This window comes from Urocitellus parryii, chromosome 9, assembly GCF_045843805.1.
Source record: "Urocitellus parryii isolate mUroPar1 chromosome 9, mUroPar1.hap1, whole genome shotgun sequence".
Lineage (NCBI taxonomy): Eukaryota > Metazoa > Chordata > Mammalia > Rodentia > Sciuridae > Urocitellus > Urocitellus parryii.
The window spans coordinates 7,748,808-7,969,170 of NC_135539.1; the positions used below are offsets into that span (position 1 = coordinate 7,748,808).

General features: G+C 50.8%; 10 protein-coding genes across 16 annotated transcripts; 5 read left to right on the forward strand and 5 right to left on the reverse strand.

The window, feature by feature from the left end:
* Positions 1-895: 895 nt before the first annotated feature.
* Jpt2 (Jupiter microtubule associated homolog 2) lies at positions 896-15,455 on the reverse strand. Its single transcript, XM_026385398.2, has 5 exons — positions 15,351-15,455; positions 11,421-11,569; positions 6,874-7,016; positions 1,848-1,896; positions 896-1,086 (listed from the first exon to the last, which is right to left on the reverse strand). The coding sequence occupies exons 1-5, from the start codon at positions 15,392-15,394 to the stop codon at positions 899-901; spliced, it is 573 nt and encodes a 190-aa protein (XP_026241183.1). The 5' UTR covers positions 15,395-15,455; the 3' UTR covers positions 896-898.
* Positions 15,456-15,899: 444 nt separating this feature from the next.
* Positions 15,900-76,231, reverse strand: Cramp1 (cramped chromatin regulator 1). 3 transcript variants are annotated; one of them, XM_026385319.2, is made up of 22 exons: positions 76,078-76,231; positions 74,507-74,838; positions 65,700-65,893; positions 59,768-59,921; positions 55,399-55,482; positions 50,573-50,621; positions 36,186-36,271; positions 35,610-35,733; positions 34,589-34,670; positions 33,791-34,051; positions 32,915-33,619; positions 31,576-31,753; positions 28,877-29,058; positions 28,711-28,785; positions 26,512-26,593; positions 25,771-25,875; positions 25,360-25,538; positions 24,647-24,715; positions 24,046-24,274; positions 23,127-23,291; positions 21,817-21,962; positions 15,901-19,378 (listed from the first exon to the last, which is right to left on the reverse strand). In XM_026385319.2, the coding sequence occupies exons 2-22, from the start codon at positions 74,835-74,837 to the stop codon at positions 19,214-19,216; spliced, it is 3,645 nt and encodes a 1,214-aa protein (XP_026241104.2). In that variant the 5' UTR covers position 74,838; positions 76,078-76,231; the 3' UTR covers positions 15,901-19,213. The 3 variants fall into 3 exon arrangements, with proteins under 3 accessions (XP_026241103.2, XP_026241105.2, XP_026241104.2); XM_026385318.2 differs by having other exon boundaries at positions 15,900-19,378; positions 32,915-34,051; XM_026385320.2 differs by lacking the exon at positions 65,700-65,893 and having other exon boundaries at positions 15,900-19,378; positions 32,915-34,051.
* Positions 76,232-76,612: 381 nt separating this feature from the next.
* On the forward strand, positions 76,613-152,696 carry Ift140 (intraflagellar transport 140). 2 transcript variants are annotated; one of them, XM_026385607.2, is made up of 30 exons: positions 76,613-77,334; positions 78,569-78,745; positions 81,984-82,205; positions 85,186-85,307; positions 85,422-85,564; positions 87,419-87,594; positions 89,465-89,556; positions 90,520-90,626; positions 91,009-91,154; positions 92,786-92,989; positions 93,375-93,447; positions 94,605-94,696; positions 96,996-97,123; positions 99,657-99,774; positions 104,691-104,821; positions 108,084-108,252; positions 109,537-109,668; positions 113,330-113,529; positions 141,022-141,199; positions 141,988-142,178; positions 142,628-142,723; positions 142,991-143,123; positions 143,194-143,337; positions 144,543-144,671; positions 144,841-145,023; positions 146,983-147,189; positions 147,418-147,630; positions 147,708-147,874; positions 149,572-149,713; positions 151,585-152,696. In XM_026385607.2, the coding sequence occupies exons 2-30, from the start codon at positions 78,599-78,601 to the stop codon at positions 151,777-151,779; spliced, it is 4,380 nt and encodes a 1,459-aa protein (XP_026241392.2). In that variant the 5' UTR covers positions 76,613-77,334; positions 78,569-78,598; the 3' UTR covers positions 151,780-152,696. The 2 variants fall into 2 exon arrangements, with proteins under 2 accessions (XP_026241392.2, XP_026241394.2); XM_026385609.2 differs by having other exon boundaries at positions 76,659-76,693.
* Tmem204 (transmembrane protein 204) lies at positions 89,543-135,543 on the reverse strand. 2 transcript variants are annotated; one of them, XM_026385612.2, is made up of 3 exons: positions 134,634-135,543; positions 126,555-126,710; positions 89,543-89,627 (listed from the first exon to the last, which is right to left on the reverse strand). In XM_026385612.2, the coding sequence occupies exons 1-3, from the start codon at positions 134,911-134,913 to the stop codon at positions 89,599-89,601; spliced, it is 465 nt and encodes a 154-aa protein (XP_026241397.1). In that variant the 5' UTR covers positions 134,914-135,543; the 3' UTR covers positions 89,543-89,598. The 2 variants fall into 2 exon arrangements, with proteins under 2 accessions (XP_026241397.1, XP_026241396.1); XM_026385611.2 differs by lacking the exon at positions 89,543-89,627 and adding an exon at positions 115,754-116,139 and having other exon boundaries at positions 134,634-135,542.
* A 20-nt stretch (positions 152,697-152,716) lies between the features above and the next one.
* On the reverse strand, positions 152,717-166,565 carry Telo2 (telomere maintenance 2). The gene is made up of 20 exons (XM_026385610.2): positions 166,049-166,565; positions 165,030-165,307; positions 164,317-164,385; positions 163,587-163,734; positions 161,721-161,823; positions 159,805-159,873; positions 159,495-159,636; positions 159,283-159,419; positions 158,556-158,635; positions 158,298-158,399; positions 157,929-158,017; positions 157,687-157,784; positions 157,336-157,452; positions 157,039-157,110; positions 155,976-156,167; positions 155,449-155,540; positions 154,814-154,913; positions 154,452-154,516; positions 154,124-154,239; positions 152,717-152,828 (listed from the first exon to the last, which is right to left on the reverse strand). The coding sequence occupies exons 1-20, from the start codon at positions 166,381-166,383 to the stop codon at positions 152,725-152,727; spliced, it is 2,508 nt and encodes an 835-aa protein (XP_026241395.2). The 5' UTR covers positions 166,384-166,565; the 3' UTR covers positions 152,717-152,724.
* A 2,112-nt stretch (positions 166,566-168,677) lies between these two features.
* Positions 168,678-171,660, forward strand: Ptx4 (pentraxin 4). Its single transcript, XM_077802978.1, has 3 exons — positions 168,678-168,800; positions 169,530-170,187; positions 171,020-171,660. The coding sequence occupies exons 1-3, from the start codon at positions 168,678-168,680 to the stop codon at positions 171,658-171,660; spliced, it is 1,422 nt and encodes a 473-aa protein (XP_077659104.1).
* Positions 171,661-177,352: 5,692 nt separating this feature from the next.
* Positions 177,353-201,601, forward strand: Clcn7 (chloride voltage-gated channel 7). 3 transcript variants are annotated; one of them, XM_026385231.2, is made up of 26 exons: positions 177,520-177,567; positions 181,140-181,176; positions 183,567-183,638; positions 185,912-185,983; positions 186,118-186,183; positions 186,665-186,797; positions 187,061-187,170; positions 187,945-188,025; positions 188,980-189,042; positions 189,137-189,220; positions 190,127-190,220; positions 190,382-190,446; positions 190,736-190,852; positions 191,205-191,259; positions 191,933-191,993; positions 192,518-192,653; positions 193,390-193,483; positions 194,868-195,037; positions 196,379-196,430; positions 196,891-197,018; positions 197,186-197,271; positions 197,639-197,768; positions 198,255-198,314; positions 198,390-198,566; positions 198,798-198,878; positions 199,135-201,601. In XM_026385231.2, the coding sequence occupies exons 3-26, from the start codon at positions 183,600-183,602 to the stop codon at positions 199,219-199,221; spliced, it is 2,241 nt and encodes a 746-aa protein (XP_026241016.1). In that variant the 5' UTR covers positions 177,520-177,567; positions 181,140-181,176; positions 183,567-183,599; the 3' UTR covers positions 199,222-201,601. The 3 variants fall into 3 exon arrangements, with proteins under 3 accessions (XP_026241015.1, XP_026241017.1, XP_026241016.1); XM_026385230.2 differs by lacking the exon at positions 181,140-181,176 and having other exon boundaries at positions 177,353-177,567; XM_026385232.2 differs by lacking the exons at positions 181,140-181,176; positions 197,186-197,271; positions 197,639-197,768 and having other exon boundaries at positions 177,353-177,567.
* On the forward strand, positions 201,280-208,730 carry Ccdc154 (coiled-coil domain containing 154). The gene is made up of 17 exons (XM_026385299.2): positions 201,280-201,286; positions 201,512-201,815; positions 201,900-202,089; positions 202,261-202,307; positions 202,601-202,696; positions 202,996-203,119; positions 204,740-204,841; positions 204,924-205,052; positions 205,126-205,250; positions 205,491-205,617; positions 205,712-205,849; positions 206,838-206,957; positions 207,117-207,193; positions 207,454-207,571; positions 207,711-207,797; positions 208,035-208,222; positions 208,343-208,730. The coding sequence occupies exons 1-17, from the start codon at positions 201,280-201,282 to the stop codon at positions 208,422-208,424; spliced, it is 2,061 nt and encodes a 686-aa protein (XP_026241084.1). The 3' UTR covers positions 208,425-208,730.
* Positions 208,731-209,454: 724 nt separating this feature from the next.
* Positions 209,455-210,312, reverse strand: Percc1 (proline and glutamate rich with coiled coil 1). Its single transcript, XM_026385233.2, has one exon. The coding sequence runs from the start codon at positions 210,247-210,249 to the stop codon at positions 209,455-209,457; it is 795 nt and encodes a 264-aa protein (XP_026241018.1). The 5' UTR covers positions 210,250-210,312.
* A 6,373-nt stretch (positions 210,313-216,685) lies between these two features.
* Uqcc4 (ubiquinol-cytochrome c reductase complex assembly factor 4) lies at positions 216,686-217,603 on the forward strand. Its single transcript, XM_026385515.2, has 2 exons — positions 216,686-216,785; positions 216,869-217,603. Exons 1-2 carry the CDS (start codon positions 216,754-216,756, stop codon positions 217,239-217,241), a joined length of 405 nt encoding a protein of 134 aa, XP_026241300.1. The 5' UTR covers positions 216,686-216,753; the 3' UTR covers positions 217,242-217,603.
* Positions 217,604-220,363: the final 2,760 nt, after the last annotated feature.

A 220,363-nucleotide genomic window follows, 5' to 3' on the forward strand; every position in this document is an offset into this window, starting at 1 on the left:
GCATTCCCACCAACTATAGGAACAAAGACATAGGAAGGATCTGAAAAAACCCTGTACTCAGGTGTATGTGAAGAGGTTTAAAGACCTGCAGAGGGCAGAGTGCAGCTTTGGAAGTGAGCTTCACACTATCAGTGAAGGCCCATACTTAAGGCTGATGAGAGGAAACAGAGGAACAATCTACAAGTAAATCCAGCACATCAAGGACCAAGGCCAGTCCCTGAGAGAGGAAGGAAGATTCTTATGTGAGATGTGGTCATGGTTTGAGATGCAGGAACTGGGCAATTCAGAGGACCAGGGTAGAAAAACTTTCAGAGCAACAGACTGAGGTCAACTGTTTGGTTCTGTTGACTGCTGCTGAGGAAAAGCAGTCATGGTGCTTCAAGAGAGAAGGACGACACACTGGGGGTAAAAAGAGGAGATGATGGGCTTGGTGGTCTCTTGGGAGTGGAAGCTATCCTTGTGATGGGTAACTGGTCCTGGGGCCAAAGGGGATGCTTTATGTGGACTCCCACTGCCTTCCTGATGTCTCTGCTTTTGCTTCCTCTCCATCCTACAGCAAGACAGACTGGGCTTTCTTCAGCTGTTCCTGGATGCCTAGTCAGCAGGAGATAGCTCACGGAAGAGCCCACCAGCCACTCAGCACCAGCTCCCTGCCCTTGCCCACCTCAGAAATCCTGCTCCATCAGAACAAATGAGCAGACACCAGGGGAGCCCTCTACCCTCATCCCCAGACATGTAGCTTGCAGTCTGAAAGGCCCCGGTCCTCTAAGCAGCCAGCTTCACACACAGGGCAACCCTCTCCCACCCCCTTTTGTTTGGGCTAAAGAAAACAATAAATTTTTAATACTCTGTATCTTGAATTTCTGGTCTGGCTACAGGCAGAGCTGTAAGTAGCCTCTTAGTAGAAGGAGATGCTGGATTTGCCTCCCGGTGGGTTCAGGACCTTGTTGTGAGAGCGAGGCCTCGGCCCCAGCCTGGGCTCGTGGCTGTCAGCTGGGGGCGTAGGCTCAGGCGCCTTGGCGTGGTCTGCTCCTCTGGAGCTGCCCTTTTCTCCCGACTCTTCTCGACTAGAGGTGCTTCCTGCAGCTGTGGGACAGAGTCAGCACAGTTGCCGTTAGAGGCAGCCACTGCCTGACAGGCAAGCTGCCCTGAGGAGCAGTCAACATCATAGAGCAGCTCACAAAAAATCCATGACAGGATGGGGAAGGGGAAGGTGAGGCCAGGCATGGACTCTTGCACCAAGACTGCTCAGCTAAAGGAGATGCAGTTCTCAGAGTGACCATAAAACTGGGGTTGATGACTATAAACACTCCTTGGTATCTTCCTAAAAAAGTTAATTATTTCTTTATTTTGTATGTTACACTCCAGTCTCTCCTGCATCAAGCATAGAAAGAAATTAAAAAGGAGTGAGTATGCCCAGCTGGGGGTCTGACAAGCCCAGGTGAGGCTTCTGGTCACCAGTGCTCTAGATTTTCTGAAGGATGGGTACACTCTCAGGTTCCTGTTCATCCGCTGAAGGGAACAGCAGCCCCAAGGCAGAAACCCATACCCAATCAACCTGGAAACCATAGTGCACACACAGGCCTCATACCCAGCCTCTTAATTCTGACAGCTCCAGCCTGCATCATGAGTTCACTTGGGATTTTAGTTCCATGTCCTTCAGGACATTGATGACATTCTAGAAAAAGACATCTTACAGGTCCAGGCTGATAAGTGGTGACAAAGAGGTCTCCCTGCCTTCTTCAAAGGCTTACTCCTCTCATAGTACACTCCTGGTCTGGGGGCATGGGACCTACTCTTCTAGTTCTGTGAGGCATGCAACAGATGGAGAGAGGAAACTAGCTCACCTTTATGGTCTGACTTTGGGTCTTCTCCTTCGCACAAGAACACATGATCCTGCAGCAAGACAACAGTCAGGTCAGTGCAGGACCCAGAACCTTTCTCCCCTCACTCAGGCAGACATTGAAACATAGGCATGGACGACTACAGTTTAACTTCTAAGACATGTTTTTATCATGTCTGAACTGTTTTAACATAAAGCTGCTGGGGATGCGGCTCAAGGATCAAGCACTTGCCTAGCACGGAGGAACCCCTAGGTTCAATCCCTAGTACTACCAAAAAGTAAGATGACAGAATGAGCCTGCAGGACCTGCTGTACTACTGCAATGCAGACTTGCAGCCATTCGAGAATAAGCACACCACACCCCAGCTTCCATCCCTGCCTGTCTCTCCTCTGGAGCAAGCCCCAGATATTTCATTTGTCTGTAAAATTTTCAAGATGTAGCCCTAAAAAAATAATCATAATGGGCTCAAAACTGCAAAAACTATTTCTTCAATATCAAATTTTAAAACACCAATGCTTTCAAGGCTTGTCCACACTACAACATGTCAGAACTGTAGTCTGACAACAGCAGTAAGCGACTGTAGCTGGACTACACTTTGAACCCACTGCTCTGCTGATAGACATGTGGGCCGTTTCTACCTGCAGCTATTATGCTATGAAAATGTGCCCTAGTATCAGCCTGAATCTGTTTTCTTTTTTAAATATTTATTTTTTAGTTATAGGTGGACACATATTTTTGTTTTTATGTGGTGCCGAGGATTGAACCCAGTGCCTCATGCCTGCTAGGTGAGTGCTCTCCCTCTGAGGCACAATCCCAGCTCCTGAATCCCTGTTTTCAATTTTTTTTTTAAGTTTCATATTTTTTAAAAATTTGTTTTAATTAGTTACACATGACAGAACAATGATCTTGACATATCATACATTTGAATCAGATGGGATATAATTTCTCATTTTTCCGAGTGTACAGGTTGCAGAATTATATTAGTCATGCAGTCACGTATATACCCACAGCAATAATAATGTCGGTTTTATTCTGCTGTCCTTCCATTCCCCCCTTCTCTCTACCCAATCTAATGTGACCCACTTTTTTTCCCCCCTCTCATTGTCATACCTGTATTCTCTATAACGAAGGGGGTCTCCTTCCCTCTTCCATGCAATTCCCATTCTCCCTCCCACCTCTCTTCCCTATCTAGAGGTAATTTTCTTCTCATGCTCTTCCTCCCTACCCCATTTTGAGTCACCTCCCTTATATCAGAGAAGGCATTCGGCATTTTTTTTTGGGGGGGATTGGCTAATTTCACTTAGCATAATCTGCTCTAATGCCATCCATTTCCCTGCAAATGCCATGATCTTGTTTTTTTAGTGCTGAGTAATATTCCATTGTTTATAAATGGCACATTTTTTTAATCCATTCACCCATTGAAGGGCATCTAGGTTGGCTCCACAGTCTACCTATTGTGAATTGTGCTGCTGTACACATTGATGTGGCTATGTCCCTGTAGTATGCAGTTTTTAGGTCTTTTGAGTATAGTCCGAGAAGAGGAATAGCTGGGTCAAATGGTGGTTCCATTCCCAGTTTTCCAAGGAAAAATGTTTTCTTTTTGATACTAGAGATGGAACCAGGGTGCTCTGCCACAGAGCCGCACCACAGCCCTTTTTATTTTTGAGACAGGGTCTGCTGGTTGAGAACTTAGAGCCCTGCCTCCTCCACCTGAGTAGCTGGGATCCAAGGTGGTACCACCACAACCAGCTCCTGTTTTCCAAATCTTCATGGAATTGCTGATTCATACAGTGGTTCAAGCTTAACTTTCTGAGGAAATGCCAAACCAACTTCCACAACTGCCGAATGACTTCACATCCTCGCTAGCAACATTCGAGGTTCTAACTCAATGTTTTCTAGGTGTCCCACAAGGACTGAGGTGGTAGTTTCTTATTTGAATTTCCCTAATGACCACTGAAGTTGTGTACCCATTTATGTGATTATCATTTATATATCTTCTCTGTAGAAATGCCTATTCAAATCCATTGCTCATTTTGAATTAGTTTGTCTTTTTGTCATTAAGTCCTAAGACCTCATTACATATTCCAGACAGTAAATCCTTATTAGGTATGTGATTTGCAAGGTTTTTTTTTTTTTTTCCATCCTGTGGGTTGTCTTTCCAGTTTTTGGGTAGGGTCCTTGGGATGCACACCAAGTTTTTAATTTTAATGAAGTCCAATTTATATTATTGTCTATTGTTTGTGTCATATTTAAGAAGCACTGTCAAGTGCAGGACCACAAAGATTAGTCACTATATTTTCTGATTTTTATGAATTGGAGTTTTTTTCCCCCCCATGGTGTTAAGGTAAGTCTAATTTTATCTTTTTGTGTGTGCATACCCAAATTCCTAATATCATTTGTTGAGAGACTTTGTTACTTTCCTATTGAATGATCTTGGTACTCTTGTAGAAACAAACAAACAAACAAACAAAAACCCACAAAATTGCCATTGTGCTGTTTTAGTTACTGTTGCCATAAGTGAGACTTGAAACTGGGATGTGGGCTTCCATGTTTTATCTTCCAAGTGAATGTTTGAATAGTTTTTTTTTCCATTTCTACAAAATCTATTTGGACTTTGAAAGGGACTGCTTTTCCAAGTCTCTTTCTCATTTGGTATTCTGGTTTTGTTTTGGGTGGTGCTGGGGGGTCAAACCCAGGCCTTGCATATGCTAGGCAAGTGCTCTGCCACTGGGCTGCATCTAGCCCTTCTTAAGCTTTATTGTTTTTTGCTATACCAAGGATAGAACCCACAAGCACAAGCACTCCTACTACTGAGCTTCAGCCTCACAGCCCTTTCTTTACTAAGTTGCCTGGGCTGGCCTCAATCTTGTGACTCTCCTGCCACAACCTCCTGTGTAGCTGGGATTACATGTGTGAGCCACTGTGCCTGGCCCTTTCTCTTTTTCATCTTGAGAATCTCCATCATTTGTCATGTATTTTCTTACGCGTTATACTGTTCTGAGTGCATATATGTGGCATCATTATTTAAAAATGTGGTTTTGTTTCACTTTGGGTTTTATATTGACAAACTGAACTTGAGGTGGACCACCTTGGACTTCCACATTTGAGGTCATAACTCTTGGCTGTTTCTCTTTTGTGCTGTCACAGCCACTGATGACCACTGTGTGGGTGTGTTGAGTTCATCCCACACTGGCAACATGGCAGTATTATTACCCCTTCTCATTTATAACTTGGGAGTCCTTTCTAAATGTTGACACAAGCCCCACTCAGTTGCCCAGGCTGGCCTCAGCCTTAAGAAGATGGGATTACAGGTAAGGTCACTATGCTTGGCTCCTTTAGTACTTCTATAAAATGGAACTTTCCTTCAACAGCTGTTATCTTTCATGCAGGAAAAGCTGGTTATTCACACCATCTTTGTTCTTCACCAGATTTCATGAGTTGGTTTTCTGGCATTCTCCAAAGGTCTCTAAAGATTTTTTTTAACCTCTGAATTCTAAATAGTTGGTGAATTTTAATCCATTGTGATTACTGTACTAATTGAGGACCAATGAGGCCCAAGCCTCTGTGGCCCAAGACTACTCTTCACAATGGTTTCTGATCCTTTTGATGCCAGTTTAACACTGCGATGGTTTTATGGCACTGCACAATGTTCCAGGAGCATCTCCTACGCTCTCTGTCCTGAGCCTGGAACTGGCCATTTTTCCAGTGAGGCTGGGGATGTCTGATGCTCCTGGGTCAAAAAACCTTTAGGTTTAATAAACCCAGGGTAAGTTGTTTTCTGACTCTCTTTATTCTATGCTCAGGTGTACAAGCTCATATTATTCTTTCCTGGGAACCTGTGAATCCAAGCTTCCTCCTCTTATGTTCAGCTAATTAAAATTCTCGTTGGTGGAGAACTGCTGACCTTTAGGGCATTTCTGGATTAGCCAAGGTGCAGCAGTTCCACGGGTACATCCCAAAGAGATACTGTCTTTGACATGAGCCTCACAATCTCATATTCAGTGGGGCGCATGCCTGGCTCCTGAGACTCCAACCTGAAAGAGACTGTTGCTTCAGACAGGCCATCACAGGAGACATGGGGTGATCCAACCTGGCTCGTCTCCGTGAAGCCCTCTCATCTACTCTCATTTTCTCCTTGCCTTGGGTCTTTTTTCACATCTCCATTTCCATTCAATGGCAGTGGGCCATCATCTGAGATGTGAACTGACAAAAATGCAGTGATGGTCCATGCACAAGTAGCTCCAGAAATGTGTATGCTTTTTGTTTTAGAGAACTGGACCCTATCTTTTGGCCACAAAAAAAGATGAAAAATTTTAAATATAATGCTAATAATTAAGTAACAATAAAATTATAGGTTTTATTGTTAGTGAGTTCTGGCCAAAGTAAACTCCCAAAATGTCCTGTCATGCCTTGAACAAACATTCAGGTGAGGGCTGTGCTGGCTCTTCTTCAAGCCTCTACCTCAGCCTCAGCCCAGGAAGTTCACATCCAGGGTCACATATCTCAGCAAGCCTCTGAGATGGCACTGCAGGTAAGGAGACCCTGGTTACTTGACCCTTTGCTGGATTACAGGTAGTTACCTGATCCGGTGCCATTGCAGGATCAGAGGTGCCAAGCACCACAAATCCACTAAGATAACAAGCATGAGGCCTTGGACCTTGTGTGCGGAAAGAAATACCATCAAGAGCCACCACCTTTCTTCTACAGAATGAAGAATCATGAAAGACCCTTGAGGGGCGAGTTTTTGCACCAGGTGCTCAGCTGCTATCCCTCAGGTATGTGGTAAAGGCCAGTGTGGCTGCCTCTAGCAATATCTGTACTATTGACACACCAAGAAACCACTTTCCCCAGGGGTCAGTCATCATCCTGGGTAACTAGGGAGCTCCCCAACCCAATAACAAATGACCACAGCAAAATCAATGATGTCTACCTTGTCTCCCTAATAACATGGCACATCTGCAGCTTTTTAAGAGTCCTTGGCTCAACTTTTGTTTTTTTCTCATGTCTGCTGTCTGAATGTAGTCCATACCTTGGGTTTGTTTGGGTGTGCCAGGGGTGAAGTGGCAGTGACTGGGGACCCAAAAATGTCACTGGTCTTCCCACCTGGTGGGTTCAGACGTTGTCGGGTCTGCACAGGAGTCGATTCATCAAAGATACCACTTCCTTTCCCTCCTGCAGAAACAATCACAGGACAGTGAACACCACACATGCCCAGGGTCATCACTTCAGAGACCTTCTCACAAACAGCCTTGTGGCAGTCCTGGGTACCAGGAAATGGGGTGGGACATCCAAACAACTTTTACCAGAGGTCTACTTGGCCTTCATGTCTAGACCCAACCCAGCCTCTGGAAGGGAAAAGGAATAAACCATACATTTTCCTGCAGAGTTCCCTAACCCTCAGTAGTTAATGCTTTCCCACTGAACTGTCCCTCATTAAACTCAGGAAAAGTTCTCCAGTGAATTAAAAAGCAAACAGCTAAGGCTGGAGCTGTGGCTCAATGGCAGAGCGCTGAGCATGTGTGAGGCACTGGGTTTGATTCTCACCACCACGTGTCAATAAATAAAATAAAGGTCCATTGAAAACTAAAAAAGAAAAAAAAAAAAAAGAATGAAACAGCTAAGTGTTTTGCTTGCAGAGAGTTCTGAAGTTAGTAACATGCCCTACTCAAGGCAAACCTGGTATCTGGAAAATAACTTTTATTAGTCATTCTGACCTCATTCTGGCTGGAATGTCAAGCAATGACTACACATGTCAGCAAATTAAGGGATTTGCAGTGCCCTTGCTGCCAACTGTGAGTGAGCTGATAAGCTCTAACAAAATATAGGCAGATGGAACTTCTTAGGAGCTGATGGCTGTGGCCTGGATATGCCCCAAGAAGGCCTCAATGCCCATATCAGGGAGGAACATGGATGCTGTATGATACCAGCAGACCCCTTCCCCAAAGCACTGTGCTGAATGGACCAGCTATCATCAAAGTCACTGCCCTGGTGCACCAAGTTATGGTATACACAAAGATGCACACCATCAATAGCTGTGTTGATGTGTGAAAGTTACTTGGTTTTTCTATGACCCTAAACCCTCATCTTCAGAATGAGGACAATAAAAGAACCATTCTCTCAGAGGTGTATGAGCACTCAGTTAGTGGCTGTAGCTCCTAGGTCAAAGGCTAAGAACCATGCCTAGGATAAAAACACCTAATAAATAATAAAATAAATAAAAGCTGAGTTTTCTGCCTAACAGTAAAGAAACACCTCCTGGACATACTGTTCTGTGAGTAAAGGTACAAAACAATCCATGCAGTGCCAACATCTTAATGTAAGAGGGGTAGTCTTATTCACTTACAATTGAATAAGAAAAATGACTACTTCACTCCTGCCTCTCACCACTTGCTTACCTACAAGGGCCAGATAAGAAATGGGACAGAGAGGGTGCAGTGGCATAAGAAAAGTAACTCCTTATTTATTTTTAAGGTACTAGGAACTGAACCCAGAGGTGCTCTACGACTGAACTACATCCCAGCCCTTTTAAGTTTTTGAGACAGGGTCTCACCTTTTCTGTTTTCAGGCTTCAAAAAATTACATTTTAAGGTTATTTTTTAGCTGTGATAACCATGTTGCCACAGGATGAGCACCTCATGACCCAACTACACAAGGAGCCATGGTCTTGGGGAAGGGACTCAACTGGGGTCTGCTCTTGTTAGCTATCACACTGCTAACAGAGCAGCCTCTGGGAGGTATCAGTCTATAGGCCATGGCCTGTAGCTCCCATGAGGCTGTAACAGCACTGAGCAGGTTGGACACAGGCCAGGGATGCTGTCTTCTGGAAGGGACAAAAGACCTTGGAACATGTGAAACTTTCTGCAGGAAAACATGCACCATGCCCTAACTTTTAACTTTAGGGGACTATAAACCTCCCAATCTCAACCATGAACCTCCCAGGGATCCAGCCCCACACTGAACACCTTTGAAAGAGGAAACCAGCACTGCATGGCATGAGGGACTGGCATCCTAGCCAGGCTGCTTGGGTCCTAGTCCCTGCTCACTCACTCATTACCTGTGTGACCTCATACAAACAACTTCACCTTCTCAACTTACAGCATCCCTAGGGTTGCTGGTGAGACTCACCAGCTGCTAAGGTAAAATGGCGGTGCAGCACAGCCTGCTGGGGAAACCTTTAGTGATGCCACTGGCCATTCTAGCAAACGTGGCTGGCCTGCAACAGGGAGGGACCACCCTTATTGTGTCATATTCTGGTTGTCCACAAAGGCTTACCTAATTTTTTAAAACATATATTCAGGTTTCTTTTTGTAAACTAAAAATTTTTGGTCAAAGACACTGTTCATGAACTCTCTCTGTGCCCTTTCCTGCTCATCCAAGATTATCCCACTCCCTGAATTTTCTGGAAACCAGACTTGTTATTTTACTTACATATTTTCACAACATACATGCATAATCCTGAACAAAAGTTGTTTCTGAACTTTAAAGTAATTATGCCATATAGCTATCATTCCACCTTTTCCTTAAAAGATGAATTCAGACTTAAAGAAAAGATGCCTGAGTTCACTCAAAACTAATGAACAGTTGGCACACACCAGTCATCCCAATGACTTGAGAAACTGAGATAAGAGGACCACAAGTTCAAGACCAGCCTTAACAATTTAGCAAGACCCTGTCTCAAAAAAAAAAAAAAAGGGGGGGGAGGTGGGGGGGGCACAAAGGGCTGTAGTTTAATGATTAAGCACCAGTTTCAATCTCCTGTCTTAAAAAAAGAAAAAAAATAAATTCAATCCCAGCAACTGGGGCTGAGGCAGGAGGATCTGAGTTCAAATCCAGCCTCAGCAACTTAATGAGACCCTGTCCCTGCTAAAAAATGAAAAGGACTGGGAATGTGGCTCAGTGGTTGAGTGCCTCTGGGTTCGTTTCTGCTGTCCAAACGAACAAGGAAACAAACAAACCCAAAAAACACTGCCTTGGCAGAAATAGGTATGCACTTGCCATATGGGCAAACAGGAATGCTCAGGAGGCCTGAACAGGGAGACTACAGTGAGGGTGAAATGGGACACTGAAGGTCATCTCCTGCAAGCCTTCCTCAGCTGTCAGAGGTAAGCTGCCCACATGGGTGGAGCAAGTGCCTCTGAACACTCTCCCAAGTCAGGCCCTCTAAATGGAGTGCTATAGCACTGAGCCTGGGTGGCTGAGCACAGCAATGAGAGCAGGAACTTGGCCTCTGAGGTGGACACAACTACTGGTTCTGCCTCACAGGCTTCACGCTCTCTTTCCAAAGAGTACTTGGAAGGATGCAAAAAACAAAACAACCAACTCCAAAACTACAAGATGCAAAAACCTGGTAAAGGCAGTCAAAACGGCTGTCACTACACCAGAGGTAAACAGCTATTCCTAGCCAAGGGGCTTAGGCTCCCCAAGGACACAAGAGCACCTGGGGACACAAGGTCCTATAGGATGTGCAAAGAGTCACAGCAGGCACACCTTTCAGAGAACCTGATGTGTTACAAGGACAAGTCTAGAGACAACTCCAGACACAAATTTGGTGCTTTTTTTTTTCTTTTCTTTTTTTTAATACTAGGAATTAAACCCAGGGGTGCTTAACCACTGAACCACGTCCCTGGCCCTTTTTGCATTTTTTTTTTTTTTGAGACAGGGTATAAGTTGCTTAGGACCTTGCTAAATTACAGAGATTGGCCTTGAACTTTTGATCTGCCTGCCTCAGCCTCCTGAGCAGCTGAGATTACAGGTGTATGCCACCACTCCTGGTTGGGATTTGTTTCTGTTTTGCACACAAGTACCATTCTGCTATCACCAGCACAAAGGTATGTAGAGCTGACCACTCCTGGCCCAAAATTTAGAATTGGGTGCAAGAGAATATTAGTCAGTTATTAAGAACCACTGGCTACAGCTACATTTAGAAGCAATATCAGCACCCATCCCCAACAACCAAATGAACAAAAAAACTAGTTTTTAAATCTGCTGCATCTACATTTGGTCAAGATTTATTTATATCCAGAACTGGCACAAGGTAGGGAGCAGTTAGAGCTGACTCTAACACATACCCCTAGGGATAGCCTCTAAAGTCTCTGAAAGATGGAACAAACCTTGCTGTCCCCTCACAGATACAGACATGGGAAAACTATTAGGTAACTGTCACTGTGTGGTTACTCAACAGGACAGGGGAAACCTGTTCAAATATTTTTTCCTTCTGTAGCCACTAGCCAATGTGTTAAATTCTGAAGAACCGTCTCAGTGCATGCTAGACCAACTCTCCCTGTCCAGAGTTTCAATCTACTGAATGAAGTCAGATTAATACTCTCCCTCCCTAAGAACTATATCTGAATACACAATCATTAGCATGCAATCTCACGATCTCAATGGGGTCCAGAAACCAGAGGCCCACCGCTTACCTTTGTACCCTCAGTGCTTCCACACCACCTCTAAAGACAAGGGATAACCTATACCAGAAAATATCTGAAAGGATCAATATAAAGAACAACAACATTTTTAAAAGAACAGAAGAGTGACTAGGTAGAGGCCAACCCATCTGGGATTTACAAAGGCCCACACCTGGGGGGTTTGTCCTTTTGGGTACATTCTGAGGTTCTTCTGTTGGTCCAAAAATATTTGACGCCATCCTATTAGGCCTGCTTGAAGGAACAGCTTCTTCCGGACTTCCAAAAAGATTGCTGGATTCTCCTCCTGGGGGCTTCATGGCCCTGCAAGCAGAAAGCAAACTTGAATATTCGACTGTGGGCTGCCAAGTATACTTGTCACAGGCAGGGCTAGGGCACAACTAGACAGGGCAGAAGCATGCCTCAATGTCTGTGGAGGCCACACAATTACTTAAATGTTGTACAAACAGTACAAAAAGTTTGCCACATAGCAAACTTCTTCTAAGACCCTTCAAGTTCTTTAAAAGCTTTCCTGCTGGGTGCAGTGACCCATGATTATAATCCCAGCTACTTAAGAGGCTAAGGCAGGAGAACTGAAAGTTCAAGGCCAGCCTGCAAACTGAACAGGCATAAACAAGACTAGGGAGTTGGCAAGATCTGGCATCTAAATAAAAAATAAAAATGGTTGGGGATGTAGTCTAGTGGTACATTGCTTGCCTACCATGTGCAAGGCCCAGGGTTCTATTCCTAGTACTGCAAAAAAAAAAAAAAAAAAAAAAAGGAAGCAAAGGAAAAAGATTAAAGGTTTCTAGAAGACTGGTGGGACACTCAACATTTACCCATAGATCAAGCCTGATCCCCAAGGCAGGACCTTGTGTGCACTAGCAGGAAGCCCTGGCCACAAGGGACTGAGGACTGAGACTCTCTAAGGGTAAGCTACCCAGCAGAGTCAAAGATAGGATGAAGAAGAGAACAAAACATCTCTTTAACAATATCTTTTATGCTTTCACACTGTGAAAAGAATATTTTACATATATTAGGTTGATTAAAACCTATTAAGTGGGGTACAAGGGCACAACCCTACAATCCCACTAACTCAGGATGCAGAAGCAGGAGGATTGCAAGTTCAAGGTGAGACCTGTCTCAAAATAAAGAATAAATACAGCTGAGAATGTAGCTCGGTGGGAGAGTGCCCCTCGGTCCAATCTCTAATGTGGTAAAAAGAATTTTTTTTTTTACAAAAAGTATTAAATAATAATAATAATTAAAAAATGTTTGGGGAGATGGTACTCAGGATTGAATCCAGGAGAGCTCCTAGCTTCAGTTTCCAAAAAAAAAAAAAAAAAACCATGGGATTACAGGTGTGAGCTACTGTGCCTAGCTGTGAGTCACCTTTTATTAAATCAATTGCAGAGCTAACAAATTACCATAAAGCTCTGTGCTGACACCCAAGAGCAGGTCTACAAGAGCAGCACAGAGAAACATATGTGTCTTTTCACATTTCAGGGGACGGGCCTTGTTAAGTTTTAAACCAGTTGAGTGATCCATTCCCTTTCACCAGGTCTTAAGCAATGGTACAGTTTGACCCAGGACATTTTGAAATACTTGGATTTAGAGGATCAAGCACCAACTAATAGCTAAGGCTGAGGTTAGGCCTCACTGCAAAACTATGCAAACACTAAACGCTCAAGGTTTAACAAAAACAGCATTTTAAATGTTTTTGTTTCCTCCAAAAAGAGGTGGAAAGGGAACCAGTCACCACTATGATCTTATATGAACAGTGTTGCTGCTGTGAGACAGGAGAGCAGAAAGTGTGCCCTACAGAGAGCCACAGCCTGAACTGAGACCCCTGGCACACTGGCAGGCCTCTGAACAGTGCTCTCTCTCTGCATTGTAGATGTGCCAATCCTATCTGTTCAGTAGTTAGCGCTTCCTAAAGGATCCAATGAAGGGGGAAAAAAATCAGTTTCGTGTGAAAAATAATTTTTCAAACTAACCAATAACCAGGCTTAAGTTATAGTTTAACGAATCTTAGGTAAAGCAGGTTGTTGGTGGACAAGGTGAGGCATCTGACTTCCATTTTTAAATCACATAGCCCTGGTCATTCTCCATATTTTTCTTTGCTAGTTGAAGCAGGCCTAACATGGTCTCCAGTCATCTCTGATGAAACAAGATACTGTGATCCTGAACTGAACTGAATTCAGCATCAAGGTTCATGCCAGCATGAGTTACAAATCCTAATTTACTGGCTTATTTCACAGACAGTGGTCTTCCAAACCCTCGAAGTCCTGCACCACAAGCTGACACATGTGATCAGGACTCCTGTGGACTCTCACACTCAACAGTCAAGACGGAGATGTCTCTCAAATCTCAGTCTCTCGCACATCTCCCGAGTTCCTACCACTGGCAACCCTGCAGACAAAAAGATGAATAAAGAAAAGCACTCTGCCTGGAGCTTCAGGTTTAAGGGAAAATGCAGATCCACATATGGGTGGTTTCAGTGTTTCCTGTGAGTGATATGACAGAGTTTATCAGGTGCTCTTGGAACTCCAAAGCTGTCTCTGGAACAGGTGGGGCTCAGAGTGTATGGTAGGGGCACAGGAGTATGTGGAAGTTAAAGGAAATGTTAATATGGAGGTGGTGGAATTACAGGACTTAATCTTTTTTTTTTTTTTTTTTTTTTTAGGACTTAATCTTGTTTTGTGTACTTTTCCTGAATTTTATTTTATTTGAAAACTAGCCTAGAGAATTAAGTGGTTCCAGCAGCATAGGTTATCTTGGCAGTGATTAGGATGCAGAGGATCTTGGGAAGGGCAGGGGCCACCTCCATCACTAAGGCAAGAGGCAGCACCCAGGTTTAGCAGCCTACAACAGCCAAACAAGCAGCAAAGGTGCCCCAGGACATCTCACCAAACCATACCAGAGTTCAAAGATAGGCTTTTAAAAAGGGGGGGGGTTGGGGTGGGGCACAACAATGGCCCAGTGTGGTCCTCTGGAAGGGACAAGCAGCAGTTATCACAGTGACATGAAGGGGGGAGGGGAGTACTAAGAAGGGCTTAGGAAAAAAGTCACAATGCAGAAGCGTGTGCCCTCTTATCCTTTCCTTCTGGAGTAACCCACCCGTATATTTTGACAAAAACATTCAATACACAGAAGACAAAGGGGCACATGGCAAGAAAAGCCCACAGACTTTTCTTTTCTCAGGTGGACTGTGGCGCTGGAGAGGGAAAGACAAAAGCCACTCTCATCTGGAGGGTCTCCATGCCCCCGACCTTCCCTAAGAGTACCCAGTGTCGGAAGAACTTCTGGGAACTGGTGGGGCTCCGTAGAAGGCGTGAGAAGCAGACTTGGACGAAATCCTTCAGCATCGTCAAGTCGACCGTTAAGACTTGGGGTAAATGGTGGCTAAAGCAGATGCTTTCCCAGTCCAAACCCCTTCCGCATGAGAAGCCCTCGCCGAGAAAACGCAGCCTGCGCGGTGCTGCGAGGGAAGCTGACTCCCTTCAGGCCGGGCTGTCACGCCACGGGGTACCCGCGGGGCTCGGCCACTGAACTTGGCTGCTCTTCTCCGCCCGCGCTCCAGGCCACCGCGCCCGACCTCCTAGCTCCCGCTCCCACCGGCAGCCTGGCCCGGACAGCCTCACCCCTCGGCCACCGCTTTCTGGGCGGCACTGCCAGGCAGCTCGGACAGGGCACTTCCTGGAGGGATGCGACGGCGTGTGCCCTCTTATCCTTTTTTTCCGTAGTAGCCCTGACAGGGGTAGGATACAGGGGAATCTTCAGCCGGAGGTGGGGTGGGCGACCCCTGCTGGGTGCCCCCAGAGGGGGGCGGGGCGGTGGTTCCCCCGCTGGGTGCCCCTTGCTCGGTAGGGTCGCATTACCAGACACCAGAACCACGGCTCCGTTCGCCAAACCCGTAGGTGAGGCTCCGGCCCGAGAACCGCGCCCGGCTCGCGGCACAGGAGGCTCCGGCGCGGGAAGGCCGGACAGAGCCCGCGGGGCTCCGGGGCTCGCTGCCCAACCTCTGCCCGGCCGCAGCGCGTTATCTGTAAGGTTGCCCGCCACGTGGCCGCGGCTCCGCGCCCACCCGGCCGCACCCGCGCACCTGGACCCAAGCCGGCCGGCCTCGGCGTCCGCGCCCTGGAACATGTCGGCCGCCGCCCCGCGCCTCTCAGCACCGCGTCGTGGTTCCCGCCTGCCCAGCGCAGGTACCCAGGCCCGCCAGCGCCCGTTGGCTGCCGCCCACGCCAATCATAGCCTCGCAGCCTATCGAGGCCCGAGCCCCACCCCTTACCCCCACGCCGGCGTCGCGCCCATAGACGATTGGCCGCTGCAGGCACCGCTGGCCCGCATTGGTCCGCGGTCTGGCCCGCCCTCTATCACGCGGGTAGGGTCCGCTGGGCGACCGCCCCGGAGCCCCTCCTCTCCGCCCTGGCGGGTTAGGGCGGGGCGAGGTGGTTTCGGCTCAGTAGCAACTGGAAGCGCTTGGGCGCGCGGTAGCGCCCTCGTGAGGAAGCCGTGGCTCTGCCCGGGCCGCACCTGTCCTCCCACTTCCCCAGGTGCTGTGCCCCGTCCCATCCTAGAGCACTCATTAAAAACAGGCTCAGAAGACAATGGTTAGATCAAGTATTAGTATGTATTTATGCACAATAAAAACATTTACAAGCTGAACCGGAAATTTAAACAGGAGTTTAACAGTTTTTATTATATTAAATAACCAAAACACCTTTTATTCCCAAAATTGGTAAAGAATAAATAATATAATTTACAATATAGTACAAAAAATAACCAGGAAGGACAGGCATTCTGCTTTATACATACACTGTATATTTATAATCTATAAAACAAATTCACATCTCAAACAAGCCAGAAACCTTGGATGATATGGCTTAACAATTATTAAAGCAAACAGCACTGATTGTGCGCCCCAGGCCACGTGCTGCAGCCAGTGATTCCCTATGACGGTAACACAGGGGTGGGTGGGTGGGCTGGCCCAGTGCTTCCAAGACCTGAATGACCTCACATGACAAGTTACTGGGAGATGTGGCGAGCTGGACAGCTGGGAAAGTGTACTGTGGGTTTATTTTTTTGTTTCACCTTTCCGTTTTTCCCCCATAAGACAAACTGCTGTATTTCCTCACAGATACATGTAACAGACCTTAGTGTTCAAGAAGCAGATATAACTATTCCCCTCCTCACTTGTTTTTCCAGTGTCTTGTAGAGCAAGTTTGGACTCAAATGTGTGATCTTCAAACTAAAAAGGACCTCCACTGACAGTGAGGTCACCGTAAGAATGAAAAAACAGACAAAACTCCAGGAGTCCCATGCTAAGAACCTGCAGGTACAGGAAGCAGATCTACAGCCTGAAGAAAGGTCCCAAAGATCCCCACTCCCTGTGCAAGCACCCTAACCCCTACAAGGTATAGAAAGAATTACAAGCTTCAAGCATCTTCTCAAGGGCAGAAAGCTCATTATTCTATAGTCACAGTAAAGAATGAGACCAAACACCAACTTCCTTGATAGCAGAGGTACTTTCTCTTCATCTTTAGAAAAGACAGAGCAGCACGAAGTTCCCAGGCATCAGCAGGATCAGGGAAAGATTTTTCTAAGAAACTGATCTTAGATACTGGTCTACCACTACTCCATTGGAAGATGCAGGGTCTAGAAGGCTTCTCTGCTAGTCTTTTAGCAGCTGCCTAACATAAATGTTTGGGATGGGAGAAAAGGCCTCCACTTTCTCTGCTATGAATGACAATTCCCCCTTAACCCAGTAAGCAAATGCTAGCCAAGCTGCAGAATTCTCTGGAATCCCATCAGCTTCATTTCAGAAAGGACAGTTAGTCCACTCCACCCCCTAACCTGCCTGCCACTGGGTGACAAGTGCTGTATTCAGGGCTCCCAAATGCAGTCTACACAATTGGGTAGTGCTGCTACACCAAAAGCCTACAGAAGTGGATCCTAATCTCCATAGTTCTGCTCCTTTTACAGGTAGGACAAAGGGTGTGGTGTCTCAAGGTACTCTACAGGGGAAGCAGTTAGGGAAGGGTTGGCCAGCATGCTGCTAACACAATGCTTAATGGATTCTACCACCTCCAGTGTCGGATCAGGCACAGCCTCCGGTCCTCACCTGTAGTACAGACCCAGAGAGACATACTGATCTCAGCTCAGCAAGGTGCTGAATTCAGGAAGAAGACACAAGGAACACCACATGCAACCAAGTGTTCAAACACCGTTGACCAAACACCACATTCCCCTTCTCAACTCACAGAGCAGGGACCACAGCACAGGCTCTGTCAGGCCCTGAAGGCAAGAGGCCTCTTCACAGGCACCAGTGCCAGGAGGAACCTGGGAAGAGAAGGGGGAGGATGTCCCTCTGTGTCTTCCACTGGTGCCTGCAGTCCAGTACCACTGCAGCAGCTGGTGAGACCACAGGATGGAGGATGTCCACACCAAAGGTCTTTCCTTCCCCTCCGCACATTGGCTCCCTTTTTTACTACAGATGGGGAGAGACCAATGGGGGTCAGGGCTGGCCTAGATGGCCACTGGACAAGTTGGGGAAAAGGAGAGTCAGGAGCAGAGATGGAAGGAGGTGGGTCAGAAAGGGCTGCTGGGTGAAGGGTAACCAAGTGAGGGCAGCATAGGCCTCACTTGCCCAGCACCATGCCACACCACATATGGCTGAAGGGTGGTTTATAAGCTTGTATTTCCTGAAGCTGAGAAGGCAGAGGAGCCTTGTTAGCTCCATCCTAGGGAAAGAACAGATGCTAGGCTACCTCCAGAAATACCCACTAGCCTCTGTGTGGATCCAGGAGGGAGTCACCAGAAGATCAAAGGGTGGTGAGCTCTTAGATAAATCCAAATCCTGCTCAGGTCCCCTTAATTAGGAAGAAGAAACTTGGGGCCTCAGTGCAAAGGCATGCCAAGGGACTTAATATATGGGGGACATCCTGTGACAATGTCAGCAAGAAGAGGAGGAGCCTCTGAAGAACAAACAGGATGTCCTCCCTGCTAGGCAGATTGGCCTCAGGTGCCTAACAGAACCTCAGGAGAAGCTCCAAGACCCATTAGTGAAGTCTGGCCTGCAGTCATGTTAGTGCCTGGGGTATCAGTCCTGTAAAGGTAAAGGACATCTCAGATCACCTGGAAGGAACTTGCAGGGGGACACGAGGAGGAAACCAGCTACACAAAGGACTCTGTTCTTTCTTGTCTGTGTCTCCTAATTCTTAAAACACAAGAAAAACATTTTCAACCAGCTTAACAAAGTCCTACAAAACGTACACAAAACCTGCGTTAAGACATGATTCCTTTCCCCCTTCCTATTACACCAGTCAGAACAAACCCTCCGGACAGGGGAAGCAGAAGGAAAGGGTCAGTGTTCTGGGGAGATGGCACTGGATATGCTGTCCTGGGACAACCCCCACCCTGCCCTGTCATCAGTCTTGGGGTGCAGACACCACCAAGCAAGAGCCTGAGCTGTGCCAACAGTCCCCTTCAACACTATCACAGAGGAGCCAAGTGGGGTGAAGGAGCATCAGAGTTTGCAGCAGCAATCTCCCAACACACAATAACCATACCAACACACAACCCTTCTGAAATGCAAGCTCTGGACTGCCCAGCACCACAGTGGAGGCACAGTACAGGATATCCCCACTCAGACTAGCATGGGCCTCAGGAAGGCAAGGAACCATTCCCACACCACAGCAGTCTCTGATATCAACCATTCTCAGGGTTGGTTCTAGCCTCCCGGGATGTCGAAGCTTCCGTTTGTTGGGATAGGCCTGTGACCAGCTGTTCCCGCATGATGCACATCCTAGGGTACAGATGTGCCCCTGTGACTATCTTCTAGAGATTCTGGACTTGACTTGCTTTCTCTGTAGTTTGAAGAGGGTTTTGTCTGCCACAAATGAGCAAAGCCAGCCCAGTAAGCCCTCCTCTGTGGCTTCAGGATTCCGTTGCCATATGGTGTGGTCACTGGGAGAGGTCACCAACAGGGGGGCCGCCTCCACCACTGTCGAACAGAACCTCTCGGCGGCCAGGATCAGTGATGGACAGCTCTTGGGCCAGGTCATTGAACCGAGATATGTAATCAATGCTGTTCTCATTCATCATGCACACCAGCTGGGAATCCACCACCTATAGGAGAGGGAACAAAGGCAGACCAAATCAGAGGACTGTGGCCTGCTATCTGAAATGGCAGCAACTAGCAGCCAAGAGTGGACATCAGTGGAAACCTAGATTGCTGTCCCTCTGTGGTCTGAAAATTTGCTTCCTGCGAGTTTCCCTGGAGAACCCAGTGGGAACTGGGTACATCTGGCTGCTGGCAGCCCCTCCCTTCTGAGACATGGTGGAGAGAGTCCACAGATAGCAAACAGTACACCATGGAAGGCAGAAATTGAGGAGGAGCTAGAAGGCAGAGCAGGGGAGAGAGCCTGTCTTGGGGGTGGAGTCAGAGGAGGACTCTCCAAGGCGTCACAGTTGACAAATGTGGGAGTAAGTCACAAGAAGGTGTGAGGAAAGAACATTTCCATCCGCAGAAACGGCAAGTGGAAGACTCCAGGTATGTACAGGCTGTTCAAGAAATACAAGAAAGACAGTGGACTTGACACAGAGCACAAGACAGAGAGCGGCAGACTAGGGAGGATGCAGGACTCTGGCAGGAATTCAAGGGCTAGGATTTTATCCTGGGGGCAAAATGTGGGCTTGACAGCCCCCGTGGTTTGCTGTCTGCCTTTGCCAGTGGGGCAGACTCCTCTTGAGCACAGGGGACTGCAGCAGTATCTGCACAGAGTAGACTGTGAATAGATACTCATTAACAAATTGCATGATTAGTAAATGATTGAGAAAACTTTCTGGGGTTCCAAGAAGAGCTACTGCATCCACTGAATTTTAAACTTCTCATGAACAAACTGAAATTTGTTTCAAAAAGTAGAGCAAATAGTGAGCCCCTCCCCCAGGCACTTGGCACCAGCTTCTGTCCTCTTCAACACACGGCCATGCCAACTTTACCTCTCCCAATAAATTTCTCACTCTGTCCTTTACTGAAATCCCGTGTCAGACCATTCCCCCACAGGTGTTTTAACCTTCTGGACAACGAGGGCTTGTCCAAATGCAGTGGTGTTCTGAAGCAGGGTTCTCAAGGAATACCCTTTTGCTAAACACTCACTGGCTGTTTCTGCAAGTATAATGACACAACTCACTAAGGACAGTGCTCCATGTGGCTCTGTTGTGTGGCACTGCATCACCAAAGAATCTGACCAAGGGGCACAGTGACTCCAGACCCGGGTTCAGCATTATAACTCCCAAGTGCTTCTGCAGAGCCATCCTCATAGAGCCAAGGATTTACAGTGTCCACACCAACATGAGGAGGAGGAAAGATAAGTTTCTTATGGGACATTTGTACTACAGAGTGTTTTGTAAATAAAGATTCTATGGCCACATTGGTTTAAGAAATGCTACGTGTTCTGTGAGGGAGATTCATTACATTATTCTGTTTATGTTCTCATTGGTTGAAGTTTCCAATCACATCATGATTTGGCTCAGAATTCTTCAAAGCTTCCCAAAAGTTTACCATCTCAAGAGTCCAGTCAGGGAGAGATGCCAAGGAGTCTATGGGAAACACCTCTGTGTTTGTTGACCTAAGGTTCCCCCCTCACATATATGTCTGCCCACAGAGACCTCGGAACATGCTGAGGCATGACATGCAGACACCAGTCTGCTCCAGGAGGTCAACAACAGGACTAACCCACCCAAGGGGCACTCTGGATTAGGATCCACCCCTTTTCTGTTATCTGCTTTGACCAAGTCTCTATTGCGGCACTTAAATGGCTCTGTGCCTTTCACCTTAAAATCACCTGTCTCTCTCTTTTTTTTTTTAATTTTTTTTAGTTGTAGATGGACACAATATCTTTATTTCAGTTTTATGTGGTGCTGAGGATTGAACCCAGGGCCTCACGTGTGCTAGGCAAGCACTCTACCACTGAGCTCCAACCCAGCCCCAAATCACCTGTCTTTATTCCTTCCACCAGCTCTGCCTCTGCAGACACACAAATAATGTGCAACACCCTAGCCAGACAGAGGGACACAGCACTGGCTGAAAGAGAGTCATGAATGGATTCCAACTTTCACATCAGATGCCTGCCTTAATGTGACCCAAGCTATCATGGCCTGAACTTGGGAGGGGTATGGGCAGGGAAAGGTGGAGCCCTTCTACAGAACCCAATCCCAAGTTCCACTGGGCTGCAGCCGAGACACAGCATAGGACATGCTACTCAAAGGTCCCCTGCTGCCAGGACAGGATCTGATGGTGCCATACCCACATCAGGAAGCTGAGGCAGCCTGAAGTCACACCACTTAGGAAAGGCATGATGAGATGCAAGCCAACTCCACCTGCCTTTAGAGACCCACTCTGCACTGGCCTAGGCTTCCCAGGCCCTCCTGGCACCAGTGGTGACTTGGGTCTGAGGCCTGAAAACTCTCCGTCTGTCACTGCTTGGCAAGCAGTCTTTAATTGCCAGTCTCAGGAAGGAACTGGGGCTGGGCAGTAAAGCTCAGGTTCATGGCAGCACACTTACCTCCGCAACATCAGCCAGGGATCTGGACACAAATGAGTCCCGTGAGTTGCCATCCAACAAACTAGGACCAAGCAAGGAAGTGCCACTGTTAGCTCCAACAGGAGTCGGCAGCATCTTCCGACTCTTTTCTGGGGAGATGAAGCTGGCTGCAGGGAGAAGACCAAGGATAACACTGAATATAGGAAACGAACATAAGGGCTAGCTGGCCACCAAGCCAGGTCCCCTGTGGGCCTCCACCTGCATACTTATGCAAAGGGCTGTGCTCTTGCTAGACTAGCTTTTCTTTTCTTTTTTTAATATTTAGTTGGTGTACCTTTATTTATTTATGTTTATTTACATATGGTGCTGAGAATCAAACTCAGCGTTTTACACATGCCAGGCAAGCACTCTACCACTGAGCCACAACTACAGCCTGTGGACTAGCTTATCTTATAATGACCTAAGAGCCAAATACGCCTGTCCGTTGCCAGGGTCCCCAGTGCTGCACTGTCTCAGATCCTCCAACACACACAAAACTTTTGACCCTTTATGTCAGAACCTTACAACAGGCACAAAGGCAGTTCTCAACTGTCAGGATTTGTACTTGACCCTGTACTGTTACTGAAGACAACAGGAACCTATCATGGGGTGCTGGCTCCTCTGCACTCCCAAACCCAGAGCCCCCCCCCCCCATTTGTGACCACAGTCAGGACCAACGAAGTTCACTGTGTGCACAACATGCCCTGCTCCAGGTTGCTGTCAAGATGGCCACCCCCTTGGGCTCACATTGTCTAAAGCCTCTAGAGGACTAATCCCAGATGTGCTACAGAAGCTCCTCCATTGCAGGCAAGGGCAGCATGTGTATCTTTCCCTGCATGCATACCCCTTCACTCTAACTGGTACTGGAACCCAGGGAGCAAACAGATCGGGGGAGGACAGACACATCCTGTGACGCTCTCATATGTGGTTGACACCATGCTGCAAGATGGCAACATCCACTTCAGAATATGTTACGGAGCACACAAAGAGAGAAGCTGAGAGTTCAAAGACGGCCAAATTCTTCTGACCTCAGCCAAGACTGGCAGGAGGCCCAATGGGGAGTGGAGGGGCGGGTAGGCTGGACTAAAGGGGCCACTAAGAACACAAAGAGTGCTCAGCCTCCAACAGGCTGTGGGCCACCAGGTGCACACACCTCTCAAAGCTCATGGTGAGTGGACACTGAGAAGCTATGTACTTCCCACCTCACTCATGCCTCATGTGTGAGAACACAGCACCTTCCTGACTCCAATCCCTGCTGGCCTGAGAAAGCAGATCATTTCCTAGATACTCACCAAACAAGCTGCTGAGTGAGGAGTCTGTGGAGTCACTGGGGTACCACTGGGGGTCATGGGTGGGAGAGGCAATCCAATTGGTCTGAGGACTACTGGATGGGGAGGGAAGACTCTTGGAACTGTCACTGCCGTTCAGTTTTGCTGGAGAAAGAGGGACTCCTTCACCTGTGAACCAAAATCCAGGGTCAAAGATGCTTTCCCAACTCACAGGCAAGGAGGCAGCAGGAGAGAGGGGCTGTGCACTGCTGAACAGAGGAGACCCAAGACACCAGCATGGTCAATTAGAGTCAGTAGGCAAGGACCACAGAATCTTCAGGGTGGCTTTGTGATGCAGAAAGGACATGATTCAGAGGAGAGCAACAGCAGCATCCATCGTCACAGGGCCAAGCCCTGTGCCCAGAGCTTAGCATATACCCTCTCCATAACGCCTGCATCAGTCCTGGTCAGACACGCTGGGGGGCTGTGAACTCACCTTGTCTGAACCTGTACCTAAGTCATATCAGCAAGGGACACACCACAGCCACCAGGACCACTGCTCTACAGAGGGAGGACTGAAGCCTTGAAACAAAATCCAGCTACTTCCTGAACTGTCTGCCAGGGTCACAATTAACCAGGAAAGGACTCCTTTGGACCCCTGGACTGCAGTGGGCCTCAGGGGCCCTCTGGCTCTCATCTCAAGGTCAGGAGCAATCCTACCAGACCACTAGCAGCCTAAAGTTCTACATGCACCTTCCCTGAAGGCACAGCAACTCCTGTAGGCTGCAGAAACCTGATGCTCAAGAATGACAGCTGGACTGGAATGTTCCCAGCAAGTCTGGCAAGTAGGCGGGGGCAGAGCCAGACCCCTCAAAGCAAGTCTGATTGCCTGGACTGGTGGGAACCGGATTCTAGAAAGGATGACGAGGCCGCCTGCTCTCACCATACTGGCCAGAGCTGATGGCAATCTCGATGATGGAGTCGCTGATCTGCGTGGCAGGCTCCCCCTGTGAGAGCACATCCTCAGGGGGGCCAGGCAGGGAGATGTCCAGTAATGCGGAGACGTTGGGCGGGGAGAGTCGGGCGCTGGAGCCCTCTGAGCGCAGAGGGGTACAGAGGCCATTCTGGGGAGGAGTCTTGGGCAGCTCGGTTAAGGAGAGACCAGACGAACCCTGCTGAGAGGTAGGCATTGTTCAGACACAAGGGGCCACTCAGAACCCAAACAAAAAGAGAAGCACAACCTAAGGTTCAGTTGGGCAATAGCGCAGGGTGCTAGCAGTGCCCAAGCCAGGAGGTCAGGCTGAGGTGGCCAGGCCCTGCTTCGATCACAGCCCACAGCTCAACTGTGGACACACAGGTGGTGACTGGTTGCCAGGTGGGCAGTCACCATCAGACAACCCCCTCCTCCCTGGCCCGGAAGCCAGATCTGAGTAACAGAATTGGGAGTTAGCCTGCCATTCACAAGGCAGCAGGCAAGGTGGGCAAAAGGAGAAGTCACTGAGCTCCACAGTGTGTCTGTCACTCAGCCCTGATGCATACTCTACCTGGAAGCTGTCTGTTGTTGGCTCCTGCTCTGGCCTAGAGGGGATGCTGAGGAATGGGTCCCTTGTGCCCTGCGGGAACACGAGACAGGCTGGTAAGTGGCTTACCCATGGGCTAGCGCTAGCCTGGCTGTGCTCCACAGAGCAGTTCAGGCTCCTGGGCCTCCTAGCACCCCAGGTGCCAATGACAAGTTGTGCTTCAGACTGGAGTGCTACACAGACACTGTCAGGCCATGAGCCCTGCAATTAAAACTGATGTTTCAAAAAGCAAACTCATGGCTCATTTAGAAATCAGCTTAAAATCTCAAGCAGGCTGGGCTCCTTAGAGCTCCACAGGGTTGACCTACCTGCCCTCCTCAGGCAGCTCAAGTAGGCCAGGAAACTAGAGCCCCAGAACAATCAGGAGGGAGGGCCATAAAGACCACTCTCCTCCAATGCATCAAGTGCTTGTGATGCCAGCACAGGGAGGTCTCAAGTTGGCTGTCATGCAACTTGGGTGTGGCTCAGAGCTATCTTGCCATGTATGTCTGAGCTGTGTATCCTTAGGGTCACACAGCAACCCCTAAGGCCTGCTTCTCCTGGCCTACGCTCCATGGCACACACGCACTCCCTGGCACAGTGGCTTCTCCAGCCTCTCAGCCAGAACCCAGCCCCATGTCCTGCTTCTACTTAAGATGCTGGTTGCAATGCTGAGCAGCACTTGTGAACACACTCACCCCCACAGGGGGAACGGGGTCTCCATTCTGCTGGGGTCCACTGGAGTCCTGGCCTGGGGCAGTGGCTGTTACCTCATCTGAAGAGAGTGGAGAGATGCCAGACAAGCCCTCGGTAGCCAAGACCGGCAGGGGGCTCCCAGGGATAATGCCTGCACTCTGGGCTGCCAAGTCAACTGCACCTGGAAACAGGAGCAGGAGATCACACCTCTGTTCTGTGTCTCCACAAGGCATGAGGAGAAAGCTCAGGAGAGCCTCTCCCTCATACCTCACTTGGATGCAAGAGCCAATGGCTCCCTTTGAAGGGTAAGGAAACATCAAGGTTTGGAGAGAAAAAAGAATAAAATGCCTTGTGACAAAAACGTTACTCAGGAACCTCACACAGTGCTGTCACCATGCAGGTTGCAGACTTACTGGCCAAGTGATTTGTGGCCTGGGGTGGAAGGACCTTGGGCACAATTGGCCGAGACAGAGCTGCTTTGGTCAAAGATGACTGGATGGGCCGGAATGAGCCTCTCCCTGTAAGGGGGAAGACAGAGTCAGATACATCATCCTGGCCTGCCTATGCCCTCTACAGATACAGCTAGATCTTATGTCATCCCCTTAAATGAGCTATGGGTACCTCAGGAGTGGCCAACGCATCAGACCTTGGACTGACACTCTGCCACTATCATTTGGTTGTGCTTTGCTAGGTCTTCTACAGTTGAAAAGTTAGCATGAGAAAGCAATTGGAAGCTGATGGGACTTGCAAGTACACATGAAATGTAAAAAAGACCAGTTCTGTCCACAGAACAGGGGCTTCACTGAAAAATTCGCAGGGTGTAAGAGGACTGTAAAGCGCCAGCCCCCTCACTGCAGTCACTGACATACAAGGGCACAATCCACAGACCCCAAGAACACCACTACTCCACAAAGTGCCTTGTTGCGCCAATGAACTGACTGAGCAAAGGTGCCAACAAGGCCAGCTGAGCCCATCCCCAAGGATGCACCCACCAGAGGCCTCTGCCCTGCCAGCTACTGCAGCTGGCCTGACAGGCCTGTGCCAATGGAACCCACACAGAACACTAGAAATGTGAGGCAGAGTGCCGTCTCCAGGCAAGGCCACACTCAGATGAAGAGGAGGGAAAGCGGGCCCAGAGAGGCCTCAGCTCTTACCAGCAACAGGAGAGTTGGACAAGATGGAGAAAGAGCACACATTGTGGGACTGATTTTCAGATGGTCTGGGGAGCAGCGTTCTCTGAAGAGAAAATGTAAATTATCAAGGCAGTAAGACTCCAATGCTGAAAGAGATCACTCCCCAAACTGGGTAACTAAGGAATCCAAGTAAGAGAGAGCTAAGTGTCCATAGATGTCACAAGGATGCCTGGGGTAGTCTGAGGCTTTCACATTCTGGTGGCCCCGTGTCCCAGAACAGTAGGTCCTCCCAGGGAACTGGACCTTCATTAGCAAAAACAAGGAGTGCCGCATGACCTGCCCTGTGTGCAGAAAGCCCCTCTGAATTAGGTGGGTGTCCCCCATGACACACACACTTGTTACAGTCCCAGGTACAGGATGAGACAGAGCCTGAGCTGGCTTCCATGCAGCCATGGCAAGAGGGGAGAAGGGGCACCCAACGCCTCTTCACAGGGCTCCTCCTGTGGGTACCTCTCTGTGACAATAGTCCCCAGAAAGTCATCACCCACCCAAACTGGCAGTGGCCACAGAACATTCACAGAGAGCATCTGCCAAGCTTGGCACAGTGGCCTGTGACCTCAGTAATTTAAAGGCTAAGGCAGGAGAGTCACTAGTAGAGGTCAGCCTAGGCAACTTAGTGACCCTGTCTCAAAATAAAAAAATAAAAAGGGCTGGGGATGTAGCTCAATGGTAGATGCCACTAGAGCCAACCCTCAGGACAAGAAAAACAACAACAAAAAAAAAACAAACTGTCAACCCAAAAGTGTCCCAAGACACCTCAGCCCAGAGAGAATGGCACAGCTGCCATTCTCTGCTGGTGCACAGAAAACTTGGGTCATATAAAGCCTCTCCTCACCCAAAGATCTACCTGGCACTGGTTTTGGCAAAGATCAGAGGGCAGGTGCGGCCGGAGACAGCAGCGCCATGCCAAGGACTCACGCACAACCCAACACATGCTCTGTGCCCACTGCTCCAAAGCCTGGCCCAGTGCTAGACAAGACTGTTTTGAAAAGGGCCAAGCAGGAAATATTTAGACTTTAGCCCATACTTGACCCTGCCCTTGTACTGGGAAAGTAGCAACAGGCAGGACTGAAATGAATCACAGAACGTGTGTCAATAAAGCTTTACTTGCAAAAATGTTAAAAAGCATGAATATGATCAGGTGTTAGGAAATGCTCAGAACAGACAGTGAAATCTAGGTGCCAGGAGCTGCAGGGAGCCGGGGAGCACTCAGAGGTACTGGGTTTCCTCCGGGTGATGAAAATGCTCTGGAGTAGGCAGTGGTGGCTGTGCCTATCCATAAACACACTGAAAGAACACTGAAGTGCACTCAAGTGTGCTCCTTATATGGGTAAATACTACAGAATGTGTAGTCACAAATAAATCTGTCTTAAATAAGAAACAGCAGGCTGGACTTAGTCCACGAGAGGTGGTACTGAGCCCTGCACTCAACGGCCATGAAGCTCATGCCCAATCAGGGACTTTCCCACCACTGCCAGAGAAAAGGATTAAAATACAAAAATTAAGTGTTAGTATGAACCCAAAGCAGAGGTGAAGAGAAATAAAATAAACCATGGGCATCTTCCTTCCTAAGATCTTTTGTGCAATTCTTACTTCTAAAAGAACTAATCTCAAGAGAGAAAAAGATGTCTAACAGTCTAACAAAAGGAAATCTATTAATCCCCCCCAAAAATACACCCATGAATTTCTAAGGCCATAATTATTTCATATTTGCAGCTTCCCTTCTGCCCTGTTTGCTGGAGCTTGAATGTGGCCCTGGAAGGTCCACCCAGCACTCCCTCCACCCAGCACTCTGGCAGAGGCCAGGCCTATCAATCCACTCCTTGCTGACTGCTGGCACCAGCTCAGTGTGTCTCATCATGTCCTGGGAAGTCCTCCAAGACTTCCAACCCAGCTCAGACGTTCTTAGAACCTGGACCCCAGAACTTTTGTCTTTTCTGCTCATAATTTTCAATGCAATTCAAAGACTATCTTTACTTATAGGCACCATTAAATTCACTATTTTTGCTTTTACTTTTCCCATTCATAAGGAAAAGAAGCAGCAGTGATTTCCCCTATTTTACATCCTGAAATCCTAAGTCACAGAAGAAACCCTGTGTGTGCTGGCTAGCTGGGCCAGCGGTAGAGCCAGGGGCACGTGGACTCATGTGAGGTCCTCACCTGGACCACCAATGGCTTCCGCAGGTGCCGGTTCCGCAGTTTTCTGGGCTTTGGCAAAAAGAAGTCTGACTGCATCTGTAAGGGAGACAGCACACCAGCCCTGAGGATGTGCCCTCCATGGCATGGCGGCCCGGCCTGGCACGCAGGAGCCCGGCCCAGCACTCACACTGATGGAGTTTAGGTGCTGCCGGAACGTCAGCTCTGCTTCTTTGCTGGGGGAGAAGAGCTTCCCATGTCGGCTGTTGGGTGGCAAAGTCGTTGGGACAGCAAAGAGGCCACCATCTGAGTCACTGCTTCCTGTACTGGAGGGACCAGCCACCAAGAGGGGCCTTGGGGGGTTCCTTAAACCTGGAAAGGAGAAGGGAAAGCCACATGCCAACACTCTCCCACACAACCTCTCCAGAGTGAAGGGAGTTCTGTTGGGTAGAAAACCTGGAAGGAATTCTGCAACAGCTCTTCAGGTGCCTGCATCTCATCCCTGGAAACATGGCCCTTCTTGCTCATGGAGGTTTTTGTCCCCAATGAGGAAACCATAGGCCTCCTAGAGGACAAGCATGCCACAAATGGTCAACACTTAGTGGACCGGACAGGGCCACCCACTGCTGGACTTCTCAGAACTAGCAGCACCTTTAGGGAATCCCAAACAAACCCAAAGTGGCAGAAGGATCTGAGAGCCAACATGCCAATTTACCAAAGGGGGTCAATGGGTGGATTTGGGTTATACACTGTCATCTGCTGACCCCTGATCTAATCTCTAATTTTATGGAAAACAGATCCAGAAGTAATAGGACAGAAAGCACTATTTAAAAAGTGCTCTCCCGGGAATGCACTCTTCTGCATTCTTGGCCAGGCCCCGCCCCTTACTCTCTATTAACAAGACTGTGAGACTGCACTGATACTCAAGAGTCCACAGTCTGGGCTCATGAAGCATCAGGGTGGGTTTCAGAATTGCAGCCCCACTACTCTGTAAGTGTTCTCCATCCAGACAGAAAGAGACAATTAAAGAGGACACAGAACTAAGAAATTTACAAGTAGAAGCAGGAGGCAGGACAGGCTGGGTCAACTACCAGCTGGCCCTCATCAGGGAACATGCCTATCTGCAGGGAAGGTTGGCTTTTGCAGCACCTTCCGGAGGGAAACAGAAAGAGGTGAAGAGTAATAAAACAAGCATCTGCAGGAGACTGTGCCCCAACTCAGCAGCAGCCCAGGTCTGCTCAAAGACCACCAGGATGCCCTAGCAGGGGTTATGCCTTAATCCTGGCCACCTGTGAGGCTGAGGTGCCCCCCCCCCAGACCCTTTGTCAAAATAAAAGGGCTGTAAATGTGGCTCAGTGATAAAGTACTGAATTCAATCTAAGGTATAAACAAAACAAAACACCCTCCCCATCCACCCCTCATCCCACCCCACAAAAAAAAAAAAAAAAAAAAAAAAAAGACCACCAAGTGAGACTCTCAAGGAAATGGGACTTCTGTTTTTCCCCTTCTAAGGATGAAATCCAGGATGCTCTACCACTGAACCACATCACCAGCCCTTTCTATTTCATTTTGAGATAGGGTCTCAATAAGTTCTCAAGGCTGGCCTGGGACTTGTGATCCTCTTGCCTCAGCCTCACTAAGTAGCTGGGATTACAGATATGTACCACTGTACCTGGCAGGAAATAATCTTCTACAGGCAGGTCACTGGCAACACAGTAAATCAGAGAAAATATAAAAACAATGACATTCTGTGAATGGAAAATAATCCTGGAGAACTGCTAACACACCAGGACACTAAGTTCAGCTGAAAAGTCACTGTATTTTTTGGTATGCCCTTGTATGCCCACATCTTGTCTAACCTGATGCCAACTCCCTAGGGAGTGAGGCAAACTTGTCTCTTCCAGGATGCACACCACTGTCAGAACACAGGTACTAGGCAGGCATCTGCCTACGGTATCCATGACAACACCCTTTATGCTGAAGTGTGAGGAGGACTTAGGGGCTTAGGACAAACAGAAGCACTCCAGTCCTTACTCCAGGGCAGTCGCTGACTCCCTGGACACTCCTGGATCAATCCTGGGAAGAGTTGCACAGCTTCTCCTAGGCTAGAGGAGTGAATACAGCCCACGCTCATCTGAGATACCCAGCTCTGCCAGGGCAGGAAAGGGCACCTGAGAGCATTCATACTTCTCCCCTCAGGCACTCATGTGGAATCCACCACTCCAGCTACAATAATCAGCTTACTTATAAAACACAACAGGCTTAACCAAGTAGTACTGATGCCCAGGACATGCATTATGCTTACCTTGGGGTCTAATGCATGCAGAGACAGAATTTATTAATTAGCTACCTGGAGCTGGAGGTACAGCTCAGTGGTAGAGCACCTGCCTAACATGCATAAGGCCCTGGGTTCCATCCCCAGCACCAGCAAAAAAAAAAAAAAAAATTTATTTCCTAGTTATGGCTGGGGCAGGGTCCACTGTGGTAGGTTACTCTTGTCTTTTTTTCAAGACTGTTCAATTGCTGGCATGTTCCTTAACCAAAATCTTTATTCTAATGTCTTACATGCAAAGAAAAACAGTCCACATAGGTTTAGAAAGAACCAACTCTCCTCAGAGGCCATGAACCACCAACTCAGTATGACATAGCTGCTTCTAGGGCTTTATAATGCAAGAGCCCCCAAGTATCCACATTGCCAAAAGTCATCTCGTCCTCTGCTTCTTGGCGGCTCCAGGGCCCCATGACTCAGGCAATTTATGACAGGCTTCCACATTCACCCTCCATGCCGTTCACTGGACCATGGCTGACCAGACAGTAGGGCAGCCTCAGACATCTGTGCCTTTAGCTTCAGCACAGTCCTTGACCCTGTCAAGCCACCATGACCCTCACCTGGGGAGCAAGGTGCAGCACCAGATGGGAAGGTCTTGCTGCTGCGGAGGGCAGACTGGTTTCGAGGGCAGCGGGGACTCCGGGAACTGATGGTCACCACCTTCCCTGGGGGGGTTGTTGACTGCTCCTCCTGGGCAGGCCTCACGGATGCCGTGGATGTGGCGTTTGCTTCTGGAGCCTGGACAGAAATCGGCCAAAAATGTCCAAACTCAGCACAAAAAAAAATAAAAAAATAAAAAAATAACTTTGATGTGAGTGCCCCAAGGAGGTGTGAGTACACCCTTGAGAATTTGGAAGATGGTGCAGGGATCACAGCCTGATTTCCATGATGGCAAAGGTCGGGGTGTCAAAGATACCTGACCCTGGCATCCCCCAAATCACTCAGCAGCTGGCCAGTTTCTCAAAAAATCACTGGTCCAAAAAAAAGAAAAGAAAAGAAAAGGAAAAGGAAAAAAGGAAGCCAAAAGAGAAACAAAAGTACAAATCACCAGCCAGATAAATAATGAAAGCTACTGCTCCCCTGCTTGGGAGAGCCCCTGAATGTCTCCAGTGCTTGCGTTGAGTGGTGAGAATGGGCAAGTGGACCTCAGTGCGGGGAAAGGTTTCACCCACTCTGAGCAGGGCCCAGCTGCAGGGAGGAGGTACTGGGCAGTGGAAGAGAACACTGCTTTTAAAACACCCACAGTAAAAAGCCAGTGTAAGACGACTACAGAACTCTTCTGAGTCACAGGAAGAAAAGATTTACACAGCCATAGCTCCCACAGCACCACCAGTCCCAGGGCCTGTCTCCTTTGCCGTACTTCTCCCAACTCTGCCAATCTCCCGTGTCTTGGGCCTTGTGGGGCACTTATCACAGCTCTACCAGGGAAGGAGGAGTTGCAGTAGGATGGAAAGCCACAGGACAGGCCCCCATCTCTGACCCAAGGTCTCCAATCTCAGTGAGCCACAGGCCAGTCTTCTCTACACCTGTATTCCATAGTCACCTGGGGTTATCCCTACAGTCTTCGGCGCTATTCTGGAAGCTGCATGTCCAAGTTCCAGGTGATGCTGAGCTGCTGGCAGGCCCTAATGTGAGTGCCTCTGCTGAGCTTCTTGCCCACCATGCTCTACACCATGTGCTTCCTCCTCCCCTAGGTTCCTCAACCATGTCACTTCTCTCCATGTAAAGCCAAATCTGTATGAACTCATAATCCATCTGGTCGCAACTCACTCACCCCCAACAGCCCTGACATTGGGTCTACCCAGGAGTCACCTCACTGCTTAAGCTGCAGCCACCTTCATGACCAGGTCTCGTCAAGGCCCGGGTACACTTCCTGAAGGGCCACACTGACCCACTTACCAGCTTGGGGTTGACCTCCGTGGAGATGAGCCTCAGGAGGCAGTTCAGGAGGCGCTGCTCATGGGGGACTGGGGGACAGGGGCGGTTGGCCCGGCTCTCAGGGCCTAGCACAGCCAGCCAGTCGTACTCCAGCTGCAGCTTGCTTGGCTTGCCCATCATGAGGTAGACTTCAGCCAGTGTGAGGCTCTCAGATGTCTGCAGGCTCCAGCCCTCCTCGCGCAGCTGCTGGGCTAGCTGGCTGGCAGGCACCTCTTTTGGGGGCCTGGTGGCAGGCTGTCCCTGAGATGTCAGAGGCTCTGTAGGGCTTCCCTTCTGTTGGGGCTCCTCTGAAGGTGCATCTGCTGTGTCTTTAGTGCAAATATCCAGGGGAAGCCCAGGGCTAGGGCCAGGCTGAGGGTCTGGGCCAGGGGAGGTGAGGTCAAGAGCCTCCCTGCTGCTGGGGGTGAGAGCCTCAGGGGAGGCCGCCCTGCCAGGAAGAGGATGATCTCTCCCAGGCCGCGTGTCCGTGCAGCGGCACCGTTCCGGGACGATGAGGTCCTGACAGGACTTCAGGTAGCGGGGTAAGGGGTCAAGGAGAGACAGCTCATCCTCCAGGTCTGGGAGCTGGCCGCAGGCACACGGCAGGGCCCCCGGCTCTCTGATGAGGCCATCCCCGCCCTCTGCAGGAGCTGCTGCAGGGGTCTTCTCGAAACTTGGCCCGGAGTCCTGATGCCCAGGGGGAGGCCTGTCAGGAGCATCCAGGCTGCTCAGACTTGGGGTGGCCCCCTCCCCAGGGGCACTTTCAGGGGAACTCTCTCCAGAACTCTGCAACACATCGGTGGCAGGAGGGGGCCGCCCACCACCCTTGCCCTCAGTGCCACCCCTTGGGCACTTCACCTGGCCCCGGGCTGTTCCCTGCCCACTCTGGATGCCCAGGATCTGGGCTGGGGGTAGCGAATGGGCATCTTTGGTGCTCTGCTTGCACCGGCCACCCTCCTGCCAGTGCACCGTGCAGAAGGCCTTGGAGTGCACCACACGGGCCACACCAGGCAATGGCGTCAGCGTGCAGTTCTCGCCAGGGAACAGGTGCAGCGCCACCTTCTCCTGCGTCTGCAGGGCGCTGGTGCCCGGGAGCTGCCGCTCCTCGAGAGTCTTCCGCTGGGTACACTGTCAAGGAGCAACCCTGCCAGCAACGCCATGGTTATATTGCTCGCCAGGTGCGGGAAAAGGGCCCCTGCCAGAAGCCATATCTGCTCCTTGGCATCACAGGGGCTCAGATCTGCCCTTATCCCTGACCTAGGGACTTTCCTCAAGCCATAGACAGATAACGCTGCCCCACGGTATAGGGTCTCTGAGAAATTCATACCTCTGATGTGCACTGTACATAGGGAACAGGGTCAGAGCCAGCCAACAACACAAGTGGGGCTGTACCTGTGTCACGTCACCCACCCTGCTGGCACAGGTCCTTCCACCACACCATATGGGCAGATGGCTGGCCAGTCACAATGTGGAGAGCTAGTGTGCCCAAATGCCACCACAGCAAGGAGGGGACAAGTAGGGCTCTATACCCAAACCCTAGTGGCAAAGGGCTCCTACAGGGTCCTGTTGTAATAAGAAAGACTAGGAAGTGAGACCCCATTCCCAAATAGGAGGAGCTGTAGAGGCTGGAAGGTTTGTTTAGTTGTGAAAAGATACAACTCGCACTTCCTGGAGTGCCCACTTCTGCTTCAAGAACTCGATAAGGCTGGACACCTTCCGATGCAGCTCCACAATCATCCTAAGAGACAAAGAAGGGAGGCTGCCACAACATGAATCCAAAATCAGAAGGGGCAGGGCCTTGTCAGGGTCAGGGAGGGCACCAATAGGACCCAGGTTCCTTCTCCTAAAGATCAGCCCTATCAGCTGAGCTAATACAGATTCCCGCAATCACTGAGGAAGTGTCACCAGGTATGACACTGCTCCCATCATTGCCTGGGGTGCACTGTGTGGGAACTGTGGGTGCCTTCAGGATTTCAGGGTTGGAGTGGCCAGCCCTCACCAATCCTAGGGAAATAAACACTACATGGATGGGGACAAGGCACCAACGGTGCCAGAGCTTGCCCAGTGTGAGCAGCTGGTTTCTGCAGACTCCACTGGCGCAGTATCTGTAGACTGGAAGGAACTAGGAGCACAAGTACTGGAGGGAACCCTTAGTGGCACTGGGCCCTGAGGTGAGGAAGATGTTCTGGACAGACGGGTGGAAATTCCACAACACTGAGAATGTACCAAATGCCATGTGACTGTAAATTTCAAGGTGGCTGATGGTTTATTTTACATTGTGAATCTACCTCAATTTAAAAAAAAATGTTTAAAACAGCCCATTCCCACAGCAGTTCCTTGTGCACACAGCAGACACCAATTTGGGAAGCCAGAGAGAAAGAAGCAGTAGGGGCATTATGGGACAGAGAGGAGAGGAAGGTACTGCGGCCACTTGCCCTCTGGCCAAGACTTTCTCTTATCATTCACACTCCTGAGAACCCTGGCCAAGCTCAGCACCTGCAGGGCCCCCATCAGACCACCACTGTGGCAACATCACACCCACACCCTGTCCTCAAGTGACGCCAGAGCACTAGGGTGAAACTTGCTCCTTGCATCAACTCCCTGAGGAAAACCCAAACAGTACCCTTTATCCCTGTACAGACAACAGGGACCCTCCTCAGGCTGAAGGCCACATTACCTAAGGCGTGGGTTCTGGGCAAGGCTCTGCACTCGTGCCCAGGCATGGTTGTTCCGTGGTTGTAGCTCTACAGGGACTTTCAGGGGCAGACGTACTGGCTTCTGGTCCTCTTCATCACTGAGGCCTGCAAAAGGGAGAGACCATGAAAGTCCAGAGCAGATCAACCTCAAGGCAGAAAGTAAAGTGCTTTACCCAAAAAAAAAAAAAAAAAAAAAAAAAACCAGAATCAGAGCGATGTGGACAGACTGCCTTGGGACCAGAGGCAAGGAAGGCAGAGGAAGCCCAGCAAGGGAGCAGCTAATGAAGCCACTCACACGCATATGCACAAAGGCCACAAAAGATCTGCTCCAAATAGCTCGGAGCCCTCTGTCTTGATACTGCCATGGCTTCTGAGCTAAACTTGATCTACTGAGTGGAGGCACTGCATTTCAAATGGATAAACTATCTATCTGCAGTACTGGGATTCAGCTGGACCAGGCACAGAACTATTCGGCAGAAAACATTCTTAGCTCAGGCTGTTACCAAACAACAAAACAACTGAGCTACAGGTGTCCCGGCCTTCCCCTGGTCACCTACCATCAGGATCACAGAGCTTCTTCAGGGCCCGGCACATGGGTGCTTTGATCCGCAGGTTCCTCCCTTTGTAACGTACTGTGGTGGCTCTGGGAAGAGAGTTGGGAAGAAGTGCTGATGCCTCTGGATCAACACACATAAGAAAGGGCCCCCTAAGGGGCACTATGTAGGAACAGAGGCTCCCATGCTGTCACCCAGGACCCAAGTAAGGCTGTGGCTCTGGACATCCACAACTTTTTTGACCAGGAGATGTCTGCTGTTTATGGGAAACGTGCTGTGTTCCCCCTACTCTGGCAAATTCCCTGACACAAGCTCTTCTCCCAGCCCATTAAAACCACTATTCTGAACTTGGGCAAATGGCTGTCCATTTTCCACCCATCCAATCTCCATGTGCTTCTCATCCTGGGGCCTCACAAACTGCAAAGCTACCTCACATGACCAGGTGACATATCTCAATCCACCCCTACATAACCTCTATGTACCCTCTTCCTGACTGCCTTGAAACACCAGTGTTGCAATCTATCCCTCTGTAAACCACACTGGTGGACCCAGAATACAAGCAGCCAGAGAACAGGGTATCACAGGCCCATGCCTGGAGTCCCTGGGCAGGCCCAAAATACGTTTGCCAGAGCTGCAGTGTGTTACAATTACAAGATACCTGTAATCCCATAGACTAGGGAGGCTGAGGCATGAGGGACACAAGTTCAAGGGAGGCCAGCCTCAGCAACTTACTGAGGCCCCCAGCAACTCAGTGAGACCCTGTCTCAAAATAAAAGTAAAAAAATAAAAAGTAGAAAAAGGATAGGGAGGGCTGGGGATGTGGCTCAAGCGGTAGCATGCGTGCAGCCCAGGTTCAATTCTCAGCACCACATACAAAAAAAACAAAGATGTTGTGTCCGCCGAGAACTAAAAATAAATAAATATTAAATTCTCTCTCTCTAAAAAACAAAACAACAACAACAAAAGGCTAGGGATGTGGCTCAGTGGTTAAGCACCCCTGGGTTCAATCCCCAGTACAAAAAAGAAAGCAAGAGGAAAGTTCCTCCAAAACACAGCTGGAATACTTGTGAAACCCTCCATAAAGGCAGGTGGTTTTAAAAGTGGAGGTGAAGTGAGGGGTGGGCAAGACAGCCAAGACCAGGCTTGACATGGCCCTTAACTCTTGCTGTTATGGGTACCTACTCACTTCAAAACTAGAAAGCACAAGGGATACGCAGAGTTTCTGATCTGGGAGAAGAACAGGATTCTAGTCCAAGGAAAAGCTGTGGCCTGCCTGGTGGGGAGCAACATATGCAGGTCTGCATTTCACAGAATGTTCCAGGTGAGGATGTGCCTCACATGTCAAGGATTTCTGCTGTGACAGCCTTTCTGACTGACCCACATCCAGTTGCAATCATGTTAGTTCAGAGCTGCTTTTGTAACTGCCACTCAATTTCTGAGAAGTAGTCAGTGAAAAAGTGACAACACATATATGTGATTCTAAAGATGTGCAGAAAGTGACACATTCATCTGTACATATTTATGTTTATATCTGCACATTCATGCACATAAATTCCCTAAGAATAAAAATTCATTGGTGTACTTGGGAAGAAAATCTCTGGCGAGGGGAACAGGATAGGGTAGTTGTCTATTTCATGTTTGTGTTTGAAAATTTTCTGAGCATATTAGATAACACTTGTGTAATTTTTAAAAATGTTATTGTGAGAAAATCCTGCTTACAATTGGATATCAGAACATGAACTATAGCTTTAAACAGAATGAGCGCAGGAGAGACTGATAGTTCCCTAATTTGACCTAAGAGTAATGCCGCAGTCTGGCTGGGCACAATTCAGGAGCCACTTGTCAAAAGAAACGAACTTTATTTTTAGAACCACACAGGCCAAACAAAAGAGCTCCTCAGGAAAAACCCTCAGAGCCCAACTGCCACCACCGACTTCCCACAAGCCTCTCACACAAACAGGCCCCAGACTCCAGACAATCACTGGGTCAGGACTTTAGTTAATCTCTCCGGAATCCAAATCGGCTGCTCTTCTTCCTGTGGAAACACACAAACAGACCCCCGACTCCAGACAATTACTGGGTCAGAACCTTTCCACTGTCCTGTTAGAATATCTTTCCAAAGTACCTTGGGCTTATGTACATTTTTTGGACACATATGCCTTTCCGCAGCACTAAGTCCTGATGAATCCAAATTTTATAAGTTTAGAGTAAAAAGGGTTATTTTAAGTTTATCTTTGGGGAATATATACCCCTTCCCAATTCCGTCTTTTTGCTTTAATAAGTACATTTTAATAGTTTGATGAGCTCTTTCAACTATGCCTTGTCCCTGTGGATTGTATGGGATTCCTGTTATATGAGTAATGCCAAATGATGAGCAAAATTGTTTAAAAGAGGTAGAAGTATAACCAGGGGCATTATCTGTTTTTAACTGTTTTAGAATGCCCACAGTGGCAAAATTTTGTAAGCAATGAGCTATAACATCTTTAGTTTTTTCTCTGGCATGAAGGGAGCCCATCAAAAATCCAGAAGTATCAACTGTTAACATGCAAATATTTTAATTTTCCAAATTCTGGCAAGTGTGTGACGTCCATCTGCCAAATATGGTTAGGTATCAACCCTCTAGGATTGATTCCAAGATTAACTTGTGGTAAAAAGGTCACACAATTTTGACATTGTTTTATTATTTGTCTAGCTTGTTCCTTAGTTATTTTAAAACGCTTTTGTAAAGTATTAGCATTGACATGGAACCTTCTATGAAAATTTATAGCTTCTTCTAGTGTAGAGAAAATATGTATGTCATGTGTAGTTTTATCTGCTAAATCATTGCCCAAACTAAGGGCTCCAGGCAATCCTGTATGTGCCCTGATATGTCCTATAAAGAATGGATCTTTTCTGTCCCAGATTAGACTTTGTATAGTGGAAAGCAAAGAGAAAACAGTAAAGGAAGGGGAAATCCTACCAGCATCTTCAAGGGCTACTATAGCATTATCTTGACTATCGGAAAATAAATTAAATACAGAATCTTTAAACTTCACAAAAGCTTGTAATACTGCATTAAGCTCTACCTTTTGAGCCGATTGTTTGGGTACTAAAAATGTACAAGTTTGATCAGGTGTAACTATTCCTGCTATACAATTATTTGACCCATCAGTGAATATATTTGGAGCATTCACAATAGGTGTTTTTCTTGTCACTTTTGGAAAAATTACAGGATGCAATGACCAAAAAGACAATAAAGGATTAGATGGTAAGTGGTTATCAAATGAAACATTAGATTTGCACATGATTATTGCCCAAGTATTTAACTCATTAGCTAACTCATCAATTTGATTCATAGTATATGGAGTAATAATTTTATTGGGAGAAATTCCAAACACTCCTTTGCTGCTTTTATTCCTTTGAGTATTAATTGTCGTACAGCCTCAGGATACCTAGTAAGAATAGTGTTAGGAGAATAAGATAAATGTATCCATAATAATGGACCTTCTTGCCAAAATACTCCTGTAGGAATATTTTTTGTTGGTAGTACAATAAATAATAAAGGCAAACTTATATCAATTCTATCCAAATGCATATTTTCCATCTATGTTTCAATGATTTTTTAATGCCTTTCTTGCGTCAGGCGTTAACATTCGGGGAGAATTTGGATCTGATGGACCTTTTAGGATATCAAATAAAGGTCCCAACTCTCCTGTTGGTATACCTAGATAAGGCCTTATCCAATTTATGTCTCCGAATAACTTTTGAAAGTCGTTATGTGATTTGAGTTGATCTACCCATATTTGAATTTTTGGTGGAAGGACCATGGTTGAGGATAATAGAACTCCTAAATAATTAATTGGAAAATGTAATTGTACTTTATCTATTGCTATCTCTAGATTATAATTTTTTAATAAGTTTGTAAGTGTGGCATAACATTCTAGCAATGTGTTTTTAGTTTTGTGTGCTAATAATACATCATCCATATAGTGAAATATTTGTAGTTCAGAATTTTGATTTCTAAGTGGCTGGATTACTTTGTTAACATAAATTTGACACATAGTTGGGCTGTTAGCCATCCCTTGAGGGAGTACTTTCCATTCATATCTCTGATCAGGACCTTCATGATTCAGTGCAGGGATAGTAAATGCAAAACGTGGACTATCCTCAGGATGAATTGGAATTGAAAAAAAACAATCTTTAATATCTATAACTAAAACATACCAAGTTTTTGGCAAAGCAGACAATTGAGGAATCCCCGATTGAGCAGGTCCCATAATAACCATCTCATTATTAATGGCTCTTAAATCTTGCAATAATCTCCATTTACCAGATTTCTTTTTGATGACAAAAATGGGAGTATTATGGGGAGATACAGAAGGTTGTATATGTCCTTCTGCTAATTGTTGTTTGAACAGATCATGGGCTGCTTGTATCTTTTCTTTAGTCAGGGGCCACTGAGGAACCCATACTGGTCTTTCTGATTTCCATGTAATTTTTATTGTCTCAGTGGCCCTTTCTGAAAATCCAACCCATGTCTGTCTGTTCCTTGATCTATTTGTATTGGTGCTGCTACACCTTGTTCTTGTTTTTCTAATCTTTTTCCTTTCCTAAAACCTTGTCTAGTCATAATAGTGGGTGCATTTTGATTGATGTTATTTGTTAATGTCAAACCTAATTGATCTAGGACATCTCGTCCCCATAAATTTACTGGAAGATGATCCAATACATATGGCTGTATAGTTCCTTCACATCCTTCAGGATCCTTCCAATCTAATACCATTGCACTTCTATGGGGATTAGTCGCCACTCCTAGGCCTCTAAGCGTTTGAGTGGCTTGTTGTAATGGCCAATGTTTTGGCCATTCTTGACGAGAGATGATGCTAAGGTCTGCACCTGTATCCAGTAGCCCATTAAATTCATGTCCTTGAATATTTAGTTTTAGCATGGGGTGAGAATCTAAATTCAAAGAAAGCATAGCCCAATCTACACCTGTGGAGCCTAATCCCTTGGAATCTCTTTCTACAGCACGACTGGAAAATTTATCATGTAGGCTTGGTATTATTAGTAACTGTGCTATTCTATCTCCTGGTGAAATTACTGATATACCCTTTGGAGAACTGGCTATAATTTTTATTTCACCTTTATAATCGGGATCAATTACCCCAGGACTTATCATAAGTCCTTTTAGAGTAGAAGAGCTGCATCCCAATAATAAGCCTACTGTTCCTTTGGGAAGAGGTCCTTTTACCCCTGTGGGAATGATTTGAACTCCCATCTCTGGAATTAGTACTGCTCTGGCGGAGGCGCAGATGTCCAACCCTGCGCTCCCTCTGGTTTGTCTCATGAGGGATCTGATGGACAATGTGTCCTGGGCACTACCCTGATGGGGTTGCTGGGTTCCTCCAGTGCTCCGTATATTTGTGGTTTTGGGCCCCGGAGCATTGGGCCCCCCTGTCCATTTTTTGGCAATGGAGCCCGATGCCTTTCTCCACGATATCGTGGATAAACACCTGGTCCTTGTTTGTTTTTTGATAATGGAGTACCCTCTATGGTGGTTTGAGAACGGCATTTATTAGCCCAATGTCTCCCTCTATGGCATCGTGGGCAAATACCCGGTATTCTACTCCTTTGATACCTAGTTTTGTTAAACCCTCCTCCTATGGGGCAATTCCTTTTAAAATGTCCTGTTTGTTCACAATTGTAGCATGTTCTTGGCCTGGCATCTAAAGCCTGTTTTACTGCAGCTGCCACAATTTGCCCTTGTTCATTAGTGTCTCTGGCATCTAAAGCCTGTTTTACTGCAGCTGCCACGACTTGCTCTTGTTCATTAATGTCTCTACATAATTTAATATATGTGTTTAAATCTTCATGTTTCCATGGTCTAATGATATCTCTGCACCAACGATTCACTTGGTCATAAGCCAGTTGTTTTATTAATGGCATTGCTTGTTCTGTATTCCCAAAAACTCTGGTAGCTGTTTGAATAAGCCTATCTACAAATTCAGCATAAGATTCATTAGCTCCTTGTATTATCTTAGATAATTGACCTTGTAAACCTCCATGTCCTTGTAAAGTCTTCCATGCCCTAACCGCCTCTATAGCAATTTGTGTGTATACGCCAGGATCTTATGAAATTTGTTGCTGCTGATCCTCATAAGGTCCCTTTCCTAACAAAATATCTAGATTTCTCTGAGGATAACCAGCTGCTGCATTTCGCCTTGCAAAATTCCTCATTGGCAACCTTCCATAACAGATATTGACCTCGATTTAGCACAGCTTTACACATATTAGCCCAATCTGCTGGCGTCATGTTCAAGTTGTTAATGGATTCGACCAAGCTTACAGTGAAGGGTGCTTGAGGACCATAGGTTGTTACAGCTTCTTTTAGCTGCTTCACTATTTTGAAATTTAAAGCATGGTGAATTCGCTGCCCTCCTACCTCAAATACAGGGCATGTTAATACTTGAGATCCTGTCTCAGGATCCGAACTATCAACTGAGGGGATTGGGGGCCTCCCAGCATATGGAGGTGGCCTTGTTAGTTGGACATTTACGTCCTCTGGTGATAGAAAGGTGTTAGTAACAGTCTCCTGTAGAGGTGGCGCTGTTGGTTGGACACTTACGCCCTCTGGTGATAGAAAGTTGTTAGTAGCAGTCTCCTTTTGTAACTTTCCCCCTGATGGCTTTTTCTGCTCTAAGCTTTGTTCCTCTATCTTTGTCTGAAATAAAGGCTTTGGACTAAGCAAACCAGATACGAACGTCCACAATGGCAATGTGCCAACTGGCAGAGTCCCTGGGTTGTTCTTTTCTATTCTTTTTAAATCTTCACCATGATGGTTCCATTGTGATATATTCAACAACTCCTCCTCAAAAAGCCATGGGCGGGCTGGGGATGTGGCTCAAGCGGTAGCGCGCTTGCCTGGCATGCGTGCCGCCCGGGTTCGATCCTCAGCACCATGATACAAAAAAAACAAAGATGTTGTGACCGCCGAAAACTAAAAAATAAATATTAAACAAAAATTTCTCTCTCTTTCTTAAAAAAAAAAAGCCATGGGCTACATTTTTGTATTGTATCAACGTATGCCCTGACTGCTCTTGATTTTACTGGGATGCCTCCTTCCTCTAAAAATTTACTTAACACTCTTTCAGTTTGTTTTTTACTAATTTCTGATCCCAATTGTACACATGAAAACACAGCCAGCTACAGCAGCCTCAGACAGGAAGAATAGGCCACACCACTTCTACCTCTCAGGAATAAAGCTGGGTCCCCTCCTAAAAAGGGAAACAGCTGACTGCAACATGAAGAAGTCTCAATCCTTACATAGTGGATTACAACAATGCCTCTAAAAACTTTAATGTGCTTATTATAAGGCCAGTCAAATAGACAGCGAGGTCCCAAGGTGGCATGGGGGGAGGGGAAAGTTCAATGACTGCTCAAGCCATGGCAGCTACAATCTCATCTACCATTCTTCCACTTGCCCAACCATCCATCTGTCATCCATCCTTCCATTAATTCATTTGCACTGACTTATCTGTCCATCCTTCCATTCATCCATACATACTCATCTATCCTTTCTTCCATCCATCTCATTTGCCTCTTCACCATTCACCCATCCACCCATAGACTCATCCATCCACCCATCCTCTCATCTGCCCCTTCATTCATCCATCCATCAATCTACTCAACTGTCTTTTCTTCAGTCAATCCATCCCTCCATCTGTTCATTTCCATCCTTTCATCCATTCACTCATTTGTTTGGCCTCTACCCACCCTCCATCCAAATACTGACTGAGCTCCCTCTGTGCTTGACACCAAAGAGCAGAGCTGATACTTGGAAAACCTGACTGAGGAAACAAGAAGACCTCAGGAAGAACTTTCACTTCCCACCCATGTTTGGTCTGGAGGGATAATTCAGAGAAAACAGGTCTCCAAGTAACATGTTTTTTTTTTGTACCACGGATTGAACTCAAGGGTACTCAACCACTGAGCCACATCCCCAGCCCTATTTTGTATTTCATTTAGAGACAGGATCTCACTGAGTTGCTTAGCACTTCATCATTGCTCAGTGTGGCTTTGAACTCTCAATCTCAGCCTCCTGAGCCACAGGGATTTTACAGGCATGCGCCACTGCGCCCGACTCCAAACATATTCTATTGAGTTAACATTATTGCCAGGCATGGTGGGACATGCCTATAATCCCAGAGATCTAAGGCTGAGGAAGGGGGATCACAAATTCAAGACCAGCCTGGGCAACGCTATTTTAAAATTTTAGATAAAAATCTAAGAAAAGGGTTGGGGATGTAACTCGGTGGTATAAAGCACCCCGGGGATCTACCTTCCCCATGGAACCACCTTATCCCAGGTAGAACCCACAGACAACAAATGGTACAGTGGTTCAATATATTAGTAATGCTGGGGTAGGGCTACAGGAATAGTAACCAGGAGGAACGTCTAAAACAAGTAGCAATGCAGCCTGAAGTCAGCTCACAACCTCCTCCAATGAGAGCTCTGGAAGCATATGGGCTTTTGTGCTCATCACTGCTTGTCTACCGGCCTCAAAACCAAACAGCAGAGGCAAGACTTCAACAGCAGGCTACTGTGTCATGTGGCACCTGTGTTTGTAATAATCCTAGCTTCCGTTAAACTGTTACTTTGTGACTTCCTTTTTCTTCCTTCATCGAAATGGAGTGACTGCACCCGCATTTATTACCAGGGAACCATTCTGAAATGATGATCTTTTTCCTTTTCTCTCAAATGCAAATTCCACGACCAGCCCAAGTCTGGGGCACCACACTAGCCATGTTCTGGCTTACAATGAGATCGGCTGTTCGTGCACCCCCTACCCCTCAGGAGCTGAAAGACAAGCAGACCAGTATGCCCCCAGGGCACAAGGGTGGAAGAAACTAGGGAGGAATCAAAGCCTAAGCTCCCCTGGACAGTCACACACAGGGCCTCTGCAAGCACATCCACTGGATCAAAGGCAGCCTGGCTTTCTTTCTGACAGGAGATTATTTTCTTCCTTGCAAAACTACTGGATAAATCTAAGCAACACATGCTACATTCTATGCCATCAGGTCTATAAATGATGTAACAGAATTTCATTTTAATTTAGACCCTTTCTCAATTCATTTATTCCTTATTTTATAATTCTATAACTGAAAGGAGATTCACAGTTAACTAGAAAAGGCCTGTGTGGGAAGTAAGGGCAAATTAAGCACTCTGTTGCTTTCAGAATTGAATTAAGACACATTTTTCCACACGCGCCTTCGTAATTTATCTCTATTTCTCTTCTGACTTTACAGGTATTAATACTTGTCCTTAAAAACTAGAGAGTCTGAGTCAGACACAGTGGTACACACCTGTAATCACAGCAGCTTGGGAAGCAGAGGCAAGACAGTTGGAAGTTAAAGGCCAGCCTGGGCAACCTAATGGGGCCCTAAGCAACTTAATGAAACCTTGTCTCAAAATAAAATGTAAAAAGGGCTGGAGATGTGGCTCCATGGTTAAGTGCCCCTGGGTGCAATCCCTGGTACACATGCTCTTGCTCTCTCATGCACGTGCGCACCTGCGTGCACAAAGAAAAGAAACAACAACTAAGAAGTCTTTAGGGGAGAGAATGGGCACATAAATGAATGAGAAAGTACAGAAGGGCCAGAGACAGAGCTGCATGGGACAGTGCACTCTGGTCTCTGGCAAGGCACAAGAACTCACTGGAGATGGCACTGGAGCAAAGCAACACCCACAGGCAAGAAAATGAAACTCCGCCTATACTTTACATCACCCACAAAACTTAATCCAAGTAGAAAGCTATAAGAACTCTAAAAGAAGCCACAGGGAACAATCTTGACCACAGTTGGGCAAGATTCTTAGACACCACATGGAGAGCAGACCACAGAAGACAACAATGACAGACAGGACTTGCAAGGCGCTAAACAACTCAGTGAGACCCTGTCTCTAAATAAAATACAAAATGGGGCTGGAGATGTGGCTCAGTGGTTGAGTGCCCCCGAGTTCAATCCCCTGAACCAAAAAAAAAAAAAAAAAAAACAAAACAAAACAAAAAAAAAATAAAAATAATAAACAGGACACGGAAGGCACCTGGAGGTGGCATGTCTGAATATACAGAAATAAACACTAAGCTCAATAAGAAGAAAATTTGAAGAGACACTTCACCAAAGAAGACACACAGAAGGCAAATATGCACACAAAAGGTATCAACTTCATGGATCATCAGGGAAATGCAAATCAAAGCCACAATGAGAATGGCTTAGAACACACAAATTACACATACTGAGTGCTGGGAGTGTGGGAGCAGCTGGAGGCGGTTTGGCAGTGTCTTGTCAAGTCAGACACTGGCCAGCCATCCCCTCATCCTGGGGGTTACCAGTGAAATGAAAACCCTTGATCACACAACAGCTTTGTGGCAATAGGCCAACAAACAGGCACACTACGGGGGGGGGGGGGTCCATCTTAGAGACTACATGATTGCTTCATTCAATGAGTTTCTGGAAAAGAGAAAACTACAGGATATGGAGAACAGCATCAGTGGATGGGTCTTGGCTGCTGGGGACTCCACATCTCCACACACCTATTAAACTCAGTGACAAGTGGCAAATGCCAATCTGAACCAAGTGATAATAGGGAAAGCAGAATGCAGAGATAGCAAAAGATCAGGGATTGCCAGGGACTGGGCAGGGAGGGATTTTCATAGTAGGGAGAATATAGACATGTCATTACACACGAATCGTCCAAACTGACAAGACGTCAACAAGAGGGAGGGAGACTAGTGTAAACGACGGACTCTGGTGATAACAATGTCAGGGGAGGTTCATCAACTAACGAAAGCACTACCCAAATGCAAGAGGGTAGTACCTGGGGAGGTGAGAGGAGGATATCAGAACTCCATAATTGACACAACTTTTCGTTAAACCTAAAACTGCTCTAAAAATAAAATGTTTTAAAAACCCCCAATTCTTAGAGAACTGTACACCACCAAGTGAAAAATATATAAATTTAAATATTAAAATAAAAAAACAGATGTCTGTATCTTACCCAGCCAAGACATACCCCAAATCTATCTTCCACAGGGTAAAGTGGACCAGTTTTGCACACTGGGAGGAGGTTTCCTGCTTCACCTCCTCAGGAGCTTCCTGAGACACTGGGAGACCACCAATGCCCAGCATGCTGAGAAGAGCCTGGCCACCCTTCTAGCCTGTTCTGCACCTGCCCTCTCCTCCAGCCACTGCACCCTTTTGTACTTCTGAGCCTCCAGACTAAGTGCCATGACATCTCCCTAGCAGCTCCAGGTAGAGTCCCTTTCTGTTACCTCAGTGTCCCCCCTCCATGCATTTCACTGTAAGTTTCAGCCTAGGTTGCTGCAGGCGCCCATGAGCACATACCCACTGACAGATCTGCATTCACTGCCATGCCAGTGCTGCCCCCACTGCATACCCAGCATCCACCCCGCACAGACCTACACTCAGACACCTGTAGACAGAAGAACACACTGTGCAGTCTCCCTGCCTCAGCCCCCACCACTGCAGACAGAAGTCTCTCCACCAGCTGTCAAAGCACCTTCTGGATAGTACTGTCAGCACCTCTGAGACAAAACATACCAGGTGAGCCCCCAGAGGAAGAATGACAGGCATCTCATGGGTTCTTCAGTTCCAGCTCACATGCCTCCCTGGGCCTCACTGGGCACTCAATTTGGTCACTTGCTGTGATTCTTGCTCACACTAGCATGCTCTCTGTCAGCACTCACAGCCCTCAGTCACCTTCTCAGGCTTCAGACAGGTGCTACCACAAGGTCAGGTGAGCCTCATAGATATTGGCCTTATTAAGAAAAGGGGAGCCAGACATGGTGGTACATGCCTGTAATCCTAGCCGCTCAGGAGGCTGAGGCATGAGGATTACAAGTTCAAAGACAGCCTCAGCAACTTAGCAAGACCCCATTTCAAAATTAAAAATAAAAAAGGGCTGGGATATGGCTCAGGAGTTAAGCACCCTGAGTTCAATCCCCAGTACCAAAAAAGAAAAGAAAGATAGAAAGAAAGAAAAGGGAAAATCAATCTCTAACTTGCTAATGTGCTACCTTCCAGAAATATCTTGAAGTCACTGCACCAGGGCAGGAGACGGTGCAGCCAACTTCAGCAACCAAAATCCAACTGGGGCCGTCACTAACCCAGCAATTTAGGAACAGGAGGCTGGAAGGGTCCAGGGGAAATGCAAGGCTACACTGCCATTGCCACTTCCCACTGATTCGCATGGAACCAGGGCTGCACCTCTATAAGCAACACCAAAGATGGTGCATGAACTATAGCACACTTCAAGGCTGCTATCCTGTCTGCCACCCAAGCTCAAGGACACACCATGTGCCAAGGGCTATCGTGGCCAGGGGTAACACAGTTGAGGTACCAGTCTTTCCCTGCCCTTCCCGGCGCTAATCCTCCTGCAAATTACTGATGGGCCTGAAGATGGCTTGCCCTAAGTGCTCCACCAGGGTCCCAGGCGCTCCAGAACCATAGCCTATGGTCAATAGCGCAAGGAAACCCTGGAACAACACCATCACCTAGCACACAGCCCAAAAGCCATCTGCCCACCAGTCACTGTGATCCCTTGGTGACTGTTCTTCCCTTTTATTAAAGATCCAGGGTCCAAATCTCACTCCCTACATTTGGTCATCAGGTGTCCTTGGTCTCTGATCTAGAGAGCTAGCTGCTCCATATAAACATGATTCTTTGTGGTCAGAAGGAATCTGCTGCTTAGAGAAGCTCTCTTGGGGTGCTTAGTATATGCACTCAGCAGCATGAATCCACTATGCAGGAAATGCACCCCATTGGCACACCCCTAGCACTGGGCCTGCCACGTCCTAGAGGGGAAACAAAGGGCCTAGAAAACTGGCTTCATTTGGGGAATTCAACTCAGCCTGTGTACAACATTGCTCAGCTTGACAGAAGGAGCAGGTGTTAAGGGGGAAGGAAGGTGGGACCCTGAGGTCAAGACAGAGATGCTGGGCAGGGTGATCCTACCTCCTCGTCCCTCCACAAGCACAGCTGGTGGCCCCCCTTCCCAGTAGTCTCTAATTCATCTGTGTATTAAAACCATCTCTACTCCAAAAGTTCCATCATTCTTAACTTTCTGGAAGCCCTGGCCAGTTGTGGCTCTTTCCTTTGACAATAATATGACCTAGTTTCTGCCATGTGGGGAAAACACAACAGGACTCCAGGTGCTCACCAAGGGAGCACCCAGGAGTCAGGCTTCCAGGGTACAGAAAAGGCTCCAAAGATTCAGAAGGCCATGTTCTGCAGACAGAGACCAGTGAGTTCACAACAGCTCCGAGGAGCTGGTAAGAGCACAGATCAGATGCCCAGAGAAAAAGGAAGTGCCTGCTGGGGTGGGAGATGAGGGCCCCACACTAAGTGAGGAACCCTCCCAGACTGCAGCATGCAGTGGCCAAGCTGGGCCCTGCAGTGTAGCCCAGCAGAGGCATATCAGCTGGAACCCCAGGGCTGAACTAGGGTGGCTATGAGGACCAAGAGGGGAGGTCTGGCCAGAACTGGACCAAATGGAAACACACCTAAAGCAGGGAAGTGGAGGTTTTCAAATGGCGAGATTTATAACCAAGGCACAGACTTGGCGAATGAGTAGATTTGGAACCCTTCACCCAGAAGAGTGACAAAGGACTGGACAGAGTTGAAACACTAAAGGAGGGGCTGAGGGTGGCCTCAGAGGGGTTAGTGGGGCAGTTGTGGAACTGGAGAGAAGCTGGGGTGCTGACACCTGCCTGGCCTGGGGTCTGGCTCAGGAGACCATCAGAAGCTAGAGGGAATTGAAGGCTAACTACACACAGTGCAGAAGGGCAGGTGCACAGCAGTGCAGCAGGGAGAATCAACAACTGGGCATGCAGAAGTCTTCACACAGCAAGTCCCTATGTAGGTAGTGTCCCTGGAGAGAAAGTCACTAATTCGGGGCCAAGCAGGCATTACCTGCCAGGGGCCCTGAGATCATTTGAGCTCTGAGATCAGGAGCACAAGGAGAGGAAAAAAGCAGAGAGCAGACCAAGTGTTGGCTCCATGGCAGGAACATTCACAGGCACAATAATCAAGGAGAGGCCACTGAAGTGGCTGAGGAAAAGCACAATGGCAAGGAAGACTTTCTAGAGGTCAAGGGACCCACAAGAGCACAGAGGTAAAGAAAAGGGGAAGCAAGACCCAGGAACTTCCCAGACCCCAACAATAGAAAGGGCAGACTCAGGGGTCTCTGGACAGTCATCTGAAAGAACCTGAGTTCTAATTCCAAGGATCCTTGTTGGAAATGGAAGAAAACTGCACTTACTTCAGCTTCCTCTTTTGGTGTGTGGACGCAAACGTCCAAAGGGAGCAGACACTGTCCACCTGCCCAGTACTTACCCAACCTGGATGAGCTCGTTCAGCTTCGTGGCATTCTTGTCGTCCATACCTTTGAATGGAAAGGTAGACAAATGAGGCCACGGGGGTCAGAGCAAAACAGCAGGTTCCCATGGGACTCCTTCCACAGACTCCAAATCCTGCCACCAAACACTCAAGTTGTTCCAGAAGGAAATCTCTGCAGCAGCTGCAGCCCCCTCCCCAAAATCAACCAGCAAGTCAGCTGACTAGCACAGCTCAGCCAGTTGGCACAGCCTCTGCCCACCCTCTTCCTCAAGGACAACCATGTTCCCTCATAGCTGACCTCTCCTTCCAGAAGCCCCCAATTCCCTGCCACTGCCAAACTGCTGCCTACCCCAGACTGCCTGGTTCTGACAACTCTGCTTCCTCTGGGTACCATGCTAGCCCTGTGTACTTTTCCTGCTGGGCTCCACAACCAGCAGAGTCCATTCAAGGATCCTCGGGTATAGTTTGGAATCCTCAGGACCCTAGGCCCTGCTGAATGATGAATCCAATGCCCTGGTGTTTGCCAAAGCAGAAGTCCCACTTCCTCCAACCTTATCATTGTCCTCAGTTGTGCAGGAAAGCATGTGAGAAGCTAGTGGGAGAACCCAGGTGGTGGGTGCTAGAGTGCTCACTGTAAAAATCCTAGGCTCTTTGAATTCTTCTGCATGTTTGGGAGAGTGGAGGACCACAAGCACATAGCCAGGCTGGAAACCAAAGACAAAATGAAATGCTAAAAACAGCTAGAGACAGACTGTAATTCACACAGAGGAAAATGGACCCCAGTGATTGCAGATCCCTCATCAGAACAGTGCAGGCCAACTACACTGGCTGACACCTTTTATATGATGAAAGGAGAAACTATCAAATTAGAATTCTGTGTCCACAATGGTATCCTTTAAGAAAGAGAATGAAATGAAGGTTTTGCAGGTAAACAAAAACTAGAAGCATTCACAGATGGCACAAGCACATGACAGAAAATAAATAAGTTTTTCAGGTGGAAGGAGAAGGAATCTCAATGGAAACAGGTCTTCAGGAAATGAGAAAGAAGATCAGAAAGGGTGAATGCAGATGGGCTCCTGGAAAACTAAACAGGTACAGCACTACCTTCAGATGGGCACCAAGCAGTCACCCTCCCTGAGCCATGATGATTCTAAGAGCATTCAGGACAAGGAGGCCCCCAGATTGGCTGGGAGCTCAGAAACACTGGAGCTGAGGTCTGCAGGAAGGGACAGGTTAGGGGAGGGTGGGGTAGGCTGAAGGTTCCACCATTCTGGGCTGGCAGGTTGTACAGAGAAAGGTCTGGGAAGAGGAGGCCAAGGCAGATCACCAGGGCCTTGTGGGACACATGGGGTCTTCTGCCTTTGTCCTGGGAGGAATGGGAATGAATGATGACAAGGAAGAGGGCAAGGAGCAAAGCCTATGTACTGCTTAGTGACCTGAGACTGCCCAACCCCTGACAAAAGGTTTCTCAGCAGAAGGCACTAGCACCACTGACCCCACATCTCAGTGGGTCCATTCTGGATGCTCAGCTCCAGAGCTCAGGCTCCAGACACTGCAACAAGAACCGAGAAGGGAACCTCTACCCAGAAGCTCTGCTCAAGATGGTGAGGGCTAGAGCCAGTCACAGGCATCACTACATGAGGCATACCACACAGTTCTGTGCCCACTTCACCGCTTCCAGAGCCAGTCACTTGCTTCACAAGGGAGCATGTCACTCAATTCCTTCAAGCCTGAATGTCCTTGAGTCCTTTTTTAATTGGCTAACATCAGTCCACAGAGAAGCCAAGAGAATGCATGACTCAGTCAGCGTGTGAAAGCTCAAGCTGGCTGTATTAGGACTTACATCAGTCTGAAGACCCAAGGCAGAATGAGCCTTGTCAACAAAGCTCACTCTAATCTCCAATCTCTCTCAAACTCATCTACAAGTAGCCAGAGACAGCAGCACATGCATAGTTGCTCACAGAGGCACTAAGAGGTCTTTCAAGAATTCACTTTCCCAATGCCAGGCACAGTGACACATGCCTATAATCCCAGTGGCTTGGGAGGCTGAGGCAGGAGAATCGTAAGTTCCAAGCCAATCTTAACAACTTACTGAGGTCCTGAGCAATTTAGTGAGACCTGTCTCAAAATAAAACATAAAAAGGGGTGGGGGATGTGGCTCAGAAGTGCCCCTGGGTTCAATTCCCAGTATCAAAAAGGGGTAGAGGGGGCTGGGGTTGTGGCTCAGTGGTAGAGTTCTCACCCAGCACGTGCAAGGCCCTGGACTTGATCCTCAGCACCACATAAAAATAAATAAATAAATAATGGTATTGTCTCTAAATATTTAAAAAAAAAAAGGGGGCACTTTCCCCAAAAAAGATATCAAAGGATACAACAAAGTGATGGTGCCAAAGAGCCCAGCATGTAACAAGCTAGCCAAGTGGCTTTGGGGGTTCAGAAGGGAGAAAGACTAGGGTGGAAAGACTCAGCTCCATTACTAAAAGACCCATGTTGGCTTCAGATGCATGAGAGCAAGTAGGTACTTGAGTGTACTATATGGCCAGGCTAGGAAGGACCAAAAGGAATACCCAGGAATTGAGGGCAGCACAAGCTGAGTCATGGAGTCAAGAGGTCCACAGTGGCAGGGGTGAGGAGCATCCAGCAGAGCAGCAGGGTACAGCCACAAAGGTGAGCCTGAGGTCCAGGTGCAGAGGCTCTTGATCAGGGAGACCAGAGTTAATATGGGCACAACAGAAAGCTATCTGACCCAGGCATGTGGCACACATCTGCAATCCCAGCAATTTGGAAGGCTGAGGCAGGAGGATCACAAGTTTGAGGCCAGTCCGGGCAACCTAGTAAGGCCCTAAGCAACTTAGTGAGACCCTGTTTCAAAATAAAAAATAAAAAGGACTAGGGATATAGCACCCCTATGTTCAATCCCCTGTACCCCCAGGCTCAAAAAAAGAAAGCAAGCAAGCTTGACAAAGCATAAAGCAAAAATGAACACATGAAAACATCCAAAGGTTCATGTGGAATCCAAGATGGCCTTGGGAGGGCCATAGCACCAGCCCAAGAATGCATGGCACCCAACCCATGATCAGAAGGCCTTCCGGGTGGGACAGAGTTGAAGAAGTAGAGAGTAGAGGGAGGCAGGGGACCAGAAGCCCTGTCCCACCTACAATGAGAGGTACTGACCATGCAAAGAGAGAGGGCCAAGGAGTAAAAATGAAGCCCTGTGGCTTCAGGGAGGAAAATATTCAGAGGAAAGACAAAATAGGGGAACCAGTCAGAAAGTGCATGTACCACTGGCTCCACAGAGAAGAAGGTAGGGTACAAAAGGTAAAGGGCAGCTTAGGGCACCCTGGGGCCTTGCCTCCACAGCTAGCCTGTGCTGGTGCCACTGCCCGAGATGAGGACAAGAAGCCGAGGCAGGGTTGGGTAGAAGAACAAGTGCACATGCCAGCACTGGCCCTGTTGGCTCAGACGGATGGATGGTCACAGCAGGAACAGTGTAATGGACAAGTCAGCACACAGGTGCCTGAAGTTGTGAGGTTGGGCCCAGCTGGCTAGTGGAGAACCAAGACCCGCAACCAAGGAAGGAGGTAAGCACAAGCAACATTCTGAGGAAAAGGACTCCAGGATTCAGAGCTGATCAAAGGCCCCTGACAACAGTGAGGGGTCTGCCTGACCAGTGTGGGCTGTGAGAGAAAGGATGGGTCCACACAATTCATTCCAGCAGGTTCTGTGGCGGGAAATCGGAACAGGAAGGCTCTGAAGAGTACTACCAGTAGGGAATGGGAAGGTATGTCAAGACGGTGTTTCCCTAGACTGAAAGGCAGGAGCAGAAGCTGAAGTTACTGTGACTCTGAAGGCAGAGAGATGGCACCCTGGACAGGCAGGAGGCTAGAGAGAACAAGGCCAGAGACAGAACCAGGTCCTCTTCTCTGCACAGGCAGACAGGAGAGGAGGAAAAGGGGCAGAAAGCAGGGGCTGTGGGAGGCACTGAGGGTGGTGGCACTCTTAGCAGCCACCAGGTGGTCAATAACCAGGCACAAAAAGACAGTGATGGTCAGGATGTGGCCCAAGTGATCACACATAGTAGCCAGTAGATACCTGTCCTCCCTGGCCCTGCTGCCACCCTGATCATTAGATGACTGAGTGTGGCCCAGCAGGGGCTACTGGAAGGGAGGCCTGCTCCCTTTCTTCTGGAGTCACAGGGAGCAGGGGCAGGGCTGAGGCACGCAAGGCACAGATGCTCGAGTGTGCCTACTGGCACCCATGTAAGAAGTGCTCTCAAAAGAATCTGGTCACCATGAGGCAAATGGCAAGGGAGGCCATAGGGAAGGCAATGCCTGGACGGCATCATTAAAGACAGAGCACACAGTGCTCTTGGCCTCCAAGCTCAGGGAGACTCGAGTCACCTGCAGAGCAACATCCCTCAGCAGAAGACCCGACTGATGTGTCAAGGCATCCTTACAGGTCTGAGCATGGGCAGGGGGCTGGGCAGATTACCACACCTATTTGGCAGGTATGAAGTGTTTCTGCAACCATGGGTGAAGCTGTGAGGGAGAGACAGGCTGGGGCTCTGAGATCTTAAGTCAAGCAGTGGAGTTGAGGACCAAGTGTGCTCGAGTGTGTTAACACATGTACATGTGCATTACGTGCATGTGCATGGCAAGCCCCGAGTAAATGTGGCAACTGATACCACTGGCATGCCCAGCTAAGGCAGGTCCCTTTCTATTAGTTAAATTTTGTCAAGATAAAAGTCACTAAAGATGAGTGGTGACAAAGAAAGTGGCCCTCCACAAGAAGCCGTGGCAACCTGAAGGCAGGTGGGTACTCACAGCCCCCGATCTTCTTGCGCAGCTCGCCATAGCAGATGAGGCCGTACAGCTCCTGGGACGACTTTTTCAGCCCTCGAGAGAACACTGGAAGATGAGAGAAGGGCAGAGCTTAGGAAGGGGCCCCCGAATGCCCTGCAGGGCACAGCCCTGCGTGCACAATAATGCTCAGGGAGCATCTCCCAGCAGGCTGGGGCTATTTCTTGTGCTGATCACACAGTTCCTTGGTCAAATCGATGCTAACCTCACCAGAAACAGGCAACAAACACATTGGTACACCAGGCTGTTTTCTTAATTTTCAAGATAAAAATCAAACAAAAATGAGGGGTGAAGTTTAAAAAGTTACTCCTAATAGCAAAGCCAATGTCCCCTAGAGGAGAAAACACATGGTTCAGCATGGCCAGCTGTCATGGGGGTGGGGGTGAGCACCACCACCCATCATCTAGCTCTGTCCACTGTGTCCCCCAAGCACAGGGTGAGGCCGGCAGCCCACACCCCAGGGAGCTCCCCTTCCTGCCTGCTTGTGCCTTCACACCCCTACAAACATCCAGCCCTCTGTCACCAACAGGCATTGGCTCTATGTAAAACAAACGGGCCGTGTGTGCCCCTCAACGTAGCACCCATGAAGTCCAGTCTCCAGCGTGAAGGGAGTGCTATGAAAGCTCCAGAAGTCTCCTTCAAGAGTCTGGATGGGAAGGCGCCTGCTCCTTCTGCAGCTGCTGCTTAGAGCCACCATGGACACCAACAACACACGGAGGACAGCCTTAGGCACCAGGCCAGGGACCAAGCCTTTCTTGAATGTTCTCAAACACACAAAGTTGAATTTCATGCTGATATGGAAGCCAAGCCACAACAGAACCTAGAAGCTGTGGGTCATGTCACAGAGCAGAAGCAAACATAACCCACCCTGTGTGCTCTCTCAACTGTTCTTTCTGGTTCTCTCCTCAGAAATCTCTTATCAAAGACCTGACTTTCATTTGTGTGTGTCAGGAATATGTCAGTGAATGGCAAATACTGTTTTGAAAACATAATCTATCACAAGGATTCTGGATCTTGGATTGGCTCAAAAAATCTGACTCTGGGGCTGGGGATGTGGCTCAAGCGGTAGCGCGCTCGCCTGGCATGCAAGCGGCCTGGGTTCGATCCTCAGCACCACATACCAACAAAGATGTTGTGTCCACCGAGAACTAAAAAATAAATTAAAAAAAAAAAAATCTGACTCTGCAAATACCACAGGCCAACTATTCCTGAAGTTTCCTAAGACAAAAACCAAGATCTCGTGGGACTCACAAAGGAAACTGGGGCTCAGGAAATTTTAAAACCACCACTTGATGAATCAAACTGTGGCCCATCCATACAACTGGCTACTCCTCAGACACAAACAGAAGTGAAGCTTCATGCGTGTGGGTGAGTCCCTGACACATGCTCAGAGAAAGATACCAGACATCAAAGGCCACATATAGCACAAGTCCATTCACACAAAACATCCAGAAGGAACAAGTCCACAGAGGAAGAGCAGGACAGAGGGGTGCTTGCGGGTAGGCATGGGGTACTCTTGGGCTGGAGGGGTATTTTCAATGAGGGTGCAGTACAGAGCACCTCGGATGCACCAGGTACCACCAAGCCACACACTTTACAGGGTACACTTCTTGGTATATGAATTATATCTCAATACAGAAAATGTTTTCTTAAACTATTGGAGCTGGGTGCAGGGAGGCATGCCTGTAATCCCAGTGGCTCAGGAGACTGAGGCAGGAGGATTTTGAGTTCAAAGCCAGCCTCAGCAACCGTAAGGTGCTAAGCAATCCAGTGAGAACTTCTCTCTAAATAAAAAGTAAAAAATTGCCTGGGGAAGTGGCTCAGTGGTTGAGTGCTCCTGAGTTCAATCTCTGGTACCAAACAAACAACAACAACAAAAAACACTATTGGAAATGGCAAAAAAGAAAACAGCCTGGGGGCTGGGGCTGGGGCTGAGCGGTAGAGCACTCACCTAGCACATGTGAGGCCCTGGGTTCGATCCTCAGCACCACATTAAAATAAAGGTATTGTGTCCAACTACAACTAAAAAAATAAATATTAAGAACCTCAGGTCTGTAAAAGACGTATATCCAACTGCAGGGACCAGAGGGGAGAGTTAGCTATGCCTGATACACAAACATGGCAGTCTGCAGAGACCCATGTCTACATGGGGACAACACAGGACTATGAAAACTAACAACATCCCTCGTCCAATTACATGGAGGCCACAGTTTCAGAGCAACGAGAGTGAGTTGCGTTCCAGGGACATCATAGATGTTCCCCAGACATCATAGATGCCAGGCTCCTGCACAAACCCTTCCTGCCCATCCCCGCTTTTGTTCTTACTCTGTGAGGAGTGAAACAAACGCACGATAAACTACAGAGGGGCTTTCTTCAACACATTCCAAAGACCACTGAAAACATGACACGTGAAGAACATCATCATTCTGTGTGCTGTGACAAGACAGAAAACCAGGAATTCACAGGTGTCCTGGTGACCTCTGACATCTACATGGTAGAGCAGCTGACGACAGCACAGAGGCAGGTGGCCCCCAGCCCTAGCCAACAGGGAGGCCTGTCAGAGAGCCAGAAAGAGGGCCTTTCCAGGGACCAACAAGATACACAGTCAGAAGACACCAAGGCTAAGGGACAGTGTGCAGGCCAAGAGGAGGACAGGAGTAGGCAGGGAAGCTGGGTCCCACATGGAGATGCAAAGCAGCCACGTGCAAGAGCCCCGAGCTCTGGTGGGACAGAAGAGCTAAGAGGCACAATGTCTCCAGACATGGGGGACAGGGGAGCTCGACAGAAAAAGGTGATGAAGGAAAATAAGTATGTGCTTTCAGACAGTGACACAGGACAATAAGGTATTTGGCAGGCTCTCGGAATCTATGTGTCCCCCTACCCAATCAGCTTGTAGGAGGGGCCTCACACAAACAACAGAACACACTCAATCGTTGTGAATGGAATCCGCCAGGTCTTTCCACTTGTCATCCACGAGAGCTTCCCAACCCTCTCTGTGACTTGCTGTCCTCCTTCCTGAAGAGAACTTTCCATGACCAACAAAAATGGACCGACTTTCAGCAAGTCACAGAATATGACATCTAACAAGAAAAGAAAGATGATCACCATAACCAACATGAACCACTACAGCCTTGGACCCCTTGGCCCAAACCATTTGGTGCTGAGATACACAAAGGAGCCAGGGGTCCCACACATGGCAACAGCAGTGACAAATGGAAAGAGAACAATTGGTGCTGAACTCAGCACAAAACCTCATGCTGATGGTCATGGGAATGATGGAAGCAGAAGACCCACCAAGTCTACCCAGGGGCACCAACATGTGGAGACAGACAGCCTGAGAGAGGAGGGTGTGTGCCCACAGAGCTCTGCTCCACAGTCAAAGAGGAAGCAAGACGTCAGCTTCTAAAGCCAGGGGAGTGCAATACACTACGGGTCAAGAGGCAGTAGCCTGGTTGGGAGGACACCACAGCAATGGTGAGAGAAGCCTTTGCACACGACCCGGAAGGCCACCAAGACGCTCAAAGGTGAAAGAAGCAATGAAGCCACAGCTATCCCATTTCTCCTGGGTCAGAAAGAGTAATATCTGGAGAGATGAATTGGAAATAGTTATAGGCGTCAGAATGGAGCATGGAGAACAAGCCCACTGTGCTATAGGAATACAGAGCACAACCCAGCATGCTGGGACGGAAAACACACAGGGCAGGCATTTCTCCCAACCTGGGCAGGAAGCAGCAAAATGTTGAAGACAGAGACAGTGAACAGGTCATGGACCAAGTGCCACAGAAGCAACCCAGGGTGCACCAGGCAAAAGCCAGAACTGTACCTAGAGGTGACCTTGTCCCATGACTACAGACAGACTGCACAAACTGAATTCAAACAGTCTCAACAAAGCTAGCTTCCACTCATCCACTCCAGCACACCAGCGCCGGGCCCTGAACAGACTAGCTCTGACATGGGTGGGGAGTGCCTGCAAAGGAATGCTCGGATTCCTGCCAGCCACTAAGCCTGCAGCCTGACTGTCCTTGCTCATAGGCAGACCCTGAACCTACTCGAACTCAGAGCCCTTCAAACACAAATCCCAAACCAGGAAAGCAGCATAGGGTTCCTAGGGCCCGGATAGCCATTCCCTAGCCATGGATCCTGACTGTCAGGCACTGGGCGTGTGGCCAGCCAAGCACAGGGAGGCACATCCTAGGCCCAGCCAGTGACTGCGTGAGGGCAATATGAGAAAGCATGCCCTGCAGGTGTTTGCCAGAAACCAGGCCCCCCACCACCTCGCCGCCACCAGCAAAAGCCAAGTGGCCTCCCAGAGGCTGAGCCTGCGCACACTCACCATTGTCAAAGTCGATGTACTTGGTGATCTTGTGCCAGGTGCGATAGTAGAAGTGCCGCACTTGCTCTTTGTTCTTCACCATGCTTGCAGGCTTGCCCTTCTTCTTGTACTTCAAAGCAATGTTGTTCTGAATCGCTTCAAAGTCCTTCCCATGCTAGAAAACAAAGTCCACCATGAAAGCACTATGGTCAGAACCACCTGCTGTGATGTAGGCACCGTCCAGAAGGGAGAGGGGGGACCAGCTGTGGGCAAGCAGGCTGTGCTTCACAACTCTAATCTGCCTGTGAACTTCAACTTCACTTCCCTCAAGTCTCTGGTTCTAACTCTGATAAAGCAGCAAAAGGAATCCAGGGATGGGACTTTCACAGCCCATGGTATCAAAGGGGCAAGGGCCTCACTACAGTCTGAATGTGTCCCTTCAAAACTCTGATGCTGTCAGTGTTATGCTATTAAGAGGCAGGGCCTACAAGAGGTGATGAGGCCATGAGGCCCCCCCCCCATGAATGACAATGAGGCCCTTACAATAGAGGCTTCCAGAAGCACTTAGCAAGCTTGCCCTTCTGCCTTCTGCCCAGGAAGGACACAGCACACCTCCCCTCAGGAAGACATGAACATTAGGAGCCATGCTGGAAGCAAAGAGTAGACACTGAGCCTTTGGCAGCTTGATCTTGGGCTTCCTGACTTTCAAAACAGTAAGAAAATAAATTTGTTTCTTGTAAATTGCCCAATGTTAGATATTATTGTTGTAATAGCACAAAACAGACTACATGGCCCCAGAGCAGGAGAAATATCAAATCTATTATTGGGATAAACAGCTTAATCCTAAAGATCTTCAGAGACCACGACTGAGACACCTGCACAAGAACACCACTGGCAGACAGGAGAACACCAAAATGGAAGATCTTGGGGTACTTCTACCCAGCATTTTAAAATAAAAGAATGGATCACTCTTCAGAAACACCTCATTTCTGCCAGGTGCAGTGGCACACACCTGTAATCCCAGTAATCTGAGAGGCTGAGGCAGGAAGATCACAAGTTCAAAGCCAGCCTCAGCAATTTAGGGAGACCCCATCTCAAAATAAAAAATAAAAAAGGCTGGGGATATAGTTTAGTGGTAGAACATCCCTGGGTTCAATCCCCAACACAAAAAAAGAAAAGGAAAAACAAAAACAAAAAAAAAAAACCTCACTTCTTTGATCATATAGAGTGTACTCTACATTCAAATGGATGATAATAGAGGGCTGGGGATGTGGCTCAAGCGGTAGCGCACTCGCCTGGCATGCGTGCGGCCCGGGTTCGATCCTCAGCACCACATACCAACAAAGATGTTGTGTCCGCCGAACACTAAGAAATAAAATGTTAAAAATTCTCTCTCTCTCTCTCTCTCTCTTTCTCTCTCTCTCCTCTCTCACTCTCTCTTAAAAAAAAAAAAAAGAATTCAAATGGATGATAATAGAGATATCCACGAAGAAATCCACACAGAATACGCCTGAGGCACACCTGGGGAACAACCTTTCCTTAAAGGCCTCCATGCCAAAGCTGTGCCAACCTAGATTTTGAGAACAACCCTTGTTCCCAGAGAACCAAATGCTCCTCAGTCTCCTCAAACCACTTAGTGAGAGGTCTTGGTTTCTAAATACCACTTCTTGAAGGGAAGCCGAGCCCCCTGGAGAAGTGGGATTCCAGGTCAGGGTGGAGAGAGCATCAGGTAAGCAGGCAACACCTTGAGGTAACAAGGTAAGGCAGGAGCAAGAAAGTCAAGTTACAGAGGCTCCCAGTGGCAATAAAATCAGCAAAGCCAAGAATGAATTACAACCCACAAAATGAACTAGACCCGTGAGTCCACATTCTCACAGGCAAGTCACTGATGCTTTGTGGGTGCTGGAGAGGGAGGGCTCTTCTTGGCATAGCGTTTCTCAGTTGCAGACATCAACCAATGGAAACAGACTCGGTGAGATCACCATGGGACAAACTGCACTGGTAGGTGATCACTGCTGCCACTGGAACTAGTGAAAGAAGTGGCTCAGAGAAAAGCTAACCACCTGGAAAAGGAGAGACCTGCAGATAACACCCCAACACAGGGACCCATCTCACTGCACAGCTCCAAGCCAAAAGTACCAAGAATTCATGAGGAAACCACAGACAAACCCAAACTGAGGGACATTCTTTAAACTAACAGGCTGGGAGTCCTAAAGACCAACTGAGGAAGTGTCCAGGCTACAGAGGACCTAGGAGTTCCTCCAGCCAAGTGTAACTCTGAGGGAATACCCACCTGCCAACTCAGCATGAGGACTGCAAATGAATAAGCCTATCCCACCCCCTTTCCTCATTTCATGTCACACCGAGAGTATGCAAACGTCAGGAAGGAGGATGAATGGCACATGGGTATTCTTTGTACTCTTTATGCAACATTTTTTAAAGCCTGAAATCGTTTCCAAGTAAAAATAATTAAAAACCCAGTAAAAATGAAAGCTTGCTTACTGTTAAAAAAAAAAAATGAAGCCAGGTACTGGCATGTGTCTATAGTTATAGCTATAATATGAAGAGGCAAAGCTAGTATTTAAAAGGCCTCCCTAGTGTTCAGCTCAGAGGCCATGTCCTCCCTGTCCTCTGCCTTGGGCAGGAACCACAATAGACACAGATGCAGATGTCTCCTCAGCCTCACCAGGTCAGCTCAGAACTGACAAGCAGCCTCTAAATCTTGTGGGCATTTGAGAACACACCTTTAAATGCTCAATGGGAAGTTGCATTTTCCTGATGCAATGGTAAGCCCCTGAAGGGCAGGTTTTTCTCTGCATTCCCAGCACTACTGTGCTATAGTCACACACATTCATAAATTCGTTGTGGTGGCCACCAACACAACGAATTGGCAAAGTTGAAAGCTGGAGAAAGCTCTGTAAGCCAAAGAGATGGAAACTTATAGCCTATGGTGAAAAGTCAGATGCCCCTGCTGCTGCACTGGCAGGACAAAAGGCTGGTTGTGTGGTAGCAAGTCAAGGGCTCTATAGCGAAAACACAAACGGATGGACGGACAGGTAAGGGAAACCAGACCTCAGCACAAAACCTCCACTGAAGCAGACGCCTAGGAGAGATGACAAAGAGGAGGTCCATGGTGTCACCTGCCAATTCCACCCTCAGGTGCCCAGCCACAGGAAGGAGTCTGGATGGCCACCACTCAAGAGACTAATCTGAGACTGGGGCCCAGGACTGTCCTCACTAGGGTGGGAGGAGCAAGGCAGCACTTGCCTCTGCAGGGTGTCTGAGGCAGGAGAGAAGAAACAGACTGAGGCCCAGGACAAGGACAGTGCAGAGTCCCTGCATCCAGTCCGCCCTCACATTTCTGTCCCCTCAGTTAGAAGAGCCAGCTGCTTAATTTCTTCTGCCTTTGGTGCTGTTCTGAGTTGGGTTTCCACCACCAGAAGCATAACATGTGTGTGCATAGAAATGGCAGTGTGGGGCTCAGGTGTCCTCAGCAGCAGCCCTAGGTTTGATCCCATCATTAAAATGAACGACAAAGAAGGCAGCAAAACTGTGAGACACTACAGAAGCCCTTAGAGGCCTGTGCCTGACCACCACCACCCCAGCTCAAGATTTCAGCTTCCCACACTCGCCCCCAACTCCCACCTTGTTTTGGTCAGCACAAAACAACATACATACTGCTTGAGGTCATGGAACCAAGAGCAGAAAGCACTAACTGATGGGTGCAAGAGTAACTATCATCACTAACCAAAGGTTTTAGGAGGCCTAAGGACACATTCCCGCCTGGTAGAAGGAAGACCAGCCCAACAGAAGGGAAGGGACCACTGCACCTGAGAAGGGCAATGGTGGTCAGAAAAGAGGGGCCCCTCCCACTACTTCTAATGGAGACCACACCTCTATAGCACCACTGTGCACATCCATGTCATAAGGCCCTCTGGCCCAGTCTCCCCAAGAGGGAAGGCCACACTGCAGGAGTGATAGCTCCAGGTGAGACATAGCAAGGCTGTAGATTCTGACAACATGATGGGAATTGCAGTTCTATGCCTGATGGTTTGACAAAGTCTTAACTTGGTGATACCACCTCTGCGAAAATGTATTTTACTCTTAAAAAGAACACTTATATTTGTTCAAATTATTTCACATTTACCAAAAAAACGTCTTGTGTGCAACACTTCCTTCTTTCCATGGACAGCTGAGTCACACCACACTGCACATCGTCTGCCCACTGGGATGGGCACGGCAGCCATCAGCCCCAGGAGAGAGCAGTACCAGCCACAGGAACAGTCAACCAAGTTTGCTGCCCACGTTTGAGAGCGTCTCCTTTTCCAATCACTCTGTAAACACTGGTTTAAATTCCAAAGTCTCATGCCTTTGGTGAATTTCTGTATCCCAAGCTTTCCCATTACCCCCATGAATTAGCCATTAAAAGGATGAGGATTGTTGATCCTGATTCCACATGCCAAATTTGTTGTCCAAAATAAGGAACATGCAAAAAGATGCTCACTGTAGCACTGTCTATAACAACAGAATCTGGAAGCACCCTCAATAATTCACAATACAAAAACGGTCAGGAAGTACAGGCCTTGGTCAGGCTCATGGGACACTTGGTATCCTCTGCAACTACTCAATTCTGTCACTAGATCAAAGCCAGCTGCATACAGCATGAAAGAATGGACACAATTGTGCATCAATAAAATTTTATTCACTGCAATGGGTAATGTGGATTCAGGCCACACTTGAAGTAGAATATTTATAGGCATTTAAAAAAACAAACCACCAGGTGCAGTGGCGAATGGCTATAATCCCAGCTGCTCAGGAGGCTGAGGCAGGAGGACTGCGAGTTCAAAGCCAGCCTCAGCAAAAGCTCAGTGAGACCCTCTCTCCAAATAAAATATAAAATAGGGCTAGGAGGTAGCCCAGGGTCGAGTGCCCCTGAGTTCAATCCCTGATAACAAAAAACAAACAAATAAACACCAAAATCCGGGACTGCAAATGTAGCTCAGTGGTAAAGCACTTGCCTAACATGCATAAGGCCCTTAGGCCCTTGGTTCAATTCTCAGCATCACAAAAAGAAAACAAAAATTAAAAGTAAAAAAAAATTTCAACCAAGCAAAGGAAACATGAAACACCATGAAAAATGCATTTCATATTAATAAGAAAGTATATCCATGATAACTACAAAATTTAAAAAAAAAAAAAAAAACACCCAGCTGGGCACAGTGGCACACACCTGTAATCACAGGAGGCTGAGGCAGGAGGATCGCAAGTTCAAGGCCAGCCTGGGCAACTTAGCAAGACCCTGTCTCAAAATAAAATTTTAAGGGGCTGGGGATGTGGCTCAAGCGGTAGCGCGCTCGCCTGGCATGCGTGCGGCCCGGGTTCGATCCTCAGCACCACATACCAACAAAGATGTTGTGTCCGCCGAGAACTAAAAAATAAATATTAAAAATTCTCTCTCTCTCTCTCTCTCTCTCTCTCTTCCCCTCTCTCTTTAAAAAAAATAAAATAAAATAAAATTTTAAAAAAAGGGTTGGGATGTAGCTTAATGATAGAACACTTTGGGTTTAATCTCCAGTACTGGGAGCAGGGGAAAAAAAACACCTGTGAGAAAGCCAGTAAGGAGCATGACCACTTCCTGGGCAGCAGATCTAGGCAGTGGCTTCTCCATTTGCAGAACCTCCCATTCGGTTTCAGATTAGTGCAACATCTTATGGCATTTAGCTGCTACAGGTATCCCCTGGCCCCTCCTTACTCAGGGAACACACAAGTCAGCCAACTCTGCAGCCAACGAAAGGCCCCAAGACTAGAATGCATCCGTGAGACAAGGAGAGACAACCAGGAAAGACAGGAGTCAGCATAAGCAACACTTCCTCACAGCCCCTCCCAGTACCAGCTTCTACATCACACATAAAAGGACCAAGATTCCTGGAGAACCCACCCCCAACTCACTCACCTCATACAATCCCTCGAAGAAGGTGTTCTTATCCTCTGTGCTCCATGACTCCCACTGTCGCCGGACCTTCTTGCCTTCCTCCTTTTCAGCCCCTGAGGACCCTAAGTTCCGGGAAGAGGAGCGCGAGCCCCCTGCAGGGGCAGCAGGGGCAACACCAGACCCGTTTCCAGAGGTTGACCCGTTACTGTCAGCTCCTTGGAGAAAGAGGACCATACAGTGACCTGTTCCAGAAAACTGGAGGGCCAGAAAAGGCAGGCAGACAGGTGGGGAGGGCTGGGGCCCACCCTGCAGCCATCCTACTCCAGCTACTCAGCCAGTGACCCCAGGCACCTGGGACACATCATGTCTGGAATGACAGAAGCCCAAGCTGACTGACTCTTTAAAACATCTTATGAAGAGGAAAGAAAGTTAGTGTGGACTGTTTAAACAGCACAGTGATGCCACGGCATCTGGTGTTCCATCCACATAAAAGGCAGATCTGTCCACTCCACAAAGCCACACGTTACATGCATTTCAGTGTCCCTTGTTCAAATGAGGTGTGGGCTGAAATACACTTCCCATCTGTTTCAATAAAAAGGCTAAATTTCAAGTACAAGAGGATATTAACATGTGACACCACCTCCTTTCAGATGTGATCAGTATTTTAGAACAGGAACATTCAGTGACTGAGGGGATGCCATCTTAAGGCTCTGTCCTTGACCCACTACCACACCATCTCTAGACTCTGAAGAATGCCCACCGATCTTGCAAGTTATAGGGCATCAGTCCCTTCCCTAACTTCCACAGAGTTCTTCAAAAAGAGCACGATGAAGCCTCAGGGGACTGGGAGCCACACCCTTTGAGGCCACAGAAAAAGAGCTTTTGTGACCTGACCCAATTCTCCTGCCCACCTGAGTGCATCCTCTTGGAGGAAATGGGAATTCACAGTACATCCATGATACCAGTTCTTTTATAGGACTATGGGACCATAAAATCCTGAAAAACCTGCCAACTTGGAAATAACCTCATGAGAATGGAAATAATATCACAGAAGTAAAAGTGCTTTAAAAATAAAAGCCAAACATTTGTAGATGATTGTTTTAATGCCTTCCTAACAAAATAACTGGGGGCATTTCCACTTCTGGTGGGCCCGGGCAGATAGGCTAGAGACTCAGGCACTCACTTCTCTTCCTCTCTGCCCCCAGGTCTTCCTTCACAGCAAGGTGGAGAAGCAGCTTCACAGAAGAAATGAAAGGTAAGAGAAATGAGAAACTACAAGCCCATAAATCTACAAAGACTTGCTTGCAAAGACTATCTCTGCACAGAACACGAGTGACAGGTGCAGAGGCTGCCTGGGAGGACACAGAAGGTGGATTCACCCCTCTGTGGCAGCTGGTCCAGCCTGTGCAAGTGTGGGCTGTCACTGCAGATAGTCCCGAGATGGCTTGGTCCAAGCATTCTAACTTAGTGACAGTGTGAAACTGTGAAACCAATTTTCAATTCCCAGGCTGGGGACATGAGCATGACACCCCTGATGCTGGGCAGTGGCACAGAGCTGCCACCCCTGGTCAGCCACATGACCAGGAGGTAAAACAGACTATCCACAGTGGACTGTACTGCTGGGCCAGGACAATCTAAAGGCTTATGAAATGTGCTTTAAGCTATGATATTTTTAACTTAGGATGATTTTACTGGATGTAAATCCATTATACATCAAGAAACATCCATATTTCAAACAGTATTTGAAAACAGGCCATGGCTTAGCTATCAGAAGGAAGAATATGTTTTACAGAGAAAATGTTCTTCAGTTACACGGAACATGTTTGATCCTCCCATTGGAAAAGGTTCACTAGCTTTGATGAGTTAACTTTATGTGACAACGTAATCAGATAGGTAGAAAGTTGTGGTATATCAGAGGTGCACGGTCCACCACAAGAGGCTATTTAAACAATGATTAATTAAAAAGCAAAGCCCAGGTGCATGCCTCTAACCCAGCTACTCAGGGCAGAGGCAGGAGCATCACAAGTATTAGGCCAGCCTCAGCAACTTAGTGAGACCCTGTATTTAAAAAAAAAAAAGCAGGGGATGAAGCTCAGAGGTAAAGCACTCCTGGTTCTACTGTCAGTACCACAGGGAAAAAAAAGAAAAAAGAAACTCAACTCCACCATCACACCACATTTCCAGTGGTCATTGGCCAAATGTGGCTCATAGCCCCTCTGTCACCATGCAAAGTACTCTGGACAATGCTGCAACTAAATGTTCAATATTTACCGCCGTAAACACAGTTATATGATTAAAGATAAGCTCAAAGCCTGCTTTCCACTCTGTGTGTCCATGGGAAACAGTTAAGGCATCCCTTGTACTATCAGGTGGGCCCAGGTCCCTGCAGAGCCCTGTTCTTTACCAAACCAACCCTGACAAAGCTGGCATCTCCTGAGGTACTTTCCAGGAGGTTGGGGCTGCTTTTGTTGCAGACTTCAGGACAAGTCACAGGTGAATTTGAAACAGCTTTGAAATACCAGAAGATCTGGTTCACATAGAGACTGAAATCCTCATGTACAGCCATTTGAGCAAGGCTACTGTTCACCTCTGTACACACACAACAGAAGGCCTCACAGATATTTCCAGTTCCTGAGGAACACTCACTGAGCTCTTTTCCCCAACAACAGGGCTTGCTATCCAGCCCTACATTGCTGCTTGGATTAACATCCAAAAGTCCATGCTGACACTGGGCATGCCTGAAAGCAGAAAACTCAGCCTCTGGAATCCCATAATCCCCATCTCTCAACTCGACTTCATGAGACTGCTGGGTAAGTGCTGGCCATCAAGACAAGGAGAGTGAAAGTAAAGGAAACAGAGGAAGTACCTGAGCTGGAAGGGACCTCAGAGGCAGAGAAGGACAAATCCCATTGGAGGATGTGAAGCCAAGATACACCAGTAAGAGCAGCTCTGAGGCAACACGTCACTCTCCCACAAGCCCCTGGCCACTTGAGATGCTAGGTCTTTCCTTCTGATGTTCCAAGAGTGATCCTTCTACAGTGTAAAGTGACATGAACATTCAAATGAGAAAGCAATTCACCTCAAGCAATCATTTCTAACACCCAGTATTCCTTATGCTAAACAGAACAGAATCACACTTCAGAGAAGAAAACAAGGTACCTGGTTCACTCCAGAACTCTAGAGAGAACACAACTTTCTTAACTCAAGCAGAATAAAAAATAGGAAGCAGGACCAGAGACACTCTGGTAGAATACAATGGCGACCACCTGGGAGAAGCTGCCCTCAGCCCAGAAGGATCTGAAAGAAGCATAAGAGGAAGCTTAAGACGTAATCAAAGGGGGAAGAGCAAGCCAAAGAGGAGGGCAGCAGCAGAAATGTAGGAGACAAGGTGAAGTCAAGACTGAGTGGGCAGAGCTCTTTCTCTAGGGTGGAGTATGTGCAAGGGCCTGAGAGCATGCTCCATGGGTGACCATAGTGCTGGGACCACCCTGGTTTCCAGCAACAGTTTGCTGCTCAGGAGGTTGAGGCTGGAGGCTGGAGGCTTGCAAGGCAGCCTGGGCACCTCAGTGAGAACTTGTCTAAAAAAAAAGAAAGAAAGAAAAAGAAAGGGCTGCAGATATAGTTCAGTGGTAGAGCACTCCTGCTCAGTTCCCGGCACCTCAAAAGAAAAAAGTGAAAGAAATCTGAAGGAAACAGGCTCCCCCAACAGCAAGCTCTCTGAAACCAAGAATGATGTTTAGGTCCCCAGACCCAAGCCTGGCACCAGGCCTCACACAGCAAATGTTCAATGATAGCTCCTGGACCAGTGCAGACAGATAAGGGACCTCTGGGTACCCCAGCTGCAGAAGACCTCCTGAGGTCTTCTCTACTCCTCACTGGGCCCACATCAGCATAAATCAGGTCCTGAGACCCTCTACCACTGACTGCACCCTTTCCTCTCAGCCCAAGGCAGGACCACAATTCTCCAGCTGCTCCACTGCCACCAGGCTTCTATTGCCCTAGCTTGTCTCCCCAATTCCAACAGCCAACTCTTTGGCCTTCCAACCAATCATCTCTTCCATAGCCCACTCTCTAGAACCTGCACTTGAGGGACACAGCCATGTGGCCTAGGCCTCCAACTCTAGCTCCAGACAAGGAACACCACAGTTTCACCTTCATTTCTCCTGTCACCCATGCCCTCTTTCTCCAATGCCCTCATACTACCCTAGGAAGACAAAAATCACTCTTTCACCTGAACTGGAAAAGCTGAGGCACAGATGGAGAAGCCATACCCCTGCTTGGTACCCAACAGGCCTGGGAAAAATAGAACTTGTGCTGTAATAGCACCTTCAAACCACACAAAAGCTCAGCTCCGACTCATCCTCGAAGTTTAGAAACAGGGAAACTGAGCTACTACACATGAAAGACCCAAGGTCAACAGGCAGCGAGAGCTAAGCCTGAGCCCAGGGCATCTTCCTATGCTATGCTGCTGTACACCTCCACACTGACAGCATGCACCACCCTGTTCTTCTTGGGGCCACCATAACACACGTCAGTCAGTGGGCTGCTTCTTCACACATAAGGCTACCGGACTCAGTTTGAAAGGAGAGGAAACTTGACCTTGAGGTCCCCTCTCACTTTTGAAAGATGAGAAAATCAAGAAATTAAGTGACTCAACCAAAGCCACCTGGCTAATGAATGGCAGGACTTAGAACTTTGGAAGTTTTCTACTGCTTAAAAAAATAAAAATAAATCTTATAACTTAGGTAAGATACAGAGGACGTCATTGCAATCCATATTAAACTGGAAACTACAATCCAGAGCAGCAGAGGCCAACTAAGCATGAGGAACACAATGACTGTCCTGGTGGCCCACAAGACTCTGGTTCACTTGGTCCATTCTCTCAGAAAGGCATTTTCAGGATCATCTCATGGAAGAATGTCTTCAGGCTGATCTGCTCCCAACTCCAGCACAGGGAATTGTCCCATGGCCTTTGTCTGCAGCATGAGAAGGCAAGGACCCTTCACAGAGCTACAAACGTGGGAACAACACAATGTGTATTTTCACAGCACCTTCGAGATATGCAAAAGCACAGCTTCACCTCATTTCCACAGTGTGCAGTCACTGTCCCCATTTCAGAAACAGGGAGACTGAGGCTACCAAAACATCAGTCTCAAGGTCATCAAGCAGCAAAAACCAAGTCTGAGACCAATCCTGACATCAAACCACTAAGGCCACCATGGCTACCTCGGTTTACAACACACCAGGTTGAGGCAGAAGGTCCAAAGTGGTCTCCCTGGGGTTCAGTGCCTTTCCCAGCATAGGACATTCTCCTCAGGCGCTGGTTCAAGCACTTTTACTTTCAGGGGCCCAGATGTGGCTAAGGGGAGATCATCTCTACCAAGTCACACAGGAAATGGTTCAAGCAAGCCAATTCCCAGTGAGTGTCACCTTGATGGTAAATTTGAATGCCTTCTACTGGTGCAGTCCAGTAGTCATCCACACACAAGGTTGCCGCCTGACTCCCCGTGACAGAGGCTTGACCAACAGACACAACCCTCCCAATGTTCCTCGTAGCACCAGTCTGCATATGTCATTCATGTGCTTCAGTTGAGCCTGAAAAGCTCAGTCCAGGGTCACCAGCCTCTGGGACATCCTCCAAGCTCTAAAGATGAGCTCTGATGAGAATCTCTGTGTGACATTTTCCTCTGTCAGCACCAGTCTCTAAAAGTGGCCTGGGCCTCAGTTCTCATGACCCACAGAGCACAGGTGGGTCTGGTCACAGAGTTGGACCACATGCACTGTCCTTAATGTCACACAGGTAGGAGAGGGTTGGCTGTGAATGGGACAAGACAAGTCCTCCTTTTTTTCTCTTGTTCTCCTACACAGGTCTGAAGGCATTCAACACAGCTCAATGTAACTGCCCAAGCATGGCCTAGCAGGTTCCAGGCAGTCCTCACTGCATCTAAGTTCAGAGACTGGACACTTAGCCTGTGGTCTTGTGATAATCTGAAGTCTCTTTCCTCCTGAGAGCACAGAGCCAAGACTTCTCAGCCAGCACAACTATGCCTCAGACCAGACAGGGCACAGGTCCTAATGAAAAGCTAAGGAGAGTGACCAGAGGAGAGCCAAGAAGAGTCTGCACCTTCCACACATGGCCACCTATCTGCACAGAGAAGGGCAGCATTCTCCTGGGGGTTCAGGCTAGGCAAAGGCCCACCAGACACAGATGGATGCTGATTTCAGCAAATTAATCTCCTGACATACTCTCTTAAGAACACACGGAATCCAAGATGTTGTTGCACAGTTGTCTCCTTCCTCTCTAAACATTATGGTAAGCTCTTTGCCACAAGCTCTACTGACTTGTGTTAAAAGGAACCTGGCCTTCAGGCATAGTGAACAGCCATGCAAGCAGACAGTCTTAGAAGACTGGTACCATACTGGAAAGAGGTTTCAATCAGCAGCCATGTAGCAATTCCAGGATGGAAGCCTGGTCCCAACTGCTGGTTCAAACCTCTTTTCAGCATGGTGTCAGTGTCTCTAAAGCTGATTACCACAGGTGAGACACTTCAAAAGACATCTTTTGAAACCACCTAGAAACTGGAAGCAGTCCATGGGGTATAGAGACACTTAATTATCCCCACTTATAGACAAAGGAATTGAGGTTCTGAGAGATGGGCTAGTTTGCACAGGGTCAGCCAGATCATGAACTGGCCAACAGGGAAAGGCATTGCGGATGATGTCTCTGAACTTGGGTTCTATAGACAGTCTCTCAAATTCTGGATTTTAATCTCAAATACATTCTCTGGTCATTCTGGCAATGTGGCAGAGCTAGAGAAGTTAAGCAAATCCACCCATTTCTGGTTTGCAGTTTACTAAACAGGTTGAACACAGATTTCAACAACAAACTTCAGTTTCTATACTCAACCAAAAGTAAGTTAGGAATGCCAGATGCTCTACACACAGGTACTAAGTGTTAGCTACAATGTCTATCAATTCAAAATGAATCTGGAATCATACTAGAAAAAAATTTTTCATGGAAGTCAATGGAAGAGTCTATTATTATTTGGAGAAAAAAACTCTGTCACACCTGACTTCTTGCACAGCTGATGAAGGCAATGGGGAAGATTCAGGGTGTGGTGAAGAACATCCAAATGGCCCTGGGGACTGTGAGATGCTGGCAGCCCAGAAGAGGCCTCAGCAGCCCAGGCAGGAAGCTGGATGAGCAGCTCTGAAGGTGAAGGAGACAAACTTCCCTCTCCTGAGGGCACTGTTATACCAGGGCTTTATTTTGCATTTTACAACTTTAAAAACAGAATGAAAAGTTATTCTCAGCTTTAAGTCCCACACTGGGACAAGAATCAGAAACAGAAGCACCAATCTGGGCAAGCCACTCAGCTGCAAACACAAAAGCAAACCTCCTTTCATCACTCTGCTACCTGGACAACTCCATCTGGACTGAAGGTCTCAGAGCCCTATAACCTCATGTGTGGGAAGCCAGGAAGTCAGTGCTCTCATGCCCAACATTTCATCCCAGCAGCCACTTCCAGAGGGCAAGCCATCACTACTATTCGTTCTCTCAAAGCACAGACACTTCTCTGATGGAAAGGCAAATCTGAGAGGTTAAATGAGGGGAGCAAGATCTAAGGGTCGGGCTGGGGATGTGGCTCAAGCGGTCGCGTGCTCGCCTGGCATGCGTTAGGCCAGGGTTCGACCCTCAGCACCACATACAAACAAAGATGTTGTGTCCGCCGAAAACTAAAAAATAAATAAATAAATATGTAAAAAGAGATCTGAGGGCCAAGGAGATGGAGACTATGGACGCCAGAGGGACTCCAGGTCCAGAACTTCTGAAACTATCACTACCACAAAGGCTCCCAAGGAGCTTACATGAGCTAGGTTCAGACCAGAGGAATGGAGGTGAGCTTATAAGCAGCAACCGGAAGCTGCTTTTTACAAAACAAAGAGTGCCAGTAAAGCAAACTAATGTTTTCCTAACAAACCAGAAGTTCTCATACCAAAATAAACTTGTCTGAGGCAAGTTTTAATTTCTGAAACATACAACATTATCTTATACTTACACCTTAAAATTAGTATATGCTGACATCAAATTTCTTTATCAATTAGTAAGGTCATGAATCCCAAAGCCCGTGCTCTTCGGTACTGAATGAGTGAATTTCATGGAACACATTTGGGACAGATCTACCAAAGAAGTAAGCTGTTAGCTCTTGAAATATTTTCTTTTTAAGACTACCAGTCTATTTAATAAACTAAAATTAATCTTCCCCAAGGAACTAAGTGACAGTCTTTTTTCCCCCACTGGAAACTCACATTTGCTACTTATAAAGAATGCAACAAACTTGTTCTGAAACAAAAAATAAAAGCAATTCGCCTGGAAAAAGAAAAAACACAAAGCTAAAATACAGATAAAAGCAGACACCCAAGAAGTATGGATACATGGAAGACAAAAATAACATTCGCTGTATTACTTAGTCGGGCCCTAGCAAAGCATTAATATTCTCAACCCCTGGCAACACAAGGACAAACACAAGAGCTAACTCTTGAGGTCAGTCCCTAACCCTGACCCTGACCCTAGGGCAGTGGAGGATCCTTCCAGTGGCGCCAAGCTGGCCTCAGTGCAAACCCTATGGGCCATCAGAACCTTCAGGCCCCTTCAAGTCCAGAGCACCTGAACGGAGGCCAACCCTTATCAGCCACCCAAGGGAGTCTGAAAAGCCAGATCTTTGTTGCACTCCCACCTGATGTCCACAAAACAGACAAGGAGTTCCCTCTCTAACCTGTGTCCCACCAGCCCAGGTCCTCCCGCATCGCGGCCCACGCCCGCCTACCTCTCCCGCGGGGCCCGGGGACACTGGCGCCGCAGCCCGCCGCGCCTGGCGCGTCCTTCCGGGGCCTTTTGCTCTGCGGCCGCACGCTGGACCGGAGGAAGTGGTGCTGGTCTTGCGGGCTGCCCTGCGGCGGGCAGGGAGCAGGCGGCGCTCCGGGAGGCGCGGGGCCGTCGGCCCGCGGGCTGGGCTCGGCCCTCTTTGTGCCACTGTCGTCCTCTGCCGCGTCGCCGCCGGGCGCCTCGCCCTCCAGCGACTCCTCATCCGCAGCCCTCTTGCCCAGCTTCTTGAGGCCTTCCTCCCCGCTGCCGGCGTCGCCCAGCTTCACTGTCATCCTGCAGCGGGGAGAGGGCGAGGCGCGGTGAGGCGGCGCCAGGCGCAAGTTTACCGCCGGGCCGCAACATGGCGGCCGCTGTTGTTCAGCCCGCCCGCCGCCCGGCCGCCGCCCCGCGCCCCGGCCCGCCGCCGCCCTCCCTGCGCGGGGCTCGGGCGCGCACCTGCCCGCAACCGCCCAGGCCCGAGGCCACGCAATAACCGAGCGCCAGCCTACGAGGGAAGCTCTGCGACCCAAGGTCGCCGCCCGCCCGAAGCTGGCCGTAGGGTGACAAGCTACGGGAAGGAACCCTCTCCCCAGGCAAGAGAGGATCAATGCTCCTGGGTTTTGCCGACCAAAACGCTTTTGCAACAATGGAGCCCGTTGCGTGGAACAGGTTGGGGGCACCAGGGGAAAGTGACAGCACAGTTATGTCCGGGTCCAGTTTCAAGAATCGGTAGGGGAGAGTTGAGTAAACTGTATTTCCGACAATTAATAAAATTTCTGCATTAACTGCTACCTGCACAAATGTAAATTTTTCTTAAATGCAACAACTAAAACTGTCTGCAGCCCAGAAAGCACAGCCACATGAAATAAACTAAAAAATCAGGTACATGCCAGCATCTTCAGCGCAGACAAGGTCCGGACTGTGTCCCTCCACATGCGTGGACACGGCGTTCAACAAAATGCTGCACAGGGCCTCAGAAATACATGGACACTGGCAAAACTTGCAACTACACGCTACTGTGAAGTTATCTCTCCCAAAATGGTGTGCAGCAGTTCTCATCTAATGCAACCAACCTTTAAAAACGCTGCCACGGAACAGAACTATGCCAGACACGTACCCAAACTAAAGGACTCCAGGGCACAAGGCACCTCGCCCCTCGTCCTCAATCTGCCCATTTCCACCTGGCCCAACTCCAAGTAACCAAGGCTTCCCGGTGGGACGGGATGCCGGCAGCCCACTCTCGGGGCAGTCCTTCCCCCTCTGCAAAGCACCGCGCGCCAGCCCCGGCGGCGTGCACCAGTCGCGCGCCAGGCGGGTTTGTGCGGACCGTTCCCTGCGTCGGGGACGCGGCGCGAGCCGGTCCCCGAACTCCATCATTTCCTGACGAAGGCAGGCACCGGCACGGAGGGCCCGGTCCGGCCCACACCCTTTGTCCCATCGCGAGGTTGAGAGGCTCGCCTCCCCGAGGGGCGAGTTGCGTCCGCACGGCGCGGTTCCCGAGCTCTGAGGCCTCCGAACGCAGCCAGCCGTCACCTTCGTCATCCACGCCTCGCGGCAGCTTGGTTCCCCGGCTCCCCGGGCCTCCGCGGGCGTCAACAGAATGGGCCGGGCCCGGCAGCGCCGGCAGCGGCTAGACCGCGGCGCGGGGCTGGGAGCCGCGCGTCGGACACGGTCGCCGAGCGGCGCTGGCCCCGCAGGTCCGCTCCGCGGCTGACGGGGCTGCGGACGCCGCTGCTGCCGCCGCTCGGCCTCCGAGGCCCGGCCCGCCGCGCTCAACACAGTTCCGGTTACGGCGGCCGCCGACGACGCGGAGACGGCGACGGGGCGGGGCGGGCGTCGCGCGCGGGGACGAGCACGCCAAAGCTTTCTGGCGGGCGCGCCCCCCCAGCAGCTCTACCATAGGCCAGAGGCGGGCGGGCGCACTCGCACGCAAGGACTCTGAGGGTGGACCCGAGACGCGAGGCGTGTTGTGACGCCGGCCTCGCGCTTGTGCGGGCCGTGCGTTGCCTCCGATTGGCGGAACGACAGCCAATAGGGTCAACGACCTAGTTGTGATTGGCCGCGGCCGTGTTGACGGATACGAGAGAAGAAAACGCTGCCTCAGCGCCGCGTCTTGAATCGCGCGCTAACCCCAGCTAGGACCTGCAAGGTTAGGAGCTCAGAGCTGGTGGTCACTTTCCTTCACCGTAGTGATGAAGGATCGTTTTTGAAACTCCAGTATCTACCAAAGTGGGGCTTAAAAAACGAACGGTCCCCTGCATACGTGCGCACTCCACGCCTCTCGGAATTCCACCCGTTCTCCGGAGCGGACACTGCTACTGCTGCGTCCGCTTTTGACGGCACCGTCTGTCTGCAGGCCAGGCGCCGCTGGGGTGCACACGGCCCCAGGCTCCTGGAGGCGTCGCGCGGCACTGACGTACTGGATGCGCGCCACAGGCGGGAACGGCGTGGGCCATGGCCTGTCGCGGGGAAGCGCTGGCCCCGCGCCCTTCCTTCTGAGGTGACGCAGCGGAGCCCGCAGAGAGCCACGGAACAGCACGCTGTCTGCCCGGGGTCGGCATTGTCCCAATCGCCCCCTCCATCTCAGAGCGGCCGCAGCTGGCTGGCGCTGTGCCTCCGGGACTGAGCCGCCGCGGGGAGGTGCGCCGAGTGCTGCCGACCGCCTTCGGCTCTTTCCGCCACTCGCGCGCCTCGGGCGGCCTCGGTAGTGAGTAGCTCTTTCTCTGCCGCTTCCGCCTCCCAGGCGCGGCGTTGTCCTGACAACGCTGACGGCGCAGAGGCTACGGTCAGGTGAGTGATGGAGCCCGGCAAGCGGGCCGGGCCTGAGTCGAGGTGGGCCTGCTGAGCCCCATCCGCGCCCTACCCCGCGACCCCGTGGAAACTGGAGAGCCTTGGCATGTACTGTCACCGCCGGGCACGGTCCCAGGGCCCTAGCTGGCCATGCGTTATGGTGTGGGTCGCTCTGGACCGACGCGGTGGGGAGTGGGCAGTGCCATCCGCGTAGACAGGAGTGCAGGAACTCAAAAGCTTCTTGCGCTTTGGCAACCGTCGAGCGTCCTAAAATGATCCCTATGGTCTGAGTAGAATGTATTGTATCAAACTCTCCTGCGTGACTTTTTCAATGTGTCCTTTAGACGCAGCCAGTGACCCTGAGCTCCCCTACAGGGTGACAGTGTAAGGGTGCCCACGGTGCGTGCCCTTGAAAGTCGAAGCAAGCCCATCCTAGCTCTCCTTGCACAGTGGTACCCAGGAGTAATGCTTCTCTTGCTTTGTTACCACGTGACCCTTGGCGGATTCTTGCCCAAAAGTTGGTGTATTGGAGCCCTCAGGTCCTTGAAGACGACCCTGTAGCTGAGGAGAGTCAATTGGTTACAATAAGTGACTTGTTTCTCCTTTGGCCCAAAGTTATGCATTTGCTAATTATATGTCCTAGATACTGGGAGCTACTTTTAGTCAATAAGTGAAAGTACTTGTTTCGAACTGAGGTGGTTAATAGGTTGCAATTAAGTAACTGTTGTTAGCATCTGCCTCCTTGAGTTTACCTTAGTAACTTTTAAAATTATACAGGTAATCGTTATGTTAAAATGATGATGCAGGCCTCAGTGCTGGCTGGCTTTCATTCTTTCATTTTTTCTTTGATGGCCACAAGTGTTTTTCTTTTTCATCATATCGTAGTCACTCCAGGGTTAGGGTTCTTTACTTCTAATTTTGTATTTTTTCTCTATCAGAAATCTCTTCCAGGGCTGGGGATGTGGCTCAAGCGGTAGCACGCTCGCCTGGCATGCGTGCAGCCCGGGTTCAATCCTCAGCACCACATACAAAGATGTTGTGTCCGCTGATAACTAAAAAAAAAAATTAAAAAGAAAATATTTAAAAAAAAAAAAAAAAAGAAATCTCTTCCAAGTAAAATTGCCTGCATCAGTCCAAAGGAGCATTTTTAAGTTGCCAAATGTCTTTAAGATTACATGTTTGCTTCCCTTTCATAATTCTATAGTTGTTCTTAGTTAATTTTTCCCCCTTGTAGGTTTCAGCCTAGCCAGATCTGTGTTTCATCATGGCCCTCTACTTTGACCATCGAATCAAAGCCCCAGAAGCAGTTGGGTCCCCTTCCCACATCAGTTGGCACCCTGTTCATCCGATCTTGGGGGTCGCCTCCCTGAGTACAACCTCAGGGGGTGTTGTGGATATCTATCTGGAACAGGTGAGCAATCAGAAGCAACAATTCTGATTTTAGTAGATCCTGCCTTATTTTTCTTTTATTTTTGAATACACTTGTATGTGTGACTACACGAGCGCTGTTCTAGCTTTATCCTTATCAGTTCTCCCTGAGGTCTAGATTCATAAGATTGTAAATACCTTAGTATGTGGCAGTTCGTTTACCCCTGCCACTTAGGTTTGGTGACGTATTTAGGAAAACTTAAGATTACTTCAATTCATGGCTATGGGCCTATAGCATTGTCTTGACTCCTGACCACTCATAAGCTTCCTCTTTGACTCTTTATCTAGCTGTTTGAAACCATAGTAATTTCCTGTGGCTGTCATAACAAATAACCACAAACTGAGTGACTTAAAACACTGGAAGCTGGGCATAGTGATGCAAACTTATAATCCCAGCAACTTGAGAGGCTCAGGCAGAAGGATCGAAAGTTCAAAGCCGTCTAAGCAACTTACTAAGTTGTCTCTAAATTTAAAAAAAAAGTGGGGCGGGGGCAGGGGGGCATCTTGGGCATATGGCTCAGTGATTAAGCATCCCTGGGTTCAAACCTTGGTACAAAAAAACCAATAGAAATTCTTTCTTGCTCTCTGGAGGCCAGAAGTCTAAAATCAAGGTGTTGGCAGGATTGTACTTTCTGAAATCTGTTCCATGTCCTTGCCTTGGCTTCTGTTGTTGCCAGAAGTCTATGGTGTCCCTTAGCTTTTAGAGTCTAGTTTCTCCTGCTGGTTTCATATGGCCTTCTACTCAATGTGTTATTTACCTTCTCTTATTACTTTATTTTAACCCAGGCCCTTGTGCAAACTAGATAAGTACTCTAGCACTGAGTTACATCCCCAGTCCCGCTTCTCCTCGTGAAAGGACACCAGTCATATTTGATTAGGGCCCACCCAGTGACTTCATCTTAATTTGCTGATATCTGCAGAGATCATATTTCCAAAAGGGGCACATCAAAGATACTAGGGGTTAGAACTCAAAACTGTCTTTTAAGGCACACAATTCAACAATAATGAAAGTTGTACAAGCTCCTCAAACTCTTAGAACTCCCACCACCACTTTCAGTACACAACACACTTCCTACATCACAAAGAAAATTGAGTTTCCCTCCCACGCATTCCCCAGCTTTCTACAGGTTCTCTCACCACTGTAATTTCACCCAGCTACCATCACCAGTGACTTCTGTGCAACACCCTCTGAGTGTTTGAGGTGTTCACCCAGCTTATGCATGCCCATGAAGCCTTCTAAAAAACAGGCCAGAGAGCATGGGGCTTTCTTCCAAAGCTGCCTCAGTGGACTTTGCTCTTTTTCCTTTTCCCAGCAGTGCCATTCCCCAAGGCCTGGACCTATCTGTCTTCTTCCTCCTATGATCTTGGCCTCCCTGGTTGCTTCAGTTTTCATCTCAATGGGTGACTTGCAAACACCTCTCCTGTACAGAAGGTCTCTCAAGCTGTTGATGGAGATAGAAGTCAACTTCTTTCATGCATCTCTTGGGTGTTTTAAAAAGAAACCTAAACCTACACAAATCCAAAACTTAACTGAAATTTTCTTGTACTCCTACTTTTTTCCGCCTCACATCTCCCTGCAAAAGCTGACTGTTGGCACCTATGAAATATACCTGTCCTGGTCCTGATGCCCAGAACAGAGACTTGGGAAAGACTTGCCATTTCCCTGCCTTGTAATTTGTTGCCTGATTCTTCCAGTTTTACCCCCAGATCCTCTGACACATCTGTGGTTTCTCACTCCGTTGACTCTTCCCTCATCCAAGCTCCTGTCCCCTCTTTCCTGAAGATCAGTACAACTCTCTCAACTCAAGCTGCTGAGTCCTCATGGGCCTACCCCACTATGTTCCCCCATGGTGGAATTGTAAGCCATCACTCCTCACTTCTACCTCCCCACCCTGCTTCACTCTTAGGATAAGCATGGAATTCCCTTATCTCGCTCCAGTGCCCCCAAGGCCAAGGCTCCATCTGTATCTCACATCACACTCTTCCATACTCCAAAACCTGCCAAAGTCTGCAACATTCCAGCACTGCACCCACTGCTATTTGCAGTGCAGAACTTCACTTATTCTTCTGCTCAGTTAAGGTGTTGATACTTAAGATGGTAGTGACTTGGTGGCCTCATCCTCAAGGCATGTGCACACCCACCCAGCTCCTCTGAAGCTTGCACCGTCTTTCCTGAGCCCCTCATACACAGGAAGCTTTACAAGGGCCACACCTGCTTTACTGGTCAGTCTATCCCTGGTGCCAAGTGTATATTGTAATTTTTCTTGAAAAATAAATATGGCTAAATTCCTAAGTGATTATAACAATTTTAGATGAGATTTTTAGATTTAGAAAATTCAAATGTATTACTGCAAAACTAGTTCATAAAGTATACTTCTAGTGTTTCCAAGTGGCACAAGAAAAATTTTAGAATCTCAAAATAAAAATTTATTGGGCCATGACCAGTTCATATTCATACATTTCAGGTATAACTGGAGATTGCTGATAAGCCCAGCAGAACTGAGAATATAGGGGCTGGGGATGTGGCTCAAACTGTAGCATGCTCGCCTGGCATGCGTGCAGCCCGGGTTCAATCCTCAGCACCACATACCAACAAAGATGTTGTGTCCAACAACTAAAAAATAAATAAATAAATATTAAAAATTCTCTCTCTCTCCTCTCTTACTCTCTCTTTTTTTTTTAAAAAAAAAAGAACTGAGAATATACATATTTATACCCTAAACTTCTTAGAAATTAAAAAAATAAGGATATAAGATGTACATTCCATTAACTGTCAAAGCAGTGACCTTATTACATGTTATGGAGCCTTTGGGGAACCATTGTACTCTTGGGAGAATGAGAGTAAACACGGTACATCACTGCTAGTACTAATCCCAAAACACCCTTGACCTCTCAGGTACTAGTGTCTGAAATTTGCTCAAGAATCTTGAGGAAATAGCCCTGACCTGCCCATTTTTGGAGGTAGTATTATTGGAAGCCAGTCTTTATCAGGGAGTCCTCGCTGGCATCAGGCAGCACTGTGAATTTGCAGCCACACTCCTTAATTAGCTCACCATTGTGTCATAATGCTGGTTATCTTCTGCTGGATTAGCTCAGCCAGAGGCAAGGTAACATTTCCTTAATAGATCTTTTAATTGATATCATTGCCATGAATCAGGCAGAAATTCCTGAAGTAACTGCCACTATCCACAATATGGAATTTTACCTCTTCTCCTACATAGGGTGAGCATGTGCCAGACACTCATGTTGAGAGGTCCTTCCAGGTCACTTCCCTGTGCTGGCACCCAACACGGCCAATTCTGGCTATTGGCTGGGAAACTGGAGAAGTGACTGTGTTTAACAAGCAGGACAAGGAGCAGCATGCAGTGCCCCCAACACACGCTGCAGATATCACCATTCTCAGGTGGAGCACCAGTGGGAGCTGCCTTGTGTCTGGGGACAGGGTAAGTGCATAGTCGTCTACATCCCCCACTATACTCTTACAGATGTGATGAAGGATAGTAAAAGACCAAATTATTTGAAGTATAATTCCCTAAATTCAACTGATATTGTTGGATGTAATTGGAAGTTTTATTTTATATTTGAAGCAAGGCTTGAAATTTTCATTCTTTAGATCTCGTTCTATGGCAAAGGTATGTCTGTAATGTTTTAAATGAACTTCAGAAAATTGTTTTCATAGAGATGGAGTGAATGTCCCAGATACTGTCACTTTTATGATACTCAGGAGTCCCTTATTTCCAAGGACATGCTCCTCAGTTACCCAGGAGTCCCTAGTCCTGCTCACATAGCTTAGATACAGGTGCTCCAGGTGTTGGCATGCAACAATTTTTTTTTTTCCTCAAAGCTGCAGCCTAGAAATCCAAAATGCTGTGATTCTAATCATGTTTAGGAACCTGGTCACACTGTCAGCCAGGAGATTATTACACTAATAAAGAAAAGTCTCTAGCCAGGTGCAGTGCCACATGCCTGAATCCCTGCTACTCAGGAGACTGAGGCAAGAGGATCACAAATTTGAGGTCAGCCCGGACAACTTGGCGACACCCTGTCTTAAAATTTAAAAGAGCCAGAAGTGTATCTCAGTGGTAGAGGAATTGCCCAGCATGCACAAGACTCTGGGTTCAGTCCCTTTGACCACAAAAATAGAGCATGAGAGAAAGATCTGTAAAGTCAGTTATGGGAAGATTACATGAAGAACAGAGCAGATGAGCATCTTGGAAGATGCTACATGGGATGCGTCAAGCACCTTAGTGCTCCGCTTTGTGGAGGGGGCTTGGTGCAGGAGAAGGAGCATTTTTGTTTCTCTCCTTTCCTGCATTGTTTCCTCGCTGTGCAAGCATTATTCTTTTGACTTTTTTTGTTTGTTTTGTTTTGTTTTTGTTTTTTAATATTTATTTTTTAGGTGTAGATGGACACAACACAATGCCTTTATTTTTATGTGGTGCTGAGGATCGAATCTGGGTCCTACCCATGCTAGGGGAGCGCTCTACCACTGAGCCACAATCCCAGCCCATAACTTTTTTTTTTTTTTTTTAAGAATTATTAACAAGGGGGCTGGGGATGTGGCTCAAGCGGTAGCGCGCTCGCCTGGCATGCGTGCGGCCCGGGTTCGATCCTCAGCACCACATACCAAAAAAGATGTTGTGTCTGCCGAGAACTAAAAAATAAATATTAAAAAAATTCTCTCTCTCTCTCCTCTCTCACTCTCTCTTTAAAAAAAAAAAAAAGAATTATTAACAAGGGCTGTGGCTGTGGCTCAGTAGTAGAGCGCTTGCTTAGCATGTGTGAGGCACTCAGTCCGATCCTAAGCACCACATATAAATAAATAAATGTATTATGTTTATCTACAATTTTTAAAAATTATATATGAAACCAGTAGTCTTTTTCTTTTTCATAAAACTGTCAAGAATAATCACTTTGATAATAGGTACTGTTCATATTATTTGTATACTCATGTTACACACTGTTTTAGATCTTGCAGAGCTTAAGCTGCTTTTAAAGCTGACTTGATTTGAAAATCCTGTTCTTTCTACAATAAAGGTGATGTCAGCCAGCATTTGGGGATGTTGGAGTTGGTACTGATTGAAAGGAGGGTGGGGAGAAGAGTTGGCACCTGTTAAAATATCTACTTGCCTTGAGCTGGGAAACCCCTTGGGCGGGGTGCTGGGCATTGAAGTGAAAGTGCAAATGGAGTACCTCCATTTGACAGAGCTTGGCTTGAACCCTCCAGGTACCACATCCACCTGGACAAATTCTGATTGTCATCTCCTTGCACACTTAGACTTGTCTAGCACCTGCCTGTGCCATTGATCTGATAATTGATAATTTCAAAATTGAACATACATCATACCTCACCAGATCTTGGTTTCTAATGCCATTCTCAATAAAAGGAGTGAGGGCTTTTTGGAGAAATGACTAATTCTAGGGCTGGAACAGGAAAATGAACCCAGAGAATCTTGGAGTGCCAGAAAGGCAAGAAGTACTTCTAACCGCTCCATGATACGGACCTGTCAAAGGGACACAGGACCCAACTGGAAAAGCTCCTAGTGGTTAAATCTAGGAGCAAAAAATAAGCAATCTAAAGTAGGAAAATATCCTTGAGTCCATGCTGATGTAGATTTGTGATTAAATGGTAGAGCAGAAACAAACCCCATGTTGAAGAATCCCAAATAATTTGTGGAGACACTCTGCCTTAAGAAGGCAAAACATGGCCCTCCACCCCTTGAGTGAGGGCTGCATGAGGTGGACATACTACCTCCCCCAGGCTGCTGAGGTTAGCTCCCATGGTTATGAGCCCTATTGACTGTGTGTGATATGAGGGCACTCCCCCAAAACCCACAGCCCCCATCTAGTCATAGGGAAACCTAAGACGGATCCCAGCAGAGGGGCATCCTATGCCATACCTGAATGACAGGGTCATCAACCAGCAAGGAATGTCTGAGAAACTCACTCCAAGAGAAGGTGTGAGGACCAAACATTATGGGATCCTAGGCGAGCTTTAAAAAAAAAGCAATAGGGAAAGCTGCGGAGATCTAAAGTATGGGTGTGAGTTAATAGCAAGATAATGGTATTTATTCATTAATTCTGTGAAATGTGCTGTACTAATAATAGGGGTGTCTGGATGTCATATGTGGGGATTTTTTACATTATCTGTGTGGTCTTGGAATAACTCAATCTACTCCAAAATTGTTAGTTGTAAAAACTGAACATAATTTTAGTTGGTAGCTCTAGAGTGAGTCAGGAGAAGATGCAGAGAAAAGTTTCTGCTTCTTTAAACACTTGAATAGTTTGAAATTTTCATGGAGCCCATACAGTGGTTTTGTAATTTCTTTGGGTAAGGAACTTGCCTGTGTTCTGCTCTGCCATTTGCCTTCCGATGGTCACTGTTCAAGACAGTTTCTTGCACGTGCTGTTGGCCTTTTGCAGCTTGGTGTCCTGCTCCTCTGGAGGTTGGATCAAAGGGGTCGAGTACAAGGCACGCCCTTGCTGAAGCACGAATATGGAAAGCACCTCACTCATTGCATTTTCCGGCTCCCCCCACCCGGCGAGTAAGTGTGAGGCTCCTACTAGACCTTGTCTTCCTCCTGGGTGAGTGTGTGGCTCCTGACCCTGAGTGCCTGTTACTGCAGGATTCCTGATCGCCCTGTTATGTCTGCCTTTAGGGACCTGGTTCAGTTGGCAAAGGCAGCAGTGAGTGGCGATGAGAAAGCCTTGGACATGTTTAACTGGAGAAAAAGCGGCTTTGGAAGTTTCCTGAAGATGGGGTCTCAAGAGGGCCTGTCGTTCTTTGTCAGTCTGATGGATGGTGAGAAACTGCAATTGTAATTCTAGGATTCAATGTTTTAGGGGTGTCTGGCAAGGATTGTAAGCTGATGGTGGTACTTTGGGGTGAAATAATGAAAGCTGGGCACACCCGTCTTGGGGCGCTGCATTGCACCAGTTGATTCTCTGAGAATATTGTGCTCTGTTCTGGCAGAGATGAGACAAGCTTAATTTGTGTTGAAGGGTTTTCATAAGCTTTTAATCAACAGTTTCTGCACAGCACCAGAGGCATTGGTTTTGAAAATACTATTGTGGTTTTTAAATGCTATCTGTTATTCAGTCTACATAGTTACCAAGCACCTTGCTAGGAGCTAGGGTGAGGCCTGAGCAGAACAGAGCTGGGCTTTGCTTCCGTCTGGCAGCCACAGCCAGCCCTCATGGGTGGTCAGTGTTAAGCATCATCTATTGATTCCAATACAACTCCTCCTCAGTGTGAGCAAGGATATAGCCATCTCAGCCAAGACTGAAGCCTAAAGGGGAAAGAGTCTGAGAGTCACACCTGGCTGAACTGTTTCTGTTGTTGGAAGAGGCCCAGGAGATGAGAGATACACAGGTTGACTGACTTCAGGGGGATGGAATATGTTAATTAATTCCACCAAATAGCCTGATCATGATGTGAATAAGAGGGCAGGTGGCTGTGGACAGGACTGTGGGGTTTGTAAACTTAGAAGGTAAAGAGATGGAGCTGATGGAGAGGGGAAATCAAAGAAGTCTTAGAAGGTACATCTGAGTGGGCACAGCACAGTGAGATGGCAGGGAGGGGATACCTGAGGGGGTGCATGAGGGTACGGGTCCCTCAGGAAGAAGAGTCTAGAAGTGGAGTGGGATAAGGCACATCAAGGGAAATATATGCTGGTCACATGGAAGTGAAAGCCTGCCAAGCTCAGAAGGAGCCTATCTCTGGAGGGATGCAGATTCCCAACTGTCCACCAGGAGCTGTGTTATTCCATGGACCTCTACTTCCCTGAATAGCAGATAGTGATTACATTAATTTTTATCTCATGATTACCTGTAAAAGTGCATAACATCAAGCCTACCATACACGTGTCTCTCAATACTAGTCATTGTTACCATTAGCCTAGATGACCTTGAACTCTTTAGTGCAGTGAGAACCCAAGTCATCTATTTGGAGTGAGGTAAGAGACCAGGAGGATAAGAATGCTCTCAGCAAAACTGAGCCAGAGAGCCCTGTGTGCTCTCAAGGGACCTCTCCCACCAAGCTCAGATACCCAAGAGGGAACAGAGGAGAAGAGGCACATGGATAAGCTGGCCAGTGTTGGTGCAGAAGCCATGGCAGGGCCAGAGCAGGGGAAGTCCAGGTGGGGAAAAGGGGGCACTGTGGTTTAGCTGACAGAAAGAATTGAGGAGGATGAGACCAGCACCCAATAAGACAGCAGACAGCACATCAGCAGTGCAGGCCTGGAAGGACAGGGAGAAGGGTCGTCATTTAGAGCCTTGGTTTAGAGGATGCAGGTGCATCTCCAGATAGTGAACAAGATGATAAAAGATTTAGGAGCCTGCAGAATCAGAGGGATCAGCAATGCAGATGCTAAAAATACTCCAAGAGAGTGGTGAAGATGATTGACAGCCCAGCTCAAGCAGACCTGATTCAGCAGAGAACCAAGGACAGTCCTGATCTAGATAGGCCTGAACCAGTAGTACGGAGACTTTCTGAGATGGTAGCCACAAGATTATGTACAAATGCTTAATTTTAAATTCTTATATTGAAGTTGTTTTATTTTGAAATATTCTTAAGAAGATAGAAATGGCTGCTCATGAGTGTCGTGGAAACAGACTCATCAGAAGTCCCAGCATAGTGACACACCTCTGTCCCTAGGGACAGTTCACTACGTGGATGAGAAAGGCAAGACCTCCCAGGTGGCATCCACAGACAGCTCCATCCAGATGCTGTTCTACATTGAGAAGAGGGAGGCACTGGCAGTGGTCACAGAGAACCTTCTGTTGTTCCTGTTCATGGTGACACCTGAGGGCGAAGCTGATGAGGTGATGAAGGTAGGTGGGAGAGCGGGGTCCAGGGGCACCTGACTGCCTGCCATGTTGAGGAGCTGGGGGCTGGATTCTCCTGCCTACTCTGCCCTTTCTTTCTTGGTTAGCAAGACTGAAACAGCTGTCATCTTGGTTCTGGGGCAGCTAAACTATTTCATGTCACTTTTTATCATTATAGGACAGTTTGCACTTTGGTGAGGGAAATGGAAGGTTTTCCTGATACTTCTGGGCATATGTGGGGACGGTTGCGGGAGCCCAGGCTATGCCCTTCTTTTTTTGTTGTTCCCTTGGTACCAGGGATTGAACCCAAGGGCGCTTAACCACTGAGCCATGTCCCCTGCTCTATTATATATTTTATATAGAGACAGGGTCTCTCTGAGTTGCTTAGGACCTTGCTAAGTTGCTGAGGCTGCCTTTGAACTTACAATCCTCCTGCCTCAGCCTCCTGAGCCACTGGGATTACAGTGTGGCCACTGTGCCAGGCCAGGCTGCCCCTCTGAAGTGGTTAACTCAAAGCCCATGGACTTCAGGTATGGCAAGAATAATACCACTCACCTTGTAGCACCTCATTCAACTTCTACAACAGTTAGGTGGGACATGGGATATTGCCCTCATTTTCCATCCATGTCCAGGAAAAGAGCTTTGAGGAGACTTGCTCAATGTCTGAAAGACCAGATGGTTATCACCTGGTATATGTGGACTGTGCTCTATACCCCAGTCTTTCACATCTGTGGTTTGCCCAGGCGTTGGTTTACCCAATGTGTATGTGTTACTTGGGGAGGAGTATTTTTATGTGGTTCCTGAAAGACACCATTGTATCCATGAAGGACAGAGCATGGGATGCTAGCTCTGGAGTCATCCCTGCAGGCAAAGGTAGCAGCTTTCATGTGCTTCTGTATAAGGTTGCTCAACCACCAAGTGCAGCTCACTGAGGGTGCTGTTGCCTACCATCCTCCTGGTAGTTTGTTGACTTAGACTGTAGAAACTCATCCTCCTTGGATAACACTGAACTCTAAACATATTCCTGTAGATTACAGAGTTAATTATTTTGTAAGTCAATCTGAGTTTGGTCATGCTGTAACAGCAGCTGAGAATGTGGTTACTAAGCCATGTGGATGTGGGGTCTTAGTCAGCCAGGGTCACCCTAACATCCAACCACAAATTTTATGGCTTAATGTCAGATATTTCTCATTTGTAGTCTAGGCCAGTTCTGGGTTGGAAGTCCCAGATCAAGGATGTAGTCAACTCATGTCCTGGCTTGCAGACAGCCCTCTCTTACTTGACCCTCACATGGAGGCAGGGCAGAGCAGGGTAGAGAGCATGTTGGAGGTTAGGGTGAGCACCACAGTCCTATTAGATGAGGCCCTGATTGCCCCACCCACCCTAAGGTATCCAACATTAATGCTTCCTAAAGGCTCTGTCTGCAGATAGAGTCACATTGGTGTTCAGGGCTCCAGCACATGAACTTTAGGGAGAGAGAATTCAGTCTTAGCACCTGGCTTCAGGTGCCCTGCTCAGCTACTGAACTGGCTGGCAGGCCCTGAACAAGTTTGTCTCTGCAAAATGGGGATAGTAAGACTAGCCAGGAAGGTGTGGTTGAAACCGAGCAGGGAAGACCCAGCTCAACTTGATAATCACTCGGTAAGAGATTCCTGCCATGCAGCATGCTTTAGGTGGCCATCATTTCACAGATGAGTCATTGTTTGCTTTAGCCTCTCCATACTAAAAAACAAAGATACCTCTCAGTTGTCATCATTTGCCCTGTGTTTCATCCACTGAGTGAGTCTCCATGAAATCACTGAAGACCAAATTCTAACCTAACAGGGTCTCAGCAGGAGCCATGTGCTTTTCTCTGGTTGCTTTTTTTCTTGTACAGGTGAAGCTAAGTGGGAAAAGGGGTCTCCAGGCAGACATCGCTTTGATTGAGGGCAGTCTTCTCGTGATAGCCACAGGGGAAGCAGTTCTCAGGTGAGAGCTTGTCTTTTCTGTGCGCACTTCTGGAAAATCCTGTCAGGAACAGACTTTTAAGTAGACTTTTCCTGGAGAGAAGAATACATAAATAAAATTTAGCTGGGCACAGTCATGCATGCCTATAATCCCAGCAACTTGGGAGGATGAGATAGGAAGATTGCAAATTCAAATCCAGCTTCTGCAACAGTGAGGCACTTGTGATGTAGTGAGACCCTGTGTCTAAATAAGATATATAAAAAGTGCTAGGGATGTTGCTCAATGGTTAAGCACCCCTGGGTTCAATTCCTAGTACCAAAAAAAAACAAAGAATGAAAATATACATGTTATAGTGGCCCCAGAAGTCCCCACCAGCCATCACTGTTCTCCCTGCAGTTTCCACCCTAGTAGGTAGTACAGCCCCAATGTCTGCCCCTGCTCAGATGTTTGGATTTGTTGTTTGTTTGAACCAGGGGTGCTTAACCACTGAGCCACATCCCTAGCCCTTTATTTTTTATTTTGAGATAACGTCTCACTAAGTTGCTCAGGGCATCACTAATTATTTTGTTTTATTGAGTCAGGATCTCATTGTGTGGCCCAGGCTAATCTTCAACTCCTGGGTTCAAGGAGTCCTCCTGCCTTGGCCCTGTCTTATTTAGCTTGGCATAAATGGAATTATGCATTTTTGGTCTCCTTTGTCTTGCCATTTTAATCAACATGATGTTCAGAGCCTTTCTCATGTTGCCACATGTAGTTTGGGTTCTGTGTTCTTTTTGAGCTAATGTCATACACTAACAAATTGCTCTCTTTAATATAAACAGAGTGTAAGATAGTCCTAAAAGTAACATTAGCTCTCTATACCAGAGTCTGAAGAGTGCATCTCTTTCCTGATCTTAAGTGTTCTGCACAGGTTCAGCAGCCCTGAGAGCAGAGGCAGAAGCTACTAACAAGGCCCCTCTATGGGCTATCTTATTTCTATTGTAGATTCTGGGACGTGGAACGAGGAGAGAATTACATACTGTGTCCAGAGGAGAAGTTTGGCTTTGAAAAAGGAGAGAATATAAATTGTGTGTGTTACTGTAAAGCCAAAGGTGAGGCTTCCTGGAAGAAATAGAACAGCTCCCAACATGATGCTCAGTCTGCAAGCTAATTATGGTGAAATTCAGGGGGCTATTCACAGAATAGTAAACCAGTCCTAAATATCATCAGTAAAGGATCAGCAAGTGACAAACTGACTGCATGCACGTGTTACCTCCTGAGCTCCATGAGACAGGACTGTGTGTGCGCACACACACACACAGAAGGGATGGGAGGTGAGCCACGGTGATGTTTGGTCCGTGCCTTCTGGTGCTCACCAGTGTTGGAGCAAAGAATCTGGGAGCCACTGGACCCAGGGAGAGGCTGATGCCTCAGAAAAGAGGGTTGGAATCTGGAATGCTTCTCAGTTAGCATTCACCTTATTCTCACTTGTAGGTCTTCTGGCAGCTGGTACTGATAAAGGGCGAGTAGCCATGTGGAGAAAAGTACCAGGCTCCTGGAGCAGCCGAGGGGTAGAGGGCAAGGACATGTGGACCCTTCAAACCCCTACTGAGCTTGAGGGAAGCATCACACAGATAAAGGTAAGCTCTGCAGGAGGATTTTATGCACTCATTCTCTGCTGCACAGAAATGGAGGGAGCAATCAGCTTTGAACCTAGTTTCATCAGTTACATGAGTTAAAACTACATAAAAATAGCAATAACAAAAAAAATTTAAAGAGCTTTTGGATTTCAGAATTGCAGATAAGAGATTGTGGACCTATGTTTATACCTATCCACCTATCCTTCTGTCTTTACGTACATATATACCTATATGTTAAAAAGAGTTTTACTGAAACATAATTTGCATAATCAAATTATTTTTAGTATATTCACAGAGTTCTGCAGCCATCACAATGAATCTTAAAACATTTTATCACCCTAAAAAGAAACTCATGTACACTGCCTGTTTCCCGTTCTTCCAGCCCTAGTAATAGACTTTTTTTTTTTTTTTTTTGGTGGTGCTGCTGGAGATGCTGGAGATTAAATCCAGGGTCTCAGCCCTATTTATTTTGAGATAAGGTCCCACTAAGTTGCCCAGGCTGGCTTTGAAGTTTGTGATCCTCCTGCCTTGGCCTCCTGAGTAGCTGGAATTATAGCCATGGCCACCACACCTGACGAGTGATCCACTTTCTGTCTCTGGGTTTTCCTCTTTGGGACAGTTCTTCAAAGTGGAATCATATAACATGAGGTCTCTTGTGACTGGTTTTGCTCACTGAGCACCAAGCTTTCCAGGTTCATCTGCACTGAAGCAGGCGTCGGTACTCCCTCCCTTTAGTGCCAAGTAGTATTGTGCTGTGTGGATGGGCCAGCTTAGCGTTTCATCAGCTTGTGGGCACTGGGGGCTGCTGTAAGTAATGCTGCTGAGAATGTCTGCATGGCTTTCATTTCTTATGGGCATTTGTTTCTTTTTTAAAATCACCATTGTTCATTTGATGTTCTCTGTTTGCTAAGACGTAACCCTTGCACCTTCCTGTTCTTCACAGGCATGACTCATGGCAGCACATGTATTGTGGCAACTACTTTGCAATCTTCCCAAGCCCAACATCTGAACCACTCGCGGTTCTTTTTTTCCTTATATATGAGTTATATTCTTTTCTTCAGTGGTTCTTAATTTTTTGTTGAAAACTGAACATTTTAGATAGATTTGAAAGCTTAATATGAAGTTAGGAAACTGACATTTCACATCACCAGAGGAAAGGTGAAATTCTTATCAATTCATAGAAAATAAATATCCCTATGTCATAATCAGAAAAGCAAATTTCTAAAGATGCCCTGCTACACAGAAGTGGAGACACAAGCTAGAAGAGCCACTCAGATGTCTACCTGCTGTCTCACTGCTCAACGAATCAGTACTTTGAAATTTCTCTACAGAATACGTATTTAATCCTTGTGAAAAAATTTTAAGTTTTTTTTTTAATATTTATTTTTTAGTTGTAGTTGGACACAATAACTTTATGTGGTGCTGAGGATCAAACCCAGGGCTTTGCACGTGCTAGACGAGCGTTATACCACCAAGCTACAACCCCAGCCCCTTAAGTTATTTTTTAAAGAATAAGAAAAGGTTCTTGGAAAATGGTTTGCAGATCCTTATATGGAATGTTTATATGTTCCTCTGGTGTATCTCTGCTTTATTCACACATCTGTTCTTTTTCTTCTAACACGGGACTGAAGTGGGGCTCCAGGAAGAACCTGCTGGCAGTGAACAATGTCAGCTCTGTGGCAATCCTCAGTGAGCAGGCCATGTCATCGCACTTCCATCAGCAAGTGGCTGCCATTCAAGTCTCTCCAACCTCAGTCAATGTGTCTTTCCTGTCCACTGGGGCAACACACAGCCTGCGCACAGACATGCACATCAGTGGAGTGTTCGCCACCAAGGTGACTGCTGAGATTGACCCACAGTGTCTGTCATGAGGGGTCTTCAGTGTAGACGAAAAATGTGCTGAGTTGTTGGGGTAATCAAGATAGCGAGGATCCTGGATGGCAGCTTGGACCATCCCCAGTTCCATCCTGGATTATCTTATTTCCTGAATCTTCATGTTCATCATTTAAGAAAAAAGTAAAAACTCAGGTATTTTCCATAACATGAAAGTCAGTTCTAAGCCATGTATGTGGAGGATTCGGTGAACTGATGATAGGCTGACAGCCTGGCAACCCTCAGCAATAGAGGAGGAGGAGGAAGAGGCCAGGCTTGGGGAAGTGTCAGCAGCATCTACACCTCCGTCCCCTGACCTTTGCTTTTGGATACCCACATTCTCTTTAGGATGCTGTGGCTGTCTGGAATGGAAAGCAGGTGGTGATCTTTGAGCCTTCTGGAGCCGTGTTACGGAATGCAGGTGGGAATCTTCACACTCCCACAGAGGGGACCACCACCTAAAGAGAGGGGAGTGGTCAGGGCTGACATGGTGGTTGACGAGAAACCATTTCAGCTCTTAAACCTGTGCCTGTATTTCCGAAGCCAGTGCTGCAGGTCATCAGGATGTGCTCTCTCAGTTTGCCATCCTTCTACACCATGCTTCCCTTCATCCTGCTGACCTCTGGGCTCTCTTAACTCAGGAGACTTGTCATTATGCTGTCCTAGGGGTGGTTATCTCCTGCTTCTCTGGGAATGTTCCCTGCTCCCTCATGTGTTTCCTTGATTTCAGGGGCCTTCCTGTGTGAGTCCTCCATGTATGAGGACAGCGTTTATATAGTGGAGCCAAATCAAGTTCACACTATTCTTTGTCTCCCCCAACACTTTGTTGCCTAAATTTCTCTGGCATTTTTCACGTTATTACATAGATAATTCACTGGCTTTCTCCCCTTTTTTCTGCGGACTCCCAAAAAATGAGGATGAGCTCCTCACCCCGTTATACCCCACACAGCAGATACTGAGGTCTTTCTAGTTTTGAGGTGTCATTGTCTCCCTGACCAAACAAGTAGCTTGTTATTAGCACCAGACTAGAACATGTGGCTTCCAGAGTTCCACCTGCATGACCACTAAGCTGTGCTGCTAGGAGAATGTCCAGCTGTGAGCCCCCATGGCAGGCCCGGTTCCTCAGGAGCTGTCAGTCTCTATGCTCAGAGCCTTGGCTCCCTTGTTGTTGTTGTAGTTGGACACAAGACCTTTATTTTATTTATTTTTATGTGGTGCTGAGGATCAAAACCAGGGCCCCACACATGCTAGGTGACTGCTCTACTACTGAGCCACACAACTCTAGCCCCCTCAGCTCCCATTTTTTTAAATTCTTTTTTCCCTTTTTATATTTTGTTTATTTATTTTGCTGAATTTCTTTTAATTTTTATTTTAATTTTTTTCTCATTTTTGTTTCCATTTTTTATTCCTTTTTCATTTTGGCTTCTTTTGGCTCATGTGCAAGATCAGATAATGGGTTGCTCATGAATCAGCTATAAGGGCCGAGACGCTTAGGGGCTCTTTGTGAGATCTTTTTCAGCTCTGTGGAAGTCTGGGACAGTGGGCTGCTATTGTTCTGATACTCATCCTTGATTTCAGGGGCCTTCCTGTGTGAGTCCCCAGTGGTCGCCATGTATGAGGACAGCGTTTATACAGTGGAGCCAAATCGAGTTCAGGTTCGGACCTGGCAGGTAGGTAGCTGCTACTTAACAAGTGGACTGTGGTTGTGAAGACAGACACTGTCTCGGGAGCCCAAGCCTGGTGTTGGCCTCACCTGGCTTTGTTCATGTCTCCCTACTGGGTGGAGAAGAAACGGGTCCTGAAACAGCTGCTGCACCTATGATTGCTGTGACCTCTGAAATCGGAGGACAGGGCAAGACTTTGTTGAACCTAGAAAGCCATGGGTAGGAAGTAGGAGGAAACACTTCTTGGGCTAAGCGAGCTTCCCAGAGGCTGAGTGGCGTTCAGTTCAGGATATGATATCTGCTGTGTCTTAGGGTAGGCCATGTGGGAGTGAAGTCTGCCTGCAGAGTCACAGGCCTCCAGCACACCATCTTTTTCCTCTTTGTCAGTGTGAAGCCAGATACCCATGCCCTGTCCACATCCCAGACGTTTGTTGGAACCTGGGACTGACATGCTGTTAGCTTCCTGCAGCCGTTATAACAAATTACCACAGCTAGGTAGCTTAAAACAACAGAAATATATTCTCTCACAGCTCTGGAAACCAGAAGTCTGAAATTCAAGTGTCAGCAGGGCAGGTTCCTTTGTGGGAGGGGGGTTAGGTCTCTTCCTGCTTCTGGTGGTACCGGTGATCTTTGCTGTTCCTTGAGTTGTGGAATTCCTCACTCCGTCTTGTCTTTATATGCCTGCTCCCTTGCATCTGTGTCTACTCTTCTGAGTCTTATAAAACAGTCTCCCTGGGGATGTAGCTCAGTGGTAGAGCATGCACTTGGCCTGCAGGAGGGCCTGGGTTCAGTCCCCAGGAACCCCCAGAAAACTTGTCACTGGGTTTATGGCCCACCCTAAGCTAGAATGATCTCATTTCAGAATCCTGGGCTTAATCACATCTGCAAAGACCCTTTTCCCAAATAAGATCATATCCAGGGGCTGGGGTTGTGGCTCAACAGTAGAGCACTTGCCTAGCGTGTGTGAGGCCCTGGGTTCAATCCTCAGTACCACATAAAAATAAATAAATAAAGGTATTGTGTCTGACAACAATAAAAAAATAAATAAGTGGATGAATAAATAAATAAAGCGATCATATCCACTGACTTGAGCAGTCATACCTTTTGGGGATGCCATAGTTAAATCCACTATATGTAGCAACATTCTGTGATTGTGGAGAGCCTTGGCCACAGCCCTGGTTTAGCCATATGGTTTTTATCCAGCTTTGAGCTCTTTCTTGGAACTCAGTGATTACTTAGGGCTGCCACATCTGTGACCCCACACCTCAACTTCTGCTCATGCAGGCCTCTTTAATGGAGTTGTCATTTTTAGTTGGTGGTCAAGAAGTAAACAAGATGGTGATAAGAAAGCCAAAGCCAGAAGAAACAAGGACTACCATGGTGGGAGTGAGACTCAGAGGACCAGGCACTCCACAGAATACCAGGCCTGCTCAGGCAGGATTGTGGCATGTTCTCCAAAATTCAGGGATAGTGAAAGTGACTTTCTAAAAATATAGATGATGTGAAATCATTTCCCAGCCCCAAACCCTGCAGAGTCTTTTGCTTCACTTAGAGTAAAATCTGACTTCCCTGGACCTGCAGTAATGCTGCCCACACAGCTACTGTTCACCCTCCAAGCAGGCCACTCCCACCATTGCTCTCTTCTGCCTACTGTGTGGGTCTGAGATACCAACCCCATGCTCTACTTCAGTGTGTCTCATCTTCCCTGGAATGCCACCCTGGGGTCTCCAAATAGCTAGCCCCTTCCTTTCTGTCTTTGCCTCCTTTAAAACATCACCCCAGACAAGACTTGTGTCTCTTAAACACTTGATTGGATTATGAGGTAAGCATAGAAATAGATGCGTCAAGCTTTGTACTCAGCTCAGTAATTTCCACAAATGGAATGTACCCAAGATATGACTAGCATCCTGGTAGAGCTCCTTCCTCTCCCAGCCTCCCCACCCAAGGGAATGATGCACATGACACCAACAGTGTAACAAGTATCACTGGAGCTTTAACACAGCACTTTCTACAGACAAGGCTCCCAGACCAACCCACATAGATAGAATCCACCCTCCCCTGCGTACTTTCTGCATCCTGCACTTGCCCTCAGGTGCTTCTTACCCAAAATTCCTCCTGTCAGCCTGACTGCTCTCTGTCTCGTCTATAGCAGTAGGCACCAGGGCTTTCTTGGAAGGGCCCCATCTTTCCCCTGTAAAACTCAATTGATCATAGTGCTGGGCACATGAATTGCTATGGGTAATATTGAGTGACAGAGGAAATGCTATGACTGAGCCACTGCCTCAGCTCCTCCTCTTTTCCTTAGGGGACTGTCAAACAACTCCTGCTGTTCTCTGAAACAGAGGGAAACCCGTGCCTCCTGGACATCTGTGGGAATTTCCTGGTTGTAGGGACAGACTCCGCTCACTTTAAAAGCTTTGATCTTTCCCGAAGGTACAGTTTTTTTCCTGAAACAAAGTGTTACATTTTTTGAGTTAAGAGACAGTATGGTAAGTAGAAAATGGAATAGATGCCAGAAATCTCAAGTTCTTATTTCAACATTAACATACCACTGTATGTGTGTGTGTTGTCAGGAATTGAACTCAGGCCCTTGCATGTATTGGGCAAGCACTCTACCTCTACTGCTGAGCTATACCCCCAAGCCTTCATCTCACTTTTTTTATATGATATTTTGGTACCAGGAACTGAGCCTAGGGGGTGCTTTGCCACTGAACCACATCCCCAGCTCTTTTTATTTATTTTGAGACAAAGTCTCACTAAGTTGCTGAGACTGGCTTTGAAATTGTGATCCTCCTGCCTTGGTCTCCTGAGCCACAGAGATATAGGTGTGTGCTACCACACTCAGCTCCACCTCACTTTTTGATATGCCATGTGTCTGGCCTGAATTCTTAATCTTCACATAGTAAGGTGAAGTATGGACATGTTCTGGTGTGAAGCATTCCTGTGTGACAGGTACATGATACTTCATTTGTCAGAACTGTAGGACTTCATGCCCAAGTGTGAACCTTAGCACAGGGAAAAAATAAAAATCATTGAAACATTGGGCGATCCCAGAACAGAATAGAGAAGGTGCTTTCTGCTCAGTCCAGGTGTATTCAGATGTTTGAAACAACCTCAGTGAAGGGAGTGGGAAAAGGTGCTATCCCAGTGAGCCTGGATGTGGACAAAGATCTTAATTGAAGGGCAGGAGGAACATGCAGAACACTGCTCTCTGGTTGAGAGGTCTCTCCCTCGACAGACCCAGAAGTCTGCTGCTGTTGCTCACATAAATGGAACTTAACATAATGTGAAATAAGTGGATGATGGATGATAAGAACCGAGGTTCTATCCGCTGAAAGTGGGCAGGAGCCAGAATGATCCATGGGATGGTGGTTTAGGCCTGAAGATGTCAGGATAAGCCCATGGTTTACCTAACATGGATGTAAGTACCACTTAAGCTGACAGTCGCAGATATGTCTCTGCACTCATTGGTGTACACATGTTTCTGTGCTGTCAGCTGACTGGGCCTAGAAGCAGCAACACCCCAGTAGCAACAAGCATAACTACTACCCAGATCTTGATTTCTAACACCTTCTACAATAAAAGGAACCAGGGCTCTGGAGAAATAGCTGATTCTAGGTCTGGGGCAAAAAAATAAGATGAATTGTACCATCTTATACCAGAAAGTAAGGAACTGCTAGAAACAAAATAAATAAAGAAGATCTCACAATGACAGAGGAAGGTCAGAGACAGGAACCAACTGAAAGGGCCCAATAGGCAAAGTTGAAACAATTTTTTTAAATATTTATTTTTTATTTGGACACAATACTTTTATTTATTTATTTATTGCACCCAGGACCTCTCACATGCTACACTAGGCAAGCACTCTACCACTGAGCCACAACCCCAGCCCAAAGTTGAAACAATATGAGCAACAAAATAATAAAGTTCATACTGATGTGAATGACCAAGTCAGTCATCAATGGGGAGAAGAGAGAAACATTCCTTACTAAAGAATTTATGGAGCCACTCATCACTCCTTCAGACTGGGCTGCACTGAGTTCTTTCCAGAGAGCACAGCGTAGAAGGGGAGGCACTTCACAGTAGAGAAACCCGACATCCAAGGTCCATACCAAGAGATGGCCTGGATGTGGTGCAAGGAGCAGGCACCTCACTTCTGGTTTTCCTCCAAAAGCTCACAACACCACTCCAATAGAGAGATCCCAGTAGAGGAGCATCCTACCCCACACCTGCGTGGAACTGCACAGCTGTCAGGCTCATCACAACCCAGCCAAGAAGAGCCTGAGGAGATAAATGATGTATCAGATGGGTTCAGAATGGACTCCTGGGACAAAAAAAACATTAGGGGAAACAAGGGAAGGTGAATAAAGTGGAAAAATGCATAAGCTATGCTGTATACGTAGTACTATGATATTGGCAGCAAGCTAGATATAGCTGAAGGCCTCTGGCAGGGAGCTGGTCCCAGATAGCTGTAGGATAATTGGCCTATTGTGCCACAGGAGGTCCCCAAGGCCTGAGTGAAGGGAAAACATGAGGTGCAGAGTAGCATTCTTAGGAGCTACTTATGTGTGAGCAGAGGAGGGGCACCAAGAACATGGATTTGTATTTGATTGTAACAGTATATGTAGTTTTAGTTGGGCCCATTGGCACATACCAGTAATCCCCGTTTCTTGAGATGCTGGGTCAGGGGGAGCTCAAGTTTGAGGCCAGCCTGGGCAACATAATGAGACCCTATTTCAAAAAAAAAAAAAAAAAAAGAAATAACCAATAGATGAGGTTTAAAAGCTCACTGCATTCTGAGCTTGACTTGTGCCATGTGCACATGTGGTAGCAGGGTGAGAAGCAGTGAGTTGCCAAGCAGAACTCACCCCAAGCTGAGGCCTAAGACAAAGAAACAGGCCCTTTCTATGACCTACCCATGACACAGATCTCTGACTTGCACTAGATTCTCCCTTTTTTCCTACAGAGAGGCAAAGGCCTACTGCAGCTGCAAAAACCTGGCCGAAGTGATCCCTGGGGTGGGGGCCATCGCTTCTCTCAAGTGCAACGCCAGCGGGAACAAGATCAGTATCCTCCTCAGCAAGGTGAGGCTCATATCCCTGCTGGTGACCCCACCATGCCTCATGGGTCTCAGTCCACTGGGACCTCTCCTGCAGGGTCCCATCCTCCCATGCCCTCCATTTCTTACTGCACACCTGCCTGCCCACTTTCGATCTTTTCCTGCCTTTTTTTTTTATTATTATTATTTATTTTTTAGTTTTCGGCGGACACAACATCTTTTTGTTGTTGTTGTTGTTTTTTTTTTGGTGTGTGGTACTGAGGATCAAACCCGGGCCACACACATGCCAGGCGAGCGCGCTACCGCTTGAACCACATCCCCAGTCCCTTTTCCTGCCTTTCTATTTCATCAGAAATAATTGTTTCTACAGAGAGCCCTTCACCCCTTCTCTGTTTTGCATGTTTTTCTCACTCAATGACTAAGTTCTCGTTGGCACACGAAGGGATAATAAGGACTGTTGCAGATGAGCCTTTAAAGCATCTTACTTGGTGAAGTAGGATGTGGTGTGAAGAAGGGATCTGCCTCCACCAGCCCTGCTCCTGTGTTCATTCAGGGGTTAATTGCTGGCTGCCCTCAGTGGGGCAGGAACTGAGCAAGTTACTGAAATGCAAGGACTCAACCTCCCCTGTGGGTAAGCAGACAAAAGTTACCATGGAGTTTTCATACTGTGGCGACTATGAGGAGGTGGGTTGTGTCAACAGCCCTGAGCACCTTGAGGAGGTGTCAGTAGAACTAAGATAGGAGCCATCAGAGGTGAAAGCACAGCAGGCAGAGTGTGGCCTCCCCAAAGGGCAGCCTCAATGGTGAAAGGAACAGCAAGGTTTGTGTGGTCACCTGGCCAATGTTGGCTTTGGTGCAGAGAGAAGCCTGGCGTCAGTGTTGAGGGTGGTTTTAAACAGTGGATTAAGAGAGGCAAGGCAGATGCAAAGGTTACCCTGGCATCCATCACCAATGTCCTAGAGGGACTGGCCATGAAATGGGAGTGGTAGCCATTGGGCTTGGTAACCTGTTGTCCTGTTTGGGAGGACAGCTGTTGTTGAGATATCTCCCCCGTTTTCAACCCACATAGCATTTGGGGGGGAAGGTGGGCATGTCAAGTTGTGGGGCAGGATAGGTAGGTTTGTTAAGTTAGGGGCAAGGACTGAAGTCATGTCCAGTGGTGGAGGGGGCAGAGAAGTGGGCATGTCTAGTTGGGGGTGGGGAGGGAAGGTTGTGTGTCGGGTTGAGGGTAGCATATGTACAGTTCCATACCTACTAGCAGCAAACTTGGATCTCAAGAGAGGGCTGGCTGGAGATGAGGATAAAGGGACAGGCATTGGCTTGTGCCCAAAGGAGATGCTTCAGGAGGAAATGAAGCAGGTGCTGCTAGCCCCCAAGAACCCAATTGTGCCCTGAGAAAACCACATAAATAGGTTTGGCCAGGGAAGTGGGCTGCTGAGTGCAAGGTGGCAGCTTAGGGTCCAGAGGAGGTAGACAGTTCCCATCTTTCCTTCAGCAGCTGGGCAATGCTGAGTTGTGCATGCCAGGAAATGAAAGCAGAGGCCAGGGACCTTGTGTGCAATCTAGTACCACTGGAGGCCCTTGAGGCTCCAGAGAGGCCATGGTACTGAGTAGGGACAGTACACAGTACTCCAAAGGGGCAGAAATAAGGTTGCAGGTGAAGCTGAGGGAGGTTTGTACTGCTTTGAAGACTCTTAAAACAGAGAGGAAGGTCCTGGGGGAGGGGGATAGAAGAGGGCAGAGTGGAGGAGGAGCTGGTCCTTGCTGTCTCTGCATCTCTTCAACAATGCTCTTCCATGTAACAAAAGCAAGAAATGAGTATAAAGCCTAACCTCAACTAGAACAGCAGAACTGGCAGTGAAGGGCGGCATCCCCAGTCCCATAGGCCCCCATGGCAGCCAACATGGCCAGGATAGAGCCTTCTCATGGTCCTGGAGAGAGGGAGGCAGGATGAGAGGGGCTCCAGACCCATGGCATTGAGCATGAGAGCTGTGTTGCAGGTGCTTTCCCCTCAGTGCTTTCACTCTATGTATTGCATTTATGAAGATGTTGAGAAACTGATGTTTCTATGTAGTCAAACCTATTAATGGTTCCAGTTTGAGATTTCTTCTCTGGCTTTTAAGCTTACAGTATCTTCTGTTTAAACTTTTGGCAAGGGGCTGGGGATGTGGCTCAAGCAGTGGCGCGCTCGCCTGGCATGCGTGCGGCCCAGGTTCGATCCTCAGCACCACATACAAACAAAGATGTTGTGTCCGCCGAAACTAAAAAATAAATAAATAAATATTTTTAAAAAAACTTTTGGCAAATATTCATTTCCTTAGTTTTCCTTTCGAAAGTACTCACATCCCATTTCCTGCTCTAATATCTGCTGGAATAAAGTTTCCCACAGTCTCCTTAAGTTCTGGACATGTGTTCCCCTAGCACTGGTGCATGGGTTTGCAAAGCCCAGGGCTGGCATCTGAATCATGTCCACTGACCAGAGTTTTGTTTAAGAATGATGTGTATGAACTGCACAACCCAGAGGCTTGTAATGCAAAAATAATAATAATAATAAGAGAGCTCATGTATAATTGGCATAATTTTGCGTGAACATACTTTGTATACAGAGTTACAAAAAATTATGCTGTGAATGGATAATATGATTGTAATGCATTACACTATTGTCATGTATGTAAGAAATATAAATAAATAAATAGAAATAAGGGCTGAGCTCAGTTGGTAGAGTGCTTGCCTCGAATGCACAAAGGCCCTGGGTTCAATCCCCGGCAGCATTAAAAAAAAAAAAAAGGAAATAAATGATTAGCTAGTAGAACTAGTGACATGGTGACATTATCAGTTGCATTTTGTACCTGCTGATTCCCTGGTCTTGACTTTTTTTTCCCCCTAGTACTGGAGATTGAACCCAGGGGTGTATTTTGTTTTTTATTTTATTTTGAGACAGGATCTTGTTAAGTTGCTTATGGCCTCCACAAATTGCTGAAGCTGGCCTTGAACTTGCATTCCTCCTGCTTCGGCATCCCAAACTGCTGGGATTACAGGCGTGTGCCACCACACCTGACTCCTTGATCCTGTTATTGATGATTCTGATATGAGTCCCTTATCTGAAGAGCAGCCCAGCATGTGTTGAACCAAGATTCATTCCCACAGCCCTTACTTTGATAGCTTGGCTAGGTCCAGGGAAGAAAGAATGTGAGGGAGAAGTGCAAGAGATAGAGGCATCATGAGCTTATGGAGAGAGGCCAGCTGAAGAAAAACAGGGAGACTAGAACCTCAGGACAGTCTCCAGGAAGAGGACAGCCTCTGCCCCAAGGACAGCTGTGTGTTGGTGCAGTCCACAAAAGCAGGTGCAAAAGAGCTCCTCACCCAGAATCACCCAAGGCAGCCATGTCAGAACCTCTGGGTGGAAGCCAGGATCTGCTCTGTGCTCTGTCACCTCCACAGGCATTTAGGAGTGCTTTCAACAGGAAAGACTGTGTTCTAGATACAGTTTTCAGGGTACATGAAGGATCTTCAGAAAAGGCTGCCACTGCTAACGCTTCTGGGGTTTAGATCAGTATTTGCCCACTATTTTCCTCCATAGTTGAAGATGGAGGAGGGTCTCTAAAAAGCTGAGGTATAATTCACATAACACAAAATGAGCAATTTAAATTGAACTATTCAGTGGCACTGAGTACATTCACATTATTGTATAGATTCCACTTCTGTCTAGTTCTAAAATGTCTTCAATCCAAATGTCATAGCAGCTGGGCATGGTGGTGCAGTTGTGCATGGCTGGAGCAGGAGGATCATAAGTTCAAGGCCAGCCTCAGCAACTTAGCAAGACTCTGTCTCAAAATAAAAAGAGCTGGAATGTAGCTTAGTGGTAAATCATCCTTGAGTTCAATACCCAACACCAGAAAGAAAGAAAGGGAGGGAGGGAAGGAAGGAAAGAAGGAAGGAGAAAGACTTGGGGGGTAGTAGGAGAGAGAAAGAAAGAAAATGCCATCACCCTTAGCAGTCTGGCCCTATTCCCCTATCTCCTCAGCTCCCTGCAACCACTAGTTGCTTGCTGTCTGTGTTTGCCTCTTCTAGCCACTGTATACAAATGTAACAGTGGTGCAGTAACCTGTGTGCCTGCCTGCCTGCCTCTCACTGAGCTTGCTTCCATAGCTCGTCCAGGGCTTCAGATCTTTCTTATGGCTGAGTACTACTCCTTGGTAGGATGGACCACATTTTGCTGACCATTCATCTGTCTTTGCACACTTGCTGTCTCCCCTTGTTCATGAGTAGTGCTGCTGTGAACTTGTGAGTGGAGCAGTCATTTTAGAAAGTTTCCCAGGCCACCCTGGACAGCAGGCTGAGCGCGAGCAGTGTGGGCTTGCTCAGGATACGGTGTGGTGAGCCTTGTGATGCTTCCACTCCTGGCCTTATGGTGGACAGTACTTACTCCCTGGTGTAGTCAGCCTCCAAGTGGTGGTGGTGGTGGTGCGGCGGAGGTGGGTACTGGGGATTGAATCCAGGCCGAGTTCACCACCAAGCTATATCCTGCCCTTCCCCCTTTGTTTTTTATTTTAAGAGATGGTCTCATTAGTTGTCCAGGCTGGCCTTGAACTTGCAATCCATACCTCAGCCTCCTGAGTTGCTGGGAGCACGCAGCTCCAGCCTCCATTTTGTGGAGTGTATTTCATTTTTACCCGGCATGTTGCTCTGTCAGAATTCAGATTCCTACTGATTTCCTGAGTTGATCAACTTCAGCTAGGAAAATATTTCCATTCCATACTAAGAGCAGCTAAACAGTTTTTCAGAATTTGTTTTCTGTTCTCTGACAACATCAAGCAGTCACTTGGAGACTACAGCAGTGGGACAAAAGCAAGCTGGATCTCAGAACATAAGTTCTGAAAGCGTGGCCCACACAGCACTGGTCCAGGCATGTCCCTGAGTTGTCCCATCTTCTCTCCCCAGGTTGACAACAGCCCCGATTCCAAAATCTGCTTCTATGATGTTGAAATGGACACAGTGACTGTCTTCGACTTCAAGGCCAGACAGATTGATCAGAGAGAGTTGCTGTCCTTTAATGGACAAGAGACTAACAAGTAAGATTATGGTTGGGGATTTTGTTGAAGAATGTTGAAAACAGAATTTGCCTATTTCACTTGTTCTTAAGTTATGTTTCAAGCTTCAGAAGTTTACTAGTAGTAAACTTCACAGCATTTACTAGTAGTAAGTACAGGATATATAACAGAAATTTGTGCAGTTGTAGTGGATTCAAGACCTTGGTCTCTGTCCTCCATAGCTAAGGTTCTGGAGTTGGTTGAGTACAAACTTGAACTTTGCCTGTAATCCCAGCGGCTCAGGAGGCTGAGACAGGAGGATTGTGAGTTCAAAGCCAGCCTCAGCAAAAGTGAGTCACTGAGCAACTCAGTGAGACCCTGTCTCTAAATAAAATACAAAATAGGGCTAGGGTTGTGGCTCAGTGGTAGAGCACTCACCTAGTATGTGTGAGACGCTGGGTTCAATCCTCAGCACCACATAAGAATAAATAAAATAAAGGTATTGTGTCCAACTACAAATAAAAAAAATATTTAAAAAAAATAGGGCTGAGGGTGTGGCTAAGTGGTTAGGTGTCCGAGGTTCAATCCCTGGTACCAAAAAAGGAAAGAAAGAAAATGGAACTTGAACTTTGGAGGGGCTCTGGCCATAGGGTCTGTAGAAATGGCCTAGGAGTCACAGGAAAGAGGCAGTAGAGTGAGCCTCACACCCATTGCTGTCTCCAGCAGAAGGGAGGGTACTGTCTTTGTGAAGAATAAATTTGTCTTTCTTCGGAGGTTAATGGAACATACATGTGTAGTTCTTTCTGCCACTGAGAACACATTCTCAGGACGGACCTCAAGTGCTTAGAATAGGTCACCTTCATCCACATTGATTCTGCATGAATTTAGGCAGGAAAGCAAGCCGAGAGCGGTGGGGTCGAGTCTCCCCGTGTCAGTGGCATAGAAGCATAGTTAACATCAGAAGTGGATGCATAAGCAGCGAGGTGAATGCCAACAGGAAAGCATGCCGTGGGCTAGGAGCCGTGGCCACACCTGTGATCTCAGTGGCTCAGGAGGCTGAGGCAGGAGAATTAAGGGTTCAAGGCTAGCCTCAGTAACTTAGCAAGGCCCTGAGCAACTTAGCGAGATCCTGTCCCAATATAAAATATAAAATGGGCTGGAAAGAGGCTGGGGTTGTAGCTCATGGGTAGAGCACTTACCTTGCACATGTGAGGCACTAGGTTTGATCCTTAGCACCACATAAATAAAAGTAAAGGTATTGTGTCCAACTACACCTAAAAATATTTTGTTAAAAAGTGAGGTGGGGGGCTGGGTTTGTGGCTCAGTGTAGAGCACTTGCCTAGTGTGTATGAGACACTAGGTTTAATTCTCATCACTGCATATAAATAAAGTCAGTCCATTGACAATTAAAAATATTTAAAAGAAGGGGGGTGTGGGAGGTGGCTGGAGATGTGACTCAGGAGTTAAGCGCCCAGGTTTGATCCCTGGTACCAAAAGAAGAAAAAAAAATGCCATGGGAATCTTTAGGCATGGATCAGTACATCCCTCAGACTGTACCTCACCAGGGTCCTCACCAAGACCCTTCAAACAGTTTCTCAAACTCTTGAGGGTGCATGGCAATACAGGACGCAGAGCTGCCCCAAGGCTGGAAGAGCAAAGGAACTGAGTGGTGGCTCAGTGCTTGTTCTAGCATCCTTTTTGTTCTGCTCACTACTTTGGGTAGGTTTTTTCATTTTTGGTTTTTTTTGTTTGTTTGTTTTCCTATGCTGAGGGTAAAACTCAGGGTTTGGCACATGCTAAACAAGTGCTCTACTACTGAGTTACATCCTCAGCCCCACTTTCACTAGTTTTAACTTTCCAACACACCTTCTCTTATCCAGCCTCTGAGTCCCCCTGCCTTGTCCCCTTGCCTTTCTTGAGTGATACCTGCCTCATCAGACCCTTCTGTGGAGCCCTATTGACCTGTTGACCTGAAATGCTCTAGCTTGCACCCCTGCTGCTCCCCCAGTTTAACATTCCCATCTTCACTTCTCTCCTAATCCAGCCCCAGTTCTCCTGCTTCAGAACATATGCCTTTGAGCATCTTACCCCTCTGGGATAGTCAGAGCCCACTTCCCAGAGGTCCAGTTCTTACCACAGCACCCTCCCCAGAGGTCCAGTTCTCACCAGAGCACCCTCCTCTTGGCCACCCATATTTAAAACTTCAGAACTAACCTCTTCTTCAAACTCTGCTGTGACCCAAGTCCCCAGTTTTCCCTGTAAAATGTCTTTGAGTTCTCACTTTTCTCTCTTTCATAGTTCATGGCTTCCCTTGAAGGGATAGCAGTCTTCTTTCTGTCCATTCTTCAGCCCTTGCCAGGCCAGTCTCATACCTAAGGAACCACTGTGTCTGGCACTCAGGAAATGCTCTGTCCAAAACACTGTGCACATCACATCTGCAGTGCTAGAGAAGGATGTGGCCCATGGGCACATCTCCAGCTCTGGTGCCAGGAGCATCCATGAGGAATGTTCTTTTTCTGTAGGACTGCGTCCTACCTTGCTACATAGCCAGAATGGGCTGATGAGCCAGCAAACCCCCCGACCCCACCCCTGGGTTGACCATGCACCTCTAGAGGAGGCAGATGAGAGTCACTGTCTCTCAACTCAGGTGCCTTTCCTCTTTTGAAATCTTTTCCATTCTTTTCTCTTTTTTTAATATTTACTTTTTAGTTATAGGTGGACACAATATCTTTATTTCATCTTTATATGGTGCTGAGAATCAAACCCAATGCCTCACGTGTGCTAGGCGAATGCTCTCCCACTGAGCCACAACCCCAGCCCCTAAATCTTTTTCATTCTTTAAACCAGTTCCTTTTGGTCTTCCTGCAGTATTTTGTGGAGTTCAGGGACAATAAAACATGGAATTTCAGAGATGAGAGGAACCATGATAAAATAGGAATCATCACATAGTCACCTCCAAGGCTGGAACCCAGGTCTGCATTTATAAGCCTTGGCATCTGTGCTACCTAGCAGGGGGCACCATCCCACTAGTCCTGGCAAAGGGCCTTCTGGGGAGAGGCCTGGACCCTCTACAAGACCTCCAGAGCCCAAGAATCATGTTCTGCATCCCTCATACTGCACTTTACCAGGACCCTTCAACCAGTTTCTCAAACTCTTGAGCGTGCCCTGACAAGGTGCATGGCAGTATAGGACACTCACCTGCATATGGAGACTGCAGCCTGATGACTGGATGGGACAAGTGGTGTGGGGCATGGTAACAGGAATGCTCTTCTCAATTGGAGATGGCACTTCTCTTCTGTTCTAGGAGCCACATTTTTGCAGATGAAAGGCTGACAAATCATGTTCCCGTGAGTCATTTCTGGGATCAGAGCGAGCCCAGGCTTTTCGTGTGTGAGGTCGTGCAGGAGGTGCTGGGACCCCAACCACAGGCTGCAGACAAGCAGCCCCTCACTCAGGACAGCGCCAGCCCCACGGTACATGACCACTTTGCCACATAGCGTTTGTAGAAACACAGGTGATGGCTGTGTGGCAAGCACAGGATCTTGGTTACTGGGCTTATGGGAGAGTTAGTAAGGAAATGCATTCATGTGGAGGGGAGCATCTGCCTCATGCTTCCCGCCATTTGAAGGCGTGGTTGCCATTCAGAACGGTTTCTCTGGGTCGATGGCGCACAACCCTTCTTGAACGTAGGAAGCCTTTGGTGTGTGGTGCCTCTCTCTTCTTTGGGCTTGGTACAGTTGCTACTCTACCCTTTTTGTCTCCAGGTTCTCTTGTTATCTCAATTGTTATGTTATTCTCCCTCTGAGTTGGGAAACGTGTTGAAGCAGCTCAGGTGGACTAACCCCAACGTTAGCCCATGCTGCAGTCGGACCTGAGGCAGCCTGGCCCTGCTCCATCTATTTTACCACATCCATCACCCTCCAACAAGGCCGACCACCCAAGTCCTTCCTCTACAGAGCCTCCTACCTTCATGCCATGTGCCCCAGGGTGCCTGAGTTGTACCTGGGGCCTCTGACAATGTCCAGCTCTTTGTCTTGCAGGACATCAGATATTGTGAGCCTTCTTCTAACCCACCTCATTCTCAGAGGAATCTGTGTGGGCTCTCAGATAACTAAGCAAAGGGCAGCCCACTCTGAAACTTCAGGACTTGCCTCACCAAGACAGTGAGAAGTGGGCCTGAGCCACACCCCCAGCCCTATTTTGTATTTTATTTAGAGAGAGGTCTCACTGAGTTGCTTAGAGTCCCACTTTTGGAGGCTGGCTTTGAACTGACGATCCTCCTACCTCAATCTCCCAAGCTGCTGGGATTATAGGTGTGCGCCACCGTGCCCTCTCATTTTCATTTTAAATCTTGAGACAGGAACTCACTAAGTTGCCCAGGCCAGCCTCAAACTAGGGATCCTCTTGCCTCAACCTCCCCAGTCACTGGGATTATAGGCACGCACCACCACACCCAGAGTAAAGATACCCAAGGGGTATCTAAAACACAGAGAGAGCCTTTTTGTTATGCCACCAGCTCAGATAGAAGTGACGAATCACTGATGGTCGTCACAGCCTAGGTGGGTTGGGTCCTTCCAACGGAGGCAGATAGCAGTTGAGAAGCCCTAGCGGAAACGGGCCACATGCTCTGAGAAGAGTTGACTCTGTCTCCTATTTTCTCTGGGTTATGTGAACTTCCTGGCAGTGCAAATGGAAATGAGAAGGAAAACAGAAAATGATATTTCCAAACTAAAAACAGTGTTATCCTTTCTTTCCAGGAGGACGTCTTGGTTCTGTCCTTCTTCATTTCCGAAGAGCATAGCTTCCTGCTGTATGAGAGTTTCCCCCGGCCTCCCGCCTACCAAGTGCTGGTGGGGATGGAAGTGCCCCATTATTACTTCACAAGAAAGGTGTGGCTCTGGGGGCTCCTCTGCCCTCCCCGGCTAGTGTGATTCTTGTAAGCCTCATGAGGCACTGAGGTGCATGTTAGTCTTCCAGATTCCCCAATTTCACCTCTCCTTAAGCCACTTTAGCCATCCACTGTAATTTATTACATGAAAATCTACACACACTGATGTCTCCTGGGCTAGGAAAAATTTCAAAAAGTGACTTTGCTATTAGGATGGTCAGAAGTCATGCTGAGCACGTTGGAAATTTAGGAACTATAATTAAAGAAGTAAAAACCATAGTCAAAAATCTCTATAACCCAAGTGTAGAGGCAGTTGCTGTGAACACGGTAGTGCCTCCTTACCAGAGGTTTCATAGAATGGGGTCATTTTCTGCGCACATGAACACATACCTAGCTAGTTGATTTTGAACAAATTCTTTACCTTCCTTGAGACATAGTCTCCTTATGGCCAGGTCCCTTGTAGACCTAAAATCAAATCTGTCTCTGGTTCTGAAATGACATGCTAAATAAAGGGTGCCTGGCATGTCTGCCCAAGAGCATCCTTCATCCAGGAGGACTGGCAGCCTGTGAGTGGCTCCTTTTAGTGGCCTTACCACCCAGTTGTTCTCCAGCCCTGGGGCCTCCAGAGTTGCTTGAGAGGCTTTTTCACCCAGGAGCCCAAGGGACCTGCCAGCTCAGAATTCTGCCTGGGCTGGTGCTGTCAGTGAGCCCAGGTTGTCCTACAGGGTGTAGGGGCTACCGCTTCCCTTCAGAGCTGGGGTATGGCAGCTTCTAGGAGTTTTGATCTCCTAAAAGAAGGAAGCGCTCTCCTACAGGGTTCACGCCTTCCATGGACACATAGACCACCCCTCTGCCATCTCCCTTTTTTTGTCCTGTTAGGATGACTAAAAAGTGTCAACTTTTACCTGGTTTAAATGTTTCTGGTTTAAATGGATCTTAAAAATAAGATCCTGTTCTTTTCTAATTTTGTGCAGATAGCATCTGTTAATTCTGCAGCCAAAGCTTGGGGGTAGGTGATAGACCACAGAGGGACACGCAGAGCAGATGAAGGACCTGAGTGTTGTGGGCACAGCCCCTCTGTACAACCAAGTGAACCAATGAGACTGTATTGCATGGGCTGCCAGGCAGTCCCCAGCAGCGTGAGAACCCACCAGGGCTCTTGCTGGGGTGGGGCTCACTTTAAAAGGAGGTGGCATAAAAGATCTGAGGCAAGAAGGGTACTGGCCCTTGATTTGTGAGAGTTCCGTGAGCACACATTGCCTGTCTCTGGTTCTGGGCTGGCTAGTCCTGTGGATAGTTACACATGCACTGGAAGCAAGAGTGAACCTGGCCATGGCTCTCCAAGGTATGGCATAGAGCAGTATCTCACAGCCACACAAAGTTGGCCTGACCATTGGTTATACTTCCACGTGCATTAAGATAGAGTTGGTCAGAAAAGTGTGGATGTGTCTTGTCAAACACAAGGATTCTTTGTAGGTGTCCTTAGTTGATTTACCTTAAGTAAATCAGCACCAGACTGGTGTTTCTCTGAATTCCAATCTCATTTTGTTTCCTTATATGCTTTAATTTTTCTTTGAGAACTTAAAGTTAGGAAAGTTCTTTTAAATTTACTAAAGTTTCCCCCATAATTTTCTCATTGTAGGTTTTCGTTTCTTCCACATGTCATGCATCTTTTCTTTTTCTCTCTCATTCTCATCTCTCTTTATATGGTTATAGTTGTTCCAGAGAAGAGGTGTGTATGATGCAATCTCAATGCAGAGCCTCAGGTTAGGATTGGTCATCTTGACTCTATTGTCTACTCAAGACCCTTTGCTTCAAGTCATGAACTGTGTTGGTGTGTTCCCACTCTTCCCACCTAGCTGCATGCCCACCTGAGGACCTCTGAGGCAAGAAGGGTACTGAACACGGTAGTGCCGGACAGCCGAGATTCCAGTGCCAGCTCATCTAGCGTTACCAATCAAGGCTTGGCAGGATTTCTCAGCACTGGGCTGGGCCTGGCCTGGACCTGTGGCACACACCAGCCACTTCACCTGATATTTGTATACAGAAAATGTGTAGTTGACCTGCGTTTGCAACCTGTGAGATGTATTTTGCTCCTTTAAAAACTGCCCTTCTGATGATTTGCAAAATGCAAACTCGTAAGCTTCATTTCTCCCATTTTTCCAGTGCTCATACATTCAGAGGTAGTTGGGGAGAAAGTACAAAGGCCCTTGGTCCCTGAACCTACACTGTGTGACCTTGTCTTGTTGCTCTAGTCTCCTGTCACATGGGATAAACAATCCCTGCCTCACAGAGATGTGATGAGGAACTGAAACAAGAGCTCCTGTGAGCATACAGGGCATGGTGAATTATGAGAATTTCCTAGTGTATTCACACAGCAAATTGGGTTCTCATCAGACCCACACCAGAGCTGATGGTGTTATCCGGGGGAAGTTTGGCTGCCTCCTTGCAGTTCATTACACCAGGCAGGCAGAAACTCCTTGTTGTTTTGTGTACATTTTTTTAATTTCCACTGGATGCAGAAGCTGCCCAAACGTTCAGCCTTCTGCCTGATCTGACCCAGTTACACCCCCTGACCCCTACACTCAAGCTGCTCTGAACAGAGCCCTTGTTGTGGTCTGTGCTGTGCTTAGAAGGGCCTCCGCAGCCACAGTAGGCCTGAGAAGGTCCAGGTTGAGTGTTTCTCCTCCATAAGACCTGGTCCCTGGGGCTACAGGTCAGGAGCTCGTTGAAACTGAGTTGGAGAGGAAGGTGGCCAGAGTTACCCTTTAAGAAGTCACAGGGTGGGCTGGGGCTGGGGCTCAGCAGTAGCGCACTTGCCTGGCATGTGTAAGGCCCTGAGTTTGATTCTCAGCACCACATATAAATAAATAAAATAAAAGTTCATCAACAACTAAAAAAAGAAGTCACAGGGTGTTAGCAGATCAAGACTTGTAGAGAAGCAGGTCCCAGGAGGGTGTGTCACGATCTCCATAGTATAGGAAATGCTTGTACAGGTTGGAGAGACACCCTACAAGAGAGTAAGTGGGGCATGGGTACAGAAGAGCAGTTAGCAGCAGAAGGGACTGTAGTGGGGACAGCAGGAGTCTCAATAGCTTGAGTTTGGGGTCCTGGTTGGAGGAAGGTGCTCAGGTGAGGAAGTTGGCCTGCACATTGTACATTGTGCCCTAAAGGAACATCTCTCCTTCTCTGGGTGCTTGTTTGGGGAACACGGCACTAGGTTGACAGTTCTTCCAGAAAATTCCAGTGAGTCATCCAGGTTATCATTTTGGAAAATTTTTCCTGAAGTCAGACTACTGTTCTTATAACTTTCAGAGACCTCACAAAGATATATGTTTGTATCTGACTTGGTGATCTCAAGCTGGTAAAAAGTATTTAATGAAACAACAGAAAATGAGAACAGTCATAGACATTTTAAATGTGAGAATCTGACTTCAGTGAGTTAGAGGCTGAAAACAAGATCACACCTGGACAGCTTTTGTTGGCCTCTTATTTGTAACCCCAAGCCTGAGTGATTCCCGATGATCCTAAAGAGATCACTTGGCCTGTGGCTGAGCAGAGCAGGGTGCCTGTCTTTGGGTAGATTTTCTCCAAAAGAATTAAGTGTAGGCATTACCTTTATATATGTGAACTAACAGACACATGGGGCCTTTGTCCTTCAGCCTGGTGAAGAAGACAGAGAAGACAGGGTGAATTCTGGGCACCACCATGTCCCCCAGATGGTGGCCAAGAGACCCCTGCGAGACTTTGTGGGGCTGGAGGACTGTGACAAGCCCACTCGGGATGCCATGCTCAACTTCAGCTTCTTTATCACTGTTGGAGACATGGATGAAGCTTTCAAGTCTATCAAGCTCATTAAAAGGTGAGGTGACACACACTGTTTCCTTTCTCCTTGCTATCCTTCTTGACTGGATTTTAAAATATCAAGTGTCATGATATATTGAATGGTATTTTCTCTCAATGAATTGCCACTGAGCTTGGGTACCCAGATGTGCCTAGCCAGCCTCAGGTGGTGCACAGTGTGGCAAAGCAGTGAGCCTGGTTCTGGCATCTGTGGTACTAGAGCCTCTCAGATGTTTTTAATGGTGGTTTTGTTTTGTTTTTGTTGTGTTTTTTTTTGGGGGGGGGGCGCGGTTTGGCACTGGGGTTTGAACCCAGGTGTTCTCTACCTCTGAGCTGCATCCCTAGCCATTTTTATTTTTATAAATCTTGCAAAGTTGCTGAGGCTGGCCTTGAACTTGTGATCTTCCAACCTCAGCCTCCCAAGTTTCTTGGATCATGGGTGCACCCTACCATACCCAGCTGTTTTCATATATTTTGAGTGTTCAGGATACTTAATAGTAGAAAGTTCTGCAGTTGATAAGTCTTGCTGAAAATTTTTGATAACTAAACCCTAAAAACACCAAGGTGAAAATGCAGTTAGAGTTGCTGTAACAATTACAGTCAGGGCCTGGACCTCGTTTCCATTACCTAGGGAACTTGGAAATCCTTCACAAGAACATTTGATGGATTTTAATTTTGAACGGGTAGAAAAATATGGAAAGGTGTGAAACTCGGTTGCTTGAAGCAGGTGTTGTATGCTGTGATGACTGTGGTACGGGAAGCACCCTGAGATCCTCACTCCCTTGTCTCAGACCAGTGTGGCCAGGCCTTTACTATAGCTGGAAGGGCCTTTGTCCACACTGGCCATGTAGAAAAGAGGGCCTTTGGTTTGGAGGTGACATGCAGAGACCGAATGGTTAGCCCAGCCTCTCTTGGATTACTTTCATTTCCAATGAGCATGATCAGCCAGAACAAATGCCATAGCCAACTTTAAACCTCATTGAGCTTCTACATAGTCATCCATATAGTGCTAACAATTGCTAGGAAAGGAGCCAAGTGGAAGAAGACAAGAACTGAATGCTTACATCAACATGCTCAGTTGCAAGCATGAGTCTGGTCATTTCTATATACTGTGGGCTGAGTATGTCGTAGATGGTTAGTCCATAATTGTTTTTCATTCATTATGAGTCATTTTACGTGGGTTAAAATGTGTGCCATTTTACCATTTGTTCTGGCTAGCAACAGATTCCTGGCACAACATGGGCTTTAGAATCCAAACTGATTACCTTCTTTGCACTGGAAGGTTGAGCACATTAGACATTTGGAAGCTCTGGGACAGCCAGGAGGCCAGCTTACATATTGCCTCCAGTGTCAGGTGCAATGTTAGGCTCCTCTTCTACCTCCTGGTGACCCGTCAAGCAGAGGCCCAGCCAGCCAACCACCAGGACTATAGTTATATGCATGGATTGACAGCCTTGAGTTTGAGGGCCAGTTCTGATCCCTGAATTGCAGACCCAGACCTGAGGTGTTTCCTGCCCAACCTAGGGAGTTGCAGACTGAGGGACAGGCTTAGCTGAAGGCAGCCTGGTTCTACAGGCACTCCACATCCACAGAACCTCCAGAGAGGCTAGAAGTCCCCCTGGGGAGAACCAGCAGAGTTCTTTCTCCTCCATGTCTTGTTGATCTGCCATCCCAAGGCCATGGTTTTCAGGTCCATAGCGACTTCATTCACAGAACCATGGATAAAGGCCATGTACTCCCACCAGATCTTCAGGGAGATCCTTTCTCCCCTCGTAACATCAGCATTAAAGAAATTCCCCTTTTGGCAGTATAGATAGGGTAGACACAGTTTTTAGATAAAGTTAAGAGGTTTGCATTTATTTTAACTTAGAAAAATAGTCAGGCAAAATGCATACTACTAATCTGATTATGGCATAAAACCATCTGTTATAAATTCTGATTCACTCAAGGAATATCATGGACACTTCATGAAAAACTTGCTGGGTGTTCTGCTTTGTGAAAGGAAATATTACCAGGGATGCCCTCTCAACAGATACAGAATGAATTAATCCCAAAGGCAGGCAGAGAGCAGGGTGCCACATCACCTCTTCCCTGTCTCAGTTTCTCGTCTTCACCCTTGAAACACATGGCATGAAGCCATGCTGCACTGGCCAAGGGAAATCGTACTGGAGGAGCAGGTGGTCCACGTGACGTATAAGACATATAAGGCATAGGGTATATTTGTATGTAACACAGTAAATATATACAAGTTATCGTACAGATTTATATTATGGGTTACCAGACTTATCCCATACCTCTACACAAGCAGACATGGAAGAGTCCCTCCATTTCTAAACTATTCTGTTATAGTGGATATTCATAGGTAAAGTCCTGAGAAGGGCCTCTTAGCATGGAGATTCCACGTAGTCATTGTCTAGCCCACGGCGGAACCGTGCTGTTAGGGAGCGGCTGATGACAATCACCCGTGGTGCCATGCAGTCCTCCCTTCGGTGAAGAATGTTCCAGATGAGCATGGCAGCTGCCAGTGTGGCCAGAAGGCAGGCACCGATGTTTAGGTAGCAAGACCAGGACAGGTTGGTGTAGGGGCCAATTCTGTAGAATGTCACCAACCCAATGACCAGCACGAAGCCTGCAGACAGAAGAGAAGTACTCAGAAAGTCCTGTTCTGAGCCAGAACTTGGTCCAGAGCTCCCCAGAAGGCAAGCTACACCCCTTTCCCCAGCCCCTGGACCTAGGGCTTTGGGTGGGGCACAACTCTGGTAGCTGCAGTGGGTCCTGGAATCTTCCAGGTATGGGCCTTTCCCTGCTCATAGCATCTCCCTACTTGGATGAATCTCAGCCAGACCTAGCAATAACTTTGTGTTCAATCGACCTCTGACTTTTATAAATGCTTAGTTCAAAGCAAAAATAGGTGTTTCCTTAATTTTATCTAGAAAGAGGGTCCAAATTCCTGTTCTTGTGTGTCATCTTGTTCATGACTTTGCTTTCAGAGGAAGTAGAGATTCTCTTCTTCTCAAGATGGCCTAGAGTCTGTGCACCCAAAGAAGAGAGAAAGGGTGAGAGTGGAGAGTGGAGATTAGGGACCTAAGGAGGGTGGCCCACCCAGGTGGATCTCACACAGTTCTCTGCTTCTGCCCTGCTCTCACTTTGACCTTCCAGCTACATGGATGGGGTAGAATCATCTGGACCAGCTTGGGCAGCAGCACCAGGCCCTCTCTTCCCTCCCACCCCACCATCTGGGTTTCCCAACAGTTAAGACCTGCAGCTATGCCGGGCAAGTGGCCCACACTTGTAATCCTAACCAGTAGGCAGTAGGGTCAAGAGTTCCAAGCTGGCTTTACCAACTTATCAAGGCTCTAAGCAATTTAATGAGACCCTGTCTCCAGACAAAAAAGGGTTGGGGTTGTTACTCAATGGTTAAGTGTTTCTGGTCCAAAAAACAAAAAGCCCTGTAGCTCTACTGTTGCTGCCTTTCCTATCACACAGTAGGCCAGTCCCACTCCATCCCCAGTAGCAGCACCCTCCATTGACCAGGTGACCTGGATGAGTCTTTCTCATACATAAATTACCAAACTTTCCATTACCTGGGCTGGATCAGATCATATTCCCTTCCTGGGCTTTGCCAAGCTGAACCCCCACTACTATCCCACCATTGGCTTGCAGGCTGACCTGTGTGTCTATTAGCAATGGCCTTCCACTCACAGAGCCCCAGCTTTCCTCAGAAAACCAAATCATGGCCCTATGTGGCCTCAAAGGAAAGAGCAGTATCCATAGGCACAGGGAGAGACCGAGACATACAGATGAGGAACAAGACATACAGATGAGGAATGGGGTGATCATAGGCTTTGACTCATCTAAAACACAAGCAATGACTTCAGTGCAATGACATTGCTTCTGGAAAGTATGAGTGAACATTACCTGCCTCTCTTTTGTCCTGTGTAGCAGTAGTACCCACCATGCTGTGGATGTTTGTGTGGTGCTCTGTAAGTTTATGTATGGAGGGCTTCTGGGTGCTTGTTTTCCACCCATGGTGCACTCTGCCTGCCAGGAACTGCTGGCATTCCTCTCTACCAGCAGAGAGTATGATATCAGCATTTGCATTAGTGGAGTAAAGCAATTATACCAGTGTTTCGTATTATGAAAGTGAAAACACTTTCAGTATGTGTCCCTTCATTTTCATGATGTCTTTGGGCATGTTTTGCCAACCAATAGTTTGTCATGCTTGGGATTGAGGTAGGATGGGTACAGAGGGTGCCACCTTGTGTCTGAGATGAGAGGCAGTATAAGCAGAGCAGGGCATGAGGACTGAAGACAGTAGCCAGCAACATAATGCAAGCTAGAAGGAATTTGCCCGCAGAACAGCAGCTGGTACTACCAGGGGTCCACCCACCCCTGTCATGACAAATGCTGTGCTCCTTTTCCTGAGCTTCTCTTCAGTTTGTGCATGCTACAGCAGCATTTTAAAAATTTGGTATGTGATCTCAGATCTAATCCTATAGCATCCTTCACTTTTCTCCCCGTACCATCAAGGGGCACTACCTGGAGGGCTGACCCCACCTCACACCTCGGGGCACTACCTGGAGGGCTGACCCCACCTCACACCTCGCATAGCTCCCTTGTCTAAGGTCAGGTCGGTTTATATCACTGATGCAAAAAAGAAAGGGTTTGTCTGCAAGTAATTGCTGGCAAGAGACCTTATCTAGAGACTTGTAAGCTACAAGAACTTGATTGAAAGAGCTGACCTTGAACCTTCTGGAAAGGACTGACATGCTTACCAGAATGGAAAAGTTAACAGGGAAGCAGACACTAAGCACTGTCACATGCAAGCAGAGGGGAACCTGCCCTGCCCTCAGGGACCCAGCCTTGTGGGAATAGCACCATGTAGCCCTGGGAGCTGTTGTCTCACTCAAGGAAACTCACAAGTCATGGCCCCAAATCAAGTGCCTCTGAAATGCGCATCCATGGTAAACAGCCCAGCAGGGGAATTCAGTGAGAGTATGAGCAAGCATTTCACCAGGATACCTCAGATGTGGCCCAGGAAATATCACAGAGGACACATAGGACAGTTCCTGCATGTACAGTCCAAACATAGGCGCAGGAATAAAGCTAGCAGAATACCTGGGTGTGGCTGAGCCTCTGGGTGGGGGAAGGACCTCTGAGGGCCCTTCTATCATGTTCCAAGTGCCACTCTTTAGATTCTGCCTCACTGAAGCTGGGCACATGGCAAGCAGCACATTTCCAGGTTCACAGCTATGCTCATAGACTTTGTCAGCCTATCTGACACTCCTCTCACAGCCCCACGCAGCCATCAGAAAGTACTCCTGTCTCCCCCACCATCTGAGTTTTGCTGTTACTGTTTTGCCATGCTGGGGATCTAACCCAGGGCCTGGTGCAGGCCAGCCAGGTACTATACCCCTGAGCCACCCCAGCCCTCTCATCTCAGCCCATGGTTAAAGACTCAAGACTTCCCATTGCCTTAGAAGGTGACTGCACTGCAGCCTGGCAGACCTGCATGGCCTCCCATTTCCTCCCCACTACCCATAGCTTCCCTGCAGCCACACAGCCCTTTTTTGCTTCTTCAAAATGCCACATCCATCTGATCTAGACTTTTCCTCATGCTGCACTCCCTTTAGTTGACCAGCGCTGGGAAGGACAGGCTCCTGTCCCCAGTCATTCCAAGCTCAGTTTAGAGTCATTTGGCCTCCTCGCCTGTCACTCCTAGAGCTTGTTCCACTCATTGACCACATGCTCCCACGCCCGCTCCCCATGGTTTCAGCAGTTACTTGCTGAGTATATAATTGAAGACAAATCACAGTAGGTATGAAAGGAAATGGGCTACAGTGTGGAAAGGGAGATGAAGGGGATATCACCCTAGGCTTTTTTTTAGTGACCAGCACTTATCAGGGGGACAGTTCCCCACTGACCACTGTCAGGAAGACACATTGGAGCTGGTGCCCTTCAGCGTCCTTGTGCATAGCCTGTATTAAGCTGACCTGTGAGACTCACTGCCAAGCTAGGGACCACATAAAGTACCATCACTAGTGATCTCAAATGGCTGAGGCCTAGGGTTTTCCTTTGAAGAACTGGTGTTCTTGGGTGAAGGTGAAATTAAACACTATATCCAGAGGAGCTGGGAAGCAAGGGCTAGGACCTCTCCCAGGGAGTGGCATTTGGTGAGGCCCCACCATCCCAGTAGGCATAGGCATCAACTCTATAAACAAATGGGAAGCCTGATATCCTTGAGCAGATGCAGAGTGGGCAAAGCAGCAGTACCACCTCCTGCCCCAGGCGGCTCCCCCTTGCAGCACAAGATGGAGACCTGGCCCAGCCCAGACAGGCCCTGTCCCTCAGGAGCCCACTGGGAAGGAATGGAGAGCAGCTCCCTCTGCCTGCCTGGCACTCAGCAGCATTGGACTGAGAGCCACAGCCATAGTACTTTATTGTCTGCTTCTTTCTCCTCCCTCTCCCTTTTTTCCTTTTTGCTTTGCTAGGGATTGAACTCAGAGCTTTGTGTATGCCAGATAAGTACTCTTCCATTGAGCTTTACCCTGAGCCCTTGCTATTTTCTTAAGATCAGCATAGTATGTTTTTTTAAATAGGCAGACCGTTTTAACCATTTTAGTCTCTTTATTGCTTCCCCAGAGTTATCCATATTGCTTACCATGTACAAAGGCTTCAGAACATGTAACTGCTTCTACAAACACGATTTTTCATGTATTAGTTTAAAGAACACTGAGTGTGTAGATAAATTGATCAAAGAAATGAGACTTCACAGGGGTACAAACAGTCTGGACATAGCCACCTGTGACCTAAAAATACAAGTTGGAAGAGTGAGAGAGATGATGGAGCAAGTATGGCGAACAAGCCAAGTCTCCACCTCTCTCACCACCTGTCTTGAAAACCATGCTTGGGAACCCAGCAGCAGGCAGCACTGGGCTGATTTCCCAGAGTTCCTGGTGTCTCACTTCTCTAACAGGAGTGTGATTCAGGGTCTATACCTCATCTACCTTCTCCAGAACAGTACAAAGGAAAACCTAGGACTGTGGCCTGCTGCAAAGGTGACTCAAAACACTCACCTGCATGAAGCCCAAGCTTGGATGTTGTTTTTGTGCAGCTTAGAGCACATACTTTTTTTGGTGTGGGGACGCTGCTGACCAGGGGTTGAGCCATATCCCCAGCCTTTTTTTATATTTTATTTAGAGACTGGGTCTCGCTGAATTGCTGAGGGCCTCTCTAAGTTGCTGAGGCTGATAGTTCTCAGAACATGGCTGGGCCTAAACCCTGAGAAACCTGAGCACAGGGAGGGGCAGATAAGGCCAGCACAGGGACACTTGTACTGCAAAGAGAGGACCCTGCCCTCATCCCAGCATGCAAGAACAGGCACAAGGGCACAGCTGTTAGCATCAGTCAGCTCCTGTGGTTGGCCATTGTCCATATCCTGCTCTGAGCCCACACAGAAGGGACTTTATGGACCATGCAGACATGTAGAACAAGGGTTTGTCCTTTTTATAATCAGTAGTAAAAAGCAAACAAAAAGAAGAAAGCAGATGTACATTGTACATATGGCTATGCACCATGTTGCCAATATGGGCCACCTAAGGTGGGTAAAGAGATGTTTGGAGTTGGCTGGTCTGTCACACTGCACTTCAGGCATTATTCTAAAAGTTAGCTTTCACTTTCGGGACCTTCTCTGCTGGGAGAGACAGGAAGGACTGGAAGGAGATGAACTTGAGCTGAGCCTGGCCTTCATTGAAGCTTCCCACTGTCACTGCCTCTAAAACAAGATTCCCTTTCTCCTTCGTGTCCTTTCACCCTGAAGATTCTGCTCCCAAAACATTTTAGTGATGTAATCAGTTTGTCCAGAAACACATCTAAGGGAAGAGCTTCAGCAAACACTCAGTTCTGCACATGGAGTTGATTTCATCTCCATGAAGTCACGTTGCCAAAGCAAACAGCCTCTTCCTGTGCACTGGCTGGCCACAGTCAGTGTGAGTTACAACGCAGCCAGAGCATCCCTTTCCTCTCTCCCTTCCTTCCTGCCTGCTTCCCAGGGCCTCGGCTTCTGTCACAAGGCCTTCCTTTCAGAACGACTGTCTAATATACACACAGGTGGCATCAGAGGAAAGACCCTGGGGCTGACCCCTGACACTCCCAGCAAATGAGACGCCTGTCCTTCAGATCTAACACCACTGGCTTCCAAAGAGAATGCTGAATAAGACTATCCAGGCACCGCTGGGGTTGGCATGCCCAGCATTTGTGTGCAGCAAGATGATGGTGATCCACATGGTTCTGGGGAGGGAGATCATGTACTTCCACAGGAGTCTGAGGTTCTTGGGTATTCTCAGTTGCAGGAAGGAATGGAGAGATGATGACATGCAGACTGGTGCTCAGGGGTTGGGTACAGAAGACAGAGAAGTGAATTATTCAGAATAAACAAAGACTAACTATTTTCCCATAACAACCCCCCAGAAAACAGCAAAATTCCCAACCAGCTCACGATGTGAGCTTTTCAACAATGTTTATCCTTTCAAGGGTGGATCTAGTCAGCGTCCCTGGGGATGAGCTAAGTGACCCTGAGTATATGGTGAGTTTGCCATCATAAGAAAGTTGTGATTTCCAGAAAGGGAGCTGTGGATGTGGAGCCAGGGAAGGCTTATGGCAGCTTTCTTTACCAGCATTCTGCACTGGCTGTATGGGAGACAACCAAAACCCAGTGTCAGAAGTGGTCTGGGTAGCATCGATGAGTTTAGATTTGCAGATGGGCTCTGAACTATGGAGATAACAGTGTGAGCAGGCAGAAATGGACACAGGCAAGTTCGTCAATGTGAGAGAAAACTCAGCATGTGGCCCAAGGCCTGACAGCTGGCTTCCATAAACATTTGTTGTTGGAGAGGAAGAGTTTGGTGCCTCCACAAAGGACAGCTGGCCTTCCCAGGTTGTACAATACAAGAGCCCAAGTTCTGCATGTGCGGGCATAGTGGAAGCAGTTTGAGGATGGCAGCTCCCTGCGTGGGGGTCACCCAACAGGACTCCAGGGGAAAGTTAGCAGGACACCACCAGCATCCTCCTAAAAACCCACTCCTGTGGGCAGGGTCATACGTCCCTCCACATAAGCAGATGGCACAGGGTGGAGGAACTCATCCCAGGATACATGGCAACAAGGATACAGCTCCTGGGTTCCACACCTGCCTGTATAGATAGAGCACTGGTCCCCAGCTGGAGCACTAGCCAGGACACACCTGGGAAGACTGGGACCATTCTCCAGTGCAGAGCTGAGGAGCCTCCCGAACTGCCCTTCTGCAAGCCCCTAGTTCCCTGTCATACACTGCGTGCGGCTTGGCTCGCATAGGCAGAAGCCAGAACAAGCTCACCACTTTGTAGGCTATGTGCCTGGCCCTCTTCCACCTGTGCCTGCCTACACAGCTGGCAAGACCACAAACCATGGGAAAGGTGCAGGGGAGAGAAGAGAAGAGGCCATCAGAAAGTAAGTAAAAGAACAGACGTGGGAAAAGGATCACAGAGCAAGCTGGGCAGCAGCTGCTCATCTCAGCCCTCCCTCCCCCTGGGGTCACAAGCACACAGGCAAGGAGCCTATCATCACTCTTGTTGCTTGAGGTGCTTCTGGGAGGGCTTCTGTGTATTGTATCTGAATGAGCTGATGGATCAGTTGGTATAGGAACTGTGCCCTAAAGGGGCCTCAGGAAGGAGAGGACAGAAAAACACTGGCATTTTGTGCCTGCCATGCCCGTTATACAAAGAAACCAGAAAGGGCGAAGAAGAAGGCATCTGGTGAAGGACAGAGCAGGGAGGTAGAGTGAACTTGCCTGTGGCAGCTAGAGTACCAAGAGCCTTGGCCTGTCTTGTCTCCTAAGGACCTTGGCAGACCTAGCTGCATGGACCTTGATGTCACAGGCCTGTCTGACATGCAGAGTGATCCATTACAGGGAAAATGCAGGTTTCCACAGGTATCCAGTGCATGGACAGAAAGGAATGTTTTCAACTTTAAGGTAAAATGAAACCACACTTAGAAAATCAAGTGCAGATGCCAGCACTATGGCACATGTTAGGCAGAACTTATGAGCCTAAACCACCAGACAGCTGATATGCACATTCCTGACGTGAAGACCTGTGGGATGCAAGGAAGGTCCTTTTCCAACCCAGGGCCAGGCAGAATGTGGCCCTGGTGTCCAGAACCAGCTGTGGAGTGGGGTAGACAAAAGCCCAGACCCTTGTCTCTCTGGGATAAATCAGGAGCTTCCCTTCAGCACATCGTGTTTTTGCTGGTTTCCAGGTTTCTCCAGCCTCCTCCTGGGGTTAGTTGCTTTCCTCCCTCTGTGCATTAGCATCTCCTCTCCCCTCCCTGCCCACCTCACCCCAGCTCTAGGATTGAGGTTTGCTTGACAACAGGTAACAGCAGGCGTTTCCTCGTCCTGTGACAGGACATCCTGGCGCCCTGTAGTCTCTCCCTGGCTTTAAAACAGACCAGAGCACAGGAAAAAACCCAGCGCTAAAATTAGCAGCATGATAGAAGAAAGGCACATAACTGTTCTCTGTACTGTTTGTCAATGAAACGAGTCTAAACAGACGAAATGCATTTCCTTTTGGGGCAAAGCGGACCTGTTAGGAGTGTCATGCAGGAGGGGTGGGGCAGCCTCTGGAGGCTTGAAAAGCCACCCAAAATGCCCAGGGCTGCTGCCGCCCAGTGTTCTGGCTTTTTCTGCTGGCCTCCACCTGTCTGATGATTTTTGAAGAGTCTGGTCCAGCCCTTTCAGAAGTTGTGCTGGCCTAGAAATATTCAGGGGGTGCAGTAACCACTGACACCCTTCACACACCAGGACAGGGCCCCTGGAGGCCTTTGGCACATCTCCAGGACTGCTGCAAAACAGCTCAGTTTTAGTTAATGTGAGACTTTTCCCCATTTTGGTATTTTAAAATGTATTATTTGGAAGCAACACTGCCTTCTGAAACCAGAGTTTTCAGGAGACAAGCTCTCAGTCTGATGTGCTAGGCCCCAAATAGTTCTAATAATTCCAAATAGGAATCTTCGGAGGAAGACAGTAAGAAAGACAGCAGTCAGTTTGATTACCCTGCTAGGAGGTAGGAGATCAGAATCTAGAACTGTTACTTGCATTTATTTTATGTCACTAAAATAATCTTTTTCCATTTATTTCCAGACATAGCACTTTCTATGGCATCTCTTCAGTGTTGTGCTTCCAGAAATCTTAGTTTTTGTTTCTGGGTTTGTTCTCTTTCTAAAATATCTTTTTATAGCCCAGTTTTTCCAATCATGTTTTCAAAATCTTCCATTTCCTTCTTGAAGGGATGGAATTCCAGACGGTCACACATGATGGAGGTCTGGCTTTAGTAAGAACAAGGAAAACTTTTCCTGTTTTGTGGCCTTTAGGTCAGCAGAAGGCAAAGCAGATAACTTTCCTAAATATGTCTCATAATTTGGAATTCTGTGTTTTTATCCTCAGTCATGGAGTAGGAAAGGAGGCAGAATTGATCCTTGATCTCATTCTACCTACTTCATTTATTCTCATAACCAGTTGGGGCTGGGCACTAGGTAAACTGCAGTTGGCTCAGCAATTCTCCCAAGTTCACAGTGATAGCCATGGACACCAAGATGCAATTCCTTGTCTCTTGCTACTGAGCCTTGTGTTCTTCCACTGGGACATCATGATCCTGCCTTCCTGCTCTGACTCAGCCACAGGGAAGTGACTTTCCCAGGACTATGTTGCTCAGCTATTCATAGCACTCAGCCCAGTTTCCTTACTATACTCCGGCCCGTTCTAGCCCAGAATGCCGGCTGGCCTCATTCTGGAAATTGCATTTCTCAAGAAAGATAAGGATCCAGGATCCATTATTCCTAGAATGATTCACCTCAGACTTCCCACAGTTTCCTCTGTTGGGACTGTACATTTGACACTGGGAAAGGCTGCGGTTATACACTAAGAAGGAAAGCACCACATGCTCTAGCCCTGCAGACAGGAGCCTTGTGTTTCTGATGAGCTGACTTGTCTCAAGTGAGTAGCAAGAAACTTGAACTTCCCTGGGTTGGCCAGGATCCTTAAAACTCTTTTGAGTCCACAGGCTAGAGCAGAGGTCGTTGGGGGTAGGGGTGGTTACAGACATTTGTCCAGAACCACCAGAATAATTCTCTGGATCATTGACAGTGCTCATAGTCTTGCCCTTTAAAAACAGCAAGGTGTTCTCATGCCCTGTCTCACTTTACCCATTAGGGCCCAGATGAGCCCAGATGGCAGGTCCAATGTTCCAAACAGGCTCATTTTCCAATGGCCCAGAGCCACATCAAACCAAGAATCCTGGCCTCACATGGGGGCCCACCACACAATTGCACAGGGGTGAGGGAGGCAGGTCATGGCTTGCATCTGTGACAACCAGAAAAAAAGCTCTGTGTGCACACGTATATGAACCTCCTCTGTCTTTGGGCAGCATGGGACACACTGGCATGTCCTGTGTCTTATTTTGCTCTTAAGAAGGGGTTACACTGAGGTAAGGAGGGGAAGCAGTGTTGACAATAGAACATGTGTCTGGCCTTTCTTGTGCCTATGCCTGTGAGCTGGGGCAGCAGGAGGCCAGAGTCAGGTTTGGGTTCTCCTGTCTATCCAGTACAAACCAGCTCTTCCCTGGCTGCTTGAGCAGACAGCAGGAACATGAGTCTCAGTTGCCCCCATGTGGGTTTCAGAAAGGCAGGTCAGGTACAGATCCCATACACTGGGAAAAGCACATCACCCCAGTAATCTAGCACTGCTTTTAATAGGAAAAAGGTTGAAGAGACACAAGGCCAGGTGACCAGGTTCTCAGTACTCCTCACCCCTGAGTGCACATGTCTGTCTTGCTTTTGCCCACAGTAAGGGAGGGATGAACATGGGGGCCATCTTTGGCCAGGTTCAGAGGTACAGCCTGTCCCCCATGTCACCCAAGGCCCTGGGGTACCCCCATGACATCAGGAGGCCCTAGCAAATTGGCCAGTCTGATTGGGGCTATGGCATGGTCACTCTGCCTGCCCAGAGTACTTACTTGCCAGCTGGAATGCAGCAGCCATAGCCTCCTCCCAGCACTGGGAATCAGGTGACATCAGAGGCAAGCCTGTAAGCCCCAGGACGAAGGTGAGCTGACCCATGGCGAGCGCTGCTGTGGCCACCATATTGCAGGCACGCATCATGTCGAACTGCACTACGGATCAAGAAGGAGAGGGACATGTGGTTAGCACAGGAAGCAGCTTGGAGAGGAGCTGAGTCAGGTGCACTGGCTGCACTCATCTTCCCTGGGTCTCTGCTAGGCCTTTAAAAAGACAGTAACTTGTCCACCCACCTCTGACCCTGGTCCTGCCCGTGCCTCTCCCTGGCCACTGAGGGCTCATCACAGTACTAGTGGTCTTGTCCCACCTCAGATGGCCCTTCTCTGGTTTTTGTCTTATTGCAGCAACTATTCCGTAAAGGCGCCACACGGTGGGTTGAAAGTGGAAAAGGAAGCCTGCACTGATAATGTTCAGGGTCCCTGCCCCACATGCCATGGCAGGGGCCCAGCCTTCCCCCTCTGCTTTAGCAGTCAGCTTTTCATGCTGTTACCCCTCCCTCCTCATACGTGAGGGACTTGAGCCTATGACATTAAGTAACTTGTCAAAACCAGCAAGGGGCAGAGCAAGAGCCAAACCTGAGTCTGCAACATCAAGAGCCCCCACTGACTCCTTTCTTCCATCATCTTGTACCCTGCCTCCAATTCTGCTTTCCACCCTACACCATGGTCCCAGGAGAGTAGACAGGAGGACCAACCCTCTGTAAGTGAACTGATGAGGAAGGGTGGGCAGCAGGGAGGGCTGGTTGCATGTCTGAAAGAGAAGCTTTGCCTCTCCCAAGTAAAACCTCATGCAGAAGCCTCCATGGGATTCTGGTGATGGTGTCTTCCCACCATGCTGTCACTTCCAGGCTCCAGGTTACTCCAAAGCCAACAGTGGGTCTGTCAATGAACATGGTTAGAATAGAGGGACTGTGCATGACAGCAGCAGCTCACTTAGCCCCAGCCTTTGGCATTTCCATGTCTTCTTGTGATGGAACAGTAGTTAGAAGGTTCTGAATCACAAAGTTAAGTTGCTGCAGATAGCACATTTTTAAAAGGCATGCGCTGGAGCTTTAAGGTACTCTTCCAAGAGTTGAGAGAGAATAGACAATTGGTTTTCAGAATTGGGTCACCGAAAATGTCATAATCAGAAATGCAAGAACCAAGCAAGAGAATAGAATCTCCGAGAGCTGTCATCTTCCCGATGACCACTGCATTGTCACTCTTCATGGCCCAGATGAGGACAAGGAAGGTGGGGAGGCTTGTGCACTGGACAGGTGGCCTGATTGTGTAAGTGAGCATAGCCAGCACATGCAACCTATTCTGAAGACTTGTCGGTCCCTCTGCCCACGCCTCACAGAGGATGGAGGGTGTCCTGTCCTCGTGCCTCAGCAGAGGCTTACAGGGCGGGAGGGTGCTTAGTCTTTGTGAGCCTTTACATAGTTGAAGGACAGTTTCAAACTGCCAACATGAGCAGTTACATATAGCTCAGTCTCAGTGTTTGTTGAAAAAAGTAGGTTCAGGGAATAGCTCAAAGCACTCTGGCTCAGTAGCACCTCTCCTCCCATCACGTGCTGGGCTCTGCACCCTAGCACAAATGATGGGCATCCATTAGCCACTCTCTGTTTCTGTTCCTCTGCCACCCTCTGTCCCATCCCCAAAGCCCCAACTTCCCCTGCTCCCCTCATCTGCACACCAAAGGCAGACCGCCCCCAGGCTCCCTCCTTTCACTCCAGTCTTATGACCCAGGCAGGTGGGTGACCATCAGAGTTGGGTAAAGCTGCATTGAAGATATGCAGTCCTTGAGGTGAGTCCACAGGCCTTGGAAATTCAACTGTCAGGAGACTTCTGCATACTTCCTGGCCCACAGTTGTGCCTTTAGTACTGACTGTGCCCAGGGGTAACCTCCACACGGGGAAGGGTAAGCAGCAGTGTCACTGAGAGATCCTGGCTGAGAAATGACCTTCCCGTGGTGATGCACACCTGTAATCCCAGTGACTGGTGAGGCTGAGACAGGAGGATTGCAAGTTCTAGGCCAGGCTGGGCAACATAGCAAGACCATGTCTCAAAAATAATAATGGGGGGGCTGGGGATGTGGCTCAAGTGGTAGCGCGCTCGCCTGGCATGCGTGCTGCCCAGGTTCGATCCTCAGCACCACATACCAACAAAGATGTTGTGTCCGCCGAGAACTAAAAAATAATATTAAAAATTCTCTCTCTCTCTCTCTCTCCTCTCTCACTCTCCTCTCTCACTCTCTCTTTAAAAAAAAAAAAATAATAATAATGGGGATGTAGCTCAGTGGCAGAGCACCCCTGGGTTCAATCCCCAGTACTGAAAAGAAATTATTTTTGCCATGTGCTGGTGTGGCCCTGAACATCTATTTAAAACCCCCGTGCTGTCCACCGTGAAGCGAGACCCCTTTCCTGTTGGTCCTTCTGAACCACTAAAGCAGTGTGAAAGAAGCCCCTTCAGCACATGAGTAGAACACAGATCTATTTATGGGGCCCTATGCCACAAACCATCTGTTCAGGGCCCCATGTGTGCCCCACCCCATCTTCAGGCCAGGATGGTGTCTGTGATTCATGCTCCTTGTGGGCTGCATCTATATTTAGGCTGTGGAGTCACAGAGTCTTCAGGGGCTCTGTGCCACTTCCCGCCACCAGGGATCAGCCTGTCCTGCCCATTGTGTTTTGAGCTGTTTCCTCCATGGCGTCCCCTCCTGTCATTTGGAGTTTGAGCAGCCCTTCCCAGATCCCAGGCTTTTTCCAGTGTTGCGCTTCAACCTGGAGGTGGTGCAGCTAGCTCTGAGGCCAGTAGGCCTCATGCACACTGCATATATAAAGAGCCTCACAGACACACGAAGCCCCTGGTCTGCTGGACAATCAGAGCATCCCACATGCAGTTACTCAACTAGTGTGCTGCCAGAGAGCAAATAGAGGTGCCTGGAGAGTTTATGTTCTTTAACCCTCAGAATAACCACAGAACATGACTCGGGAGATGCACAATGGGTTAAAGGGATCCCCGCTTGTTGGTTTAGGGGCTCAGCATTGGGGCAGTTCTCTACCATGTTCAGGCACAACTTGGAGAGGAAGAGAGTGGGTAGATGTGGGTTCCAGAATGATGTGGAGAGAGAAGTGGCATTTGAGGAGCTAGAACCCCCAAGGGAGTTGAGCCCTGGTTTGGTGGCCTGGAGTGTGGGAAACAGGGATAACACCATGTTGTTTGCTGAGGCTCAAGGCCTAGGAGGAACCAGGACTTAGCTATTCTCACTTCCCCAGACTGAGGGACCAAACCCTTTGGCTGAGGCAGGTGGCCCAGGTCGACTTACCAGAACCTTCCTGACTGCAGAACCTCCCACTGTCAGCTCTAACAGGTGTCTCCCCAGTTCCTTTCTTCTGCTAATCTCCCATCTATTTTCATAATACTCCCCACCACCTTTTTTTCTTTATCTTTCATGTATGAGAGAAAACATATGACCCTTGACTTTTTGTATTAAGCTAATTTACTTAATATAATGCTCTCAGTTTCCATCCAGTTTCCGGCAAATGACTGAATAAAACTCCACTGTGTGTATATCCCACATTTTCTTTATCCATTCATCCACTGACAGATACCAAGATTGTTTCCATAGTTTGGCTATTGTGAATTATGCTGCTGTAAACATGGGTATTCGTGTATTACTGTAGCATGATGACTTTAAATTCTTTAAAAGGGTTAGGTACCAAGGAGTGGTGTAGCTGGGTCATTTGGTGGTTCCAGGCCTAGTATTTTGAGGAGCCTCCATATGATTTCCATAGTGGTTGTACTAATTTATAATCCTACCAACAGTGTAAAAGTGTTCCTTCCCCCTCCACACATCCTCACCAGCCTTTATTAGTATTCTTGATGACTACCATTCTGACAAGAGTGAGATGAAATCTCAGTGCAGTTTTGATTTGCATTTCCCTGGTTTCGAGGGGTGGTGAACATTTTTTTCATATATTTTTGGCCGTTTTATAACTATCTGTCTAGTTCATTTGCCCATTTATTAATTGTTGTTGGGGGGGTAAGTTTTTGAGTTCTTTTTTATATCCCGAATATTAATCCTCAGTCAAAAGAACAGCTGCAAAGACTCTCCCATTCTGTAGGCTCTCTCTCCACATTCTTGGTCGTTTTCTTGCTGTACCTGCATGTTTCTGTAGGGTGCCGTCTCCATGTGTAGGATAATATGTGCTCCTGAGGCTCCTTTCCAGTCTGATCTGGAAAACCATCTGTGACTATCTGTGGAAGTTGCTGTTCTTCATAATGCTCTGTCATCTATACACTTAACTTACTCTGTAGTTACTTTTGCCATTTATGACCAATCCGTAACCTCTCTACTTTAAGATGGTAGAACTGGGGAGGTATTGAACTATGGCACGACTATTAATAGTATAGGAATGGCCCAGTGGTGTCCCAAGCTCCGCCTGGAAGGCCAGGAAAGACCTCTGAGTGAATGGGGCTGACCATTGCTGGCTGGAGAAGAGTGGCCTGAGAGGCTCTTGTGGCTGTATATGTTGCTGCCGTGAGGCCAGAAGACCACCATTCCCAGAGCCAAGAAGGGAGTATGCACTGACCTCTGGCCTGTCTTCCACCCACAGCCCTGCCCTCCCACTGTCCTGCTCCTCAGCTGGCTCTTGCATCTTCCTAGCAGCACTGTGACAAAGATTCTGTGAGGCCACCCACCCCATAAGCCACCATGCAGGCCTCTGCATGAGTGTGGGTCCCAATGGCCTCACCACAGGAAGCACTCACAGAGCCACACTCCATCTGAGAAGGAAGAACTCCTGATGAAATTCGTTCCCATGGCCATCCACCTGTAGGATCCACCATGTCTAATATGTCACCGGTCCTGATGCTGCCTGTGTTCACAGCCTGAGATGATCCCCTAGAAAGCATGGCACAAATGTGCCTGGCCAGGCAGGGTGTCAGCGCAGGTAGCCAGCCAGCCTATCGAGTCAGGAGTGTGTGATGTCCAGCATGATGCTCATGAGCCTCCTGAGAACGGAGGTGGGGCTCTCCTTTTGGGAACACTGGGTCCAGCTGGTCCGCCCCTAGGTTCAGTTATATGTTCATCTGTTCACAGGTAGCCTCAGACTTAGGGAGCCTGACAGAATGCATGAACTACAGGAAGCAGAATAAATGTGAAAAATGAAGCCAGCCCTGAAGTCAGGTAGTCAGAGGGACCCCTGGCTCCTCACAGGGAAGAGAGACCCTGATCACTAATAAAAGTATGGGCACCATAGGAACAAAACAGCCAGCTGATGGGAAAATCCAAGGTCCCTGTGTGACAAAGGTGCTACACAGGGGCCTGGACCTGCATAAGCATAGGACTGGCCCTCATGGCCCCTGAGCCTGCTGGCTCAGGACACCCAGCAGCACAGGGCAGAGTGTCATGGGGTAGCCCCTGTTCCTGTCTCTTGGGCCAGCCCTTGGGGTACTTGCAAGGGAGGCATACTGAGTGGTTCTGGCTCAGTATTCTCCAGGCAGGACCTCAGGGTGCAGAGCTGGCAGATGTGCCTGTGCTCATGGGGTTGCAGTGTGGGTTCTGTGACCTGTCTTGACCTCACCTCGGCCCTGAGCTGGTTCTCAGGGTGGCATTGAGGAAACCACCATGTCAGCCCCATGACACTGGCCACCAGCCTGTCCATGGGGAAAATCAGCCTGAAGGAGGATGTCGGCCCTAAACTGACTCCACCTGTCCAGGCAGTACCCTTCATGGCTGCCCCTCCCCAGAGTGCTGATTCTAGACCCCTATGGACTGAGGGGTGGGGTTTAACAGGAGCATTTTGAGGCTGGGCTCAGGCAGCAGCTGTCCATCAGCCTGGGCACACAGGTGCACACGAGTTGAAGTGGTGAGTTTGTTATGGGCTGTGTGGATAGAGGGGCCTGCTGGTAGGGAGAGGAACAAGTGAGGCTGCTTTTAGGCTTCATTGATGGGAGGAGTCAGGAAGAGGAGCCAACACCATCATCTCTACCGGCACACCGCTGGGTGTGGCGCCATGCTGCCCCCTTGCCAGTGGCTCAAGCCCATGGGTTAGGATCTGTAGTTTCCCTTCAGGAAATGCTGACTTAGGTCTGCTTTGTTCCTATCATGTTTCAGTCTCAATATGTTAGAAGTTTTATTGGCAACCAAAATTACCTGTTCAGCCTGTTTTCCTAAATTTGGTCTTCTCAGTCCTTCCTGAGAAACTTGGACCATTTCCATTGTTTGAACCAATAGTCACTGCTCAGATTCATTAAGGGTCAGCTACCTGCAAGTGCCATGTTAATTGAGGAGAAGTATTTAAAGATCGTGCGACAAGTTTGTCAAGTGTTTGGACAGAGCATGCATTCAGTCTCAGGGAAGTGGGAGCCCTGAGGACCGGCAGTGGGGCTAGCACTCAGAAGGAACAGACAGGAATGGGCCTTGAGGGACCAAGGGTTCAGCTGGTGGAGGTTCCCACCTGCTAGGTGGGCCAGTGCTGGTCCCAAAGAATAGTGAAAGCCCTGGGACTAGAAACCCTACCTGTGTCCCAGCCCCAAGCCAGGAGGTCCAAGGCCTCCAGGTCTATGTGTGTTGTTACAGCCCACATAAAAGGCAGGCACAGAGCCATGAGTTGCTCGATTTCCTTCTTAGAATGACCATAGAATCCAAAGTGAAGGCTCTGCCAACAGGTCACACAGAGACGCAAGTTCAGCTGTGTTTATGTGGTTTCCCACAAGATACCTGAGTTCTGGGAGCTGGTAGAGATTTTTGAAAATGTCCATGTGCTTTGATCTTTTTCAAAGGAAGGCTGTTGTTGGGCACCATGGCAAACACTTGTAATCCCAGGAGGCTGAGGCAGGAGGATCACAGTTTCAAAGCCAGCCTTAGCAACTGAGAGAAGCCCTAAGCAAATTAGTGAGACCCTGTCTCAAAATAAAAATATGAGAAAAGGAGGTGGGGCTGGGGATGTGGCTCAGTGGTAAATCCCCAGTACCAAAAACAAGAAAAGGCTGTTGTTCCCTGCTTGTGAAGGATGAAGGAGGACACAGACCATTCTTTTTACCAGCTTCTCCACCTGTGAAGTGGGGATGTCCCCAGTCTGGGCTCCCAGGCTCATAGCAGGTCAGGGCCCTGAACTGACCATTGCACTCAGTGTTGCTCGTGGACTTCCAGGAACAACTCAGAGCACTGAGCAGGCACCTTGCCTATGCCTCACATTGTCTTTCAGGCTAGTGTTGCTTCCAAAACAGGCAAGATCCAACTTTGAGACATTGGGGTCTGCGATTGAGACCCCCCCCCCCAGTCAGGAGTTCTAAGGGGTCATCCACGATCTGGGGAGAACATGAATCTCAGCAGAGTGACTCTTGTAGATTACATGTTCTGTAGCAAGTGTCTATTCAGAGCCAGATCCAGGCACAATGCCTTGCACTTTCAGAGTGAGGTTCCCAAATTCCAGGGCAGCAGATAGGCCTTTGGACAAGAGTGGGGAGCCTGAAGGCAGAACAACACTCTGCCCTCTGCCATCACAGAGCCTCCCTGGCCTCCTTCCACATATCCCAGCCGAAGTCAGGCCCCAGGAGTCTCCCTTGCTGCTGCTCACAGCCCTAAAGGTCCTGACTAGTTGACTAGTGTGGAAATTAAGTCAGAACTCAGCCATGTATTCTTAAACTTCTTGTTTATTTTACTTTTTTTTTTTTTTTTGGTACTGGGGATCGAACCCAGGGCCTCACATGTACTAGACAAGTGCTCTGCCACTCAGCTACATCCCTAGCCCAACAAAATTTTTTTCAGCCAAGGAAAAATGTCTTTCATTGACTGGATTACTGTACCTGTCCTTCAGCCATGCGTAATGGCAGAGAAAGCCCCCACTTGTATAAGGTGAATTCCCTGCAGAAAGAGCGAGAGGCAGAGGATGGACCAAGCAGGAGCAAGTCTTTTGACCTTGCTCACCAAGTGAGGGTGGGCATAGGCCCAGTTTCCCTCTCCCAATGGCCTGGGCACAGCCTTCCCTCACCCAGCCCCTCTGAAGGTGACACAAAAATAATCAGACTCACATTTCACGGTTCCTCGAGATTCCTGGAAGCCTGCTGTCTCAGAGCCCCAGCCCAGCGCCTCACAGTCCTGTGTGTCCTCCTGCCCAGCTCTGGCCCCCGGGCTTGGGCCACCCCGGCCCTTGTCCACCAGCCAACAGGACTTCCACAGCCCCACGCTGCGCTTGCGTCCGTCCTCCAGCGTCTGGTAGACCCAGTTGGGGGTAAAGGCTGCTGCGTTGTTGAGAATGAGGGAGACGAGGGCCACCAGCACAGCTGTGGCCACAAGCTTCTGGATGGCCATCACTGGCCGGCACTGTCTGTTAGAGCAGAGAGGATGCCAAGTCCCCTTCAGGTGCTGCGTGCCCAGGGAGAGCTAAGGTACTACCTGGGGCAGCTAGAGGACGTCGCCACTCATTCTCCAGCCAGGCACAGGAGAGGGGTATGTGGGGAGAGGCCCATGGAACAGGTCCAGGTGAGCCACTCACGGCCCTGCCTTATCCTCCCTCCTGCACCTGGAGCAAGGCCAGGCCTGTGCTGAAGCCGGTCGCCATGAGGCCCATCCTAGGCAGGAAACAGGAGCACCAGCAAGAATCCAGAGTTGTGAGTGTGCCGTCTTCCTGGGAACCAGAGGCCAGGAGGCCGTGTCCACAGCACCTCTTCTTGCCTGCAGCAGCAGAAAGCAGAAAGTGACTCAAGAGGCAGGCGCCGTGGGGTAGTCAGCCTGGGCACTCTCTTCAGAACCAGCTCCCAGCAGGGCTGCGGGTGCAGTGAGAGTTCAGCCGCCTCTGCTGCCTGAGCCCTGTCCCAGTGCCTCCGCCTCAAATGGCAGGTCCTGGAAAGCAGAGCCTGCTGCAAGGAAGTGTGTGTGCGCGTGTGTGTGCAAGCTCGAGTTTCCCCGTCTCTTGCAGAGAGGAAATGGTTGTTTGTGAGGTGTTTTTGGTGAGCGGGAGGCGTAGCCAACTGCAACAAATAGCAGCCCTACCACAGAGCCAGACACCAACAGGATGTATTTCCTGACGGGAAAGGCCTGGGGAGACTTAACTGCACCAGCTGTCCCCCTGCCACTGCCCCTCCCCCTCCTGTCCCAAAGAGAGGCCAAGGATGCTAGCCCACATACTCTAATCACCTGTCACATTTGAGCCTGGCCAGCTGCAGAGGCAGCAGCTCTTGTGCTGGGCCAAGGGTCTAGGGACACTATAGAACAGGTCCTCAGGGTACAGCACCCAGTCTTCCAGGTGTCTCCCTGCATAATAGGCACTATAGACCACAAAGCACCAGAGCCTGCCCTTGAGTAGGGACACACATTGGGAGGGAACAGAGGGTGAGACACCCCTTAGATAGGCTGCTGTCTGCTGGCAGAGGCCATATGCCTCAAGGGAAAAGCTGAAGGGGTAGGCCCCACAAAGAGAACCTCCTGCTGAGGTGGTCCCTGAGGTGGCCAGACAAGGTGAGATTGTGGACATGTAGAGGTGGGGCATGGTGCAGAGCCTGGGACAGAAAATGTGGATTTTAGCCATCTGTGCACAATGCTGATGTGACTGTCATTGCCTCAAGGCCAGACACAGAATGAGACTGGTGACTTGGCATGCTGTCGTGCTGCCAGGGAGTTGGGAAGGCTCCTTTGTTTTGTTTCAAACCCATCTGCATCAATGGACAAACACAGCAGAAGGGTCTGATATACCCTTCCATCTGCAGAAACCTCAGCCCAGCACTGGGGCCCATCCTCCAGGGCTTGGGAGTTGCAAGGATGAACACAGATGCAGGTGCCATGTTTCACCTGAACCCACCTTGGGGGGGGAAAGCACAGTACATCATTTGTGTGCAGAGTCCTATTACCTGCAAGGCCCAGGTGTAGGAGAGCAGCCTCTTGGCTGTTTCCTACCCGAGTGCATTGCCAGCCAGGTCCTGGGTGGCATTTTCCTGACACCAGACTCCTGTTTCCTGGGACTGGAGTCTTTGGTCACATGATGGAATGTGACTTCATAAAAAAGCCTGACTTCGCACACAGGCTGAAACTGCCTCTGCCCAGCCTATGGCCAGGTGTTGGTCCTGAGAAGCACCGGTCCCTCATTTCCCCAAGGGTGTTCACAGGATTGTTCTCTCTGGAGCTGGCAGTGAACACAGTAGCTGCCACCTGCGTGTCCAGGAGCAAGGGCAGGTTTAGGGCACGTCTCCAGCACTCGGCATTCCTAAGCACACAGTGCAGTAGGTGTTTGTGAAGAGGGCATTTCCCAAAAGTTGGGAAGGATTTGGTTTCCCTCCATGATTAATTAAAGCACTTATTTTTAAGTAGACTTTAAATGGTTAATTTCCACTGAGGAGAAAGCAATAGGTCCAAAACCCAGAAACTTTTTTTCCCCCCCAGTACTGGAGATTGAGCCCAGGGACCCTCTACCTCTGAGTCACATCCCCAGGTCTTTTTTATTTTTTTGAGACAGCATCTCACTAAATTGCCCAGCAGGTCTTGAACTTGCCTCAGTCCCTTGAGTAGCTACGCCACCATGCTAGAAGACATGTTCTGATTATCCCAGCTATTGCCCTTGGGCTAGCTCCGTCCATCTTTTTCTGGGGCTGGGTAAGAAGGACTGCAAGGCCTGGCTTCCTCCCACAAGGGCACCTGGAGGTTCTCAACTAGAGGGCAGCAAGACCCTGGAAGTCCTATTGTACAGCCTCCACATCAGCTGCCTCTTGCCTTCCCTGCTTGTTTAGGGGCTCCTGTCAACCCTCTAGGTCCATTCAGCCATCCAACTCTCTAGCTGGCAGTGTGAGACTGGGCATGGACAGGCAATGAGCCCAGGAACAGGGTTCAAGTTAGGTATCCTCAGGGGACCCAGAGGCAGGCCAGAGGCTCCCTGGCTATTGTGAGGGCACCTCCCTGTTTTGCTGCTGTCTGTGGTCATTTCTTTCCCTCAGTCTGCCTGCAGCTCCCACATGTGCTGCTTGTTCCTCTTGCTCTCAGAACAGCAGGGAGCATCAGGAAGAATAGAGAAGCTTCAGGGAGACAGGAATGCCACAGGCCCCCTAGCAGCCCATTGTCCTGACTCAGGACAAGTCCAGATGAACTTCTAAGAGCACGGGTCTTCCAGAAACTAGGATCATCTTAAGGCCAGCCCCATCCCTGGCCCCATCTGCTTCTCATTTTAGATGCCTGGGAGCTGATGAGGTGCAGATGTGGTTACTCACCACAGACTGGCTTGGACAACAGGAAATTCTCAAGACCTGGACACAGGACTGAGGGTTGGGGGGGTGTTTACTTCTTTGAATTTATGTCAGATTAAAAAATCCCAGAACTCCGCACTCGAGTCGGCCATCCCCATCTTCAACAAGTTGTGTGCAGAGAATGTCAGGAATTTTGTAGGGGAAGTTTGCAGCCATCTCTTAGGGTCTAGGCTCTTGCAGCAAGTCTGAATTTGGCTGGGAAGGGGCCCTGCCCTCCCCAAGGCTTCTGCACAATGACCTCAGCCCAGCAGGGAGGCCCTGTTCAGGCCTGCAAGGGGCCTTCCCAGCTGCTGTCTGCCTGGGTGGGTCTGCACTTCAGCATGCACTTTTCAGAGTCCCCACTTGATAGAGACTGCTCCTGGGACCAGGGCAGTGTGAAACAGCCAGGCCTTTGTCATGGACAACTCTCTATGTCTCTGTCCTATCATAAGAGGCAGTGAGCACAGCCTGCCTGCCAAAGAGGAGGGGCCTTGGAGCAGACATCAGCTGACTCTGCCCACCCCACTACCTAGGCTCTGCTTGCTTAGATGGTTTTCCACTGATTAAACAGACAGGAGCCATTTGCTTTCCAATGACAAGGCAGAGGAAAGGGAGCTACCCTGGCGAGTAGAGGCAGCAAAGAACCATAGTTCATTCTGTCCAGGTATAAGGATGCTGGGCCTCAGGAAACAGTGAAGAGTAAACAGGATGTTTAAAAGGTCATTGATATAGGAAGATAAAGAAAGGCTTGTATCTAAATAGCATCTTGCATTTGATGAAACAGGTCCATATACTTTACCCACTCAGTTTGTACAGCAGGCCTGGGAGGGCTCTTGTCCAGCCTGTATGTGAACACAGAAGTTCTGTACAACTTGTTAGAGCTGTGTTGTGACCAGGTACTTTGAGATTCTAGACTTGAACACTGTATCCCACATACTGTCCCTAGCTGGTATTCTGGAACCTGTAATTGTCTTGGAGAGCTCTCATCCACCTGGTTGGTAGGTATCCCATAGGGCCTTGGGGTAGGGCCCTGAGAACCCCATAAAGGTTGACTTCGCCTGGGCCATTTAGAGACAACTGGTTTTTCTTTTTTTTGTGGTGCTGGGGATGGAACCCAGGGCCTCTCACATGCTAGGCAAGTGCTGTACCATTGAGCCACACCCCATCCCAAACACCTGGCTTGCACCTGTGGTGCATCCATTCATCACCTCAGGATGGAAAAGAAAGGCAAGTCTCCTTTGTATGTAAGGGAAGGAGTTTGAATCGTAAGACATTTTGCCTGCTGTCCCTTGACAACCAGGTAGTACACAGCCTCTGACACCTGGTACAGAACTGGCTGCAGCAGCAGCTCCTGCAGGGAGGAACCCTGGGCTCCAGCTACACTGTGCTGAGCAGGTGTCTGTGGCATCTGCTGCCTCACAGGTGCTGTTAGCCATTTGGATTCTGAAGCAAAAGGGTTAGGGTAGCAAGGACACTTCCTGAGAAAGTAAACCAAAGATGCTGCCCAGCAACCTGGTCCTCCAGAGAGGCAGCACTTTGGAGCATCCCAGAAGTTGCTGCTGACCAGTGTATGACAAGTCCCAAGAGAATTAATCAAAGGATGAACCCAGTGTTGGGTAAAGAAAGGTGAACTTTTCCAGAAGTCCTGGATGAAAGGGCGGAAGAAGCCTTTCCCAGCATAGCACCATGGCTTTATGTTGCCACATCATTCAGTGCAGCTTTTAGTCAGGCCTTACCTCACACCCATTGGCTGCCAGGGACCTTGCTGCCAGCATACATAAGGCATGCCTGCCCTTCTGTCAACTCGTTAATACATAGCTATTCAATCAACCAAAGTTCTACAGGCCCCGTGCAGAGCCAAGGCAGTATTCACTGGCTTGCAGGAAAGGACTCCTGGGTGTGCAGAGTCATAGCCACAGACCCCCACAGCAATGGCCATCTCAGTGGACAGACCCCTGCCCTGGGTGCACATGAGCTGACACCACTGGTGCTTCCATCTTGAGAGCAGCTTTCACTCCATTTCTGTCCAAGTCAGGGACTCTGAGACCTAGTCACCCATTTGCCACAGAAGTACCCACAGTGGGACCAGTCCTGACCAAACTACTCTCTCAAGAAGCCCCCCTTCCGTCCTTCCACCTGGGGCAGGCCATAAGGGCCCAGAACATTCAATTTGCCAACCCTGAGTACCCTCCCTCACCAGGACAGCTGCCCTCCAAGTCTCTCTGTGCGTGTTTCTGAGTCAGTGAGGCTGAGAGGGAACAGACCGGCTCTCATTGTGGTCAGGGCTATATCTGGAGGGAGCAGCTGAAACGTGATAGGTGGATCTGGAGAGGATGCTACCACCCACATGTCCACGGGCTCCACAGCTCCCCTCCCTCCCTGGGTTCGCTGCATACACATCTGTATGTGCATGAGAGTACATGTGTGCTTACATGTATGTGCATGTGTGCTGCCACACTGCTGTGGTCTTAGAATAGGAAGGCCTGCGTGTAGCAGACAATGCAGTAAGTGAACTTCTTCCCTTTGCCTTTCTTCTACTGGGTGTCCCAAATTTTCTGTGGACCTCTGTGTCTGAGACCTCAGGCCCAATTTCAGATCTGAAGACAGTCCAGGCAACATCATGGACAGGTCTGAATGGTTGAGGAAGGTTGAGGCTCACAGTGGACCACCCATATGAGAGACCAGGAAGTGTCTGCCACCCAGACCCCTCATCTCACTTCCCCTGCCCAGCTGATGGGAGCTGGGGCGAAGCCATTGCTGCCCTTTCTCCCCACCAGGCTCCTGACGCTGGGAGGTGGTTTATGAGAGGTTGTGCCAGGTCTCCTGCTCTGTTGCAGCAGAAGGCTCTGTCTTAGACCCAACTTGGTATGTGCTTGTGACAAAGAAGAGAAGTGCTACCGAACCAGCAGCAGAGCTGTGAAGAAGTAGGAGATGATGACCTACACAGAAGGACACCTGTTAATGGGGCCCTGTCCCCACCCCGCCCCCAAGACCTTTGGGATCAGGGATGTCACGCCATGCATGTCTGGCTGCCACCCCAGAAGCACCAGCCTTGGGGCTCAGGACACATCTCACCTTCCTTCTTTTTGGGCGATGGGCAGTAGAGCCTAGTCTGCAGTCTTGCTATGCAGAGCACATGCCTGAGAGCCATGCATGTTGACAGGCTGCTGAGCGAGGAAAACTAGCAGGACCTTGTATCCTCTGCCCACAGCGAGACTGTATGGGAGAACATGGCACGCATGTGTGTGAAGACCCAGCGGCTGGACGTCGCCAAGGTGTGCTTGGGAAACATGGGCCATGCCCGTGGGGCCCGAGCATTGCGGGAGGCTGAGCGGGAGCCAGAGCTGGAGGCTAGAGTGGCCATGCTGGCCATACAACTGGGCATGCTGGTGAGTGAACCACAGTCCTCCTGGGATGGACAGGCAGACACCACCCTGGAAGGCAAACCAAGGAAGGCCACAGACCCTCCTCACTGGGGTTTGGACCCCAGGAGAATTGGGCAGGCTGACAGGCAGGGCAAAGGCCAGTTGTTAGATTTCTCAGGACCCTACATGGCAGACAGAGGGGAGGTGGTGGGTATACTTGTCGGGCCACATGTTCACAAATGGAAGCCCCTCAAGCTAACCTCCGGTCTTTGCCTCCTCCCTATCTGCTCTCTGTCAGAGCTCATTATACACCAGCTCTCCCAGAGCAGCCAGAAGATGGCACCCCCAGACATAAGCTAGAGCCCTGCCATAGCATCAGATGACTTGCTGCACATATGGGCAGGGGGCAGGCTGCCCACCCACATGTCAGTAGTGGGGGATGACAGCAGTGTGCCACAGGGCTTGCTCTTTTGCAGGAGTGCACAGGGGTTCCCCTGGGGCATGGCAAGGGCAGGAGGGCAGTAGAACCAGTTCTTCCCTTGGCAATGCTCAGGTGGGCACAAGAAAGGTGCTGGGGGTGAGCAGTGCTTGTCTCATATATGTTGGCCCATGCCTTATGTCCACATGTGCAGTGTCCGTCCTCCCTTAGTGTGCGCTGCATCTTTCTCAGGAGCCTGTTGGTGGCAGCTGCCGCCCTGTGCCCTCCCTGTGCAGCGAGCTCCACACAGGACATGGTGACCACCACCTTATCTCCTGGAACAGTCTCTCCAGGGTGCCAGACCATGGCGGTGATAGTGCTCTCTCTTCTCTAGGAGGAGGCGGAGCAGCTGTATAAGGAGTGCCAGCGCTACGATCTCCTGAACAGGCTCTACCAGGCCTCTGGCCAGTGGCAGAACGCCGTGGCTGTGGCTGAGCTGCACGACCGCATCCACCTGCGCACCACTTGCTACAACTATGCCAAGCACCTGGAGGCCAGCGCTGACCGCGGCCTGGCCCTCAGCTAGTGAGTGGGGCTGCCTGGGCCACAGCAGCTCCCAAAGGAAAGGCCTGCCTCCAGGTGGCCGGCACCCTCCTGGGGGGGGGGGACTGTCAAGGACAGCACAGATCCCCTGTCAGTAGGAGAGCCCTAGAGACCCGGGCCACCTTCCTTACATGCTGGCCTCTATGTCCAAGGAAGATGATAAGACTGTGGTGTTAGCCACTGTGGCACAGGTGGGGCTGTACTTAGAATCTCTTCCATAATCTGGAACTTATGTGAGGAGCCCTGAGCTATGACTGGCCTCTTGAATCCACACAGCTTAGGACACTCCATTGTCCTTGAACACAGCACACAGGCCCCAGGGCTGCAGGCCAGGCACCACGCAGACCACTGCCCTGACCTGTTTCTGACATGGCCTCTGATCATGGGGCCAAGACCAAAGGGACCAAGGTCCTCCATCTCTCCCTCCATAGCTACGAGAAGTCTGACACCCACCGCTTCGAGGTGCCCAGGATGCTCTCTGAAGACCTGCAGTCCTTGGAGCTCTACATTAATAAGATGAAGGACAAGTCAGTGTCCCAGCGGGCAGTACTCAAGTCGTCCAGCAGAGTACTGCTTGGGGGCCCTTGCTACTTGTGGGAGTATAGGAGTGTCCTCTTGGTTCCCAGTGCTAGTCCTGGGATACAAAGACCCCTTCTGTCCCTGGGCCTCTCCCTTCTGGTCTCCTGTGGAGACCTGTTTTTCCCTAGCTGGTCTGAGTGTGGCATGGGAAAATGGTCCTACTGGGGAGAACAGGACTTAACGGAAGCCCTGTGGCCCTGGGGGCTGCTCTGTAGGACGCTGTGGAGGTGGTGGGCCCAGTACTTGGAGAGCCAGGCAGAGATGGATGCTGCCCTGCGCTACTACGAACTGGCACAGGACTACTTCTCCCTGGTCCGCATCCACTGCTTCCAGGGCAACATCCAGAAGGTGAGTGTGTCCTGGGGGAGCTGGCCTGCTCAGAGAGTGTGAGACTACTGGTTTCTTTGGGTCTTTCTAGGCTGCCGAAATAGCCAACGAGACTGGAAACTGGGCAGCGTCTTATCACCTCGCCCGGCAGTATGAGAGTCAGGAGGAGGTGAAGCAGGCAGTGCATTTCTACACGCGGGCACAGGCCTTCAACAATGCCATCCGCCTATGCAAGGTAACAGAGAGGACAGCCTCTGGTGGCTTCTCCTGGGCAGAGGCCAGACAGTGCAGCATTGCCGTTTTCAAGGTTTTATTCTGGGTGTTTTAGCCCGGCGCAGTAGCTAAAACCACTGGGTGTTACCCCAGGAGCTCGGGAGGCTGAGGCAGGAGGCTCACGAGTTCAAAGCCAGCCTCTACCAAAGGTGAGGTGCTAAGCAACTCAGTGATTCCCTGTCTCTAAATAAAATACAAACTAGGGCTGGGGATGTGGCTTAGTGGTCAAGTGCCCAAGTTCAATTCCGGGTACTCCAAAAAATGAAAAAAAGAAAAAAGTGTTTCAGTGGCAAGGGTGGAAAAAATCATGGTGCACACCCCCGTACCCTGCCACTGTTTTCCACATCCTCTTGGCTCTGCCTGGCTTCCTCCCATCTCACTTCCTCCCTCTGATGTGGTGAAGCACTGAATGGCTGCTGGGTGCTCTGGCATCCAGTACTCCTGAGCCAGTAGGGGGCAGGCTGAGTGTAGCCTCATGGACAGGCAGGCACCTACCTCATCAGAAGTTGTTGGACATTCTGCATCCATAAAAATGTCCCAGCCCAGGGGAGCTGGGGCTGTGGCTCAATGGTAGAGCACTCGCCTGGCACACACGAGGCACTGGGTTCGATCCTCAGCACCACATAAAAATAAAATAAAGGTATTGTATCCACTTACAACTAAAAATATATATTTAAAAAAATGGACTGGGGCTGAGGCTCAGCGGTAGTGCACTTCCTTAGCATGTGTAAGGCACTGGGTTCAATTATCAGCACCAAATATAAATAAATAAATAAAGGTCTATCAACAACTAAAAAACAAAACTAAAAAATATTTTTTAATGTCCCAGCCCAGGGTCTCGCTTCTGGAAAGATCCCTCATGTCAAGTATCTTGCAGTGCTTTGTAAAATGAAACACTGCAAGTCCTGGTACACAGACCCATTGAGGCATGGTGCTGGTTGAAAATCATGATGGAGGGCTGGAAGTGCAACTGAGTACAGAAGCTTGCCTAGCACTTTATGAGGCTTTTATGGTGCTACCAAAAAAAAAAAAAAAAAGAAGGCATAAATCACCTGGCAATGCCAAACTGAATGGAAGCAGACACTCAACTGACCATATTCACAAACCTAAGTGGTTTTGAGCGTGCTGAACAGCAACTGCCCACTTAACCCTGCCCCCACCCAACAGGAGAATGGCTTGGATGACCAGCTCATGAACTTGGCCCTGTTGAGCTCTCCAGAGGACATGATTGAGGCAGCTCGTTACTATGAGGAGAAGGGCAAGCAGATGGACAGGGCAGTCATGCTGTACCACAAGGTAAAGGGTCAACCCCAGTTGGGGACCCACGGGACCTGAGGGGGAAGGTGACAGGCTCCTGCAGAGACCAGGGACACTTGTCTTTGCAGGGCTCCAAGAGACCCAGCTGGGTAAGGTTTGGGGTCCCCTGACCCTGAGCAGGCACTCAGAGCTCCACCACTGTCCACAGGCTGGCCACTTCTCCAAGGCCCTGGAGTTGGCCTTCACCACCCAGCAGTTTGCAGCCCTGCAACTCATAGCAGAGGACCTGGATGAGAATTCAGACCCCGCCCTCCTGGCCCGATGCTCTGACTTCTGCATTGAACACAGGCAGTTTGAGAAAGCCGTGGAACTGCTGCTGGCTGCCAAGAAGGTACAGGATTGGTGGGTGTGGGACCCTGCCCACCAGGTGCCCAAGCTTCAGGGAGGGAATAGCTCCACTCCCTCTTGGACTGTGGCTGCCCCCTGTGCTAGAGACAAAGGGCTCTGAGAATAGGGCACCCTTGCCTCCTGCTTACCGTGTCTCCAGGTCAGCCAGGGAGTCAGCATGCCTGTGTGTGTATGCTCAGCACACCACATGGAGTTGCACATCTTACCTTTCATTTATTTATTTTTTGAGACAGGGTCTTGCTAACTTGCCCAGGCTGGCCTCCAACTCAGGCCCTCCTGCCTGAGTAACTGGGACTACTGGTGTGCATCACCCACCCAGTTTAGTCATTCTTTAAGGGTACGGTGCCAGAGTGCTGAGTACATTCACGTAATTACCCAACCAATCTCCATAACATTCGTGTCTTGCCCCTTGAACAACTCCTCACTCCTGTCCAACACCTGGCAATCCCTCTTCCACTTTCTGTCTTTATGGTTTTGGCTCCTCCGGGAGCTTCAGATAAATGGAATCAAACAGTATTTGGTTTTCATATCTGGCTACTGTTGGCACAGCCTCTTGTCCTCTAGGTCCCAGTGCTAGGCAAGCACTCTACTTCTGAGCCACAGCCACAGCCCCTTCACTCATTTTTATTTGTTTGTTGTTGTTTATTTTGTTTTATGTGGTGCTGAGGATTGAACCCAGGGCCTTGCCCATCCTAGGAAAGCACTACCACTGAGCCACAACCCCAGCCCTTTCATTCATCTTTTTTAAGCAAAAAAAATGCTCTCAATAGAAACCTGATGGATACATAGAAAACTGTAAATTATCCAAAATTTTAGCCTGTTCATATTGAAAGCTTTTTCTTCCTGAAGCAAGAGTTAGATGTGCAGTTTTGTTTCTTGCTACTTAGCAATAAAATAATTCTTGCCCAAGTGAGAAGGCACATGCCATTTTCTTGGTCAGAAAGACCTGATGAATCCATGTGGAGATCTTTCTTGAGGAAGTCTGCAAGCGATGCAGCCCCAAGGGGGGGCCAGAGGGTTTCCTAACTACAGAAGTTGACTCTGCAAGCCTCACAGTGAAAACTTGGACAAGTCAAAATAACCAGTGAAATCTGGAAAAGAAGACTAATAAGAGGCAATTGAAGCTCCCAGATTATAAAAGATACCACATGAGATCTAAAAGGATTGGGGTCTTGTACATGAACAAGCATCCAGATCAGGGGAGTTTTAGAAAACCCCAAAACCAGCTGGGCATAGGACTTGGGAGGCTGAGACAAGAGAATCATTCAAGACTAACCTCAGCAACTTAGTAACACAGTTTCAAAAATAAAAATGGCCGGCGACTTATCTCAGCACTTAAGTGCCCCTAAGTTCAGTCCCCAGTACCAAAAAAGAAGAATTATCCCTAACCCTGGGTTCAGCCCCCAGTACCAAGGAAAAAAAGAAATTATAGCTGGGCACAGTAGCACATGCCTGAGACCCCAGCAGCTCTGGGGATTGAGGAGGTAGGATCATGAGTTCAAAGCCAGCCTCAGCAACTTAGTAAGGCCCCAGGCAACTCAGTGAGACCCTGTCTCTAAATAAAATATAAAGAAGGGCTAGGGGTGTGGCTCAGTGGTTAGGTGCCCCTGGGTTCAATCCCCAGTATCAAAAAAGAAAATAATTATTTCTTTTTCTCCCATATCAAATATTTCATTCAAAAAAAAAAAACAGTATATTTTCAGAAAGCTCTAGAATGTTAATAGCATGAGAGAAAATAACATGAGTAAGCCTATGTCCTTTAGGTTGGTGTGTTTGAAGTACCCTTGTCCCTTCCTCTTATCCCTCAGCTGCAGACAGTGGTCACTGTGGAGTCACAGGGCCTGGCTTCCTCTAAGAGTGATAGATGTGAGGGCCACCCAGGCCCTCAGGCCTCCTCAGCAGCTCCAGGTAACAGCCCCTAATTTCTTTGGCGCTCTCACAGTATCATGAGGCTCTGCAGTTGTGCCTAGAACAGAATATGATCATCACTGAAGAGATGGCTGAGAAGATGACTGTGTCCAAGGACTCTAAGAACCTGTCTGAGGAGTCCCGGCGCGAGCTGCTGGAGCAGATAGCCAACTGCTGCATGCGTCAGGGCAACTACCATCTGGCCACCAAGAAGTACACACAGGCCGGGAGCAAGCTGAAGGTGAGGCCAGCTGGGCCACTGCTGTGCCTTTGGCATGGTTCTCCATTCTCTGGTTTTCCCGAGCAGGGGATGAGCTTTTCTGGCCAGGGCTTTGAAGGAGTCCTTTGGGGATCATGATATGTAAGGCCTATTACCTGTCCTACGTCCAACACGAAGCTCATCCTCTGGTTAGCAGCAAATGGAAACCGCCAGCCCCAATCACCCGAACCCTGGTCTTCCTCTGCCTAGGCCATGAGAGCACTGCTCAAGTCTGGAGACACGGAGAAGATCGTGTTCTTTGCAGGCGTCTCCAGGCAGAAGGAAATCTACATCATGGCTGCCAACTACCTGCAGTCCCTGGACTGGCGGAAGGAGCCGGAGATCATGAAGAATATCATCAGCTTCTATACAAAGGGGCGGGCCCTGGACCTCCTAGCTGGCTTCTATGATGCCTGTGCCCAGGTACAGATCCTCCTGGGATCCCCACAGGTTTAGGGAGGGTTGGGGAGCCCCTGGTCTTGACACATCTCCTCATGCAGGTGGAGATTGATGAGTACCAGAACTACGAGAAGGCCCACGGGGCACTGACTGAGGCCTACAAGTGCCTATCCAAGGCCAAGGCCAAGAGCCCCCTGGACCAGGAGACCAAGTTGGCCCAGCTGCAGAGCAAGATGGCATTGGTGAAGAGGTTCATCCAGGCCCGCAGGTGTGTCCCCACAGGAAATGGGGCAGGAAACACAGACAGCTGGCCCTGAACCCTCATGTACCATGTGCTCTTTGGTTTGTACCCCATGACTTTTTTTTTAATACCAGTGATTGAACCCAGAGGCACTTAACCACTGAGCCACATCCCCAAGCCTTTTTATTTTTGAGACAGGGTCTTGCTAAGTTGTTGAGGCTGGCCTTGGATTTGCACTCCTCCTGCCTCAGCCTCCTAAGCCACTGGGATTCCAGGCATGCACCAGCACACCCAGCTGCAACCCATGACTTGCCTACCACCTTTACAGGGAGAGTTTGGACTGACTGCAAAAGATCAGACCAGACCAAGCTTTTGTTTCTGATAGATACTCTTTTTTTTTTAATATTTATTTTTTAGTTCTCGGCGGATACAACATCTTTGTTGGTATGTGGTGCTGAGGATCGAACCCGGGCCGCACGCATGCCAGCAAGCGCGCTACCGCTTGAGCCACATCCCCAGCCCATCTGATAGATACTCGTAGAGGAGTTCCACTGAGCTCCTCTAGGAGGCCCCCTCAGAGCTGGGCACTACCTTGGGAAGGCTGCTCCAAAAACCATCAGAGCTGGGCACAGTGGCCACGCCTGTGATCCCAGCAGCTTGGGAGGCTGAGGCAGGTGAATCAGCAACTTAGTAAGACTAAGCACCCCATGGTTAAGTATCCTTAGGTTCAATCCCTAGACACACAGGTCTGGTCTGGTCAAGAAAAGGTGTGTCCCAGGGAGCCCTGGTCAGGGAATGCAGCCACCCTGGTGGGGTTATGCTGAGGGAGGGGCAATTGTGCTACACAAGGTAGTCCCGTCAGGAGAGGAGGCCCAGGCAGGCAGCACATAGGGTCTAAGTATTTGGTGGATCGCCTTAGTTTTTATCTCTTGGTAGGTAATTGAACTTTTCATACTCACTCTGCCACCATGTAAACAAACATCTGTGTGCTCCCAGGGCTCAGCTTTTGCCCACACTATTAAACAATGTGCACTAACTAAGCAGACTCCTCGGAGGTTGCTGCCTGTGTGGCCTTATGACCTAGGTCTCTGACCTAGGTCTCCCAACCTGGGCTGCAGGGGTCAGGAGTGAAGGATGGGTAAGATGTAGTCTTAGCCACAGAACGGGGTATGTATGAATGAAGAGGAAATGAATAGGGGGTAGGAGTAGCCTGTTAGGGCTCAGCTGTCCAGAGTGGCACACCGGGACAGTCAGCATGGCTGGAAGGATCCTGGACCCTAATGGCTGCAGTTGCCTGCCCTGAACCAGGTTACATCCTGCCAGGTCCCCTCCCTGGTCTCTGCCAACCTGTGTTTAAGCCAACCCTTCTGCCTTGGGCAAGGTGGCACATCCCTTGCTACCCCCCTTCCATGTGACACTAAGCAACCCCCACATCAGTTGTAGCCTAGAAGCTTCTGTCTCCTCTAGATTCTAGGGCAGCAAGAGGATTATAAGCCCCTGATCTTGGTGTCCAACCATAGGACACCACACACTTGTGAGCAGGGAGTACTGAACTTATGAACAACTTAAGGAATTAATGAACTTAATTCACAGAAATTACCTTCACAAAAAATTCGCCCCCCCCACCATTCCCAGAGCTACTGCTATAGGACATATACTGAACTGCCCCCTGGCACACAGCAGATTCTGGGTTCAGGACTCAGGCATCCCCTTTCTTTGAGCAGGACCTACACAGAGGACCCCCAGGAGTCCATCAGGCAGTGCGAGCTGCTCCTGGAGGAGCCCGACCTAGACAGCACTGTCCGCATTGGGGACGTCTGCAGCTTCCTGGTGGAACACTACGTGCAGGGGGAGGAGTTCCAGATGGTGAGCCACCCAGGTCCTGGTGCTCAGCTCAGATGTGGTTTTCAGTCTTTATCATGGGCAGTGGGGACTGAACCCAGGGCTACTGCCTCAGTTCACAAGATGAGAATTGTAACCCAGGCCTTGCACATGCTGTGCAAGCATTCTACCACTAGGTAACATCCTCAGCCCTTCTATTTTTTGAGACTGGCCTTGAACTTGTGATCCTCCTGCCTCAGCCTTCCAAGTACCTGGATCAGAGGTGTGCATCATTGGGCCCAGCTTTGTTCATTCTTGAGGAAGTTGTCAACAACACACCCACATGTGAACCAGCACATGTTGACCACAACTTGTCATTGGTCCTCACTCAGCCATGCTGGGCATCTTCTCATGTACTTCTCAATTTGTGGTCACTGTACTTGGTTCTTACCTTCTTATTGTTGGGTCACCTTCTCTGTCTTCTAGATACGTTTCCTTTATCAAACACACCTTTTTTGTAAGTCTCCTCCCAGACTGAAGGTTCTGTTCCTTCTCTCCTCTGCTCTAGCCACTTGGGCCTACTGTCCTCTGGCTCTACTCACTCTTCTGTCCAGTCACCCCCGAGTATTCTCCGTGTTTCATTCTGGGAAGTTGCTATTGCTCCGGCTTCATCATCTCTCCTTCTGTCATGTCCACCAATGTTAATCCCACCTAAACTTTTCATCTCAGACATTATTTTCATCCCAACAGTCTAATCTTCAACTGAATAAGCACGCCCACTGGACCTGGCTGTGCAACCTCTACTCCAGGCTCTTTCAGCTCCTCACTCTTCCCTCCTCTTGTGTTGGTTGAGTCCTGCTGTGGCCAGGCTCTACTCCCGCCCCACTCACCTTGTCCCACACACCTAGCATGGCTCCTGATGTATGTAAGGTGGTTTGTGAACACCCAGGAGCTCTTCCATTGCACTGGGCTGCCTCCCACCCCTAGCAAGTCTCTATACATATAGGCTGATGGCATGAGAGTGTCAGTGACCCTTCCAGAAGGCAGATTTTACCTTTACTTGCATGATCTTCATATTCTTCTCTGTGCTTACTAGCTTTATCTATCCAAAATAAAATTGTTCCAAGTATTTCACCATCTTTAAGCCGTAAATACTAAGGTCAAATTGTTATTTCTCATTAACAATTTAAAAGCTGCTAAAAAAATTTTGGTCACATTCTGAATTCATGTGCCCCATGGGAGTGAGCCCTAGAAGCAGCATAAAGCCCCATATATTCTCCCCCATTTGTATGTGTCCCTCCCTGAGGATGAAGAGACCTTAAGCATACTGCTCTGAGGCTAAGGCCCATCCTGCCTTGGCCCTGGAGCTCCATCATGAGTGTCCCCCTGGCAAGACCAGATGAAATCACACAGGAAACCCATTGACATTTCCAGTTTACAGGCCTAGGATCAAGGACCATTCACACAGGAGATGCGATAGAATTGGGATAAATCTTATACTAAGCTGAAATAATGCCTGCCCTTCATTCCAGCAAGTACATGTGCTACAGTAGATGGAAATGGAATCCACCCTCCCGCAGCAGGTCCACCACCATCCAGGGAGCAGTTTTAGAGGGAATACAATTCTGGAACTTGAACCACATTCTTGCTCTGGGTTGCCAGAGGACTCTCTGGGGTTCTGGTTTTCAGTTGTTCATACTGGCCACAGCCCGAAACATACCTTGCCCTGGGACACATGTCCCCTTGTAAATACCAGAAACCTCAAAAGGCATGCTTCCCTGCTTACAACCTCTGGGACAGAGTGGGTACTTCATGTTGAGGTGACCTTATTACAGTGAACAGACAAGATGGCTCCCTTGGCCATATGCTGAGGTGTCCACTGGGCCTTTAAGTAACAGCTGTTCCCTCTGCCCTAGGCCTACAGGTACCTCGAGGAGATGCGCAAGAGACTTCCTTCTGCCAACATGTCCTACTACGTGGACCAGCAGACAGTGGATGCCGTGCATCAGGGCCTGGGACTCCCTCTGACACGTGTGGTGCCTGAGCGGATCCGTCACAACAGCATCGAGGACCACGATGAGGTGGTGGAGGAGGTAGAGAATGGTCCCTGATGGGCCTTCACCATTATCCTGCTGCTGAGATCTGCTTCTGGAATTTCCAGTCTCTAGTCCTCATCTCTTTTTTGTAGGGGGAAAAAAAAACTTGTTCATATCATAACAAGTAAGCAGGGCCCAGCCCACAGTGTGCAGAGGACTGACTGTATCCCTAAGCCTTCCCTCAGCGTTCCTGCCTCAGGGCACTTGGCAGCTTCCGTGGTGTTTTAGTTTAATTCCTTTTAAAGGAGCTGGATTCAGTGGATTCAGCTTTCCCAGGTTCTCCCGACTACCAGTTGTGGAGTGGAAGGAACTTGTAGAACTTGGTGCACTGAGGCTGCACCTGGGTCTTGGAGATGCCCATCACTGCTAATCACACCCACACCCAGATGGCTCCAGGATGGTTCAGCAGGGACCACTGTGGCCAGGCCCGAGTCCTGTCAGTCACACCTACCACCAGATATTGACACTCCTACAACTCCAATAAAGCCTACTTTCTCAGAGGCCTAGGCCCCTTCCACCCCTCTTTGCCTCACACTGCACTCCATTTTCATGGCTGCATCTCATAGTCCTCTAGGAACTGAAGTCCCTGCTCACTGAAAACCACAAAGAAGACTTGTGATACCTCCTGCCCTATTTATTCTCCTGGGATAGCACTGAGCCACAGGGCCAAGGGCCAAGCCTGCTCTGCTACTGGGCTCTGAGCAGCTGCTTCCTTCCTGCTTCTAGCATTCCCTGACCACAGGGCCCACTGGGAGCTGCAGGCCAGCACTTGAGTTGCTCTGCCTGTGGGGGCCAGGGCGAGGCCCTCCATATTTTTAGCTGAACACACCCTTCCTACATGCACGCACTGGGACCAGATGGCCCTCCAGACCTGGTCAAACTGCAAACTCAGGTGTTACAGGGGTCCACTCTTTGAAGCCTTCCTCCCACCCAGCAGGAATGCCTAGGGTCCATCAGGGACTAGGAGGGAAGGGAGAGGAGTCTGTCTCTGAGTCGCTCCAGAAGCAGCAGCGCTCTCACGGCCAGCTCCCTGCAGTTCTCATCAACATCTTTCTCAGCCACATCTGCCAGGTAAAAACAACACAAGTACATTGCAGGGCCAGTCATTCCTGTTCCCGACAACCTACCTCACTCACCTGGCAAAGGGCTCTCTACCATGGGACAGGTGATGGAGACACCTCCACTGGGAGGGAGGGATCCAGGCCACATAGCTAAGCTATCCTGAGCACCAACCTGGGTTAAAACCAGCCTGAGGAGATGAGCCCTGAGCTCCTGCAGTTCTTCCAGACTGCATGTGAGGAGACAGAGCTGGTGCTTCCACCCCACCAGGACTGACAGAGAGAGAGGGGCCAGGTCCTGAATAGAAGCCTGGGACTTTCCCAAAGGCCACAGGGAGACAAGGACAAAGGAGGCAGGGACTCTGGGCATCCCTCACTTCCCTTCAAGGGAGATAAAGCCCTCTGCTTCTCTGAGACACAAGCTCTGGTGGTAAGCCATGGTCCTGGGACCTGCATCCCAAGCCCAGGTGCTGGGGAGAGGTCAGATGATGGCTGACCCTCTCCACAGCCACCAAGCCTGCTCTTGGCTCTTGCTGGCACCCAGTGATTCATCTGTTCCACTTCCTGTGGACAATGCCCATTCAAACTAGGACTGTGCCATGGCAGGAGCTAGGCAGGGAAGAAGCCCACAGCTAGGATGGAACAGACACCAATAAAGTCCTCGTATCACCAATGGGAAGGCAGTCTTCCTACAATGATCCTCCCCAGAGTTGCCCACCTGGGGCACCTGCAGCATGTAAAGAGGGACCCTGCCTGGCCCAGATGCCTAACAAGCAGGTGGAACTTGGGCCTAATGAGGGGGGCCTTCCACAAGCCACATGGCTTCAGCAGGATAAGCACAGCAACAGAAGATGCCCGGCCAGAAGCCCAAGAGGCAGGGCAGCTATGAGTCACGTGGGAACCTCAGCTGGACCCTGTATTGGGGTCAAATGGAAAGAAAAAGACATCACAGAGCATCCCAGCTGGAGGGCCTGTCCATGGGTCCAGCTCAGGAGCCTGGGGGGTGTTCAGTGTCTGGAGCTGGGAGGAAGGGACAAAGCACGGCAGACACTACACCTCTAAGTCTGGGTGCAGCCTCCCAGCACTTCCACTACCTGCATAGCCTTCTATCAGGAACCTCAGTGGATTCCCCAAAGCAACCACAGCCATGACTGTCCTCTCCCCCTTGTGCCCCATGCTAGGTTAACCATATTTCTCAGCACAATAGGGAGGGACATGCCCACTCATGAGCTGGGTTGCTCTAGCCTTCTCACATGCCCAGATGTCCTGCCTGCTTGGCCGCTATAGCCAGGGCTACTCACCTGCCAGCCAGGACCTGGTTTCCAGCAGCTCATCTGGCAGGTCCTCTAGTAATCGCTCTGCAGGTACGCTGAGGAGGACAGAGGAGACCGCAGAAAGCAAGCCCCGGCGCACGTAGCTACCAAGCAAGAAGGCAGAGAAGGTGAGGTGCAACTCTGTGGCCAGAGCCCCTAAACAGCACTGCCAGAACTGCAGGGACACTTCCCTGAGTCCAGCAGATCAATCCGCAACACTGCGCATTGGGCCTGGTCAGGCTACCTCCCACCACATAGCCCACACCTTGCTGCCAGAGACTCCATGCCCGCAGCCCGCAGCCCGCAGCCCACTCACGTGTCCACATGGAAGCGAAGGGCCCACACAAATTCCAGCAGGGCCTTACCCATGCGTACAGCCACCTGAAAACCAGCAGAAGTATGGGTACCATGTTCAGCATGCCACTCCCCTTACCCAGCACCCAAAAGACACACATCTGATGCCCCTGTGCAGCTTTACACAGGCCTGTCCTCAGGGCCATGGTAAAGGGAGAATGTCAGGTACGCAGTGCTCCAGGCCCGTGACCGTGGCCATCACCCCCTCCCACACGTAGGGCCACACAGCACTTGTGCCATCAATGTGAACACTTGGGTGAAGCCCACACTCTGCAGCGGTGGACGAGATGTGACAGGACCTGAAATTCCCACTTTACAACTCACTGTGGTGTTGACTGCCAGATACATCAAGGCCCCCAAAGTATGGGTCAGTCTTCCAAGAACCAACTGGTCATCTCCCAAAAGGTCAAAGGTCACTAGAGGCCTGCAACATAGAATCCAGTAGTGGCAGAGCCATGGCACCTCAAGGCTGGCTGTCTAGTCCCAGGGATTTTGAGGGAGAGCCTGGGTCCAGAGGCTATGCAGAGCCTTCTTGCTCTAGTCACCACCCAACCCCACGAGGCTCCAGTAGAACCAGGGAGAAGGTGTTCCCAGAGGCCCAGCACATATGCTGGGCTCAGTGAGAAAGAAGCACAGATTCTCCACTCTTGCCTGAGGGCCACACCTGATGGTGGGTGGGAGCTCAGTGCTGGCCAAGGCAGAAGGAGGTGAGCAAGTGGCAGTCGGAGTGGAGAGCATGCAGGGTACTACCAGTCCATCCATAACCCTGAGACCAGGAGTGGACGGACACAGCAGTGACTGACACACTGCAAAGCTTAATGGCAGAGGGACGCTTCCAGAAAACTTCACATTAACTTAAGAACAACCAAACATGTTCCTGCCCAAAGTCCCACTCAGGCCCCATGCTGTGATGCTTTCTCCAGCCAGTGAGTGTGTCCAGACTGCAGAAATCCACTCACCTGTCAAAATGATGAATGAGGGGGAAAAAGAAACAGCCAGCCACGGAGGCGAATTCATTGGGGCTACCTGCTGGCTCCTGCCAGGGAGAGCCCTGCCAAACAAGCACAACACCCCAACCTGCATGAGGTGCCTGGCCTCATGTCCCAACCCTGTGTGCAATTCATTCAGAGCTGGACAGGCCTCATGGTACAGCAACCCTTGGGCACTGGGATGTAAGCTTCCTGGCCTCCACCCCCACCACCCCATGACAGTTTCTCATCACCAGACATCCCAGGGAATGCAGGGCCAACCCTGGGTGAAAACCCCTCAGGATTCTGCATTTGCATTCACATGTTAAATCCACACTGGTCTGACTACCTTTGATCTGTACCATAAACTCACTTCAAGGAGCACCAGTGTTGGTGCCATCCCTGCCCTAGGCTCCTGCCACCCCCTTGGCACAGATAACACTGGAGGAATGTAATTGCTCATCTTACCACCCAGAGTGCCCTTTCCCTATAAGGACCTGACCAAAGCCCTAACTGACCTTGGAGAAGTGCCGGGTCTTGCTTCTGATCCGATTTTCTACCACCACCCTCCAGTCAGGAACCATGATACTGCCAGACTGAGAGGCAGTCAGTGTTGGTGAGCACTGGGTGCCGGGACCCACGGAACTGTGTTGGGGAGACCGCCCAAGGCGCCCTGGCCGAGACAGCTCCTGGGCAGCCAGAGTCAGGACCTAGAGGAGAGGAGCAACCAGGGGAGTGCTGTGGCTCTGGGGAAGGACAGTCTTTAAACCAAGCCCCACAGAGCCCCAGACCAGCAACAGCACCCAGCAGCCCTCACAGTCTTTTGACAAGGCAGGTGTTCTGGAAGCCACAGAGAAAGTCATCTCCAGTGCTAGTGGGTCTCTGCGCCTTGCTGGGAGGGCAGGCAAGAAGGTGAGGCACCCCAATGCAACCGCCACCTCTCCCTGAGGCTCCCTGGCCTCCACACAGAGCCACTCCTCTGGAGAAGGCAGCCTTAAAGGATGACCAAAAGCATCAGCAAGCGAGCCAGTCTTAGGAGAGCAGACTCGCTGCTACTGCACACACGGAACACCCACAACAGAGTCTCGGGATGAGGGTGACAGCCCACGCTGCCTGTGTAGTCATCTCTCGGCTATTCTATGATGTTAAGAGACCATGCTCCTCACTAAGCACTAGGAGACCAGCCCTGCTCTGAGGCCACCATTCCTGGTGGTCCTGCCACAGGCGGTCCTTCGCCAAGGGCCTAGCAGGCATCAAGCTCCTCCCACACGTCTCATGCACTGGTTCATTCTTTTTCATAGTTGGATGATACTCAGCCATGGGGACACCACATTTTGTTTATATTTAAGTGGTGTATTTTGTTATTTAAAACAAAGGAACTCAGCTGCCAGAGCGCCTGGTCCCCACAGTGGTAAACCTGCATACTTGGCTACACTCAAACAGGAGACAGAAGTCACCTGGCCTTCTCAGATCAACAAAGTGACTTGGGGAGGCTTTGGTCACTGTCCACATAGGTTTTCACCTCCCCACAGTAGGGCAGCTTGGAACTGACTACAGGGAGAGGGATCCAGAGGCACTCACATCCAGGATGTCCATGCGCTGCCGGAGGCTGTAGTTCAGGGCATAGAACTGTGAGGTCAGGTGCTCAGCTACCTAAGCCATGCAGAGAGAGGCCAATGAGGGCCAGGCCCAGGCCATAGACACACTTTCCAGGCACCAGTCAACCCTGCACGAGGTCAGTTACTCAACTGCCTGAGCCAGGCAGAGAGGCCACTGAGGACCAGGCCACAGGGCACACCCTCTAGACACCACACCCAACCTAGTAAAGAGAGCTGTCAGAGTGCTTCCCACTATGGGGCCACCCACACTGGGACTTACCTGGGCTGGGTCTGTGACTGTAACAGCCACCAGGGCTCTCTGGCGCAGTTCCTCAAATCCCGCCACACAGGTCCTCTCCTCCAGGTGTAACAGTACCCTGGCCAGCTCCACACTCACCTACATGAGGGCTGCAGTCAGTATGTTACATGCACCTCAGAGCCTGGGCCACCCACCTGCTGCCCACCTAGCAGAGGCTCCAGGTCTCCTGGAGATGCGCAGCAGCCAGCAAGATGTCCCCACTCTCCATGACCCAGGATGCAAATGGCACAAGAAGAGCTGCCATCGTAGGGGACCTGCCACCAGAGTACTTAGCAACCTCCCCCTTTGCTCTAACACCCTCTTCTTGCTCACCTCCCGTGTGGCCTCAGGGTTCCTGCGGACTAGGCCTTCCAGGGCCTTCAGGGCAGCCTCCCAGCGCTCCATATCCTTATCCTCAAATGTGGTCAGTGCTACACAGAACACAGAAGGCCTCAGTCATCTCAGCCCCAACCCTGAACAACCCTGATGGACCCAGCGTGTCGGGGCAGGGTGGGAAGACCTCAGAGGAAATAGCTGTGAGGTGAGACCTGCAGTGTGACCCCACCAAGGCTCACCTTCCATGCAGTCTCGCACATACTGAGGTGCCTTGCTACTCTTCAGCTCTTTGTCCCCTGACATGTCGTAGGGGATGAAATCATCGTCACTGTAAATGAGACAAATGGAACTGCCCACTCTTAGTGAGAAAACTCAGACTCCGGTGCCACTTATGTACCCCTCCTCAAGGGCAAGTCCTGAAAATGCTGAAACTCACTCCCCAAGTCCCCAGAGCCTTGAAAAGCCACAGCACTGCTGCAGACCAGAAGGAGGCATTGGGGGTGGGCACAGCCACCCCACAGCGTGCACCCCACTGTGCTGGTGACCCGCACAGCTCGGCTCTGCTGTGCAGCCAGTGCCACCCCTCAAGCACAGAAGCCCAGCCCTACCTGTCCAGCTCCGAGTCAGAGCCCTGCAGCTGAGCTGGGGGCACACTACCCTCCATGGTCTCTGCAGGGGTCTCTGCCACAACCGGATCCAGTGATGAGCCTCTGGGAAGCAAGAGGAACAAGCATTCAGGATTGCCTGTGGGGACACTCCCAGCACCTCCACCCACTGCTTCCCTAACTCCTGTCCTGTGAATGGAATCCAGAATGACAAGGTGTGCACACACACAGGGTGGGGATGAGGGATGTGAAGACCCTCACCTTGCCTCCAAGGGGCTGTCTCCCACAGGCCGGGGAGTGGCCAAGGCCAGCATCTCACGGCTCAGCTCATCATCTTCATACTGTAAATATAAAACATACCAGTCATTGACACCCACCAGGCTTCAGACACCACTTCACTGCAGTCAGACACAGTTGGAGCCAGGCCTCCTCTAAAAACATCTGGATCCTGTTTAGTAGCCTGTCCTTTTCTAGAGCAAATTCCAAGTGTGCACCCTGACCTGAGGGTGGTACTCAGTGTGCCAAGGCTATAGAGTCACTTCCTCATGAAGGAACTAGGGCTCCCCAGGAGGCTGATCCCCTGAAGATGTCCCAGGGAGGAGGGGATGTCTGCCATAAGGCCGGGCAGGGCCCAGCAGTCAGAGAAACATGCTGGCCACACAAGTGGCATTCACACCAGGAAGCAGGCAGCAGAGAGGCCAGTCACTGTTCTGCCTGCCCAGAGCAGCCTGTGGCAGACCAGCCCCAGGGCAACAGCTTCCCTCACCCCAACCTCTCTGGAGTTCCACCTCCAGGGATTGTGTCCTGAGGAACATGTGCTGGTGCGTTCAGCCCTAATCTTTGTGATCACCAGGAGCTGAGGTTGACACCCACCACTCCTAGGCCTCAGCCCTCAGTGTAGCCAATGTGGGACACTCCATGGGCCTGGGCCCCAGGAGGGGAGGTACCTACTGAGCTGGAGTATCAGGGAGATCCGGAGCCTGTTCACCTGGAATCTCAATGGAGGCCCCTCAGGGTGGATCCGGGTGCTGATGACCTCGGCCACGATCATGCCTAGGCGGCGCACGGCAGGCAGGCTGCTGTCCAGGCGGCACTTCACACCTGCCATCATGCTGGCCAGCAACTCTGGAAGCACCAAACATGCATCCTGAGGGGTTCTCACATGCCTGGGGCGGGGGTGTGCCCTCACCACCTGCTCACCTTCCCGGCTGTCCCGCAGCTCTGGCTCCCCAAGGTGTGCCAGGCAGATGAGCACCGCCATGCTGATGTAGCGCTGCTGAGCCAGGGGCGTGTGTCGGACAGCACTGCTGCTGCCCCAGGTCTCCAGCAGCTCCTTTAGCGCCTGCAGGCAGCACAGCACCAGCCTGTCAGGCAGCAGTTCTGCCATGGCCCAGGATCATGTGGTGCTAGTGTCCACAGCCACCCCAAGGCTCCAACAGGAGCAAAGTTGGGACCCCCAGCCTTCCCTTCTCTTGGGGTCACCACAGGGTCAGAGGCAGGTAGCACTTACCTGTATGAGGAGTGGACGCCGCTGGCTGTCCATAGCCAGGTACCCCAGCAGGCTCTGCAGCATGGGTGTCTACAACGAGAGTGGTGTCCTTAATGAGGCAGAGGCTGCCTTCCTGCATGAGGCTCCTGAGGGTGAGCGTGTCATGCCCAGGAGTCCAGGCTGAGGACTAGTATGGTAAGTGCCGCCCTCCACCTCCTACTGCTCCTCAGTACCCTCTGCTTCTGCATTTGTCAGTTTTGTTTTTGTTTTTTCCTCAGTGCTGGAAATCAAACCCAGGGCTTCAAGCACTCTAGGAAAGTGCTCTCCTGCTGGGCCATACCCCAGCACAGCACTCATCAGCTTGGGCACATACACTTTTCTAAGGAAATTTTCTATCTCATCCATGTTTGAAAACCAGTCGCCATCAAGCTGCTACATTTCAAAAGTCCTGGATTTTTCTGCTCAGCCCAGGTGCAACTTCCACCTCAGCACTGCCTGCTCTGCTGTTCAGCTTTCTCTTTGTTCTTTGTTTTCTTCCCTTTTGAAAGCTCTCTTGCTGAGCTACATCCCTAGTCCTTTTACTTTTTATTTTGAGACAGGGCCTCACTAAGTCAGCCAGGCTGGCTTTAAACTTGTGATTCTCCTGCCTCAGTTTCCCAAGTAGCTGGGCTCATAGGCATGCATCACGGCAGCTGGTGGTGCCATCATGTTTGTTGTGTGGGGCTTGGGTCACTTTATCTAGCACTATGCTGTAGCACCGTTATTCTCTATTGCTACTCACTTCTGGTCCAGCAGCCCCATCACCCAGAATGACGGCCAGATGTTCAAGCCAGTACTTGGGTTTATCCCATTGGTTGGCTATATTCTGGGGGCCTCAAATGCCCTATAGGACAGGGATTGGGGGCCATCTCTGGCTCTCTGTTTGCCTGGACTGCACTGTCCGCCTGCCTCTCTGAACCCCACCAAGGGCATGAAGCCAGGGTTCAAGAGGCTGCCAGGCCTCCTGATCCAGGCTGCTGAACCTGCGTCATCTTTAGAGCTCTGAAGGACTCCTGCCTACTTCACCCCCATGCACCCAGGGCGAGTTGGCTCTACCTCCACTTTGGCCCCCACCCATCCTCTGCACAGAGGCCAGGGTAGGTCTGGGTAACACAGTCAGGTCTGGATGCCTCTGCTTAAACCTCAGCTGCCCACCCCAACCTGAAGCAGCCCACCCTTGCCACACCTCCTGCTCTCTGGGGCACAGGGCCCACTGCCAGCCGGCTTGCTGGGACCAGTGTTCAGAAGCCAGCCACACAGTCCTCCTGGCCAGACCTCTATCAGGATCATGGCTCTGCACCTGCCAGATCCCCTCAGAGAGGTCTTTGCAGAGCCCTGCAGCACTGAGGCTGCCTCCTAGGTCCCACAGTACCAAATGTGCCATGCTATGAATTACATACCATGGTTTATGCAGGTAGCACAGTCTCCCTGTCTATAACGTGAGTTCCTCAAGGAGAGACTACGGCTCTTCTGTCCACCTGGGACAGAGCTGGGCACACTGTGGGCATCAATGCACTGCTGGTCCCTCCTCAGGCCAAGACATCTGCTCTTGCTCTCCCCTGCCCAACCACCACAGCCCTCCAGTCACAGCCTACACTCCAGGCCACAGGGATAGCTGCACCGTGTCTGGGAAGCACTCAGCAACCAAGTCCCAAGGCACTAACCCCCTTGGGCTTGCTCGGTGTTGTGCAGCAGGGCCTGCAGCCAGGCAGGGCAGTGCTGCTGCTTCACTGACAATTCCCAGGTGACTGCTCTACCTGTTTTCTGTGGCTGGGAATCAAATCCAGGGCTTTGTGCATGCTGGGTACACATTCTTCCACTGAGTTAGCCTCTACTTTTAATAGTGATTCTTCTTGTAACCAAGGGTGGCCTTCACAAGCCCTGCCCTACATTCTCACCGTGTACCGGTACTGCATGAACAGAAGCTTCTGGGTCATCACAAACTGGGCTTTCTTATTCTTCACCACCAGATTCCCCAGGAGTCGTGACAGGACCTCAGGCCTATAAGGCAGGGTCAGAAGAAGCCAGTCATGAGTGCCTAGGAGGTGGGTGGCAGGCTGGGAAAGCACACCCTCTGATGGCACCAACAGCCTGGCCCTGCCACTTGCTCACTGTGGGCCTTGGATAACCTCAATGGGTCCTTAACTTCCCTCCCCCAGGCCTGAATGTAGAGACTGGGTCCCACTCCTGAGCTAAGAGGGTCAACATAGGAGGGAGTCCCTCCCTGCTCTGCCAGGTCCAGGGTGCATACTTCATCTAGAGCAGGGCAGCAAGCCTTTGCTGCACAGGGCCAGAGGGCACATGCTTTAAGATTCATAGGCCAGTCTCTATACCAAACACTCAACATGGCAGTTGTGACTGAAAGCAGCCACAGGCAAATATTTAAATGAGTTAGTATGACTGCATGCCAATAAAATTGTGTGAGTGCGCATGCAAGAGAAAAAGATCCTCCTGCCTCAGCCTTCCAAATAGCTGGGATTACAGGCACACAGCACCACGGTGGGCGCCAATAAAATTTTATTTACAAAAAACACCAAATGAGCCAGATATGGCCCAAGAACAATAGTGTGCAAGCATCAGATCTAGAGTATGGGACCCTGCTTCCTTCAGCAAGCAAAAGCCCAACAAGCCCCCAGCCAGTGTGGAGAGACAGGCTGGATTTCACCCTCACTCATCACATAAAATTCCACACATAGACATAAAATCTGGAAAGAAAAAGAGGAGGGAGGTACAATAAAAACAAACAAACAAAAAAAAAGGTTAAGCTGGAGACAAGCCAGATACCAGAGAAGGTTCCAAAGACCGAGCAAGACCCCCACTGAACCATCCGTGACAGCAGCAATGCATCTTCACCATCCTAAGCCCAACTGCTCACAGGAAAGAGCCCAGAACCTGCAGGGGAACTTCCACAACATATACCAGGAACCAAACATGCAGATGGTGAAGGACGCAGGGAAGGAGTCCACACACATCTGGAATCAAAGACCACAAAGCCTGCTCTCCCCTGCCCAACCACCACAGCCCTGGGGCAGACCTGGGAAGCAGGTGAGGGCAAGGTGCGTGAGCATCCCTTGGGCCCAACAAGGCTGCTTTCAAGAGTGCCAGCTGCAACACACACACACATACCACACACACACACACACACACACACGAGAGGAAGGAGCAAAAGGGCATCGCCACACCCAAGTCAGAGACGACACCCAGAGCACAAAACCACATGCAAGGAATGGTGAGTCAGGGGTGAGGCAGGAGGAGTGAGCTACAGTGCAGGGCAACACCATGACAGAAGGATAACACACACAGTATGCAGGGTGACGAAACATCTGCGGGCTGCTTCTCACACAGTCCTCCTGTCCAATAGGGCTTGGGAGAACACCTACACTGTTTTCACGAGAAAGAAACAGGATCCCTAAGTCTGAAAAGAGCTGCTGCCTCAGCAGAGATTATGGTTCCCCCAGCGTGTGGACTTGGGGAACCCGCCGGGCAGGAGACCTTCTGTATTAAGCCGTGGACACATGTGGAGCCTCCGCTGGCAATGATGAAGGTGGGCACCATCAGTGTGTGCATTTGCACAACCAGTGGCCAGCCTAAATCAGCAATACTAAGGCAGCACCAGCCACCGAACCCAGGGAGTACAACAGGACAACCGGCTACAGCAGGGCCACCAGGAAAAGCAGCACAGGGAATGGCAGCTGCCACAAAGCCCACTCCCCACCCCCCACCCCCAGAGATGCACTGACTGGAAAGAGTGCTGTGCTGCTTACCCCGGAGTGGCCTCCACCAACCCTGTGAGCACAGCCTCCATGGCCCCGTCCGGCACTTGCTCCACTAGGCGCCAGCAGACCCGCTGCCACAAGCAGCTGCCCTGGGTGAGTGCTGTCAGTTGGGGCACCAACCTGCCCAAGATCTCCTCTGAGGAGACACAGAGAGGACATGAGCCTCAGGAGCTGCACTCAGCCAGGGGACCACTGGTCCAGTGTACACAGCATCACGGCTCACCAGCCAGCACAACTGAGCCCCAGAGCTCTGAGCCCTCAGTGGACCCAGGGCTAGCAAGGGGACCCCCCAGAGCACAACTGAGCCCCAGAGCCAACCTCAGTGGACCCAGGGTTAGCAAGGGGACCCCCCCCCAGAGCACAACTGAGCCCCAGAGCCAATCTCAGTGGAGCCAGGGTTAGCAAGGGGACCCCCCCCCCAGAGCACAACTGAGCCCCAGAGCCAATCTCAGTGGACCTAGGGCTAGCAAGGGGACCCCCCAGAACACAACTGAGCCCCAGAGCCAACCTCAGTGGACCTAGGGCTAGCAAGGGAACCCCCCACAGCACAACTAAGCCCTAAGACAAACCTCTGTGGACCCAGAGCTAGCATAGAGACCCCAAAGAAGGCTGGGACCAGCTCCCACTGCTGCTGAGGGGCTTGCAGTGATTCTCAACCTCTCCCAAGGGCTGAATGGGAGAGACAGGTGCTGCTTCCCCCAAGGCAGGCCCTACTCACTGTGTCTCCCCTGGATGCACACCTTCCCAAGGACTCGAGACACAAAGGAGACAGAACAGTGTAGGCCACCTGGGAGAGAAAGCAAGGAGGTCCTGGGACAACACACACAACACCTGACCAAGTGGACAGACCTGCAGAGACTTGAGGGTGCCAGATTCCTCCTGGGCTCTGAGTCCCACAGGGGTGTAGGTCACAGGGGACTTAGGGTGTTGGGCCTGAGCACATGGAAGGACAGTGAACCACAGTGGGAACTCATCACCACAAGGAGATTGAGTTAAGCAATCAGAGTTAAACAAGCTGAGCTGAGGTGCAGCTCAGGCCTGAGTGAGCCCATGATGGAAATAAGAAGGGAGGGGCCATACTGCAGGAAGAGGCAAATCCACCCACTGGCCTTGCCTTACAGGCCACTGACCCATGGAATCACACTGCCCCAGACACTCCTTTCTCTTGAAACTGGAAGCCATGCTTGTGAGGCCCAGAAGAGGCAGAGCCAGCCCCAAACAGCACACAGGATAATACCTAGTGCTCTGTGAGCAAGTCCACCAGCAGCACTTGCCTCCAGACCCAAAGACCTCCCAGCACCTTCACCTTGCCATGGGAGCCTGAAATGCCATCGCCAAAGGCATATGAGACAAACCCAAGTTGGCAGGGGAAGTGGATGGAGAAGGAGGGGATGACAGCTAAGAAGAGGGGCAGGGAGACACAGCACTCACCTCGGAGAGAATCCACCACTGACTGCAGCACCTGCACGGCCTCCTCACCCAGCAGTGGGAAGTAGTTCTGGGGGAAGAACTGGGCCAGGTTATCCTGCTGCAGATGGTTGCCCAGGTGGTCAGGCAGGCTCACCACCTTGCTGAGTAGTGTCTCCTGGAGCAGGGGAAAGCCAGGCTTCATCTGCGGCCGGCACTGCTCCTCCATCAGGGCCGCTACCCTGCCCTCACTCAGAAACCTGGCCAGCAGCTGTGCCATCTTCATCAGACGGAAGCTGGGGCTGAACAAGGACAGGTGTATCGGGCAGAGCCCCTAAGCCTGCTGCGGGCCAAGGGAGTCTCCACAGCTCCCCCTTAGACAGGTAGTCCCAACAGCTCCAGTAACATTTTGTCTTAACTCATAAGCTGAAAGAACACGCTTTGTACTCCACTCCTGAATCAGATACAAGTGGGGTGAGTGCAGCTGGGCCCTACCACCTCCTCCCTTGCTCTGCCTGGATTTTCACAGAGTACATGCTTTTAATCACAGCAACTTCTAAAAACCCAGCTTCTCAAAGACTCCTCAGAGTCCTCACAAGGACTGATCTGTGTGTGATCTGATGCTGAACGTGGGAACTGCCTGGGGCTGGGGGGTCAATGGCAGGCACGTGTCAAAAAAGCTGTGCTTCCCTGTAAAACCTGAAAATGTCCCAAGAGGCCTTAAGAGCTGCCACTGTGCCCAGAAAGCCTCACTGCAGGACTGGGACCACGAAGCAGCAATGCTGCCTAGGGGAGCTGGCTGGGGCCTGCTGTGATGTAAACACCCCTCCTCCCGCCGTCCTGCAAGGTCGAGATGCCGGCAGGTCCTCCCCATCTTAGAGAACACAGCCACTATCAGTTGGGGGGGGGGGGCGGTTTCAGCAGGTCGCAGGCTCTGTTCTCTCCCTGGCACCTTCCAGGATGAACCCTGCAGTTCGCAATTCCCCAGGCCCTTCTGGTCTTCCAAGCCACAGGCCGCTGCACAAGCCCCCAGCCTCACTCACCCGGCAGTGCCCTCGATGGCCTCCATCAGCACTAGGAAGGCCTGGTCAGCAGGGCCCTCCAGGAAGAAGCTGTCCCAGAGCTGCTCCAGCCGGTCGCCGGGCGACAGCTGCAGCCAGCGGGGGCTCAGCCTGCCGACCAGACAGCGCAGCACGGCAGCGAAGTGCTTGGCGGCGAACTCCTCCTGCTCTCCGGGCAGCGCGGGCTCCGCGGTTCCTCGCAGATAGCGCTGCAGGGACTCCAGGGCGGAGAGGACGCGGCCACCGTCCTCAGAAGACTGGAGGATGTGCACCGCTTCCCGGACGCTGAGTCCGACTGCAGAGCGCGCGGGCTCCATGCTGCCGGCAGCCGGGCGCCCGGGACAGCGGGATCCCTCCCTGAGCGCACCGGCTACCCGGCCTGGCCAGGCCTCAACCGGCGGGGGGCCGCGAGCTCCGGTCCCCGCGTGAGGCGTGACTTCGGCCTTCAAAGCCCCCGCCGCTCCCCGCTGGGTTCCGCGAATCTGCAAAAGCAGGCGGCACCGCGCTTGTGCGTCTGCGCGGCAGGGCAGGTCGGATCGAGGGAGGCGGGTGTGCTCCAGATGGGGCGGGGACCCGTGGCCACGTGACTGTGGGCTGCGCCTGCGCTCCCCACCGGCTGTGCTCCCCACCGCGCTTGAGTTCAAACGCTTGGAGTGCCGGCTGCACGCAGCAGAGGCGGGTGATGGGATCTGGTAGCCGCTGCGAAGGTGCTGTGTAAACTAAAGAGGTGAAGCATCAGGTTCCGTTCCACAGTTGCTCTAGCCACGTGTCGAGGGCTCCCTAGGTCCTAGGGCCGGTGGCCAACCTCCTGGCGTGGAACTATTAACCACTACTCAAAGAAAAGACCACCAACTCCAATTTAAATCAGAATGAAGCAAGCTTGTAATTCCTACCGGCTGAGGCTGTCTCTCCCGAAACCAGTGGGGACAGAAGACAGCCCCGCAGCTCTCTAGGAGGGCACCTTTATAGCTCAGAAAGTGCAAAAAGTGCGTGTGTGGGGGGGGGGGGGTCTTGAGAACTTACAGATAACAGGATTTTAACAAGCATAACACAAAGGCAGGTTAATGGTCCAGCACTTAGGGAGTAAATTTAGATCCCAACATCAGAATTTATGAGGCACCACTAGTTTCAGAGAGGGTCGTTATCTGGCCAGGGAAAGTCAGGCATGGGTGAGTTCAAGGCACCGGCAGGCATTCCAAGCAAGTTTAGAAATCCCAGTAATATATAGTAAAGCCGAAATTAACTTTTCATGCCTTGTGAGGAGACGGCTCCCAATCTTAAGAGGGAATTAGGCTGGGTTTATCAGAGCACCCCCTTGAGGCAAAGTGGTAATACAGTAGTAGAACCCTTGCTGGTAGTGCATGAAGTCCTGGGTTTGTCCCCAGGATGGAAAATAAAAAACTAGAATGTTCTAATGACCTCCCGGGAGAGTAGGTAGGCTTCCCCTTTGGGAAGGGGTGACATTTCAGCAGAGGTGAATGTGGGGGGAAATCTGGGAACATATATTCATTCCACAAACATAAAAGCATCCTTCTTGGGCAGGGGTTAAATGCGGGGGCACTTAACCACTGAGCCACATCCCCAGCCCTTTATGTTTTTTATCTTGAGAAAGGGTCTTGCAAGTTCAAAGTCAGCCTCCACAATTTAGCAAGGCCCTAAGCAACTCAGCCAGACCCTGTCTCAAAATATGTAGGGTGTGACTGAGGGCGTGACTCTGGTTAAGCATCCCTGGTTCAATTCCTGGTACCAAGAAGAAGAAGAGGAAGAAGAAGAAGAAACAACTTGGAAGGCTGAGACAGGAGCATTGCTTTAACCAGCCTTGGCAGCAAAGTGAGACCCTAAGGACAAAATAAAAAATAATCAAGCTGGGCACCATCGTGCTCTCCCATAATCCCAACAACTTGGGAGGCTGAGGTAGGACGACCTGGGCAACTTGGCAAGACCATGTCTCAAAATAAGAAAAGAGCTGATGATGAAGCTCAGTGGTAGAGTGCCCGTAAGTTCAAATCCCTGCACCATAAAAGAAAAAACACACAATAAATACATAAAAATTAAAATCACCCAGTCCTGAGGAAAAAATAAGGTGATGGCCAATCACATTTCAGTTCCCTTTCCAAGGGAGAGAAAGCCTCACAGGATGTGGCTGGGCATGGCTGGGATGCTGGCACCAACACAGACCTGACTCCAGTGACTTCCAGGCCCCTGCTGGGTTCCCTGTCCTTCGACAACTTCTTGGTGGTAACATGAGTCCATGTGCTTCTGCTAAAGCCATCAGTGCTCGCCCACCTCTGAGCTCACAGGACAAGTCCTTGCCCCAGCAGAGTAGCTTTCCAGAAAAGCTGTTTGCGTCTGTTTTAAGCTTGTTTCCCTGGGAACCTGGGACCAACAGAGCCAGTAGGCTTGAAGGCAGATGCCTTTCCCTAAGATGGCAGGAAGTGCCTGACCCCCAGCCAGGGCCACGGAAGGAAAACCGCTCAACTGGAGAGCCAGGAGGAGTGGGGAACGAGGCAGACACTGGGGACGAGGCAGACACTGGGGCCGAGGCCACCTCCTGTATCCTGAAGAGATTGCTGGAGCCCCCTCTTCTCTCAGCATGGGTTGGCCAGGGAGGATGACCCTGTCTCTCCTCCTGGTTTTGGTGTCCATGTATCTACATGGGGCTTCACTGCAGAAAGCTGGATCAGCAGGGCAAAGAAAACCATTTTTCGAGAGGCTGCGTAGACTAGAAGAGCAGGTAGGTGTACCGCTCTTGGATTTTTAAAATTGGCAACAAATGAAGGTTGGATGTTGAACAATTGTAGCGGCAGGTGTGAACTGTGAGCCAAGCATCCAAGTAGTTTGTGGTTCTTGCTAGCAGTTAGCAGTGCCCTACCCTACAACTGAAAACCAGGGAGGGTTTGCCTGGCTCTACTCTGAAAATAAGCGGAGTGATGTGTGGTTGGCAGGGGACAAGAGACTGTATGGAGGCTCTGGAAGGCCTAAGGAGCACAGCTATGGGGTCTAGGGAATTGATGGTGCTAGGCACAAACACTGGATGTGGGAGCCATGAGGTCCCTAGTCTATCTCAAAGCAGAAGGCATGGGTGGCCCCCAGATTCCTGTGTGGGGTCTGTAGACAGTGCCCCAGCACCACAAGTTTCTGCTTTGAGCCCAGTCAAGCACACATGCAGCCCAGCCGAGCCTGCCTGCAACTGAAGCAACTGGCAGTGGCCATTTAGAACCTGGGATGTGGGGCAGGATCAGACACTGCAAGGTGAACCCATGCTCCCCAATGCTGCAGTGGGGTCTGAGCTCCATCGCCCCCCTGAACTTGGCCCCCTACCTGCATCTCCTAGTGTCATGTCAAGGGTCACTATGCAGCGCTGACCACGAGCCCAGCACACAGAGGTTCTTCTGAGGTGTGAGAAGGAAGGCCTTATCCCTGCCCATCCTGACCCCTCATAACTGCTGTGTCCTCTTTACAGTTTCGGAGGTTCCAAGAAGTGACCTTAACACAGCTGCAGGGCATTGCCAACAACTACAACATGTCCTATGACATTGATGCCCAGTTACACAGCCTGGCAGAGGAGAGCCAGGCTGTGGCTCTGACAGTCAACAGGTCACAGGTCGCCATCCAGGGGGACCTGGCCCACCTGAAGGCCTGGGTGAGGAAGACTCAGCACCGAAGCCGGAAGGTGGACATGCGACTGCAGGCCTTAGACTTGGCCCTGACTGAGAAAACCAGGCAGTGGGTACAGGCAGGGAAGGAGCAGAAGACACAGAGGGATGTCATTTCAGGCCTGGCCCTGGGCACACAGGCCCTGCAGGATGCACTGGTCAGCCTGACACACCAGGTCCACAGCCAGGGTGCCAGGCTGGCTGCTCTTGAGGGTCAACTACAGATGACCAGCCCTGGCACTGCAGCCCCAGGGTGGACCCCAGCCCTAACTCCAGATCAGCCTGTGTACCCGGGCCCACTGATGCTGCTGACAGACAGGCAGGACCTTGCTCCTCACCCAACGGAGTCCCAGGACTTCACTGCCCATCTCCTGGGCACACAGAAGCCCCCAGCCCCAAGCAGCCATTGGGTACCTGGTGGGGCTGCTACAGTCCCAAGGGATCCTCCTCAGGGACCAGGAGAAGGTAAGTGCCACAGGCCTGGCCCCCTCCCCATGGCTTACAAGATTCCTATAGCTCCTCCTGAACCCGTGGTGCCCCTCCCACCTCCACGGGCTTTCTCCCCATGAGGAGAGGACATTGACTTCACACTCCACACTCCCTGCTCTTCATCCAGGTGGTCTCCTATCTGCGGGTCCCAGCAGTTTGGGCCCCCTGTTCCTCACGTTGAAGAAGCACCTCTTGCAGAGCTGGTTAGGTCCTGAATTACTGGATGGCCCTGTGTAAACACAGGGCTCAGAGAGGGGGGATGAGAGGGTCAGAGAAGGGGTCATGAGGACAGAGACAGGTTGGTGGGATACACTCTGAAGACAGGAAGGATGGCTAGTGCCTCCAGTAGCTGGGAAGGGCAGGAAATTATGTCTCTCTGGAGCCTCCAGAAGGAGCTGGTCCTGAAACACCTTGATTTGGGTTCTGTATGACTTGAATTCAGGCTTCCAGCCTCCAAAAACACAAAATAGTAAGCCTAGGCTGTTTAAAGACACTAAATTTGTAGCAATTTGTTACAGCAGCCAGAGGTGCCCTGGTGCTAATGGTCATCAGCTCCCCTTCTTAGGAGACAGCTCAGGCTTAACTAGGGACTGAAGGCTCCCTGGGAAGGCTAACCTCATTCTTAGCTCCTGCCTGGGGGTGGCACATCCTGAGGGCAAGCAAGAGGAACTAGAGGAGCCCTCAGCCTTCCCAGCTCAAGCTGTCCTCCAGGAGGTGTGGCTGCAGGGCCCCCAAGTCCACCCTCCAGAGTGAGGACCATTTCTGGGGCTCCTGCTGCAGGGCTGACTCCCCCTCCCTCTGTTTCTAGTTTGCAACCTGGGTCCCGTGTTCACATTCCCGGATGCCTCCCCTGAGAACGTGATCTTCCTCAGCCCCAGCTTCCTCACAGCCCTACGAGCTCTGTCCTTCTGCAGCTGGGTCCGCACATCCTCTGGCCACCTGGGCACCCTCCTCTCCTATGCCACTGAAGAGAATGACAACAAGGTGGTACTGCATGGCCGAGACTCACTGGTCCCCGGGTCCCTCCATTTTGTTATCGGAGACCCAGCCTTCAGGGAGCTGCCTCTGCAGCTGCTGCTAGATGGCCAGTGGCACCACATTTGTATCATCTGGACATCTGTCCAGGGCAAGTACTGGCTCCATGTGGACCGCAGGCTAGTGGCCACTGGCTCCCACTTTAGGGAGGGCTATGAGATCCCTCCTGGAGGGTCCCTTGTGCTGGGCCAGGAGCAAGACAGTGTTGGTGGAGGGTTTGACAGATCTGAGGCCTTTGTGGGGAGCATGTCTGGCTTGGCCATCTGGGACCGGGCACTGGTCCCTGGAGAGGTTGCGAACCTTGCCATCGGGAAGGAGCTCCCTACTGGTGCCATCCTGACACTGGCCAATGCCTCATGGGTAGGCAAGTTTGTGCAGAGGGCCAACTGCACCTGCCTGGAGCTTTGTCCATAAGGCCTCACCCTACTGGGGCTGTGGTCATGTTCTGGGTTAGCAGGAGGAGCAAGCCTCCACCCATTCCACAGGGCCCCCGTGTGCTGTCCAGGGCATTCATGCATGGGGTGGGGTGGGTGGAATTGCTGGAGACCAGAGCTGCCTCTTCCCAGGCTGTGGTGTTATTTTGTGCTACGCCTTCAAAGCCTCAGGTCACCCTGAGTGGCCTTGAAGTGATGAAAGGCCAACAGAAGTCTTGTTTCTGGGGGTTCCCCTTCCTCAAGACAGCAAAGACAGCGTCTGCCATGTCACTGCCACCTCTCAGGGCACTTGGGAAAGGTTCCTATGGGTGAGAGCTGTTCCCGCATCCCTGTGGAAAGGCTTCAGGGTGTGCTTCCTGGCCCTCAAGACCACAGTCCCTCCCCAGGCACACTGGGGGCCTTTGAGGCCAACTGGTCAGTCCTGTTCTCTCATGCTTGGTGGCTGATGACATCGAGGATAGACCAGCTGTGCTGCTTCATCAGCTTCACGAAGTATCATTTTCACATTATACAGTGCACCAATTTAAGTGTATACTTCAAAGACTTTTAGCAAGAATACTGACCTGTGCAACCATCCACATGATGTAGTTTTTGAGTATTTCAGTTGCTGCTCAGCACTGCCTCTGTAGTGACCACACCTGCCCCAGCACTGGTGACCCTCTTCTGCATGGATTTGCCTGTCCTGGTCACCTCCGAGGTGGACTCACACAGCACATGGTGGCTGAGTGCCACCCCATAGTGTGAATGGACCACATTTTGTCCATCATTCCCCAGCCGATGGGCATGTGGGTTGTTTCCAGCTTTTAGGTACTATGAGTAAAGCTGCTATGTGCATTCTCCTACAGATCTTTGGACTTCTTTTGTTTCGTGGTACTGAGGATTGACCTTATGTATGGCAGGCAAGCACTCTGCCACCAAGCCTCACCCCAACCCTGAGTGGACACAATTTTGTTTATTTTGGACAAGTCCCCAAGAGTGAATGCCATAATGTAAATTCATCTAGACATTTTTTTTTTAGAAAGATGATTCCATCTTTTAGCATTCTTTATTTGTTTTTATTTTATTTTATTTTTTAAAGAGAGAGAGAGAATTTTTAATATTTATTTTTTAGTTCTCGGCGGACACAACATCTTTGTTTGTATGTGGTGCTGAGGATCGAACCCGGGCCGCACGTATGCCAGGCGAGCGCGCTACCGCTTGAGCCACATCCCCAGCCCCATCTAGACATTTTTTCCCTATTCATTTTTCTTTATTTTTTTTTGTGGGGGGATGAAATGGGAGTGGGGGTGGTACTGGGGATGGTATACTACAGAGCTACATCCAGATCTTTTGTTTTATTTTAAGTCAGGCTTCCCTAAGTTGGTGAGACTGGCCTTGAACTTGAAATCCTCCTGCCTCAGCCTCCAGAATCACTGGGATTACAGGTGTGCACCATCACGCCTTCCCATTTTAAAAGTGCAAAAGCAGATTAGAGAAGGCCCATGCCTAGGCCTGGAAGAACCCTGGAGGAACGCTGGAGGACTAAGGCCCTCTGAACCTCATGTATGGTGATTTCAGTTCTGTAGAGGCCTTGGGTAGCTAGCCACCTTTACCCATGGGAAGACAGCTAGCCAACAGGCACACACTTCTGGGGGACAGTGCCCCAAATTAGCACTGCAGTCTCACCAGCATCTCTCCAATCTCAGTGGACCCTGCACTTCTGGCCTCCCCCAACACTGCCTGTTCATGAGTCAAGGTCAGGGAGGTATTTTCATACTGGAAATCCCCATGAGTGCCCATGTGACTCTCCCCTGAATCACTGGCTTCTGCTTCTCCAGGGCAGTCAAACTTGATGAAGAACCCATCTTCTCTGATTAGTTCTTAGATGGGGGCCAGCCTGGCCAGCCTGGCTCTGAACTCTGGGCTCAAGCAATTCCCTGATTCAGGCACCAAGCGCTGGGACCATAGGTGTGCACCCCTGCTTCTTGCTAAGAGCCCTCCTTCTCATACACCTCATCCTGCCATTTCACTTCTCATTTAACATCTTTCTTTTGGAAAGACTGGCAATCTGATTGGTCATTGTTTTTGGAGGAACAGAATGCTAGGTCCCAGCATAGCCATCTTGCACAAGACCTTAGGAGCTGGCAGAAGTTGAGCCTCTCACGGTTTGATTTCAAAACTCTTGATCATCCTCAGCCAAAGACAACAGGTAGCTTCCTTCACCCAGTGCAGAGCCAGGGCAGAAGACCCACAGGGTGTTATTTCCACCCACTCCCCCACTTTCAGGTTCTTACCACACCCTGAAGAACAAAGATGTCACAGTAGTCACAGCAGTGTTTGGTCAAGTCCCCAGACTTGGAGCTCCTTGCATTCTGCAGAGGTGGGTGTCACTGAGAGTGAATATGTTCAGGATGCTTGTTGGGGTGGGGGCTCCAGCTGGGCAAGACACTGGAGCAAGAGTTTGGAGTTGGGGCAGGTGAGCAGGGTCACAGGCAGTGTCAGACAGCATTGTAGGAGCCCAGGGACTGGGGGGAATTGGGGGCAGGCAGATCTGGGAAGCCAGCCTGGTTTAGGAGCCAGGCAGTCTGAGCATGTATCCAACAGGACTCACCATTCCTACTGGAGTCAGAAATAAAGTCACCTATACACTCTCAGGCATAAACCATATCCCTCTCTAATGCCACCAGACTCTTCCTTTAACCCAAATCTATTCCATTCCTGGGTAAGGAAAACAAAATGACCCCAAGTAGTTCCAGGAAGTGAGTTCCAACAAAGAGCCATGGGCTGGTTTCTTTTCTCAGCCCAGCCCATCTGTTTTCTGACACACACATCTGTCCCTAAGATGACACATGGGGGAGGGGCTAGCTCAGTGGCAGAGCATCACCCTGCAAGTTTCTGGGTCCAGTCCCCAGAAGGGACTGTCTTTGGAAAACAGCTCCACCCTCCACAGAGATGGTCCACCCTCCCTGGTACTACCCTGAACCCTAGGAACTAGTCTTATCATGACCTGCCATGTCCATGCCACTATTCTGCTTAACTCTTCTGCCTACCCACCACCTTCCCCCAAACCCTACTCACCTAGAAGACCTAAGCCCGTGACCTCCACTGAATGGCAACTCATTGCAGTCCTGCAGTCAGGTGGCAGATCCCTGCTCCCAAGGAGCATGGGGAGCCAGGTACCACGGCACACACCTGTAATCCCAGTAGCTCGGGGATGGAAGAGCTGAGGCAGAAGGATCCCAAATTCAAGGAAAGCCTCAGCAACTTAACAAAGACCTAAGCAACTTAGTGATACCCTGTCTCAAATTAATAAATACAAAGGGCTAGGGACATGACTCTGTGGTTAAATGCCCCTGGGCTCAATCAATCCCAGGAATGAAAATGAAAAAGAAAGAAAATTGTTTTTGTAACTTCACAAAAAGCACTGCAGAGCAATCAGGGAGCAGTGTATGCCTGTCATTCCAGCTACTGGGGCAGCTGAGGCAGGAGAATTACAAGTTTGAGGCCAGCCTCAACAACTTAGTGATACTCTGTTGTTAGGCTGTTAACATAACTATGTGTTAATTAAGAAAGTTAAGTCAAGCTAACTCTATTCTGGCCAGACACCTCACCCTGCTCCCCCTCCTATTCTCCCTTCCTACAAGAGTCCACTCACCCAGAGGCTGACACGTCCACCCACCTGCACCCTGACCATAGTGCTCCCAGACAGGGGCCTGCCAATTCCAGGAGCTGGTGGCAATGTGCCTTCTCCTCATGCCTCTCCCCCTTTGTGGTTCTAGAGGTTTTGAAGCTTGCTCTCCACCTGCAATAGCAAGGGCTAAGCCCACCCCCCAATGTACAGGCTCTGCTGCTTTCTCTCTGCCTTATCTGGTTTTTTGACAATAACAATAAACTTGCTTCTGCTTGGCTTCAATGTGTCTGGGTGATTTTCAGTGTGTCCTGTGCCACTTTCCTTACACCTGTCTCAAAAAATATAAGTGGGTTCAACCTAAGAAACAAAACAGTAATCATGGGGAAAATTCAAAACCCTGTTGGACTTCCTTCCTCTTATTCTGGGTTTAGTTTCTATTTGGAATTATTTTGGAGAAGGAGATGTTCTATTATCTTCTCAGCCTTGGAGACTCAAAAAAACTTTTAAAACCTAAAAAAAAGTTGTAAGACTAATAGTTTGCACACCATATACATGTACCCTAGAGTGATCTTTTTTTGTCACCACTTAAAGTCTGTATTTCACATGGATTCCTGGACTGGGGGTTCACTGTCACCAGCCTGTTCCAGTGCAGACCCTGTCTTACCTGTGATGGGTCAGACCTTCACCATGAAGCTCTAGTTGCTTCCCAACACGACCCTGGGCTTCCTTCAGCATGTTTACATTTCCACGTGGACATCATGGAGATGATACCTTTTCTGCATCTTTCCCAATGCTCTCTAGGATTGATTTATTGATCACTTTTTCCCTCCTAGTACTAGGTATTGAACCCAGGAGTCTTCAGCTCTTTTTATTTTGTATTTTGAGACAGGGGCTCACTAAGTTGCCAAGGCTCATCTCAAACTTGTGATCCTCCTGCCTGAGCCTTTGGAATCATGATTTTCATCTTCTGGATCTGGCAGATTTGGTGCCAAACATGATCAATCTACAATCTGATTATTGCATTTTTTTAGTAAAACCAACAAAGAACAAATGAAGTAAATAAGCATTTTCCCCCCTCTCATTGCTGGGGACCGAACCACGAGGTCACACATACTAGGCAAGCACTCTTCTTCAGCTGCATCCCCTACCCCATTAATAGTCTTGACATCCACATGAGCTTCAACAATGGTCTGCCATTTTTGGAATGGACGGTGAGCACAGCTGTCTTGAGTAAAGTCAGGCAGGCAGTTTTTTTTCTTCTTCTTCTTCAAATCTTTATTTTGTTCGTTTATTTTTATGCGGTGCTGAGAATCGAACCCAGTGCCTCACGTGTACCAGGTAAGTGCTCTGCCACTGAGCCACCACAACCCCAGCCCCAAGCAGGCAGGTTTTGACCTGAACTTTTTTTGAATTTTTTAAATGCAGCTCCAACATTGGGCAAGTCTCACTTCAAAAACATGGCCCTTCGGGATGGTAAGTTTGGGCTCTTGGAGTCCTTGTGAGTAGTGGTTTTCCAAGCATCCTCCCCTTGGGCTCCCGCGGCAGCGCTGGCAAGGGCACCCAGGCCCGCACTCGCCAAGCAATTGCCCTACCACTGCGCGGCGGCCCTGGCCGCGCCAGCTCTCGGTGAGCACCGCTCTCCCGAGAGCGCAGCCACGGTTAGTCTCGGTTTGGTCGCCCCGTTTTGCACTGCCTCTGTCCTGGCTAAGTGCTAAAGGCCACTTGCGAGAACTTGACAGCGCCTCGCTTCTTGTCCTGAGGGGAGCTGCACACTGTGGCCACCGGGGGGCGCGGCCCGTCGCAGCTCCCGAGAGCTAGCGTGGGACGGTCACACTAGGAAACGGCCCCTTCGGTGACACTGCCATCTAGCAGGTGACACCGACTGTTCGCCAACTGTCCGTAGCGCCAGGCCCCGGGCCGCCTTTAGCCGTCAGCCTCCCCGGGGTCTTACCACGCCGGCGAGCGGAAGAAACTTGCCTCGGCTGGGGCGCCCCGGCCCGCAAGGGCTCTGGGAGGCGTCTCTGCGTGGCCCTCCGCGGCCGCCGTCTCCGGTCACGTGAACGCGGGCAGGTCACGTGGCGCCGGAGCGGGTCACGAGAACGCTCCCCGGCCGCGGCAGCTTGCTGCCGAGTCCCGGCTCCGCGGGCCATGGCCAATGTCTCCAAGAAGGTGTCGTGGTCCGGCCGCGACCGCGACGACGAGGAGGCGGCGCCGCTGCTGCGGAGGACAGCGCGGCCGGGCGAAGGGACGCCGCTGCTGAACGGCGCCGCGCGACAGGTAAGGCTGCGGGGGCTCGCGGCGGCGCCTCTCAGTGGAGCTGGAGCCGGAGCCCGAGCTGGGCACCCGCCGGCCGGCTCGCTGCTGCTGCTTTTTCGCGGTGCGGGGCATTGAGCCCAGGTGCGCTCCACACCGAACCCCAGCCCTTTTTATTTTTAGGCAGGGTCTCACCAAGTTGCCCAGGCTTGCGGGTCTCCTGCCTGGGCCTCCTGAACCACTGGCATGATGGCCACCGTGTCCTTCCGGCTTTCTCAAACTGTGATTTTATTTACTGCTTTTTGAATCCCAGGATATTTTAACAAGTTAGATGGCAGGGTTTGATATTTCTGTGAGAGTGACTGAGAACCTTTCTGTGGAGATTAGTCCTGACTTTGGGCGGGTTTTTTTGTTATTGGTTTTTTTCCTTTTTTCGGTACTGGGGGTGGAACCCTGGGCTTCACACACGCCAGGCAAATGCTCTACCGCTGAGCCACACCCCCAGCCCCACTCAGCAGGTGCTTGGCCATAACTCCTGTCTACTAGTCTCAGCACGAAATTGGATTTGGAATGTGCAGCCAATGCAGTAAGCATCGAGTGAGTGGGTGAGAACGGGTTCAGCTGTCATCACAGCTTGCGTCTTTAAAAGCCTCAAGGTTGGGAGAAGGATTACTATTTTGCTTATTTACCCCTGGGTCTGTCTGCCTGTGTGGATTGCATTAACTTTGAGTCAAGTGAATTACTTGTGTTGATGGCTTGGTCTTTGTAATTATCTTTCACCTTTTCTTCTGTTTTAGACATGTCTGGCAAACACACAGTGTTTAAAGATTGGGAAGGGCAAAAAAACCAAGCTATTTTTGTAAACTTATATGAAGGCTTTTGCACTGCCTGGGAGATGTATCAAACAATGAGAATCAAAGTCTGATGGTTGCTGGTAGGAAGCAGCTCAGCTCCCTTGAAGTGACAGCTGCTTGCAACCCATGATCTGAAGTGGTTAGAGTGGTTGGACTGTGTGATTAGCTCTTTTCCTCTTGGGATGTTTCTGGGGTTTATGTGTTTTCTCTGTTTCAAAGTAAAGTAATCTGAAGTTAATAAAACAGAAGAAAGAAGAAAACTGGGCTGATAGGTTAAAAAAAATGGAACTTTGGCACAGGTGGAGTTCGGGTTTATTCTAGAAATGAACAGGCATGGGGTTTCCTGTTTTTCTTTGCAAATAGATACAGGAGTTTGTGTGTGTGTGTGTGTGTGTGTGTGTGTAAAGAGGTGTTGATTTCTTCCTTTAAGTGTCATTACAGGCTATTTTATTTGCAGTTAGTATTGATTAGCTGCTCTCAAACAATTTAAACCATGTGGTTTGCCTGGGACACCATAGTGCATTAATCAGCTTCTGTCCCATTACAAATAGGCCCAACACCCTGGGAGGACTGTGCAAGGCACCCCACTGGCACAGGATCCTCAGGCAGGAACAACAGCAGTAGACAAAGGGGATGTGTGTCTGGGACCCGGCAACAGTGTGGATTACACTGTGGGGTAGGAAGGTCAGACCAGTGAGCTTGAGTTGGCTTTAAGTTTAACTCAGCTCTGGTGGAGGCCAGAAGGAGGCTGGGGCCTGCAGTGCTTAGGATCCTGTCTGCTTCAGCACACTGCACAAGCATAATCTGGAGGCTAGGCGTCCTGAAAGACCTTTGCACAGGAACATGTGACCAGCCGAGGGTCTTGAGCATGGTCTTTTCCCTGCCTGTGCCTCAGTTTTGTTATCTGCAAAATAGTTAATGCATGGATAGCCCTGAGCATGGAGCCTCTCAGAAAACATGTTCTGAATGAGCCTCAGTTGTTCCTAGTGATGTAATGCAGCAACTCAAGAGTGATTTGTCTTTGCAAATGCATTAGTGTGTGATGCCCTTAACAGCATTTCTTGTCAGGGGGGTCTCCTCTGGGTGGGCAGGCTTGTGGGTAGGTTCAGTGGCACCCCAGTGCTGCAGCAGACAGGGCTTTTGAAAGTTTTCCTAGGTCCAGGGCCCTTGTACCAACCCAGGCCCACAGCTGCTGTGGAGAGTTCTGGTGAGCAGACACAAGAGCTTGCTCTGCCTGCCTCTTGGCCCTTCGGGGTTTGTTGCAGGAGTCCCATGATTGGACGGTGGCATGGTTGCTATCTTGGCTAGGGCACAGGTGTCTGAGCACCATGAGGTTGCTGCCATAGACAGGGCAGACTGGAGAGTGGCCTGTTCATGCCTGGACCCCTATGGAAAGCTTGGTCCCTTCAGAATCTGTTCCTGTTCCCAGACCCATTGTGCCAAGCACAGGGTGACAGTGGGAGAGGGGAAGGATGAGGTCACCAAGCCGGTCATGGTCATGTGTGTGGACAGTTGGAAGAACAGCATTTTGAGAGCTTTTTGAGGGAAGTCTGAGCCAGGAAGAGTGGAGGCAGGGCAGAGTGGGGGCGGGGCACACTGCAGTGCTGGTAAATCCAGGACATACCTACAAACGCAGGGAAACCAAGAGTCCCAGCAGAGGAGGCTCTCAGGTTGGTGTGGGACTGTGTCCTGCCTTGGCAACCCAGAGCTACAGATCACGGGATCTGAGGGCACTGTTGAGGAGACCTAGGGTGTGGTGAAGTGGTGGGGAGGGTCCTCTGGTCATCCCCTTGAACTCTGTTCTCTTCTAGCAAGCACTGTTTGTTCTCAGCCCCTCCTAGAAAGTCCTTGGCCTTCCCTTGCCCTCTACCTAGCCCCAGCCCCACTTTGCTTAGGGTCAGCAGCTCCGTCCCAGAAGCTTAGGTGGGCTAAAATCAGCCTAGGACACAGGTATGGTCCATGGCCCAACAGGGAACAGAGTTGAGGGATTCAGCTGGGCCTGGACCTGGTTGGAGGGCCCCGGGAAACCCCCAGGGGCCATAGTGCACAGTCCCCACAGCCAGGACTGCTTCTACTGCCTCTGCACTCGCTGCATTCTAGCTGCTCTTCTGGTCTTGGGCTTTGACTCCTTGCATCCGCCAGGTCAGCCTAGATGCCTTCCGCTCCAGAGGCCCTTGGCCACTGTGTCTAAAGCAGACCTTTTGCTCTTGTCGCTTGCCTCTGTCAGTGTGTGCTCAGCTTTGTGTGTGACCTGGTGTCCTTTCCAAGTTCCCGGCTTGTGTCCTCAGTGCTCAGCGTGGAGCTTGGCAAGTGGCAGCTGTGCCTGGGATCTTGGGATACATGGTGGACAGCACCTACCGGCAACTGATTTTCAAAAAATGTTTTTAAAATTGTAGTAAAAAGCATATAACAAAATTTAGCACTTTTTCTTTTATTTTTTTTTTAAAGAGAGAGTGAGAGAGGAGAGAGAGAGAGAGAGAATTTTTTTTTAATATTTATTTTTTTAGTTCTCGGCGGACACAACATCTTTGTTGGTATGTGGTGCTGAGAATCGAACCCGGGCCGCACGCATGCCAGGCGAGCGCGCTACCGCTTGAGCCACATCCCCAGCCCGCACTTTTTCTTTTAAAGAACATAATTCACTAGTGTCTAGTATATTCCTGTTGTGCAATCAATCTCTAGAACTTTTTATCTTGCAAAATTAAAACTTTGTTCCCACTAGATAACTCTTCCTTTTCCCAGGCAGTGCACTCTATTTCCTGTCTCTGGATGTGACCTGGTATGGTGTGTGGATGGACGTGCAGTGTCTTTGCTGTTGTGACTGGCTCAGTTCCCCAGTGTTGCATTGCAAGCCCTGGGGGGTGGTGCATGGCAGTGTTCTTTCCTCCTGTGGCTGATGGAAGCCACTGCCTGGGCAGGCCTTTTGTCTGCCTGGTGGTGGGTACTTGAGCTATTGCAAGTGACGCTGCAGTTCCTTCGAGACCCGGCTTCTAGTTCTTGGGGTAGCTAACCTGGACGTGGAGTTGGTGGTTTGTAGGGCAGTGTTCTGGCTTTTTCTGAGGAGCCACTAGACTGTGCTCCATGTCATTGGCTACTCCGTCTTACACCTGAAGCAGCTCCCTGCCCTGCTGGCCCTGTTGCTTCCCGTCTCCTCTGTGATGCCCTCCTGGTAGGTGTGTGGTGGCAGTTCACTGGGGCTTGGGGCACCCCTGGGTGTGCTTACCAGCCAGTGGGTGCTGGTGTGTCTTCTCTGGAGAGAAGTCTGTTTTGGGGCTTGGCTGTTGTTGGGGTGAGTTGCTTGGTTTTAGCAGGTGATTCGCAGGACTCCTTTCTATGTTCTGCCTGTCAGTCCCTCACCAGATGCCATGATTTGCACAGATCTCCTGTTTTGGAAGTTGCCTTTTCACTCTGTTGATATTTCCTTTGACCGTAGAAATCTTTGATGTGACTTTCAAATAATTAGGGCTCAGTGGGAGGTTGCAGTGCTAGTGTAGGGCAGACCCCCCCAGGTCGTGCAGCTGGTGTGGAAGCCAGGAACTGCTATAGTGCCCTGCAGCAGATCCTTGTGAGCCCTGCCTTAATACATCAGTTACCCAAGCTCACCCTTGTCCGACCTCCTCGAGGTCACGCCCATCCCCAAGCTCTCCTCTGCTGGCTCCCGCAGCTCCCACTCCAGTCTGCCAAGGTAGCTCAGCAATGGGGGCGGTGAGGGCCTCTTGGTGGTCCTGCTGTTGTGCCCTCCTGTTAGCCTCCCGGTCCTTCATGTTTGGGGCTTTGCCTCCTGTTGCCAGGCAATGCCCTTGAAGACTGTATTTCTGCTCACCTTGCATACTCTCAGGCTCAGGACCATATGGTAGGCTGGCGCACATCTGCACGAAGATGTGGGGACACCTGAGAGTCTTGGCCTAGCCTAGCTTCTGCTCCTGAGGAATGGGGCCAGCTTCACAGAAGAGGGGTCCTGGGAGCTCTCTGAAGCGGTGGGAGGAGGAACCTTTGGCTATGTGTCTGTGGGGGACTGACTTGGAATCCGCCTGCCTGTCTGCCATGCCGGGTCCTATGAGGACTGGGGCCTGCAGAGAGAGACAGGAGCTCCAGGGGCCCTGGGAGCACTGGGCTGGGAAGGTCAAGTTCTGGCAACTAGTTGGGATGTGGCTTGGGGCAAGCTCTCCAGAGTGTCAGGTTCCCCATACACACCAGTCTTCAGAGACCTCTGGCCTATAAGTTCCTTTTCTGCTCTGGTTTCCTCACCTGTTGGCTAATCACCAGCTGGGATGGGATGGGGTGGAAACAGATGGAGCCCTGCTGCAGGACTCTGTACCTCTCCCTGCCTCCACAGAGCCTTTGTTGGGGAGGGCTGGTCCTGAGAGCAAGAAAGGTACAGGGAGAGGAGTTGGTGGAAATGCTGGCCACCAGGATGGCTGCTGCTGTCTGGGTGGAGACAGCTGTGGGTGGCCTAGACATGGCATGGAGTCTCCTCACTTCCAGGCTCTTCTTTCCCCTCATGGGCATGTTTGCTTTCTAACACAGGCAGCAGACTGCCCACACATGGCTCTCCCTCAGCCGAGAAGCTGGCCCCTCTATCTTCCCACCCCAGCCCTTTTGTGAAGGTCTGGGACATGGTTGGGAGCAGCTAATCAGATGGTCTCCGGACAGAGGAGGATGGGCTGGGCAGGTCTGGGCGCAGCCAGGAGGTGCTCCTGAGTGGGTCAGGGCCCCCAGAGTCAGGGGAGAGTCACAACAAAGGGCATTGCTGCGTGAGCTGAGCTGCACCACCCTGGAGACTCAGTGGGGCAGGACCCACCCAGTTCTTTGCCACAGGCCTTTTGGGAGATGTGCACATACTCAAATCCAGGCATGGGGCAGAGAGGCCATTCTGGACGCAGTGCTGAGTAGGTGGTAGGCAGTGGGCCCCTCGGGATCTGGGTGAGTGGGGAGGGTGGGGCTCCTCAGCATGGACACTGGATGGTCTAGGAGTATCTCCAGCCCTTCATCCTGGCAGGTGGTGAGCCCTCCATATCCATCCTAAAACAAGAGATGGGCACTGGGCATCCGGGGGGGGCCGTGGGGGTCAGGAGCAGACCTGTCTCCCGCAGGAGGAGGGTGGTGCCAGCTGGGCAGGGGTGGGTGTGTTGCACATTTGCATGCTCACAACCTCTGTTCTGCTCCTAGTCGCCTCACTCCGTGTCTTTCCGAATTGGACAGATGAGCAACGTGGAGCTGGACGATGAGCTCCTGGACCCGGTGAGTGGTGGCCCTGCACCCTTTCCTACCCCTGCAGAGCTGCGTCCTACCAGCAAGCAGAGGGCTTGCACCCCACTGTGCCGGGGCTGCCTGCTGCGAGGGCCGGTACAGGCAGTTAAGCAGAGGAGGAGGAGGGCCTTGGAGCCCGGAGGCCCAGCAGAGTGAGCCAGGCATGGGGTGCCCTGTCCAGCAGTTGCCATGGGAACGTTTCCTGCACCCCCACTAGCTGGCCGCTTGCACCCTGCCTTGTGGTACCTGTTGTGGTTTAGATTTGTCCCTGATGGCTAGCAATGCTGAGTGTCCTCATGCACGACTGTGGAGAAATGCCTGTGTGGAGTCTGTGCACATTTTTAATTGGATTATTCTTGTTTTGAGGGGATTTTTATTTGTTCAGCTGGTTTTGAGTGTTAAACCCAGGGCTTCAAGCATGTTAGGCAAGCAGTCTACTACTGAGCTATATTGCCAGAACTTTTTGAAATTTTGAGATAGGGTTTGGCAAACTTTTCCAGGCTGACCTCAAATTTATGATCCTCATATATCAGCCTCCTGAGTAGCTGGGACTGTAGGCAGGTACCACTACCCCCAGCTAAGCGAAATTATTTTTGGGGAGCGTGAGTGGCTGGGGATTGAACTCAGGGGTGCTTTACCACTGTGCTACATTCTCAATCCTTTTTATTTTTTATTTTAAGACAGGGTCTTGCTAAGTTGCTTAGGACCTCACTAAGTTATGGATGCTGGCCTTGAACTCATGGTTCTCCTGCCTCAGTCTCCTAAGTTGCTGGGACTATAGGCGTTTGCCACCATGCCTGGTTTACATTATTATTATTTTTTTATTTTTAGTTGTAGACAGACACAATACTTTTGTTTGTTTGTTTTTTATAGTTGTAGATGAACAGAATGCTTTTATTTTATTTATTTTTACAAGGTGCTAAGGATTGAACCCAGTCCTCACACATGCTAGGCAAATGTTCTGCCACTAGGCCCCAACCCCAGCCCAATACCTTTGTTTTATTTATTTATTTTTATATGGTACTGAGGATCAAACCCAGGTCTCACACATGCTAGGCAAGTACTCTACCACTGAGCCACAACTCCAGCCCCCGTTATTTGCTTTTCAATAACTGAGTTATGGGAGTTTGTTCGTTCGTTCTTTCTCTCTCTCTCTCTCTCTCTCTCTCTCTCTCTCTCTCTCTTTCTTTCTTTCTTTTTTGCAGTGTTTGGGATAGAGCCCAAGGCCCTAGAACACTAGTAAGCTCTCCACCACTGAGCCATACCCCTAGCTCATAGATGTTCTTTCTATATTCTGGACACAAATATTCCACTAGATAAGTGACTGGTAAATACTTTCTCCCACTCAGTGAGTTTTCTTTTTGCTGTCTTGGTGTTCTTCAATGCACACGTGTTTATTTTGATGAAGTCCCAGTTACCTGCTTTGCACTACTTGTGCGTTGGGTATGGTGATTGAGAAGCCTCCCCCGGAGCCAAGGTCCTGAAGACTTGTCAGTCGTTTTCTGTGGTATTGGGGATTGAATTCATCTCTGGCCCTTTACTTTGAGACAGGGTCTGTCTAAGCTGCCCCAGGCTGGAATCACAGGCCAGCATCACTATGCCCAGCTGCATTATACTTTAGACACTGTTATAAACAGAATTGACTCTTTTGTTTGTGGTTATTTGCTGCAAATGCAGAGGAAGACAGTTCATTTTGTACCCTTTAATCTGACTGAATGTGTTTACTCATTGTAGTAGCTTTCTATATGTGAGAAATTCTGGCAGGAACCTTCAACTTAGAGGTGATTACGAGTGGTGAGAGCCCACTCCTCATCCTGGCTGGGCGTATCCCTGCTGTTCACTTGTGGTGGGGTACTGCCTATGGGCTTTCTTGGGGCTTCCAGCAGGTTGAGATGTTGGCCTGCCTTCTGCTGTATTGATGTTTAATTAAGAAGATGCTGGATTTCTGCCTGTCCCGATGGCCCCATAGCCTTTGGGCTTCCTTCAGCACAGTTTCCTGCACAATCTGGGAGAGGTGACTGTGGGTGCCAGACCTACCTTGCCTTCTGGAACAGTCCACGTTGGTGGTGCGGCTGGGCTCCTGGTGCACAGATCTGATTGAGGGTTTCTGTATCTGTGTTCAAAGGGAATGTTGGGCTGCAGGTCCCTTATGGTATCTGGCCCACCTTTGGCATTAGGATGAGGCTGGCTCTGGGTCAGGTTGAGATGTGGCCCCTTGTACCTTGTTCCCAAAGAGCGTGTACCTTTGCCTTTTTCTTCCACAGGAAAGGGACTCGTCCCACCCCTTCCCTAAGGAGATCCCACACAATGAAAAGCTCTTGTCCCTCACATATGAGGTGGGTCCCCCTCTTCTGTTACTGGCTTCAGACCCTGCCCTCTCGAGCCTCCCACCCCAGCCTGGCTGCACTTGCGTCTATCTCCCCTTCAGTAACTGATCAGCAATTGCAGCCCTTGCTGCCCTGTTCCGCAGAGCCTGGACTATGACAACAGTGAGAATCAGCTGTTCCTGGAGGAAGAGCGGAGGATCAACCACACGGTGAGTGGGTGGGTCCCTACCCTCCAGCTGGGCCCTGTCCTCAGGCTGGATGGACAGTGCTTCTGCTCATCTCCCTTCCTCCTTGTCCCCAAGAGTCTGGGTTTGGGAGCCACTCTCTGTCCCTCTGGTTTGTCCTTGGGGGAGCCCTAAGCTTGTGACCCTTGATAGCATATACTCAAAATGGCAGGAGTGTTGTTGTCCTTACTGGGAGGATGTTCTTGAAATATCAAGTGTGGCTCCAGGACATCCACAGCTGATTGGGAACTTGTTGGACCCCGAGGTGCTCTATAGTCACTGAAATGTTGTTTAAAGACTGAGACATTGGTCAGAGGCTGCCCTTGGGAGGACTTGGGTCCCTGAGCGTGGTCCACTGTGCAAGGTGGGGACCTGACTCCCAGGAGCCCCTCATGCTGGTACCAGAGCCACCTGCACCAGGGCATCTGGCTGCCACCCACTTCTGACCATACCTTCCTCCCAGCAGGCCTTCCGGACAGTGGAGATCAAGCGCTGGGTCATCTGTGCTCTCATTGGGATCCTCACAGGCCTTGTGGCCTGCTTCATTGACATTGTGGTAGAGAACTTGGCTGGTCTCAAATACAGGGTCATCAAGGACAGTATCCTTTCAGCTGCCTACACAGAGTGAGGGTGGGAGCTGGGGCTCGGTGGTGGAGTGGTCAAGTGGTGCAGTGGCCAGCCCTGCAAGACATGGCCAGCTCCTGCCAGGAGAAGTCTGAGCCGTCCAGTCGGTACCATTGCCGGGCTGGCAGCCAGCGGCCTCTGTGCAGGTGCACTCTGCCCCAGTCTGACTGCAGGAGTGGGGTAGGGTTGGCGGGTGTGGGCTCAGTGATGCAGCACCCCATCCCTGACAAGCCACCAGATATTGACAAGTTCACGGAGAAAGGCGGGCTGTCCTTCTCCCTGCTGCTGTGGGCCACCCTGAATGCCGCCTTTGTGTTCCTGGGCTCCGTGATCGTGGCCTTCGTAGAGGTACACCTGCTGCCGGAAGTCCTGGGTACTTTAGACCAGCATGGCCAGGGTCTTAGTGAATGGAGCCCCTTGGCTGGTGACTACTGCTTTCTATTAGTGAGAATCAGGTGGTGCCTGTGGAAAACCACTCAATGAAGGCAGAAAACACATCGGGGTCTCCTCATCCCAGGCTGGGCAGAGCCACTGCTGCCCCAGCAGCATAGGCCTGCGCCCACCCCACCTCATCCCACCTACCACACAGGCCCGGCACCTTGCCCTGGCATCGTCACAGCTGGACACAGGCGCTCCAGGGCCCGGGTCTCGGGGACAGGGCTAACTGTCCAGAGACCCGGGTAGAGGTGGAAGCAGGACCAGCCTTCCCTGGGCACTGCACACGCCCACTTGAGGTGTCATCCACCCGAGGCGTCCCTTCATCCTAAGGCATCGTCCCTCTCATGGGCCCCTGTGCTTCTTGTCCTCGCTGTGGGGTGCTAGAGGAAAGAGATGCCAGTACCCAGAGCCTTCTGCTGAGTGTAGAGCGGTGCCCTATGCAGAGGAAGCTGTGCTTGCTTGGTGCATGATGATGTCCTGTCCTTCCTGGGGCAGGCCCCCATCCACAGGGGCCTTCTGGCTCTGCCAGCAGTCCCTTCCACATCTGCAGGGTTATCTGGGAGGTGGTTCTGGGCAAGGGGGCAAGAACCTGTACCCGGGGCCAGCCTTCGCCAGGCCGGGCCTCCTGCCTCGGGGCTGCCCCACTCCTTCCACTGGCCCAGTGGCACCTTCCTCCTCTTCCAGCCAGTCGCTGCCGGCAGTGGCATCCCCCAGATCAAGTGTTTCCTCAATGGGGTGAAGATTCCCCACGTGGTGCGGCTCAAGGTGAGGCACATGTGGGGACCCTATGTGCAACAGGTGCTCCTTCAGGGACTGTGGAATCCAAAGGCTTGTCTTGTCCATTACCCCTCCAGACCTAGCCCAATGGCAGGGACTGGTCTTGGTATCTCTTACGTGGTGCAGAGAGGTTGAGCCTGCGTGTGTGTGACTACAGCCACAGGGAGTGTGTCTGTGACCAAGGACTGTGGTAGGCAGTGTTTGAGAAGCTGAGCGGCCAGGCGAGAGCGCTGGCCTTGGCCCACCCTTCCCCTTTCTTCAGTGCTTTCTTTGGTGTTCTTCATGCTCCGTATCCTCAGTAGCATCCCAGTTCCATGGGGGCTGGGCCCCCAGCTGTTAACATTTGCGTAGTCACTCTTCCTAGCTGGAGATGGCCAGGGGCTGCTTCCTGTCCCCATCCCAGGGCCTATGCTCTATGGCCAGGGCGAGTCAGTGTGGCCATACTCCAGGGAGCTGGCAGCCGGGAGAGTCCTGCACTTTTATAGAGTACGATGGACCTGGAGCTGCTGGAGATGGCCTCTGACCTGATTCCCACCCAGGGTGACTGGAACCTTCCAGAGGGTTGCTCTGCCCTGGCTCCTGCCCCGGCATGAATGCCTTCAGATGGGCGTGGGAGGCTGTATATCCATGCAGGAGTCACCTCTGATGAGTCTGTAGGAGGGGGCAGGGAGGGAGGACAGACCCACCCCCTTGCCTGGGGAGTGCTTGGCCCGACAGAGGGCATGCATCCCCTGCATGTGTGCTGAGTGGGAGCACAGCTGCCCCCTGCATGTGCGTTAGTAGGAGGACCAGGAGGAAACCCTCCACCAAGGACAGGGCTGTGGGCAGCAGCAAGCCCATGTGGCTTTGTGGCTGTGGTGCCTCCTGTGCCCGTGGCCTTGCTGCTCAGGTGCCGAGAGTTCTGCCCTTGGCATAGAGGCTGTGCTTTCCCTTGTGTTCCAGACGTTGGTGATCAAGGTGTCCGGCGTGATTCTGTCTGTGGTGGGGGGCCTGGCCGTGGGAAAGGTAACTACTATGGATGCTGCCCCAGCCTGTGTCCCATCCCTGTAAGTCACCGAGGCCCATGGGTGTCCCTGAGTGCTGCTCACTGTGCTTCCAGGAAGGTCCGATGATCCATTCTGGGTCTGTGATTGCCGCGGGAATTTCCCAGGGGAGGTCAACATCACTGAAGCGAGATTTCAAGGTGAGCCCCCCACATAGACCTGTGTATGACTGTTCCTCAGCCATCACTGCCCCATGCGGAGTCCCACTGAGACCTATATCTTGGCTCCAGCAGGGCAAATAGCCTGTCCCCACCTGTCTCTGCCTGAGGGACACCTGGCCTGGCCAGATAAGGCAGACACCATTCCTCCACTCCCACCCAGTGGCCTCTCTGACTTGCCCTATGGTTTTGGTGCTGTGTGGGGTGTGCAATTATGTGGACAGGGTCTGTGGCTCCGCCCTGGCCGCCTGCAGTGGCTCAGTCTTCATGTATATCCACGACACTTGCTTCTGAGACGTTCTGGGATGGCTTCCTGCCATCTGCCTGCAAGGTCCCTGGCGTTTTGATGGGTATTGCACTGAATTTTTATGTGAGTTAAGAGAGAATGAACATTTCTATAGTACATGGTCCTTTGTTTTTGGTATTGCATGTTGAACCCAGGGGTGCTTTACTGCTGAGCTACACCCCAACTGCTCTTGTTTGTTATTTGGAACAGGGTCTCACTAAGTTGCTGAGGCTGGCCTTGAATTTACCATCCTCCTGCCTCAGCCTCCCAAGGACCAGGGATCACAGGTGTAGCCACTGTGCCAGCCAGAAAACAATCCTTTTTCAAGATCAAGGGTAGTTTCGGTTTTCTGCTCTCTTGGTTTTTTTTGGATCTCTTGGTTGTGCAACAGACTCCTGACAGGCTTCCTGTGTGCACTGTTGCAGACAGGCTTGGCCAGGGCCCATGTGCTAGCAGCCTGCATGGTCACTTGTGGTGGCTGGGTCAGGCGGTGGGGTTGTGAAGCAGAGCCCTCCCTGCTCTGGTCTCTCAGGCCTCCTTTCCTTCTGAAAGGTGTGCTCTGGAGCACCTGCCACAGGGCCCTCGGCCTCTTCCCGTTTCAGATCTTTGAGTACTTCCGCAGAGACACAGAGAAGCGAGACTTCGTCTCTGCAGGAGCAGCAGCTGGGGTGTCAGCTGCTTTTGGAGCCCCTGTGGGTGAGCAGGGATCCTCCCCACCCGCTGCCACTTGAGGGAAAGGAGACTCTGGCCTTTGGACCTCATCAGAGATCCCTCTTCCTGGGGCCTGGGGTGGGCGGTGCCAGGGTACAGTGCCCTTGCCCCTCAGGTGCATGTCAAGCGTGGCCACTGCCTTCCAGGTGGAGTCCTGTTCAGCCTGGAGGAAGGTGCTTCCTTCTGGAACCAGTTCCTGACATGGAGGATCGTGAGTGCCTTTGACACCCCGCCAGGTCTCCTGAGGAGAGGCAGCAGGGCAGAGTGGACATCTCACCTTCTGTGTTGAGCCTTGTCCACCTAGGCGGCTCCAGGGGACTGGCCCTTGCCTTCCCTCACGTCCTCTGCTAGCTTGTCTCCAGTGCTGTCCACGGTTGTGCAGTAGGTTCAGCCTGCTCAGTCCAGGGCCCTCTTGAATGACAGGAGCCTCAGCCTCCCAGCCTGGCTCAAGGTATCCCCGGGGTGCCGGTGGCTGAACTGTTGGTCTTTCTGTCCCACAGTTCTTTGCTTCCATGGTTTCCACCTTCACTCTGAATTTTGTTCTGAGCATCTACCACGGAAACATGTGGGACCTGTCCAGCCCAGGCCTCATCAACTTCGGGAGATTCGACTCGGAGGTACCCACCCCGCCCTATCCTGCTGTTCCAGTGCCAGGATGGATGGCCCTTCACTAAGGCTAGGGTGGGAATGCAGCCTGGGGAACTGAGCTCTTCCCAGCCTCAGGGCCCTGTGGGTGCTCAGGGTACGTGTGGAGACCTGCCCAGCAGAGCCTTGACGCCCCTGTGCAGGCCCCTGGGCTGCATGAGCTGCCCAGACTAGCTAGACTGACAGCAGGGACAGACCTGCGTAGAGCACCCACGTTTCTACCCGGGGGAGCTCTACGGCCCTGTGTGCAGGTGTGGGAAGTGCCACACACATGGGCAGGTGTCATGACCAGGCATGTCTCGCTTTGTCCCCTCTGTGCCACAGAAGATGGCATACACCATCCACGAGATCCCCGTCTTCATCGTCATGGGCGTGGTGGGTAAGGCCCTACCCTAGGACAGACGGCTGGAAACCTGTGCTGGGGGCGTGGTGGGTAAGGGAGGACTGTCCACCCCGCCACGGGGCCCTTCTCCTCCAGGTTCCTCTAGAGGGGCCACTGGAAGTGGAGGGCTCAGGAATGTGCCAGATTTTTGCATTCTGCAGTTTTCTCTCTCTTGGAAGTTGCAGGGGCAGTGATGGGATCCCCTGGAGCAGAGTGGGCCCAATGGCCTCCATGGTGAAGGTCCCCTATCCAATCACTGCTCAGGACAAGCAGTGATTCCGAGTTTGGATTTTTGTTTTGAATTCTAGTACATTTTCATGTTCATGATTAGATACTTTGGGGAAGAGACCATGTTTCAACACAGAGGTCTTCTGTCCCCTGCTGCTTGTGCACAAGGGGCTACCTAGGAGTTCTTACAGTACCTGCCTTAGGTTGTAACCTGTCGTGAGGATGCGGAGTCTTCCTTCTGTGGGTCTTGTCTGTACTTAGGAATTTGGGTTTCAGTTTTGTGGTGAGGAGCACGTGAGCAGTGCTGCTCTGTGAATCCATTTTCCTGAAAAGAAGGCAGAGCCTAGAGTGTGTTGGTCCTCTGTACCAGGGTCCCGGCTACTCTGCTGCCGGGACCCTTTCCTCCCTGTGTGACTGACGGGAGTTTGCCTCCTGGTTGTAGGTGGCATTCTTGGAGCCGTGTTCAATGCCTTGAATTATTGGGTGACGATGTTTCGAATCAGGTGAGAAAGAGCCTCTGTCTTGGATGCCATGTTGATAGCTGTGGTTACACGGGGCCTGTGAAGTGGGTGGTCTACACTGGCTTAACTGGGGAGGGGGACCCCAGGCCTAAGGTTGGAGAACCTCCAGAAAGAGTATGAGGGCTCCTCACCCAAGGGTCAGCCAGGGTGGGTCTGGTAGCTCTGACTTAGACACCATTGTCCTTCCTACACATGGTCAGCCTGTAGGGAGCAGCTCTGGGCTTGCGGAAGCACTCACCCACCCCCACCCCCACCCTGTTCTGGCTCCAGTGACAGCTACCAGTGGAGCAGGAGAGCTGGTGGGAGCACTTCCCACAGCAGAGGTGGGGGAGTCTTGCTGCTGGGAAGCCTTAATCACTGCAGGGAGGAAGATAGCTAGGACGCCCTGGAGACTGGACAGATTGATTATTAAGCCTCCTGGCCCTCCTAGTAGATGGCCTGGTCAGGTTGCCATGGTAGCCGCTGAGGGTGTCCCTGCAGTGATCGCCCCTGGCTCTTGGCTCCAGGTACATCCACCGGCCGTGTCTCCAGGTAATTGAAGCCGTGCTCGTGGCTGCTGTCACTGCCACCGTTGCCTTCGTGTTGATTTACTCGTCCCGGGACTGCCAGCCCCTGCAGAACTCCATGTCCTATCCACTGCAGGTAGGCCTTGGGCCCAGATGGGCAGGTGCAGTCCTGGGGGCCGGCCTCCAGCCTGGCTTGTATGCTGCTCCCTGCAAGAGGAGCTCCAGAGCCAGCTGGCTGGTGCACTGCAGACCTGTCCTGTCTGGGGTGGCATGGTGCTGGCTGCTTTCACTGTGATCCTCTTCCCAGACTAGCCTCCAGATGGGGCTTGAGCTCTAGGCTCAAGGAACACAATCTCCCAGCCACAGAGGAGCCTCATGGGGATGTTCTTGGCCGCTTATTTGTAGTAGCCCAAAGTGGCAGCTGCCCACATGTCCATCCACTAGCAGAGTGAAGTGCCCTTCCACAGCAGGAAGCTAGCTGTGGCCCAGATGAGCCTTAAAAATGTGCTTGGTGAGAGGCCAGACACAGGGCCTTTGCAATTCCCCTTGGAGGTAGGATGAGGATGAGTAGCCCCTGCCCAGGGTGGGGGCAGAGGGGGAATGAGTTCTGGTGGAGACAGATGGGAACAGACTTGCAAAGGTAGTCAGGGTCACAGTGGACAAGCCAGCTTTGCTGCAGCCCAGCTCTGCCTTAGCCCAGGAGGGGCAGGCCTGGGCCTGGGGCTTGCAGTGGCTGGCATCTGGCCGCTGGCTCTGGCAGTGTGCTCACAGGGCCCCTGGCTGCCCATTTCCCCAGGCAGCAGGGGCAGGGTGGGCCCGAACATAGCCCCAGGGCCAGCTGCCTTCCAGCTTGTTCCCTCCCGACCCTGCAGCTCTTCTGTGCAGATGGCGAGTACAACTCCATGGCCGCAGCCTTCTTCAACACCCCCGAAAGGAGCGTGGTGAGCCTGTTCCATGACCCGCCAGGTGTGCCTGCTGGGGCAGCGGGCAGGGTCTCAGCCCAGCGGTCCTTGTCCTGGGCTGGAAGGGTCGTCCTGCGTGGTGCAGTGTGCCCGGGTTGCAGAGGTTACCTTGTGGCCAAGCACCTGGAGGGCGGCCAGCCAGGTGTCCAATGGCCATGCCATCCTCTTCCTTTCTGGGATGGCCTAGGGCTGCCTCTGGCTCACCTCCCAGTGTATTCAATCAGGAAACCTAGCCTTCTGAGTGCCAGGCTGTCTGACAGCGGTGCAGCAGGTGCCCAGAGCCAGGCCCTGCACACTGGGCCACACAGAGCTGAGCTTTCTGGTGCCTGTCTCAAGCTCTGCTCCCTCCTGGCCTATCACAAGGCCAGTGAGGACATCTGTCCTTGATTCTGGGTCTATGTGTGTGTATGTGTGTGTGAGGGTTAGACTTAGCAGAAACCCTTTTAAGTGTGGAGCGAGGTAGGCCTGGGTCCCCTGTGTGCACACCAGGGTCCTGCAACTGGCTATGGTTCCAGTAGTGTCTGGCCATGTCTCCTGCAGGCGGTTGCTTAGTGTGGACTGTGCCTTCCCCACAGACCTCTGCCTTCCCTGGCCTACTCCTTTCCGGTCCTGCTGGCCTGTACTATAGCACTCTTTGCCGGGGTGTAGGCAACACCTCCCTATTCCACCCCCTTGCCCTCCTGGTCCCCAGCCTTCAGATCTCCATGTTCTGGCCACCTTGGATGTTCCCTCTCCACTTAGCCCAGTCTTCCAAACCTGACCTCTTAGCACCTCGTCCAAAAAGAAGCTGCCTCCTAGGACTTGGCTCAGCCAGTTGCCAAGAGTGGCTCCTGCCCTGGCTACTGTCCACCCTCCCAGATGTGACATCTTCCCAGAATGCAACCAGGAGGACAACTTCGGAGGACAGGCTCTGTAACACTGGCCATTTTGGACCACAGGGCCTGTCCTCCGAAGTTGAGCTGTGCTCAGACTTGGAGGAAAGACACCTCCCAGTTCAGCTGGTCAGTTTGAGGTCAGACTGAGGACAAGTCTAGCAGGGCTGGGAGCCCAGCTGCTTCCTCAGCAGCCTATGTGACTCCCCATCCCAATGACAGTCGCCTGGGTGCAAGCTTTTTGGGGATCATGGATGGGCCACGGATGTGGGATCTAGGCTGTCACCCTGGGCTTCACATCTGCTCTGCTGGCTTGAGGTCACTGTCACCACCACTTCCCCTTCTGGTTGACCAGTCCCTTCTTTTCCCCAGGGAGGTGGAGAGTACCGAGCCTTCAGGGAGCCTCTTGTCTTGGGTTTCAGGGGGCCTGGCTCCCTGGGTATGGCCACATGGACCAGGTGGGGCAGTGCACACAGGCATGAGTCGGGTGGGCAGTCAGTGGTCTTGCTCCCCTAGGCTCCTACAACCCCGTGACCCTGGGCCTGTTCACCCTGGTCTACTTCTTCCTGGCCTGCTGGACCTATGGACTCACTGTGTCTGCAGGCGTCTTCATCCCATCCCTGCTCATCGGGGCTGCCTGGGGCCGGCTCTTTGGCATCTCCCTGTCTTACCTCACGGGGGCAGCGGTGAGTGGGAACTGGAGGAGGGAGGCTGGGGCCCTGAAGTTGAGATTCCCCTTAATCCCTTGTCTGGGGGCCACTGTCAGAGACAGCAGGGCGCCCAGGACAGGTGGGCAGCAGCAGGTGGGCTATGCTGCTGTACTGTGCATGCTGCAGACTGCGGGGACGTAGCAAAAGTAGGGAGCCCAGGGCTAAGGGATAAGCTGGGTCAGGCCCCCCCAGCAGGGCCTTCCAGCCCCTCCCTCCTCTTGTCTGCCTCTACAGTGCTCCAGGTTTTGTTTTTTTGCTTTGTGTTTTGGGTCTGTTCAACTTTTCAGTTATCTAATAAGATTAAAACATCACCAGACAGGTCACAGTGATTGGGTGCTGGTGCACGCCTGTCATCCCAGGTACTCGGGAGGCTGAGGCAGGAGGGTTGCAAGTTCAAGGTCAGCCTCAGCAACTTAGCTCTTAGCCTTTCTCAAACTTTTAAATAAAATATAGGGGCTGGTGATGTGTCTCATGGATAGAGTGCCTGGGTCTAGTCCCAGCACAACAGAAAAGGGGAGGCTGCAGTAAGAAGTCCATACCTGCCCCACTTCGCTGCCCAGGCTTGCTCGGGGCTCTCGGTGCCCTCGGTGCCCTCTGGCCTCTCTGGCATAGTTTATTTCGGTTTGGCTTTTCTTTTACCTGCCACCCTCAGTACCAGGGATTGAACCCAGGAGTATCCTACCACTGAGCCACATCAACAGCTCTTTTTATTTTGTATGTTGAGACAGATTCTCACTAAGTTGCCCTCATTAGCCTCAAACTTGCCATCCTCCTGCCTCAGCCTCCCGAGTCCTGGGATCACATGCATGGCCATCGTGTCTCAAACTGAGACACATTCACATGGCATAAAATTCTGCCTTTGGAGAGGCACAGCGCTGTGGTGGTGAACGCCAGCTCAGCACCCTGCTCAGCGTCCTGTGGCCACAAGAGTCTTCTCCATCTGGCAGGGAGCCCATTTTTCCTCCCTGCCCTCTGCATTTGCCTGTCTTGGACACTTCCCATCAGTGGGTCACAGTGTGTGGCCCCTGTGTGCTGGGGCCTGCTAGAATCCCCGCTGGCTGGGCACTGTTTTTTGGTGTCTAGGCCTGTACTCAGAGCACCTGGGCCTGGGCGAAGCCTTGTCTGCCCAGCTCACTAGCATGTCCAGCTAGTGCAGTCTGCTCTCCCGCCTGTGGTAAGGTGCCCCTGGGTCAGTTATAGAGTGGCTAAACAGAGGGTGTGTGACACCATGGGGTGGCCAGGCCCTCCTGGGTGCCTCCTGGTGGGTTTGGTGGGAGCTGCTGCCACATGGACTTCTCCCTGGGTTGCCTCCCACAGATCTGGGCGGACCCTGGCAAGTACGCCCTCATGGGCGCTGCGGCCCAGCTCGGTGAGTCCTGGGTCCTGCCTGGTTGATGGGGTGGGCCCCATGAGGTCAGCAGGGCTCATTCTCAGTAACCCACCTGTGGTAAGCACAGCCAGAGCTGGCCTTGCACATCTAGTCGGCACTCGGTTTAAAAGAACAACTTAGGCTGGGGCAGTGGCACAGGCCTGTAATCTCAGCAGCTTGGGAGGCTGAGGCAGGAGAATCACAAATTCAAGACCAGCCTCAGCAACTTAGACAATCCCAAAATGAAAAATAATTAGGGCTGTGGCTCAGTGGTTAAGCGTCCCTGGATTCAATCCCCAGTACCAAAAACAGAACAAAAATCAGAAGCCTGGGAAATAGGCCTGAGGCAGAAGTTGGCACCACCCCTGGGGCATGACCACACCAGCAGTCTCCTGGGAGCTGGACCCTGCTGAGCTGGGCCCGCTGTCAGGAGGATAGGGCTCACATGCACTTCCTACAGGAGGGATTGTGAGGATGACCCTGAGCCTGACGGTCATCATGATGGAGGCCACCAGCAATGTGACCTACGGCTTCCCCATCATGCTGGTGTTGATGACTGCCAAGATCGTGGGTGATGTCTTCATCGAGGTGTGTGGGCCATATAACTAGATATAGAGGGAAGGGTCCCTGTGAAGCCACCTGTAGAGGCAGGCACAGTGTGTCTGGTGCCCTGGCTTGGGGGCTAGCATGGTGGGGGGCCCTTGGGGAATCACTGTGTCATTAGGCCCCCATGCATTGTGATGCCTGTCCCCCAGGGCCTATATGACATGCACATCCAGCTGCAGAGTGTGCCCTTCCTGCATTGGGAAGCCCCAGTTACCTCACACTCACTCACCGCCAGGTATGGCCGGCCAAGCTGCCACTCAGTCTCCCCCCCCCCCCCCCCACCCCACGGGCTGCAGGGCCACAGGTCAGGGAGTATGGTGCTTTATGCTGGACGCTCTGGGTGGCAGGTGGGCAGGGAGGAGGCTGCATTCCTGGGGGGGAAGCTGCCCCAGCACTGGGCTGGGCTCCCGATTCCAGCAAGAGTCTTGGGGGGGGGGGTGGGAGGCCTCTGGGCTCCAGTTTCTTAGTGTGACAGCCTTGTGCCATTGAGCATCAGCGTGGCGCACCGATGGCTATTGAGGACACCTTGTGACAGGAGGGCTGAGTCCAGTCTGTGCTGGTGCCCCAGTGACAGGCGGCCTTGGGGGTGGCTTCCCTGGCAGGGAAGTGATGAGCACTCCCGTGACCTGCTTGAGGATGAGGGAGAAGGTCGGCACCATTGTGGACGTTCTCAGCGACTCTGCGTCCAACCATAACGGCTTCCCTGTGGTGGAGGGTGTGGACGGCACCCAGGTACTAGGCCTGCCCTGCACTGGGTGTGCAGCAAGACCTTGCTACCCATAGAAGGAGATGACCAGAGTCACCCGGTCTACAGGAGAGCCATGCCCGAGTCTCATGGTCCTGACCCACTGGGGTGGTCAGTGTAACAGTGGCTCTCACCTTGTCAGGAGTCAAAGGCTAGACATGAGCCGCTGCCGTATCCCTTCTCCTGATGGGGTCATAAGACGTGGACTTTGGTGGAGGGGATTAGTTTGGGGCTGCATGTCCTTTCCAGCCAAAGCTGCCCTCTCTTGACACATCACCCGCAAGCCCTGCATGGGGGTGTGGCTCAGGCCAGGCTGCCCTGTCCCTGGTCTCGGGGCTCAAGGGCCCTGTACAGTGAAGTGCCTGTGGCAAGGCCAGTGCTCAGAGGAGCTGTGATGGTGCTGCAGCCGGGCAGGCAGGGCTCTGGCGGGAGCAGGGGCCCCAGGGCTGCCTCTGAGCCCACGTTTCTTGCAGCCAGCTAGGCTCCAGGGCTTGATCCTGCGCTCTCAGCTCATCGTGCTCCTTAAGCACAAGGTGCGTCAGGGAGCCCAGTGGGGAGGGCCTGGGGTGCGGCCCCTACGCGAGTACCTGACCGGCCACTGCCCGCAGGTGTTTGTGGAGAGATCCAACATGGGCCTGGTACAGCGGCGGCTGAAGCTGAAGGACTTCCGCGACGCCTACCCACGCTTCCCCCCGATCCAGTCCATCCACGTGTCCCAGGATGAGCGGGAGTGCACCATGGACCTCTCGGAGTTCATGAACCCCTCGCCCTACACAGTGCCCCAGGTACCAGAGCTCAGGGCCTCCTAGGACATTGTGGAGTGGCCACCTCTGATGGACACAGAGGCAGGGAGAGTGGGGGCCCCTGTTGCTACTCAGGGAGGGTCTGTTGGGGGGAGTCCCCAAGGCAGCATACTGGGGGTTGGGCCCAGATGGACAAGAGTAGACTGGCAGACCTTCCTGGGTCAGGGTGCAATCCCGGCCAGGGTGGGCCCACTGAATGCTGTGCCTTTGCAGGATGCATCTCTCCCTCGGGTTTTTAAGCTGTTCCGAGCTCTGGGCCTGAGGCACCTGGTGGTCGTGGACAACCGCAATCAGGTGGGTCTGGTAGTCTGTGTCCTGATGGGCTGGCCAGGTCACGGGCACTTGCTCTTGCTCCCATGCAGGTACATGGGTGTGAGACCCAGCCTGGCCTGTTCCTGCATCAGTGCTGGCACAACAGCTGTACCCCTTACTCTGCCACGTGCCAGCCTCAGAGTCTGTCCAAGCTCTAAAGGCTCCCCTGGCACCAGCCACATGTGGGACAGGTGGGGTACTGGCCCATGGACTGTGTGACCTGATGTTGCTTCTGCAGGTCGTCGGGCTGGTGACCAGGAAGGATCTGGCCAGGTACCGCCTGGGAAAGGGAGGCCTGGAGGAGCTCTCACTGGCCCAGACCTGAGGCCCGGCGCCCCACCTTGGGCGGTGGCACTCCCAGCCCCTTGCACCTACTAGGGTCCCTGTCCTCTGGGGGTGTGGCACTGGGAGCAGGCTTCCCTAGACTGGGCCAGTCCCTTGCTGTGCAGGTCCACCCCCCACTTCCTGTCTCCAGGGTCACGTGTGCAGCAGCACCTTCCCTGGGACCGAGGGGAGGGGCTGGCGTGCACATGAGGTAGATGTGCTGCATCCTGCCTATAGTGGCTTCTGTGGTTCCTGTGGGAGACCAGCTCCGGCTGACCACTCAGGAGCTGGTCTACCACTCCCGGCCACAAGCTCAGTCTCATTTGCTGAGAGCCCACAGCCCAGGGCCCCTGGGCCTGAGCAAGGCCCAGCCTGAGCCTCAGTGGCCAGGGCCTGGGAGCTATGTGGCTCCAGGGCAGCTCCAACAGGGAACCCCATGTGCACCCCTGGGTTTACACCCAACTTGGGCAACCCCAGGTCCAGAGGACGTGGCAGATGGGCTCTGTCCCAGGGTCTTGGGAGCTGTGGATCATCTTAGTGCCTGACTCCCAGGTCCTGCCTGTCACCCTAAGTACTCCAGAGCTGGGGTCACCCCACATGTGTACAGCAGCCAGAGGTCAGCCTTCCCATAGCACCCAGGGGCCTTGGTACTGGCTGATACATCTTTTCTGACAGCAGCAGATGCCACTAGAGGTAGCCTCCTGCTGGCCTCAGGACTCCCAGGCTGTCTTAGTGGCTCTGGGATAGACCATTGAGAATTAGCCAAGAAGCTCCCACCTTCCCACCCACCAGCTGGGCAGCCACCTTCAGACAGATGACTAGATGTGGTGTCCCTGTGGCTGCAGGGCCCCTCCTGTGGGACACGGAAGGGGATCTCTATGTCCCTGGCATATGTCTTGAAGGCCACATGAGTCCTCCTATGTGGCCCCAGGCTGTGCTTCCTCCTCTGCTCTCCATGGGTCCTGAGTGTGAGAAATAAAGGACCCCTGCCCAGACAGCCAGTGCCAGCCTCCCTGTTCAGCCCACTGGCACTTGTGGGGCCAGGGGTTGGGCGCTGAGGTGGTGGTGACTGGTGTGTGGCACCAAGCCTTCCTGTGAGCACCATGGCCTCCCACCCTGCAACCTGGGGAGCTGCAGACAGGTCAGGTCTGGCAGATAGCCATCCGCCCTCACTGGGGCCCTGCCCTCCTCCTCCAAGCAGCTCCCAGCCATTTCTACCACCCCTGCTCTCTAGGCCAGGAAGCCCCACTCCTGGGCGAGCCAGGATACTGGGGAGTCCCTCGCCCAGGACCCTTTACTCCACAGGAGGCCCTGGCAGGTGGGCCTGGGAAACAAGGCAAGAAGAGCTCTGGAGGGGCTGCATCTGAGTTGGTCCTCAGGGCGTGAGAAACCGCCAGGCCCCAGAGGCGTACCAAAAACGCACGTGCAATCTCTGTACACATTGTTTTGTGTTGGTCACATGTTGGAATGACATTTTGGAAATATTAGGTCAAATAAAACAAATTGTCATAACTCCTGTCGTCCTGGCCTCCTTCATGGCTGCTGGGAGAGCCAGAGGTGCCAGCAGCCCTAAGTGGTGGGCACCTCCTGCAGCTTGCCCCTGGGTCTCTGGCCTGGGCTGTGATCAGGACTGGTTGGCTTGGTTTCCCTCCCTGCTGCCCCTGAAATAAGCCCCTTTGCAAGATGAAGCTGTCCAGTGCCCCTCAGAACCTTCCAGAAGCTGGCAGTTGGAGGCCATCAGGATAGGACAGGTGAGGGCTCAAGTCCACTGGCAGTTGGTCCATGACCCACAGGGTTCTGGTGAGGAAAGAAAAGTTCCAGAATAGCTCTGTTGCCCAGCTGCTCCTGCCTCCTGTGGGACCCTCTGGGAAGAAGGCAGGATGTAAGGATGGCTTTTCGAGTTGCAGCCCTCCCGCTTCCTGAGGCCTCCTAGCCTTCTAGCCCCACTTCCCTGCCGCACCCTAAGTCCCCATCAGCCCTGGCCTAGCATCCGGCTCTGGGCAGCCACGGGGACACTAGGCCCAGCGTCAAAGCTGCAGGGGGGACAGCTGGTGAAGCCATGTCAGGTGAGCCAGATGCGGGGTGTGCAGTCTGCAGCGGGAGGAGCAAGGTACCGGGAGGACCACACAAGACAGCTCTGCTCTCCCCGTGGCTGCTGCCAGAGCTAGTCAGGGTGGTGCTGTCTTGTGTCTGCTACCCAGTACTGTGTGTTCTCTGGCAGGTTCTTGCAGCTCTCTGAGCCAAGCCCCTACCTGGTTTGGGTGGTGCCTAGCAACGGTAGACAGGCTGAGCTCGGGTGGCTGGTGGGTATTGCCAGCAACGTTGGGGTGCCTGTGGGCTCCAGCAGGAGCTGGTGTCTGGGGGTGCACTCCCAAAGCACTTCCTTGCAGAGTTAGCTGACAGCTCCCTGTCAGGGGTTTCACCCCACTCTCAGCGGAGCACCGTCTCGCTGGAGGACCTGGAGCTCCTCCTGGCCGAAGGCCTGACCAGCCCTGAGCCCTTGAGTCAGGAGAACTCAGAGTCCAGCCACCTGGCGTCCAATGCCTGTGTCACGGAGCCAAGCACCTCCAAGCGCTGGGAGAAGCTGGAGCAGTGGTGAGCCCTGCGGCACAGGGCAAGAGAACCAGGGAGGACCACGAGGAGGCTGCCCTGGTGACCACCTTCTCCAACCCTGGCCAGGGTGGGTGACCTGCAGGCTGAGGTGGCGTGCCTGCGCGGACATAAGGAGCGCTGTGAGCACGCCACCCTGAGCCTGCTGCGGGAGCTGCTGCAGATGCGGGCCCACATGCAGCTGCAGGCCTCAGAGCTCCGGCAGCTGCGGCAGGAAATGCAGCAGGTGGCTCAGGCCCCTGAGAAGGAGGCACTGGAGGTGAGCTATGGCAGAGGCGTCAGTGCCCCACCCCAGTCAATCTCCCCCTCTCTCAGGGGATAGTCCCAAGCCCAGTGCCACCCCTGTTGCTCATCCCTAAGCCATGGCTCCAGGGCACGCCCACTGGGCCTGCACTCCAGCCTGCCCAGCCCCACACCTTCCGCTTTGCAGTTCCCTGGACCCCAGAACCAGAATCAGGTGCAGGCTCTGGACAAAAGGTACCCTACACTCCTGTGGGCATGGGCTTCAGCAGGTGGGAGAGGCTCAGGCAGTGGCTGGCACCAGGGCCCATGGGGATTCGCTCAGGATTCTGTTTCCCCAGTAAGCTGTCTTGTTAGGGTAAGCAGTACCGGTATGCGGTCCAACTCAGAAAGCTCAGGTCTCAATGCCCCTGGATAGCTTGAGACCCCGAGAAGGCAGGGGGGCTGATGATAGGGCCCCATGGCCAAATCCCCAGTCCCAGAGGCTGCCCAGCTGCTCTGGGCCTGCAGAGGCGCTCCTTGTGTGCCAGGCTGGTGGAGGTCCGGGAAGCCTTGTCCCAGGTCAGGAGGAGGCAGGCCCTGCAGGACGTGCAGCGGAAGGGTGCCCAGCAAGAGGCCAACCTCAGGTGGGCGCCACCTCCCCAGGCTGGCTTGGACCCACCCTGTGCCCCCAGCACTACCAGCAGGGCATCCCCTGCCTCAGTGCTGAGCCACTGGATGCTGGGGACCACAGACCCACGGTGGACCTCGTAGGGGCTGGGGCCCTGCCCTCCCTCCCTGGATCCCTTGCTGGGACTCTGAGGTCTGTCTCCACTCCCACGTTGCCCTAGCTGAGAAAGACTGTCCCATGGTTCCACCAGCCTCTTTGGCTCCCCAGTCCAGTCCTCTAGCTAGCTCAGCTGGCGCCTGCACCCGCTTTCCCTAGGCTGACTAAGCTGACCAGCTTGCTGAGGCAGGAGGAGCAAGGCCGGGAGGCGGCATGCAGTGCACTGCACAAGAGCCAAGAGGATGCCAGCCAGAGGGTGGACCACGAGGTGGCCAAGATGCAGGTACCACAGGGAGGCCCGGCCCTGGCAGGGGCCCCTGGAGGGCCCCAGCATCCTCAGCCTGTGCCGTGGCCAGAGGTGGCTCTTCCCTCCCTGCTGATGGAACTTGGGGGGGGACCTCTCATCCTGCACTGTCCCCCATGGTGACCTCTTACCCCAGTGGCCCTGCCCATTGAGATCAGTTACAATTATAAAAACTCAACTTGGTTCCTAGGCCATGTAAGCAGCCTTTCAAATGCCAGCAGCCACAGGTGGCCAGTGGTGCAAGTCTGGGGTCCTCCTCACAAAAGCCCATTGGAGTGGACATTTCTGGCTGCCACAGCCTGGGTCAGGGAGGGGAGCAGTGGAGCCAGAGCCCCCTCCCAGCTGTTGGCAGCCTGAGCCTTCCTCTGTGAAGCAGGAATTCCAGGCCCCCATGCTGCCTCCCACTCAGGACCCCCAGGACTGACCAGCTCCTTGGCTCTGCAGACAGATCCCTGGACTGCAGCCTGTGCCCCATACACCCAGGCTCCTCCAAGGCAGGGCTCATCCCACTGCTCCCATGTGGCCCCTTCCCACTGCCGCTGGGAAGCTGATGTGCTGGTGCCAAGGTGAGGGCAGAGGGCTGAGGGCTCCTGACACTGGATGTAGGGGAGCTGCCCCTCCTGGGGCACCTGCCTTTTCCTCTGAGCCCCAGAATGTCTGGGGACTTTAGGGCCAGGGTCAGCACACTATGGCCCATGGTCTAATTTTATTTGTTTGTTCATTCATTTGTTTTTTGAATTGGCAATTCAACCCAGGTTCACGGAGCTATCTCCCTAGCCCTTTTTGCATTTAGACAGGGTCACTAAGTTGCTGAGAGTTTTGCTAAGTTGCTGAAGCTGGCCTCCAATTAGTGACCCTCTTGCCTCAGCCTCTTGATTTGCTGGGGTTTCAGGTGTACCCACTGTACCCACTGCCTAGTTTGTAAATAAAGTTTTATCAGCACAAAGCCAGTAAAGCACATTTAGTACTGTCAATGGCTACTTTGAGGTCACAACCACAATGTTGAAAGGTTTCAGCAAAAGTCCTGTGAGCCTGAAACATTTACTGTGGGGCTGTATGGGAAAGTCTGTGGACCTTGCTCTAGGGCACCCTCCTTGTGCCTCCCTCCCCTAGGGGCCTAGCCAGAGTGAGGGCTTCCCCGAGGCCCCCACCCAACCATGGGCAGGGCCTGAGTGCTGGGGCTACTGGTAGAAGAGCTTTGTGGCTGTGAAGAAGGTGCCTGGTGTCTGGACCCTGTGAGACGGAGGGGAGCGCACTGGGCTGGGCTTCATCCCCCTCCCGCTCCTGCACTTTCACACCCTTGGTGTAGCAGGGGTGCTGTGGCCCTGCCTGCCCTCTGCAATGGGCTGTCCCCATGTGTGGGGGAGTTGTCTCAAGTGCACCTACTGCCCTGCCCCAGCCCTTCATCTGGCCCTTCATCTTCCCTGAGCCTGGTCTCCTGGGGATAGTAGCCCCTGCCTGCCCTGCCTTTCTTTCCACTCAGGATACAGTAGATCCAGTTCTGCAAGTCCCAGGGACAGCAAGGGGGATGTGACCTGGGGCTGGGTGGGATGGGATGTCCAGCAGGGAGGCTGAGGGTGACACTGGGCCTCTCCCCAGGCCCAGGTGACCAAGTTAGGCGAGGAGGTGAGCCTCCGTTTCCTGAAGAGGGAGGCCAAGCTTTGCAGCTTCCTGCAGAAGAGCTTCCTGGCCCTGGAGCAGGTAGGATCCTGGGCCAGACCTGGCACCCTGGCCCATGTACCCAGGCCAGGCAGGGGCGTGGCAGACGGTGGTGTTCCTGCAGAGAATGAAGGCATCTGAGAATACACGGCTGCAGGCCGAGGGCAGCCTGCGGGAGGAGCTGGAGGGTCGCTGGCAGAGGCTGCAGGAGCTGACGGAGGAGCGTGTGCAGGCCCTGGGGGCTCAGCGCCAGGTGGGCCTGGTGGGTGGGCGTGGCCAGGGCAGTCTGGGAGAGCACCAGCTCAGGGCCACCTCCTCTGGGACAGGAGGAGGAGGGCCACCTGCTGGAGCAGTGTCGGGGCCTGGACGCGGCCGTGGTCCAGCTGACAAAGTTCGTACGGCAGAACCAGGTGTCAGTGAACCGCATCCTGCTGGCTGAGCAGAAGGCCCGGTGGGTGTCCTCTGGCCACGGGGAGCTGCCTGTCCAGGCAGGCCACCCAGAAGTCATCCACCTCCCCTTCTCTAAACCTAACTCTCTTGGTGGCACCCATGGGAACATTCTGTCCTCTGATCCATGGGCTCTCCTGGGAGATTCCAGAGCGAGCTAGCAGCCGTGTCCTCTTCCCTGGCCTGATGCTGAGGGGCAGGCCAGCGTCAGCTGAGAAACAATGTCAGTGTTGTCAACCCACAGGGATACCAAGGTGTGCCTGGAGGAGAGCCAGGCTGGGGAACTGGCCTCCTTCGTGCAAGAGAACCTGGAGGCCGTGCAGCTGGCTGGCGAGCTGACCCGGCAGGAGATGCAGGGTGCTCTGGAGCTGGTGAGGGGTGCCCAGGGAGAGGGGCAGCACACATCCTGCACATGACCATGGTCACTCAGCTGAGGCCTCCCTGACCTCCTCCTGTCCCCTGCAGCTCCAAGAGAAGAGTCAGGTCCTAGAGGGGTCAGTGGCCCAGCTGGCCAGGCAGTTGAAGGACCTGAGTGACCACTGTCTGGCTGTGAGCTGGAGGCTGGACCTTCAGGAACAGACATTGGGCCTGAAACTATCTGAGGTAAGCACCAAAGGGCAGTAAGGCACATTCTGGAAGGCCTGAGCCCTGAGGGCAGAGGTCTGACCAGTCCAGCTCCACTGCTGAGACCTGAGGCTGTCCCTAGGGGTGGGATGAACAAAGGTGGTAGCCACCCATGGCCCTGGCGTTCATTTCCCTTCTTCTCCTGCATCATCACTGAGCTATAACCTGTAGGCCGGGCCATCCCCTCAGGTGTGCGACTCAGTGGGTTCCAGTTCCTTCAGAGCTGGGAGCCCTGTTGATTCCAGAACTTTTCATCACCACAAATGGAAACCCCAGACCAACCATCAAGTCTCCCCAACACCTCAGCCCCTGGCCTCTCAGATCCATCTCTGTGCTTGTGGCCTTGCCCACAGGACCTTTGATGTCAGTGAAGTCACACACATGTGGCTGCTGTTTCTGGCTGCTCATTGGCCAGGCCCTCACAGTGTATCCTCCTGGCAGGGTGACATCCCCCGGTGTGAGCAGGCCACCTTTTGTTTGCACACATGCCTGTTGAGGGATGTGTGGGCTGTTGTTATTTTTGGCCTTTGGGAATCATACAGCCATGACCATGAGGGTCCACCCTTTGATCTTGGGGCTGGAACCCCCAGGTCATCCCTGCCGCCCCTCTGGGCACACACTGGTCAGAACAGCTCATGACAGGCCCTCTCCTGCAGGTGACAGGCCTGCTCTTCGTCCCTGTCCCTGTCGGCTCTTGGTGGTAGAAGATCTGTGCCCTTCTTCTCAGGGTGCATCTGTGCTGAGCCTGGCAGCCCACTTGACTGGGCTCTGGGCATGGCTGTCCCCCTAGGTGGCTGCAGCAGGCCTGGGCACAGACTGCTCAGAGTCAGAGGTGGATGTGGGCATATGGCCTTCAGGAGCCTCTTCCCAGCCTCCTGGGCCTCTCCATGTCCTGGCTCATAGCCTTGTCCTTCTGCCTGCCTGAACTCTTATCTGGGACCCAGCCTTCTCTGTGTCTGAATCTCAGGTGAAGACTGAGTGGGAGGGTGTGGAGAGGAAGTCCCTGGAAGACCTGGCCCGGTGGCAGAAGACAGTCTCAACTCACCTGCGGGAGGTGCAGGAGAAGGTGGACGGCCTCCCGCGACAGGTGGGCCTAGCTGTCCAGGCTCTGCCAGCCTAGGGAGCTGGAGGGCTTCTCCCACCCCTCCCCTCTCCTGCCTTCCTTGCTGGGCTTGGACAGCCTGGGGCTCCCCAAGCTGGCTGTGCTCGGGGTCACCCCCCAGGTTGTCCGCGGCCTCCATTTCAGATAGAAGGCGTCTCAGACAAGTGTATCTTCCACAAGAGCGACACAGACCTGAAGATCTCAGCCGAGGGCAGGGTCAGGTGAGGGTGCCCCTGAGAAATGGGCAGAAGCTCTGCCAGGTGCCCATGGCAGCCCCGTCCCCTCCCTGGCCTGGCCAGTCCTACTCTGGGCTCACCTCTCCTCTGGTGCAGCTTCCCCACTGCCACCCACTGGGAATCCCTACTTTCTGCACTGGAAGGGGGCAAGGCCAAGTCCTCTTGGGCTCCCTTTGACCTATGGCAGCTAGGGGAGGCACCTATCTGTCTCACCTGGATTCCATAGCTGCCCTCGGTGCCCACAGAGAGTTCGAAGTTGGTGCCATGAGGCAGGAGCTGGCTACCCTGTTGTCCTCTATGCAGCTGCTCAAGGAGGAGAGCCCTGGGAGGAAGATCGCTGAGATCCAGGGACAGCTGGCCACGGTACCTTGGGCCCAGGGAGACCACCATGCCTGGACACTTGCCAGAGCTCCCAGTGCTCAGGGATTCCAGGTTGGGCCCTGGGGCTGGCTGGACACCAGAAGGCCACCTGTGTCTTGCCCGTGACAGGGGCTATGTTTAGTTTCAGAAGCAAATGATAAAACTGGAGAGCAGCATGCAGGCCCACAAGACCATCCAGAACCTTAAGTTCAACACAGAGACCAAGCTGGTGAGAGGGGCTGGGGGATCCCAGGGCTGGGGCAAGCCTGGCCCTGCTCCCTCTAGCCCTGCAGTCTGCCCAGCAGCCCAGCTGGCACCCAGCAGCCTTTTCCTGAAGATGAGGGCCTCTGGCCTGGGCTGCCCCCACCCCTGTCGTCTTTTCCCACGTTGTGTGATCCTCCGTTGTTCTGCTCCCCCCCCCCCCCCGTGGCTCCTGGGTAACACCAGGGGCCCCTGTGTCCTGCAGCGCACAGAGGAGATTGCAACCCTGCGGGAGAGTGTGCTGCGCCTCTGGAGTGAGGAGGGCCCTTGGCCATTGACACTGGGCAGCAGGCGGGTTCTCATGTCCCTGGTGAGGCAGCGGTTCTTCATCAAGGACGTGGCTCCTGGAGAGCTGGTCTCCGTGAACTGCTGGGGCGTGTATCAGACTGTGAGGTGGGCAGCAGGGAGCTTGGCGGCAGCCCCTCAGGTTCCAGGTCTGGGGTAGGACAGGGAGGTCCCCACAGGGAGGGAAGGTGGTGAGAGGTGCAGGCCATGATCCGGGTCCCTGGGCAGGTGGCTGCAGTGGAAGACCGTCCTCATGAACCTGGTGGTCCGGCAGAGGCAAGGCGTAGTCTTGAAGACATCCTACCAGTAGCCTGCACCCCAGCACACGTCCTTGTCCCTTTCCCAGAAATAAATGTGCTAGCTCTTGTACAACATGGGGCCATTACTCCCTGATACCTGCCAGTGAAATCCTCCCCAAGGGCCTGTGTGACTGACACACAGGTTGGGCAGTGGGAAGGACCAAGTCCAGGAGACCAAATTCCCCAATCCCTAGGGTCCTTCCTGTCCTGCCCAATCTCTCCCCCGCAACTCAGGAGCCCCACATCCCCAGGAGAAAGGGTCTTGGCCTGTCCAGAGGCACCTAGGCCTACTGCTGCCAGGACCTACGCGAACCCCCCCAGCAGGAATGAAGACACTGGGACTGCAGGCTTGTGGCTGACCACCTCAGGCTGGGCCCAGCCCTGCCAGCTGACCTGTCATCCAGAGTGCTGCCGGAGGAAGCCACTTCTCAGCACTCATCCAGGGAATAAACACCCATGTTTACTCAAGTCAGGCGCCTCTTTCTGCCTCTTAAGAAAACCCAGGCTCATCTGTGTCCTGGCCCTGCTGCCTGCCTATGCTACACCAGGGGCTGTACCAGGGACAATCAGCACTGGCCCTGTGGGGCTGCGGGTGGGCTGGCCCTTGCCACTGACCTGAGTCATAAGGGATGGCCTGGCAGCGATGGGGCCTCCCCTAGAGGGGTACGTGTGTAGGCAAACACCCCTAGCCCATGACCTCAGGGAGCCAAAGCTCCTGCCCAGGTTCTTCCTCCTGTGGGCAGAGCCCTGGGGGCCCCTGTGCAGAGTGGGGTGCTTCTGGAGGCTGAGGCCAGGGGCTGGCTCAGCCTGGACACACTCACTAGTCTTGCACCCTTGCCAGTCCTGGTGACCCCTGGCAGTAGCAGCCATAGGCTGCAGGACAAGACCAGAACCTCCTTTGGGGCCTGGAAAGGCCTTGCCTGAGGTGGGCAGCCAGGTCACGGCTATCTGGAAGGAAGGAATTCAGGGAGCACGAGGAAGAGTCTGGGAACCCTAGGAAGGGCGGCCTTTGCTGCCCCCAGCACAGCCTTGACCCAGTCTCTAGGCTTCAGTCAGTTGTGTCCCCTCCAATGCCTGAGCACCCCCACCCTGCAGCTCAGGGCTGGCCTCAGATGACCAGCTGGCCAGCAGGTCACTGAAGTCTGGTGTGCCAGGGTGGAGAAGGCCCAGGGGACTGGGCGCCGGCTCCTTCCAGAAGGATGGGGGCAGCTTCCTCTGGGTCATGGGGGTGATGTGGCTGTATTTCCGCTCCAGCCTCAGTCTGTGGCCGGCTGATGCCCTGGGCCCCAGGAACTGCCGCAGCCCATAGTCAAAGAGCTCAGCCAGGGGTCCCAGTGGCAGTGTCCCATCCTTGCTGAAGCCTGACCTGTGTGCCTGCCCCTCAGATCCCCTGGACAAGTGGACCTCAGGCTCAGTGGCCTCCTCGTCCTCTGGGGCCCCGCCCTGAGCCAGGCACACCAGGTCAGCATAGTACAGCTCTCGGGCTGAGTGGCTGGCCAAGTGGCTATCCTCATAGACATCACAGGCATCCGGGTCCTGCCCCTTGTCCTTAGGACCAAAGTACCGCTGGATGTCACCACTGATGAGCTCTGAGAAGCGCAGCAGCCGCAGCGGAGTCTCTGGACTGTTGGGACCTTGGGGAGCCACCCCTGAGTTCTGAGGGGACCCCTTGCCCTCTAGCTCCTCGCCCTCCCTATCCTCATTGTCCTCATCTTCCTCTTCTTCCTCCTCCTCCTCTGAAGTTTCAAGGGGCTCTGGGTCTGAGCTCAGGAAGGGCTGGTGGGACTGCAGGGGCAGCCGGAAGCCACAGAGAGGCCGGATCACGCCAGCAGCCATGTCCTGAAGTCACTGGAACTCCTGGGGCCTCTGTGACTGCAGGCAGTGACTGGAGAGGGAGATAGCGGGCAGGTGAGCAGTCAGAGCTCAGAGCCACATGTGCAACCCAGAGAGGGCTCCCCGGCTCTTCCCTCCCACAGCTCCCAGCTTCCCTGGCCCAGCTCAGCAGGGGTGAGGTTGGCAGAAACTGTAGAGGGTGGGCCCAGGAGTGCGGTGGGCCATTAGCAGAAGCAGTTAGATCCCATCTTATAGGTAGGGAAGTTTTGGGTGCAGGGAGGATGTGGGGGTGGGATTAAGCCCCTACAATCACTAAAATCATGGCCACTCCTGGACCAGGGAAAGCAGAGGGAGAGAAGTCCCAGGGGGTCAGCCTTGCCCAGGGCTTCCAGAGTCCCTCCCTGGGTTGCTATGGCCTCCCAAACCCTTCCTAGGGTCCTTGCAGTTGCCATGGGGGGGTGGGGGTGGGCATGAGGGTCCAGCCCAGCCCGTTGCATCCAGTGGCAGCCTCAGACCCAGGTTCTGGTTGACTTCTGATGAGGTAAGGATACCTAGGTGGATATGACCTAGGCACCTCCTGCTGGGAGGATGATGTGGAAGAATCTGGGAAAAGTGGGGTCTAGGAACCTTGTCTGCATCTGCACGGGAAAGCCAAGTGGGTGCACCCCAGTGAGAGGGAGGAAGAAGGCAGAGCTGAAGGCCCAGAAGCCCAGGACCCAGCTCATCGGGAAACAACACCTGTCTCTGTGGGGGCCTGGGTGTGGGTAGCCAAGGCCCTTGGACATGCACTCCTCAGGGTCAGGATGACTTAGACACTTGTCCCTCCCCTGGGGAAGCAGAGGTAGCTGTACACAGTCTCCCCCACCTGAAAGCCACTGTGTGACCTCACTTGCTCAAGGTGCTGTCGGGATGTCCAGGCCTCTGGGGATGACTGCTCACGGAGAGCAAGACAAGACACCTTCCCACAGGGAGAGCAGTCCCACAGAGGACCTGGGAGGAAGCCCCACAGAGCCATGGCCCTCCCCACTCACCACCAGGCCCTGGGTCCTACCTGGCCTCTGCTGCACCTCTTGCTCGGCAGGCCCACCTCCACCTGGATGCAAGCATTTATAGCTGGGCTCTGCAGCCGCCTGAGGCTGGCAAATATTTGGCGACAGCATTGTCATCGCAGACTGGGCAAATAGAGCCCGTTTGCTTTAGCGCCCGGCAACCAGGGCCCCGCAGGGGGAGCGTCCGAAGACCAGCCTCACCTGCACGCATCCTGCCAGGGGACCGTGGAGTGTTTGCTGCAAGCCCAGCTGGCCCACACCCTGGACCCGAGGACCCTTATCTCTGCTGCTCATTGGGCCTGGTCCAAGCCTTGTCAAATAGGCGGAAAATTAAATTTCATGCTATTTTGAGTTCTCGAGTAGGCCTCTCTAGAGGACATCCTGCCTCTGCAGTGTGCTGCACAGACAGTGCTTCACTGGCAGCAGGGCCCTGGGCCAGCAGGAGGCACAGAGACCACAAGGCCACTGGGATGGGCTAATGCAGATGGCTCCTGGCCTAGCCCCCTCCAGCCATGCAGTGGGGGGAGGGGGTTCTGGGCATTTGTGCCCAGTCTCCACCAGCCCAGATGGGGCCATGATGAAGACCCTGCCCAGCAAGGCTGCCCCTCCCACCTACACAGAGTTGCAATCACCCAGTGAACCTACTGCTGGCCTAGGCTTCCCCAGGGGCCAGACTGAGATGGCTCCCCACCCCACATTCCAGGCCTCCTCCTGGCTGAAGCCACCCCAAAGTGGAGTTGAGAGACTCTGACTCCAGCCAACTTGCCCGAATCCCACTGCTGCTGGTAGGGCTGGTCCTGCCCAGCTTGGCTTGGGCCATCAAAGGCCTCACAATGCTTGCTGTTCTTGTTTCCAGCTCCTGATCTCCAAGAGGCACATGGACACCACCTCCCCTTTCCCAGTTGCTCCCCCTCCAGGTGGGGGGACAGCACCTCCCACCCTCTGCCATCTCAGCACAATGGACCTGGCCTTCCCTGCAGCTGGATCCCTGCTGGTTACTGCAGTTCTTTCCTCAGCTGGAGGGCAGAAAGCTTCAGGAGCCCTGCAGCTACAAGGGGCTTGGGAGCTGCTCACATCTCACAGTGAGGCTGTTTGAGCTGTAGTGGAATGGCAAGGGGCAGGTCACCTGCATGTCCAGAGAGAGACTTCAGGTTGTAGGAGGGTAATGGCATCATCACAGCAACCAGCTGCCATATATCACTACCTCGTCCCTGGAAGGAAACCGAGGGGGTGACCCAGGCGAGACCATGTCCAGGTAATGCCAATGTCCTGGGATGAGGGGCATCTGACCAGGTTCAGTCCTGAGCATCCAGACTGCTTGGGGATCTCTGTCCCCATAGACTGACCTCAGGAGGTTTTTCTTTTTTGTACATGAGATTGAACTTAGGGTACTTATCCACTGAGCCACATCCCAAGCCCTTTTTGAGACAGGGTCTCACTAAGATTTTTAGGGCCTCACTTAGTTGCTGAGGTTGGCCTCAAACTCATGATCCTTCTGCCTCAGCCTCCCAACTTGCTGGGATTACTGGCATGTGCCACCACACCCAGCCTGACCTCAGTTTTGACCAAGTTTGAGACTTCAGGATCCAAAGACACTGGCCCCATCCTGGCTGTGGGGTGGTCTTGCCTCAGCAGGCTCCTCTCTGACCCAGTGCAACTCAGCTGTCAGACCAGATCTTCAGGAGGCCCAGGCTCCAAGTTACAGGCTGCTGGGGCACATAGGTCCTGCTTTGTGACCATATTCAGCCCCTTGCCCTCTTGATGGCTCAGGGGCTCCTGCTCTGATCTGCCCAGAACCCCAGAGCTGGACCAGGGCAGAGAGTGGGGCACATTTGCTTCTGCTTAGAACCATAGTGCCCCCTGCTGCTTGCTCTTGGAAGGATGGGCCCAGGGAAGAGGCTGGGAATAGGCTGAAGTCTGTGTGCTGCCCACTTCCACCTTGGGGGTAAGCAGCAGAGCAGGCAGTCAGGGGACCTTGGGAACCTGCCAGAGGACCCAGGAGGCATGTTGGTAGAGGCTGTGCAGGTGCTGTGAGCACAGGCAGTAACCAGTTCCCTCAGAGCAGCCCTAGCCTGTGTGGCCCCCAGGGCGGGGCACTGCTGTGAGGGAAGACACACCGCCCTGCCCTTGAAAATGTCCCACCTGTGTGTCCAGAGGAGGGGCTTTGGGGGTAAGCTGCAGGAAGGCAGAGTATTCCAACTGAGGACAGAGCCTGAGTGGACCCAGGTACTGCTGCAGAGCTGGGAACCTCTGGGGTTCACTGGGTCCTTGTGAAGTGGAGGCAGTAGGTCCAAGGCAGACAGAATGGACAATGCTGTGCTAATGGCTTTGAAGATGGCAAGGGTGACAAGGCAAGGAGTGCAGGGGCCTAAGAAGCTGGAAAATGCAAGAAAGCAGGTCCCCGCAGGCTTCAGAGTGTGGTCTGCTGACTGGATTCCAGGCCAGTGAGACCCACTTGGAGCTCCGTGTGTGTGTGTGTGTGTGTGTGTGTGTGTGTGTGTGTTTAAACCTCGCAGCTGTTGCTGGTTCCAGCATAGGCAGCCTCAACCGGAAGTGGGGCTGCGACAGGGGTTTGGATCCTACAACGAGCAAATGCAGAAATGCCCATCATGTTGCTGAAAGAGGGCTGTCCACTAACAGTCAGATCTTTGTCCTGGCCTAGAATGATCCTGACATTTTTCTCTGCCTGAAAAGAAATCAAGGAGGAAACCCAAGCCTGGGATGCAAACTTCTAGAGTAGAGAAGATGCTGGAGCAGCTAGGGTAGGAGTTTGGGAACAGGAGCTTGGCAAGGCCTTGGGGACAACATCTGAGACTAGAGAGGGAGGTACCAGGGTCCCACAGTGTGGGCTGAGGCATGATGATGGAGGAGACCAGGCAACTTAAGGAGCAGGTCTGCAATCCAGCGGGAGTTCAACAAGTCTTCCCCTTCCTCACTCCACCTGAGCTTTAGGCCAAGTTCAAGGTAGACCAGGTGTCTCTGGCTTTTGTTTCTGGTGAAGCTAGGTTAGTGAGTGACAGCCTAACAGGGAATCTTGGGTCAGTAGAGAGACTCACTTGCCAGGAGTCATTGCCTGTACATGTCTAGCTGGTGTTGGGTGGGTAGCCAGGCCCAGACCAAGCAGCTTTGTGTCCCCCAGCCCCCTGCCAACCATCTGGGCCCCTAGAGGAAGCTGGTGCCTCAACATATGTCCCAGCACCTGCCTGGCTCTCACTGTGGGCAGTGCTGGCCCTGCACAGCTCTCAGCCCAATGCCTTCACCAGTCCCCACCCCCACCTGTTGTCAGGTCTCAGGCCCTGGAAGAACAGCTCTGCCCCTCCAGAGGCAAGCTCTGCCTGTCCCCAGGCACCCCATATTGATCTTCCCAGGAAAATCAATAGCTCCAATATGTCAACTCTCAAGTGGCGCTACAATAAATTACCCCGCCATTAAGCACACAAGGGCCATAGCCTCCACTCCCCCCCCCATTAGTGGGACATTAGGCCTCCCTTGAAATTTCTCTGTGTGCTTTGAGATAATGCAGGCTGAGGTGTTGGTTTATATCCCCAGGGAGGGGAGGGTGACTTGGAGCTGTGGCCTTTTCCTCTCAGGGTTCCCAGGCAGGCCACTGGGAACCAGCATGCCTGGGAGGTGAGGCACCTCAGCAGCAGGATGTGAGGAAGGACTGCAGGGCTCAGTGAGGCTAGCAACTGCCGGAGGGTCCTGGGAAGCAGAGCTTTGCCCTGGGTTGGATGCTGGGTTGATGCTATGGTGGGGCCACTGTAAGTAAGCACTACACACTGGACAACTTAAAACAACAGAGGAGCTGGCACAATGACACACACATATAATCCCTGCCACTTGGGAGGCTGAGGCAGGAGGGCTCCAAGTTCGAGGCCAGCCAGAGCAATGTAGTGTAACTCTGCCTCAAAATTTTTAAAAAAGGGGCTGGTAACATGGTTCAGTGGTACAGCACTTACCTAGAATGTGTGAGGTGCTGGGTTCCACCCCAAAACCACAAAACAAACAAAAACAACAGGGCTTCTTTACCTCACAGCCTTGGAGACCAGAAGTCCCAAACCAGGGATACTCCCAGTGACAACTGGGGAGATTGTGCCAGGTCTCACGCCTGTCAGTGCAGTCTCAGCCAGCAGACACACCATTTCAACCTCTGCCTCTGTGGTTATTTGACCTTCTCCCTTCTGTACATCTGTCTTCTCTTCTTGTAAGGACATGTGTCACTGGTTAGCCCACTCTGATGTAGCATGACCTCAGTTTAACAACATCTGCAAAGACCCTGTTTCCAAAAACTGCCATACTCTTGTTTTCTGAGGGGGAACTACAGGCTCAATACAGTATCTTCCATTATCAGCAGTAGCCTGAGTGTGTGTCACCCAACTACAGCTAGGAAGCTCAATGGGGCTCAGAGGATCAAGTTACCCTCTAAGGTCTCATTTCTGTTTCTGATTCATGACAGTCATCAAGACTGGGATGGGCGCCCTGTCCTGTTCTGTCCTGGGTGAAGCCCCAGCCCCTGCACTACCTTCTCACCCAAACCCTGCATGGCTGGCCTGGGCAGTTTGTGCTTAGCCACCATGAAGCATCTCAACCTGAAACAGCACCAGTCTGAGCTGGTGGCCCCTCTGCAGCTCCATTCAAGCCTGCAGACCCTTGACCTCTTCCTCCAGGAAGCTCTCTAGACCACCCACTATCCACACTTCAATCGCCCTCCTCCCATGCACACTGGGTGCTCCCAGGTTCCTGCAGGGGAAGTTGGTGTGCCTGTGATTCTGGTGGGGCTCTGAGCTGGAACAGGTGGGGCGGGCCCATGGAGCTGGCAACAGGTGCCTCTGTTGACACAGCAGCTCTGAATGCATCCTGGGCTGGGCCTGCTGTTAGGAGGGGGGCGGGGACGCCCAGGTGTCCTTGGCTGGAACAACTCTAGGCTCTCCCGATCTAATGCTGTGACAGCATCTCCGGCCAGGAATATCTGAGCCAAGTGCTTCCCTCGCCGGGAAGCAGGCACAGAAAGACATCACACGTTCCAGGTCACGAGGTAGCTTTTGGATCTGATTTTGTGCCATCCCCAGAGCAGATTATGGCTCCCGGAAGAAATCTTAAATGTGTATTTCTAAGTGAAAGAAACCAAGATGAAAAGGCTGAAGCGTGAGTGACGGCACCCCAGAGCAGACGATAGCTTCCGCCAGACATCGAGCTCCAAGAGGGGGCGTGCGGAGAACAAACGGTGCGTGCTCGGCTGGTCCCAGTACCGCTGCCCAGGCCGGACGGATAACTACACTTCCCAACAGGCCGCGCGGCATCTGGGGGCGGGGCCTACAGCGGAAGTGCTCGGAGGAGTACGTCATTTCCGCGGCGCGGCTGGGCTCACGTTCCGTAGTCGTGAGGCCAGGTATGGCGGCGGCTTCCGATCCTGGCGACGGAAGTGACGCAAGCGGCGCGCCGCCGGGAGGAGGTCGCGATGAACCGCGTTCTGTGTGCGCCCACCGCAGGGTGAGGATCTTGCTGTCTTGATGGGCCAGGGCCGGGGCCGAGGCCAAGGCCAGGCGGCCCATTCACTGGTATCTCCTTTGTAGGGCCATACGGGCGCTCAGGCTTGCGGGCTTGGCTCCACGGAATCTGCACCCGCCGCCGACTGGCCGGGCCCAACCCGCGGACGATGAGGAGGACCCCGAACGCCCCCTTCGGTTTTCCTCCAGCAAAGCCAGCCCGTCCCGCTGGACCGTGATGCATTCCCTGGGGAAGGAGCAGCAGCGGCCCTGGTGGAAGGTGCTACCCCTCAGCCTCTCCCTCCTGGCTCTGATCTCCTGGTGCTTCCTGAGGCAGGAGAGCGGCGCGGACCAGTGGTTGAGACGCGTGCTGGAAATAGAGGGGCCTGAGCCCAGAGACGCCCCCGAGGAGCCCAGCGCGCGGGCCGCCTACCCGGCGAGAGCCTCGGGTGCCGGCTGAAGGACTCGCGCTCGTGGCGCTGACACGCGTGAAGGCAGAGGGAGGTCGGCAGGAGCCTGCTCCTTGTCTAACACCGTTGCGCAGTGATTGCGTCCTAAAGACTTCTCAGATCCACGGGGAAGGTGTTGGCCGCATTGTGTGCCGCTGGATTTGGGATGTCTTTGTACAGCCTAGTCATGTCGCCAAAGCAGTCCTGGCGGATACTTGTAATCCAGTGTTACTTTGCAGACCATGTGCTTTCTGAAACACTAACTGACATGAGTGTTAGAACGTGCTATTCGTAAAGAACATCTGTTGGTGTTAGTTTTGTATACTACTAACAAATTGAAAATACATTTTAATACAATGATGCACTAAGGCGATTCAGGTGTTTTTTCCTTTTGTTACATCTAATTGAAAAAGTATTTTAGTAGGCCAACAACCGCCTTTTTAAAAACTGTAGTTTGTTTGTTCATTGTGGTGCTGGGGATTGAACCCAGGGACCCCAGCCATTTATTTTGAGACAAGTCTCTCAAATGCCGAGGCTGGCCTCAAACTTGTGATACAATTTCATCTGAAATTGCTGGGATTACAGGCTGCACTACTGCACCTGACTGTGCAGAACTTTATTTTTAACATGTCAACAACTTTCTGTTGTAGGAAACAACTAATAAGTATTTCTTTCAGTTGTAGATGGACACAATGTCTTCACTTTTTAAAGTTTTTTTTTTCAGATGTAAATGGACACAATACCTTTATTTTATTATTTTTATGAAGTGCTGAGGATTGAACCCAGTGCCTCACACATGCTAGGCAAGCGCTCCACCACTGAGCCACAACCTCAGCCCTCTTTGCTTATTTTTATATGGTGCTAAGGATTGAACCCAGTGCCTCACACTTGGGACGCAAGTGCTCTACCACTGAGCTTCAGCCCCAGCCCAATAAGTATTTATTTTCACAAATTGCAATCACTATTTTGGATTACCTGAATATAGTTTTCCAAGTGTTATGTAAGAACAAACTTGCTTAATTTGAATTAAATACAAAATATATAAAAAGTAGCTTACCTTTACTTGGACTTCAGCTGGAAGGCTTTATTATCCTGTGTGGTGCTGAAGGTACTGTCCCCACCGTTCCCGCCCCTTCCCCCCACCCCCCATGCATGTTTGAAAAACAAGTTTTGGGCCACTAGGTGTAGCAGTGTACACCTTCTTACAAGGACCTCTCTGCAGAAGTTGCTGAGGATTTGCCACCTTCATAGACTACCAGGAACTGGGGTGTGTACCAGCATACTCATTGTTGAAGGACTGAGCCTGAGGCCTAGGAAAGACTGCCTAGGCTTAACTCCCCTGGCCTGGTCCTAGAGGGGGCAAAGAACTAAGGTGCTTTCTCTTTGCTTGGGGTGTTTGTAACCTGTTTGGATGTGAGCATTTTGTTTGAGAGCAGTCATTCAAACCAGAACTCTTACTCTATCTTTAAGAACTTTTGTGTTAACAAAAAGCTTTTATCTTTTGTTTTGAAGTGCTGGGGATTGAACCCAGGGCCTTGTGCATGCCAGGCCAGCATTCTATACCACTGAGTTACACTTCCAGCCCTTTTTAGTTTTAGTTTAAAATAGGGCCTTATTAAGTTGCCCAAGCTGATCTTGAACTTGGGATCCTCCTGCCTCAGCCTCCTGTGTAGCTGGGATTATAGATATGTGCCACCACACCTGGCTTAAAGTAATTTCCATTTAACAAAGCAATATATATTCTTTTCTAGAAAAGATAGTAAGCAAAAGAGAACCAGAAGCACCAAATGTAAACACTTTGAATATTTCATCATTTAGTTTTTTGTGTAACTATAATATTGTTTTTCAAAGACACAGTGGGGTTTTTTTTTTGTTTGTTTTGTTTTACAGTGCTAGGAATGGAGCCCACAGCCTTCAGCATGCTAGACAAGTGCTCTTCCACACTGACCTGCACCTCCAGCTCCTGTGGGATTTTTTTTTTTTTTTTGTACTGGGGATTGAACTCTGGCACTGGACCACTGAGCCACACCCCCAGCCCTAATTTGTATTTTATTTAGAGACAGGGTCTCACTGACTTGTTTAGTGCCTCCCTTTTGTTGAGGCTGGCTTTGAACTCATGGTCCTCCTGCCTCAGCCTCCAGAGCTGCTGGGATTACAGGTGTGTGCCACCGTGCCCAACAATGTGGGATTGTTTTTAATGACAGCACTCGCCCTATGTAGCACATCCTGAGTGCATCCAGGCTGTTGGCTTCACACTGGTCAAGGGATCCTCTTTTACTCATGACACTAGTCATGAGTAAAAGAGGATCCCTTGACCAGTCAGGGACAGTGGGCACACCTGAAGTTTCCAAGGGGTGACAACTGAGTAGGGTAATGGATGCACAGCTAGTTAAATCTTTTATTTTATTTAACTATTTTTTTGTAGAGTGCTTGTCTTATTCCCTTATTCCTTGCCCTCCTGGCCTGGATGCCAACCTCCAGGAAGAGTGCTGGCAGGTTGGCATCCCCAGGTGAGTGCCCAGTGGGCATCTGCAAGGAAGAGCATCATAGTACAGAGGCAACATCAGGGATGTGTAAACTGAGCTGCAGGGCAGGAGGAGGAGGAAACTGTTGGAGAAAGAAAGGGCTGGGAGGCTAGAGATGTGGCTCAAGTAGTAGTGTGCTTACCTGGCATGCATGAGGCACTGGGTTCAATCCTTGGCACCACATAAAATAAAGTAATAAAAAATTGTCCTACAAATGTGAAATAAATAAAGAAAGAAAAAGAAACGGCTGGGACTGTAGCTCAGTAGTGGGAGTACTTGCCTTGTATGCAGAGGGCCTTGGGTTCAATTCCCATTCCTGGAAAAAGTTTTATTTTCAAGGGAGAGGAGGTTGACTAAATGGCCACTTCGTGTAAGCTGCTAGGCAATAAGCAATGTTGGAAAATCCTGGTAGTGCTGTGCATTTGCTCCCCTCCCCACCGCAAAAAAAAAAAAAAAAAAAAAAAAGATACTACATTCACAATAAAACCCTGGTGGCTGGGCATGGTGATGCACATCTGTAATCCCAGAAACTCCAGAGGCTGAGGCAGGAGAATTGCAAGTCCAGCCTCAGTAATTTAGCAAGATTCTGTCTCAAAAACCCCTAGTGT

What these genes read in the sequence shown, in the direction of transcription:
- Telo2 (XM_026385610.2), bottom strand. Translation starts at nt 166,383, where the DNA reads ATGGAGCCCGCGCGCTCTGCAGTCGGACTCAGCGTCCGGGAAGCGGTG. An exon ending in GACAGCCCCTTGGAGGCAAG is followed by an intron (nt 158,400 to 158,555) that starts GTGAGGGTCTTC and finishes CTTGCTTCCCAG; the next exon opens with AGGCTCATCACTGGATCCGG. An exon ending in CAGTCACAGACCCAGCCCAG is followed by an intron (nt 157,111 to 157,335) that starts GTAAGTCCCAGT and finishes TGCATGGCTTAG; the next exon opens with GTAGCTGAGCACCTGACCTC.
- Jpt2 (XM_026385398.2), bottom strand. Translation starts at nt 15,394, where the DNA reads ATGTTCCAGGGCGCGGACGCCGAGGCCGGCCGGCTTGGGTCCAG. An exon ending in CAAAAGGACAAACCCCCCAG is followed by an intron (nt 7,017 to 11,420) that starts GTGTGGGCCTTT and finishes TTGTTTCTGCAG; the next exon opens with GAGGGAAAGGAAGTGGTATC. An exon ending in CCCAAAGTCAGACCATAAAG is followed by an intron (nt 1,087 to 1,847) that starts GTGAGCTAGTTT and finishes TCTGTCCCACAG; the next exon opens with CTGCAGGAAGCACCTCTAGT.
- Ptx4 (XM_077802978.1), top strand. Translation starts at nt 168,678, where the DNA reads ATGACCCTGTCTCTCCTCCTGGTTTTGGTGTCCATGTATCTACATGGG. An exon ending in TGCGTAGACTAGAAGAGCAG is followed by an intron (nt 168,801 to 169,529) that starts GTAGGTGTACCG and finishes TCCTCTTTACAG; the next exon opens with TTTCGGAGGTTCCAAGAAGT. An exon ending in TCCTCAGGGACCAGGAGAAG is followed by an intron (nt 170,188 to 171,019) that starts GTAAGTGCCACA and finishes CTCTGTTTCTAG; the next exon opens with TTTGCAACCTGGGTCCCGTG.
- Tmem204 (XM_026385611.2), bottom strand. Translation starts at nt 134,913, where the DNA reads ATGGCCATCCAGAAGCTTGTGGCCACAGCTGTGCTGGTGGCCCTCGTC. An exon ending in ATCTCGAGGAACCGTGAAAT is followed by an intron (nt 126,711 to 134,633) that starts GTGAGTCTGATT and finishes CTTGATCCGTAG; the next exon opens with TGCAGTTCGACATGATGCGT. An exon ending in TGCTGCATTCCAGCTGGCAA is followed by an intron (nt 116,140 to 126,554) that starts GTAAGTACTCTG and finishes TTCTGTCTGCAG; the next exon opens with GCTTCGTGCTGGTCATTGGG.
- Cramp1 (XM_026385318.2), bottom strand. Translation starts at nt 74,837, where the DNA reads ATGACAGTGAAGCTGGGCGACGCCGGCAGCGGGGAGGAAGGCCTCAAG. An exon ending in GCGCAAGAAGATCGGGGGCT is followed by an intron (nt 50,622 to 55,398) that starts GTGAGTACCCAC and finishes TTCCATTCAAAG; the next exon opens with GTATGGACGACAAGAATGCC. An exon ending in GCCCAGAACCCACGCCTTAG is followed by an intron (nt 34,671 to 35,609) that starts GTAATGTGGCCT and finishes TTTGTCTCTTAG; the next exon opens with GATGATTGTGGAGCTGCATC.
- Ift140 (XM_026385607.2), top strand. Translation starts at nt 78,599, where the DNA reads ATGGCCCTCTACTTTGACCATCGAATCAAAGCCCCAGAAGCAGTTGGG. An exon ending in TTCAGGTTCGGACCTGGCAG is followed by an intron (nt 94,697 to 96,995) that starts GTAGGTAGCTGC and finishes TCTTTTCCTTAG; the next exon opens with GGGACTGTCAAACAACTCCT. An exon ending in AGGACAGCGCCAGCCCCACG is followed by an intron (nt 108,253 to 109,536) that starts GTACATGACCAC and finishes CTTTCTTTCCAG; the next exon opens with GAGGACGTCTTGGTTCTGTC.
- Clcn7 (XM_026385230.2), top strand. Translation starts at nt 177,439, where the DNA reads ATGGCCAATGTCTCCAAGAAGGTGTCGTGGTCCGGCCGCGACCGCGAC. An exon ending in TGATCGTGGCCTTCGTAGAG is followed by an intron (nt 187,171 to 187,944) that starts GTACACCTGCTG and finishes CTCCTCTTCCAG; the next exon opens with CCAGTCGCTGCCGGCAGTGG. An exon ending in CCTGTTCCATGACCCGCCAG is followed by an intron (nt 193,484 to 194,867) that starts GTGTGCCTGCTG and finishes TTGCTCCCCTAG; the next exon opens with GCTCCTACAACCCCGTGACC.
- Uqcc4 (XM_026385515.2), top strand. Translation starts at nt 216,754, where the DNA reads ATGAACCGCGTTCTGTGTGCGCCCACCGCAGG. An exon ending in CTGTGTGCGCCCACCGCAGG is followed by an intron (nt 216,786 to 216,868) that starts GTGAGGATCTTG and finishes TCTCCTTTGTAG; the next exon opens with GGCCATACGGGCGCTCAGGC.
- Percc1 (XM_026385233.2), bottom strand. Translation starts at nt 210,249, where the DNA reads ATGGCTGCTGGCGTGATCCGGCCTCTCTGTGGCTTCCGGCTGCCCCTG.
- Ccdc154 (XM_026385299.2), top strand. An exon ending in TGGGAGAAGCTGGAGCAGTG is followed by an intron (nt 201,816 to 201,899) that starts GTGAGCCCTGCG and finishes AACCCTGGCCAG; the next exon opens with GGTGGGTGACCTGCAGGCTG. An exon ending in TGCAGGGTGCTCTGGAGCTG is followed by an intron (nt 205,618 to 205,711) that starts GTGAGGGGTGCC and finishes TGTCCCCTGCAG; the next exon opens with CTCCAAGAGAAGAGTCAGGT.